The sequence below is a fragment of the Phalacrocorax carbo genome, chromosome 10 (assembly GCF_963921805.1).
Source record: "Phalacrocorax carbo chromosome 10, bPhaCar2.1, whole genome shotgun sequence".
Classification (NCBI taxonomy): domain Eukaryota; kingdom Metazoa; phylum Chordata; class Aves; order Suliformes; family Phalacrocoracidae; genus Phalacrocorax; species Phalacrocorax carbo.
The window spans coordinates 24,806,782-25,049,210 of record NC_087522.1 but is presented as its reverse complement, the minus strand read 5'-3'; the positions used below and the strand labels follow the sequence as shown (position 1 = coordinate 25,049,210).

General features: G+C 44.1%; 2 protein-coding genes and 2 long non-coding RNA genes across 24 annotated transcripts; 2 read left to right on the top strand and 2 right to left on the bottom strand.

Annotated features, from left to right (window-relative positions):
- Nucleotides 1-16,161: 16,161 nt before the first annotated feature.
- On the bottom strand, nucleotides 16,162-62,472 carry CREB3L1 (cAMP responsive element binding protein 3 like 1). Of its 5 annotated transcripts, none has more exons than XM_064462573.1 (13): nucleotides 62,125-62,472; nucleotides 37,460-37,688; nucleotides 32,524-32,684; nucleotides 32,041-32,082; nucleotides 30,799-30,877; nucleotides 29,712-29,869; nucleotides 28,949-29,098; nucleotides 28,087-28,145; nucleotides 26,144-26,212; nucleotides 23,653-23,752; nucleotides 19,464-19,584; nucleotides 18,870-19,116; nucleotides 16,162-18,469 (listed from the first exon to the last, which is right to left on the bottom strand). In XM_064462573.1, exons 1-13 carry the CDS (start codon nucleotides 62,230-62,232, stop codon nucleotides 18,433-18,435), a joined length of 1,560 nt encoding a protein of 519 aa, XP_064318643.1. In that variant the 5' UTR covers nucleotides 62,233-62,472; the 3' UTR covers nucleotides 16,162-18,432. The 5 variants fall into 5 exon arrangements, with proteins under 5 accessions (XP_064318643.1, XP_064318642.1, XP_064318646.1 ...); XM_064462572.1 differs by having other exon boundaries at nucleotides 29,712-29,872; nucleotides 62,125-62,471; XM_064462576.1 differs by lacking the exon at nucleotides 62,125-62,472 and adding an exon at nucleotides 44,703-44,722 and having other exon boundaries at nucleotides 29,712-29,872.
- An 18,828-nt stretch (nucleotides 62,473-81,300) lies between these two features.
- On the top strand, nucleotides 81,301-98,016 carry LOC135315278 (uncharacterized). The gene is made up of 4 exons (XR_010374717.1): nucleotides 81,301-81,431; nucleotides 87,254-87,373; nucleotides 95,906-96,005; nucleotides 96,636-98,016. It is a non-coding gene; the product is annotated as an uncharacterized LOC135315278 (long non-coding RNA).
- On the bottom strand, nucleotides 94,221-103,981 carry LOC135315279 (uncharacterized). The gene is made up of 2 exons (XR_010374718.1): nucleotides 103,635-103,981; nucleotides 94,221-95,038 (listed from the first exon to the last, which is right to left on the bottom strand). It is a non-coding gene; the product is annotated as an uncharacterized LOC135315279 (long non-coding RNA).
- Nucleotides 103,982-104,017: 36 nt separating this feature from the next.
- Nucleotides 104,018-238,360, top strand: PHF21A (PHD finger protein 21A). 17 transcript variants are annotated; one of them, XM_064462557.1, is made up of 23 exons: nucleotides 104,018-104,454; nucleotides 116,640-116,767; nucleotides 116,844-117,054; nucleotides 117,703-117,754; nucleotides 121,533-121,691; nucleotides 133,625-133,841; nucleotides 135,632-135,672; nucleotides 140,263-140,398; nucleotides 145,038-145,070; nucleotides 147,167-147,232; nucleotides 206,463-206,663; nucleotides 210,417-210,671; nucleotides 212,439-212,525; nucleotides 214,749-215,045; nucleotides 216,819-216,917; nucleotides 217,998-218,049; nucleotides 218,850-218,929; nucleotides 219,375-219,435; nucleotides 221,875-222,038; nucleotides 228,518-228,673; nucleotides 230,316-230,391; nucleotides 230,720-230,823; nucleotides 232,744-238,360. In XM_064462557.1, exons 8-23 carry the CDS (start codon nucleotides 140,345-140,347, stop codon nucleotides 232,996-232,998), a joined length of 2,040 nt encoding a protein of 679 aa, XP_064318627.1. In that variant the 5' UTR covers nucleotides 104,018-104,454; nucleotides 116,640-116,767; nucleotides 116,844-117,054; nucleotides 117,703-117,754; nucleotides 121,533-121,691; nucleotides 133,625-133,841; nucleotides 135,632-135,672; nucleotides 140,263-140,344; the 3' UTR covers nucleotides 232,999-238,360. The 17 variants fall into 17 exon arrangements, with proteins under 17 accessions (XP_064318627.1, XP_064318625.1, XP_064318628.1 ...); XM_064462555.1 differs by having other exon boundaries at nucleotides 116,844-117,063; XM_064462562.1 differs by lacking the exon at nucleotides 104,018-104,454 and adding an exon at nucleotides 104,912-105,073 and having other exon boundaries at nucleotides 116,844-117,063.
- The last annotated feature ends 4,069 nt before the right edge of the window (nucleotides 238,361-242,429 follow it).

Sequence of the window (242,429 nt, the reverse complement as noted above, 5' to 3'; positions counted from 1 at the left end):
GGGCCCGTCAGGCACCAGCCTGGCTCCCCATGGCTGGCGGCGCTGAAGCTGCCTACAGCGAGGAAACGCTCACCCTGCCTGGCAGGAGCAACCCTCTTTTGCATGGAAAATGAGCTGGCCGTGATGGCTGCTTTCTCCCCGCTCCCCCAAAGCTGCCAAGTCAGGGCTGCAGGGGCTGCGCCAGTAGGGTCCCAGCTGCCAGCCAGGCGCGGCCGCTCATGGTGACCCGTAACACCCCCAGGGCAGGTCCCGCTGGCTGCCTGGAACTGTTCCCAAGAGGTTTTGGACCTGGGAACAAGTTCTTTGGGACACACCTTCCAGCTCCCACCAGCTGCAGGAGGAACCTGACAGACCCCGTGCACGCGCAGGCTCCATGTTGAGGGCGCCCATGCAGCCCTCTGACATCCTCGCTGGGGAGGTTGTGCTGTGCAAGCCCGGCGCTGGCACCCGGAGGAGAGGATTACTGGCGAGGCACCAGGAAAGGATGGGAAGCCTTTCCCCCACCCCCAGAAGCGCGGGCTGTCAGTGTCAGCCACAGCAACTCAGCCCACCAAGAGCAGGAGGAAGGTGGCAGAGCCTGGCTCAGCGGGTACCTCGTATCTAAGTCCCCCGGAGGGCTCTGGGGAACATCCCAGGAGCGGTGCCGCCACATCTGCCACAGCACGAGCTGATGCTCTCAGCCAGCCTGAGGTTCACTCTCGCTCTTCCTCCCTTGGCGGCCGCTTTCCGGAGTCATCCTTAGGGCAGGTCCCTGGCACGGCTCCGCCGCCCGGCCACCCGCCCGCGGCCCCGGCTTTGTTTGCACCCTTCACCTGGTTCCTCTCTCTGCACTTCCTGGAAGTGTGAGGGCGGCTGTCATCGCAGCCGGTTGCACCGCACTCATCCCCCCACGGCACGGGGCCACCTCCTCTGCCGGGCCCTGTCCAGAGAAGCCTCGTGTGCGCTCTCAGCAAGCAGGAACACACACCCTGGCGTGCTGGGCTGTGTGCCAGGGAGCCTCACCTCCCTTGCCGGGCGTCACTTTGAAAGTCCCCGGGCTCGAGGCAGCCGCCTTTCCCAAAGCTTCCCCAGCACCATGCAAACAGGGAGATGGCAGCGGGGTTGTCCGTGTGGTGGGTCTCCAGACACCCTCCAGCCATGAGCATCTGCTTGCCCTGCACCAGAGTCTGTCGAAAAACACCTGGGCGAGACAGATACAGGGTCTGTGGGAAGCACAAGCATCTGGGAGGCTCTGGGCCAGCCGTCAAAGGGTGGAGAGACATTCATTATCCAGCCCCAGTGTGGGTCTGCTGTGCACAGCATGAGCCTGGAGGCTTAGCCTGTCCCCAGCTCCAAAAACCCCAGCTCTGCACAACCAGACACCAGTCAGTCTGCTCTGGCCTCCAGCTGACCTTCAGACCAGCGAGGCGGTCTGCGGACGGCTTCTGTGGGGCCAGAGAAAAGCAAGTGAGCAGAGGCAGCCCCTGCAGCCCACACAGATGGCATTTCTGAAGGGGCACTCAGGCTTGCTTTAGACTCCATCATCAAAAGGAAAAAAAAAAAACCTACTGGCAGACCTTGATCTCACCAGGAGAGCTCTGAAACTGAACACAAACCACTGCACTAATTACCGTGCAGAGGGAGGAAAAGGCAGGTCCTAGATGCCTACCTCCAGCTCAGAGGTCGAGGAAGGGAGAGGTTTTGTTATCACCAAAATGGTTCATCATCCCCACCACTTTGCCTGTCAAATGCGTTGGTCACATTTGCTCCCTGCCTGCAGACATCTCCCAGTCACGTTTGGTGCTGCCCCGCGGCATTGATGTCCAGTCCTCTTACCCGGGAGCGTCGGGGCTTGGTGTTGCTGTCAGAGCAGTAACACACTCTGCCTCGGGACAGTCATCCTCCTCTCTGTGCTGTGTCCATGTGTCCTTCCACAGTCCTGTCCCTTGGGCTTGGTGAAAAACCCCGGGGGATCCCATACAAAGCCCAGCTCTGGCTGTTCCTGGTCAGGAGGCCAGAGGGGACCCTGCTGGCACTGGTTTCTCTGCAGGCAGCACTAGAGAGGGAGGGGGTCACTGTGCTGGGTGGGTTTGTGATCCAGCACAGCCGTCTCTCCCGTGCTAGTGTGTGCAGTCCCCAGGTAAGGAAAGGGTTAAGCTGCCTACTTAGCCCAAACCTGGCAGGATACCTGCCTGTGGGATTCTTTGTGACCTGGGATCAGATAAGGGAGGGGTTGGCCAAGGGAGGGGATGGCCACTAGGGTAATTTCAGTTCAGGGATCCCAGCTGCCCCCACCCAGGAATGTCCAGGTGCAGTTTTGCATTGCCCCTAATGCTGGCCTGCTCTCAGGGCATCCCGCTCCACACTCCCCCTGTGCACCCCCAAGGCTGCGGCTGTGGCTGTGGGGACAACCAGGGAAAGCTACTGGTGTCTTCTGCTGCCTCAGGGAGCAGGCCTGGCCTACCTGATGTGGAAAAAACATCAGCAGGAGGGAGGGCAGGAGCATCGCCTCAAGCAGCAGCGTGGCCTTGGATTTGCTTAAACCAGGGAGCCTGTCTGGTTTAAGAAGGGTGCTTTGGGGCTGAGTTACACTGCCCTGCCCTGGCACTACTGCAGGCATGTTCCTGTACAGCCAGACTGTACCCACAGCCTCCCAGTTTCTCCAAAACTGCTTCTTGGGATGTTTCCATCTCTTGTGACACACAGCCCAATCCCCGGTTTACCACTGCCTTGCACCTAGGATCATGCAGGATGAAAGCTGTGGAAGGAACACACACCAGCACTGCTCACCAAGCACTGCGTGGTGCTGAGTCCAAACCCATCCCACCCTGTCTCCACCAGAGTCTGTGCCTGACAGCGGGGCCCACACCAGCGGTGGGACTGCCACAGCACCTGGGAGCTTTCACAAGCACTATGCCCAGCAAGCAGAGCCTGTCTCTGGCTCCGGAGAGGGTCAGGGCAGGGTATGGTGAGACACCTGCTTGTCACCCCGCCGACCAAGGTCTGTGAGTTGTCACCTGCTCATGAGGACTTTCCAGCGCTGTAAGCTTCCCTCTGGCTGTGCCAGAGGATGCCAGCCGTCTCCTTTCCCCCGCTGCACAGAGGGATGAAGAGACAGATGTCTGTCAGAGCAGAGCAGGCTCCACTTGCTGGGGATGAATGGGAATTTGATTACGCTGCTCTGCACAGCTGGGCTAACATGATTAAAAGGCTAGCAGGCAGGACTCAGAGGAAGGAGGCCTCTCTCTGCCCCTCTCTCCCTGCAGCTGCAGGCTCTCCTTCCTCCCCAGTACCTGCCCTGTCCAGCCGGGATGGAGGGGCTACACACCCTCTGCCCTGGGACTTCACAAAAACCCAGAGCCAGCCAGATCTGAAGGCAGAAGGGAGAGAAGACAGCAGAGAGCCTCAAGCAGCATCCCCTGGCCCTGCAGGGCTCCCACCTCCCTCTCCCCAGCAGGCCCTGCCAGCTACCCCTGCCTGTGCCTGTGCCCAAGCTCCTTTGCTATTTACATTACAAAGCATCCCCCTCCACTCCGCTCTCTGGGTTATATTTAGCTCCCTGGCATGGAACAGCCTCTGAGATGCTTTAGCTTCATCCTATCTGCCAGCCAGGGACCACGCTGAGCAGCCGAGGCACCCTGCATCTCACTAGCAGGGATGGGAGCTGGCAAGGGGATGCTCTGCTTTGCTCTGTGGGGGCTAATGCCAGGCAGGGGAGCGCAGAGGGCCACTGGGACCCCTCTTCCTGATGCCACAAGATGCCTGTGAGGAGCCCTATGGTGTGTGGGCTGTGCCAGGTGCTGCCTCTGGAGGTGGCTGCAAGCAGAAGGGCACTGGTCTGACGCCCGGTACATCCCTCACCCCATAGACGTAGCCTGTGGGGAGCCAGAGCAGCAAGCTTTTGTGCACTTGTGGTTTCCTTTCTGGGTAAACATCCCTGCGGGTTGGGTTACTGGGAGCGGTGGCAGTGACAAAGGCCACCGCTGCAAGCGTCACCCCGAAAGCAACTGGGCCAGTGTCGAAGATGAGAGAGAGCCCAGAACTGCACAGGTCCCCAGCCCCACCCAAGAGGCTGCAGGGTGCTGCTGCAGCCAGCCAGCACCCCTCCCAGGCCTCCCCAGCTCGAGGTCACAGGATTTTTCCTAGAACAAAGTTCCTTCAGCCTCTAACTCACCTTATGGCCACTGGAGCTGCCCCACTTGGGGAGCTAGAGATGCTCCTGCCCCACTGCAAAACCGTGGTGGAGACACCTGAAGCTAGCAGGAGCTGACTTCAGACTCCCCTTGGCCTAAGCGACTCTCTGGGGATCAAGGCACAAAGCCCTGGTGCTTGTCCAGGGTTTGCTGTGGTGACAGAGAGCACGGAGTCCTTCTGGCGTTGCAGAAGCACCTCCCTACCAGGAAAATTGTCCCAGAATGTGCAAATCTGGTGCACAAACCAGCATCACTAATAAGCTTGGTACAAAACTGCTACTCAAAGACCTAAATATAACCTGAGCGCTGAGCTCTCTTCCACACGCCCAAGGTGCCTCCATACACCGCAGCAGCTATTTATGGAAGGAACTTTATTTCCATGGCCTTAATATCACTTCTACTTATTTCAAAACCTTTATACAGCAGCTCATGCCACCTGCCCCTTGTGATGACTAATTGTTCCTAGCACGGACAGGCAGGTTGGCAGCAGGAGGACCAGGGCCTCCAATTTTCACTTGACCTTGAGGACACCTGTGACACCCACAGCCCATGGAGGAGGTCCTCCAGACTCTGTACCAGGGTTCAGTAAGTGCCTCCAGAGCCAGGCAGCATGGTGAGGCCTGCAGGTAGCTGCGGCATCCTCTCCAACCCTGCCAGAATCCTCTCTTCTGCAAAGCCCGTGTTGGATGGAGCAAAGCCTTTTGCAGAGAGACCCCTTGTGAGGGTTGAGGAGGACAGAGGTACTTTGCAGAAGGGTGGCATGGGCTGGAATGTGCCAGCAGAGCCACCTGCCTTGGGCAGCTGGGGTACGATGAGCAGGATGTAAACAATCCCCAGCAACCTTAGACAATTCTGGAGCAAATTCAGGCTGATCAAATTAGGTTGCAGTATGGTCCCTTCCTCCCCTGGGGAGATTGAATAATTGCAGCTGGCTAATCCGTTTGCAAAACGCTCCGTGCGCATCTGGAGGAAGACAGCTAAGAGGAGAAGATCCTGCTCTGCCCCCTCCACACAGCGCAGTAATTCCTCGTCCTTGGTTGTGTGAGGGCATCCTCGGTGCCTTGGTGAGCAGCCCGGGTACCGAATGAGGGCCAGGAGGGCTGCACATTGCCCAAGCTCACAGCAAGGCTCAGGGATGCAGGGCTGCCTTGGGGAGGACTCTGCCATCCCGGCTCCCGCTTGCCACCCACTGCAGGAATAACAAATGCTTGAGATGAGTCAGCTCCGGGGCCCCTCCTGCTTTGCAGGCATTAGTACAGCTTCCCATTAGTTCCCATTACTGCGGTATTAGAGAACAATTTGCTCACAGTTTGCACCACAGCCCTTGCAAGTGGGGAGAGGGACTGCTGTACTTGTGGAAGTGCAGCCAGGGGGTGACCGATAGCTCCTGCCTCAAATCTGCACCCCCAGCAGAGCTCTGCACCCTGGAGTCCCCGAGCCGCAGGCCAGCAGCAGGAGAGCCTGCCTACCTCCTGCCCACCATGGCAGCAGGCTTGGCACCAAGATCCTCCACGCCAGTTTTCCACCTACTTGTAAACTTACTGAGTTTGGCTTACTGATCGTGCCATGGCGTGGTGACACTGAGCCCATGAGAACACAGAGACGTCCTTGGGCCAAGCCAGCTCAGAAGGAGGTTAAGGAGGCGGCTCCGGCCTTCTCCCGTCCGCTCCGTCCCGGACCCTTGCAGCAGCCCAGGGTCAGTCCTGCAAGTGCTTACTTTTACTGTGGGCAGGTGCAGGGCCAGAGGACTTCTCCTCACATACACCTGAGCCATTCTGCAAAGTTCAGGGGTACTAAATGATAGAAGGGATTAAATGGTGAAAGAAGGGGGAGGGTGAGACACAGACCTTATTCACTGTGAGAGAAAGAATCAAGCTGAGCTCCTGGAGGTGCTGACCCAAGCAGGATTTCGGACAGTATGGCTGGAGTTGGGAATGGGAGCTCACCTGAGCATCACCAGGCAACAGCTCCCATAAAAGCTCCATGGGAGCTATGAAAACCACTCTTTGCCTCCACCAGTTTTGCTTGGCTATAGCAGGGGTAGGTGAGTCCTAAGAAGAGCAGTTCTGGCAGAAGAGTCACACCAAGAGCCAGGACAGATACTCTGTGGCAAGGTGCCCACAAAGAGCACATTTCCAGCCTAAACCCCAACTTCATCCCCTTCATCTTTGCATCACTTCTCAGTCTCCCCAGGTGGGATCAAGGTTTCTGGACCTGGGAGCCAAGCAAGAGTACATTTGCCTTGGGGCAGAAGAGGAAGAGGAGACTTGATGCTATCAGAAGTCCCTTATATCCAATGTGCTGAACAGCAATAAGGCAGTGCTGCAAAGACAGAGGGAGACATCCAGTCCTTGCATCATGCCAGAGCTTGTGGGAGGCTGTTGGGCACGGACTGCCTGGAGAGGGGCCTGGGAGGCATTGCAGCCCCGGGATGGGAACAGGGAGCTGGGTAGCAGGAAAAATAAGGGAGCCTGCGAGGGTGACAAGGGGAGCTTGTCACCCCAGCTCCCTCCTGCGCTGGGGAGGGGGCTGTTGCATGAGTGGGAAGGAAAGGGGCTAACCAGTCCCCTTGTCCCTGTGCTCAGATGATTTCTGGTGGGAAGGCACCAGCTGCCACTGGGAAAAGCCAGCCCTGACCCACAGGAGGGAGATGCCCCTGGGACAGGGCACTCCTCCACCCCAGCCCAGCTCCAGTGAATGGGGACCTGGGAGCTCCTACCTGTAGGAGACCTGCTTTCTGACAGCCAAGTGCAGGAACTGCTCCTCTGCCTCCATCACCATCACCGCCCCTCTCGTCTCCTCCCAAGCTGGACCCATGCTGTGGAGGCCTGAGTGTTGCACTTGCCGAGCACTCTCTACATCCGCTGCTCCCAGGAGGCTTGCCACGGTCCCCCTGGCTGCCTCGCTGTCTCCCCCGGCTGGGGTGAAGTCTCTCCATCTCCCAGGACCTTCAGCCATGCTGGGATGAGGTGCCTCTCCAGGCAGGGAGTCCTCCTCTGTCCCCACAAACCTCTCAGGCAGTTGAGTCCCTCCTGCAGGATCCCAAGTGCTGCTCTGCTTCACCGCCACAGGGCCGTGGGATGATCTCTGCTAGGCTTAACTACCCAGAGGAGCACAAGCAAGGAGAAAAAGCAGTGTCCAAGTTTTTGCAGTAGTATTTATTGGCCCCTTGATAGTGGTTTGGACAGCTCAGGCGCCGCAGCTCAGTCTCCCTCTGTCTCCACTGCCTGGCCACTGTGAAGCAGAGGAACAGCTGATGGAAACCTGGAGACGTCGGTGCTGCTCCTCGGAGGAGCCGGCACGGCAAGGGCAGCAAGGAGGGAGCAGGAAACACGGCACTTGCTGGAGAAGGGGTCTTAGGAGAGAGCGTGTCCAGGGATGGTGATGCTCCCAGCAGGTGAACGAGAGTCTAGGGTGCCTTCGGTGACTCCCCAGGGCCAGGCACCTCCCTTGGTGTCTCCAGCAGCAGCGGCTGAGTGGGAGAGGCACACAGAGGTAGGCGGCGAGGAAGGTGCCTGTGCACCGATCCCGCAGCAGCCCTCAAAATGACAAAGCAGAAAGTCAGCATGAGAGTGTGCGTGGGGAAGGGGGCTGCAGAGAGCTGCACCAAGCGAGGCAGCCTAGTGTCACCTTAGAGACACTCAGAAACTGGCACTTAACCCTTCAGAGGCCAGGGAGGCAGGGGAAGCTGACAACTCAGCCGTCCGTTGCTGCTCGCAGCCGAGCTGGCATCTGCCTGCCTGCAAGGGCTGCTTAGGGAACTGGGTCTCAGCCGCCCGTTGTAACCAGACGTGCAGGCAGGCAGCCTGGAAAACTGTGTGACAGCAGCCCCAGCAGAGCAATGGGCCTGGTGCTCTGTCCAACCATCCAACATGGATGAGATCTGTCCCGGGATGCCCCAGCTTTGGGCAATGGTACCCACGGAGAAGTATGGCTGTAACATGGCTTCCTTCCCCCCAGCAGGCTCTCTCAGCTTTTTGCCACTTGGGAGGCCACACCATCCCTGCTTTTTACTAATTCAAGGCATTTTTTCTCCAGTCCTGGCATCCAGAGGTAGAAAGGTCCTTCTGTCCTCTGCCCACATCCGACAGGAGAGTTGCATCATCTGTCTGTCCTGGGCTGGGACTGGACTTTGTGGCTCCAGTCCCAGCTCTGGCTTGCCTCAGCCTTGCCCACTCCAGTGCTGCAGATGCCAGCTGGGGTGAGAGATCCCCACAAAGCTCCCATATGTGCCTAGCTGCTTGTTTTGGATTTGTTTTGCCCCAGATTCACATGAATCATAGAATCATAGAATCGCTAAGGTTGGAAAAGACCCTTAAGATCATCGAGTCCAACCGTTAACCTATCACTGCCAAGTCCACCACTAAACCATATCCTCAAGCACCACGTCTACCCTTCTTTTAAATACCTCCAGGGATGGAGACTCAACCACCTCCCTGGGCAGCCTGTGCCAATGTTTGACAACCCTTTTGGTGAAGATGTTTTTCCTAATATCCAACCTAAACTTACCCTGGCGCAGCTTGAGGCCATTTCCTCTCATCCTATCGGTTGTCACCAGGGAGAAGAGACCGACCCCACCTCACAATCTCCTTTCAGGCAGCTGCAGAGAGCGATAAGGGCTCCCCTCAGCCTCCTCTTCTCCAGGCTAAACCCCCCCAGCCCCCTCAGCCGCTCCTCATCAGACTTGTTCTCCAGACCCTTCACCAGCTTCGTTGCCCTTCTCTGGACACGCTCCAGCCCCTCAGTGTCTTTCTTGTGCTGAGGGGCCCAAAGCTGAACACAGGACTCGAGGTGGGGCCTCACCAGTGCCGAGTACAGGGGCACAATCACCTCCCTGCTCCTGCTGGCCACACTAGTCCTGATACAAGCCAGGATGCTGTTGGCCTTCTTGGCCACCTGGGCACTGCTGGCTCGTGTTCAGCCATCTGTCAACCAGCATCCCCAGGTCCTTCTCCACTGGGCAGCTCTCCAGCCCCTCCTGCCCAAGCCTGTAGCGTTGCAAGGGGTTGTTGTGACCCAAGTGCAGGACCCGGCACTTGGCCTTGTTGAATCTCATACCATTGGCTCCAGCCCATCGATCCAGCCTGTCCAGGTCCCTCTGTGGGGCCTTCCTGCCCTCCAGCAGATCGACACTCCCGCCCAACTTGGTGTCCTCTGCAAACTTACTGAGGGTGCCCTCGATCCCCTCATCCAGATCATCAACGAAGATATTGAACAGGACCGGCCCCAGCACTGAGCCCTGGGGAACACCACTCGTGACCGGCCACCAACTGGATGTGACTCCATTCACCACCACTCTCTGGGCTCGGCCGCCCAGCCAGCTTTTAACCCAGCGCAGAATGCACTTGTCCAAGCCGTGAGCAGCCAGCTTCTCCAGGAGAACGCTGTGGCAGACAGCGTCAAAGGCCTTACTAAAGTCCAAGCAGACAATGTCCACAGCCTTCCCCTCATCCACTAAGCGGGTCACGTTATCATAGGAGACCAGGTTAGTGAGGCAGGACCTCCCTTTCATAAACCCATGCTGGCTGAGCCCAATCCCCTGGTTGTCCCGCCTGTGCTGCGTAATGGCATTCAAGATGATCTGCTCCATGACCCTTCCCGGCACCGAGGTCAGGCTGACAGGCCCCTAGTTCCCCGGATCCTCCTTCCGACACTTCTTGTAGAGGGGCATCACATTTGCTAGCTTCCAGTCATCTGAGACCTCCCTGGTTGACCAGGGCTGCTGATAAATGATGGAGAGTGACTCAGCGAGCTCCTCTGCCAGCTCCCTCAGTGTCCTTGGTGGATCCCATCCAGCCCCATGGACTTGTGAACATCGAGGTGAAGGAGCAGGTCAGTGACCGCCACCTCTTCAGCAGCTGGGACTTCATTCTGCATAGTAGCTCCATCTCCCAGCACAGGGGCCTGACAACCCCAAGGATGACCAGTCTGACTATTGAAGACTGAGGCAAAGAAAGCACTAAGTACCTCAGCCTTCTCCTCATCTTTCATGGCAAGGTTACCTTCCACATCCAGCAAAGGAGGGAAGTTCTCGCTGGCCCTCCTTTTGTCACAGATGTATTTATAAAAACATTTTTTGTTATCTTTAACGGTGGCGGCCAGTTTAAGTTCCATCTGGGCCTTCGCCTTCCTAATCTTTTCCCTGCATAACCTCACAACATCCCTGTAGTCCTCCTGAGTCACCTGCCCCTTCTTCCAAAGGCAGTAAGCTCTCCTTTTTTTCTTGAGTCCCAGCCAAAGCTCCCTATTCAGCCAAGCCGGCCTTCTCCCCCGCCTGCTCGACTTACGGCCCACGGGGACGGCCTGCTCCTGCGCCTTTGAGACTTCCTTCTTTAATAACATCCAGCCTTCCTGGACTCCTTTGCCCTTCAGGACTGCCTCCCAAGGGACTCTGTTAACCAGGCTCCTTAACAATCCAAAGCCTGCCCTTCTGAAGTTCAGGGTAGCCGTTTTGCTGACCCTCTTCCTCACTTCTCCAAGAATCAAGAACTCTGTCATGTCATGGTCGCTGAGCCCTCGACAGCCTCGACCACCCACCTCACCCACCAGGCCGTCTCTGTTCGTAAACAGCAGGTCCAGCGGGGCCCCTCCCCTGGTTGGGTCGCTCACCAGCTGCGTCAGGAAGTTCTCTCCCACACACTCCAGGAACCTCCGAGACTGCTTTCTCTCTGCTGTGATGTATTTCCAGCAGATACATGGCAAGTTGAAGTCTCCCATGAGAACCAGGGCTAGAGATTGTGAGACTTCAGCCAACTGCTGGTAGAGTACTTCGTCTGTCTCCTCATCCTGGCTGGGGGGTCTATAACAGACTCCCACCAGGATGTCTGCCTTATTGGCCTTCCCCCTGATCCTCACCCATAAGCACTCAACCTTATCATTACCGTCGTTGAGTTCTAGACAGCCAAAACACTCTCTAACATACAAGGCTACCCCTCCACCTCTCCTTCCTTGCCTGTCCCTTCTAAAGAGCTTGTAGCCATCCATTGCAGTGCTCCAGTTGTGCGAGACATCCCACCATGTTTCCGTGACGGCGACCACATCGTAGTTTCCCTGGTGCGCAATGGCTTCCAGCTCCTCCTGTTTATCGCCCATGCTGCGTGCATTGGTATAAATGCACTTCAGTTGAGCTATTGATCTCTTCTCCAACATGGGCATGCCACCCCCAGGTTCACTCCTAGCAAGCCTGGTTTTATCCCCTTCCCCCTTCGTATCTAGTTTCAAGACCTCTCAATGAGGCCTGCTAACTCCTGAGCCAGAATCCTTTTCCCCCTTTGCGACAGGTGAGCCCCATCTCTCTCCATCAGGCCTGGGGCCATGTAAACTGCCCCATGATAAAAAACCCTAAAATTCTACCACTGGCACCAGCCTCTGAGCCACGTGTTAATGAGATGGGACTTGCTGTTTCTCACGTATGTCTCCCGGCTACCAATGGGATGGAGGAAAACCCTACCTGCGCTCCTGATCCTTCAAGTAATTGCCCCAGTTCTCTAAAGTCCCTTTTGATTGTCTTTGCACCTCTCTCAGCTACCTCATCACTGCTCACCTGAACAACCGCTAGTTTTGGATTTGTTCTGCCCCAGATTCACATGCTGAGACTTTACATGCTGGACACTGGGAAACTTGAGCTTTGGGTCTATAAAGAGCTGCCCCCACATGAGTTGCCCATGGCAAGGTCCTACAGTCATGTACTACATCAAGAATGCATTCCTGTCACCCTTAATCCCAGTGTCTTCCCATGAAGTGCTGGCATGACAGGAACTGGATCATGTCCTCAGGCTGCTCTGACTGTTTTGTTACCCTGGGAGTCATCAGGAGCAGCTCATCCTTTTTGCCAGTGCTCCCCATCACCTCCATGCAGCCCTGCGGCACCTCCGCTGCATGGTGCTGTGGCAGGGCACATTTCCATGCCACTCTTGACCCCAACCTGGGAAACAGCAGGGGCTGGACAAGGGCTGTGCCTTTCCCTGGGAACCACAGCCCATCAGCACCTCCAGTTCAAGTTACTGAACCTTTGCCTGGCCCTAAATGTCATTATGACACTTCCACCCTGTCCTGCACCTACCAGGGAATTTGTGCTTCCCAGGGGCACGGCAGCCCCCAAGCCCACTCCACCGCACAGCTGTGACTTGCAGGAAGCCCCACATCCTCCTCGCCACGTGACTCAGCTCCTCCAGCCCCCACAGGGGTTTTGTTCCCCTTGAAAGCTGGAGTGCTGCTGGTCGAGCCCTCCCTGATGGGCAGAGCTGGCCCCAGGGGAAGCAGCTTCGCCCTCGCTTGCTGGGACCAAGACCTGGCTGGCACCTCGTCAGCGCTCCCTGCACTGATGCACGGTCCTGCACCCTGTCCTCTTGCCACCCAAGGGCACCAAGAAGGTTGGAAGCAGGCTGCGGGAAGGCAGAAGCAGCGGGTACCTGGCTGGTGCAGAGGGACCTGTGGCACCTTGCTGCTTCTCACCGCCCACAAGGAGATGCCTCTCTGCCTGCCCTGGGGCTCACCCTGGCCTGGGCATGGCCCCCGTTGGCCATGTGCTATGAGAGCCACCTTCACCTGCACTGGCCAAGTCAGCTTCCAAGGCAGGGCAGAGCTGGGGCTGCCCAGAGGAGCTACAGGGGATGCAGGATGCAGGTCCACTTGCATTCCCAGAAGATTTTGGCAACATCTGTCTTGTTCCTCATGGTTGAAGGAGTCAGTGGCTGCTGTGCTGAGGAAGGGGATGGCCAGGCTGGGGTGGATGCAAGTTGGAGGCTGGGGGAGCACAGGGTCCAGGTGTGGGAAGGAAGGAAGAGCCACCTGGGAAAGGGGTTCTCACTGATGGCTACATCAGTTGCCATAAGGAGCTTCAGGGGGGAGGCAGAGTTCTTTATTGCAGTAAACCTCCCAAGAGCCAGGCACAGCAGAGCCCTGGTTGAGGCAGAGAGGCAGGAGAGTGAGTGCCTCCTGCCTTCCCACAGGGCTGATCCTGCACTACAGAAAGCCTCTCTATGGGGAGGAGCAGCCAGCAGAGGATTTTGCTCCTTCCCACCTGAGTGCCAAACTGTACAGCTGTCACACAGGCAGCGCATCCAGATTTTGTGCGTCTGGAGCATAGAAGACCTCATGGGATATGCCTGCACGAGGGGAGGTAAATGATTTTTCAGGCTTCTGCGTCTCTCTGCCCACCTGTCTCTGCAGGACATTTCATATGACCATCACTCATGGGGTCACCCTTCCCTTGGAGGATGCCATCAGAGCTCCCTGTGGACCTGGGAAGAGCGGGCAGATGCTGCTTGGGGACAGCGTGGCTGGGCAGTGGGGTTGGGTCAGTCCTGTCCTCCCAGGACCCAAGGCACACTTCAGCTAAGCCAGTTCACCCACTTACCTGGGGCACAGGTAGGAGAGGGCCTCTCCTATGCCCTGGGTAGGGATTTCCTTCTGCATGGACAGGCAGGAGGGTGCGAGGGCAGCTCATTGGTGCCATACAGACCTCATCCACCCTATTGCAGTCACAGGCAGGGCACGGGCTTTCTGGGAAGTGGCATTGCTAGCGAGTAATTCCTGGGAGGGTACAGCCTCCTTCCCTGGGCACAAGCAGAAGAACCTCCACCCTGCTCACCCGTAAGCCCCATTTCAGCCACTAGGTTAGAAAATCAACACGGATTTGTTGAGGCTGAGGTGGGCTGGGTCAGGCTCTGGCCAGGTGCCATCACCATTAACAAGCCCTCAGCAGCTGGGGGGTGTCAGGAGTTGTGACTGCCCCATTCTCCCAAGAAGGTGTCCAAACACCTGGGTCCCTTGCCAGGCAGCAGGACTGAAGCCTGCTGATCCTGTGATTGATCCATGTGAGAACTGCTAGCACAGTCCCAAACGATGACAGCAAGAGGGACCACACTGGACTCAGAGAGGGGGGACGCTCTCCTGAGAGCCCTAATAGCACATATGTAGACATGGCACTTCAGGGCATGCTTTAGGAGGCCTGGGGGTGTTGGGTTGATGGTTGGACTTGATGATCCTAGAGGTCTTTTCCAACCTTAATGATTCTATGAATCTCTTCTATGATTCTGTGTCCTTCTGTAACAAACCCGATGTACCCACCAGGTTGCTGCCAGCGGCCTGCTCGGCAGCAGCAAGCTCCAAAAGCCAATTTTATTTTTTTTTCCAAGTTAGCCTGGTAACAGAACAGTTGTGAATAGTTTGTGTCTGAAAAATGAAGCCTGTGTTCTGTTAGTGTTTGTTCTTTTGTTCAGGGCTTGTACATATCAACAGCGCAGAGGCTTGTTAGAAATGTGACCCTAAATGGGCAAAAGCCTGGCTTGGCATGGCAGAGCTTGGCTGGGGGCATTTGGAGCAGACCAGCGTAACTGAGTGAGGCTGAAGGTGACTTGTAAAGAAGTTGCCCTCTCCCCTTGCTAATTCTCTCGTTCTGCTCTAATTAGTCACTGTAGACAAATTAGTAGGTATGATTGGCTGGCTGCATTTCAGGAGGCATAGCAGGGATCAAAAGATCCTAGTGTGCCTGGTGAGAGCAGCTCAGAGTTATCTGGTAGACTGCAGAATTAGGAGGATTTGTCGAGATGAAGGGAAATTTGCTCCTGACGGACAGGGGTTCTGGTTGCTCTGGCACCATCAATGTTAAAGGAGCCAAAGTCTGAGAAATCGTCCTTTTAAGAGCTCCCCTCTTACACCCATTTCCCTTGACACCTTGGAGTGTGCATAAAGGGCACAGGCCCGAATCCCCCTTGAAGGCGATGACTGAAGAGCTGGATGTTGCACAGGGGCAAGCAAGGCAGGAGCCCTTCCCCTGGATGAAATCTGGTAGGAGTGGGGAGAAGCCTGGTTGTGTGGTGGGGAAAGGTGCCTCACACTGACACAGGGGCCTCTTAAGGCTGCTTTTGGGCAAGGTGCTGCACAGAAAACATCAGACCCTCGACTTAAAACTAGTTCTGGCCCAGGACACAAACTGCAGGGCAAGGTCAGGCATTTCCTTGCATCCGTGGGTGTGGGTAGGGGAAGGGAGCTCTGCAGGGGTCTGTAAAACCCGTGTCAGACTAACCCACCATGGATCCCATGTCAAACCCCTCTTGGCAGCATAGACCCAGCCAAGAAAAGAGAGCTCCTGGCTCTCCCAGCCACCGTTCGATGGCTGGCCCTCTCACAACAGGGCGGCAACCGCTCCATGCTTTACTCCTCTCCACAAAGAAATTGTAATCTGCAGAAAGAGATCTTCGCAAGCCCCAAGCCTCGTATCCTCCTCGCGTGGCAAAGACAGAGCCCTGCTGCACCAGCCCAGCCAGGGGCAGGAGACGGAGCCAGCTTGGAGCATCTCTGAGGCGCTCCTGCTTGGGCTGCCTTCCAGCTGCAGAGGGCCTCATTGCAAGGAGTTGTTTCAATGGCCAAATTCTAACGAACCCACTTGGAGCTTTCTAGAAAATGAAGATTCGTTTTCTAGACCCTCTGTTGCCTTGTGTTTCACACAAAATCAGGACAAAACCTATCAGTTTTCACAGATGTAAATGGACTATTAGGGGTACAAGCTAACAGACAGCCAGGTCCCAAGTCTTTACCGATCTGAGTGCAGCTGCTCTGCTTTTACAGTTAACTGAAGGATTTAAGTATTTTTTCAGACAGGATGGGACCAGAGCCATGGCGCTAGTAGCAGTGTCTTTGTTATACAGACCCCTGCACAGCCCCTTCATCAGAGGAGCTCATTGCACTCATAAACTTCCTTCCATGATCTTCCTCCTTCCGAGGCAATGATGTTAGTGGTATTTCGGAGGGAGAAGAAGAAACAGAGGCAGAGAACAGTTCTGACTTGTTCAGAAATCCCAGTGCTGCTGGAAATAAAATATGCAAGTTTGCTTCTACCTCCTGACACTGAGCATGAGGTCCCAGCGCTGAACAAGTTCTGCCTGTGGCCAGGGTCGGGACCAGCCAGGCAGCAGGAGGTGAGGAGCTGTGCAAGTGGGCCGGCGTGACAACCCTGCCTCAATGAAAGGACCCGTCAACCCAGGGCTGATGCTGCATCTTTTTATTTTATTTTTATTTTGCTTCACTAAGCAAATGCAGAGCGTGTGATAGGATGGGAAAAGGCAGCGTGAGAAAAAACTAAAACCAAAAAAACCAAACAAAAACCAAACAGGAGGGAAGAGGCAGCTGCTGGAATATAAGGGGAAAGTGAGCTGCTAACAAGAAAGAAGTTCATAGATGCCAAGCCCGCACTAATTCTTAATAAAATACAATACTGAAAATAGGATCTGAGAGTCTCCAAAATACAATACCTTAAGGGACCGGCAATAATACAAAATAAGGTTCATTATGTACAAACGAGTTCTGCTCTTGGTCTCTGTACAACGGTGGGAGTGGGAGGCACGGGGACGTGCTCAGTGGAAGTGTTGGGGTGGAGGAGGGTGTGCTTGGACCCGGCAGTGGTTCTTTGTGCTGGGGTGGAGGTGGAGGACAGGGAATGCAGTGGTATCTGGTGACCAGTGGGTCCTGTGTGAACCTTGAGAAGAGCAAAGCTATGCTGAAGGCCTTCCTCTTCCTCACTCCACTGGGCACGCATGTGTGGTTGCAGCTAGCTGTGTCCAAATTTGTCCTAAATGGCTTCAGGGGGCAAAACCAGTTTTCAAAAGGGAGAAAAGAGGGATGTGAGGACAATTCCCTTTCTTCTCCCAGTCCTTGAGCAAGAGCCATCCCATCCTTCCTCTCCAGGGAGCCCTCTCCTCTCCCAGCCTGGGGGGAGAGGAGAGGTCAGGGCAGTGCAGAGGGAGTCCAGGGTGCTCGAAGAGAAACAAGCCAAAGAGGAGCCTGCTGTGAGACCTGGCAGAGTGCAGAGGGACTCCCATGTACAAACATTGGGCAACCTGCCACATCCCATATCTCCAATACTCGTGTCCCACACTGGCCTTCCATCAAATGGCAGCTGAGGGAACAGAGCGAGGAGACACTTGAGCCTTTCAGCAGGGCTTTTGCTGGGGAGAAAGAAGGATCAGAAATGGGTGTCTGGGTGCTAAAGAGGACGGTGTAGGCTTGAGACGAGGTCATTTCAGCACCAAACTTGGTGAGTTTGGCCTGAAGGGTGGTACGGCAAGAATTTGCTACCTTTGGTGCCAGCACTTAGAAGGAAGAAGTCTAAAACAGTCTTTGGTGACCCTGGCCAATTCCAACATGCCACCTCTTTCCTGACAGATGTACCTGTCACCAGAGATGCCAGTATGAACTCTGTGCCTTTCACACCACTGCTGTGCACACAGAGGACATGAGGGGAAGGATGGCTATCTGACAGCTCTCCAATGGGCTGCAGAGCTTTCCTTGGTGGTTCCTAGAAAGACCCTGTTTGGCATGAAGCAGAACTGGGGATGGAGAGCTGGAATAGGGTTATAGGTGTGGGTTTCTCTCACCCGCTCTTAAAGGGGGAAGCCTGCAGAATGGAAAGTGAGAAGGTCACTGACCTGGTTAGCACTGCACCGTAGGGCCCAAGCTGGGAACAGAAAGGGAAATATCACCCCTGCCAAAGCAAGGCTGCCAAGGGTAGGGAGAAGTGGGTTGTGGGGGAAAATTGTTCTCCATTTCAGAGCTCAGGTTGCCCAGAAGCTGCTGGCTAATTTTTACGGTGGTTTATCTGTCTGGGATCTGTCTCCCCCACTCCGTTTGTGTGCAGATCTTTGCAGATAGTTGGTGTGAAAGTTATGTAGACATGTCCACCAAGAGAAAACTAGCGCAAGGAATAACTAGGTTTTCTCTCAATGGAAGCAGAAGTATACTAACAGATGGAGGGGAAGGAATGAGCACAAACTCTCCAGAGCCATCTCTCCAGCACCAGCATCACCCACTCCTAAGCCCCCCAGGCAGGACAGTAAATTCAGCACTCTCTATCTCCTTCAGGTGCATCTGATGTAGCCAAGGGGTACATGCCTGGGGACAGCCCCCTTGGTCTGGAGGCTTTGGGGAGTGAGCCGAATAGTTTGAGGGCTTCCCCTGATCTTCCTTGACTCCAAGGTGAGCCCACACCCATAGGGTAGTGCTCATTTAAGCAGGAGGTAAGGCCAGGAGAAGAGGGTGTCTCAGAGCTTCACCAGACATTTATTGCTGGTTCTGGCAGTCCTGTGACTTCCCTCAGAGAGATCAGTACTAATGGAGGGGGCACAGGGAGGGGGAGGAGCTGAACCCAAGGCCAGTTTAGGAGTGTCTGAATGCAGTGTCCTCTCCTGCCAAGTCCCCTCAGTTGCTCAGTGAGGAAGGAATCCTGCAATCAGACAGATGAGGCCTTGAGGTCCAGCAGCTGCTACAAGTATTCAGCTGTCTCACTGGAGCTTGTCTCCCTGAGGAAAAGAAAAGACAAGGCATCAGTCAAGGTTCATTGCAGCCTCCTATGCAAATTCACCTCTCTGTGTGCCCAGCTGCTTTGCTCTGAACAGGATGGAACCCTTCCCCAGGGCACTGAATGACCACAAGCCTGAGACCACCTGAATCACCCTGTCCTCCTCAGCTCTGTGCCAGTGGAATGCTGCTTTATGGAGTCCCTAATTTTTGCTCTGGAAAATAGATGTGGTCTTATGCTCCCTGCCAGCACTGGTCTCCTCCATCCACTGCTCTTTAGCTAATTGCCTGTCCTGGGCAGCTCAGCTGTCCTTAGCTTGCAGCAGCGGGGACATGCCTGCCGCTCACTCCCAGACACCATGCTGTGTTTTGGGGCTTGGAGGGTGGCCCACAGTTGCTTACCTCTCATGAAATTGCTGTTTGAGGTGGGAGAGAGTTGGGTCAGTTTGGTTTTGGTCAGGACCCTCCAGCTGGGATTTGCTCAGGTATTTGGCCGTCTCATGTGTCCTGGCCAGATGAGGCCTTCCCTCCTCAGACTGCCCTTTTTCAGCCTCCCACCCCTCAGGATGGTCCATGGTTAGGAAGGAGCTATAGCTCTCTTCTAAGGAGCCAGCACCCTCATCATAGAAAAGGAGGCTCCGTGACTGAACTGGAAAAAAGGAGATTATTGGTTAACAATGATGACAAGGTGTCTTGCAATGGGTGTGGGTCATGGTGGCGGTTTCAGCACATGCTCACCCAGCTATGGCCTTGTCCATGTGTAACTGCAGAAGGCCTGCTCTGAAGGATACCTACCTCCCTCCAGCTTCAGGAGGCAAACCCCTCCTAGACACACAGCCTCTTTAGAATACAATCAGTCTGCCCTGGGACTTTTCCCTCACATTCAGCATATGGGGTAGACACTGAGGGAAGGACGCTACCCCTGAACTGGCAGTGTCGAGAGAAGAGCAGGAAATGGTTTGACAGGGTGAAATGGAGGAACTATGTTAGACTTACTCTTACTAGTTGTGTAAATGTCTGGTGCTGGTGTTGCTTTCACTGTCTGTGATGCTGAAGAGAACTCAGGGAGACAGGGCATCAGGGATCCCAGGATCAGAACGAAGCAGAGTGCCAGAACCTAGAGAGGAGATCAGCATGGAGTTAATGCCACTAGCCATGAGGAAACACACCCCCACAGCACCCAAACACAAGGCTGTGTGAGAACATGTGGTCAGGCTGACAACTGGGTCACTGTGGTCCCCCAGGGAGTGATACGGCTTGGTCTCCTAATCTCTGCTGAAAATCTAAGAAGGGAAATCAGAAGCTTCCTGGTGTTGCTTTATTTGAAGTATTTCTGGTTCAATGGTGAGAACTTGCCCATCCAGTTGATGAGAGATGGTGGAAGGCATAGCTGTGGAACAAGTTGGGAAAGTGTGAGACTCAACAGAAGGGAATAACTCTGCCTTGACCAAAGGGAACCTGACCATTGTCTCAGTAGGAGCTCTAGTGGGCTGTAAGAAAACAAGCTCAATGGGAGACACCTGTGAGGTACCACAGCACATAGCAAAGTGTATCTACTGCCCACGCAAGGACAGAAATAACAGCAGAACTGCAGCCACCTAATGCCTGATAGCAAGGATGGAGAGTCCAAGGAAAGGGTTACATTTATGCTTGACATGCATGTACGCAGGACCATGTGTCCGTGCCTTCTCAGACCACTCAGAGCTCTGGGCAGTGATAAAAGGAGAGAGACAGATGAAAGATCCCTGGAAATCCTGCTCTGGTAGGTCTGCACCTGTCTGTAAATTCTGCTGTAATAGTAAAGCACCAGAGTGAGATACCAGTGATGACTGTAAGGGACTCTATAATAGAGTTTAGGGAACTCCCAGTATAGAGCAAGAGGGGATGCATGGGAGATGATACAGAGCCAAGTCCTTATTACCTGAATACCCATGTGCCATGGATGGTATATAACTAGCTGACGCCAGCTCAGTGCTCAGACTGAGCACATTGAAGAGGCAATGGATCTGTTGGTGATTTCTACTACCTATGTATAAACTAGCTAAGTTTGACCTGTGGGGGGAAACCTGTGAGGACAGCCAGCAACTGCTTGCCCACTTTACAGAATAGTGACCTATTTTGGAATAGCCATACCTAAGTAACACACAGAAGCTGGTACATCAAGGTAATTTTGACCAGTTCCAGTGGATTCTAGATGTGGAAGATCAAATAATAGCATGGGGATACTACACTATATAAAGAGGTATTTTAATTGTCCAGGCTCTTCATGGCTAGTTTTAAAGTATGAAAATTAAATGTAGACAGTATAGGTGCTATCTAAGCACATCATACCAGGCTCACAAGGCATTTAGAATCCTTATTCCACAAAAACAGGGGAAAAATAAATTCTCAATAAATGTTGCTTGGAATTATCACAGTCAAACACACAACTTCCTGGAAGGGGAGCCAGCCCTGTGAAGCCTGTTCTTCTCTTCTAAAACAAAACAGGCTTTATCGACTGGGAAAGAGCAGTATACTTAACATCTTGCTTTAACAAGGCTTTCAACTGCGGCTTTGCAAATGAGCATTGTTTTTACTCTGTTTTGTTTCAGGTTAACTCTGGTGCTCTGATGTATTCCAGGTCAAACTCTGTAACACTTCATAACAGTAACTCTTGGTTTGACTCTGAGTACCGTTCATCTTGCAGCTTCTGACCATCTCACCATTTTGACCTCTTAAAAAGCGAGGGAAACTAAGCTACAGGAAACTACTGCAAAACCAGTTGGAAAGGTGGAGGCAAAATTAATCAAAAAAAGATGTCCTGAGAGTGTAGTTATCAAATGGCTCCCTGTCAGACTGGGAAGAAGTAGCAGATGGAGGAGCAGAGAGATCTGTTATGGCTCTGGTAAGATTCAACATTTTTAAACTTGACTTGGATGATAGACTGTATCAAATCCGCAGATGGGAGAGACTACAAGCAGACTGGCTTTTGGTCAGGATTCAAAATCAGAATGATCTTGACCATGGGGAGAAGTGGTCCCAGAGAACAGCAGGCAGATCAATACAGACAAATGCCAGGACCTGCTGGGACCTGCAAGGTGGTAGGACTGATTAACAGAGGAAACACGTCAGTGACTATGTGGCCGGGCAGCTGTTCTACAGAATTGGATCTGGGAGTTAAAATGGAGCACAAGGAGGGCACAAGTCGGTGTAACTTTGCAAAGGGCAAATCTCAGCCCAGGCAGCATGAATAGGCTTGCTGGCTGGCTGGCTTCCTCTGTACCAGCCTTCAGGTGGACCACTGTGTCTGAAAAGATGTGGGGCAATTGGAGAAAGTCTAGAAGAGAGCTCTGGGAGCAAGAAGTGATTCAGTAACTCAGCCTACAAGGGAAGACTGAAGAAATTGTGGTGATTTAGCAGAGCAGACTGAAGGGAGTTGCTCGAAAATGATAGTGTTCAAATATGTAAAATGCAGCTGCACAAAGGGAGGGTAAGCTGATCTTGCTTACAGTGGGCAGAAGAAGTTGTAATAAGCTTAAGCTGTTGCGAGGAAGATTGAGATGAGATAGCAAGAAACCTTTATCTGGGAAAGAAAACAAAGCACTGGAATGGTTTGCCTGAGGAGGCTGAGGACTGCTCATCACTAGAGGCTTTCAAGAACTGGCTGGACAAATAGCCAGTAGGAATGACACAGGGCTAAAAAAGAAGGGTGCTCTGCTCCACTCCCATGTTGCAAGGCATATGATTCTCCATATCTGTTGTGATAAGGAGTGCTGTATTTGACATGGAAAATGAGAACTCAGAGGCCTATGAGAGGAACTGGCCAAACATAGAAAAGCAAATTACAAATTCTTTAAATGCTTCACAGCTAAGAAGCCTGAGAGAGTTGTTGTGTGGGCTGGGATGCTGTGGAACGAAGGGAGCAGCAAGGAGAGATAAGACATTGTTGGGAAGCTAAATTAGGTACTTTATCAGCCTACAGCACAGGGAAAGTCTGGAAGGCACCTCTCCTGGACTTGCCCATTCCAAGTAGTAGTGATGAAGAATTGCTGGAGCCAGGGGTGCTCTGATGAGCTGCTGCATTAAGGAGTAATGAGTCACTGGGCCCAGCTGGGTCACACCTGAAAATGTGGAAAGAACTTGGGAATGAAGCCACAGAGCAGCCAACAGAAAAGACAGTCAGTCATTAAAATGTGGTCTGACATGGAGGCAGCAAAGAGTAGCAAAAGTTTGAGCAGATTTTAAAAGGAGAAAGTGCTAGAAATCACAGAGCAGGGGCTCTGGAACCAAGGAAACTGAACCAAGAGCAAAAAACAACCCCTCAAGACACCGAAGGTGCTGAGAAAGTGGGGCAAGAACCTCATCATTTGTTTGTATTTCATGACTGTTAACAGTACAAAGTGATAACTAGATATAGATTACTAACTTTGACAAATTTGTCTCAAGCAGCTACTATGAGAATCCTGCAAAGACATCACAGGACTGAAGGTTGTGTTTTTATCATGGATCAGAAACTTTCCCCTGGCAAAAATGAGATGGAGAATAAGCAATTGACTCAGTTTATGGCCACACACTGGCATGCCTCAAAGCTCCACAGTGAAGCCAATATTGCTTAACCATGATCCTCCACCATCAGAACTGAGAGGCAGACTCAGTTACTCAGTTACTAAAACCAGCAGACAACCCCAAATCATTTTGGTTAGTCAAATGGGCAAAGGAAGAGAATTCCACCTGGATTTAACAAAGCCTGATGTGCTTGCCTATAGCAAGAACAGATGCCATTTCCTGCTGATGAACACAAGGTAATGCCCACTGGGAGAAGTTCTTGAACTGTTCGTCTACCCTGCTGAGTTAAACATTAAGCATTGCCAACTCAGCAAAAGAAAACTCCTGCAATTATGATGGAAGCTCACTGAAAATTTTTGCTGAATGTCTGACAGCTAATGAAAAGCAAACAAAGTGCTGTTTTGCCCAAAGAACAAGACAGTGAAACTGCAGGAGTTATTCTAACGCTGTTGCATGAACAACCAACACTACCAACATCTGTATGACATGGGGCCCAGTTCTGGTGACTCTAACACAAAAGGAAAGAGCAGATGTAACTGGCAACACCACCAGGCAGCAAGGAAGAGGGCAGAGACAGGCAGTTGACAAAGCTGTCTGGAGAAGCACGGACAATAAGGAAGAATGGAAATGAAACTCATACCATTAGACAGGTCCCAGTCTGCGTGGAAGCCATTTTGTAAGGTCTGGAGACTTTCCCAGCTACCAGAGCCTGCAGCTTCTGTAACTGCTGGAGCAGAGTCCTAGGATAGGAAACAACCCAAATGAAAACTTGATAAGGAGGTAACAGCCAGTAAGTGATGCAAGAATACCACAACTCCTTTCATATTTTATCCTGATTTCCCCTTCTTGTGAAAACAAATATCTCCCCCTTGCTGTATCTTGCCCAAGTTCTTTGACCAAACAGGCTTGGGAAGCACAAAACAGAAAAGGGTGAGTTTGAGATATGAAGTGTGCAGGAACTGTGGGAGGTGTGGCTCCAAGGGGCCATGACGCTGTGGTAATGCCCTGCAGCAGCTTCCCTCAGACTCCTCACTCATAGATCCACCACAACTTTCACTGAAGCTACCCACCTTATGAATGCCCCACTCATTTAGGAGCCTTGGGTGCCTCAAAGCCCAGCCAGTCACCTCCCAAAGCAATGGAGAGGTGGGCTACCATGAAAACCAAGCTTTGGGACGGCAGCTGAACTTTGTAGTCAGGTTAGACATTGAGCACAGGCCCACCTGCTCCCACTTCATTCAGAGACACACGCTCTGCAGCTTGACCTGTGCCCTGAACCATATGGTGGAGATAAACAAAAAATGGGTTTGATCCCCTCCAGCTTCTTCAGTCTTGGCAAACTCTGCAAAGGAATGTGGGCAAAGCCAAATCTTGAGTTCAGCAATTAATTCATTCTCTGGCCGCCCTGGCTGGAACATGTGCTAAGGTCTCTCTGCCCCATTTAATTGAACGCCTGCATTGGCACAAATAAGCACAGAACAGTGGAAGGTGTGTTACTAAGAGCCACTGCACCCTTCACTGGGCTGGTGAAAACTGTGATGAGGGAAACTGCAGAGCACACGGTTTCCAAAGGCTGCAAATTACTTAAATGCAGACTACTGAGCATTTCCCCCTGGGAGCACTGACTGTTTTACACAAATATGTTTGAGCTTTTATAAAATGCCAGGTTCTGGAGCCAGGAGATTGCAGGAGAATCCCAGCTTTATCTCTTTCCAAATCCTCTTCTGCTCATTATACACGTGGAGAGAAGTACAGAGCGTCCCACTGGCAGCGCTCAAAAACCAAACCCAATTAGAAAGAACACAATGTGTATTTTGAAAAAAAAAATAATCTCCTGACTTTTAGGCCAATCTCCTGATTTTGCAGGGTGGGGCTCATGCTTTTTCAGCAGCGGAGGCTGTCTGCACTCCCAGGGACACTGGGTGGTAGGCTGTGCTCTGTGGATGAGAGCAGCTGGGAAGCCTGCCCCTGGCAGATGGGAAGCTCTGGACACTCGCACACCTCAGCTAGACCATGCCTGACAGTTCCTGGTCCCGGCACCAGTGGCTGGACTGGAAGCTGGGACCACAGCACTCGTGTCATGGATGGAAGGAAGAAGTGTGTCAGAGCCTCAAGGAGTATTCCACGAGCTGTAGTGGTAGCAGAGGGTGGGGGGGACGACTGTCTCTCTGGCTGCAGTTCTTCCCTTCAATTTGAGCTGGGCGTGATAGAAACAGCTATAGAAATGAGTTTCCCCCTCAACAGCCCTGCAGCTGACCCTGCCCTTGCTCACACCTATTGGACCTAGCCAGAGGAAAGCAAAGCTGAGCCCTCCTTCAGCTCCTGCTGCCCATCCACACTGCAGGGATGAAAGGCTTCATTATTTGCTTCCAAGGAAGGAAATTCCCCTGGTGATCGTCAGCCAGCTCTGGATATTAGGAGCACAAGTGCCCACTTGGGCAAGGGAGCCAGGGGCCTGATTTGGGTGTGGAAGCAGCTTGCTTCTTTCAGGTGAGCAGCAGATGAGAGGGAGATCCTTCAGGCTTGCTTTTGCAAGGGGAAAAGGGAGGGCAAGGGCTGGGGTACCACATAACACAGGCAGTTGCCCTGGATTTGGTGGGAGCTGAGATCTTTACCTGTATTAGAGGAATGGGCTTTGCTGTATTTAACAAGTCTGTTCATCTCTTTCTCAAAAGCACCCTAAACAGCCACATTATGCACAGGGTCTTGTATTCCCTCAAAGAGGCCAAGAGTAGAAACAGTGGATCTGAGAGGCTGATGTGAGGGGCTTCCCTCGGTGCAGCTGCCCTGGAGACAGCCAGAAGCCTGGAGGGCAATGGGGAGGACAGAATGAGCCCAAAGGGCTGCAGGGAGAAGGAGGAAGACATGTAAGAAACACGCCTTCCCTCCCTCTGCTCGCTGCGGCACAGCCTGGCCGTCCCAACACAAACATTCCAGGCTCACTAACCAAACCCAGCTGCCTCGCTGCTGCCACGGGTTGAAAACCAGCACATCGCCAAGCAGCGCCCATCCTGCCAGGAGCTGGGGGAGCCTGCGTTTCTCTTCTCACCCCCCCTGCCCCAGCACTCTCCTGGCTTCCCTTCCTGCCCACCCCGCCCTACCCACGTTCTACCAGGTCTAGCCCCTTTTACCTGTTTGCGTTTTCTAAGGTCTCCACTTTTTTCCAGAGTTCATTGTTTTCTGTTGTGTATGTCTCAACCCTGCAGGAATAAAACCCATAGCCATTTAGTTATAAAGGCCAGACAGATAAAGCAAATGTAGTCCTTGCCTCTTTCGCGGTGTGGAGGCTCAGTGGCCCCATCCATCACCTGCAGATATAGTCCTGCAGGCGGATGTCCCTCACCCATCTGGCTGCAGCCAGCCCCAACGGACCAGGGATGAGATTGCAGGTGGACAGTTATGTGTGATGATTCCCAGTTCAGGCTTTCCAGAGGGTTGGGAGAGCTGGTAGCACCTGGTTACAGGCAGGTCAAGCCAGGACAGACCCAAAGTTATGCAGGCATTTCCATTATTTCCAAACTCCCCCTAAGGAGAATGAAAAGGAACAGGGGGACAAATTCAAACCTCCCCCACTCAGACTGAGAATCTGCCCGGGCAGCGCGCCGTGCATATAAAAACCAGGCAGTTCTGTGCAAATGCTGGGCCAGCTCCGACTGCAGACACTTGAGGGCAGCAGAGAACCTGCAGGCTCCCTCCCACTGCTTCGGAAGGGAAAGTAGTTAGGCTGCACTTGGGACGAGGGAAGGAGAATGTCTCCAGGCCCAGAGAAAGGCAGGCCAGGGACACAGCCTAATCCTGCTGGAGGTTTCCAGCACAGTCTCCGAACCCGGCGTTCCGTGTAAAAACTGGGCTTGCAGCAAAGGTGTCAAACTGAATGGTGAAGGGCCCAAGTACAGGTTTTGACAAACCAGCTTGTACAGAAAGCCAAGTTGACCAAAGACTTGTTGCATTAAAAAAATTCACTGAATGCTGCTTTTGGTTCACATTTAAACCTGGCATTGTTTGAAAGCCATCTGTCACAGCAACGCACTAGCGTAACAAACCGCTGAGTACGTACAGGCACCACAGCCATGTCTGGGGAAGAGGCCCCAGCACAGAAAACCCTGGACCTGCCAGTTGAGGCCAGCCAACTCCCCAGCCCCGGCTTGAAGGACGTGGGTGTAAGTATGGGACATTAGCTGGAGGTGATGTGCTCTGTTGCCTAGACACACACATACAGGCAGAGGTGCTGCGTACGGAAGAGCATGAGAACTTGAAGGTGCTTTGAGTCATCTGTTTTCAGTCAGCATTTCTATACACTTACAGAACATAAACAAATAGCATGAGGGGGAAGAGTTATTTAAGGTTGGGTTTGGGGATTGTTTTTTTTTTCCATTTTGCTGATGTCAGGTGGTATTAATAATAGGAAAGATGGTATTTAAACAGAAATGTGAATTTGTACCTGGATCCCAGCATTCTTTGCCTGGGAATGCTCATCAGGGGCTGCTACTACAGAGGGGATCACAGGATCAGGCCCTTAAGAGTTATCTTCTACCCTGTCAGTGTCATGTGATGTCACCTTAGACTTATGCCTGCCATACATGCAGGACCTCTGGGTTGCAAGCAGAAAAACCAAGCTCATGCAGGGAATGGTGGAAGGGGAGGGACTGTGGGGAATAACTGTAGTGCAAGGTTTTTCTTGCCTTCAAATACTTGTGTGTCCACCCTTGTGGGAAGAGAGGGGTAAAAGCCGTGGTCAATGCCCTCAGAGGGCATGCTGCTTATGGGACAGACAAAATAGAAGCAACTTCTAGTGGGGAAACATGAGTCTTACCCAAAATCCCCCCTCGTTGGCAGCCAAAATGGCCTGTGTTCTGCAGTGGACCAGCCAAACTAAGCAGTTGGAAACACAAGGTTTCTAGGGCAATCTTTAAGCAAGAGGATTTCTAGAAGGGAGGGGAGTAGGGGCAAGATCCCAAACCAAACTTGTGTGCAGCCAGCCTTGCAAGGATTCAGAGACAAAAGCACTAGAAAAGAGGGCTGTGGTTGGACAGGGCTCCTTTTTCAAAGGTAAGACTGAGAAGAAGAGACTTACTTTTTCTCTAGACACTCCACATATTCTTTCTTCTTCCTGCGACTCTCCTGAGCAGAGATCTGTGAGGGGGCAGCCATCAGAGAGGAGTCATTATCATAAGCCTCCAGACATTTCTGTGTTGCTCACTCATATTGGCTGTTCCCTGCACACACAGCACCCTAAAGGCAAATGGGGAAGTTGCCTTCCAGTATGCCATTCCTACTTGTCTCCAGGCCAAAACTAGGAGGGATGGATGCTGTAGGTATGCAGCCTTCTTTAGCCTGTATGCCACAACCATTTGTTGCAGTATGCCTGACCCCCTCGCTGCTGAGAGCATCTTTGGGGTTGCTTTAAACTCGTCTGACTCATGTGGGTACGTGCTGTGGCCATCTGGGCAGATTCTGCCCCAGACCACTTCTGAGTCAAGTGCTGGGTGACTAATTCAAGGTCTCATCATTTGTCCCACAGGATGCTTTCTAAGCACAGTCTAAGTCTCACAGCCTCTGCCTGGCTAATGAGCAATGTGCATCACCCATCCTGCACCATGCAATGGCTCTTGTTTCCCTGTCCCCTGGCCTGACCAGGCCGGTTTGTTTGATCTGTGATGCCTTAGCTTGTGGGCCTCATCCCAGTCCACACACACCCAGGAGCTGGGCTGGAAACCACACTCCCCAGACACACCTGCATGCAGAGCGTTCATGCAGAGATGCCCCATGGCACTGTTTCTGCAGGTTGGGAGGATCATGCCAGCACACCAAAGGCAGGATCCCACCTTTTCTGAGCTGAACTGCAGCTGAAGAGGGAGGGTAACTATAGCATTGGTCAGCTCAGGATGCTCTGGAATCATGGGAACTGCACGGTTACGTTTTTTGCAAACAGTCACCTTGTTCTTGATTTTCCTCCTGACCCTCTTCAGTGCTTTCTCCTCTGCTTTGGTGAGGGGCAGCTTGGTAGGAATGGGGTAGCCCTCAGCAATCAAGGTGCGTTTCTCCTCTTCAGTCAAGAGCAGCGGGCCAGAGGTCCCTTGTAGCTTCTGAAACACACAGAGAGTAGCCGTCAGTGTTAGCAAAGAGTTCTATCCCAGTGATGCTTCTTAAAGCCTTGCAGAGCAGCTAGGGGCTCAGTACAAACAGGTGCAGGGCAGTGCTCTTTCCTGCTCTCAGCCTGATCCTGAGGGCACAGATCAGCAGCTGCCTTCCACTTTTACTTGGGAGGGCATCTGCTCCTTTGTGGTGAGGCTGGCTACACACTTGCACTGGAGGACCCTGCCAAAGAATTTTTGGGCAATGATTTAAAAAGTCTGGTTATGGGAATTTTCAGTTATTCCTTTCTCTTCCATTAACCTCCTCAGAAAGTCCTCCAGTGCACAGGCCACTTCCCAAAGTATGGGGTGAATGACAAGCACTTGCTAAAACAAAATAGTTGCTGGTAGGCATTGTGCAAGTCTCATTGCACCTCTCCCCGCTCCTGTGAGCACCATCCTGTCCCCACACCCTCGTGTTAAGACATCACATTGCCTTGCCAGAGCATTTCAGTTTGGAGACCTTAACAAGTGCAGGATCCCCGCCATGAGCCTCGGAAAGCCTCCAGCCCCCTCTGAGCACCAAGGAACCCTGCATCCCAGTGACGTCCTGCTGCCTTCTTACGTGTGGTGCTGTGAGGAGAGGTGAGGAGGAGATGGCAGTAGAAGAGCGAGCAGCAGGTCGGGCTGGGCTGGAGGGAGGCAGGGACCGGGGGCTCTGGGATCCGTCACTGTCACTGCCATGGCTGCTGGGTGGAGTTGGAGGCATCTGCACCAGGTCCTCTACTGAGAAATAAGGAAAGCAAGTCAATGGGTCTCATGTCAGGGTGTTGGTACAGGCATAGAGCCCTGAGTAGCAACAGGAAAAGGCACTGCCATAACACAGGACTGGAAGGAGGGGGTGATGAGTCTCAGAAGATGGTGTGGATCTGAGAACAAGGCTAGACTGAGCACTGCCAAAGACAGAGATGGGGCTGACCTCAAATCAGAGAGCTGGCAGGGGCTTTGCCAAGACACTAAAGGTATCAACAAAGCAATGAGGTACTCCAGTGTCAAGCAAACTGGAGTACAAAGCCCATGATGTTTTGCTCCATAGCTTGCTCACAAGTACAGGAAACTCTGTAAGAGAAGAGCTCTTCCAAAAGCACCACAGGGCTCACACACTTGCCAGCACACTTGATCCAAAGAGGCTCTGGTCACTCAGTTGGTTGCCAAGCACTTGAAAACTGTCCCCACTTTGTACTGGAGGGCCCTGTGGGCCTTAATGGAGGTGGGAATATGCCTAGGGAATGTCTCTCTGCGGCAGTGGGAGTTCCTATAGTGCTTCCATTTGTGCATCGGCAGACTTTCAGATGCTTGGGTTTCTTTCAAATTAAACTGGATCCTGAATTTCCTGACTTTCAGATGGTTGTTTTTGGATAACACTACAGACCCTCTGAGGATTTTAAAGGCACTCTTGCGTATTTCTAACTCTGAAGTAGCCTGTTTTGCCTGGGAGTCCCTGTCTGAACAATTCTGTGCGTGGCTGCTAGTCCAGACACTGATCTGAGTTGGAACAGTGCAGCACTCACTCCTCTATTGGTCTGTGCCCCAGTATTACCTTGTATGCGTGGGTCTGCTCTCAGGTGTTGTCTTTTCTTCCTGTATATTAATGATCTATGTCTGAGTAATATAGAGGGACATAAGTCAACCAGCAAATTCTATCTTCTTACCTGCAGGTACATTTAGAAACTGGTTCACCTCTTTGGGTTCAGCTTTGATCACAGGTGCTGGAGTAATTTCTATGGGAGTCTGGGGAAGAGAAGCAGAAAGAGCTCTTGGGTGTTGCTACTTTCACTGCCCAGGTGGCTCCTACCAGTTCTGTTCATAGCTGCTGCTCCCCTGCCCTCAGTACTGCCCCAAAGCAGCCTTTCACTACACGTTAACAGAAACCAGGGGTCTGAACACAAGCTCCCTGAAGTCTGTGTTGCTGGCACACAGAGTGCAAACACATGTTTGCAGAGCAAAAGGCACCGGCAGATATGCTGCCAAGCCATGCACTGAGTACCTCTGAAAGGGAGATGACTTTTATCCTTGGCAATTCTTTCCTTGCTAGAACCAGACAGTGCAATTTAAACCAACTTCTGCATTACCATGGGAAGTCCCATTTTGATCTGCCTTCTTTAGAAATTAGAGTATAGAGGTTGTACAGAAACAGAACAAACCCCCTGTCCTGCTCACATGATTTTCACCACGGCCACTGGGCAGCTGTTTCCAATCGGAGAGGACTGAGAGTTAAATAAAGAGTAGATTTATTCCCATCTAGGCTATGCTGCCCCTCAGCTCCCTGGCTCGCCAGCCCCCAGCCCACCATAGGCTGGGGGAGTTTTTACACTAAACAGACACATTGCAAACTCGTCCAGACTGTAAACACAGCTGAGAGAGCACCATGGTAGGGCTGCTGAGCACACACAGCAGAGCTTTGAGGGCACAGCAAGTTCAAGCTGTGTAAATAATGGAGTACGTTTGTGCACAGCTTTGGCTGGAAGTACCCATTTGTTTTGGATGGTTGTTTAAATGGGAAGATGCTCAGCATGAGTGAAAAAAGGAAGTGAACCCCAGAGATGCTCTACTGTTATCCATTGAGCTGCCTCAAGATAGCCAAGGTCTGTGTGAGACCAGTCAAACCTTGCTGTCCAACACAGCTGGACTCAAGGCCAGCCGAACTAAGCCCCCACTTAGACCCACAAACCAGTGGCATAAGTGAGCCTCCTTCAGACAAACAGAATTCTTAAGGACTTAGATATGATCAAAAGACTTGGCCCCTTGTTTCTTAGAAATAATAATTCCTCCTGCTTCATAGGAAAAAGCAAGCAGGACCTGGAGTGGGACCTCCATTTCCAGTGAGCAGCTGAGAAAAGTGAGAGGCCCAAGGCCATGAAAAAGACAGTGGCAGAGCAGATGTCTATACTCACGAGTAGTGGGATCATTGGCATCACATTAATTGACGCTGTTCTCTGAAAAATGAAAATAAGCCAAGTGGCTGTAGAAATACTGGCAGATTGGAGGGGACAGGCCTCCAGCACATGCAAGCTTAAAAACCTTTGGCTTTTGTGACATGGAAACATGCTTGCATTTAACCAAGATTGTAAAGCCTCTTATGCTGGAAAAAACCCTCCTTCCATCATTTTCTCTGGAAGGATAAGCTGTCTTGTAGCTTCATTGCAGAAATCAAAAACACAGCTCTAGCTAACATCAGGTGTGCTGCTCCTCTGACTGCCATTTCAAGAGGAGAATGACAAATAATGCAGTATCTGGGATGTGTATCACCTCCTCCTCCTGTCTAGCCAGCAGCTAAATCACCTAGCAGGACCCTGCCGTCACATGGCTGGGTCTGCATCACCAGGGGTGCCACTGTGTGAGAGCCTGGGTTCCCAATGGATCTTAGATGGGCTCACCTCCTCGGGGACTGGAAGTCTCTGCAGAGGGTTGAGGTTCAGCACTGGTATGGAGCTTGCAGCTAGCTGGGACTCAGGCAGGTCTAGAGCCAGGTTCTGTTCCTGTTTCACCATGATGGAGCAGAGCTTGGGCCCCAGGGACCACACTCCATTCTCCAGCTCTGAAACATGCACAATGTGAGAGTCAAACTCCAGCAAGAACAGGACAAGAAAAAAAATATCCATGCAGACAGATTCCCCCAATCTGGAGAGGCTGCCTTTCCAAGTTTAGCACTGTCACCACACAAGTGTGTGCAGGCCCACAACACAGAGAACAAAAAGGAATGAACACCCACGTGTGGGGAGCAGACAGGACAGAGCTAGAGGGATGGTGTCTCTGCTCTGCTCTGACTGTGCCACCCGTGCATGGGAGGACAGCTGCAGGGTTTCTTCCCACAGTGATGTCTCAGTCTTGTCCTCTGGCCCTTATTTATAATTAGTGCTCAGAGAGAGGAGGATGCTGAGCTGTTGCTCCTTAGGCAGCATGGCCAGCATCACAGAGCTGCCAGGCGCGTTACCAAGAATAGCACTATCTGTGCTGGAGAGCTGGTGAGAGGGCAAGCATGATGACAGTGAAAGGCTGACAGGTGGCTGTAGGTGCTGCTTTGGCCTCCTGTCAATGTTGTGCCAAGTACCAGAGCTTTGGTGCACGACAGGAGAGGAGGAAGGACCATTTCTGTGGAAGGAAGTCCAATCTGGCACCTGTTTGTGAGGCTGCTCCCACAGCTTCTCCCCTCAGTCTCACCTCTGAGGCTCCCTCCTCACTCCACGCTGTGCAGGGGGACTGCTGCCTACAGCCATGCCCCATGGCCATTGCTGGCAGGGACTGAAGCAGCAGCAAGGGAAAGGAAGTGTCTGAAGACAACTGAATGGAGCTGTGTGGGGATGCTCCCCTTGCCCCCTGCTGCTCTGTCCCATGCACATTTGTGGCATGAGCCTGGCTTGTCACTGGAAGCAGAGATCCCAGGGGCTGGGATTCAGGCAGTGGTGGATAAGCTGCAGCTCAGATGGGGAAAAAAACTGCTAGGCAGGAGAGATGCCTGGGCTCTGCTCTGAAGTTTTTGTCTCCTCATTGCACTTCAAACACTCCAGCCTGCCAAAAAGCTACTCTTAGCTGGCCTGGAGCCTACATCCTCCTCCTTAATCCTCATCCCTTCCCCTTTTTATCTTACAACCAGAAACACATTTGTCTTGACACAGGACAGGCTATTGCTAAGTGTGTCACTGGGTAGTGCCCCAGTTGGCTCAACACAAGGCCACGGTTGGGCTCTCTCCCTGACCCCTCTACACTGCTGTCTGCATACAGCACTCAGAGACCCAGGGGTGTTGTCTAGCTGTCTGCTGCCCAAAGTAGGTCTGCAGTGCAGGTCTCAATCTAGAAGATATTCTGGCAAGATGAGAAGGGGAGAAATGTCCTTCTAAGCTCCAGAAAAGCCTACACAAAGAAGGGTACTTGCAAGCAGCTGTTCATGTGGGAGTTGCCATCTGGACTAAACTTAAGTTGGCCTAAAGTCATCTTTGCCCAACCCAAGCTCTGTTGCCCTCAGGAGAGGACAGGGCAGAATCCTGCCTCTGGCTTTTGCGTAGACACAGTGGTGTTAAAGCTTAGGCAAGAATTATATTGGTTAACACAGTGTCACCCTTGCCAGTGGAAGATGTTGTCTTCCTGTCTTTGGTTTGGCACCTCCCTCTTATTTTGCTGCCTGGATAGGTCTCTCTAGCAAAGGCTCATTCCTTCCAGCTCCTTGTGTGACTGGACACCTTTAAGCACAAGTTGCTGTGGCTGCTCCCTGTGCCTATCAGCTGTGCATGCTGCTCTCAGTGCTGCTGGATCTCTTCCTAGAGCTTCCCACAATGCAGCAGGGCCAGCATTGTCAGGCAGCATCTCAGGGAGGGGTGCACTGCACAGCCGTGACAATGGAGAGGCAGGCACGGACTGAATTGTGTTTTCTCTGTCCTGCTTAGGACACCAAACCCGCAGCTGGTAGTGAAGTTCCAGTTACCCCTGGTATGCAAACCAGCCCTTTCTGTTGGAAGGAGGCAAGGTGTTACATGGCCACAAGTGTCTGCAGTGAGAAGACTTGGGCTCAATTCTTCTGACTTACCACAGCCTGTCACAGAGATGAGGGACTTTGAGAGGTCCTCCAGTCTATCCCGCTGCTCTAGGCAAGTTCAACTAAACTTGTGTCAGTCCTGACAGATGATTGTCTGACTTGATCTTACCCCTCTGCAAAGTGAGGAAGAACCCACAGCTTTCCACATTATATCTCTTCTACGGTTTCACTGTGCCCACTATGGGAAGGTTTTGCCTACTGGCTAATCTGAAGTTCACTTACTGTGATTTTAAATGGCATCTTCTTCATCCTCCCTTTCTGTTGCAAAGCTCTGCATTTCTCTTTTTCTCAGAGGCGTGGGGCATCCTCTGTTTGGGAGGGCTGCTGCTGAAGCGAGTTACCAGACAAGGGAAAGCAGACCACCAAAGGCTCTCCTCATTCAGACTTGACTTAGCGAGAGAGCAGACCCCAGTGCTGTCAGTCCAGACAGTCCACAGAGCAGACACCCAAATAAGTATGTGCTGTCCTCCCATTTCCTGTCTACATTCTGACCCCGCTCTCTTTCCCACCCTCAGAGATTTATCTGGGGAGCGATTGGGTTGCAGAATCAGAAACACATAAGCCATCAGAGGGTCAATGAGAGACCGAGGAAAAGGCATTTTGTGTGGCCGTATCTGTTCTGCTTCCTAAGAGGACATTTCAGAGGTACGGCCAGTCGGTAACCACTGCAGATTTCACTGTATGCTGCTGGGTGAGGCATGCCAGGAAGCTTAGCCTCTGCTCTAGATACTCTGTACAAAATGGGGAGTGTGGCTGAAATATATGCATAGCTCCCCTGGTTTGAGGAGGTGAGGCAAAGAGCAGTGAGGAAGCAGGACCTGTACAGGACTGCAGGCACTAGCCCGAGGCTGGTCCAGCACGCGCTGTTTTGCACAACCCTGGCTCCCCCTGCTCCTGGCATCAAATCACGCCCTGCAGAACTGAGGGCTGGTACTGAGAACCGAAGCAGCCAGTCCATATGAGCAAACTATCCCAAAAGCATACTCCACTGATAAGCAGGGTCACAATGAACCCAGCAGTTTGGCCTAGCTGACCTGTGTTAGTGGGAACCACGTGGGAAGGGGCAGGATTTGGAAATGTGTTGGAGTTCTGCAGAAAAGCTGGGAGAAGGCTGATAAATAGCAAGCCTCAGCTAGCTCCAAGCCTAGACAGAGCCTGGGCATTCCTGAGGAGCTCTGCAGACCAAGCAGTTTGCTTAATGTTAAAGAAAAGCCATTCCTGGGTAATTAATTTGAAGTGAATGTCTAAAAGGACTGAGACTGGATGGAACTGTGCCAAAAGGACTGCACAGTGTTGCAAATACTGGACCTGACTCAGAGCTACACTAGAATATGACTCACATCCAATTACGAGCCAAGATAGCCATGGAAAGATGGGTTGAATTATCCCACTGCGGGACTGGGGGCATAGATACCCCTATTCTTGCCACATGAATACTAGGCCTTACTCCCTGTATAGAGCTGGTCTGCACTCTCAGAGAGCAAGTGCCAGGTCCACCTCAAGCTCTCCTGGGTTATGCGCTGTACACCCTGTGCTGGCCTCTGCCCAAGGATCAGTGTCGCACTCCATTCAGGAGAGACACGGTCCTGCCTTGGAGATACTGCAGCTGAAGCAGGGGCATGTCCAGACACAGAGGAGAGGAGCAGAAGTGGTGACAAGTGTCTCAGAGAGGAGTCCCTGAGGCAGCTTCATGCAGGCAGACTTCATTTCATTGCTTTCTACAAACTCATGCCTTTTGCTTCTCTCATTCCCAAGCCTCATCTCCTCCTATTCATTTGCAAGGGCAAAATAAAGATGTTACTATGCACTCATGCTGGTTTGTTTTTTGTTAGTCACCCGGTTGCCTGTTTGGGCTGAGCATCCTCCAAGACCGTACTGGGGTTAAAGCTAAGGAAAAAGAAATGTAAACAGAAAGCTTTTTTGATACTGAGGCAGAGCTTGCTTGGCCTGCCATGAGCTTCTCTCCCAGCACCTCTCTGAGTGGCCCCTAAGGAACGTGGCACTGATGGCTGCACAAGGACCAAAGAAGCAGCTGAGGCCAGCTCCTCTCCCCTGCCTTGGTGTTTGTACCAGAGAGCTGGGATCATTCCTGGCCGTGAGAGGGAAGCGTCTGTCCCAGGTCTCACTCTCGCTCAAAGGCATGGCTTTCTTCTGTGCATGCTGAGCCTGTGCCACTGCTTTTTCAGGCAGCCTGGTGTCCATCATCTGTTGGGACACCCACACAGTCCCGCAAATTACAGGACTCTCTGCAAGGACAGCTCTAAAAATATCCAGCCATCATAAATTATCCTGAAATGAATTGTTTTAAAAATAGGTTTTGAAATGACTGTTCCTCTCTGTCTCCTGTTAAAAGATCTGCTGGTAACGAAGCCACTTAGCTTTCCACATGTACCAGCACTGGTTGCAGCCAGGGACTCATGCTTCCTATATTCAAGCCAAAACCCTGCTGCCTTAAGCCAAAACAGACCTGGATCTAGGGCATCCAGACCCAGGTCTGCAGGGTCCTAAAGAGATATTGCCTATTGCTTGCCAGGAGCTGGCAGCACATAGAACCACAACCAGTTACCATCCTCGTAAATAACAGTTAGCCAGGCAAACGAGCAATGTGACAGATCACAAACTGAAGGAAAAAGTGTAGGGTGTATTTGACAACAGCAGGTCAAATTCTTCCCTGGATTAGCCACGCGCAAGCCCAAGGAATAGCCAGTTTGTCCTTATATATGGCAGCCAGCCAGAGCCTCTGCTAACTGATGTGCCCGGAGCTGTGCACGTCTCACGCTCACCATTAGCATTATCTTCAGTCTTGACAGGCACGAGGGGGCTCTGGGGAGCAGAGTCTCCACTGAGGGAGTAGCTGTGCTCTGCCTGGATGCCTGGAGTGGGTGGATCCAGGTCCATGTCCAGCAGTGGGTTCTTCTCAGCCAGTACTGGGTCATCGAAGAAACTGCTGAAGAGGTCGCTGGAGAAATCCTCCATGTTGTCAGAGAAGTGATCCAGGTTCTCTGAGAAATGCTTGAGGAAAGACAAAAGGGAGAGAGAGCGTTAGTGTCAACTCCAAGAGGGATCTGAGAGCCTTCCCCTGCTCTGAGAGCCAAACCTCAGCAACAGCCCTTTTTGGATGGGAAAAAAAGCAGTTCCTATCCCTTGCCTGTATCAACTTGATAAAAAGACCTTGAATTAAGATAGAAAGGGCTGTGGTACTGTACATCATCTCCACCTGTTTATCTATGCCACACTCATTAAACTTTCATATTCTCACATCTCCCCCTTCCTCTGTGGGTACCTATCTTCAGCTTCCTAGCATCACCTTACTGTGACAATGAGCAGAATAAAGCACAAGGCAAGAATTCCCTGTGACGACAAAATGCAAGCGTGGCAGAAAATCACAGCCTTCAGCACCTGTCCTTGGTGACAGACACTTTCTCATGTTCCCTGCCAGCAGCAATAGGCACTCTGATACCCCAGAGAACATCAACCCAGCTGCTGATTTCTATCAGAGAAAAAAAGATCAGTTGGATCAACATAACAGGAAGGCCCCCTGTTGTATTTAATTTCCTCTGGGATTTCGCAGCCCCTCTGTGGACCATATGAGGCTGTCCTCCAGCCAGAAAATGCCTGTGAAATTCTGCTCCCCAATGAAGTTTAAACACTACAGATGGGCTGTTAACAACAAACAATCATTCCACTAATAATTCCAGTAACAGCCAGTAAATCTGGCCAGTGCTGCTGCAGAGCTGGGTCCCTGATGCTACAGGGAACCTGTTTCCTTTGAGGCATATCCTCCTATTCAGAAGTCAAATCGCTAACTTTTCCATTTGCTACAACAAAGCATTGGTTGGGCAGGGAGAAAAATGATAGTTGCCAAACACCAGCTGAAAAATTATCCCATTTGTTGGCAGACTGAGGCTTCTGGCTCAGGGAGAGGAAAGGAAAGACAGATACATTCAAGTGACTATATTACACAGATGGAACTGTGTAACTTAAATGAACTGGAGAGAGCTCAGCAGAGTCAGACCAGGTGTCCCCCCACCACCACCTGAAAAAGCATCTGGGTGGGCAGAAAGGTATTGAAAGCAGCATACTGAAATATCAAAAGCAACAGGGTATGGATGAGAGAGAGTGGGAGAGAGCACACAGGTCCTAGAGTAGAGACACAAATGCCAATGAATTCCATTGTGAGAGCTGAGCTCAGGAAAGAGCCTGGCTCCTGGAGGAGCATAGGGTGTATGCAGTCCTTTCTCTCCCCAGCACTAAGACTGAGGGAGGAGTTGGCCAGAGGACCCCGGATGCTGGAGCCTGCAGGTTCCTGTTCATGCAGGAAGGTATGTTTGTTTTATCTGAGCACAATATCACTCTGTCAACATTATGCTGGCTGTCAGAGGGTTGGGGTGAGGCTGGGGAGTGAAGTAGACTCCAGCAGAACAGACAACACTTCCCACCAAGCTGGGGAGGGAGGTGGTGAGCTGCAGCAATCTCCAACATGCCAGTGCCCTTCACCCCCCAACATCAACCCTCAGCCACTCAATTTAAAAACTCGGATGCCCACAGAGCATGCTGGAAGTAGGGGGGAGTTGCTGTTGCCTACATTCTGCCTGACATGAGGTTTCTCTCCCTTCGCTTCCTTCCCACTTGTCCTGTCCTCCTACTGCCTGGAGTGACAGCCTGACACACCACCACCCGAGGCTCTGCTGGGAGGGCAGACACTGCATGTGCAGGTAAGGTGGAGGAGGCACACTCATGCTAAATCCTGGTGCTGAGGCCCTTCCTGGGATGCCTGGGCTGAAGTACTCTCCACTTGTTTTCTCCACTTGGAAGTTATGGAAGTTTTCTCCACTTCCATACCAGAAGCCGAGCTGGCGGGGTAGCCTGGTAAAATTTACCTAGCCATTTCCAAGTTGCCTAGAAGCATTTCTGCACTTGAATCAAGCAACAGAAAACACCTCCCATCTGTGCTGAACATAACCATTCTTCAGAGGGAGCTGAGTCAGCAGATGGAACTGAATTAGGTATTTATCTAAAAAACACTGGAAAACCAGATTTTGTCCTATGCTACAGGACAGAGTGGTAAAGAGTTTGGAGTCCTAAGCAACAACCTGAGAGAGTGCCTGCTCATGTAACAGCTGTTCTTTGTCTTGCTTTCTCTAAACAACACAAGCAAACACAGGATATGAACACGATAGCCTTACGGTAAGGGTGAGAACGTAACTGCAGAAAAGTGAAGGGATTCAGAGTTCTGGCTGCCAACACACCACGACAGCACAGCAGAGCCAGGATCCAACAATAGGCACTCAAATTGTATATACTGTTGTAACCATCAAAACTAGAACTACCATGTAACACTGGAAGAGAAGCAGGGCTGGATGGACAGCTGCAAGGAAAGATGTCTGCAACTCTTCCATGTGCTTCAAATTTCCTTCACAACTGTGCCTTAACAAAAGCAGAGGTGAAGAGAGTCAAGAAGATGCATTTATGCAGTAGTCCCACCCACTATCTTTTAGCAGCATCCCACTCACACTTAGAACAAGGAGATCTCGGTCAGTCATCATCTTCCCATTGTAGGAAAAACCTACCCAGAGTGAAGAAGCGGAGGTGTGCCTCTGGTTTTAACAGAAACCAGAAAATCTCCCCAGCAGCGGCTAAGGTGTGATGGATGAGTAATGAGTGCAAGGGGCTGAGTATCAGCACCTTAACATGGTCACCAAAAGTGGCAGAAGTAATCTCAGGTTTCTGGATCTTCTTTTAGACACCACACAGCAGGCTTGCTGGAGGGCCTCGCTGCTTAGAGGTGAGGATGAAGGCAGCACTGTTCTCCCAGAAATGCAGGAATTCAGGTCCCTAGGAGCCCATTCCCTCCCAAGAGGCAGAGACCTACTGCACAGTATGGGAAAAACACAGGTGATAAGCAGAGGATGAAACTCACACCCTCCCTGGGAATCCAGAAATATTGGGGCTTGTACCCAGCTCTGGGATCCTGGGCCTTATCCTCCAGTACAACTGAATACTGGCAAAGCCTCCTCAAAAGCAGCCGCCTTTCAACTCTCACCAGTCATACATATACCAGTTCAATGTCTCCAGACACAGACGATGGAGAGAAGGGAGCTAGCCTATGATATCAGGAATAACTATGGTTATTACCAAAGGTGGCACCAAGGATCAGATGCCCTCAGAGAGGATTCAGAGCTGTCACAGAGCTGGAGACTGCTATTTTACTCAAAGGTGACGGCAAGAGGCAGAGGAAAGCAGAAGAAGGAAGGGTAAAGCAAACAGAGATAATGACATGGCTTTGTAGCTGGCTATATCTACAGGACAAGCAGGAAGCTAAGCTACCAGGTCCCAGGAAGAATGTTGTGTCTCCTGGGTTGGCTCTGTTCTCTCCTAATGCCAACAGGTGTTGCTAACTTGAGGACAGATTTCAGATTAGTAAACACAGCCATGCATGCAACCACACAGTAACAGGAAAAAGTGTCCTCTGGTCCAGATTCAACCATAATGGGCACAGTGAGGAGCAACTCAGAGCTTAGTTTGGAAAGATGCCATCAAAACCACTGCTAATTAGCTTAGATGGAGCCTGCTAACCCAAAATATGCAAACTCTGTCCCACCCAGCCTCTTTGCGGGAGCTGCATCTATCTGGCAAAACTCAGAGAAGGCTTCAGCTGTACTCTACCTTAACGGGTGTGAGGAGATCAGACTCCAGGGAACTGCACGTCCTGGTGTGTGGTGTCTCAGGGCTGCATGGATCATGGCAGAGCATGGCAGGATCAGCACTCTGAGTTTCAGAGCAATAAATAGAAGTAGGTTTATCATCTGACCAAACAGACAGTAGCTTTATCCTGGCTGGAAGGTTGCACACCAAAGGAGTTGCTGGGCATGCACTAGCCCTCTCTTCCCACCCTTCCTGCATGTGCTGCCACTAAATGAAATGACTGTGCTGGGCTTTGGAGAGACTTCTGGCGACACCGTAGCAAGGAAGAGCTCAGCAGACCAGAGGCGCGTGTCTGTCTGTGGAAGGTCCAAGAAACAGTCCACAGGACTCAGACATGAATGAAGGTGGGATTGTAGAGATGCACGAGCAGAGTGGGCTCATCCTCTCACAACATCTTCAATGCCTAGACTCTCTCCTCAAGAGCACCTTCCAGCCAGGCCGAGATCAGCCAGCTCCCACTCCTCAGGAAATTGGCCAAGAATTTCTAATTGTGACAATGAAGGATTCTGAAACTCTGCCAAGATTCTCCTTTAAGATACCTCAAGTAGCTTTCACACAGATGGGCCTGGCTTGAGAGAGGGGGACCAGTCAACTGGGAAACGTGATGCTTACCATCCTGGCCCAGACAGAGCGGGTGTGAAGTGTACTGGGGGAAAACAGCTTCCAGATGGGATACGAAGCTCATAGCACAGTCTCATTTTGCATTATTTGCTCCTGCTATCTCCCCTTCCCTTTCACACCCTCCTTCTTTCTCCTTCTAACTATGCTCCAAAGCCAAGAAATAGCACGAGATGTGTTTCCAAAGCTGTATTACCAGCAAGCGGTCAGGGAGGGGGCAGCCAAGGGACAGAAACACAATGGCGAGGATGTGCTGGGTTTACTGATCCAAGTCCGATTTCTAGCTGCCCATCCTCTCACCGCAGTTCTGGGAGGATGGGGAGGCAGCGCCCGAAGGGGACAAGCCAGCGTGCACAGGTACAGGGGAGGCAATGACCACCGCATCTCCAGGCCCAACAGAGAGCCTCAAGCTGCTCTGGTTCCACCAGAGAATCTGCTCGGGCTGAGGCCACCTCAGCCACAGGGAGAGAGTGCAAATCTGTCAGCTGCTGGCTCCTGTTCCCTCCCACTGCTGGTGACCAACATAGGCACTGACTCTTCCAAACATATTTCCACCACATGTTTTCACCCTGACCTCATGCTTAGGGTTGTCTAAATAGCATGCTGTATGTGCGTGTGTGCACTTCTAATTCAAACACCCTTTCCTGTTGTACAACAGTTATCTTGGGAGCTAATGCAAGGCATGCAGACATCCAAATGCGAGCTCTCTATTCCCCCCCCCCACCCAGAGCTGCTGTTAGACCTCTGGGCACCCCAAGCAGATACAGAGGCATTAAGCCTTCTCCTCTGCCAGTTGTGCACAGGATGCCTGGAGGTGCCGCTCTTGTAGCCCAGTGGCACCATGCACGACTCAGGAGGGGACAGTTTCCTCTCCCTGGATCCACTTCTCCTGTGTGGTCACCCTGGCTGCATCTGTCTCTCCCTTTCCCTTTCACACTTCCATCATTTGACTGTGACTTTCCCCTTCCCACCTCTGGCTGGGCTCTTTGGAGACAACCTCCCTTCAGGATCAGCCTGGTTCTCACAGCCTCCCTGCTCCCACCACAATGGTCTTGCTCCAAGGAGAAAGTGGCAAGGGGCTAATCCAGCTGGGCAGCAGCCCAGGCCAGGGAGATGAAGGGCCTTTGCAGGTTGGAGGTTCTGCTCATGCTGGCAGGCAGTGCAGATGGGGAGGGGACTCTTCAGAGTTTTCTCTTTTCTTTTTGAAAGTATTTTTCCTCTTTGCTTGCCAAGATAAATCTCCTGTCCCAGCTGTGACATCTGCATTTCCCTTCTCTGCTTTCACTAAGGAATGAAGCCCCCTGCACTCCAGCTTCACAGCCGACGTTTCCTTCACATTCCAGGAAAGAAGAGTCCATATACTCCAGACAGTCCTTCTTCTCTATTTAAAATGCAGTGAATTTTAGACCTTGTGAAAGTGAAGGTCTTGACAGCATTAATGAGATCCAGGCAGGATGGACAGATGCTGCACACTTTTCTCCTCACTGTCTAGTTGGTGCATCTACACCCCAAGGGGCACAAGCGATCATCCAGCCACCTCTTGGCTCTGTCAAACTCCCTCTTGTGCCCCCCTGTTCTGACCTGTATTACTCTTGGTCTCTCCTGTCACGTACCACAGCTCCCTACCGCTCCACGCCTGGTCTGCCCAGGCCCCTGGTCTGCCTGGATATCTTGCCACTGACCTGCTACCCCGCTGCTGTTCCTGCTTCACCACATGGCAAAGGCTGAAGAGCTTCAGGCCAAACCATCTGCAAAACCCACTGCTATTTCCCTCCAGTAGCAGGACTTGGGGTTTCCCAACAAGCGGCACCCCATAGCCTTTCTCAGAGACTGCCAGCAACGCCCAAGTCATGCGTGGTTATTTTCAGCATCACACCTTGGACTGTATGGCAGACCAAATGCTTTCCTGACACCCAGCCTCCGAGAGCCGGAGGGTTTGACTGAACCTGACCTGAAACCAGGCCCAGCATTTATTGCTGTCTGTAGAATAATGTGGAATGACAGAAATAAGTGGGTTAGGGTCACTGAAGGCAAGGCAGGTGATCCGCTTCCCCACAGGCAAGCTGTGCCATCAGCTCCCTCCCTGCAGGGACTGCAAGCCATTGCTCCTCATCAGCAGCCATGTCCCCGGTGCCTTGCAGAGTCCCAGCAAGGCTCAGGCACAGCTCGCTGTGGAAACCTCCTTCCACTGTGCATCCGTGCCAAGGACCTGGATTTACAATTTCCAGTGCTAGGCGCCACAAGACCTAGGAGGGACGACAGAGGCTCAAGATACAATCAGGAGAAGGCGATTGAGGGAGCAGTGCCAAGGCGAGGGCGCTACCCTGAAGTGAGGAAGCAGCAGTAATGCAGGCCACTGAGGTCACCACCCGGACCACGGGTGCCCACAACTGCTTCACTCTGTCAGGTGGAATGGCCCGATGCTCCCGAGCGAGCAGGGGGTGCCCGGCCGGTCCCCGCTACCCGGGGTCCGGTGAGGGGCGGCCGGTGGGTGCGGGGAGGCCCTCGCCTTCCCGCCCTTTGCTCGCTGCCGGCGGTTAACGGTCGCCACGGCACGCTTCCAACGGCCGGCAGCGGCGGTCGCTTATTGGCCGGTGGAGTCGAGCGGCGGCCAATGGGAGGCGGCTGCCAGCAGAGGCGCGCGAGGCGGGCGGGAGGAGTGCAGGGTTAGGACGGAGCGGTCCGCGGCTTGCCGCGTCTCACCTCACGGCTCGGGCCCGGCTTTGTGCTGGTTCTGCCTCGCCGCCCCTCACGGCTCTCCCCCGGCTCCCCCGGGCTGTCGGACGGCTCGAGTAGGCGCTGAGGACGCTGCGGTTGAGAGGCAGAACCTGCGGGAGGGGGGTGCAGCCCTTGAGAAGGCCTCGCATTTGCCCCTTCGCGTCTCTTTCTTATCCTGGGATGTCTTAATGAGTGCCTCAGAGGGCATCCTCCCAGCCCCTCCAGGAGACTTACCCCTTCGGGTATGTACTGCTCCCACGCTTTGCAGTAACCTCCATGGCAGGCATAAAGGTTTTGTGTTTTTCCCTCCACTCAGCCCCAGCGGGGGGGCGGGGGGGAACCCGTCATCTGACAGAACGGGTGATGTTAAAAAAACACCCACACAATAGAATCACAGAATATGTTCAGTTGGAATACAGATTGCATCAAAATTTTGTGGCCGTGATCGCAATATCCAGCTCAGACTTTGCGAGCCTGCCATTCATTGGGGAGGAATCTTGGGAGGCACCCAGGCACAGGGGAAGTGGGCGAGTTAAGTCTTTAACTTACATGTTTTTGCCCCTGAAAGGAAAAAAGAAAAAAAAGGAGAAAAAGGTATGTGGAAAGTTGAAATCTGCCAGGCTGTGACTGGGTTTCCCAGCAGCCCTGAAGGAGGCACAGAAGGCACCCACTGCTGCAGTGGCAGAAAAGTCATGGACACTGGCATACCCACACCTGGATTGAGTGTGCTCAGCATAAATGGGGTCAGCAGCCAGCAGGGACAGTGGTGCTATGTGAGGGACTGGAAACACCCTGCGAAAGGAATGACTGTGCAGCAGTGCAGAGCCCAGGGCGAGACGAATCAAGACAAGTGGTACATCCCTGGTGTGGCCATCTGTGTGCCCTCAAACCATCAGAGCAGGTATGCATGTGCTAGGGAGGAGGGGGAACAGGTCAGCCTCCCCTAGGGCAAACCAGGTTTCACTGGCCCCAGCGTGGAAAACAGCTACAGTACACAGTTTTTCTGTTGCACGAGACTCACTGAGTCTGCAGAGGCAGGAGCACCTCTCCTCCCAGCAGCAGCACCCTGGAGGATAAAGAGGAATGCCTCTGCTTTCCAACGAGTTTCTGCTGTGTGTATGCTACACATGCAATGAATGTCCCAATTTTCTTTGGCTTACAGCTCCCTTGCAGCCAACTCTGTTAAAAAAAAAAATTAGAGCAGGACTTAAACCATATGCAGAAGTGGACACAAACCTCTCAGGATGAAACATTGAGATCAGCCACTCTTAACCCTCATTTGGCAGATTTGGGGACTATTTCTAGGACCGTGAAAGGTAAATAAAAAGTTTTCCCTTGAAGGCCTTTCTTGAGCTCAGAGAACTGAAGACACCTGCTTGCTACAAAACAAAGCTGCTTTTATTTCTTGAGCTGTTGTGGTGGCAGCTGGGCTGTGTTTGAACGGAGATGCGTGGGAGATATTCTCTGTGGGAATGCAGGTACCCCTGGGCAAGCTGGCAGGTGTCTCTTCCTCTTCTCTGCCCCTTCCCAAGCTGAGGTCAGCACAGTCTCCAGGCAGAGACTTCACACGAGCAGTAGCTCTGAGGGAAAGAAGCTCTATCGTCAGAACTCTCCCCCAGCTCTCTGCCCTCTTGTCTGAATTGGTGCTTCACCTCTTTGTGTTAAGTTGGCAGCCTCAGCTGAGTTTGCAGTGGGCTACCAAAGACACCCTAACTCCACACTGTGATGGGGCACCAGGAGTCTTTCAGCTGCTGGTCTTTCAGCATCAGGCGGAGAAAGTTAACGTGACCTTTATCCCACTATGCGTGAAAATGTAATCCGCCATCTTTGGGAAGGCCCTGTCTGATATGTTATCACACTCCACCTTCACCCAAGCGTGCCCTTTGCAGACCCCAAACACATCCATCCCTTTTCAGTCCTCACAGAGACACAGCAGCTAGAATGCAATTGAGTGCCTGCAGCCATGCCTGTTGGCATGTGGCATCCCCACATGACCTAGGGGTACAGCTGCAGCCCAGACCTGTAAATCTAGAGGCAAAATCTACCCTGGGAAAGCCCACATGGATTTAATTCTGTGTGGCACATCTGCCTGGACAGTTTAGGGAAAAATTCTGCATGATGGAGAGGGAAACATGATGCAACAAAAGGCAGCAAGCAGGGCAAATGAAATAAAATGCTGCTTTACTCTGCATTATGTGAACTATACTGCCACGCTGCAGTGAAGCCGAGCTCGCATTATCCCTGAAAGATGTGAGGTACAGTTAAATACAATTAAAAATAAAGAGGTGCAACTGCTCAAGCCAATTGCCAGTCAGTAGGATAGAGAAGTTTATTCAATAACCAAAATAAACTGGAATAAACGCCACTCCACCACTTCTTCCATCTTTCTTGGAAGCTTCTGGCCCTGCCCAATGCTGGGCTGAGGCCACCAGAGTTGGCAGATCTCTGCCTTTACACAACTTGTTACCCACATGCCATTATGGGCCTTTTTTTCTGCATCTTGCAAGAAAGGCAGTCTAAGCAATGAGAAAGGTGCCCTGGGAGATAGAGGAAATCTGCTTTGGGAGATAACCAGAGAGGGAGTAAAGGTCTGTATTATCTTTACAATCAGCTTCATTTGTCTCATTGAAACTGTTTCTCTTTAGTGCTCAGAGAGCAATATTGGAGATAATTCACATTTTGTCCCCTGGCAGGTCCCTGGAGACCCATAAAGAAAAGCAGGCCTTGGAAGAGGAAGATAGCTGTACTCTGTTCAAGTCCAAAAGCTGAGGCATGCAGCTAATACCAAACATTACTGGTGGCTTTCATTCCTTGGGCTTTTGTAAAGGGCAATTACAGAGCAACTAAGTCTGGACCAGCTGATTTGTAACTCAAGGATGTGAGGGATTTTCACCCAAAATCCTGAGAGCAAGAGCTGTGACTCTCTTCAGTGGCTGGGCTGGGCAAGAGCTGGGTTTTACAACCAGCAGAATGAATAGGGTCCTGCACCAGGACTGTTTGCAAAGCAATTCAGCTTGGAATGCAGATTTCTGACCTGCTGCCAATATCCCAGTGGAAAATCTGTGCCCTGAGCAGCAGATAGGAAATTAAACTTCAGCTCCAATGCTGAGGGTATTATTTTCACCTCCGCGGTGGAGCTGCAGAAGCCAGAGTCTCTGGAGAATGAGAAAAGCCTTCCTAGCCCACGAAGGGCATTAACACCTCTCAGACCATTGGTCACTAGGGGGCAGCCTGGATTAACGCCATCCTGGGGGAGAAGGAAGGTGTGATGTTGGTGAACAAAGGGTCAAAGCCCTTCGTTTCCAAGGGTGAGGATGGAGGTCTAACTTGTCAGAGATAATGCAGTCACTTCAAACACAGGATGAAAAGCAAGGTTGAAGGAGAAAGGCAGCCTGCACAAACCCTTTCCTGGCTCTCCAGCTATCCCCTCTCCAAGCCACCTTCTCCACAACAAGGCCCAGCAGCCAAGCACCCTGTAGCTGGTGAAAAGAAGTAGACATGTGACAATGCCTGGGATCGTGTGCTCAAGTCAGAAGCTTCTGGGAAGAAAAGATCCCATGTTCCTTTGAAGACAGGAAACCTATTATGCCCTGGAAACCTGCCCTGAAAGCTCCTGTGTCTGAGATGGAGCAGGCATCTGCACCCCAGCATCAGAGGGGCATCTGCAGAAACTGGTGGATTGGGAAATCCATTCTCTGGACATCCCTGGAGCAGCACAAGGAGATGATGGATGGCTTCATGGGTTTTAGGGCCTGGAGGAACCGGTCTGGTAATCAAATACAGTTCCTTACATAGCTGAGTGCAGGAGCTATGTTCATGCCTCCTGCTTCAAACTCATCATCTGCAACTGAGCTTCACAGAAAGCAACATCTCATCATGGTTTAAAAGCTTCAGATAAATCCACCCGTCTAAAAAAAAAACTGTTGTAGAAGCTAACTACAGTCACCAAACATATGAGTCATTGCAAAGAGGGACTCTTTCTTAAGCCTCCAAAGTGTTTTCTCAGGGTTTTTGCTCTTAGATGAACAAGTCATTACTACCAGAGGTCTTTCTGACCTCTTAGAGCATGGCCACCGTACCAGCTGATTCTGCAGATAGCAGAAACAACACTGGTCTCCCTGCAGGCAGGGGAAACTTGAGGACTTATTTAATGATGGCAGGTTGTGGTCATGTAATACCACATCAGTAACAGATTCAAAGATTAAATTATCTTTCTGTATAATTAAATGCTAGGTTTTCATATAATCACATCACAGGTGGAAATGAGTGATACCTGTGGCAAAAAAGTTACAGCCTTGCCATGGTGGCCAGGGCTGCAAAGCAATAATGAAGGTTCTGCGAGCCCTAGAAAATCAAGATAAAATCTGCAGTGGTTTGGCTTCTGGGCATCCTTTCAGTCATGGCCTTATTATGCAGATATATAATCCAGGACCAGAGCAACAATAACCTCTTAGTACCTATCATGGTGTTACATGCAACAAAAGAGAAGAAGCATCAGTGAGACCTTCCCCTTCTGTTCCTTAATCCTGACGCCAAGTGACTTTTCCTAAGTATGGAGTTCTTCTTATATATTAAATCCTTCCCAAGTGCCCAGCGTGTGCCCCAGCATAGACGCACCCAGCCCCTGTTCCTGTCTGGATGCTCACAGCAGCAGACCTTCTCATGCCACTCTCTTCCCTCATGCCTCTGCTTCCTGGTTGTTCCCTGCTTCACTCCTCCATCACCTCCCTCCTGTCTCCTTTCTCCGAAAGGGTGCACACATCTGGCTTGCCTTTATTGTGTGATAAATCTCACCCTGCATCTTAGGTTCATTTTCTGAAAGTTTTGAATGGTGTCTTGGAAATGCTGTTGGACAATAGGAGCTCTTTGAACCCAGGCCAGCTGGACGGGACTCCTTGCATTGCAGCTGACATGCAGGCTTTGGCGGTCTTTCTCGACTCTTTCCTCTCTTCTCTTTTCTGTACAGCATTTGAATTGTCCTTAAACTTTATTTTTGGAGTGGGCAGTGCGTTTCTGAATCTTTTCATCATTATATTATTATTAATTATGGTCATGACTATTTCTTTTTTTGCTGGCACTCCTGTGTGGATCTCTCCTCTCTCGCTTAGTGTCTTGGGTAAGACTACCTTGGCTGCAACCCACTTAAGCAGTGACTCAGAATCCCTGGCCCACTCCCAGGAGAGATGCAACAGTTTTGCCAGTCAGTTTATAAAGAAGCCATCGTTTTCCTCAGCTACTCTCTCAATCAGCAGAGCTCAGTTGGGTGGAGAAGCTCTGCTCTGTGGTTCCAGTGAGTCCATCCCTGGTGAACAGGCCATCCCTGGGACATTATGAAAGCAGAGCCCTGCTCCCTCCGGGTGCAACCAGGACAACTTCTGAATCAGACAGTAGGATTATCTGCTGAAGAAAATTTTTGCTCCCTAGGGGTCACTGTGCTCAACTTCCCCATTTCCAAGCCCCTGGAAGAAACAAAGCTAAGCAAGGTATGTAGGCAGGATAAGACATTGTGAGGGAGGGAGTTCTGTGTGCTCACATCAAATCGTTGCCTAATGGCTCATCATACAGCTACCCACATCTCTTGAGTCAGAGCGGAGGACAGCACAGTCTGAAGCAGGCCCCTCGTATTGCTGGATTTGAGGTTTGCTTGCAGCAGTGGTACGCTGTAGAGAAGTCTTATCTTCATTCTCTGGGCATCTCAGACCTTTCCAGCCATGCGGGAGGGTGGGAGTTGCTCTGTTTCTGAAGGCAGGAGGGGACCTATAGCTCTCCTGTTTGCTCTTCCACACACTGAATTTGTGTAGCGAGGAAGACCACTTTGCTCCTGTGTGGCTCCTTTAACTTAAAGACGTTCAAATAGTGTGCTTTTATGGAGGTGGATGTGCAAACCCTCCTGATTTCATGTGCTGGGAAGGACTCAAGAAAAAAGAGGTGGCTGGTCTTGGTGAGGCATGGCTTTCTCCCACAGACCTTGGAGGGAAAACGCAAGCCTGAATCCTTCCCATTAGACTACACTGCCTCCTGGAAATGGCACTGAGCTATGGAGGGAAGATCACAGGCCTTCCCCTAGCAAGGGTGGGCACTTGGCAGCATCAGATCACGTCTTCCCCAGCTCCCCTTCCCATGTGCTGGGAAGCCCACCTGCTTCACAGGGCAGCTGAGATCCCTGGTGCTCCCCAGTGCTGGCGTTAGCAAAAGAGAGGGACTGAGATCATCAGTTGCTTTTTACTCACTTCTACCAAAAGGAGGAACAGGTTTTGGGCCAAATAAAATTCTCCTTCCTCCCATTCTGCTGCAAGACCCATCAGGGCAGGGAAGCCCACAAGTAGCCAAGAAAGGGGGTCTCACCAGCCCTCTCAGTGCTGGTGTTGAAGGCTGACTCCTGAGCTCAGCTGCAGTGGCCCAGACACCAGGCAGAGGTGTCACCCTCTCTCCAGCCATGGCACAGTGCAAGCCACAGCTGGTCCCCGTGCAGGGCTACCCCTCCCTGGCTGGCAGGCTGGCCACGTCTGGCCTCTGCTCCGCACCGGCAGAGTGGCATTGCTTCTTCAGCTTGAGGAATGCAAACTGCCTGAGCTGCTCCTGAGGATCGGCCAGGAAAAGTCCACAAATAGCAACAGGAAATCAAAATGCCCGCTCCAGACATGCACCAGATATGAGGCCATCCAGCACAAGGAGAAAAATCAAACACTGGACAATGGAGATTACATCATGCTGTGGATAAACCTGTGAGCCTGTCCAGCTGGGGCCATGCCAACAGGTCCAGATGGCCCAGGAATGCTAACTGCATAGCTACCTCTCTCTTGTCTTTGCTTTTTCTTTCCTCTTTCTTTCCCTATTCTCCATCGCTCCTGGCCTTCTTCCCTCTTCCCTTTCCCAGAATAAATCAATAAATCCTCTGGTGTCTCTACATAAGCAAATTTAATTGAATATCAGAACTATCTAACTATATCTGAGACCAGTGGATGGGACACTAGTCTGGACACTGGTCTCTGGCACTTACACGTAGGTATCAAGGCTGCTGAGTAACCTCAACCACACTGCATAGCTGCTGGGGTTGACATAGTAATGTATGCCTTCATCTCACCTGGCTTTGTAGCCCCTGGCTACAAAGGAGGAGGTTGCCAGGGCACCTCCCCTGGAGCCTGAAGTATGCAGGAAAATTAAGAAATGAGCATTGCTCCTGCTCTGCTGCAGCTCACCACAGCTGCTCACAGCTGCCACTGACTGCTCGCCGTGGCTGCAGTTACAGGGGGAGGGAGAAAACAGTTTTGGTCTCACAGCTAGCAGCCTCTGGCTGTCACCCTGGTACTAATTTGTGACAAAGAAAGGAGTGCAGCACCCTCCGTTCTTCCCCCAGCATTAACCAAAGCTCAGTTTTCTCCCTGTGTGATAAAAACAGGGCTCGTAGACATGTAAGAAAAGAATGAAAGGTGTGTGCTTTGCTGAGCCTGGAAAAGGGCTGCAGGCCATTTGCTTATTATTTAATGCTTTTAATGCTAATCCAGCTGCTGGGCTGCTGCCGACCATATTTGACAAATCCTGAAGAGCAGGAACGGCATCAGAGAACGGGAAAGCAACCTTTTCATCGCTCTTCCCAGTAGACAATGGCGATCCTAACTACAACAGGTCAGGCAGACTTACTGTGGGCAAAATGCACCTCCAAAGAGAAAGGCAAAGCACAAAACCTTGTGCTGAGCAGCAGAAGGGTCTCATGATCCTTGAATGCCCTGCGAGGGGACTGATAAAGCCATGGCACTCTGGTACTTCCAGCTTGTTACCTCCTTCTCAGATATAAATCAGATGAGACATACTTTGGGAGCTTGGGAACTCAGTGCAGCCCTGACCACGCAGCAATTTCGGGCAGAAATGTAACAGGGTGCTCTCAGCAAGTTGCATCAAACCCCAGGAGAAGTTAGGGTTTGCGACTGAGCCAGCATCTGGTTGTGCAGTGGAGGATGAGGTATGAGTACAGCCCATTCACTGCATTTATAAAGCGCAAATTGTTTGGTTTTCAGAAAGGCCCAAAGAGGTCAGGCCAGAAACAGCATGGGCCAAGTACTTCAGTTTAAATCCTGATGCTGACCAACACAGCCATTCAGACTGACACAGAAAGATTACTCTGGATTAGCTTGAAGTATCTGAGGTCAGAATCAGACACGTGCGGTCCCCAGGGGTCATGAACAGGAGAGTAGCAAAGGATAGCTGGGACATCAGTGGAGAATGGACCTGGCAAACTGATGAAGTTGCAAATATCATCTCTAGCTGCAAAGTAATTCAAATTGGCTCTAACTGGGGAAGCAAAGTAATAGCTCCTATAGACCCTTCCTGGCAGGTGTCTACTAGCAAAACCCCACCCAACTCTAACTTTTCATTAACCTGCTTCACCCATTGACGGCACTGCCCCATGGCAGTAAGAATAAGGATGCACACTATTTTATAGATGGCAAAGCTGCATCGCCGCAAGTGACACCCTGAAGATCTCACGCAGAGTAACTGGCAGAGCTGGGGCTAAAATACAGTTCTCCCATTGCCGACAACTTCACTGCACCGCTGTCCGTAAAGAGAATAAAAACACAACAAAACCAAACCCAACATCATTCAATTGGCAATTCAATATTTGTGGCTCAACAGCACCTCATCAACACTCGGAGACTGCCACATTTGCTTGGAAAGAAGAGCCAGATTTCCAGCACTCCCTGGGCAAAGAGCTCTCAGATCGAAAGACTGAAAAGGCTTTGAAAGAAACCTTCCATCAACAGTCTTTACAAATGTCAGAGCTGGTTTCCTCCTCCCTGAGCTGCCTGGCTTGCAGTCCCTCCCCTGGGGCAGCAGTGAGCTCAGCCAAAAGCACCTGCCCAGCTCCTTCCTTCAACTGTCATGAATTTACATGACTCATTTAACATTGAGCTGCTCTGACAAGCAACAATTAACTATCGAGTCTCTGGTCCTGGGTCCTCTCATTCACCTTAGTCTCCCACTGCCTCAGCTATCCCTTCTGGAGGGAAAAGCTCTCGTCCCAGGAGAGGGAGGGCTGCAAATACTGCAGAGCCAGGAGCAGGTTTGCAAGGCAGACCCTCTGTGCCTCAGCCAGCAGAGATGTGTTATTCTTGAGCTGCAGTGCTCCCACATGGACATGCCATAGCATTGGGAGGAGAAGCCGGTGTCCCTATGACACTGTGGTGGGGAGTTCTTTGGGCATCGGTCTAAGGAAGCTCACCTGCAGGAGGGATGCTGACAATCCAATATGAGCGTCCAAAACTAATGTTGTATCCAGCTCCCTCCTGTGTAATGTGCTTGGTGTCAGGCCCAAGCTGTATTTCTCCTCCAGCCTTGGCTGCCAGGTTCCTCCCAGGGGAGCCCTGACATTCTGTTGCAGGGGAACTCCTGACACAGATCTCTGAGCTGAATGCGTTACGTCGCATCTATTCTAGGAAAAATGTTAACTGTGTTTTGAGCAGGCTTTGCTAATCGGGTCAGCCAGACTGACCTGAACGAACATTTTTCCTAATCAAGACAAAGTCACAGTGTAAAGAAGCCAAAAGCAATTTTGCTGAGGTAGTCAAGAATGAGTTTCCTCTGGAACAGGCTGGACAGTGATCATAATGAATGACCTCACATAAGCCATCACCTTTGAGCCCTAAAGATGGTACTAATTACCCCAGCACTGGTTTAAATTACATGCTAGTTTCAGGGAGAATAGCCCTGCACATTGCTTCCATCCCGTATGAGGGATTTCTGCAGTCTTAGAAAGTGAGAAAATAAAATAGGAAGAGAAAGAAAGAAGTGAAAAAGAGTGTGGATATCTACAGTTCCAACCTTCAGGAGACCCTTTTCTGGCAGAACAATGTGTCAAGATCAGTGTCAAGTATCTATCACTTGGACACTGACCAGACCAGAGCAGCTCCACATGATTTCAAAGGCAGACAGCCCTGGAGAGATTTAAGAAAACTGGAGTAAAAGGAGAAATGCAAAGAAATAGAAGAGAAGGTAGGTAAAGAAGTCAGAAAGGGATGGCTGAGAGGGGAAGGCTGGGGTGTTCATGTTGGCTCAGGAGACTACAGGCAAGGAAAACCTTAAATGATGTGACCCTACAGGAAAACAGAAGCAAAAAAAAATTTGTTTTCTTGAGCAGCTGGGAATAAGTTAGACAGATGTAAACACTGCATGGCAGACGTGGGGAGCAACTGGGTTGAAAGACACAGCTTGCCTTTCAGCATGCTACCTGAAGTCCCCTGCCACTCTGGCCATGCCCTCAGCTCCTCACAACCTTTCAGCTATTTCTGCTCTGAGGGTTGATGCAAAACATGCAGGCGTCAACCCAAGAAAACGCCTAACAACTCACAACACAAGTTGAGCTCCAAAGACAGGAAAGAGTAAGAAAAGGGCTCCATGCAAACACCCAGCCTGTCCTATTGCCAGGCTGAAAACACAATTGATGATTTCAGCCAGAGGATACTGAATGACATTAAAGTTGCATGCTCAGAAGTCACCAGCTGCAGCTGGACAGCCACAGTGCTAGCATGGAGGTCAGTCAAAAAACACAGCTTTGGGTCCACCCTTCCTCTCACTTCTCACCTGCCATGTGGAGACAGGAAATCCCAGCAGTTCAGATGTGTAAAGGAGGATAAATGAAGTCCCCAGAAGAAAGTTGGGATCACTGGGATATAGTAATCTGAGATTGCCCTGGAAGTGAGGACTAACACACTTGGCTCTTTCAATGGAGACCTCTCCTGAAAGAACAATGCTGGCCACAGGGTTGCCTGTGAAGCATCGGTGACTGCATTTGACCTTGTGACACAGACCTGGAATTTCCCTGGTAAATCTTCCAGCCAAATCAGACCAAGAGACAGCTCTTGGCCATCTCTTAGTGGAGCTGTAATGGTTCACTTCAGCCCTGGTGCCCTACCTGTTTCCCTATAACTGTCACCAACTGGCTTTTGCATCCCATTTGGTTTCATGCAGTGGACTGTCCACAACAGGACAAGGATGCACAGGCTTTAGAGGGCTGACTCATCCCTCCCTAAAATGCACTGGTGCAAGTCAGTCTTGAGAATCAAATCTTCATATTGAGCACAATCCTACCTGTGGTGATGAGAAGAGGACCTGCCACATGGTTGTCACAGAGACAACTCCAGAGAGTGAAGTGTCTTCATTCACTTCCTTTAGCACTGAGAGTTTTTTAAGTAGGAAATAAGTAATACACTAAATGCTAATTGAATACTACAGTCTGAAAACCTACAGGGGAGTGCTAAGAAAAAAGGAGCAAGCACAGGAGTAGACTGTTCTCAGAGGAAACACAGGAGTACATCACAGAGGTGTCAGCCTGGCCACAATTTGAGTATCAGGGCTGCATCTGTCACTATGAAATCACTACTTCTAAAATTTCACTTTAAGAGGCTGCTTCAGAAAAAACACTCTTTCCAAATTCCTCTCTCTACCAGAGACAGCTCCATTCCAGGCTTCAGTGAGAACAACGCAGCACCAGATGGGACCAGCACAGTGCCGGATGAGACCACGCAGTGCTGGATGGTACCAGTGCAGCCCTGGATGGGCAGCAGAAGGTGCTTTGCATCAATGAACCCAACACTTGTCATGGGACGCAGAAGCCACCAGACACCATGCGTAGGCACCCGTAACAGGAGGAGGTCCAATGGAACAGTCTCAGAAGCTTCCTACAGCCTGGTCTCTAGAGATGAGACCGCCTAGGTTTTCTCCTCTCTGAAAGTGGTGGTGGCATTGAATGCCTTATGCTGGAGGGGACGGGGATCAGCTGGCAGACATGACCCGAGCTGTATGTGACTCCAGCATCTCCCAGATGGTGCTGCTGACACCCTCTCTCAGTGGGAGTGGACTGTATGCACAGATGTGCTTCCACCCCCTGCCAAACCCTCCCTTTATTTACTCTGCAAGCACTTCACCGAAGTCCTTCCTGCTGCTCCCCACAATGACGATGGCTCTGCCTTCTCTGTTTAACTCCGTTTTGGACAAATGCCTTCCTGCACTCCTGCTCTGAGTTGCAACCTCTCCTCTAGCTCCGGCCTACCAGCGCATTAAAGGGTTCTCCCATTTTGGCTGAGATGAGTGTTTAGGCCAGTGGATCCCCAGCACATGCAGGCAGTTTTCCAACAGATGAAGGTTTGTATTTAGGAAGAGTATCCCAAATGTTTATCGGTTTCTTGGCAGCTAGGAGGGACACATGAATGATCCTCAGTCTCTGTGGAGAAAGTCTTCCAAAGGAAGTTCAAGTCTCTCCCCTCTTCGTCACCAAAATGGAAATGTGTTTCCTGGTGATGACCCTGTAAGGCTCAGAGAGGTGATGGTGCCGTAGGCTCAGAGACCCATGAACTGCTGTGTTCAGCTCTGGTTTCATCCTGCTGCTAACAATTCTGCAGGTGTTAAGTCCTGCTATGAGATGATGAGGAGCAGCATGGATGTGAAGTGGAGGAACCACAAGATGGATCCAAAGAGAGTCATGGAATAGGAAGATCTAATAACTATTATTTTAGGATTCTTTTGCATCAGGCCAGGTCTGATGGCCCCAGATACTCCATGAATCTCTGACTGGCAAGTTCCAAGTGAAATTCAAAAAAAAAAAGTCTTGCCTTGCCCAGTATTTGGCTGACTAACCAGGGATGTGTAACTGACCTTACCAGGCATGGGAATAGAGGGCTAAAATGCTTTCTGCGTGTGTCCCCACAAGTGACTACCACCAGTCCCAGGGACCCAGCCTCCCACTACAGCAGAGCTCTCCTCTCTAGCAGCTGGAGGGGGTGAGAAGCGGATGACCAAATCTGCCTGAGGTCTTCATTGTCACTGTGTGCGGAGATGGTGGGAGAGAGCTTACACATCATGAAGCTCACTCAGACCAAAGATCAGTCCAAGACCTAAGCACCACTTAAGTGCTATTTATGTCCCTGTAGTAGGCATAAGAGGAATAGAAGGGTGTACAGGCCTCTTGCGAGAGCAACGGTCATCCATGGTGAATAGCCTCTCTTTATCTTCAGGGAAAGCTGCCCCTAGACATTGCACCAGCCTGCTCGCTACATACAGCCCTGCTACTTCCCTCCTTTCTTCAGGCTGGGACAATATTATAGGAAAAAGCACACGGTAGGCAAAAAAGTTAGTTTGCACTCAAGGAGCAACCCACAGGGACAAGCAGTTGTTCTCCCATTCTGCTGGCTCCAGAAGATGCCGCTTGTCCCCTTGCCCAGGCATACAGGATCACACAGTGAAAGAGTGTGTTACCGTGCATTCCCCAGAGGACCCGTGTCAGCACTACTGAGACAGCCTGAATTGCCATTTTGCATCTTCTAATAGCAGAGGCCTCGACCAGCATATAGGCTATTTTCTTTTTGCCTTGATGTCTGCCTTTTGAAGGAGGTACAGAATATGCTTTGAAAAGCATAAAGTAAAAATGGAGCTGTGTTTACACGAACATCCAAAGTAATCTTTGAAGGCATTTTTTTCACACCATAAAATACAGAAACATAGTGAAGAAACAGACCCACTGGGGTACTGGGTTAAAAAGAAACACATGCCTCCTGTTCTGCTGGTTAATTCTGGCTTCATTCTGACAGCAGTGTGTCACAAACCCAGCGAAGCACAGTGGTGAATCTGACTCAGAAGATAAGGCTTTTAGAAGATTTTCACTGCACTGATAAGGGCTGAGGGAGAAAGTAAGAGCTCTCTGAGTGCAGCTGTAATAGACTGGAAGTGAATAGATGGCTGCTCGCAGGAATGACCAGAAATGCTGGACCAGACAGGAGACAGACAGGTGAAATTGATAAGCAGAGACTACATGAAGGATTAGCCTCATTTATGGTGGGTCCTTGTGGCAGAAAAAAGATGAGCAAAGTTGCCTAAGTTCAAGGGCAGTAGGTGGCCTCCTGCGCAAAAGGAGACTGATAATGTTATTAGTAGCCATCATATGTAAGTCCGGTTTTAGCAGAAGCTAAGTGAAGTAAAAAGAAGCATTTTGTGCCCCTTGGAGATTTCCCCTCCAAGTACCAAGCAGATACCACTTCCTTAATATTAAAAAACAAACAAACAAACAAACCTTCATCACATAATCCCAGACTCACGCAGGTTGGGAGGTAGCTCAGGAGGTCTCTAATCCAACCTTCTGCTCAGAGCAGGGTTCACACTAAATGCAGACCAGGTTGCTCAGGGCTTTGTCCAGATAGGTCTCAGAAACCTCCAAGGAAGGAGCTTCCACAGTGTCTCTGGCAGCCTCTTAATTGACCTCACAATGAGAAATTGCTTCGTTATACCCAGTCTAAGCCTCCCCCGTTCCAGTTTATGACCACTCATCCTCCTGCCATGCACTTAGGTAAAGAGCCTGGCTCCATCTTCTCAGTAGCTTCCTCACCAGTGCAGGCAGGTGGCTGCTGGGTCCCCCTGGATCTGCCTCTTCTCCAGCTGAGCGAGCCCAGCTCTCTCAGCCACTCCTCACAGGAGAGGTGCTCCAGCCCCCAACTATCTCAGTGATCATTCCCCTCCACGCACTCAGATTTATCAACATCTTTCTGGTACCAGGCAGTCCAAAACCAGACATTGTATTTCTGACACAGTTTTAGGATTGTCAAAAAAAGGGGGATAATCACACCCATCAGTTTATCTGCTGCTGCCCTCCTTGGTAGCTTCTAGCCTTTGCCACTGGGACACAGCATTGTTCCACGAGCCCTGGTGGGTCAGCCACCCATCCTATGGGCAGGAGACGGTATTTGGCCTTGCTGAATTTCATGAGGTTTCTGGCGACCCATTCCTCCCACGTGTCGAGGTCCTTCTGAATGGCACTCCCACACTTATTCAAATTCTTTTTTTTTTTTTCCTGTTTCAAGCACACAGACCTTTTTGAGGATGCGTCTACAGATGTTCCTCCATTACTTCTTTGTCACAACTTTAGATGAACAATCCAGGGAACCATTTTTTTAAAGACCAAGATGACTCATTAGGAGTGCTAAGGTTCAGGAAAGGAGAGTAGTTTAGAGACGTAACTCTTGCCCCAAAGGAGCACAGCTTCTGCAGTAAGGTTCATCCATCTTTTCTTTCGGCTTCCTTTCTGAACAGAAGAAATCATCCTCAGGAAAAGTTTCATACTGGCATTTTATGGCCAAAATTCCTGGCCTGCCCTAAGAAAAATGCTTGCTGAACAATATCTGGAAAAGTTTGCCCATCTTTGAAGCAAAGGCACTGGCAACTTTGTGAGCTATTGTGCACGGTGATGCTTTGCACAGTTCTTTGTAAAAAGAACTCCTCAACACATCTCAACATCCCAGGAGGTCTGCTGGATTTAGTAAGAAAATGTAAGCATGTTCCTTCCCCCCATGTTGTTATGCAGGGTGAGAACAAAGAGGGTGGTGTATTGTGTTCTGGCTCTTGTATCACCAACAGATTTGGTTAGCGAGATGTGGCTACAGAATCTCTTATATTTATCATCTGCAGGAAGAGAAGGTATCAGCTTGACTCTGCACTCCAGCAGAAGATTGTGGTGCTGGCAGCTGGGAAAAAAAAAAATCCACAAAAGCATTTCTTTTTCTACTTGTAAGCTGAGCACAATGACGCCTGAGTCACCGCAACCTAGTTAACGTGAAGGCAAGGACTTGGAGAAGCAGCTTTCCAAGCAGAAAGGCCATTTAAATGCGGCAGGACGGAGCCAGCCTGCACAAGGCTGCTGCACACTTTAAACACACTGTCCAGGCAGGTGGCACCAGATGGCACTCTTACACAAAAGCTTCTTTTTCACCGGGTCTCCTTGCAGGCAGTTGTATTTAAGATATAAAGAGGTACTACATATATTGGTTAGGGGTTCCCTGACTTCTGACCACAGCCCCTGTTGCACCTAGGTAAAAGGGCTGGTGCCAATACCTACTACTTTTACTTTGGTAGGGGAATAAATGGTCCTGGCATAAAGCACTTGGTATCAGCACAGCTTCATCCACGCTGGATGTATATGGAATTATGGAAAGCACGAGATTCCTAACAACTGGTCTCTCAGATATGAGCAGGCAAGGCCTCACAGTGCTAGCAAGCGCTCAGTCTCGGGGTGACGAGACATTGGAAGGTCTGCCTGAGCCCAGAGGGACTCTGCTGCCTCCTGTAGAGCCCGGCCAGAGTCAGCCCTTGAGGCACGGTATTATCTTGGAGATTAGGAGCTGGTGAAATTTGTAAGAGATGGGGCTGCCTGCATAATCTCGTTCCCAGACCGGTGTGCCTCTACCCACTGAGTGTGGGACGCTTATATATGTAAATTCTGCATCTCACTTTCTTCTCCACAGGAGAGGCAGCACAAAAGGCTTTGGGTACCTTCTGTGTGGCAAAGCAGAAGTGGATTCATCAGGTGTTTAACGGCTACAGCCCTCCTCTCTCTGTCCCCTGCTTCTGTGTCGTGGTGCTGGCATCTCCCCCGCTCCCACTGCAAGGGCAGTCCTCAGAGACCCTCACGGCGCTACTCTGGGAACACAGGAGGTGCCACTATTGTGACAAGGCATAACAAGCCGTGGGTAAAACCCCTCCGTCTGAGGCAAGCACGCTGTCCCACGGCTGCAGCTGCTCAGGGGCTGGTGGAGCCTCGAGTGCAGGCAGTGCCCACTGCCCAGCGCCGGACGATGCCCTCACCCTCACCTCAAGCCACCTCAGGGCTGCGTCTTCCCTGGCAGAGAGGCTGCAGGATTCGCGGCACAAACTCCCACAGAAAGCTTGGGCAGGAGAGCAAAGAGCCTGTGTGCGCTGCTGAGGGAGAGCTGCTGGACGGAGGACTCGGAGGACTCCTCCGAGAGGCTGGGCAGTTTCCCTAGAGGTGAACAATGCCCCTTTGGTTTCTTGGGACTGGCAAGGGATTTTCCTCCCAAGTCACTCTCACCCTTCTCTCCAGAGTAAATCAGCCCAGCCTTAACGCCAAGCAGGAGATGCTTCATCTCCCAAATGCTGCTCTGAGGAAAAGTTACAAGCGAACGAGAGTGGAGGTGCCGAGCCCGAGGGTCTCCCGACGGCGCCCGGCCGTGCCCCGGTCCCGCCGGCGCTGAGCCGCGGCAGGTTGTGCGCTCCCCGCCGGGGGCCGCACGCTTCTCCCCCAGCCACCCGGCTCAAAAAAAAAAAGCGCATTGTAATGAAAAAAAGAAAAAAAACAACTGTGGGTGCCCAGCGGGGTCTCCGCGGGGTCCCCGGGGCCGGTCCCAGGGGGGCGCGGCGCTGGCTGTGTGCGGCGCGGGGGCACCCCGGTACCAGCATCCCCGGGGACACTCCACGTTGCGGGGGCAGGACCCCGGCACACGCAGCCCCTGGGACCCCCGTCCCCGCTGCTGGGGCTGCGGCCGCCCTCCCAGGGCCGCCCCGGCGGGGAGGGGCGGCGAGAGCCAGGGCGGGGGGGGGGGACACACGACACAGGGGACTGCCGCCGGTCCCTTACCACATTGTTGAGGAAATCCGCCTCGTTGAAGTCGCCGAGGTCGAGAAAACCGGTGCCAGCGGCTGGAAAGAGCCGCTCGGCGGGGAAAGGCTCCAGGATACTGTCCATGGTGCCCGGGGAGCGGGGGCTCGGCCGCCCCCCGCGCTCCACCGGCCGGGCTCACAGCGGCGGAACGCTCCCGCCCGCCCCCCGGCGGCGGCGGCCCATGGGGCGGGCGGCGGGGGGAGCGGGCCGCCTACCGGGGAGGGGAGCACCGAGCCGGCGGCCCGTCCAGGGCGGCTGTCAGTGCCCCCGCTGCCGAGGGGCCGGGCGGGACCCGGCCGGCCGCGGAACGCCCCTCGCCCGCTCACCGGGAGCCGCCGGGGCGGGACTTCCCTCGCCGACACCCCCTTAAGGCAGCGCGGCGGCGGTAACATCCCCCGCAAGACCGGGGAGGGGGTCCCAGGGTGACGCCAGTATCTGGCAGAGCCATTTCAGTTCGATGACCTGAACAAACCCTCCCTTCGCAGCTGTCCCCACCGGCAGAAACGCGGTGGGAGTCTCTCCGGTGGCCCCCCTGCATCCCCCAGGGGAGCAGAACCGGGAGAAGGGGATCTTGCGAGGGGTCGGTGCCCGAAGGGGACCCACAAGCCCTGCAAGCGGGGAGATCTCCTCGTCCTGGCTCTCTGCAACGGGCTTGCAGGTAAGCAGCAGCAGCCCATGTGGCTGCTCTGTAATTAAAGAGTTGGACACCATTAAAGAGCTTCTGGAAGATTATATGGCTTCAGATAAATAGGATTATGGATCCCTGTCCTCTCTGATCCTTACTCCAACCAATGCTCAAGAAAACCACTTATAATAAACCTGTTGAACACGCCCTGATGTTTTATTAATCTGTCCCCTCTTTCACGGCTCCACAGGGAACGCACTGGAGTCACAGCCCCCGGCAACGGCTGTCTTGGTCATGGGCATATGGAGAAAAAAACCCACAGGCAGCAGTGCATCTCTCCTGGAAGAAACCTAGATGAAAGTTGCTGACAACAAGGGTCATGGTGGGGAAGCGCAGATTTGAGGCTGGCCGGAGCCTGTGCTTATACCAGATGCTGGGTTTCTGTTCCTCCAGCCAGCTGGGCTCTTGCTCCACACTCCCCATAGGTCTCAGGACTAACAGCACAACCCAAGGTGCTCCTTGGGTACTCGTAGCACAAGCAGCCGTACGCTGCCTCCTGCACATAAAAGCCTTCATACTTGCACACGCAACAGGCTCTTACGGTTACATCTACTTTTACCTTACGTTTCAGTCAAGGGTAAAGAGCCTTTGGGTAAAAGGATCAGAGTCATGCATTCAGCCAGGATGGCGTTGTGCTAGGAGAATAATGCTGTTCCTCCTTCCTTAATGGTAAAGAAACCTCTTTGTCAATGTGGGTGCCACTGGGTTTAAAAAGGGGAACACAGAAAGCTTTGCCGCTGTAAGATGGGGAGAAGAAATATGTCCAGACTCTTCATCAAGAAGCAAACCTCTATCTCCAAGCAAGGCGAAAGGCGTCTTTCCTTTAACGTCCCAGTCAGCAGGGTTCTGGGCTGCAGGGGGCAGAAGGCCCACGCCCCAGGACAGCAATGGGATGACAGCCCAGGGTCATGGAGCACAGGCAGAGCCACAGCAGGGGCAGCTTCCCACCTCCCGCCACTAACCGAACACAGGTATCGCTTCCCTAACTGTGAAGACCCATCGATGAAACCGAGAATTTCTTGTTGACCACCTCACCCAAGGTAACACAAGGAAGCCTCTCCTCCGGGCCCATGCTGTATTTGTCCTCAGCGCCAGGCTGAGGAAGCTGAGATAGTGTCAGCTCCAGCGACTGTTTGCACAGCATGGGTGGCAGTGTCATCAGAAAGGGTCAAGCAAAGTAAACCTCACTTGTTTGTCTGCGCTCTGAAGGAAAAATGCTTTGGCACATTCAGATAGGGATTGCGAAGTCCATTCGGAAGATTAGAATAGCTTGAAAAAAAAAGAAACTGCCTGCCCTGAGACCCTGCTTTTATTTAATACTTTTAGTACTGACCATAACTGCCCTGGCCGCAGCTCCCCTGTCTATTGCTGCTGCACCTCTGTGGGCAAGGAAGGATTACAACGAACCTCCCTTTTTTGATATCGTGCTGCAAAGCTGCTCTGTCCCATCTTGGAGAGCTCTGATAAGGAACCCCATCCCTAGCACGTGTGTAGAGCTTTGAAGTGGACATTTTCCCCACATCAGACATGAGTGCAGTCCACTACAGGCAACGCAAACCTTGCCTCTGTGCTCAGAGGGTGTCACCACTGACCCTCTGGGGCCAAAAAGGAGAGGCATTTCTGCCAGCGAGCAGTTTTGTGCTCCAAAAGAGACCTGAGGACAGGGAAAGCATTGATGGGGCGCGGGGAGGGGATCGTAATTTGGAAAGACTCAAGATGTGCTGCTGCAGCCAGCAAGAGGTGCCTGCAGCGAGGGGGGAAAGGACGGGCTGAGCGACACTGCTGCAGAAGAGGCCTGGCTACTGCAGCGCTTCCAGCACTTGAGCAGTGTTGGCAGCATCACGTGGCTGTGAAAAAGGCAAATGCTACACTGCGATAGAAATGTGGAATCCTCATACAAAACCTTTAAGACAGGACCTTCCCCTTCGGCTCTGCAGAGGACCAGTGCAGAATGTGGTAGCCAAAATGCTGTGCCCATCTGGGGTGTCACCCCTTGAGCAAGGTGGGGAGTAACTGGGCTGGGTCCAGAGGAGGGCAGTGGGAATGACTGGAGAAAAAGGGGACCCTAAAAAAGGACTGAGAGAATTGGGTTACTTTGGTCTGAAAAGAAGACTCTCATACCAACAGTCTTTAGGCACTCAAAGAGCTGCAGGAAATAGGAAGGCAAGAATTGCTCTTCCTTGCCACACGGGAGGGGACAAGCAGCACCAGACGAGTGCCAGGGAAGCAGCAATGTCACCCTCACCAGAGCATCTTTAAAACCAAGTTCTGCAGCCATCTCTTAGGACGCAGGTACAGCTGATCAGAGGGCAACCTTGGGGCAGGGGCTGAATCACATGATCTCTCAAATCCCTTTTCAGCCTTATTTTCTCTGGTGTTATATATTTAGATTTATTTGCAATCTGATGGCAGCAGGAAAGCTCAATGGCAACCAAGTACATTTAGACTGAGCAAGTCTCAAACTCACAGCAGATAAGCCTTCCCGGCCTCACAACATTCGATACTGCAAATGCACGTGTATGACCAAGCTCATTTTATCAGTGCTGAGAAGTGAATCACCAACCCAGTTATCGTAAGAAATGGATCCTGCTCTCCTGTGCTTCATCCTGCCAGGCCTTGCTGCCACTGCCTGCCTTTATACCCACGGACAGAGAACTGCAGGTTCTCATCGTACCACCTTGCATTTGCTTGGCCTTCACCCTGCACTGCCGTGAGACGTGCAAGACAAGGGAGGCAGCCCCTGGGTTTGAACACACGCACAGCAACCCAGGCCACTTTGCAGCCTGCAACACTGAAGCTTTCGGTTCCCCGCCCCCAGTCTGAGCCAGGAGGTTTCACAAACTCATCAAGGATGAGTGTTTCTTGAGGAATGTGGGGTGAATTGCCTGTACCAGTGATTTTTGGTTTGCTCCACGCAGGCTCCATTGTTAGAGGAGGGGTCGTCTGCCTGGGGTTTGCCCTCATTTGCAGCATGGAGAGCCGGCATGGGAATGATTCATGCTGTTAGAGCCACTTGCTTTGGGTGTCAGGCTGCCTTTTTAGGACTGCCTAGCAGATAATTTACTTCAAGTCTGGCAAAAGATACTGTTTGTCCTGTTTATTTTTCCAGCTTTGGTGTTCACACGGATGGAATAGCTGGTTTCTGCCACAACCACCTTCCTAGCCACGAAGGCTTTCTGGAGCCTTGCAGGCTCCATACTTTGGCCCTTCAGTAGCTTTTCATAGCAGTCCGTCCTGTCTTTATTTCTCTCCAGCTTTCTCTGCACTCGATTACCTCCTGTTTTATTGCTTGGGAGTGTTTTTGCCCACTGTTTTGTGCAATACAAACACGGGGAGCAGCTGTGTCGTAGGTCTCCTCTGTTCCTGAGGTCCCATCGAGAACAAAGTGAGGATGAAAATGGGACTTTCAACCTAGTTGAAAGAAGAGGTGCTGCAGTCCCCAGACAGCCCCTTAGGAGTCAGGCCGTGTGTGATGGCACAAGCGGATACAGACCCAACACTCAGGCTGTCGTTTCTTCATTTAGTTTTTGTGGGAACAATTCAAAGCCCATGAAGAAGTCAAGATAGGAGGAGAGGAATCCAGCAAAACACCCTCTAGAAAAAGATAACTTTCAAGGAAGGACTTGCAAATGCTGGAGCCTTTCTCCGCCCTCTGCTCCACAGCCCCGCCTCATCCGGGAAATCCGGCTCCCTTTTGATTTTCTTCCAGCGGATGGTTTAAACTCTCTCTCAACACACACACTTCTCCCTCCAGCCAGCTTCAGCCGCTTTCTATTTCCTCCTTCCTTCTGGGTGCTGATCCCCAGCCAGGCACCCAGCACACCTACTCCCGCCGCCAGCGAGCAGCAGTGGGACAGGGAGGGCAGCCAGCAAGGAAATCACACCTATCTCAGCTCCCTGCTAAAACCAGAGAAAGGGGGAGGGGGGAGACCTGTGAAACCTTCATAAATCTACTGCCACAGCTCAAAGAAGGAAAGAGTTGTGTTGTGCCTGTTGCTTTGCGTGCAGCTACCCAGGACTGGTGCCGCATCAAATGAAATGTCTGCCTGCAAGTAGACATGTTTCATCAGTAACCAAAGAGTCTGGATAGGCGTGGGCCATGCGAGAGCACTCGAGTGAGCTGCAGACACACACGTGTGCATGTGCTAAGGTAACATATGCCATGACTTGTGCTTTTTCCCCCCTCTTTCTTGAGAAGTAGAGGGGAAAGTGAAGAGCATATTAATTGCATGTTTTCATATGGCAAGAATCCATGAATGCTGTGGTTTCAGTGAGCACCCTAATGCTATGTGGGGAATGAAAGGGAAGCCACAGAGCTCAGTGCTGCAATTATTATTCTTTCTGGGGTGAACTTAGGGCCCTCAGATAAATTTAAATTGGCCTTGCAAGGGGGAATGCAAGACCTAGGGAAAGGAAAGTCTTCAACACATGACACCAGAACCTAGTAATGTCCCTCTGTGGAACCCCTTCAGCCTCCGGGGAACACGGCTGAGCTGCCTGCAGCAGGATTAGGTACATTGGAAAGTAAAGCCCCAAAATAGTAAATGGGTATTTAATAAAAGATGAGAACTGAAAACTCACCACTTGGAAAGAAACTGATAATGGGGGGAAAAAAAAAATCACCTTGTACCTCCTTCACTTCTTCATGGCAGGCTAAGAATGTTTCTTTGCCTTGTCACACACAATCTGCCCTCCCTGCTCTATACCTCAGAAAGAGTGGAGACTGACTTTTATTTTTTTTCCTGGAAATCTCCCTGGAGAACCAGGCAACTTTGAGGATGACTAACTGAATGAAGAGGAACTTCAGTATGACTGCATCTCCTTCCAGCAGTTTGTCAGCATTTGAAGACTCTGTAACTGACTCTCCTCCAGGCAATTCAGGTGAATGGGAAGCTATAGAACAGCAGAGGAGGGTAGCTGCCCATGCGCTCATTTTTATTTACTCTAACAGGCTTCTAGCCTGCATGGTTGCAAGGCCAGCTTGCAGAAGGGATCAAGGTAGCCTTCATGGGGCTGCAGACAACCTAAAGAGCCATTCTGAGGGGGCTGTATTGCCTCATTTCTCTTAACTGCTTCCTACATCTCAAACCTTTTCCCAGGAGGAATGAGGAGTATAGCTGCACACCTTATTTGATTGAATTTTACCCCAACAAGATAACCTTGCATCAAGGAGTGGGAAGCAGATGGCTTTGGTGCAGGAAGGAGCTGAAGAGCTGCTGGAACAGGACTAGCCAAGTTGGGGGCAAGGAGACTCCAACAGCTCTGCTTCAAGACACTGCAAGCGCCATGTGAAGACAATTCCAAAACCCGCGTTACCTGCATGATGACTAGGGGGAAATCCCTGCTGATTTGTGCCATTTAGCGCCTCGGGCACAGTGGAGAAATCAGACACTCGTATCTTGGCTACGTGCAACAGGATCTGCCCCAATCAGAGCCAACCACACCCGGCACACGCCAGCTGGTGGGGAGAGTCGGGGGGCAGCATTCCCTGCCAAGGGTTAAAAGCAAGGTCCAGATCCACAAGTAGTCCTGCTGAGGAGAAAAGCACAACCCAGCAATTCAGGCATGTCTCACCCCCGTTCAAATGACATTGTTTCAGTGCTGTCTGCCGCGCCCCTCACTGGTAATTACAGACTTTCACTACAGGGGAAAGAGAGACACGGCGGAGGAAACCTTCATTACAGACTTATCTCCTAGAGCAAAAGCAACCCCAGTGTAATGTCTGGGGCACGTTGCCAGGACCAGCCACCAAAGCAAAATGCTTACATTTAGGACAAAAATAAAAGGGGTAGAAGTGTTAAGTGATTTGGGAAGATCAGAAGCCCACCAGTTTGGCTGCTGTACAGTGCTGGGCGTGGGGAGGACTTTGGAGGAACTGGAAAGCCACCCTACTTTTAATTGGTGCGGTTTGCATCTTACATTCTTCCTTCCTTCCTCCTTCTCCACATGCTTATGTCCCCTGATGTCTGCGTGTTGTCCCTTTGTCACCCCTGGCAAACACCAGTGGGCTGGGAAGGGATGGTTTCCCTAGGCTTCCTAGCTTGACATTCCTCAAGGGGGCAGAAAAAGCTGTAGGTGTCCTTGGCTGACCCCTCTCCCCTTTGCACACCTAATTACAATATATGCTAAAGAACAGGCTTCTTGTATCCAAAGCTGGGGGCTCCTTCTCACCTCCTATCGCAGGGGCCCAAAGTTCAAGCTCTGTTAGAAAGGATGCGGGAGGATACGGGGAGGGTTTTTCTTCCCAGTAGGACACTCCCGTTACAGCCCATGGCTGTTTCCCATCGCTCGGGCCATCTCTCAGACCTACCCACAGAAAGGATGACACCTTCTCTGGCAAACATGGTCTCATTCCATCTGTTTTCTTCCTCATCCCAACTTTCTGTCTGCAAGTGATGTGTTTCCCATCTAAGTTGCTGTTCTTACACCTGGGCATTCACACATGTGAAACTGGGAATTGCTATCATGGCATAGTTAGCTCAGTGTTTGGGGGAGAGCTCCTTTCAGCCACAGACTCTTCCTGCAGAGCCCATTCTTGAGCTGGTGGTAACACCTTGTTCTTGCAGGATCTGGGGATTGATGCTGGATTAGAAAGATCCTTTAGACCTAGAGGCCTTGTTCCCAGGCAGCTAACCGCAGGGATGGGAGAGGACCGGGAGGAGAAAAGCATTCTGTCAGGTTGCTATTAAAATGTGTCTGGGGAACTGGCTGAATTTTAATTGTTCTTTCCTACTCGGTGAGCGAGCACAGGAAAAGATTTACCTTCTGGCCTTTCCATTTGGGCATGTTGACATTTCCAGGCGGCACGTTCCTCTGATGGAGAGGTTTGACGTCAGGTGGGCTGATTAAAGCCTGCAGTGCCTCTGACTCATTTGGCTACGGCCTGTGCAAGGGGATTTGTAACACATCTCATCTCTTTCTATCACTCATTATGGTTGGTTTTAAACAAATAAAGCTAAGTTCAATTCACAACTTCAGGGAGGACGCAGCTCGGCTCCAGCTCAAATACGTATTTCCATGGCAACAGATGCTGTCAGGCACACGCAGAAATGTCACTCTTGGCAGCAACTCCCCTCCCAGCTCTCCCTGCCCAAGTGGCACACGGGGCTGGGGCTAGCAACAGGAAGGCAGTGTGGAGCTGGCACTGCCCGTGCCACTTCAGCATGCAGCTGCATTTGGGAGCAGCCCGGTACTGGCATTGCTGCTCTCCCAGCCTCAGGAGAGCTCACCTGAGTGAGCCAGCCACCCTCTCACTGAGCAAGAACTGCCTTGGGGGAAGCCCTGGTAAGTGGGGTTTGCAGAGCTCACTGCTTGACCAGCATTTCCAGGCTGCAAAGCCCTACTGTGTGTTCTTCAACCTGCAAAAAGGAAGAAAAGGAGTTCCTGGGTCAACAGGTCTCATACAGCTGCAACCAAGCATGTAACGCAACCTTCTTCATGCACTGATCAAGCTCCAAAATAAAGAGATAAAAATTATCGGCTGCCTTGCAGAAGTCCCACTGAGCAAACCCCTCACATTTGCTAGGTAGATACCCAGCAAGGAAACAGAGGCACAGAGAGATGTGGTTTCTCCAGATGACTGGGGGTAGATAGGTTAGGCAAGGCAGGGCAGGGCAGTGGAGTCCCTGGCTCCTCTGTCCCAGAGTACCTGTCTCCTTGGCATGCTGAGTGTGGTCCCTTTGGTGCTTCCGTGTCCTGTACAGCTCTTGATTCATTGAGAGCTTGAGTATGGCAGCAGTCCAAAACATGAAGCATGAAACATGCCCAAAGGCAGCAGCACTAAGGAAAAGGCTCTCTGAAGTGCTCAAGAACCCACTGCCTGCAGCACCGCGCCTGTTCATCTCTAACATTCGCTGATGCACAAGAGAAATGAGAGGTTCTGGTTTGTGTGGCAAACGGAGCTAACAGCGCTGCCAGATCTTTCTTTCTCCAGGCATCTTAGGACATTTAGTGGTTTTCTTAAAGCCTGAACACCTGGAGTCCTAGGAACATGGAAGCTTCTCACCTCCCCTGCTCTTTTCTTAGGTGACTTCTGATGGTTGTAGGGAACTGGCTGAAAACGCACCCCCAGCTACAACACAGGCGGGCAAACCTAAGAAACCATCATTTACTGGTTTCAATCCTATTATTTTTAGGCCAACCCCATTGACTGAGCTCTTAATTTGTGGGGGAGCACCACGCATGTGGGGAGGTACTTGGGCGCTCTCCTACTGTCCTGATCTGCACAAAGAGGCAGCATATGGCCCGTTGCGTATTTTGGAAGGGGCAGAAAACAACTTGAGCCAAGAATCAAGTCTCCTCACATAGATCACTAGGATTCAGGAATGATTTCTAGGCTAATCCTCATTTTGCAGGTTTAATGCTTCCCCAGCTGGGGTGCCAAGTCACTTTTTCTACCACAGCTGATTTGAAATTAACCTTGCCTCCTACAGTCACTGCACCCTGTCACATCAGGGAACTTAACAGCAAAAAGAAGAGTCTGAACACGTGAAATATTTTTATGACTGCATAGATTGAGCCACATTTCCATGACAAATCACTGAAATCTGAGAAATCTAATTTACAACACAAATTCCTTTCTTTTGTGTGTCTTTCCTAAATCAAATTCAAGTCAGAAACTCTCTGGGTTCTGCAGCAACTCTAATCTAGCAAAACTGTGGGTGTAAGAGGGATGAAAAACAATTGCATGAGGTCTCCAGGGTTGGTCCACAATGACTCCAAACCTTAAATTGCTCATCCCTTGAGCGTGGTTTACAACTGCAATGGATCCCAGAGGAGCTGTGTAACCAGCACTTAAATAAAGGGGAGGCAGCAAGCCCTCCTGAATCAGTGGCATCTGTTCTGGGAAGGGCTGACCCAGAGACAGCCACAGCAAGAAGGTACTGAAACCCACTGTCTCCTCCTAGAAACAGAATTGAAGGTCACAAAGTAAAGACCCTTGCAAACAGTGCTGGCCTCCGATTAAAAATAAATCCCTTTCATGCACAGTGGTTTGAGAAGGAGAAATACCGAACTGTGGTGAAAGCTTGGAGAGTTGATGGCTCAGCATCTTGGAATGAAAACACAAGTGGCATCAATTCAGGTAGAGTATTTTACCCCCGGCCTTTGGCATCAAGGTACAGACATGTTCCCTCCTCTTACACTTAACTTCTGTCACAGTAAGAGTGATTTTTATGGTGCTTTCTTCTGGGAGCAAATGTGAAAGCCACTCAGTCTCAGGAACGACAGAGATGAAAGGCTGCTTGGTGTCCTACCCACGCCACCTCTGGAGCCAGGTAAATCATGATCCTCTGTGGACAGTTGGTGCTTTGCCCCAGTACAAGAATTCGCATCATTATTTCCAAGTGACGGGGGCTGCCGCTGCCTCTTGCCAGAATAATAAACAAAACCAGTGCTGTGGTGTGGCCCTCCTGTATTGTACTCTTGGGGGTAGCAGACAGCAGAGATATTCGGGTGCTTACAAGGCTTGCTTCTTCATTTAAAATGTGCTAGAGGAAACACTGGTAAAATACATTATATGATTGACCCGCATAACTTACTGCTGACAGTTATATCTAAGAAGGAACTGTGAGGAAAGGATCTGACATTTATAGGGGTGAAAACATCCTCCATTATACCATGCAAGGGAAGGGCATGGCTTGCAGCCCTGTGAACCGTTAGACAACAGGTTTCCATAAAGTACCTGAAGCAGGAGATTGAAAATGGAGAACCATTAAAAAAAACCTCAACACCCTAAACTCTAGAACAAACCAGAAGTGATCCTCATGAACAGGTTAATATATAAGTATACTTCACATCATACCTGTGTTTCTGCAGAAGACCATTAAATTCTGGGGGAGCACCCAGTGCTGGCCCCTAGCAGAGGCAGGACTACCGACCGAGGGAGGCTATGACCCCAAACAGCAAGTCTTATGATCCCATCATAGACAGAAAATCTTGCAGTATCCTACACAAATATTAGCCCTAGTACCAGCAAGTAGTTTTGCCCGGTCTTTTGCCATCTGATCAATCCCATGTAAGTGATTTTTTCTTCACTTCAGGCTGCCATCCTCTCCTCCTTGACCAGATACCCAGTGGATTATTTTTGTCTTGGATCACACAGTCCCAATGTTACAATTACACACTGACCTCAAAGACTTGCTTTTAAAATTACTCTTCTTTAGCAAACCCTCTGTCTAGTGGGTTGAGTGGTTTTTTTTATTTTTTATTTTTATATCTAAATGGTTAAATAGTCGGTGTGGTTGAGGAGAGAGGAAAACAAGAAAGAGAAGGAAGCAGACAGAGCAAGCAGTAAGGGGGAGGGTTGTGAAGGTCACAAGTGTCCTCCTCAGGACAGGGACATCTGTGAGGGCCAGAGAAGAAACACTTGGCTTCTCCTCTTCTGGAAGGTTACTTCTCCTTGCTGACAAATGTCATTTCACTGCAGAGGCAGTGGCAGTCCCTCTTCCTCGTACCTACACCTCAGGACTTGTTCTTGCAGCCACTACCTAAACCCAGAGACCCAACAAACCAGTATCCTTCAAACATGGCATGAAAATTGGGACTTTCCTGTAAATGCTACTGATGTTAAACATTTTCTAAACAGAAGAGACTGAAAATCAACTGAGATTGCTCTGAAGGACCTAAAGGTAAACAGGCCTAGGACAGCAATAGGCAGACACAACTGCAGAGATGTGTTCACATTGAAAACCATGTAGGATAGGTGTCACCTGGCCATGTTGCTGTTCCACTGACTGTTCCACCAAATCCCTGCAAAACTTCACAGAATACACAGAAACCTCTTCAGAAGAGGAGAGGCGAACGCCTTTGAGGATGGAGAGCAGGAGGGTATAGGACACCAGTCTGCCCTAGCAAGGAGAAAAAGGAAAGCAACTCACAGGCTGATAGAAGAAACATCAAATCTGTAGCAACATCTCACACCTAGGATACTCACACAACTTTATCAGCTTGCTACACAGCAGGACTTCCCCTACATACTCTAAATAGCTTTAAAGTCCAGCTGAAATGGTTTTAAGGCTGATTGGAGCCACAGTGAATTGGCTCTAAGTGATACAAGGAGCTTTGGCTAGGCTTGTTGTTAAATCAGGCCTCTTAACCACCTTCTGTCACCTGGCCAGTGGCTGCTCTTCCAGCCTTCTTCTTGTGATGGTCTCCTTCATCTTCAGGCATGCATATTGCTTCCATGCTATTCTGCACACCTTATCTTCCCGTAGTCTCTCCTGCACGCTAGCTATGTCTCCGTCCTCACTTTGATGAAAGGGTGAATTTTCATCATGACAAATGTCAATGAGAGCAATACTTGCAGAGAAGACCTGCAAGCAGTGCCCCAAGATGCAGGTATTTGAGAAGGCGGCACCTGTCACTCAGCATGAGACTGAATCCCTGCTCTGCACTATATGTGCCTCTGGGTGGGGGGTTCAATTGTATAAGACAGATCTGAACACCATCAGACTGGAAATGATTTGAGCATTTTTGGTAAAGTCAATGTCCCAGGCATTTGGGAGGGGATGGTTCTTCATTCCTCCTGCAGCTCCACTTGGATGCAGCATCTTTTCCCTTTCTCCACATTCTACCCGCTTGTGTTGGGGTGATACCCTGCGCTGTTGCACAGCTGGCCTTACCCACGCCTGCAGCGGCTGCATTTTATGGTGGGTGGTGAACCGACTTTTGGTTTGGGGAGGGATTTTTTTGGCTGATCCTGTTAAATGCTTTTGAAGCCTGTGAAACTGAAATGGATTTGATACCCACTGGAAGAGACTACAGGCTGGTTAGCACAGCCTAGGCTGGGGCAGAAAGTAGCATCAGAGCTCCAGTTAAATGATACCTATAAATGGTGGCAAGGGGCACGATGACGATAAGCAGGCACGTGAGTACTCACCACTTCTCTCCTTTGGATTTAAAAAGCCAAATCCACCTACCGACATTTGCTGAGTAGCATTTGTTTCACTGCTATCAGTCAGCAAAACATCAGTCAAAAGTATCAATCTCTGAAATAAAAAAAATTCAAATTCCAAACTCTGCTCTTTTAATGAGGTCTGGTACATTCGCTCCCTTTTTCAGTGCTGGGGTCAATCAATTTGTGACTGCCTCGGAAGAAGCTTAATTAAGCTCAGATAACACAACAGAGGTTTCACCCCCTTGCCTTCCCTCTGTATACATTCTCCTTTACACATCTGGATAAAAGCTTCGCTGCAAAGCCTGGAGAGAGCAACTGCTTCAAGCAGAGAGTCCCCGAGAGCACGTCTGAGCTCCCAAAAAGCATTGCAAACTCTTGCATCATGTAGAGGCAGAAGCCAGAGCAGCTAGGAAGTGAGAAGATCCACTCTGGCAGCTGCTGCCACGGGGATAGGGTGTCACTGGGAACAACAAAAGGTGTTTTTACTGAGGAAACGTTGTGCCATGAGTTATTAATCTTCTAGCAGAGGCAGGAATCCTAGGGCTGCTCCAATGGTGCTGCTCTTGCAGCAGGAGCGAGCCAGCCATTCAGGACTAGTCTGACAAATCTGGCTCCAGCTGCTCAGCTTTATTAATGACAGAAGCCCTCGAGGGGTGGGATCCAGAGGCATCACAGAGATTTTTTTTCCCCTTTCCTAAGCACAAAAGGCAGAAGTGGAATGTAGCTGAGGAATGCTTCGCCCTTGGAAGGGATGTAATAAATCTCCTTGGATGTGATATTTGGTTTATTTTGTGGGAGTCATTCAAAAGGAAAATGCAGATTGTGGGGCTTAGTGCTCAGCCTATGCTGGCAAAGGATCCCCGACAAAGAATGTCCATTGGCAGGGAATTTCCTGACTTTGCAAGTGAGCAAACGCCTCTTTTTTGGTTACTCTAAAAGCTGTCTTGCTATTATATAAAAGGTTGCTATAAGGCAGACTGTGATCAGTTCTTCTCCAGATTGACCAGAAGAAGGACAAGTAATAATCGGCCTGATTTGCGGGAGGAAAGATGTGGGCTGCGCTCAGGAAAGTGCTTTCTTCCCAGGAAGGTCTCTGGGGCCGCAGGGGGCTGCTGGGGAGGCTGCGGCATCCTGACTGCTAGAAGTATTTCATGCATGCGTCAGGCACTGCTCCTGGGTGACTCCACCTCGGAGAGCAGGGGGATGGCTTCAGAGACTTCCTGAAGTCCCCGCCAGCCCTCTGGTGATTATTACTGTATTATAATTATTTAACAGCGGGAGTGCCACCTTTGGGATACATGCTTAAGGAGAATTCTTCCTGCACTGAAGGTCACTGGACCTAGGGAAAGGTTAGCAGGCAGAGGTCAGGGAAGAAGAAAACAGAGGGGAACTGATGTGCAGACAGACTTGATTTACCACAGAAGCATGGCAAAGAAAAAGCCCAAAGGGGACTGTGGACCTACCACTGAGCAAGATGAGGCCAGGCTCACTGACAGAGGTGGGCAGGGAGGAGGGAAGGGATTATTTCTGGAGTCTTACATCTATCAGTGAATTCCTTGGGGAGGTCATGACGGAGGCCAGAGGGACGGCCGGCAGTAAACCATCTGGGAACCCTAACCTAGGATTAAAGGAGCCTGGCAGAAGAGGAGCAGACTGCATGGAGCCAACTGCAGCTGCCTGCAGTGGTTCCACCCTTAAGGGGATCACCATAGTGGAAGGCAGAGGGAGAAGTAGAGCTGCAGGACACCCCGGCAGGCAGAGGTGAAAGTGTGGTCCCGGCACACACTCAGTGATCCCTGCTGTGAACCACAGAAATTGCCCAGGCTGTGTCCCAGAAAAGCAACTGAGTGGTGGCATCACTGGTGGAGGCTGGAGTGCAGTGGAGTCAGCCACAGAAGGAAGAACACCTCGTTGCCCTGTTCATCCTCCAGATATGCAGTTTTGCTCCCTCCATCAGGTTACTGAGGACTCCCCTTTCTTGTGTACTTGTAAGGAGAGATGAAAAAAAGGATACCATTCATGAGGAGATGTTTGTTAAGATTTTCATTTCCTAGAAGAGGAAGTGTATGTTTGCAGCCCTCAGTGGAGGGGCTAAGGTCCCCACAAGATATTTTAAGAGAGTCCTTCAGGTTGTTGCCTGCCACCGTCACCTGCTGGAAATTACATGTTTTCAGTGTTTCCTTTCTTGTCAGGGAACACAAGTATCTCCTGTCCTGCTCGCCATGTTATCACACGGAAAGGAGGTGCCTGTGTAAAGCAAATGACCTTATCAAGAAGCTAGCAGTTTTGACTTATTACCAGAGCTGGACTAAGCACTTCGCTGCTGTTATCATTGCTATTGATTTTACATTTATAGAGAGCTGCAAATTTACACAGTGCTTAATAAACACAGAGTTTCCTGGACTGCAACTAGTGACAGGAGAATTGGGAGGCCTTTTTTAAAAAGAAAAAACAAAACCAAAACCAAAACAAATCCAAACCACTTTTTTTTAAACAATTATATTATATTTCTATGGGGTTTTTTTCCACTACAACAACAGGCTGAAGATCAAAGGAGTTGCTGCCACACTCCTGTACAGCCACATACATAAAGACATAGTGAGAGCAAACAGATCTAACACCTCCCCCAACAGAATGGCCATTTTATACCACTTACCCCGCTGATGTCATCCAAAGCTTTGGACAGACAAGTCCAAATTATGCTGGGTAACAGTGAATCAGCACAAGGCCTTGGGTTCTACTCCTGCTGGGCCACTTAAAATTTCACCCAACTTTTCAAAAAATGCAGCATTTTCCTCCTGCAAGAGTGTGGCTGTTGAGTCTCTGACTGGGATACAATATGGGATATCGCTGGACTGAGGTATCTGCGAGCAGGGAAGCCAGTTAATATAAAATAGGCAAATTAATTCCCTCAGGGCACAGCACCATTATCAGCACAGATATTTTCACTCTGGACAAATTATTTGTTCATCAGCTTAAAAATGAAAAACTTTTGGCTTAAATATTTGTGGGGGTTTAAAGAATGTTTTTTCTAAAGGGACCTCTGAGAGCAGGGTTAATGTCCCCTCTTCCCTACACCGCACATCCAAAAGCACCACTTTGTGCAACACTTCATGGCAAAGAGACTCAAAGAAAAGAAACAGTGAACAACCATGGGGACAGGGAGGCTGGAAGACGCAAAGAAAGAGTGGAAGTCATGTGGCCTTGAAGAAAGGGAAAGGAGCACACACTGAATCCCAGTAGTCTCAGATGAATTAAAGAGGCAGGCTGAGCAACTCCCAGATGAAAGCACTGGGTTAGGCCTCAGGAGATCCAAGTCATCACGTATTGGTGCTCAAAGGGGAATAGAGACAGTAGTGAGGTTAAACCCAGTGTTTGGGAAGCACTCAGGTAAGTACAAACAAGTACCTGAAGGTGATTTTGGGGCGGGGGGGGGGGGAGGAGGCTTAAAATGCACAGATGATATGTGCCATGGCTGTGCTACAGCAGAAACTCTGGCAGGAAACCCCATGAGATACATGCTACCTGGAAGTGGGAATATCCTCCAGGATTTTGGATCCTCCTCTGTAAGCTCTGCCTTTGGTTCTTCACAAGGAGTTAAAATTCTGCCACTCCTCACTCACTGCTTTTGCTCCAGAGATCTGGCTGTGAATTGAGGCATACCACTCATGCAGTTTACCTTGGCAGGCTGGGAACGTCCTACCACTGGCTACCAGGTGTAGCCAAGTGTGCCCAGGCCCTTTCTGCACAGCTTCTCTGGATCCCCTAGAGGATGGCATGGAGGAATGGCCCAGCCTTGGAAAATATTATCATCTCCCAGAGAACACTGGTTCTGACCCGTACCCAGAGGAAGCCAGGCTGCACTTGAGGAAAACTTAAATGAATGGCTGGGTGAAAGTCCCTGGGCTCTGTACATGGAGACAAGCAGATACCTCAGCTTTTGACAAGTTCACCTGAGAATATTCCTTACATCTTAACCCCAACACTGTGCTTTCAGCCCAGTACCTGCCTATGTGCCATAAATACAGTGTCCCAATTTATATTTTTGGAGTGCTGGGCACATATCGATGTAGCGTATTTATTTGTCTGCTGTTTCCAGCAGACTATCCCAAAACACCTGACAAGGCATCAACGGCGTGAGACTCCTAGGTGCCACAGCAGCATTTTCCCACCACATAATGCAGGTTTGAAGCCCCTTGGCCTTACTTCAGGCACACCCAAGCGCAGCTCTGCAAGGTCATCTGTCCAGGTGTCTTCTTGAGCCTCTCACGTAGAGGACAAAGGCAGTTCTACATCATGATCGCACAGGGAATTACATATTGTTCTAAATACTATTTTTTCCCCTGTATGCTACTGCAGATCTTAGCAGAACAATCCTGAGGGCTAAGCCACAGTGGGTTTGCTGTGCACAACGTTATCGCAGGGTTCTTGCCAGCATTCTCCACAGAACATTTCAACTTCACTTTAACCCACCATTGCTCCATCTGTACATCTTCAACGCATCTGCCAGGCACATATAATGCGATTCAATTTAATCTTGGAGTTTTTCTACATGGGCCAGTAGATATCGCTCTGAGTATACAAGTTATTTTCAGCTCGTCTGCGACATCCAATTCCACCCACCAGGCTTGCAGAGATATATAAATCATGGAGGTGTCTAAAATAACAGGCCCTGAGGAAACATCTGTCACCTCCAGAAGCTTGTGAGGGAAGAGGATGAAGCATTCAGCTCAGCAACTTACTGAATTTTCTTTTAGCTCCAAGAAAGCAGAGAGCAGCAAGTCTTTCTGACACAGCCCACATGCCTTGGCAGTTAGATTTTCACATTCCCTTCACACTGCATTTGACCTGCGAACATAATGCAGGCAATACAGAGAAGCTTAGCAATTTGGATGACATTTGTGCCACCTCACCTTTATCTTCAAATGGATTGGATTGCTTCAATTCCTTTTTGTTTCTGGATTTTTTTTTCAAAAAATTGACTGTCTGGTTGGCCCTTTGCACCTAATCTCTTAATCAAAGGAACACAGAACTTGCCGTGCTGGAACCTACCGACGGCTGCTCTAGTCCTGAAACCTGCCACCTCCTGTGCTGGTGGAGCATGGGGGGCAGAGACTTGCATATCCTACAGCTATTGGCATTTTTGCATGAAAAATCGGGAAGAGAGCTGGGAAGTTTTCGCTCTCCCCCTCCTCCCTTTTGGTCTGATCTTCTCTCTTGGATACCAATTCCAATCATTCTTTGCTGTTCTTCATAGCAGAGGAAACAGCAGTGGAGCTGTGGAAGAGAAAAAAAAAAAAAGAAATCATAGAATCATTAAGGTTGGAAAAGACCTCTAAGGCCATCAAGTCCAACTGCCAACCCAATGCCACCATGACTCCTAAACCATGTCCCCAAGTGCCACGTCTACGAGTCTTTTAAACACCTCCAGGGGTGGTGACTCCACCACCTCTCTGGGCAGCCTGTTCCAATGCCTGACCACTCTCTCAGGAAAGACATTTTGCCTAATATCCAATCTAAACCTCCCCCGGCGCAGCTTGAGGCCATTTTTTTCTCATTCTATCACTAGTGACTTGGGAGAAGAGACCGACGCCCACCTCACTACAGCCTCCTTTCAGGTAGTTGCAGAGAGTGATAAGGGCTCCCCTCAGCCTCCTCTTCTCCAGGCTAAACCCCCCCAGCCCCCCCAGCCGCCCCCCAGCACACTTGTGCTCCAGACCCTGCCCCAGCCCCGCTGCCCTTCTCTGGACACGCTCCAGCCCCTCAAGGCCCTTGTTGTACTGAGGGGCCCAAAGCTGAACACAGGACTCGAGGTGCGGCCTACCAGTGCTGAGTACAGAGGAAATTACACTGTATGCAATGCTACTTATAGGGTGAATGCTGGCAATTTCTGAAGCATGTAGGTTTTGGAAAAAGGAAAGCAGACAGATGGTGCTGCTCTTCTTACGCTGGCAGAGGCAACCACTGGAGAGGGAAGGGGGCCAAGCTCAGCCCGCAGGAGTGGGCGCACGGCTGGGGGAAGGCAGGATCCCCCTCGGCTCCGGTTCCCTCTCCTCCCTGCCCCAGGGTTGCGAATCGGGGACCGGGTACCCCCGACCCCACCCGCCCCGCTCCCCCGCCGCCGGCGCCGGCTCCCTCAGCCCTGCCCCCGTCGGCCGCCATGAGGCGATGCCCCGCCCCCGCACGCGCTGACGCGGCGCCGCGCGCGCGAGGCCCGGCCGCTGCCCTGCCCGCGGCGGCACTGCCCCCTGGCGGTGGGAGGTTGGCACCGCCGTGTCCCCCTCAGTGCCGTGGCCGCGGTCGTGGGCCCAGAGCCGAGACACCGCCGAGGCTGTTTCGGTAAATAAACCCGCTCCCCTGGATGTAACTGTAAAGCTAAATATTTCCCACGACCCCAAACGATATTTTGGTGATTTTTTTGTTTTGTTTTGAAAGTTTGAACGATTTACAGTAAAATCTGGTATTTGACGTAATTTTCTGCAGCACCGAGAGGCGCTGACATACTTGAGGGGGGAGGCGGGGCGGGCCCGCCTGCACCCAGCGGGGCCGCCAGGGGGCGCCGCCGCCGCGGGCACGGCGGAAGGGGGCGTGGCCTTGGCCGCCGCCGTGAGCCCCGGCCCCGCCGCCCTCGGTTGTTCGTTCCGGGAATAAAAGAAGGGGGATCGGTCACTGGTTGTTTGCTCCTAGGATAAAGGAGAATCGGTAAGCCGTTTTGTGGTTTTTGGGGTTTTTTTTCCCCCCCAAGAGGAAAGGATGGGCCACGTACAGATGCACTGCCTGCGTAAGGCTGGGATGGGCAGGATTCCACGAACTGCCCGAAATGGTTTGTTTGGCACCTCGGAGCTGAAGAACCAGGATTAAACTCGCCACAACCCTTGTCCCAAGTTGGCCTTTTCAGGAGAGAGATGCTCCCCCCAGTGCCCTCCTTCTGTGCATCTCAAAGTTGTAGTAGAGAAGTCCTCAAAAGCTTGCTCGAACTTAGAGACCAACTCTTTGTCTCCAGCTCAAAACGTACTGGTTTTACTAAGCCATCCAAGGGGGAAATTCTCCTTGGGGGATGTAGGACAGAGGCGATGCTAAAGCTGCAAGAGGTCTTTGCATAGGGGTTGCCGTACATTTTTGTGTCACCACTGATGCATGACCACCAGCTTCATCTGAATGCAAAGACGCGTCCAGCGATCCGAGCGTGGAGCATCCTCCGGGGACAGCTTGGACTGCTGGACCAATCTATACATCTTTGTATCCCTGCACTGATATATGAGCACCAACCTCCTCCAAATGCCAAGATGGGGCCAAGATATGAGTATGGAGGAAGATCTTGAAGGAAGAGAGAACTGAGGATGTAGATTAGCTGTCCAGGCTGGCTGTGGCTTTATGTTTCCTTCTTAAGAAAGCTGACTCAAACTCAAATGTAACAGCGGTTCATATGGTAGAGATGATTTTCACTGACAGCTTGGATACTAACCGGTATGCTGTGAGCAGCACGATGTTTCATGCCAACCACAAACTCACTGAGAGGCTGGGAAAGGACCCGGGCACTGAAACCCCAGTAGCCATAGCTATACTGGTAGGAGTTGCTAGCTGGCAGCTGACTCTCATCTGCCTCTGCTGCCCTGGCAGCAAGGTGGCCATGCAGTGCGAAGCGCTCCTGCTCACTGTGTGCCGGTATGTTGATGGTGTCATGTCATCTGTTCCCTGCAGGAGCCTGGGGTTGCAGTGCAGAAGGATGGGATAAGCGAGGAATTCATTCTTTCCACTTTTGCAGCCTTTTGACTCATGTTCTGAATTGCATCAAACACCCACCTTTTACAAGCCATCTAGTATTTAAAACAAAATCCAAACAAAGCTAGGAAACAAAAGATAAGTACAGAGTTAACCCCAGTTAGCTCCCCACCCTTGTGAAAACTAGGATTTATAAGGGGTTCGTAGCGCTTGGCTAAAGGGAAAACTCTAATTCAAGAGTGATCAAACTTGTAACAGGTAGTGGATAATTATAAGAACATGGAAACTTTCATAGACATTAACATTCTTGGTGACAGCAGACCGAAGTGGCAAATACATAAACATTCCACAAAATGGCAGCAGATCACTTTAATTGGATGAAAGAAGATGTATAAGGACGTCCTTATACATTCTTCACATGTGCAAAAGCTTATCACCATGCCATTGCTTTGTCAGTATCTTTAATGTTTTATCTTTGATGTTGGCTCAGCACACTCTAGGACCTGTGGTTTCTGCACAGAAGTGGCTCCTTAGGCTGCCTTGGGCTGCCAAGCTGTCTCCAGGTCACGCAGAGGAAGGAACATCAACAGAAATGGGAGTGGAAATCAGTAGAACATCTATGAAGGGATGCTAACTTATGAAAGATCTGCTAGAAAAAGGGGTTCAGAATGTTCAAAGCTGAGCAAAGCTGAGCACACTGTTTGTATATTGCATGTGGTAGGAAACTATACAAAAAATTGTCTATGGACTGGAAGCACAGAAATATAAAGGATTATAAAAGGCATACCAGGGCTGAGCCGTCTGCCCACGGAAGGCATGGGCAGAGCTTTCGCAGCCACAAGGCACTGCCGAGACTGCAGTGAAGTGCAGCAAGTGGAGTATCAGACACAGAAGACTTCAGTCCGAAGTCCAAATCACAGACACATGAGCTGACGATGTGAAAGAAAAAAACCAGGAAGCTGCTCAGGAGCAGTTTATCCTGGAGCAGTTCACCAAACTTCTTATCCCTTTTACCAGATATTCCACAGGCACTTTCTGTCTCACACATAGCACTTGCTTATTTAAATAAAGGGGAAAATATCTGAACAATCAGCCAGTTCTTCAAGAGATGGCAACTAAGTTCAAACAAATTAGATACTGAATAAAGATGTAGATTCCACTGAGCTTCTAGCGACTCTGGATTTTGAATTGCTTAAAAAGTAGTCAGAACCAGAGTCTGGAGATATTTAGCCCTGGAAGTTTTGGGATTTTTTCTGTCTACCACAGCAGCTTATTACTGTTTCTGATATTATCATTTGCTTTAATAAGCAAACTCCCTCAAACAGCAGTTGGCCCTAATATATCCCTCTTCTATTCCATCTCCTTGGCCACATATTGCTTACTGTGCTAAGTGCTAAATGGCTCTTGGAAAGTGCTAAGAGGGTGTTGTGAAAGGGCTACGCCAAGTTTCACAAACAACTGCCTATACAGAGAAATAGTCCCATTGGTAGGGTGGTGCCAGGAGGCCCAGCAGCAGTCTGCTCTTCAGACCAGGTCTTCAGACCCTTGTTTTGACAAGGCTGGAGAACTGAACTTCATGGTTGCCTTCTTAAGATAATTTAATTGAGACATTTTCGTCTTGTGGAAGTGAAGGGTTTTTTGACCCTAACTGAAATGAAACCACTGGATAATTTGTCAGAAACATTCTGCAAGATCAGTATGTTCCTGCTAACCAGGTCAAGTTCATCCACTCTGCCTGCTCCACCAGAAACCAGCTCAGCTGGCAATCTCGGCACTCGATAATTCTCGGAAGTGAAGAGCGGTTCCTGGAAGACAATGGGAACAAAGCCCCAGGCCCACCAGCCCTGGTGTGAACTTGGCTTCTGAAGCCTCAGCCAAAGTCAGGATGAAACCCAAAGCAGCCATCCTGCAAAGAGGCACCGAGTCACCAGCGCCAATTCAAACATTCCCCAACTAATCGCCATTGTCTACGCCTGGGCAGAAAGTAAAACATCCAATGTTTTTTATCTTACCCAACAAGTCGCAGCATGTTGGGGCCACCAACAAGCACTGGGCAGTGTATAAACTTCAACCTGCAAGTAGAGAGAAAGCTTCACCTTATAGGCCACTTACGTGCAAGAATGTTTCAAGAAATGACTGTGGATGGGATCTTTTAAGCCAAGAAATTTCCTGGGTGAACCAGCTCAGTCTGTGCTCTTGCCTTGGTTACCTGCTGAACTGTTGGCAGATGTGGATCTTGCCCTCCATGCACGTGAATTGGGATCACAAGACACCTCCTCTTTGCCCTGTTAGTCACTGTCACTTTGGGGATCTCTGCTAGGCTGGGCTGTAGCACGTGGTTTTGATCCAGTGCGTGCTGGCATGGACTGGCTTCCAGCCACTCTGTGATTAATGGGGAAAGTTACCTAGTTTAACTCTAAACCAACAGGTCTGCAAAAAACTCCCCATCTTTAGTTAGTGATTGTTTTGTTTATTTTATAGGCTGCTTCAGATACTATTAATTTCTGTGTAAAATAGATGTAGTACCATGAACATTGAGGGCTGCCTTGCTAATTGTTTTAATTTTGCAATTAGATTTTTGCAATTAAATTACTGCAGGTTAGATGCTAGCTAATACATTTAAATCAGTCCAGCGAATTGGGTTTTTTTTATACTAACAACACATTTTGAAAGCACATATTTCCCTTAAGAAAAATAGCATCTGCAACTGTTTTACTGAGCTATTTGGGTTCTGAAATACGTTTATTACAAAAAATGCCACAGAGCCTGTTATGTCCTATGTAGTATTTGCCATGTAGGCTGTTTATAAGGCAAGTTATTTATAAGGAAAGTCATTCATAGGGAAAGTTAGTTTAAGTTATTTATAAGCAAAAGCCAGGCTCATTATCTCATTTTGTTGTTGGAGATGTTGTGGCACAGGGACAGGTGAAACATTTTTGCCAGTGTCATGCAGCAAGTCTGATTAGTCCCAGCTCCTGCTACCTGCCGATCCAGCCCTCTGCCTGCTGAGCCACGCACTCCTCCACGGTGCTATTTGTTCTTCTCCCCCTGACTCCACAGCAAATAGGATAGTTCAGTTTTGTTGCATCCTTCCAGCTACGGGTCTACTGCAGAGGATACAGTAATGATGGATCTCCATAGAGCTTCCCAACTTTTACTAGAATGCTAGGTTTCTTGATTGATTTTCAAGACCAATCTATATCTGCTAATCCCATTTCATCCAAAAGAAAGGAGACATTAGTCACTAAATTTGGCTGGTGGAGGTTAGCAAACCCATATTTGCCACTCGCCATTCATTGGCTATGCTTTCCGTCTCCTGGTTGAGAAACAGGGTGAAAAACTCAGTGGGTTTCAGGATTGTTCTGTGGTTTTGGTTGTTTTGTTTCCTCAATAAAATTCAAAGCTCCAGGATTCAAAAAAACTGCAGCCAGCTCTAGGGAGAATTGAAAATGCAGAGGAAAATATTATCAATTTTTTTCCCCAGTTAAATCACAAGGGAGACTAGCAGCTACTGAAAGGCAAAATGTCCACATGGATGTAGGCAAGACACAGCTGACAAGCAGGGACTGTCTGCACTGGCAAGGGCTTAGGCACTTTATATTGCCTCCTAGAAGCCTCCTGGGATCTCCTCACCAAGGTGTTCAGAAATGGCTCAGCAGGAGAGCCCAGGGACATAATTCATGGCCTTTTCCTACCAGCTGCCCTAGGGTTTCTCTGCATCTTGATAGGTAGGAGGAAGTTGCTCTGCTTTCACTGTCAAACTGAACGTTGGCATCTTGGGGGTTTACAGCAAAATAAGTCATCCTGTCTTCATTTTTGAGGTGGTACAGTTCAGCTGTGGCCACCCTGTGCAGATGCCTTGAGCTTGTTTCCATCTGCATCCTACATTTGCCTCCCACTGGCAGGCCTGGGCATACCTATGGCATCCCTGGAGGAAGCTGGTCACAGTGTATTGAGGGACACGGTGCAGAGCCATCTCGTTAGCTCCACAACTTCATTCCCTTATGCCTAAATGTCACGGGTTTTCATACCTTCCTGGGTATACCTCCTGCTTCTTGTTTTGAAGCAGAAGTGTCTTCTTGTCCTGCTCGCAGTGGTCAGTGAGAACATTTCATCCTTACAAGCCAACAGTTACCACATCATTCTCTAGTCTTGCCCTTCTTAAACAAACCTTCTTAATCTTTCTTCACAGGATGTGCTTTCAAAGCCTCTTCTCAGATTTGCTGCTCGGCTGTGAAACCTTCAGTTTGTGTCCAGCCTTCCCCATACCAGGAAGAGCAAACCAGTTAACCTGCTGCATCATGCATCCAACACCCTGCATTAGCTCTGCCTTTTTTTTTGCAACAGCATCATACTGTTGACTCCTATTCAGTTCATGGCTCACACCCCGAGCTGTCTGTCTGCAGTACTGCCGCCTGGCCAGTTATTCCCCATTTTCTCTTTGTGCTTTTGATTTCCTCCTCTTAAATGTAGCACTTTGCACTTTTCTTTACTGAGTTTTCTCCAATTTAGCAAGATCATTTTGAATTCTCAGTCCATCCGCCAAACTGTTTGCATCCTCTCCCAGCTAGATGATGTCTGCAGATTTTATGAGTACTCTTTATTCCCTCGTCACAGGTTGTTAATGAAAATACTGCATCAAATGGATTCCACACAGATGTTGGAAGGATCCCATTTGAAAATTCCTCTAAGTCTGACAGAGAACAATTGATAACTGGGTTTTAAAGCTTTTTTTTTTTTCACCAGCCGTGCATCTACTTAATGAGGATTTAATCTAAACTATATTTTCTTCGCTTGCTTAGGAGAGTGCCATGTGGAAAGGTGTCAAAATCTTCTAAGAATCAGGATGTACAACAACTGCTACTTCCTCCTTACCTGCAAAGAAGGGTGTATGAAGCCCACACTGACCCAAGCCAAGAAAGGTATTTTTATACAGAACTGCTTTATCAGTTTCCAATCTTCAGTTCAATCGCTGCAATTTTGTGTGTAGCCATAGCCCAAGTAATTGCCTCCAGTGTCTCAGAGATTAAAGCTCATTCAAAATTCCAGCAAGCTTCAATAAAACATTTTCCACCCTCACTAGGACAATATATAGTTAGAGATCAGAGAGTTTTTACAATCCCAAATTCAGCAAAGGAGAAGTTGGCACTAATACACACGCAGCAGTGAAAAACTCCTTTACAGAAACATGAAGATGAGGTAGATTCTTGAAGATATTTCCTACTTTGTAAAATCCACATTCAAGGAAGCACACTGATGTGTGCTAATAGTTGTGTATCCCATCAGTCTAATGATTTTAATCTATGTACTGTTCTGCACTACTATGAAATTCCTGATGCAATCAGTATCATTGCAAGAAAGTAAAGCTGTTCTTACAGATGAGTTACAAATCCTCATTAGCCATCAGATGTTACATTAGACAGGCGTTTGCTAGATCTTCAATATATTATGCACTTTTTAGGACTGTTTATTGGTCACCTCTGTACTTAATAGCCTCCATCACTCCAGTATCTAAGCAACTTGATCCCACATAACCTTGTGCTAAATAGTGGCCCACCTCTAAGAGTTGCTTTTCTTTTTAGGGAAACTAGTACTTCATCCGAAGGAATGAATGGTTATGAATCTGTAACCTTGGAAATGACTAATCCAGTGTTGTAAATGGGATAAAGGGAAATGGAATGTATTTTGAGAACAAACAGTAATCATTGACACAGTAATTTGCATCCCTAGATGTTATAATAATGACTAAGTATCACTTCCCCTTGTTTGCATAAGGAAGAGTAGGCAGAGAAATCCAGTGATTTGGCTAGCACACCACCAGCAAGCCACTGAAAAAGAAAAGAGCTGAACATAGATCACTTTTCCTGCAGCTTGTTTTCCTGTAATCTGCTACATGTTTGAAAAACAGTGTTACAAAAGGTGTGATCCCTTCCAGTACTCAAAACTCTGTAAGGGTTTCACTCGTTCATGCCAGAAATAGCCAACAAGAGGTGGTCAAGGCATATGCAGATTTGAGAGAGTCGGGGCGCAGTGCAATGACTTCAGAAGAGCTGGTTTGGATGGGGGGCTTAGGATTCCTGACAATTTACATACATTAAGTGCCAACAGCCTCAATCTGTGCTGTCTTGCTGATGGAGCGAATGTATTTTTGCTGCCTGAGGAAACTTTTTGCTCTTCAGGAAGTGATTGCAGTTGTAAGGACCAAAGTATATTCAGTGACCCTTCTGCTTCACAACCAACTTAGGTGGATTTAAATGGGTAGTACTTGCTAAGAGTGGATCCTAAAGGTGTATTTGTACAGTGAGCAGCTCTGCACAAACATTTCTAGGCAGGCAGTCCCCAGGAAGTCAGAACCACTGATCAGAGGGATGGAGTGTTCGCAAGCTGAAAAGCAAATATGTTTAATGTCTTAATTTTTTAGAAGGAAATTAAGCACCTGGGGTATGATTTGCTTTGTACTAAATAAAGGGAGTGCAAAATACCATCAGTAGGACAGGTGATAGCATTCTAAATTGCCTTTGAATTTCACACTGGCTGCATACTGCAGGACCAGGGCAAATAGCAGTTAATACAACCTTTACTTAGCTTCTCCTGACAAATATAAAGTAAAGGGTGAGGCAATCTCACATTGACATATGACCAGATATAGGCAAGACATACCTAGAGAAGGTAATCACTCCTTAGTAGAGTTAGTTATTTTCAAGCAGTTATGGGTCCAAAGAGAAGGGCAAAATAAGTAAGTCTTAAGACTTCACTATCCAAGAATACAGTCGTTTATAACAAGGGTCAGTCTAGCACTTCTCTGTAGTTCACGTATCTAATCAGGGGTCAGACTTCCCTGGATACGTGAGGTAAGATTTACAGGGAGCATATAGGGTTCAGTTATGGGAAGCAAAGGACAGGGGGGCAGAGAATATCTAGCTGCTGGGCATCTCTTTAGGCCAAACAGGAGTACCAGAGCTTGTGAGGGCCAGGCTGTCCTGCCAGAGGGGTGATCCTGGCTCATCTGTGGGCAAGCATCTTCATGTATTTCAGGTTTGGTGAAAAAAAAAAACAACAAAAAAACCCCAAGCAGTTATTAACCCCTCTGCCTGACACCCACCTGACAGCTTTGCAGGTATGCTGTACTTTCCTCCCTGCTCTTTGCCTTTGCATTACAGTAAAAGTGATGCCGGGGTTGCAAGGTCTCTTGTGTGCAAATAACCCTGCCGTGCTGTGGGTTGTTTGGCACCCTTTGGGCACTGCTGCAATACAGATGAAGAAATTAATCTGTTTACATTTGAATACTCACACTTATCTTTTCTACTGTGTTTTCCAGCTGGTTTTTGTGATGGTTTTTGGTTGGTTTTGTGTTGGTTTTTTCTGTGTCTCTCTCTCCCCCTACCACGTCCGAGTGTTTTCATGACTCTTAGTTCTTCTCTCTGGTTTTGCCTCCCTTGTCTCATTTCCCTTCCTTTACCCTCTTCCTCCACACTCTGCTTTCTCTTCAGCTTTCCTTGTGTGTTGTTCTTCTCAAGTTCTCATTGTAAGTGCTTCTTTTCAGGCTTGTGCCTCTCACAGGCTATCCCAACCCTGTCTTCCCACAAGGAGGAGAGATGGAGACATCTGGGCTGGAGGGGGGCACTGGCAGCAAGGGAAAGCTGGGGGCTGGGGGAGTTGCAAGTGAGCAAGGAAGAGGATGGAGGGAGAGGAAGGCAGGGAGGGACACTCGCTGGGATACATGCAGGAACAAGGGGAGGAAAGAAAATGTCAACAGGATGGGTGAAAATCGATGGGAAGCTAGGGAAAAGAGTACTCGAGCGAGGGGAAGTAGAAGGATATGAAAGAGAATATGCATTAGGAGGCAAGAGAGAAGGGAGATTTCATGGAGGGGAGTAATTAAAGGTAGAATTACACTTGCAGTGAGGAAAGCACTTGGGACTGAAAGAAAAGAAAGAAATGAAAGAAAAAAAGAAATTCAAATCCTAGCATGAATGAGGGAGAGTCCACGAGGGGGTAAAAAGGAGCTAGAATACAGAAGACAACAGTAATCCTAAAGCATAGCATGAAAAAAGGTGAAGATTGTTTGAATCATGGGGGGGAATACAGAAAAACAGGAGGAAAGGGGAAGAGCTTTGGATTATTTCAGAATTCCTCCCTAAAACAACTCTGAACTGAATATTTATAAAAAACATCACAAAAACAATATGAATGCATACTTTCTTAAGCATTGAAAGGTTTTCAAGCACACTCAGTCACCTTTCCTGGTCCCAGCCCTTACTGCCCTTACTTCACTATAAAATCCTTGACATACTGAGAGTCCTTCCCAATACAAAGGACATAATGTAAAGCCATGCACTTGTTACTGAAACAGCAGTAGGGAGGCAAGAAGATCCCTCCATGTGTAAACCCCATTATCCTCCCCATTACTTAACATAATTTGCTTCAGGCAGCAAGTCAAATCCTCCAAATATTCACTGCAGTGAGAGATAGGGAGTGAAGAACTCACTTATCTTTTCAGGTGGATTTCACAGTCTGGTTTTCTCTCTTTGTTCTCACTTTTTCCCAGGTTCTGTTGTTTTTCTTTTATCTTTCCCTTTCACATTTTTCATTTTTCATCCAATTTCACTTTCTGCCTACTGTTCTCAAGCAACTTACTCATTTTTGGATTTTATTTTCCTCGCCCACCCTATTCTGATGCCCTCCGGGGGTCCTTCTGTTGCCCATGCCTCCTCTTCATCTCTCTCTCTCTCTCCAGGTGCCTACCTCTAGAAGCCATCTCTTACCTACCCCTGCCAAAGCATGTGCCCTGCACATATCACCGAGACTGAGTACTCGCCCTGATGATCTCATGTAACTTCCCAGGGTACCTTCAGTATTTCATTCCTTCTCACGAAAGGGAAATATCTAAAGCATTACAGTTCCTCTTTGAACACCAATAGAAAGGAACATCCCCTTCCACCACATGTATGCCCATCACACGTCTATTCTCTATTTGCTTTCAGCACTTGACCTCACGGTCTCTGGTCCCTTCTGCTTTGTATTCAAACATCCCTAATCTCTTTTGACCTTCTGTTCTGATCCAAATATTTGATCTGAATTAGAAAAAAGTGCAGGTTCCTTTTTCTCTTTTTACCCCATTTTTGATGACAGGCCTTTCCCCACCCTGGAGTGCTCTGCCATGCTTTTGAACTGCAATGAATGGAAAGGCTGGAAGATCAGGAGCCAGGCAGGAATGACAGTGCCTCACCAGGACACTTTCTGAGCCTCACCCTAGCTTCCAGTGCAAGCCCCCACCTTGCTCTGCAGCACGGGGACTAATGTACAGCAACCAACCTCTTGGCTTTGACCATGGAGGTGCTTCCCATACCCAAGAGTGCTGCTTAGCCCTCTGTTTCCCACCCCTCAGCCAAGCCCTGCTGCTAGGCCTTGGTGTAGACATGGGAAGCCCATATAAATTTGGACTTGGGTATTTTCCTACACTCTTCCCATCAACTGCATAAAGGTGGCCAGAAGTACTGTTTGGACCAGGGGTTTTACAGGGCGTGAAGGCACAATGGATCCTCCCAAGTTAAGAAGCCAGCGACACAGTGGACATGGTGCTCAGTACCATGCATGCCTTCCAGCTGAGATGCCTGGTACCCTCCCAAATCCAGAAACCCAGAGATCTCCAAGCTTTGCTCTTCTGACACCGTCATACTCAGCTATCCTGGCAGCACCATGGAGATGCCCTTCAGTGACCTCCCTTCCACAAACTGAGGTTCTCTGGTCCCTTCTATATCACACAGTCCTGCACTCCAAAAACTGGTGTACCTTGAGCTGACTCCCCATCCAGATAGTTGTATCTTGACCCTCAATATTGGCATATTGAGACCAATGGATTGAGGTCTGGAGACCTCCCCAAATGTTGAGTGCTCCCAGTGTGCCTCGCACAGAATCAATGCACCACAGTGGATTTGAGGTGTCCTGTCAACGCCAAACTGAGATGTCCCACATCACCCCAAATGGAGGCTTAAGGGACACTTAATTGTGACAGTCTGGGGTCTCTCTCTTGAGGCATCATCCATATCCCTGGGACTGAGGAACCTCAGGTGGTCCCAAAGCAAGCATCTCAGCCCCCTTGTAATTGAGGTGACCAGTCCTCACCTTAAAATGCTGAGGAATCTCAGCCTCCTACTTACTCTCTTCTGGGCCCCACCGCGTGGCAGCACCCTGGACCACTCCAGATGCAGGTGTACCCCCCAGGCACCACCCTGCCCCTGTTGAGATATCCCAGACCCCCACGGACGAAGCTGTCACAGGGACCCTCCTCACCCCACACCACTTAGAGTCTCCCTCAGAGTGACACATCCTGAGGTGCCCCCAGCTGCAGTCCACAGAAAGGATATTCCTGCATGTACTAAGCTGTGGCAATGTGGAAAGAAGCAGCCAGCAGTTGCAGAGGACTCCTTATTAGTGTATTCAGTTCCTTCTTCCATGTTAAGATAAGGACCATATCTGAATAATCTTAACACAGCACGCTTTGTTCTAGCACAGGCTTATCCCCTCTGCAGATGTTAAGCCTGGGGTTAGGGTTGGCAGTAGCAGTAAAACAGGTAATGGCAAAGGGCACATTTTCTCACTGCATGCAGTTTCAGACTGAGATATGGACTGGAGTTTGTTAATACCAAAGCTGTATGTGATATTTTTGGAGGTGGAAATACTCAGTCTTTTCCTTAACTGCATAGTGCCCCAAAAAATGTTCCTTACCTGAATCAGGTGTTGGTGCTGCTGCACCATGACAAACATTGCACATCTGGGACAATCCTACCTTGCAGTGGAGAATCCGCCTGCTTCCCAGCACAAGCTCCTGTGCCTGTATCATTTCAAAGCACATCTAGGGGGCAGCTGTATTTTGAGCCAGAGGATGCAAAATGACACTATAGTTTATCTATCTAATCACACCATTTTATCCTCAAGATCGAAACAAAGAAGGAGCCTCCAAACTTTTCAGATGCGTAGTAGAGAAGCAGGACAGACTGGTCTCAGAGCCAGATTCGCCACTAAGCACTTCACGCCAGCAACCAGAGGGAGAGACACAATGAACTAGGAAGTCAAAAATCAGCAAAAAAAAATCTCTGCTGCTTCTGCAGCTGCCTGATGGTGAAAAGGAGCCATCTCAATGCCAGAAGGAGATAATCCGCTGACAGACGGTTATGCTAGTAAAGATAAATAAACACAAGCTATTCGATCCCCTCTAAGGACTCTGTGGTAGAAGGGGCGTAACCTCCTATCCCTTAGCTCTTTACAAATAGTGGAGAAACATTTGTTTCTGGGGAATAATTAATTTCTTTCAGGTCTGGGTGAAAGTAGAATTGTTGAGGGGCGTGATGGGCTGGAAAAGATGGTTTTGCACCTCTATATATTTGGACATTTTCCTTACGTTTCTCTCCAAATCTGTAGAGGAGGCATTTCTTCTCCATGAGGGCAGGCGGAGTCTGAGGTCTCTCATTTTATCCATCAAGGTTAATGTTCCTCAGTCTTGTCATCTCTGCCAGAAGGGATTCCCTAAAGAATTTTAAACTTTTGAATTAATTCCCCAGAAATATCCATTGATATAATTACTCCCTAGCCCTGTAAGTTCAGTTTTGCTCATACTGAAGCCCTAGAAATCAGCAAGCATCCCATGCAAGTGAGGGATGGCATGGTTCATGTTAAACTGTGGAGTTAAAAATATATTTTGCCAAGTCTCAATATTATATTTAGTAGTGCTGTAGTTGCCACGGTCTAAGAATAAAGAAGGGCAAGCCCTGAAGGCAATATATATTTATTAGGAGATCAACCAGTATTGCTGGAAAACACAAACAAGCTTTTAGGCACACAAGCCTTTCTTTAGGTCCAAACTGGAAGCGGCAAATTTCATACAGATATTTGTAAAAATAGCTTCATTGTTGTTATAACATGCATTACTTCCTCTCTGAAGTGCTGTTGCATAGGACATTTCACCTCCTCGACCTCAGATGTCCCCTCAAGAACAAGGGATCCGCTGCTTCTCTAAGTGCACGTAATGCAGAGAGAAGGGTTTGGGTCAAGGGGTGGGTGACTTTTCAGTCCCTGCCAGTAACATCTGATATGGAAACAAAGCAGCCCCTGCAGCTCCCAGTGGTCACCCCTTTTCTTTTGTGCTCCTCAGCGGAAATAGTAGTTCTTCATACACATTTGCCAAGCAGTTTACAAACAGATGTCCTCATGCCTGGAAATAAAAACTCAAGACTGCAACGCTTTTTGAACTCTTCCCTCTCCTCTTCCTCTTCCTCCACCTCCTCCTCCTTTATGTAGCAGTGGCCCCTAGTGGAAGCTGCTGGGTGGGCTGACCCTGGTCTCTATCTCTCCAGGGAAGAGGCTCGCTGGGATGGGTGCGCGCCAGTGGGTGGCTGCAAACCCACCACAGGGGCCCAGCAGAGCCACACCAGGCGCCACCGGACAGTGCCCCAGCCAACTCCCACCTAGCGTTGGCTGCTGCCTCTGAACAGTATTTCAAGCAGCGGAGAGTCAGGATGCTGCTTTGGTTTGTAGGGGAGCGTACCACAGTTCCTCCACAGCCTTCAAACAGTCCCCTTGCATGATTCCTGTTTGAACAATCGGATTTTAGTAAGAGGTAAACTGCCTCCCATTCCAATAAATGGGATATGAATGACAACCTGAGGCCTGTTTTCATTCTCAGAAGAAAAAAAAAAACCAACCCACAGTACAAGAAGTTTATTCAAGTAAAAAGCGAAGTCTATAACCATCGGCACACATTAATAGAGAGGAAACCTCTTGCACTGATTATTTTTCTCCTCCACCAAAATATTACTACTTCCTTTGTTACTGAACTCATGAAAGTGACAATACTGAAGGAGACCAAATATGCATCATCTAGCCTGGCCTTTCTCTGATAATGTCCTGACTCAGGTGCTTAAGGAGGTCTGTAAGAAATGGGGTGCATCCAGAAGGATCTTCCTCCTGGAAGCCTCTGGTGATCACTGGGAAAAGCACTGTGTCAGACGTGGCATCCGTCAGTAAATTTGTTTCACGTCTTTCCAAACACATTTATACTTTCAGGCTCCATGAAATCTTGCAGCAATGAGTTCCACATATAATTATGCATTGAGTGAAAAAGCATTGCTTTTTGTTCATTTTAAAAATTGTCTCATCATTTCACTAAGTGCCAATTACTCTTGCATCTTGAGGAATTGTTCCCTATTCTCCTTCTCCACGCTGCTCTTCATTTAGCAGGCCTCTTATATTCTTTCTCAGTTTTCTCGTGTTTCAGCTGAAAAGTCCTAGCCCCCGTGTTTTTAATTTTCTCAAGGTGAAAGTTATTCCCTATCCCTTCTGTTGCCTTTCTAATTCTAGCACATCTTTTTTGAAACATCCTTCAGTTTGCTCTGATGGGGTGGGCACGCAATGGCTTTGTAAATAGGCAAAATACAAGTTTCCATTGAATTTTACAGACTTCAGATGACTTCCAACTCCTTGTTTAACTATCCGGCTGATGGCAAGCACTGAGTCAATGCTTTCAGGAGCCCCACTGATATTACGAGTGAGACTAAGGTGAGCAGGAACTTTGCAATGTTTTCAAACTATCACAGGCTTTTTTTCCAATGCGCTATGGTGTTTCCAGGTCCACTGTGAGAGAAACTAATCAAATTATGTCATGTTTCCACTTGATTGCCTAATAGAGTTTTGAAAGAAACAGCCTTTTCATTCTGTCCCTCCTAGTGAGAGAAAAATGTGTTTATGCTTACATGTACTATTCGTATAGGGAAGCGATGCCAATGAGATTTGTGAATATATTGACATTATCTAACTGTCTTCTAGCTGAAAAGCATAATGTTGGTGTATCTTACTGTTATTAATCAATTTTGAACACAAAGAATGCACAAACAGGCTTAATTGCCAAATTCCCTAACTCTTGAGTGATATATTTTGCAACTTGCCTATCACTCAAGCAACAGAAGACTTGTATGGAAGATACTAAAAATCAATTATAAATAAAATATATATGTAGATCTCTCTCTACATACATGTGTCTCTGAATTTATGATGTAGTAGCTGTATTGTAAAACATGACTGAGTAAAAAGGGCATTGTCTTGCTTTAGAGACGCTTTCCATGTCCGTCAGGTTTATTGACTCTTTTTTTTATCTTTACTTTGCCCCTTCTCACTCCGTTCAAAACGCAGCTGCATTCAACTCTGGATTATCCAAGAGAGCAGCATGACAACACAGCCGAAGCAGAAACCCAGATATAGCCAGACCTGCCCATGACATTCGGAGAAGAGGCTGTCATGCCATCGGGAACGATTGGTGACTCCGCGGGCTGTGATGGGCAGGGGACCTCCTCAGAAGACGCAATGCCGTGTGGCACGGTGCTGCGTGAACACAACAGCACTCCCACGAGCCCACACTAGTTCAGCATCAGTCACCTCGGGGGTATCTGCACCCATGTTACACTTAATCCCAGACAATCTAGAGTTGACTAACACTATTTATTGTTAGGCCATGAAAATCCACTCTGAATCCCTGCACTGGCACTGACCTCTCTGTCCACTGAACATTCATTAACTCTCGTATCCTCACATGCAAAGCCAGGCACAGCTCTGTTCCTGGATTCCCCTTCCCCATCCCTCCTTAATAACAACCGTTTCACAGCTCCTCTTCCTGTCCCTGTCCCTGTGCCTATGGTGGGGTACTTTTCAGCACAGTGAAGTCAGGACAACAGATGATAAATACATGGGATTCCAGTAGTTAATACTTCCCAAAGCTTACTAATTCTGCACTGTGCTCAAACACCGATATTCTCGCGACACCATTTTATAGGAGAAGATGCTGCTCAGCTGGTAGTCCCAAACTGGCAGCTCAAATATACACCTAGTTAAATGCTTAAAGAGAACTGAATTGCTTTTTAGATGCTCCATCCACTCAAACCCCAGGCTCTTTATTATTCTAGTGATATGGCAGGATTTAGGGGCCAAATTTATGCAAATATTTTTGAAAACAACTATCAGTATTTATAGTTGAAGTACTTAACATCCTGAAATTATCATCATCACCTAGTTTTCCTAAGGCACCTTGGTTCCCCGCCTCTCCCCTGCAGTGACCTTTTAAATGGTATATTCCTCGGGGCAGGCTCTGCTTCATCACGTCTCTCCGAGGTGACAAAATGACCATTAACACCTAAAAGAACTAAAAAGAGATGACATCCTGTCTACTGGTGTTGTACCGTTTATAGGAATGGACATTTTTTTGTGGATGCTGTTTGCCGCAATGTCTGATTTCTGTGCATGTGGGAGGTCTATGTTGAGATGTCTGTATGCCTGCATTACAACCTGGTAGTTGCTGTCATGGCCTATGGCTTGTGCCTTTGGTTTACCTCTCTGCCCTTCTATTTGCTTATCAGGTTAGCGACGCACTGAAATGCTCGGTTGCAAAAGTTGTAATTTCTTTTCAGTGGGTCCTTGAAAACTTACCCAGCGGCTTCATTTCCATCCACAGCTTTCCAATTCTACTAAACTTTTTCCCCTCCAAGCTCCTCAAAAGTAAAAGTGAGAGAATTCTGCTGAAGTCATCTGGAAAAGGGTATTTTGATGGAGACTAGATATCCCTAATCACTAGTGGTCCAACAATCTCCAGCTGAAAAATTTAGCGGGGTGACCAACATTAAAATAAATCAGCCTGAATTAGGGGGCACTACATTGTTTAACAAAAAGGGCAATGAGCCAAAAAGAGCTTCTTTTACCTGATAATGGAGCTGCAATTGCTCCTAGGATACTTTATACCGCTGGCTTAAAAATGAGTAACTGTTCCCTGGACCGTTCACATCTTGGCACACAATTTCTGAGCTCATTGTGATTCTAAACAGCGTATGGGATCCGTAAGCGTGCTTAGTCAGCCTGGCCAGCCACCTGAGCGCCATAAGCAATGTCCCCTTTATGACTGCTTACATCTACCTAAAGAGAAAAGATAAAACAAGGGCAAGGAAACCCATTCCTCTTGATTCCCAGAGACAGTATCACTGCTCAGATCTTCCTTCAGTCTAGAAAGGGCCAGACCACCAGACTCTCTGAAAGCAGATACACCTCCAGAAGCAGTCAGCGATGGTTTGTGAAGAGTAAGATACACTCTGGCCTCCCCAAATTGCAGATCTGATATGGAATTACTGGTTGAAATAGCCAGCATTTTGCTGGAGGACAGATTAGATAAGGCGCCACCAACCCTCCTGACTTTACATACTGAAACCTTAACATGACTGAAACACTTAGTGTTAGAGGGGAACCAAGGAATAAGAGCTCTGGGAACTGCTGGTAGGTGTGAGATGATGGTGGGTCCTTAAAAGTCCTGCCCGCTCTCTGGTGCAACAGGCCAGGCTACCCTCACTGAGCTACAGTCCTCTACTATCTGTACAGAATAACCGGCATCTCTGGTAAGCGAGCCAGCAAGTAATCAAAGGAAGAGAAAGTGAGACGGAGTCATCCTTTCAAAGGTAACCTCGGAAGAGCCTGCAACCCCAGTGAAATCCCACTACAGAGACAACGCCATGCTGTGCTGACAGGCCTTCCCTGGCTCTGCTGCTGGAAGCAGCCTGGAAAACATGAATTTTGCAAAAGGAACAGGGCAGCCTGAAGGCTGAATTACCTCTCCTAGAATACAGATCCCAAGCAATGCACTCCTACAGATTTTTTTAGCTCACCCAGCCAACCGCTGCCTCCCAGGCAGAGCATCAGAAGAGCGAGATTTGCAGCTGCACCACTCCTGGCTGGACTGACTAACAGCTGCAACGTGAGCAAGTCCTTTCGGATGGGCCAGGGTAAGCAGGGGTCTGCTTCATCGGCTGCTGTAAGCAATAGCTCCTATGTAAGGCAATAATCCGTGGTCGAAGTTGGAGGCTGTTATGTTAAGCAACACAGTTTGTACTTAAGCTGATGCCCTTAATGGCGAGCATCTCGCATGCGTCATGTTTTCAGGCTCTGGCCCCAACCAGTGGTCTAAACCATCTGCTTAATTTTCCTTATCATCTGGAAGCGAGCGATGCCCTATCCTTCCCTGACCCTGGGAATGAGGAAGGTATTTGCTTGTAGAAGGAGCTCTTTGCCTAGATCCTGCTGGACAGATAACCCTGTGTTCAACCACTGATGAGAAAAACAGGCAGGTTCCCGACTGTTTTCTTAGGCTGGGGTATGCCTTGCCTGAAACGGTCTTGTGGCTTTCTCTTTTAAGCACGGCTGCACAGGCTATCTCCCCTCTTATTTGCAGCCATCTAGCATCCCTGCCAAAAGCACAGTTAAAAACAGCAATAGGCAAGTAACTAACTCCTAGCTTATTTTTTAAGGTAGTTTTGTTGCTGAAAACCAGGGGAAGAGAAAGTGCTATGCGGCTACTCCGCTGTCAACTTAATCTGTGACCTGTAGCTACGGAGCCTTTGCACTTGCTGCTAATTCCTTTTAACTCAAGTCGCTACAAGACTGTTTCTGCATGGTAACTAATGTCTTCTCGGATTTTGCTCTAAGTATTCTCAGCAAAGAGCACTGTAAAATGGGCTGGATGTAGCAAAGCTAGCACATTACGACTTAACTTGTTATTTTGAGTACTTATTACAATAATGGTCAGTAATGACAACTGATTACTCTTGAGACACCCCTGCATTAATACTTTACATCGACTGTGCTTCTTTCTCTGAAATTCATCCAAACTGGTGAAATAACTCTGAATGAGGAACATTGTCATTGAGCGGCTGCTTGCAAATTCTCATCGAAAGCCTGCTGATCGTATGAATTTGGAAACTCACACTTGACTTTGGAAAGGCTTCAGATTTGCCTTGTACTTGTAAGCACTCTTAGGAAACAAACTTGGAAAAGGGGACTGGGTGAGTGTCCAGGGTGATGTGACCACACAGAAAGTGAAAAATCTGCACAAACCGAACTATGACTTTTGATGAGCAGCACAAATACCACATTTGGAGGTGTGGAGGGCGTCTTTGTTGCACAAAGACTCAGAAAGCAAAGGAGGGAATTTTTTTGATGGTTCCATTGCTTCCAATTTCGTACATGAAACTACTTCTAATACTACTAGGAGGTGAATGCTACACATACACCAATGGAGGCCCTCTTTCCTGATGTGGAAGTGAAGCTAAGTAGCACAGAGGCTGGAACCGCTCCTCTTCATCATCGCACGCCTGAGTGGTGTATGTGCCCTGGTTGAAGGAAAAACTTTCAGCATGGCTGTGGTAATCAGGAACTGTGGCTTAACCTGCGGAGTCCAGGGTGTAAAACGGTATGAGCCACTCTGCCTGGGTATGACCCAAAGATCACGGTGGGTAGGAAGCGCTGAAAGTAACCGATATTGCGAGATACCCATCACACTCTGAGTTCGAAGACAAACCACATAATACTTCTTTGCACATCTACGCTAACAGCTAATGATTATTTTTTCTTTGAACTCTGTCCAAAGTTCATCTCTAAAACAAACTTCAGTCAAACTGCGCGTATTGACTCCTCAGCAGAATAAACATGCTGAATCTCTCATAACGCTTGTTCACTTGTCCCTACCTTCTTTTAACTTGCTTGTTAACCAGAAAAAATAAAACCCGTAGAAATAAACAGGCTTTACTCGGTATTTGGTTTTTTGGTGCCTCTACTGAAAACTCTGAAGGACAAAAGCAATTCTGCTCTGGTTGTTTTCAGAGTAAGCTGACTCCTCTTCTTCCTTCAAACCCTAACTGAAGGTAAAATTAAAATCCAGGCTGTTGTCTGGGTTGTAACACTCAGCCTCCACGACTTGAACCGCCGGTAGTAAAAGTTTACATGGAGGGGGAAAAAACAATCTGAGTGTTGGGGCTGGGACTTTCAGAGGGGGTCTAAAAACTGGTTACAGACTCAAGACTGGAGGGGTGAGAGGATGGAGGGGGCCGGACGCCCCAAGAGAGATCTCAGTAAACTAACATGCAGATCTGACAGTAATCGACCTGATCCCTGTATTACTTATCTATTGAGCAGCTGTAGAAGTAGAAAGAAGTACAAAAAGGAAATGTACATTTGTTAAAAATTGTGTAATATTTTTATTATACTAACCATGACACTTCTTGGACACAGCTGGACATGTTAGAAAACTTACTGTGATGGCTGGTAGACTTTTTTGGTGGTCCCATGCACGTGACCTTACCTGTTAACCCATGAATGGTGCACCTATCCATAACTATTTGATGAGCACCTGGTATTTTCTGTGTGTTTATTCTTTGCTCCATCAACCTTGCTGTTTGAAATCATACTTGGCTTGCAAAAAAAAACAACCCCAAAAAACCAAAACCCACAAACCCCAAACTCCCCAAAAAAGAGGGAAAAAAGGGAGGGGAGGTAGGAGAGATTGCCTCAAGAAGAAAAAGCCAAACAGTGTAACAGTAAAAAAACCATACAAACAGAAAAGAGGCAATTTTGGATTACTCTGTTTGCTTCGTACCTTTTCCTTTTTGTGCCTTTAAGGTTTGTGTCTTCGAGCTCCTATCTACAAACCCACAGGCTAGAAACTTAATTAAAAAAAAATAAACCTGAGTTTCTTGCATAATTTTATGAGTCCAGGAGCTACAGCTTTAAGGAAGGCACCAAATGTTGTGAAGTTCACGATTATTAAATCATGCACAATTCGGCAACCAACTGATGGAAAAAAAAGTGGAAAATTAACAGTAATTAAATAAACAATGGCTCGGTAGCCCAATTTTTTGACAGTTGGGAGGGAACCTTGCTGTAAATCCCCACTCACGTCAAGCACACCAGAATCTTCCAGATGATAAAACTGTGCATTACTGCCCAATTACGACGAGTCCCCGAGTTACTCATCATGACTGCTTTATGGATTTAGTTTCACAACATAATAATGAGTTCATCGTGGTTTCCTGAAGCATCTGCAGAGATAATGCAAACACTTTTCTTCCCAACTTGTGAACATTTTGAAGAAATAAAGCAATTTTAGAGGCTACTTGGAAAAAAAAATGGGGTTTGCATTGCACCAAACCCCCAGCTTTCCGTGAGCGCTCACGCCAATCCCGCAGCGTTCAGGACACGTCCCGCCGCTTTAGCAATGGTGGCTCTGATCTAAAGGCGAGGTTTTAAGTATTTCCGAGACTCTGGAGACTTTCAGAAGCTGGAGACGCGCAGGGGGGTGCATGCCATGCCTGTAACTTGGGCTAGTTTATTGCAGATAGGCGCTGATCCTGCATGGGTTGGCGGCTTGGGCTGCCCCCAGAAGCCCATTGTGCTGTGGCTGAAAACTGGGGGCGGGGGGGTGGGGGTGGCGATGGTCCCCGAGCTGTCTCCTCTGAGTGCCGGAGCAAGGGAGGAGCATTCCGTTCAATATTTTGATCCTAACAGCCGTCCTCACCGAGTAAAATTGACGGTTTTTTTGCCTTTCATGTCAACAAGCACCGCAAACCGTTAAAACGCTTTAAGCTTGCCTATAAAACTTTCTGACTCGCCACGATTTATTTTTTTTTTTTTTTGGGGGGGGGGGGGATTAAAAAAGGTGGGGGAAAAGGAAATTAAAAAAAAGTGCAAGGAAAGCTGATGCGCTGCCGTTCCCCGCTGCTCGCACGAAAGCAAATGGCAGCATCGCCCGGCGCTGGGGTAGTAAGTTAATAAATAAATAAGCAAACCCCACTGCACGGAAGGCGGAAAAGCGGAGGTGAGCGGAGGGAATGTGCCCTGGTGCATCAGCGCAGCCCCTTGCATGGGGATGAGATCGCCTGCCTTCCTCCCCCCCCCCCCCCGCTGCAGCTTCCTGCACGCGCCCCCCCAGCCCCCCCCCCCCCCCCCCCGCCACGGCCCTGTTGCATCAACTTCCTGTGCGGAGCCCCTCGCGGCGGGGCCCCGCGCGCGCGCGCTCCCGCGCCGCCGCCTGCCCGCCCCAGCTTCGTCCTCCGCGCGCTCCCGCGCCCGGCCGCGCGCCCCCGCCCCCACCCCCCTCCTTGCGCCTAGCCCCGCCGCGCCGGCCGGCCGGGCTGGGGGGGGGGGGGGGGGGGGGAAGGGGAGGCGGCGGGGGGTTGGGGGGGGCGCGACCCCCCCCCTCCTTCCCCCCTCTCCCCTTCCCCGTCCGGTAGCGGCAGGGCCGCCCGGTGTCCCCCCCCCCCTCCCCTCCCGCCCCGCCGCTCCGGCAGAGTTTGGTGCCCTACTTCACTCTACTTTAGTTTCACTCACTTTACATCCGGGCTTTTTCCCTAGGCAATGGGAGCCGCAGCACAGCCCGTTCCTTAGGCAAAGGGAAATAAATTCGCCGCACCGACACGTCAAGTAGTCCCCCCTCAGGAGGAGCCGCCGAGCCCGCCTTCCCCGTTACCCCCCCTCCTTTTCCCCGACCGGGGCCGTCCGGTGGAGCCCCGCCGTCCGGTGTTTGGGGGGGGTTGGGAGGGCGCGTAGCTCCGTCGGCCCGGTTTCTCCCCCTCTTCCCCCTCGGGTCTCCGGCGGCGGGCCGGGCCGGGCCGGGCGGGGACGCGCGCGGCGGCGTGTCGGGAGCGCGCCTCAGGCAGGCAAGGCAAGGCAGGGAGGGAGGCCGGTGGCGGAGGGATCCCAGCGAACGGTGCTGCGGCCGGGCCGGGTGAATGGGATTGAAGAAGAGTTCAGCTTCTCGGCTTGTTTTTGTGTCACAGTTTCTCTCCTCCTGCGCCTCTCCGGCTTCGTGCCTCCCTCCCCGCCCGCCCCCTCCTCCCCGCCGCAGGAGGAGCCCCCCGCGGAGAGGGGGAAGGAAAAGGACCCCACAGAGGCGAGAGCGAGCGAAGAGGTGGAGGAGGAGGAGGAGGAGGAGGAGAAGGGAGCAACCTACCATCTTCCACTCCCCGCTTAGCTTAAAGAAAGTGAGAGGAGGAGAGAGAGAGAGGCGCCCAGAAGAGGGGGACAGGGAGGCCCGGAGGAACGGCGGCGCCGGCACCCTCCCCCTATGAAGAAGAGTCCTCCCCCTCACAGAGAGGTCCTGCCAGGGGGACCCCGGCCGGCCCGCAGCAGCACCGCCGCCGCCAGCAGGGTGTAGTATCCCACCTTTCGGATTCGCCTCCTCCTCCTCCTCCTCCTCCCTGCCCCCCCATCCCCCTCCTCTCCCCCCCCTCCCCCCGCGGCGGGTCTGGGGGCGCCGAGGATGGCGGCGACCGGCCCCGCACTCTCCGGCCAACTTGGCGATGAGGAGCAGCAACTTCTCCGCGGCCCCCCCGGCCCCTCCCTCGGGGTGTGTGTGTGCGTGCGTGTGTGCGGTGATGGTGGCTGGTGGGGAGAGAGCGCTGGAGTGTCCCGGGGCGCCGCCGCCGCCGCCCCCCCCCGGCCTCCCCGGCGGGCGCCGGCAGAAGTTTGCGAGCGGGAGCGGGAGAGGTGGAGGAGGGTGACACTTGGGGTAAAAGGAGGAGGTGACACATTGGGGTTGGGGGGAGGAGCAGGGGAAGGAGATGACACATTGCACTGGGGATGGGGTGGGGGAGGGAGACTTATCCCCTCCCCTCCGGTTTCCTTCAGGATGATTATTTCCAGGCCCTTTTCTCTCGGTCGGGTCTTTTGCCGCGATGGTGTCGGGGAAGTTTTGTTATTATCTGGGAAATGATGCCGCTTTCGGTGATGGATAATTCGTAGTAAAGCCGCTGCTGCGGGTTTCGGTGGTGGGTTTTTTTTTGTGTGTGTGTGTTATGGGGTTTTTTTTGTGTGTGTTTTTTTTTTTTTTTTTTTCCCCCTCTCCCCTCCTTCCTTTCATTCGCCTTTGTGGCCCGAGTAGCGCCGGGAAAATACGGTTTCTTCTGCAACTTGTTATTCGGGAGCCGGGCCTGCCCCCGCCGACGCTGGTGCTGCCCTTCCCGCACAGGTACGGGGCCGGGGCTGCCCGCTCCTGCTCCGGCACGGCTGCCGGCGCTGGGGACGGACACTTCTTTATTTTTATTTTTTCCCTCCCTCCTGCGCCTGTGTAGGTGGAGTGGGGCTTATGTGGGACTCTGCCATTTGGTGTAGTCCTCTCCTCCATGCTCCTTTCTTCACTTGTCTTTCTGCGGGGATTTTTTTGTTGTTGGGTTGTTGTTTTTTTTTTTTAGTGGTGGTGTGTGGCGCTTTTTTAATTATTATTCCAAGCTTTGCTGTCGGTAGAGCTTTTCCCCCAACCACCTCTGCAGTTCGGTGGGTTCTGACTGGATTGTACCCCGAGGTTTTTAGGCGAATTCGTATTGGATTAATCCATGGAGCTCTTCATTCAACTTCTTCTGAAGTGTCAAAAATGAGGCTATGAACAGATGTGTTTCAATATGGAGAGATTTCCAAGTTCGTAATTCTTGGGGGTGGAGGAAAGAGTGCCATTGGAGAGTGGCTTTTGTTTTCGATTGGTGAACAAATGTCATCACATTTCAGTCACGTGCTGTAATATTCTTTGTTCAGCTATCAAAGTATGATATCTGCTACACCTGTTCCCGCTTTTTAATTGTAAGTAATGGTGATTGCCTGCACATCTTACCGTTGTGGATAGGAGTGCTTCCTCTCTTTTTCCCCTCCTACCTCCTGAATGTTTGTTTGGGCCCAGGCGCTGAGCTTGACAATGAACTTTTGTTCACAGTGGAGACTGCATGTAAAAAGGTCCCACGGGGGGGGAATAACTTGCCTGTCATGAGAAAGTTGCGTGCTGTGATGTACGGTAGAGCTGAGCATGGAAGAATCAGGTGGGGACAGGCACTTAATAAGAGTTAGGTTCCTCTGGGCCAATGAAGTTTTCCTAACTAGAAATGCTGTTGCTTGTTATCAGGTTAAAGGACAGATACTCCTGTACACCCATATCGATAGATATCTTTTTTGCTTAGCTGTAGATGTTCAGCTATCAGAAAGAAAAAGTATTTTGGCTGTCTGTTTACTTCCTTCCCCCCCCCCCTTCATTGTGCTCACTTCTAACAATGAAGACACCTGCTTAGTTTCAGTTTTGTAAGTCTGCTTCCTGGGGCTTTCCTGTGCTTGCCCGGAGGTAGCTGGTGAGGCTGGATATGCTACATAGCGGGGGAACGTTTAACTTTGATTAAAAGAGGGCTGATTTTTGGGACTTAATTTGTGAAGAAAATTACATGCTTTTCAAAGCCTTGGAGGAAAACAAACAAATGAACAAACAAAAAAAACAACAAACCAAACCAAACAAACCCCAACCCTAGAAATCTCAGATTCGTAAGTGCTACCTGGTTAATTTGTAATGCTAAAACTTTTATATTAAGTTTGTTAGTGATTGTGTATAGTACAACTTTATCGTTTATATTTACATAGTGACATTAAATTACTAGTAAGAACAGTGTCTTGAAAGAAACAAAAGAAGGTGCATAACTACCCATATTAGCTGGAGAAGTTAATTACTGTGCTTTAGAGAAAGATCACAGGCTTTGGGAATTTTATTAATATCTGGGCATGTTTCATGATAGCTTGAATGAAATTCTTTCTTTGGGGCTATTTTTTTACTATTTTTCTAGAAAGGGATTCTGTAGCTCAGTAAATGAAACTTTAAAACTATTAAAAAAAACAGGTGGAGTGCTTCTTGCATGTTTTTAAACCTTTTGACCTTACTGTGGCAGAGAAATTAGGTTATTTTTATGATAGTTGTATCAGAAGTTTGAGCTGGTACAGACGGAGTGTGAAGTAACCTCTTTATCCATTGATTTCATGTTGCATGGTAGCATGTATAGAGTATTGCTTCAGGGTCTTAAGAGACCGATTGTCCAGCAGAAGGTTGGTGCTTGCTCACCGAGTACTTGCCACCAGCTGGATGCCAACTATGTCATACCCCCAGTTTTTAGCCATAACTGACCTGAGCTACAAGAAACTTGGAGTAGGTCCCATTACAGGTTTTAGTGATTTATTTTTTTTTGGGGGGGTAACTAACAAAGCTAATGTGATGTATACTTCAAATGTTGTGTTAACAAATATTTTGTTAATAATTATTTTATCATTAGTCATTGTAAGATTTCTGTCTGAAAGCTTTTAATCTTTGCTCTTCTCTATGTGCATCCTGAACTTGATTTGTTGTGAGGTGGAAGAAGGCAGTTGAAAGTGGTTTTCTTCCTTTAGGAAATGAAAATACAAAGCTTTCCTTCAAAGAACTTAAAGTAGGAAACTGAAACTTGTGCTGTTCAGAGAAAAATGCTGTTGTATTATCCAGCTTCAACTCTGCGTTCAGTTTAGGTTTTGTAAAGATCTCTCATCACCCTAGGCTATTCAGCTTCGGCTACATTTCAAGCATTGGGCCTAAAGAGTTCTTACTCCAACTTTACTTCCCTTTTTTAGAGATGAGGTTTTGTGTGTGTCTGTTAAACGTCACTGTAGAAATTATATGGAGCAGATCTGCACAAAGGAGGCAAGTTTCATGTGCTGTTGTTTTCTTGTTTTATTTTTCTAAAAGGGAAAAAAAGTTTTAATGGTGCCCTAGAAGGTTGTGGCCAATTCTGTGTGCGGTGGGAAAGCTTTAATAGTGAGCTCAGCTATCACTTGGGTGGTTTGTGCAGTTTATTTATAATGATCATAGTTGAATGTGAACACATCATGGCTGTTCAGATCCTTTATACTTCTTCTCAGAGCCCTGAAGAACTTCATTCAGTCAAATGAATTGATACTACGGGAATTTGTTTACCACAGAGATTTCTACTTCATTTCAATACCAGTTTGTAAGAACCTTGATAGACTCTCTTATTTCGTGTGTTATAGGTGTTTTGCACGGGTACCAGAAACTCAAGATAAGCATCATGTGAGAAACACATGTCGGTGACTGAACCTTTTTATTATTGTTTCATGTTTGTTGGTTTTGCTTGTTTAAAATCTTCTAGAAAGAACTTCGTAGTCCGATAGGGCTGTGCTTTTTGGAGGGCAGCTCACAGTGATGTGAGCTGGTATAGCAGCCTAGCCTTCAGGAGAGGCTGCTTGTGTAGAAGAGGCAGTGCTGAAAACCTATTATTAAGCTTCTAATACTACTTCTTTCCTGTCCCCTTCATCCTTTATGCTCACAACTGTGCAGTCACATGCATAGCTAGCTGTACGCTAGAACTGTAAGACTCCACGAAAGGCCTGGCTACTGTACGTTCGTGAATTGCCCTTGTTCAATTACTCTGTGCCAGAAAGCAGCTCACATCCTGTTTCTGATGTATTTTCACTGCACAAAGGTTATTTAGGAACAAACCATATACTGAAAAGGTGGGGCAGTGCACAGAAGGGTTTTGAGATGTCTGCTGAATTCAAGGGGCGAGATATTTACTTCTGTACCCTGTAAATAGAGGGTGAACTGAAGGATAGTTTTTATAGGTATCTTACATTAATATTTCATGTTCAGTACAGCACAAAGCCAGTGTCTGGCTTGTGCTGGTGGTAGAGGTATGCATTATGCAGGCAGAAAAGAAGTTTATTTACATTTAAGGGGGGAGGTACTTCATATTTCCTTTTTTTCCATTTTTTTTCTTATTACAAATACAGTCTCATTTAAAAAAGCACCTGTGTTTCTTATAATCTATGGCTGTTTCGTATAATCTATGGCTCCTACACCTTACCAAGTTCCTCACTGAATTGAAGTTGGTTGAAGTATGATTTTGGGTTGGTTTGATTCTGCTTTTGTTATGTCGAAACCCCACAAAAGCAAAGTGGTGAGTTTAGATATAGAAAGGCTATACAATGTACAAAAATCAAAAGAGTTTTTAAAACAAGTACTTAGTGCTGAGGAAAGGTGCACTTGTGTGACAATGGGACGTTACAGTTAGAATCACCTCTCCTTAAAATGATTTTTAAAGCTGTAGAAAGTTCTGAAAGGTCCCTTCCTCCGGTCTGAGAGGATTGCCATGCCTGCTGCCCTGACAAAGCCCGAACTTTACCACAGAATCTTTTGTTGTAATACTTTGATCGTCCCAGGCTTTTGAGGAAAGAATGCGCTACTTGGTACAGGCTTCTCTGCAGCATTTATTGTCTGTGTTGTTGTTTACATCATTTTAATATCTCTGTTGGAATTATCAAGTACTCTGCACCTTAAAAGCTCTTTGCAGAGATGGTTTGATCTATTATTTGTTCCCTTTTACCTGAGTTTCCTTGTCCACAGCCATTGCAAACACTCACTCTTTGATTTGAGGTTAAAAAGCTCAAAGCATGCTTTAAAAACCCCACACCATGGAACACCCCACCCCCCGTCCCCCCAAAGACTACCAACCCCCTAGCCCTAGTCTGGCATTTGTTGTTACTGATGGGAATGCATTTATAGATATACATAAGGAGTGAGGCTCTGATTAATGCAAATTCTGTCGTAGGGCACGTTCACCCAGCTTCTACGCTTTTTTTAATGTCAGATTTCTTAAAATGTGTGTTTTCCAGATCTTGCCCTTCCATCTGACAGTGCTGTGCTTGTAGGGCAAAAGGGAGCATTACCAAGTTCACCTACCACAGAAATTGTGTTGCGTGCCTCTTAAGTGAGGGACTCTACTATTGCATGCGTAAATGGAAATACGTTTTGAAAATCTAGCCCGTGTGTGTCTTGAGTAGGGGTACAGTTACGTGAATGGTTAAAACAAATGAGGGCAGATTTGCGCCTGTGACTCTAAGACGGCCTGTGCTTGGACTTGGTCTCTAGGCCTGTGAGAGGAGGACTCTAGCAGAGCAGCCGAGCTTACAGTCAGTTTGGTTGCGTTGTTTCTGCCTGCAAAATACAAGCTGTCAGTATGAAAGAGAGAAGGAACATTGATTCCTTCCCTTGTTCCCCTCCAAGCCTGCAGATCCAAGCGTCGTTAACTGTGTGGATCCCAAAGGCAGCGTAGTTGCAAACAGTTAATTGAAGAGATCAAGTGGTATCCTATTGAAGCTTTAAACTGTTTTAACAAAACTTCTGAGTAATCGCAATAATTATTTTCTGATAAGCCATCTGATAGTAACTATGGCAACAGCTGTCTTTGGCCTATGGACAGTATTGCTGTATTGACAAAACCTTTAGATGCTCCTGAGGCCTCTTGCCTCTACAGGAAAGTACATCAGGGTATCTTTCAGGTGACTGGAGCGTCACTGTTTGTCCTTCTGTGCAATGGGGTGCCTCCTTTCTCTCAGGTCAGAGTCCTGGTCCTTTTTCTTCTGCGTGTTTTTGTGGGTGCTGCCTGCTAGCCTGGAAACGCTGCAAAGACTGTCTTGTTTTGCAGACTAGTGAAACACATACGTACTTTGATGGAATTATATATGTATATTATTGTTTTTTAGTAATAATAATAATCCGGAGCTCAGAAAAAGAATGGAGGACTTAATCATTTTGATCCCTGGTTGTTTCCTTTCCCGATTAAAACCTTCTTAGAACAGACTGGTAGGGGGAGCTGCCCTTCCCTTTACTGAACTGAAGTACAGCATATTCTTCTCTGAGGCCTATGCTGAGATACGGCTATTTAATTTTCAGCTAAGCTTTGCTTCTTTTCAGAAGAGAGGCAAGCTCCTGCTTCAGTACACTGTAGAAATAGAGGAAGAGAGTAATTTGATTACCAAATACTAAATTCTGGACAGGGCGAATATGCCCCTCACCAAACATACTTTTCCTGTTGATCTTCAGAAGAGTGCTCTTTAATATTAATAAATGTAGGAGTCTTGGGGGTGGAAATGACTGCATTTTAGTATAAAGATGTTAAAAAGCAGTGCCCTGTTCTTCATGTTTGAAAGTAGCTGAACTGCTGATTATTCCTTAGGAATTATTGGTTAGCTGCTGTGTATTGTTACTGAAATCTTTGTCCTCTTTGACATATGAGAGGCGGACATCGATCCAGCTCACCTGACAACGACTAGCAGCGGTCTCCCTGTACGGTACGTGCATGTTGTTTGCTGGCCGGTGGAAGCGTGTAATATGGCCTACATCTGGTCTCTTCTCCAGTAAGAATATGGCTCATGGAAACTACAGGCCCCATTGTGCAGTGCTGTGTTTTCATCTGACTAGCTTGCCTGGATTGTGATGTACTAATGCATCCTGGGACCTGTAGTTTTCCTGAGTAGAAGTTGGAGGTGACAAGTGAAAGATGCTATAATGTTCTAGAAACCGGGTTGTTGATCTCTTGCACAGTTCTTAGTTGGTCAGCTTAAACCTGCGCCGCTATTACTGTGCAGCGGCACGTATTTTTATTTACAAGTCTAGTTTGTAGTTGGGTAGTACGTTTAGGGAAGAGCAGTTGGTGAAAGAAGTCTTCAGGTTGCCTGTGTGCTTTTGGACGAAGAATATATTAATAGTTGCGCTAATACCTTGCTTCACCTGTGATTGCAAGTATCCTGTTTGATATTCTGGAGGCCTTTAATCTTTCAAGGCAATGCCTTGAAAGGCATCTTTCAAGGCATGGAAACTTCTGGAAGGAGACTTCCGTTACTGCCAGTATGGCCGTTGTGTTCTTTCAAATTGCTGCCCAACTGACACAGTGGGTTTTTGCCAAAGTGAAAGGATTTGGGTGGCTTGTTGCCTGCCGAGATCTCGCTGATCCCTCCGCGTTTCTCGAGGCGGAGCACTGGGGGGGCCGGCCGGCCTGTGCCGCCGAGCTGGGGAGGCGGCCGGGGCCGCTGCCGGGGGGCGGGGGGAGGAGGGGGGTTGGGAACGTGACCGCCGGTTGCCACGGCGACCAGGGTCTCAAACTCAGGTAGCGGCAGGTGCGGCCAGAAGCAGGTCGCATCTGGTGGCTCCTCTCCAGGGTGCCTGATCCCCGACCGCTACGTTTGGACTTGGATTGGACTTGTATCGAAAGGTGAAGTGTTTCTGGAGTAGGGGTCAGGAATAGTAACTTTCAGGGTGCTTATTTTTTCATAGTGGTAGGAATTGTGTATTTTCACTCAAGATGCTAACTAGCAGTATGTGGTGGGGTTTGCTAAAGTTAAAGTGGACCTTAATTTGACTTCAGTTGTTAGTCCGGTAGCAAGTTTAGTAATCACTGTAGTCTCATGTGCCAGGTTTTGGACGCTGCAGTTGTCCGAATTTTTAAGTGAGACAACAGTTAAAGTTAACTGTTCCCAGTTGTTTTCTTTGCTCTTCAGTTTGTGAGAGAGAATAATAAAAAAGGTTTATATTTAAGTGCCAAATGATGTGAAATAAGCCTTTCTGATGTTTTTGGAGAAATTAGAGCTCCAGTCTTGCAAAAAGTCACGTGTTTTACTTTAAGTCCTGCAGAAGTCAGAGAGGATATCTGAATGCTTAAAATCGGATCCTATATAAGTAGTAGTAGGGTCAAGACCTCTAAACTTAAAATGTTGGAAAGTAGCTTCTTGGCATTCACCATAATTAGCTGATATCTAGGTCTGTGTGGCAAAACTCTTCTTTTAGTAAGTGTCCGGAAAATCCACTCAATATAAATTTGCTTCATAGTTGTGTAAACCCCACCCACCTACCCCCCCAAAAAAACCCCAAACAAACCAACAAACCCACACCACCCAACAAAAAGTTGCTCTCTCCTTCACCTGTAGAGATAATAAATATGACAGATATTTAGGTGGTAATAGCTTCTTTCAGGCAGGGAATGCATTGTGCACACCGTATGTTGCTGACACTTCTGTTTAAAATTGATACAAAAAGGTAAATCTATACAGAGATTAATCTAAAACCTTACATATGCTGTAACTAATACAGTTTGTAAACAGTTAGTAATATAATTTTCTTTAAGTGTTCCTAGCCCCTTCACAGCCCATGTGGAGCATATTGCTGACAGGCCACACGGTTAGCTGAGATGGTTACTATTAGTATATTGACATGATTAGAAAGGCTGTCGTTGTTGCCGTGCAAGGATGAAATTCCCTTTCATTGACTGAGCAGGCCTACACAACAGGCAGGATAAGCAACCAAGATAAATCTGTAGGTAGTGGAATGATGATATATCTTGTCCTTCAAGGACATTTTACCCTCCGTAGAGCGCCTGCAACGGTGCCCTTTGTAATGCTGCTGTATCAGGGTATTCTAGATAAGGAATGTGGGTAATAGGGATGTACAAAAGGGTTTGATGCACAATTGTAAAGGAAAAAACTCCTCTATGAGTACTTATCTCCTAAGAGCAAAAGTGTCCTGAGCTGGGAGGAAATCCTGGCCCTGCTGAAGTCAAAGGGAAGCTTCCCAGTTGATCGGAGAGTTTTAAGAGGATTTTGCAGGGCTGAAGCACTTGACAAAGTTTCAAGAATCTGGTGTCTGTTTAAGATGCTGTTGTGGGCCCTTGGGGGGGGGGTGGGGGTCTTGCACCACATACTTTGTCTCCTAGTGTCTTTGCTTAATTTAAAAAGTGGATGATATTGAGCTCCTGTAACTATTTGTAAGTATTTGGAATGTATTTATTCAGGGCTTTTGCTTAATTTGCTAACATGACAAAATTTTACATGAAAGCCAGAAATTAGTCCTTGATGTATTCAAGGAATACTCTTTGTCTCTGTGTCTTCCTTCTTGCCAGTGTCACAAAACTGCCCCAGCTGAGATGTTCAGTCTGAAATTTGAATAGCCAGACTTGTGATGGATCAAAAAACAAAACAAGCAAAGAAAGCCACCTAAAAAAACCAGCTTCCCCCCCAACTAACAAACCTTTTTTATAACTTTATAAAAGGGCTGCAGTGGCCTATATTACTAATAAAGAAGCTTTTTGCTAATTTGCATCTAGCTGGAGCTCTGGATACCTTACTGTTTTACTGCTGCTTAGCTTGTATTAATTGTCTTCGATAAGCATCTTTATCATGTAAATCTATTGCTGTGTGTAGTATGAATTTGCTGTATTCAGGATGCTCTTGTCACCGACCCCAAACGGAAAGGATGTGGCTACCTGAGCTTCCCTTATTACCCTTTCAGAGAGTACATTCTGGTCAGGAATAAATTGGGAAGTGCTAGCAAGGTTTGCGCTGCTTCTGAACACCAGGTACCTGTCCTTGAGTCAACTGCAGTTCTCCTCCCAAGGAGGAATCCCACCCTACCTTATTTTGTATTCTCAGAGAATCCTGCTGAAATTGGGGGATTTGTCATCATGAAACTTGTTTCAGAATCAGAGGCGTAGTTTCCATTTCCCAACTGTGTTTTAGCATATTTTACCAGCTCTACTTTTCCTTTGAATTTCATGCTCCAAAGTAAACATGGAGATCTCCCCTCTTCACATCATTCTCATCCCTGTATGGCAGTTTCTTTTTGGCTTAAAACTTGCAGTGTCTTCTCCCACCTTACTCTTGCAGAAATTATATTTGGATGCCTGGCTGTTGATGCAGAACTCTCATAGATTGTGCAGTGTTTAATTTAATCAAATGCTTTTTCTGTGATTATGAACTGCAGGTTTTGCAGCCAGTCAAACCCTGCTGTGGCTGGCCTGTTAAATGCGTGCTCCAGCTTAGCTGCTTGTGGTAGTAACAGTATCTTCTCAGCTGCAGAGCTGATTAGTTCAACATTAGTTCAGCATAGGTCTGTGACTGTGTGGGTACCAGTATCTCAAGTTGTTGTTTTGCATTGACATTGCCATTACTATAGAATTGCATGAGCTAAAATACTGATCTTAGGTTTGCTGCTTCCTGATGGAAGATAAATGTGTGATTCCTCAAAAGTTGGGACCTTCTTTCTGGTTTCCCTTTTCTAACTTAATCTACCCTTCTCTGCCCATGATTGGTTTTGTCCAAAAACTGCTGTTTTTTCCTTATGCCAAGTATATTGCTGATATAATGGATGATTTAATCATCATGTATATAAGCTGTCTTACTCTAAGGCTTTTGAAAACTTAAACTAAGGAAGGGGACAAGTATCTGTTAAATCCCTGTTTGTTGTGTGTAGAAAGTACTGCATATGAGACATGCCTGTATTTTTCTCTTGGGTATGCCAGAAGCTCCTGCAGCTTCTTCAGGAACTCTTGTTATGCAAGAAGGGCAGTAAATACTACCTGCATATTTTTTCCATAATTTTTGCAACTTTCCCACATATGCAGGATACATTTTAAGCCTTCAGCAATATAACATTGTGTTACGATTATATTTTGTTTTCTCTACATTACTTTCCATGCTGTGGTCCTCAGTAGTCCAGTAGGCGGTAAGACTTGTATGGGCTTCTTGGGGATCAGAAGTTGTATTAGAAGGGGCTTAAAACCATGTGATAAACTTTCATGTATGTTTCTGGTCCTCATACGGCTTTTTTTCCCCCTCTGCTATGTAATAACCAGAGTTTAAATTGAGAGGAGCTGGGATTTTTCTCAAAGGGATTTTAAAAGGGAAAAAAAAAGCCATCCTTGAAAGAGCAATGAGAGGAATATGTAAGGATGATGTAATGAAAGGAGTGCATGAGAATTTCTGTGTGTGTGTGGAGATGTGTTTAAATATCTTCACTAGCACAGCAATAGGACCATTAAAAATCTGGGCCTTAATTTTTAGGTAACAGAATTTGTTTAAAGAGTAACTTTGCAAAGAAGTAACCGTAACGATGGGCCCTACACTGATACCACAGTAGTGCTGTGACTGTAAATATGTCATTGTGAGTGTTGGTCTTGATGCTACTGTGGCATATGCAGTACTAGTTCAGTGCCCCATGCCATTGTGTCTCATCTTAGTGTCTGCTGTGATGGTATGCCTTCTTGCTGTGTGCGTGCTGTCTGCATCTCCTAGGACAATGTTGGAGTGGGGCTGTTGCGTACATGGAATCAGTAAGTCCCAGGAGAGCAGGTGAAGGATGTGGTGAGCTGGTGTGAGAGGATGTGAAAGAGGAGAATCCCTCAGCAGCACGTTACTATATTCTCTGGGTGCAGTCACTGGGGGATAGGTCCTGGCTCCTTGGGAATAAAAAAAATTTTGACTGGTGCTAGCAGCATTCTTCAAACTGCTGATCCCTTTGTTTAGGAAGTGTAACTCTACCATGCTGCATGATACCCTTTCACTCTGTATCGGCATTGTGAAAGTTGAAAATGAGATTGGTCGTAGTGGCTGCTAAAAATGGATAAATCTGTGGTTTAGTCTTCCTATTTTGAGTAACCAACCAGTTAAAAATCCATGGCAATCAGTGTGAGTAAAAATGTTTTGGAAACTTGGTTTTTCTTGTAGTTGAAGATCTACTTTCATTTTACAGCAGTCTTGCACTCAGCTTTTCTTCCATTAAACACTAAACGTGTACTTATGTGATTCCATGTTAGATTGCCACAGCGCTTCAGTGTTATGTTTATGTGATATAGCGTGTAAATCTTGTATTGAATGATCATGGTTTTGAGAAGAAAGGAACTTCTATTAAGTGTATGGTTACTTGAATTTTCCTTTCAGATTAGTGACTACCATCAGTACTCCCACACTGAGTGTGACTACCCCAGCTACAAATACCATTCTCCAGATGCTACAGTTCCCATTTGTGTGCTTTTGAGGAGAAGGAGGAAAAAAAAGGCTTTTAAGGGGTAAGGAGGGAGAATATAATAAAAGGGGAAGGGAAGACAGAATTTGAGGTTGATACCTGTGCCTATATATTTACAGGGAGCAGCAAGAGTACCAGCTGACTGGAATGTAGGGGAAGGAAGATCAGCGCACATCAGTGAAATAATTTTGGAGTGCTTCCTGTTGACTTGTTAATACTGCATGGAATTTGGCCCAGGCAGTCTGCCATTGTGAATCAGCATAGTTTATTCACTTGAGTATAGGTGTGCCTGTTATTATTTGGGAATCTGCTCCACTTGAAAGATAACAGGTCAGTCTGGTAAGTAGTATTACTCCCATGTTTCAGATTGGAAACTGAGGCAGAGGGAAATTGATTTATTCTGCATTGTGCTAAATTTGTGGAGGCCTTAAGCTAGGAACGGAGGCCCTCACTTGTGTTTTTAATCCAGTAAACTGCCTGCTCCCTTCAAGTCCTGAATATTGCTATGTTGTAAACAAAAACAAGCCTAAAAATGATTTATTGATTAAGTATGGGCAGTGTACCGATAAGCACTGCTTGCCCCAAAGGAGTTGAGATTCTTGTAAAACTGCTTGTACAAAATAAATAGGGTACTTTGGTTTTGAACTTTTGGATATATTTTATTTTTATTAGGTTATCTTGGGTTGAAGGAAAGTAGAGGATTGAATGGGGATGGGAGACTTTCTGATGCATAGGGGAGATAATGATTAATAAATGTGAATTTGAAATCCAGTGAAATCTGAGCTGCATAGGTAAGCACTGGTGCCAAGAAGCAGTCCTGAATTAAGTTCTGCAGAACCTGAAAAAAAATCCAGAAGAAAGGCAGTGGTGGTAGTTGTTGCTGTTGAAACTTTTTTTCCCCCCACCTTTCTAGCTCCCCTGCATTATACTACAATTAAATCAAGAATTTACCCTGTAGGCATGATTATATTTTTACAGATACCGTTACATGGGCACACATCCTAAATGTATCCAGAGAGTCAGAGTTAAGGTTAGTGCTTACATTTACCAAATTGAAACATCTCCAGAATGTACTTTGTCTATGACTAGTGTGTGAACGAGGTTCTGATATATTTACTGCATAATATCACTGTTTCTGTATTGTACTTTCTGAGTCTGGTACAGAGGAATTAGCATAGCTAGTTGCGTGGAATGGTTCAATGCACAGCAAAAGGAACACTGAGTAACTAGTGCCATCAGTGCTGAAGTCTTAACCACTTGTTAAAATGACTTTGTGTACAGCTTACGTGAGCAGAATTCTGCAGTCCTCCCAAGTGAGTACTGTTCAGGGACAGATACCTTGCTCTGTTAATTTGGATGAACCCCTTTTCCAAGTGGAAAATCAGCAGAGTCAGCAATACCCAAATTTCCACATCTGTCCCAGTTGGCTGGTCCAGCGTTGCTTCCACTCGCTCTTTTAGTGCTGTTTAATAAGGATGCTATGTTCCAATGCAAACATGAAAGGTATGGCTCCCTTTTTGTTATATGCCTCGCTGTCTACTGTAAATAGCTCACTTAAAGGTGTGAGTCTGGTGCGTAGGGGCTCCATGATGTTGACTCTGTGACTATCCATGGCATTAGGCTCTTGAGCTCTGGTGGGATATTGAATCGTGATGTTTCAAATGCCTGTCTCTTGTTCTGGAGTATCCCTTGTTACAACCGTTAGTGGCACTGCTTATGGTATCTGCTGGTGTCTTAAGAGTATTTGTGGAGCTCAAACTTTGGCATACGCTCCTCTAATGTTTCATTAGAGTTGTTAATGTTCTGAGGCTCTGATTCTGCATAAACCTGGGGTTGAGTTCTGGCAGTAAGCTGGTTTAGCATGGTCTCTTTACTGAAGTGTTTTTATGTGGGATATCTCAACTCTTTAACTGTGGAGACAGCTTCAAGGCCAAATACAAGGCAACTTCCGTAACTACAGGGTCACATACTCTACACTGTGAGTTCTGTGAAGTAGAATTCTGGTTTTGGTGATCTCTTGACTTATAGATGGGTGTGATGAAACTTCCTGGAGTATCTTCTTGTGTTAACAGTTTAGCGATTGGCACGCTTCTCCTGTTCATGTGCAGCTAGTCCCACTTATATCATCACTGCTTAATGAAATGATGTTTCTAAAATAATTCTCAGGTATATTGCCTTGGCATTAAAGGCCTGAGATCCGAAGAGATAGTGTTGGCTGGCACTGTGTTTTTTTGGAGAAGACTTTCAGTTATTGTTCTCCATGTTGCCAAAGGAAGTAGTTCTGTGTTGTAGGCAGGTGTCATGGAAATGTGAAGTAAACCAACATGAGAACTATATTGTACCGGAAGGGTCAGGCTACATCATCACTAAGACCAGTGGCTTGGAGTTGCAGGCAAATGCGCATAAATCTGGAGACATCCATACAGTTGTCCATTTCTTCCTCCGTCTCTACCCAGCCTAATGTGTGAGAAGAAAAGAAGATGCATCAAAATCATTGCCTATGTTTTGGAATATATTGGAATCAACTGAGTTTTCCTGTGTAGTAGTTGAAGAAGTGTCAGCAGATACGGAGGAAAAGAGAAAGTCCCCTTGAACTTAGGGGAGAGCACTAGGATAAGCATTTGGTTATTATTGTGAGCAAAAAATGTGAATGAGTTTTGAGAGGTTGATTGGTACTGCTTGGAGCTCTGTTATACCTTGCTTGATACTAGAATTTGTCCTCAGTGAGAGATGGGGCACTTCAGAAGAAAACTTTCCAAGTTGCATATCTGGAAGACAAATCATGTATCCGCGATGGGCTTTACTGGTGGGATAGAGAAGAGAGAAATGTTGCTTCTTGGATGATCAGCCGAAGCACTGAAGCATGGATAAAGTTAGTACGCACGCATATGTTATGAGTAGATCTTCTGGTGGTTCTGTCAGGGATACCAGCAAATTCAGCCTGAAACATCCAGCCTGTGACAGCATGGAGCAAGAGAACATCTAGTAAATCTGAAGTTCCCAACTACAAATAGGAGTGCCAGTTTCTTTCAATTGTTAGTTTATAGTGCTGTTTGTTGCCTGTATGGTTTGCATAAATGATCTTTAGGATGGCAAAGGCATTATGTTGCTGTTTTCTTTCAGCAGGACCAATTTCAGTGCTATTACTGGCCTAGATAACAACCCTCCCTCCCAAAACAAAATGAAAGACCCCCAAACCTACCTGTGTGGTTCCATAAGCAGAAGGTTATTTAAATAACAAAATTATACTACCTACTATGTGAAATGAAAACAAAAGGTAGCACAGCCTGAAATTCTTGGGTTTTGTCTTTATGTGTGACTTAGGAGATTTCTCATGGAAACTGGATCGTGGTCAGCTTTCTCACCAGTGTAGCTGAGCAATAATTTTAATGAGGCAATGTCTGCGTCTTCATGAAACTGATCAAAAAACTTCTGCTCGCTCTTATACATTTCTATCCTTGATACTTGCTTGTTCCTGATAGGAGGATAAGCTTATTGGTTACATCCATCTTCATCATACTGCCTACAGCAGTACTGGAAGGTGGTGTACACTGGACACTTGCTTTGTTTTCTACACCCATTGTAATTTGGGCTCTAGAAAATGAAACTTCTGTGTTTCTCACAGATTGAGACCTGCTTGTTTATCCTACATGGCTTTCAGCTTGGCTAACTTCAAAAGCTCATCTGTCAGGAGAGAAGGAAGCTGACAGTGATGAGAAAGCAGACATTCACCAAATTGTTTAGGCAGTATTTCCTAGCAGAATTCTGTTCCATGTTTGTCCTGGGCCTCAGCTTGAGGTTATACATTTTCTGCGACAGTAGTACTTCTTGAGCTAGACTTCCTTATTAAAAAGGAGATCATCCAGTACTGCTCCAGGGTCAGACAGGACCTGATGACTTTGGCAAGTTCAGTTTTCTTGGAGAAGAGTCAGGCATTCATCTATATGCTCCCTTTGAATCCATTGGTTCAGGACATCTTTCCTCTGGTCAGCTGGGAGGAAGCCAAATTGTTGCCAATCTTAAATGGGTCTTGGCAGTTTTTCCAAGCAAGCATCCATGGCTTATGTTTAGTGCTGCTTTCCAACTTTCTGGGTTTTTCTTGGTTAGGAGAGACTAACTGCCTGAATCTCCTTGGGTTGACATCCTGATTAGCAAGGGTCTTACAGGAGAATTTTTCAGCAGTCTGATGGGCTATGTGAAAACAAAAAACTCCCACACCCCTGAATATTTGATCATGTCTTTATTTCAGTATTGCATTATATTACACAACAAGCATAAAACAGTTTGATTTCTGCTTCAACATAACATGTTTGAATTGTAGCCTACTTTATTTACCAGAAGAACCAACCTCCAAAACAACCCAAGACGTGTACTGGTATGGCTGCTCGGTGTGATTAAATGTAAGAACTAACACACTGTGCTGGACCAAATGTCCATCTAATCCAGCATCTTGCCTTTATCAGTGGGCAGCAGCAGCAGCTGACTGAATGGCGTAGGAAATGGGTGAATTCTGTCAACTGCTGAAATATTAACAGAAAATTTTGACAGACACTTGTTTAGCCGCTGCCTGAGATTGAAGCTACACTTGGGCTATTGCATCATGAATAGCAACATCAAACTATCTATAGGTGAATTTGCTGCCTTTTTGAACTCATTTATATCCGTGGCTTCTGTAGTGTTCCACGGCAGTAAGTTCCACACAGTTTAACTGCATTTTCTGTGTGTGTGATGGGCTGATGCGAAAAAAAATAGTTTAATTTGTTTTAAACATGCTCCCTAATTGTCATTCCTCTCTGTACCATTTCTAGATCTTCCCTTTTTGAGGTGGAGCAGCCAGAATTACGTGCAGCGTGCATCACAGCAGAATTCTGTTCTCTGTTCTGTTTCTAATACCTTCTGAGATTTTCTCTGACTTCTTGCTGCTGGGAGTTGAACTGTTTACTTGCAATAATCTCAAAATCTTTTTCGTAAGTAGCAATGCCTAGTTTAGACTCATTGTTGTGTATTTATAGCTAGGGGTATTTTTTTTTCCTCTCAGTATGTTACTTTGTACTTGTCGACACAGTACAACAAAATGACAGATGAAAATCAATCATTCAGTAGTATCAGATCCCCTATAACTCTTTGAAGTTTGCTTTAATTTTAACTATCCAGAATAATGGAAGGCTGGAATGGAATGGAATCTGGAATAATGGAAAGCATCATAATGTCTGCAACCTCCCTTTCTGCCAGATCAGTTAAAAGTATGCTCACAGACTCAACCCTGTTCCTTGTTACGGTAACTTCCCTGCTTTTTGACTGTTTAGTGTTTTCTTTATTTTCAGCCTTTTAATATATTTTTAAGAAGGGAAAGGTCCTCTCATGGATTTTGCTCTAAGGTGCTGTGAGGTGTACAAAGGGTTCACGTTCCTTTTTGGTTTGTTGGTTTTTTTTTTCATGCAGTGCAGTGTGTGAACCTTTTGCTGTTGAAGATGTATATATTCCAGTGTCATTTTGCTTTGAAGTTGGAGGTCCAAAAGCTTCATTTCATTAAGATCGCAATCTTTTATACGAATGCTTAGACGAGTATGTTTCTCACAGATGTCACTTTTTTTTAAATGGCCAGTGCTTTGTAAGCTTAGTACCATGTATTATATCACTTTGGGTAGGTAGTGGCATTCCCTGCCTCTTTTTAAAATTTCCTTCCTCTTCCAGTTTGTAGAAGTCCCTGTCTTGCCTTTTTATCCAATCTGTGGTGTTTTTGTTATGACGAGCTGTAAGTTTATTTTTTGAACAAGTATCAAGAATCCACTGCTTATATCTTCTTTCACCTTAGTAGGATTTTCACTTTTGGCTTTCAAACCAGAGTTTCAAATAAAAACTTCTCACTCACCATTGATCTCAGTGAGGGATATTATGATCAGTTTTAAGACAGTTTGACTGTCAGGCAGAGGGCAGCTGTTAACTCTTGTAGGTTTAAACCTTGTTTAACTAGAACACCTGAGTTTTATTTTTGGAGAAGTTTGTAGTAACTACTTGAATTTTTAGGAAAGTGGGAACAGACACTTTTCAGAGAAGAAATATTGCTAGAAAGTAATGCTTCTTTTGATTATTATGCTTCTACATGTGAATTTACCTTTCCCTTGCTGCTCTAAGTATTGATTGGGGAATCAATAATGAGACTGACAGAGTAGTACATGTGTTCTTTCTTAGCATATCTGTGGGGTAGGAAGAGGAGCTGTGATAGACACTTCCATCCAGAAGACTCTAGGCTGGAGGACAAGACGACTAATGCTTCACTTATGAATATGCAGATGTGACATCCAGACTGTAACAATTTACCCACTGTAGGAATTGCATCCTTTACCTCAGCTTTGCTCGGAGTGTATGGATTGTACAAATTTTCACATATCTAGGTGGTGTAGATTACTGTTGAGGCAACGAACCCCATTTCAACTTCCTTGCTATTTGTGCTTGTGGTAATGTGAATTATAATTTTACATTATTACATTCAGAAGCTCTTCGCAGCTTGTGCTCTTGTGTGGGTGCATACTTGTGATGCTTCGCAAGTTGTGAAAGAAATATTTTTTTTGGTAGGCTAGTATTAATCTGTTGTGGAGTTAGAACAGTCTAGTGTACTGTGTGACTGCAGCAGGAATTTAATAACTGCAAAAAGTTTAATTCATAAAAATTACTGTTATCTTGACTGCTTGTATAAGAACTTCTATGCAGATTTTGAAAAAGACTGGCAGTTCTAGATGTTAATGAATAAGAAGTCTGAGTAACGTGTTTTGGTTTTGTAGCACAGGTAACCTAAGCAGTTGATGCTTGCTTCGGTTCTGTCTCTACCTGGACAAACAGTTGTTTTGTGTATTCGTGAGCTTTATCCAGACACTTCTAAAAACATACAAAGCTAAGAAATGAATACTTGCATTGTTATAAAGCAGGTATTGTTCTTCTGTGTTTGTGTTTGGAAGATGAAATGGTTTAAGTGACTTGACAGAGGCTGTTCAAATGAACTAGTTCTGAAATGGCAACATGTGCTGCTGCTGATCCCAGGGTCCTTTGGTCTGTTTGCTAAACAACCATCCTGCCCTCTTCAGAAAAAAAGTACTACTTAACATTCTGCCTTCTTCCAGGACTGGAGCCTGTAGTGTGTAAGAAAGGTTGATATGCAAGCCGCTTCCCCCACAGAACCTGTGCCAGATATTATGTACTTGTTAATGCAACTTGAGAAAATAGAAAGGGCTGAAATAATTGAGATTCTTAATGTTTCTCCAATAGATTATTTGAAAGTATGCCATTTAGCACACGTTAAAATGACAATAGGGACTACTACTCTCTAGGAGTGACTTCTGAGACATTAAATGCCTCTTGATTTATAAGTCTTTAAAATGCTTGTGTTTGTTTTGGGAACTTAAATACCTCCTGCCTGGTACAAGGATATATATATGTTTTGTTGCAGAAGAAGGGGCTGACAAAGGTGTGGAGGGTGGTGTACGCTGGCTTTTCCTTCCTTCTAGGGCAAGTGTTTCTTGGAAAACAAGGAACTGAAATAAACCTTGTTACTTAGGTCAGGTATATTGTGCAGAATAGGGTTGGGGGGGAAACAGCTGCTCAGAATTTGAGATCAGAAAACAAATCTGTAATGAGGAAAACAGGTCTCTCCAAGGTGCGTATACAGACTTGTTCTCACTTGTCAGTCTCTCTTGTGTTGGTTGTTGTCTAATAGTGAGTTCTTTAGGACAGAAAACATTTATGATGGAGTATCAAGTGTTGTCAGGGTTTCCATTGCAATGAGCTAGTTAAATCACTGTTTAAATACTTATATATTCTAAAAAAAAAGTTGCATGTACTCTGGATTGTCTGGGAAATCCTTTATTTTTTTAATTGCTGTGGACCATTCCCTGGAAGGAACAAACTTTGATGTTTTTATTTTTTGCTTGGTTTTGATTTTTTTGTGTAGGTTTTTTTTAAGAAAAAGTACAATGGAAACTATTTTTGCCTCCAGTATTCAGGTAAAGTGTGTATTTCTGTACTTAGAGGTAAGTCTTAGTGTTCTTTAAAAATTTTTTTTAATGCAGTATTCTGATATGCCTGAGAATTTGACATCCAGAATGTTACCCCTTTTCATTTGGCCTGATGAAGATGAATTTTGAGATTTCATCTGTACCTTAGTTCATGATGTTTTGTTTCCCCAGTAGTTTTGTGTCAGTCTCATCAGACTGTGTTGCATCAAGTACTTTATCCAAAATGTCATTCAGGCTAAAGCTATTAGAAAATGTGGTTTTTATCTCAGCGTTGTTCCATCTTGCCTGGATGGGAAAGTTCATGCTATGTGGAGATGAAACTTTTTTGTCCTGAACCTGGGTGTTGCAAAGCTACAAGGTAGACAAGGAATCCTAAAAGCAGAAAAATGCTGAATTAAATAAAGTAAAAGGCTTAAAGTAGTTTTCAGAATGGGATTAACCTGGCAGAAAAATCAAGTTCTTTATAAGAGAATGCTTGAGATAGTTCGGCCACCACTTAATTACACTTTTATTTAATAGCTTTGTCTGAAAATCAACGGGAGTAAGGAATTGGTGTTGAGAGAGAGAGAAATGTGTGAATATTGAGCTGGTGTTGGACTTGTTTATCTGTTGAGAGAATGAGGAAATTTGAATGTTTGCAGAGCCCGGCAGGAAGCAAGTGAGAAGAGGGGATAATCTCCCCTTAGAGGTATGCTGCAAGAACAGCAATGCAGCCTGGCGGACTTAAGTCCTGTTGCATTCGAGGAACAAAAAACAACAGCCAGTTATTGCTCAGAAGCTTCAGGGTAGCTGGTGTAGTAAAGAAGAAAAGAATTAGGGCAAAATCTTGCACAGTAAATTGTGATTCCCTCATCTTTTTAAGTACAGACACTATAGCTAAAGGAAGTAGAGGGGAAAAAGCTCATGCTGGAATGATCTGGTAGTTTAAATCTGAAGGCAAATGAGGAGAAGGGGTGGACTCGTGCTCATCTGCAGCAGCACTGCACACGGAGCTTACCTGATTTAGGCCTAGCGACAGTTGCGTTGGAGGCCTTGGGAAGGCAGACAGCTCAGCAAGCATGTTTTCTCAGTGTGATGTACTTAGGAGTGTGTACAGCCCGCATGCTAAATGTGAGTGGCTGGGTTTGACTTGGCTTATAACAGTTCTAAGAATGTAATGAAATCCCTTCTCACTCACGCTTTTATTTTGGGATGGAGGGGGAGAGAAAGGAGCTTTCAGTATTCTGTGCAGTTCAGTTTGAAACAAGCACGTTTTACCTAATTCTGTTTGCTGCCTTTTTATTTCGACTACTTGTAAAATATGTTGATGCCTTTAAGTGCTCTATCATAATTCATCAGCACACAAAACTAGAAACTCATGTTTTTCTTCATTTAATCTATACACAGAACATACTGTTAGAGGGTCTTAAGCTGGTCTTTTTTATTTTCTTTTTTTTTTCCAGGAGTCTCTGTGCACTGGAGGTCAAAAATGCCAAAGTCACAACACAGTATAATGAAATAATTGCTGGTGAAATAAGTTTGACTAAAAAAGCAATTCAAATGTAGAATGGGAATATGTTTTAGTAAATGTTATCAGGCTGTACTTAGAACAGGTGTTCTATTTGCTGAAGAGGAGAGGAAAATGTGATACCTTTCTGTAGCAGCAGAGGGTTCCAGCTGCCTTTCACAGGGTTCAGAGCACCCAACAGAGTCAACACAAGTCAGACTTTTTTGTATAGAACTGTGTGAAATTAAATTGCTAGTATTCTTTCTAGAAAACAAACAACTTCTAGCAAGTGAGAAGCATTACCTTTTTCATATTGTTCTTAAAATCTGAAGACAGATTAGGAGGCAAACGATTGTTCTTTGATACTTTTGTCATGTGAACATCTGTTCACTAATAAATCATTTTCATATTGTCTTCTGACAATTATTCAGAAGCCTGTGACATATTAGAGCCAGTGATCTGTAGTGTTGTAAAGGCAAGAATTTGTGTAGTTGCTCATTTTGAGCCATCTCACTTCCTGTTAAGTTCTACAAAAGATAAAATGAGTTTCTGTATTCTTTTAAGTATTTTTCAGTATCATAAAATACAGAACACAATTATTCACACTAGCAGCTAATTTTCACGTTTATGCCACTGTACTTTATATGCCTAAAATGGCTTATTTTTGATACATGTGTTAAAATAATTAAAAGGAAGAGGCCAGTTTATATAAGAACTGTGCCAGACAGGAAGTGTGGTCCAGTACTTTTTCCAGTATATTGACATGAAAGTTGACCCATAGCACAAACAGCACAGGTTGGTTTAATTTTAGTGTTTACATCCGAAATGATGATTTTTCTCTTTGACCTTTTTACACAGTCCTGTTTGAATCACTTCAACTTTCTGCAGAGCGTAACACCCCCTCATTCCCTACTCCTCCCAGCAAGAGAGTGGGGACTGCTGGTGGTAGGACTTCACAGCTAGAAGAGAACATAGAGTGCCTTGGTCAGATTAGCTGCCTGTGGGAGTGTTCCAGCTGCCAAATAAATTAAATGAAAGTGGAGGAACTGGAAGTAGAACTATTAACTCCGAGCAGAACTGGGATTTACTTAAACCTGTTGGTGTACTGTTAGTCTAATCTTTCCTTGTGCATGCTTGAAGAACTATCATTCAGCTAGCAGGTTTCATGGGTACACTGAGAGAAGAGCTTTACTGAAAGTACAGAATCTGATTTTGAAAGAGCTTTATAAATATGGAAGTATAGCAGAGTACCTGTTGTTGTAAGATGACCTACCAAGTAATTACTAATCACAATTCATCTGCATTTTTTAAATGTTTGCCTATTATTATGTGTGACCCTAGCTTCTGTCTGATACTTGTGGGAAGGTAGCGTCAGTAGAAGCTTGTGTAGCTCATCTCCATAAACCCGTCACTGAAAATCTTCCTGTTGCTCCGTGTGATTCTTAGCCTGTGATGCTTTAAACTGAAAGTCCTTGTGATTGCAGGGCTTGTCTTTTTTGCATTGTGAATGCATGTTAAATTTCTTTGTTCAACGATTTTTCACATTTTGTTTTCTATTTCTTAATTTTAAAATGCATTGTGTAATTGTGTCTGTTTCCTGTCTGTTGCAGGCAAGCTCCCCTTCATCAAAATAGGTTTAACATGGATTTATTCCCTTAACTGATACTCCCTTTAAGTAGTTTTCACTGTACTTTGTAACCATGGAAATAGTATACAGATAATATTTATAAGGTAGGAGGAAAAACAGGGTGTTTAATGGGACCCCTGCTGTGCTGAAATCTCTTCAGTAAAAAAAGTCCAGGCTCTTGGGATTCTGCATAAATGTAATGGAAAGTCTTCTGTAAAGTAGAGTGGTTTTCTAGAATATATGTCTTCACTTTAATTAAATTAGTTCATATATTCATGGTGGATAGTCCTTCAAAAACTCATACTCTATCACCTCAGCGCTCTCAGTTGTGTAATCACAAAACTTTGCGCTTCATAAATGCTAGATTTAAGAAAGCTTTAAGTGATTTGCAGTCACTCTGTGCTAATACTGAAACTGAAAGCTTGTTTTTGCTTGCTGGTGCTAATTCTTAAATGCTTATATTTTGGACTGGCACTTTTAGTGTTTCCTCTCTAAAGCCTGGAAGAATGAGCAAAATAAATTATTAGTTTGAGTCGTATTGACTTCCTTTATCCTGCCTCGCATCTCCAGGAGCAGAATCTTTCCTTTCCTTAACTGCTGAGGATATGGGGAGGGAGAGAGGACTAGTTTGTTTTGTTTTCATTTTATTCCTCATCTTTAGCGGCTTGCTCTTTTAACCTTCCCCCCCCGCTTGTTTGGCATTTCCCCCTGCTGGCAGCTTGAGTTAATAGCACTCCTTTCTGCTGTGGGAATGGAAAGCGGTAGTTGTCCTTGACTGTCACTGTTCTGTGGTTGAGGCATTGGCTGCTCTTCTGATTCCGCCCCCCACCACCCCCCGAACGTCTGTGGTAGATGTACAACCTATTCTTCGAATTTTTTCTAAGCAGGGGATGTGCACATACCTGAAGTTCTCCCCATCTGAAGTGCAGTAGCACTTCCACTGACAGTCAGAGATACCTCTAGTTTTGCATTTCATGCCTGCAGCCTTGCAGCACTGCCCAGATCATCCCCTTTTCGGACTCTGGACCTCTTCCCAAAACTGTTAAGGCACTTCTGCCTCACTAATGCATCATTCCCACAAGCCAGTTCTTTCCAAGATAAAGTGGATTGCTAGAAGGGGAAAAATAGTTTGGCACTAAATATGAAATTTTGCATCATGTTTAAAAGGAGAAAACAAGAAGTCAGAGATCCTTGCATTCTTAATTTAAGGGGGAAAAAAAACTTTAATCAGTACTGGAGTAGAGTTTTCTTAGTGGGTTTTTTTGTTGTTGTTGTTCCTTGCATGTTCAGTTGTTAAATCAATTACTAGGATTTCATCTGTGTGTTCTTTCTGGAGAGTAGTCTTCTCCTCGCAACTCCTCTCTATTTCCTTTTCCCCAATAATCCTTTGTCTCTGAAGTATGAGAGGGAGGCAGAAACTTCTCAGTGATTGCAATGAGAAATTTACAACGCACCCTAAGAACACTAGAGGTTAATGAACTGATTTTTCTAGGCATGTTGTTAAAAAAAGAACAAAACACCAACCTCCAAGTAACTCCCCTTTGAATGTCTCATATATTTTGAGACAAACCAGCAGGCTAGTACAGCAGGGAGGGGACAACTCCTTCTGTTTTCTACTGACCTTCTGTCTTTTTTTTTCCTCTTAGCTGTACATATACTTTGTAAATAAGTTGAAAATAATTAAAAAAATATCTAGTTCTAAGATTTAACAGATTAACTCACATTTTTTGAAGCTTAATTGATAAACTTTGTTTTCTAAAAAAAATAAAAACAAAACAAAAAAACCAACCCATGTTTCTGGCAACTTTATGGAACGTGGCAGAATGCAGCAAAGATTTTTAGAAACAAATCACCAAACCCTGCCTTCCACTGCATCATGTAAATGTTCTAATTTTTGCCAAAAATTCCCTGGCTCCCTGCTTCAAATATGAAACTTTGCTTTTGCACTGTTAGTAAAGCATAAGCTTACAGACTTAATTAGGACTGGGGTTTCCTCTTAGCATATGTATAGATAAACAGTCCTCCTAAATAACAAAGTAATTCACTAAAAGAAAAGTTCAGGTCATACAGCTTTTTATTTGAGCAGGAATTTAGCTACGCTGCATAGAAGGTGCTTTTGTGTTTATCTAAAACTAGTGAATGGTAACTCACAGAGCAAAGTGAGGCTTAGTGTTCTTTTTTGTATTTCTGTCTGCAGCACCATCACTTTTGAGTGCAATAATGCTGTAAAACATTCCCATGTGCTGGTTTCTGGGTACAAAAAGCAGAGTTGTACTTATGATAATTTTATGAATGTTAGAAGGGGCTAGATGGGGAATACATTGCCCCCTTGGTATCAAGTCAGGAAGAACTTCTGCCAGGCTTACAAATGGTCATAGGTTAGAGAGGCAGACTTTCTGTAATTTTCTAGTTTAGTTGTTATTTAACAAAAAAAATGTTTCCCTGAAAGACTTATTTACTCTATGGAAGGAAACAGAAAAGCAGGGAGTTGAATTTGTTATGAATTGGTTTGGTTTGGTTTTAAATGGCAGCGCCTTACTCTTTTTTTTCCTTTAGGAGGAAGGGAGGGTATATGTGTGTGAGAAGTGGGAGGATGAGTGTTTTATTTTAAAGGTGGCTTAAATGGTTAATCCTTGGTGATTCAAATTATGCAGACTTTTTCCATTTTGAGTGTATCTTAAGGATGTGCTTTTCTGATTCAAGAAGTATACTAAGACTGTTTAAAGAAGAGAGGTTTGTGTGTGGGTAAAAAGTGCAAAGCCACATACCTTAAATATGCTCAGGTGAGAGGAGCAATTCTGAGATTTTAAAACATACTTGTGCTGACTTTTCACTAGGCCAAATGTGGTTTTTCACTTTGCTAGAGAGCGTGATCTCATCCCCTACCCCCTAGTGCCAGGAAAGGCTGTGTTCAGGAAGAGTTACTAATGCCTGTCAGAGCTGTAGTCGTAGGACAAGCAGAGCTGAGAGGCTAATCTTCATCTGCTTCATGTGTTGGACTGCTGTAGCAAGTCTTGGCTGATACTTTAAAAATCAGGTCATGAAGTGGTTTTGTCTTTACTATGGGGGTGGTCTTTTTAGCTGTAATGTGTCTGTATGTTAAATATAGTACTGCTTCTGCAGAGACGAATGATGGCATTGCGCGCTTCCATTTAAACTTAGTTTGATGGTTTTTGAAACTCTTCTAGAGAAGGTGAAGTGATCTATCCCCAGATAAAGTCAGCTTCTGGTGTCTTAAACTCCAAATTGTATCTGTTTCTGTGTCAATGATTAGCCATGAAGGAACTTGGAAGCAGAATCAGAGCTTGCAGTTTGAATCCTGTAGGTTGTCTGTATGCATCAATAGAAAATCCAAGCTCCTTGACCTTTTTAGTGGGAGTTGTCTACCAGTATTGGGGTGGGAATAGAGAAGAGAAAGAGAAGTTATAAAGGAGTTGTGCAGACAGACAAACTGGAAGGCATGGCTAGTACACTTCAGTGCAGTCTCAGTTATCTTCGTCAGTGCTGTTCATCCCTTTACCACCTGCCTGACATGTGTTGCTGGCGCTGACTGGGAGTTCTCCTGTCTGCAGCACAATGGCAAGATCAGATTCCCTGCACTGGCACATGGGATTTTTGTTTTTAATCATGGAAGCAGCAGAACCGGCGCTGCTAACATGGTCATTGAAATGTAAGCCTTGCAATAATGCAACTTGAAATAGCTTGTATAACCTGTCTGGGCTGTGTTTGGTTGGTCTGTTTCTTGAGACTGCAGAAATCTTGTCCTGTTAAGGAATACGAGTTCCACTTCTGACTTGAAAATGACATTAAAGTAACTGTTATGACTTGTTTTCCTAGAAGACACTGATAGAGTGCTCACTATACACAGGATGCCTTTCAAATGTAGGAAGCAGAGCTGTAGCTTTGAGGATTTCATATCTCAAGACAGAGGTCCGGAATAAACTGTTAATCCCTTGTGTGTGCAGTGTATTTTGCACCAAAAATATTATTTTTAATTTTTTTAATGTTTTACTCTTAATATTGCCAAGCAGTGCTCTGAAATCTGACTGTCATGCTCACAATTGCCTCTGCACAACAGCTAGTCCTTTTTCATCTGAGTCCATTCTGTGCACTGAACAAGACTGAGGTCCTACTGGTAGAAAGTAAAAATTGCATAATATTATAATGTGATATGTACATATAAAGTTCCTGCTTAAAGTTACATGCTCCAACTGTAAACACGTGCTAGCTTGTAGAGTTAGGAAAAATGCTAACAAAAAATGGCTAAACGTGACTTTTCATTTCTCCTGTTTTTTCCAAATGAGTCTTTGGTTACAGTAGCATAAACTTCATTGTATAACTTAATAATAAGTATCTGATTGATGTAATCAAACACCTTCATATACACATACTTAACATTTCAGTAGTCTTAAACCTTCAGGTGCTGTATGCTAAAATGTTTAACCCCCATGTGTAGCCTTCTGATGTCCTCAGGAGCTACCAAGCCTTAAACGTGAGAGTTTTGAGTTTGAGGGCTTTGTTTTCATAATAGTCCCATGAAATGACTACCTTTTCTCCTTATTTACCAACTTCAAGAAAAAGTTTAAAGTTGATGTGCAGAATGTGATTGTTATTGGTAATGGTGGTGTATTTTTTCCTTGCATATGTTGGACAGAATTGTTGAAAAGGTTAAGAGCCTTTTTTTTTTTTGGCGAGTGGGGAAGGTATTCCTTGTTTAAGCATACGTATATATCGAACTACCCTTCCTGTTAGTAACACTAACATCAGATTCTTAATGGTCAATCTCACTAAGAAAAATGCATTTCTAAAATTTTGATGTTTTATTTGGTTAATGCTAATTTTAATTGCTTTTTAGCTTGTAGTAAACATAGGTAAGCATTGCTTAGGCTTTTCTTCTGAATAATCTGGGTTAGCCATGCAGGCTTGTACCTCGGACAGGCACGTTTCTAGAGCATTTAAAAGGCAACTATTCAGTAAAATGAATAGCTGAGATCTTGTGATACATTTCTACCTGCCGAAGTTTTTAAGAAATGCTGCAAAATTCTAAACTCTTCAGAATTCTCTGTCGATACAAGTGATTGTGAGCTAATCTCAACATTCTGAAGTGTTTTGTAGTGGGAGAGGCAGTGTGAATTTGTATGTACTCTTGCTGTGAACAAGAAATAATCTCAGTTCATCTGTAGGACAGATATTTTTTTCAGGTAGCTTTTTCATTAATGCTGTTCCGGGTTGGTTCCCAGTAGCCACAAAGGCAGAGAATTGTTAAGAGCCAAAGCTACAGACTTAGTTGGTCATAAACTGTACTCGACTATAAAAATGTTAAAAGCAAGGGAAAACGTAAGTCTGTTTAAGGTGCTTGGAGTTACCAATCTTGGATGTTTGTTCTTCATTTCTCTGCCTCAATTCCCTATCTAAGAACACTTGCCTATACCAGGTCTGAGTTTTTCTGTGGCTATCGTTACTGTGCTGCTTATGAGGAAACCAATCCTTTATTTGTTGTAGAGCTTAGATATTGAATTTAAAAAAGCATGCAAACTGAAAACTCAGAATGAAAATAAATTATTCAACTGATACTTTATTCTTTAAGCTTGTCCTCTCTGCTAAATGAGGCAAAGATGCCAGTAAAAATACTACACTCACATGAGGGCAGAATTAAAGTATTTTGTATTTCCAAAGGCTTGACTTTTCAAACATTAACCTGTTCCAAACACTTAAGAAAAAGCCTGTAGGAATTTATCTACAGAAGAGGATGCAAATGTATTTCCATTCTCTTTCTAGGTCCTCTCTAAGTGACTTCTCCAAGGCAACACAGCAAATCACTCGGGTAGTGACGATTAAACTCTTGGTGTTCCTAACTCTGTCCTCGGGAGTCCCTGCGTTCTCAGTCTGGGGTTGCAGCCCTTCAGAGTGGTTAAAAGCAATCTGAAGTCTTGTAACTGTGCAGCTTTTTTTCTGCACAGTTCAGCCTTGATGAAGCTAGGGTCCTGCTATGGAGGCAAGTCCCTATGTGGGGGGGAGGGGGGGGAATGAAGGAAGGAACAGTTAATCATGCTGTTATTTTTAAGTGACAGTTTTCTCTTCAGTTTGTGTGTGTGCTTGTGCTACAAGTAAACTGAGATTTTTTTCTTTTTAAAATACAAATCATGCTTTCTTATTCTAAGACTGTATTTCCAGATGTGTACTACCGTTTTGTTTAGCTTTCCAGAGTCAGTCATCTACAGCAGTGAGATTTTTTTTTAATTACTATTATTTTATTAATAGCAAGGAAATATAGTTGTAGCTGCTTGTTGAAAAGTGTTGTATTAGTGCTTGCATGATGAAAGAGCTTCTGTATAGATCTTTGGACTAATGAAATAACTGATTGATAGTGGGAGGTGGAGGTGACAACTAAGGTTTTAATATCGAAGAAGAAACAACTAGAGTTTGGGAATCACACCTGTCTCTTCAATACCCTCAACAATGAGTGTTTCAAATTCTGTAGCATCCAGAGCAAATGCACTTAATTTGAATATAGCCTCAAACCAGTCCACACTCCCCAGTTCGTGACCTACTAAGTTAGTAGTTGGATGTTACTTAAACTAACCTGAAATTGCTCCAAAATTAATTTAACAACATCTGTAGTATTTTGTTGTTCAAAATGCACAATAAAATTTGAGACTAGGAGAGCGACAATACTTACAGTCACACCAGCAGTAGGCTTCCTGTTTCCTTTTCTGATCCTGGTGTTCATCAGCACCTTGGTTATGCTGGTTAATAAATGTAAACTACTCCACTTGTGATGGTCTCCGCTGAGCGAGAGATGATTATGTGGCTTTCTACTGCTGTGTCTATTTATAAGGCTGGGGCTTAAACTTCAGCTCTGCAATGACTTGTACATGGGTGGAAACATATCTGCAAAGATCATGTTAGCTGTGGAGTTGAAGCTTAAAATAGGCTAACATTCTAGTATTTTGCTAGAAAGTTGGAGTATTTTGGAGGCTATTTTTAGCATCAGGCAAAGTAATTGAGCAAATGAGTTATTGTTTATTTTAGCTATCCTTTTAGGACTCTGACTCATGAGTTTTTTATGATTCATGAGGATGATGTAAGAGGTACTACCTTGCTCCACTGCTAAACGTTGTTCTTCCCATGACACAGGCAGCGTAACGGGCAGTGTATCTTCTCGGCCTCCACAGTTCATGACCTAGCATATTAGCTTAAACTGCCATTGATTTCAGTTTACATTAGTACTCTGGGATTTGAGCTCCAGTGACTGTGCGACATACCACCTCCTCTGCTATTTTTGTGATGTTGGTATAGCCTCCAGCAGAGATGGTGGGCAAATGTCTGGAGTGGGTAAACTTGTCATATTTAGCTGTGGCAACTGACGGCTTGTGATTTAGATGTTAACAAATGTGATGGAAAGGAGGTATTTCCCTCGGGAGAGGGGGACACAGGCCTTGCATGGAACTAGAAAAGCTTGTACCTGTAATCTTCCCCTAGTGACAATAATAGTTTGTATTTTAATCCAGATTAGAATTGTAGGTCTTCTTGGCTTTCCCTGCCATATCAAAACACATTTTCTTTCCAAGTGGTATTTTGTAGTTAGCATCAGCAGTTTAAAAAAATGCCAAAACCCCACCCGCACCCCCCCCACCCCCCCAAAAAAAACCCCCAAACAAAAAACACCTTCCCAAAATGCAAACAACCCCCACTTTAGCTTTCCAAATCTTTGAATTTTCTTTTTCTGTTTCAAACTGTAGTTAAGATGTTTGTAATCTGTTTTGTTTTGGTTTTCTTTTGCAGGAGGGGGTACAGAGCTGAAGGGAATAACTTTCTCAAAACTGGTAAGTACTTCTTCCCTGGGCTAAGATGGTTTACCTAAGAATATATCATACTAAGAGCTGGTATCCATTCCTGGAAAAGTTTGATGTTTACTGAAACTAAAATCCTATCTACTCTTATATTCAGAAACTAAATCTTCAAAAGGACATGTTACTGATGGAAGCCCCAGTCCTATAAATAGAATCACTGTAGAGCTGAGATTTGGGCCCAAGGGTCTGTAACTACAGCAGAAACTTAAATTCATCTACTCAAAAATAATGATGTTAATTTTTTTCCTGTGCAGTGTGAAAAAAAAATTTATCTGAAGGGATTTTTGGTTCAGAAAGACTTCTTTTTAAAGTTCTAAGTTATTCAGAGACCTTCCATATGTATGGAAGGACTCTGAATAACTTAGGTCTTCATGGCTTTTGTATGTGTCCTACCTTGGTTTTTATATATATACACACACCTTGTCAGCTGTGTTTCTAGTGTAGCTTCCAAAATAACTGTAGTTTAAATAGCTCTGTGATATTTTAGAGGTTCTGATGTGGATTTTATTTAATTGAGATAATAGAGAAGTACTAATGCACTTACGTGATCATTGTAGAGCTTAAGATTTCATTCAGTCTCTGAATATTTGTATAGTATATAAACCTCTACCACCTTAACTGTGGTGTGGTGGGTTACTTACCTGAGTATGAAATTCTAAGTGTTGAAGCAACCACATAAGAAAGAAGGGATTATTTATAACAAATGCATCCCAGCAAGGAATTGAATGCAGGACTGCTGCCTCCAATACTTGAAATCAATCCAAGGAATGGCAAATTCACCTCTTGCTCTCAGTGCTCTTTCTGGCTGAGGCTTGGAAGTATGTCTGGGTGTACAAGAGATGCATGTACTCCACAATCCTCTGCTTTCCTTCTGAAAATCACTGATTCTAGCATTGAACAAGGTGTTTGCATGCTTTCCTTTAAGAACTAATGGATTGAAGGATGTTTGCAGACCAACCTATCCATGCAATTTCAATCATCTACAGCTTTTTAATTAAAATAATTCCACTGTCATAAAAGTGAAGTGGAAAATGCAGTATGTTTTATGGTTAATCCATGGATAGTTTTATACATCTTCGGATGTGGTATGCTAGGTAGTTCATAATGCTGCTGGATGTAACTTTTTAAATCTGCCCTTGAAGTTCAGTCTAAAAGAGTAGAAGTTAAAAAATATTGAACACTTTTGCGTTCACAAAATATGTGTGACCACTTGCTTATGTAGTTCTGTACCTGCTTTCAAAGGAAATACTACAATATTTAACCAGCTGCCCTCGTAGATATTTCTAGGCATTATTCTACATAAAAAAAGAAGAATGCAGTCTAAGATTTGTTGCATGTAAGGAATTATCACAACTTTTTTTTACACTAACATTGGGTAAGTGTTTAAGATGCTTCAGGGGAATTCTGGATGGGGATAACTTTGGATGGTTATGCCTGCTTGGGAAGGAAAGCTGTAAGTGTGTGTTCTAGTGTTTCAGTTCTAGAGAGGTACAACTAAATAACAACTGTATATATTTAATATTCAGAAATCAGCAACTTGATCAAATTCTTAAATGAACATTTTACTTAATATGTTCTCCCATCCCACCAATGATTTGGATGTTTAGAACATTTCAGAACCTTGTAATAAATTCTTCACTGTCCTTTGCCTGTTTCATTGTCTCTAAAGTAGTGGCGATACATGCCTCGGCTGGGATGCCATGCCGAATATACGGTAACTTATTTGTAATTTAACAATGTTCTCATAATTGTTTATCCTGGCTCTTTTTTTAAATAAGGAGAACACTGGTGCTGCTAGTTGACAAATAGAGCAGCTGGCAGAGGTGATTGCAAAAGATCATTCTTTGCTGTGTGGCCTTTGCTGATGAATCAGCATTAGATTCTCTTTCCTTACGTATCAGACAGATTCTGAAGAAGAGGTTGTTTCCTATGTATAAATTTTGCTTCATTATAACTTTGCTGGCAGAAGGTAACTGGAGGTAAATGATACAGCAAAGTGAGTTGCTCTGAGGCTGTAATAGAGGAGAAGTAGTAGGAAAAAGGAGTCAAGTTAGGAAACCTACCAAAAAAAAAAAGTGAAAAGTTTGTTAATCTCTCTTGCCTTTTCTTAGAAGCTTCAGTCTTACAAACTGAAATTAATTCTTCAAAATGTTACAGTATGGCACCTATTTCAAATTTATATATATTGAAGGAATAAATTCTAAGGAATCTTAAAATCTGTTAACTTTAAATTACAATGAAAGAAAAATTCGAAGTTGTAACAGAAATTTTGGGATGGAGCTGAATGATTGGTATGTTGCTAGAATTGTTTTGGGTTTTTTACTTGTCACAATATATGTTCGCCAATATGACAGTGAATTACACTTGTTCATGTCTACACCACTGTAAACACGGCTAGGCTGAGTAGCCACTTGCTTCTGCAAAGCACTATCACTTTTTTTCTTAAAGCTCTTAAAAAGTAATTTTGAAAAATTTTTCTAGCTGTTCAAGGCATCTATCAAATTAGGTTGGATTAGTTTTTGTGAACCATCAATACTACAATTTCTATGTGTCAAAATAAGTTGTGCATTAATAGTTGCTCGATCTTTATATGGTTTTTTTACAGAAGTACTGTGTCATTTTGCCCATGAACTAGCACTGGGCTTTAGTCACATGTATTAAAATTACAGCTATTGTTTACATTCTTATTTGAGATAATGGCCTCTTCTGCTGTTTTTGCTCTTAACTTTAAAGTTAATATGTAGTTAGAGAGCGATCCTAGCTGTTCATCATGAGTGCCTTCTCATTCATTGAAGACACACTGAGGAAGAAACTATGGCCATATATGCCTGTATCTTTTCCCCAAAATAGCGTTTCCAAGGCTTATGAAAGACTTCTCTCTGCAGTGGGTTCCAGTTTTCATTAGCCAGTCTCTCACGTGGGTTTCTGAAGCATGGTTTCTTTTGAAACTGCAGTGGTAGGGGCTTAATGCAGACTATAGTTCTTGTCAGTGAGTGGAAGTAATAATCTGGGATTCTGTTTTCTCATTACTGTTTGTGGTAATAGAACAGGAAACTATATGTAATTTCCATGTATCCCTTGATAGAAATTACAATTTTATAGAGTAGTGCTGCATAGGCAGCTGTTTTCCCTTGTCTTCTGCAAGGGCCTCTCCCACATGTGCCACAGGTCATTTAATGTGTTGACTGGAAGGTGATCAGGCCTTTGTATTTTAAATAAGTAACTTTAAGCTAACAGCAGACACCATGAACAAAGAATGTGTTTAAATATAATGCTTTTAAAATGCCTTTATAGTATTTTTGTAACACATTTCTGTTTGGAAAGGGAAACAATTAATTTAAATAAAACAAAAAAAACCCTCCCCCAACTTTTTATTTTCAGGAGTTACCAAACTCGTCCAGCACTTTAGCTTTACTGTAGTGTGACAATGTTAAAATAAAATCCTCTAACTTCTGGGAATTACTGTCTTTTTACAGCCTACATGTCTAATCTAAACTGTCAATATCCTTTCAAAAACAATGGAGTCCCATTATGAAGGCTTCTGAGTTGGCTACAATGCCTGTGCAATAACTGTGAGCAATTTAAAAAAAAAAAAAAAAAAGGAACTGTTTTAACACTCCAGCAATTCTTTAACATGTGGTGTCTGGATGGAAAAGTGACTGTGGAAAGATCGCTGTGTAATGTTTTCCGATGGCTTTTATGTATATGCATTTATAGATGTTTTTACACAGTTTCCATTGTGATTTGAGCATATGGGATAGAGACAGGAACCTTAATCCTGTTTCAGAAGCTGATACTTAAGACATATTTCTGAACAAAAACCTCTTGTCCAACTTTCAAGGCTTTTAGAGTATGGCTGATGATGCTTTCCTATGTCAGAGGTTGTGGGGGATTAATGTCTGTAGTACAAGTGAAGATGGTAAACTCATACTTTTGTTCTACAGGTAGAATTTGAGGATGAAAAGGATTTTAAAATTAATGGTTTTAAAACAGTCTTGCTGCTTTATATCAATCTTGTGTTCCTTCAAAATGGGTTTCTACTGCAATGACTAACTCAGCACAAACTTTAGGCAGTGGGTTATTAATACATTAATGTTGTTCTGTCAAATTGCATGCAGACCGTCCCATCTAAGAACAGCTCTATATTATCATGGAAGTATGTTAATGCAGTATGTTCTGTTTAACAATTTGTTGCTGTTTGGGTTGCAGAATTTTTGTCTCCGTAATATTTTCTCATCTACACAGAGTTTTAAAATGTTCTCAGTAGTTAAATTCTCTAATTTAATGTGCAACTGCAATAGGATATTAGTAGGAAATAGCTGCCTGCAAACCAAGATAACGGACAACTTTGGGATATGTGGGTAGTAATAAATTTGGCTAAACGACTCCAAGGCAGGTATTTGTACAGGCTGTAGATTTCTTGTGTTCAAAAGATTGTGTTTAGGCTAGAAAGCTGCAGTTGAATATAGTTCACTACTGAATTCCTGCTCTGTTATAATCTTGTCCTTTTCAAATTGAATTCTCGCTTTCACTAACCAGAACAAAACTTTCATTTTTCTATAGTACTGGTGTTAAAGAGGAAACCAGAAACTAAAGGCACTGGAAAAAGCAAAGACACTTCTGGAGAAAGTGGAGAAGGTAGAGGATGGAGCTGCAGACTCTACAGGAGGCTCTGAAAGTGGAAATTCAGGTTCACCAGGTAATCTGTATTATTTCTTGCTTTATACTTTCAAGTAATGGCAACGTTAGTATTGCTGATAATATTACTACTAATGGTAGCATTAAGTAATAGCACTACAGCTATAGTAATAATTGTTTTATAAGCCTGAAACCACTTAGAGTTTTATACTCTGCATTTTGACTCCAACACCTGTTGTTTTTTAGCAAATGTGAAAAATCTACATATCGGGCTGTGGGTGGGGATTTTTTTAATATATACTTTGTAGCAGTGATAAAAACATTCTGAAAACTATGTTCAGCAGCTTCGGTCTGGAAGGTTTTTCTGATGTTCTGAAGCCAGATTCAGTATTCAGTTAGCAATGGAAGAATATGGTGGAGGAACTTTTAAGCGAAATCTGCGTAGTGCTGCATAGTCTCATCTGGTGCTTCTCTTCTGGAATGTCTTCTACATTACTACTTTCTAAAGTTGTGATTGTATAGTTTTGCTAACCAAAACGTTGTAGTGCTTGGGCTCAGAAATTTTTGCATATTGGGTCTTTTTACTGGTAGCCTGTCCAACACTATATGGCAGTAGAGTTGCAGTTTGTCATTCTGTTACAATACAAATGAGAAATATTAATAATAATTAAAAAAAACTCATTTAGCAAATATAAGAGGAAATACGCATATTCATTCTTGGAACAAAATTGTTACAGCCATAAACACATGGTAGCTGCCAACTTGGAATATTAAATTTATCAGAGACCTTTTCTAAAGACAGTTCTCCAAGTATTTTTGTTGGGTATCTGAAACTCACAACTGTTACACAGTGGATAAAATAAATATATGGTAGGTTACACTGATCAGTGTAACCCATCATACAAAATTTGGGAAATGTTTCCAAATTACCTGGTGACTGGTCTAGACAACTGTTCTAGATGACTTGTTCAGTAGTTACTGCAACGATTAACACAGCACAAGAGCTTGAATGGGTGGATTAGTAAAATAAAGCTATGTCTTCTTCAACAAAACAGAACTTTCAGCTAGGGAGAAAAACTTGAAAAAGCTAAAGATTAATATCCAGAACTACAGACAAGTATTTTGCTCTCCTCAGAAACTCCAAGGCTGTTGCATTCAAAACTCCAATGAATTTTTGTTATGGGGGTAAGGAAATTCAGAATTTCCCCATGGCATTTTGCTGCACACAGTAAAATGTTTTAAGGCCAGTAAGTATTTTTTCAAGTAGTACCTGCTGTATGGTGATCAGAACGCTGGTCATACTTGCGTTTGTGTAACAGCATTTACCGCTTGTGTGTATCTTCATTACCCGTTATGCATCAGCTAACAAAAAATTTTTAGACTGTGAATTTTGAAAGATCTTTAGCATCTGTTCGTAATGATGATGGCGAACAAGGACAAAGACTGGAAAATGTCCAAAAAGACTTTTTTAACAACTTCAAGGTTTTTTGACCCTGTTTGCCTTAGCTTTGCCTAATCCTCATTAAAAGTGAGCTCTGCACTGAAATAAACTTAAGTAAATTTGGTTTTAGTTGGTGAAACTAGACAACCTATTCTATCAGAAGGTTGTCTTTTTTTTCTTCAAGATACTGTATATTCCCATAATTAAGGCTACAAACAAGTCTAAATGTTTACAATGGAAAATAACACCTGCAGCAACATACTGGGTGCTTCAGGAAACTTTTCTTGAACTGTGTGTGACTGGTTACTGCTGTGCTCATCAAATGTCCGCTGTTAGAAATGAAACTCATTTTGGCACGAAAAAGAAATCTTCAAATGAAATGCTTTAACTGTATTGTATATCTTTGAATACTGTAACTTAGAGATACGATATATCCCTCCTTTTGGCAGTGCTCAGGATTTGTGGAGAATTGTCTCACTTTTAATCTTCTACTTAACCAATATTTTTTTTCTGAGGATTCTCTAATAAAGCTTGCCAGTGCTCATACAGTCATAGTTTGTTGTCCCCTTGTAAGTGGTGGACAGGTGTCTGACGAGCATATGAAGTTCAGCTCTGCACTGTAAGCAAAGCCTCCCAGCTTCTTGATGCAGCACATGACCTAGAAAGTGATGCTCAGTACAACTGTCTTTTTGTCTGTAGAACAGCTCCTTTTCTGCCTATTCCAGTTCACCTCCAGAACTCTGAAGCTTTGATGCTGCTGCTTTGGCCAAGTATGTCTTAAACTACCAGGAAGGACCCAAAGGACGTGCTTAGTTGTTTAGAAAAAACTTTTTTTTTTTCCTTCCCCCGGTTTCTTTTCGATGATTGAAGAATCATCCGTAAATTAAGTCTGACCAGGTCACTTGCTATATCAGAGCACAACTTGAGTATTCAAACATCTTCCATGTCAAAGCTATGTTGCTTGTCCTGAGAAGAGATGCATCAAATCTAAGTAGTTCATTCTGCTGCTGCGTTGACTTAATGAAGGTTATTTTGAAACAGTCTGCTCCTCTTAGTTTTGATCACAAGAAGTGTTAAAGGAGTTATATTTAGCTATTCTCATGGAGGGTTGGGCTTTATGGATGAGTCCTCGAGCTGATGTGTGGAAAGAACCTAGAACATCCTTTTCCTTCTCTCAGTTCATAACAGAAAGATTAGTAAGTTTTAAAATAACTTAAATTTAGCTTGCATTTGGGGACAGTGCAAAAGAACATTGTTTTTTCTTATGATTGGATGACGCAGTATTGAGTGATCCATAAATTTAGCAATACTTTGAAGAGTCTACAGTTACTGACTGTATTGTCTTATGACTGAGGCTGTACAAGCACCTTTTGTATAACAACTAACGAATTTGTTGCTTGTCAAACTGATGTGGCAGAAAGCACTGAGGAAAAATAAGCTAAGCATGTGAGCAAAAGGGTAACGTAGCACCTTAGCTCCTGTGACACTGAATGATGGCATGACAAAAAAATAATATTCAGTGTAGATAAATGCCAAGTGATGCACTTCGGAAAAACAGTCCTGGTTTTACATCTGCGATAGCTGTGTAATTAGGCTGTGAATTAGCTATTAGCACTGCGGAAGGAGTTCTTGCAGTACAGAACACTTGAGTGTTGCAAGCAGTTTTAAACTTTGCTTCCGGATGATAGAGGCGAACTGGAGAAGTACAGGGAAGAGTGCTGAGTGAACAAAGAAATGGAATGATTCGTGCATGAGGAGACTTTCAGTCTGAAGAAGCGATGACTGATGGGGGAATATGAGGTGTTGAAAAAATGTAAGAAGATGATGAACAGACAAACAATCATAGGGTATCTTGAGTTGGAAGGGACCCATAAGGATCACTGAGTCCAGCTTCCAACTCCTCTTGACTCGAGACAAGACTGGTTTTCTGTAATCTTACTTGCCCCTCATGCTTGCATTATCAGGAGGCAGATTCAAAAGAAAAAGGAGGTCCTTTTACATCGGAGTCCTGTAGTTTAACTTTGAAATTTATTTTCACAGACTCTGGAGTGTTTTCCTGGGTCTGAAAAGCAATTAAGGCAGATTAATAGAAGAAAAGTGTGTTACTAGCTATTAAACCTAAGACATAATCTTTGAAAGCATCAGAGATGTAAATTTCTGAAAGATGGGAGATAACCCTCTATGCTTCTCCAGCATAGACAATATGCCTCTGTTTGCTATTGGTTAGTACTAGAAAGTAGATGCAGCAGATAAGCCTGTGTTCTTATGCAGCATTATCTTTCTGTTACACTTGGTTTTTTGATAAATACCATTTTTAGGATGTGAAATGAAATAAACTTTTGAAGAGAACTAGTTGACAAAGTCTGAATTCTCAGAATGGTATCAAAACAGGTGGAATGGAACATATTTTTCTCTCTTTGTCCCTCTTTCTCACTCCTTTTCCTCATTCTGATGATCAAATAGGGAAGAAAGTACAGACTTTACATTGTTCTCTGCATGTGTGGAAAGGACATAGCGATGTGATGAATAAACATGGCTGTAACAAAAAAAGAAATTGTGAATTTTTGGTTTACATTTCCTCTTCATTGTGGGCTCTGGTTTCTTTGGTGACAGCCTGGTAACTTTTTTCCTTGCTTAGCAATAGATGGCATTCTCCTGCAGCTGCCTGAAGGAAGTGAAGGAGGAAGAATAGTGAATAGTAACCATCTGTCTGCTTTCCCTTGGATGTGGAGGGCATCTCTTCTACAATGATCTCAAGCTCTTCCTGAGGGAGAAAAGTGGCAAAGATACTTCTGAACATGGGTCTTCCATGTGGTACCAGCCAAGTCAACATGTGGGCAGATCCTTAGTACTTGAAACATTCTGCTCTTGAATATACAAACAGCTTTTGTGCTTGCAGTGGTTATCTGTGATGTGTTTTTCTTGTCACTGCAAGCAAAGAAGGCAGCAGTTCTAGAGGAGACACAGCTATTAGATTATTTTACCCAGCTGGCTTCAATTGTCCTTAAAAGGCATCACTTGAACAAGAGCTGTTTAGGACATGAAGCAAAAGTGGTGGCTTAGTGCAGTAGTTTTACTATATTAATAGGAATGGGTTTGGAAATTATATAGTACTGGATTCCAGGCCTTGCTATTGAAATGCTGTAAACTGAATATTTTGCTTTTACAAAGGTTCTTCAAAAATGTTGAATTTTAAACTGCTCAGCAAGATCCATAATAAAAATCCTCATTGTATTGTTGCATCTTTTTTTCTTTCTAGAAATTGGTTGCCCAAATGAAGCAAGATCCGCAGGTAACTATTTATTTTTATATTGCATTATTTGCCCTTTAAAATACAAGAAATAACAGTTCATGAACCTGAGAATTTTAGATACTACTTCATCATGTTCTTCCTTGCTAGCATAATGTTTAGAAGAAAACTATTATGAATAAGTCTTTAAACAATGACTGTTGGATAGTGTAAAACAAAACCAAAACTTTTGCCTCTATGAAGCCTTTTGCCTCACATTCTTAATAGTTTAAATCAGGTGACTCTTATGGGCTATGGTGTGGTTCAAACATGCAGCAAGTTTCTGGTTCTGTTGGAAGCTGCTCTTCATAAAATCTGCCATTACTAGAGTTCGCTGCTTTTCTGAGAATCAGTAGGCTCACAGTTGTACAAGAAGAGATAGGATATTTTGTCCAAATAAAGAATGTAGCTTAAGGCTGTGTTCAGATTGCTTGTGTTAGGTAACCAACTTCAGCCCTGAGTGTCCAAAGAGTGGGCACTTGGCCTTGGGATGCTTCAGAGCTACTGAAGTTGGATAACTAGACTCCTTGCATAGACACAAGTTGTCCTCCCTTTCCCAATGACTCCGTAAGGAGACTGGGTTGTCTTGTACAGCAGTTAAGCGCACGAGTGGGCTGAATGGGGAGTTCCATGGAGTATTCTAACCAGTCTGAAATGTTGAGTAGAGGAGAAAAAGGCAGCTCACCTAAGGCTTGCTAGTAACTGCTCCCATCCCCATACAATACTAAATGCCCTGTAATTTTCTGAGCTCATTGGAGTGGGAAGACAGCTTTTTGTAGCAGTCAAGTAGTTAGACCTCTGATGGGGAGGGATGAGCAGGGAGTAGGGTGGTATTAGAAAACCTGCTTTCTAGAACTTCCTTATTCTGATGGGGTTTGGGGAATGTCTGCTACTCTTATTTGCTGGGCAAGTCCGCTAACAGAGCAGTTTGCTTTTGTTTCATATCTGCTGAAAGCCAGGTCATGCTGCAAGCAGCCATGCAGAGTTTCTGGAGCCAGGAAGAGTAAATCTGGTCCCTGCTTCCAATGCTCTTAATGCATTTTTATCCCAGATTGTTAAGTAGAGTCTAGAAGAAGGGAGGATGACTGGTCAATATCTGGTTTTTCTAGAATTGTGTGTATATTGGAGAAGACTATCTGTAAGCTGAGATAGTAATGCATTTCAAAATTGTATAAGGGGCTATAAAAATTGGGAAATTGTCCTGAGCATGAAGTTCCTGTAATGACGTTAGTCCTATGTTTCAATATTTCTTTGTAGCACAGCAAACCTGCGTAATCTAGTGTAGAGAGCTTACAACACAAATGAGAACAAAAAAAGTGGAAAAAGAGTACAACGCAGGGAAGCTTGCTTCCCTGTCATGTTTCTGGAGAGCTTCACAGCCTGTAAACTGAGGACAGATTTTTAAATTTTACTTTATTTTTAGTAGGAAAGAAATAATCCTGGTAAAAAGTTTTCTGACTGCATCTTTATAGTGATGGTATGGCTTTCAAATCTTAAACTTAAGAAGGTGCTGATATGAATGATGTGCTAAGGCAAATGTAATTCTCTCAAATACAGTCTAAGGCATAAATGTACATGGAAATGAAGATGTAGATATGTCTGCCTCATTTGATGTGCGTATCAATTAAGATATGTTTGCTCTGCATAATCGAATGTATGATAATGTCTTTGCATAAGTAGCATAGGTGAGTACACTTTAGGTAACATACCATAGTATACTACTGTATACAATATGATACTATTGTATTACATATTAACAAACATTTCTTGTTTAATTTGTAAGCTTGATGAAATGTACGTATGTGCTTTATAATGTGGTAAGCACTAGTGGATGTTTTAATGAAATCTTCGTTCCACACTGGGTTGGCTCTCTGAGTGCTAGAAAGGTCCTGTGATTATTGTTGCACTCCGACTTAGGTAAGGCTGCTTTGAGCCTCTCGAATTCTATTGGCTGTACATCCAGAGGTGCTGTATTTGTAGTACGCTATTAAAAAAATAATGAAAAAACCCCACACCAACAAAAAAACCTACCTTCCTGCTACTACTCTATGTTAACAAATGGAATATCTTTCTCACAGATATTTTTTCTTTCTAATCAGAATGCTGATTTGAAGAAACAGCTTCATGAACTTCAAGCCAAAATCACAGCTCTGAGTGAGAAACAGGTAGGGAAACATATGTATTTTTAACATACCTGTTCTAAAGCTTTTCCCAGCTTCCAAAAGAGCTAAATTTTTAAGTACAAAAATGAGTGTGGACAACCAGATGTTTTGGATTTTTATTTGATTTCTCAACAAAAGATGAGTTACTGTGAGTCCGTCAAATAAGCAATTAGTGTAATCAGTGGAAGCTATAGCAATTTCTCTTGTGTTGAACCTAATGTTTTATATTAGAGAATCTCAGAAAATTAATTAATTTTGTCACTTCCTTCATTATTATCTTGAAACTTATTCTAAACCAGACTGTTCTGGTTTAGGCAAATCTTTAGATTTTGTCTGAGTTGGTTCACACTGTGTGCCTGGATGAGTGCTGGATTTTTTCTTCATGTTTAGACCAACTACATTCATGTCAGTTATGGGTACCTAATAGACAATTTGGAAATGAGTTGTGTGGTTTTGTCATGACAAATTACACCACAGTTGTCTTACAAATGTAGGACATCAGAGAAATTTAGTAAGAATTCTCTTTGACAGGTCTAAAATACGAGTAATAATTACATCTGAATACTTAATAGAAAGATGTGGAACTTGAAGATGCATTTTGTGGGTAACTAGAAGAAAAATAGGTAACATTTAGAGATCTACAAGGCTTGTTCTCACTTACATTTTTTTAAAAAACAAAACAGCAACACACACAAAACCTCATACACGACCCCCCCCCACCCCCCCCAACTGACTTAAGCAGTCCCTTAATTGTATTGCTGTTGTGTCAATAACAGAACCAAATTAGGTCAAGAAATAACACCTTTGAAGAGGGGAATCATTTTAGGATGTGTGCATGAGTAAGAATATAGTTATGCATCAGTGTCACATCTAGATACCTTCATTCATCTGTTGTTATCTGCATGTGTTGTGTTTTGAGAATTACCTTTCCTAAGGAAATGGGCAGACAGTGATTAACATTTATCTAGAAATTTTGTTTACTAAAAAATTATAGTATGTTTTAGTAGTGGAACAGTGAGGTAGGAAGGAACATGCAAGGATAATAAAGTAAATTATTTTTTAATGAGAATACTAATTCAACAAAAACAGAGGTTTTGCTGATACAATGGCATGCCTCTCTGGAAGATGATTTATTCTTGAAAACCAGCATGAGCCTCTGCATGTGGCAATGTCTCGCAGCAAGCAGCTTCAGAATTCTCTGGTAAGCTCTGGAGGCCCATGGTAATTTCAAAATTAGTTTGCCTTGATGCCACGAAGCAAGTCACATTGACTACCAGTTCACATGATCAGCAGGGAGAGGCAGTGAGGTAGCGAGTGGAAGGTAAGAAAGAAGTAAGTATAACTTACTGTAACTTTTAAATTTGGATTCATAACTCTTGAAAGTTATGCTACAGAGTGGTCTATACTAACATGTATTTTAAAATACACATCACCAGAAAAGCAGCTGTATCTTTTCTGCTGAAAATTACTCCTCAAAGTACTAAAGCACACTTGTTCATGAGATGAACGTGGGCTAAGTTTCCAAAAAAATTGAAAAATAAGTTTCTGACTTCAATTCCACCGCACAGTGAATACAGTTAATATTGAAGTCACAGTCCAGTTTTCTTCTTTGTATTTTTATAGTTTTGATTATCAGTAGAACAGCGAATGTCTCTGATTGTTGAAGCTTAAATATTTTGTTTTACCTGCCACTGGACCACAGAGCTGCCAGTGTCCCAGATGATAGTGCTGCTAAAATGCAATGGTCATGGTAAACGTGAGTTTTAGGGAAAAAACCCACAGCTTCCCAGTGCAGAGAAATGCTCACTGTGTCTTATTTGTAGGAATCTGTTGTATAGACGTCTGTGGCTTAGCAATGCAGAGTTGAGCAGCATTTTGGAGACTACATCAAAGCCGTTTTTCTGTTCTCGCTTTTATTTCTCTTTAGGAAAAATAATTATTCTCTGCATAATGCAATTGATAATATTGTCCAATGATTTAGTTTTCACACAACATTGAAACATGCAGTTTTGCATAGTAAATGCTTTACACTGTACAGTGCATTTCTTGAGGAGGGCAACATGTGTTATCTGTACTCTTGTTTAGAGCCAAGTAAGTAGCCTTGATGTCTGATGTCCAATGAATAAACTCTGAGGGTTTAATTCCACTGTGGACAGTCATGGGAGATATAACTTTCACTGTTTTGATAAGCTTTTAATGGAATGTGAAAAGCTAAAGTTCCAGCCTGTGTGGTGCCCTACTCGGAGACAGTGGCATGGCACTGAGACCCTGCTGTTAGAGAGGCAGAATACAGAAATATTTCTGGCTTCTGAAAAATGTCAGCTTTATGTACCTTTTTTTCTTTGCTGTGTTATTTAATGAAGTTGCATGAAGACTTGCAAGAACCAAGTCAGTGGTAGGTTAGCTAAAAGCTTTTAGTTACTTTAGGACTTCTCTCAATTTCTGAAGCATTGTGAGAGTGGTGCTGCCACTTGCTGCCAGTTGCTGCAGTGATTCATAGCGGCTTAAGTTTCTTGCTGAGAATTAATAATGACAGCTCTGTTCAGAAGTTTGTGAAATTGAAGAGATCTGGCAAAGTACAAAAAGAAGCAAGAAGGCTGTGCAGTGTGTAGGCTTAAACCTAAGAAATTTGTTAGCTGATGCAGGGTTAAACTGTTACAGCATAAGGTATGTCGTATATTCACGTGTTTTTTGAAAACATGAAAGAGGTGAAAATAAATGCCTTGATTTGTTTCACTGGAGGGATGATGGAGCAATGTATGCTGACTCTGTTATCATATGGAAGAAAAACTTGAAAAGGAGGAAATATGTGAATCCTTCAGATGATTATTTTCCTCTGATAGTCTCTTTTTGTTATTACCACAGAGTTCTAAACTGTACTTACCTTCTTTTTCTGATCTGGGGACAATAAAGTGAATTCAGTTTAACAGTCTTGTTGCTCAGCTATAAATGTGAGTGCTGCAGTTTGGAAACACTGAATGCATCCTCTTTCTTCCCCCACCCCTCTCTTCAATAAAGAGAAGTCAAGGGTAACTTTTTGCAAAAAACCAGTTTTAATTGCCAAATCTAAGATTGGGTTGTAAATGTGAATTAGTTCTGTTGCTGTGTAGCACTGTTTTTTATTACCTTTTCACATCTTTGTAAGAAAGTAATAAAGTCTCGGCACTCTTTACTTTGTATTCTACGATAATTTCTTCCTTTGGCATTTTGTTTTGTAGACTTTTACCCACAACTACCTATCACTACTTAACTTTTGTCTGGGTTAGATATACTCCTTACATTTGAAAACATAAAAGAATGTATTCTTGACTTTTTCCATGAGGGATTTTGCCAGTGTGTACTTGTTTTAGTGTGGGGAGGTGGGTGGAGATCGTTACCAGTGATACTAGTGAAAGACTTGAGGGCTAACGTAAAGGAGCAGGAGGGATGTAATCTTGAAGTAACACCTTTTCCCTGCTTCTTTCCCTCTATAGTTAATTAAAAAATTCTAATATGATCTTGCAGCTATGATACACACTCGATGATATAACAGTACTTTTTTCCAGTGACAAGGAAAAAGTAATGTTTATTTGACTAAAGAAATGTAAAGAAAGAAGTGGGCGGCAAACAAATGCTTTTTAGCAATATGATGTCAAATACAGAGGATTTTTCTACATCTGTTCTTAGTACAATTTCTTGGAAAAGTTAGAGCAATAGTCTATGTTAAATGTGGAAGAAAGCTTACGGGAATAGTCTTTTGACCTTAGGGTAAAAAGGTGATGGTGATAAGCATATACTAAAGAAATTGCGTGACTCTTTCCCCTATATTTGAAAATAAAAAGAATATGCCTCTCACTGTAGTTGCAGTGAAATTCATTGAATCTTCAAGAAAACAGTCTTGTGGAAACTAGACTTGTATTCTAATGCATTTTCTCTTGACATGGAAAGAATATAAAGTGGATCCCTTTGTTACTTTGTTTTCTGAAGAGCTGTATACACTTGTAGGAAGAATTACTCCAAAGTAGTTGTTAGCGTAGGGATACTTGTGTGTTTATTTTTCATGGGGGAAAAGTTTAACACACTTTACTGTGAAGAACAGTTGAAACTGTAGAATATCGTCAGAAAGAATGCACACTATAAAAGTAAGCTTTATTATTATGAATAGGCAAATCTAGTGACTTTTGCTTGCATTTAAAGTTTATAACAAATTGAGGTAGTTGAGGTTATTCTAAATCCTGTATGTTCAGGGTGAGATTCCTCTTAACCTTGCCACATTTAGTGGCAAGTAACGGGAAAGGGGATTTAGGGGAGATTTTTTAGAATGATAGCGTAATTTAACCATGTAGTTGAATAAATGTAAACACGTGGTTTAGACTGCTAAAAGAAACATGTTATTTCAGTCTTCAAAAACTCTCACGAGTAGGTTTAAGCATTAACGTTGCTGTATTTATTACAGGTACCATAATTGAGTAATGAAAAGATTGGTAATGTGCATAAATTCATCCTGTGAGACTGTTCTTCTTGAACGCTTGTCATCCATAGTAAAGGTGAATTTTTATGGAGGGTTTTGAACCCATTATCAACATAATTGTACCCAAAACATGTTCTATCATTTTCTGTAACGTTGAAAGGCTGTGTTTTGGTGAGAGGAAAGTAAGTGCAAGGAAGTTAGATATCAGGAGGGAAACTTGTTACAGTTAATGGGTAGGAAAGACCCTTTGAAATGCTTCTGCATAGGAAGGTAGGTAAGATATGCCTGTATGTTGTAAGATACGCCTAATGAATACCATGAGAACTTTAGGGCTCAAAATCTGGAAATGAATGATGAAGTCATAATTTCTCACTCCTGCCAGTTTGTCTGGAGTTTCTAATCCCTCCTTTCACCCAGATCCATCAAGGGCATATTAAAATGCCAATTATTCTGTCAGTAACAGAGGAAGTGTGCAAATATGCCATATGAAAGTCTAGTAAGTAATAACTTGAGGCAGGTGATGCTTAACTTCAGTTCTTATTGTTTATCTGGAACTGTGTGTATTACTAAACACCTGTCTTTATCATTCATGCCATTTACTTAAAAAAAGATACCATGCTAATTTCCATGTAACGGCAGGCATCCATTTATGCCAACTGTTTATAAAGTGGGTCTCATGAAAAAGAATTTTGTAACTTCCCAGAGTTTGGTTTTAATAATGAAACCCTGTAGTGATACACTTAGCTCTGCCTCCTCCCATAATTGACTATTTATAGATTCTTTTCATAGACCATTTGAAGTAGTCACTTACTTTGCCTGTCAAAAAGATGCTTGTCTATCTGGACGTACGGAAGAGTAAGTTAACTGCCTCTGTGAATTGTCAGACCCTTTCGAACCCTCTGATCAGTGTGAACAGCACTTGTTTAGAAGGTGAATGTTTGTTTGAGAAATCTGCATGAGCTTACTATTTTAATCTTTGGTATTCATTTAATTTGCATCCAAATATTGTGTGAAAACATGAATATAATGACTTCTCATGATGTCATCGTCCATATTCTCAAGATACACTGGCTGAAACAAATGTTGAATGTTGTACAGGTGACTGTAGATAGAGTGCATGCATCTATCCCTGCTGCCTCTTTTGCCCCAAATTCTTTTGCAAACTGATGTTATAATCATTTGCATGTGACTGAAATGTTGCTAAGCTTTCTCAGACCTTTTGTAATGCTTAAATCATTATTAAACTCATACTGGCTTCTAAACTTGGATTTCCCATTCTTCTCTTAGTGCAATTCCACCTGGACTTCTCACTGTTGGTTTGGGAACTTAATTTTTGCATATCTAATATACATTAGCAGTGAAGTAACTTAATTTAAGAAATGCAAGTGACCGTTTCGTGGTATCATTAAAAAGAAAAACCCTCCACACCTTCCTCTTGCTACCCTTGCTTTAGCACTGATTTTCTGGCTCACCTTTTAATTTTTGAGTTCATGCTGTATATAAGCCAGGTTTAGATGCAGCTGGAGAACTTTTTTAATTGAGCCTCATTGGATACATCTTTCATCTTCATATAAGCCAGGGCATAACTCCAAAATAGCCTGTTCTGCTTGAAAGTCAACATTGTAGATAGAAAACGGGCAGTTAAACTACAGTATTTCCTTGAAAAGCCCCTGCTTGATGACAAGAGTTGGTTATTAAGTGCTCCTGCATGTTCTGACTCACTCACACATGAGTAGCTATTTCAAGGCCTACTACTCCCTTTTCCTTTTTGTACTTGGAGTAAAGACAGGCAAAACATCAGATTGTGATGACTGGGATTTAGGATGTTTTGTATAGCACCCTTAAAGGCATCTTAGTTGGAAGCTGGGGAAAGGGATTAAATCTACTAATGAATTTTTATAATAAGTGAAAACAGATTAAAGTAGCCCATTCTGCTCTGTTCTGTATGACTCAGTGGAACAACCTCTCAGCCACAGAAACAGTATTTTGATTTAGTCCAAGTGTATCAGTGTTAGAAGGGGAATCAAATCCAGGGATCTGTTCTTCAGAGCCTTATGGATCTTCAGGTCCTATTTGAGTTGTTCGGTCCCCAGCTCTTCTGAAAACTGTTACATTTTAGAAGGGAGAAGAGAGAAAGACATTGTGTTTAATGCTTAGAATACAGGCAAAAACTTATCTTCGCTGTTTGTTCTCTGCTGCCTGTTACTTGATTGGAAAATAAACTGCTTCCTAAGATGGTGGATTTTTGCACTATGAGTTATTGAATGCAGTACAGCTATGGGCTAAAAAGTTGTGTTGGTAAAGGTTATCTTATTTAATGGTACTATGTCAAGAACAAGGCTGACTAGGGTGTAGTCATTAGGTCATGTTTTCCAACATATGGGTTACATGTTACACTCTGAGTGCATTGTGGAACCACTCAGTTCAACTCCTCACACTTATTTTTGAAAAGGACTGAGATGAATGTGATATATTACATTGCTTCCATAGTGCCAGTTTGGAATTGGTTTCTGTTAATTGTAATGGCCTTTACGGGTGGACTGGGGGTCCTTTGTCTTGGACACTGGACAAATAAAGAGGAGATACGCCTTTCTGGAAGTGATTTAGAGAGAAGATAACATCCTAAGGAAGCATGAGAGGGCCAAATGCATGTACAATATTTGTAAAATTTTATTTTAGGTTTTGACTTAACTATTTGAATAAGTGTTATCTGCCCTTATTGCTCTAGTCACTACGAGTTGTTGTTGTTTTTTTTTTTTTTTTTTTTCTTCTTTTATTGTGGAGACTGTGATAGGCTTGGGCCATGAAGGGCTTAAAGAGAGAACAAACCTTAAGGATTAAAGGGTAAGAATGCCCTTGATGGGGTTTCACTAAATCTCTGTGCTTTCTTTTCTATAGTAACACTGTTGTAGGGAGAGAATGCAGTCTTCATCCACAGGATACGTTGGTGCTCACTGAAATTATAACCTGGTATACCTTTTCTGTCCACAGAAATAGTTAATGGTGTTTTCTTCAAATGTGGGTCAAGTCGATGTGAATCCAACTATTTGTGGGTATTATATGTGGTCAGGCTTTTTCAGTGTTGTACTATTTTCTGGGTTAACTTTTAAAATACTTGTTCTGACTTCTAGAAACTCCAAAAATTGTATAATCTCTTTAGAGGAACTTTTTCCCCTCCTGTTGCATTGCAATAACTAGTTAGCAGAGACATCTGATGGAGAGCTTCACTGTTAGGGAAGATAGGTGGTAGAGGCCAGATAGCATGTGGCTTTTCTTGTTGTGTTTCCTGTTTTAATTAGGTCTGTTATTTTCTGAGCTTTTCTTATTTTTGTCCTTCATGCTAGGTCTGTCAGAACTGGTATTGATGTGCAAGGTGTCTTTCTCAACTTCCCCCCGTTATTGTAATGTAACATGTAGATGTATGCAGTGGTGAGTACAGAATTCTGACAGAAATCATGCTGGGATGAATTTTGAATTACTGTGGGGATCAGTAGAGAGGTGGAGAAGAGAGTACTTTCCCGGAGGCAATTCAGACAAGGGAACCTAGTTCTGTGTTGCCTTTGTGAGGGTCCCCACCCCTCAGTCCACTGACTGTGGAAAACTTGTAGGAAGATTAGGCTTCAGTTAACTTCTGTGAGTTCATTACCTGTTTTCCCTGCAACATTTACCTGACGTAGTCTATGGAAAAGAATTCTTGTTCTATTCTGTCTTTTTTTTAATAGTGAGAAATTCTAAGAGTCTTATTAGAGTAGGCTTTTGAAAGCTAGCAGGGAGAAAGCCCTTGAAATATGATGAGCATTTCTTCTTTGTCCTGCGAACACCCTTCAAGGTTAGGTGAGGTGAGTTAGAAACAGTAGTTGTGATTCTTTGTTTTGTTTTGTTTTCCTTAAGATTTCCTCAGTAAAATATTGGCACTGTGTCATAGTAAATGGACACTAGCGTGTAGAAGAGTTGGACCCAGCTGCCTTACGTAGCAAGGAGAAATAAGCCAGCTTTTCTCTTTATCCAATAAGTAAAAAACTCAGGGATGGTGTTTAGACTGTTTATCGAAGGCAGAACTTGTTTACCTTATTTTTCCTTTAAAAATAAACAGAGAAAAATTACATAGGAATTTTATTGTGATGTGAATTTTTGAGACATATGCTTTAGAACTGCTTAATGTCCTGCAGAACAGCAAGTGACTGTCCTTTTATTTTAGACTTCCGAGAATTTGAGTACTTGGCAGTATTTAAGCCTGTGGAGTCTTGCTCCGTATCCATGTACTCTCTTTATAAATTGCTTCATTTTCATTCTGGTATGGCAGCTTTTCAGAGCAGCGCTTTGTCGTTTAGAGCTGCGGCCAGCCCTGAGCAGTGTGGAAGTGCCTGATTGTCAGCAGCTCTCTAGAGTCAAAAGCTCCACACGTGCCTTTGGCCTGGTAACAAATGTTTCAGCGATCAACTTGGACAAAACTACGTTCTCGAGTTCTCCAACTCATTGTAAATTTTGTCACGTACCTCAAGAAACAGAAATATCCCATTCTCTGAGTAAATCATTTGGGGGAAGCAGTTTTATGGCACCCCAGAACACTAAGCTCCTAACATTTGTCCGCTTTATTGGGTGGCCTAAAGGTACTGTGTTCTGTTTGGTACTTGGAAACAGAAGATTTTCAATTTCTAAGCCTTTTCAAATGAGAATGGCTTCCTGGTTGTCCAAGATTCAGTTCTACCTGCCACGTAAGAACTACTTTCTCAACATCTTGTCTTCTGTAATATGCAGGAATCCTGCATTTGAAGCCTTGTTTGATAGGTGTTTCTTCCATAGAGTGAGACTTTTCAGAAAGGAGTTATTGGGATGCATTAGTGAGTCAAAATTGTCCACTTCAAATGGATGAAAAGCAGTAAAATCTTGCTCTGTCTAAATGTTAGAATTTCTTCTCCTGACAGACCAGGGCTGGTGCTTTAATATCTTAAGAAGGAAATTACCCTCTCTAGGGAAACTGGGTATCATATGAGTGTCAAATAAATCTATGATTGTTTAGAGAACTGAATATTACTCCCTTCTTTTGAACTTCTACCTGATTGTTTGGTTACCTATAAAGGTAGAGTCATTTGGGGCAAAAATTTGTTGTTGGTCTGCTTTTAACATAGCTTTAGGAACTTCAGGAGTTACTGTGTAAAGGATTTTGGTGGACAGTAGAGTGCTTATGTGGAGACGATGAATTTTAATCAGATACTAAGCTTCTTTTTCAAAACCAAATGAGACAAATTTATATTTACAGATACAGAAATTATTCAAAAGATTTTTGTCTTTAAATGTAACTTAGTGTATGCTAATTTCCTTTAAATATTCACTTAGCCATGACTATCACAAAATAGATTTGGAGTTTGTAACAGTTTTTTTTCATGGAGAACTGGTGAGAGATTTCATAATTTATCCCAAATTACTTTTAGATGCATTCAGGTAGTTGCACAGCTTTTGTCTAATGGAGTTTCAACAGTCAAGAATGAAACTTCTGCAAAGGTCTTAATTTTTGAGCAAAATACAGTTCAGATGAGAAATGCAAATACTACAAATTTAATTTTGATCTGTTAATGGAAAGATCTCTGAGAGGATTTTTAGGTATGATGTGAAGTTGTGTTTTTAAGAGCTATTACGAATTAGTAGATCACTTTGAATACCTGAATATTCTCTACACCCTGGAGTTTAGAGCTATGTGCATCTCCTGTTAACAGGAGCATTGGGTCAGGCCCTCAGTGAGTGTAAATTCAGATTTTAAAATCCAAGGAATCCTATAGCTAGTGTCCATCTTAATTTTTAGCCCTGTCTCTATTATTCTTCTTAGTTTAGTAATCTGAAGACTTTTAAAATCCTGCTTACATGGAGAGCTATAAAGAGAAAACTCTTCAAGAACCCATAGAAATTGACATTTAGAATGCAGATGTCTCTGGGCACTGCAAGAAGTCAAGCAGATGCAGCAGCTGCAGTAAAGCAAAATGGTCTGTTGGGCAAGCTAGCCTGCAGGCGGGACAGATCCACAAGTGGTATATTTTTTCTGAGGTCACCAAAAATTGCTAGACGTAACATCAGTCATAAAACTAAAGCACTTAAAAGAGAGGAAATAAACAGCCAAACGTTTTAGGATCAGCTATGCTGATGGTCCTGAGTTTGTTACTGATGCTCTACAGTGCGTTTTTCCTGGATAAACCAGGTAAAAATACAGCTGATAGTTTCTGGGGGGAGGTGTGTGTGTTTTTGTAGTGAATGCCAGATGCATTGCTTTTAGCTCTTGTGTTGGGAAGGTGCATTATGGTCATATAAAAATGCGTTATGTTCTATATCCCTAAACCTTAACTTTTCTGACAAGAACACCGGCAATAATCAAAGCGTTAAGTAGGATGGCCCTGCAGCAGCAGGGGTGTGGCGCTATGTGGGACACTAATATGGTGTACCTCCTTATTTTTATGGGCTAGCATCACCTTGGACTGCAGTATGGTAGTGCAAGGTTTAACCCCATGTAAAATGTGGTGGGTTTTGTAATTGAATAGTAAGAGACAGTTGTTGTTCTCATATTCAGAGAGAGAGCTTAGAACTTGCAATATTGCATTGCTTGTATTCAATTTTTTAGTTTTGAATATAAATGCTGCTTTTACACTAAATTACTTCAGAATAAGGGTTAGTAATTAGGCTTGTACATCCTCTGTGATAATCAGGCATGATCTCAAAGCACTGGCACTAGTTTACAGCGCATAAGTAATCTGTGTAGCACTATTAGAGGGTAAAGGGTAAGTAAACAGGTTTTGTCCTTACCTCTCTCTTTATCCTGCTTATTTCTTTCTGCTGTATTAAATGATGTAAACGCTTTTTGTCCCATCACTTCATAATGGGTTTTACATCATTTGGATTTTGCTATGTGGAATTAAACTTGATGTACTTATCAGAATAATCTTTGTGGGTTCCAAATTATTCAAAAGTTGCCTGAATGAAAATCACTGATCATTTGAAGCCTTGCAGGTGATAAAATCTCCTTCTCCTTCACCTTCATAGTTCACTTATTTACATCTTTGAATGGTGGCTGTTATGCTAGCTTTTTAAAGTATATATAATTTCTCTATTCAGGAATGGTTAAACAGTATGTGAATTATGGCAATTAGCAGATGGTTAGCTTCCCTTCTGACCTCTCCTGAGTTAGTAAGAGACCTGCTTAACTGACACACATACAGTAATTTTGAGCGTTACCTTTAAAAAATATTTTACTGGGTCAGATGTCTCCAAAATTTCATTACATCCTTTATTTGCCTTTAAAATATTAATGATCTGCTCATGCAATATGCTGATTAAGACTAGAAAATGCTGAGACAAAAAGTTCATTTTACCACTTGTGGTACCCAGGGTTTCTCTGTGTTTAGTTACATGTCTCAAACCATATTAAATATTCTAAGACCTCCTGAGTTGAAGTCTGTTCCTTGAAAAGACAAGGTTTGACTAATTAATTGAATAATCTCCCCTCATACAGAAATTTGAGAGAAATGGGTTGTGGACTTAAATTTGACCCCAGTCTGAGGCAAGCAGGGGGGTTGGATGGTATTTTCTTGTTTTTATTTTTTTTTTTTAATTACAGTTGTTCCTACAACCCACATAGTAGAGTGTCTGTGCTTTCTTGGACTGCCTGGGATAGCCAGTGAATCCATGAAAACAGAGCCCTTGCCCCATCCCTCCCCACATAATATTTTGAAAATCAGTTTTATAAATTTCCATAAAGTTAAATTTTCCTCTAAGAGTGTCTCATACCAATGTCAAATTCTAAGGCCATGTGGAAATACCGGGTGCTGTAATAATCTTGGCCTCACTTGACAAAACCCTCCGCTAAGACCTGGGATCATTTAGTGCTACGTCAGGCTGAAAGATGAATGCAGTTAACTTGGACTGGAATGGGGACAGGACGTGTCTCTGAACCAGAAGTTAGAGGAAGGCAGGGCTGCGGAGGCGCTGGGGGAAAGCCCTGTAGCAGCTGGTTCTGAGGAGAAAGCTTGCACCAAGGTTGATGTTGCATTATTGGGGTGTTTTTTCTTACCAGCAGGTTTGGATACAGGGTATGTGTGCTTCTGCTTGAAGACTTGGTAGAAGCTTGGCTCGTTCTCAGACGGTCTTATGCCTGCCTTGCTGGGGGAGGGGAAAGAGTGCTTTCCCATATTGACATAAGGTGTTTAATGATACCAAGAGAAAAGTTTGCCTCTGGTGCATGGATTCAGATTACAATAGCAGTTACATCCAAAAGCACTTTAAACTCTTCAGAACAGTTGCGGTCCCGTTTGCCCATCTAATCGTGATTTGCACAGTGTTTCCCGGTGTCCGTTACTGCTTTCATACCCGCTTTTAAGGGAAGCTGTCTAACTGCGCCATGTGTTTACCTACACCCTATCCCTACTCGGACTATTCCTATTCCCTGGAGATGAGGCGCATTTTGCAGCCCACTTGTCATTTCTGGAGGCCAGCAGAGAGGAGAAACTGCAGAGAGAGGAGTGGGATGCATTGCCTGAAAGGATGGTGCACCTTGTGCATATCCTGCTTGCGCTGACGTACGCTGCAGCGGTTTGCAGCTGTGTAATGTCCCCAAAGCAGGCCTGTGCCTTCCATGTGCTGGGAAAGCTGCAAAGAGAGTAGACATCAAACGTAGTGTCATAAGAAATAAAAATTGCCTATTATAAGACTTCAGGTTATTTAATGTTTGTATTTAAACTGCTTTGGTAAGGGGTCAAGTTAAGTTCTATAGGAAACAAGGTAATAAAGTGTCTTTAAAAGCAATTTCCCCCCGCCCCCGTGCATTCTGTTACCTTGCCTGTCTTAAAAGTACACGTTGTTCTGAAATCTTTTATTTTGTAGGGCTGAGTACGATTCAGTACATCATTTAATCAGTTTTTGTGTGGCATATAATTTATAGAAAGAGTTCATCTCTATATTGCCCACTGTAAAAGATAAACATTTCTTTATGAAGCTTTTGTACTGTTATTTTTGCAACAGGCCTTTGGTAACTCAGACTAGAGAAGCACCTGCTTTTTTAATAAATGTTCATGTTGTACTAAAAATGCCCCCCAAAGCTGCTTTTTAAAAACTGCTGTTTTCTTTGTCTTTTCCTAATGGTCTTTGAAAGACGGTAAGCAGGTTGCTGAAGAAATACCTATTTAAGAACTTTGTGGTTTGGCTGGTAACACTTTGTAGAGTCATTATCTGGAGTTACTGAAGCACTGCCAGAGTGAGGAAAGTCAGGTTGCAATTCTTTACTCTGTCTTCCTCTGGAACTAGTGGTTCTAGTGCTGTGCTTCCAAGGCATTAAATTCACTATGTTTCAGAGGCAAAACTGAGGTAGGATCCCTTATCTTGTGGTTTTGTAGGTTGTGATTGTATGGCCGCTTTGATGAAGCTTCAGGTTAGATTGCTGCTGTGGAAGTAGTGACCTGCCTTCCTGGCTGGTCTACCTGCCTACTTTTGGCCCTCTTTTGTGCCAGAATTAGTGTTGCTGCGCAGTAACTGGAGTCAAAAAGTTGTCTGGCTGAAGACTAAGTGTGAGATGTGCTAGTTTTTGAGCATGATCCAGTTTGCTCGCTTGGCTCGCATGCAGTTGAATGAATGCTGCTTTTGGCATAAGGGAAGTGGCAGAAAGGAAGGGCTGAAACAAAGGAAGGGTGAAACAGCTTTCATTTGACAGCTGCCTCAATTTATCCTGGACTAAACGGCTGTGTAATCTCAGTTTTGAGCCTAAACTGTAGTTTGGTAGTCTCCCTTTTCAGGGATGTGGTTATGGTAAATGTACCTGCAACTCCTGAATGGCAGAAAGCAAGGCAGGCTGTGTCTATCTTCCTTTTCCCACTGGGATAGCTAATCTACACAGTAGCCCTTTGCATGAAGCAGGCATAACACACGTGACAGTAGACCTGACTGACGGGGTTTTAAGTATAGGGGATGGAGACTGCTGGAGTTGCACATGGAAAATTTCTGTTAAGGCTTTGCATTTTGTTTGTCACCATTGATACTATTTTCAGCATAACCTAACACAAGAAGCAGGAAGATGAAGCACAAAAAGAAATCTAAAATGGTTCTTGAGTGTTCTTTGAAGAACAAATATACAAACTCAGGTTTGTGTAACTCGAGTTATGCATAGGAAGAACAGCTGAGAAGGTTTTTTGGAAGCTGTTTGACAGCAGAGAGCAATTTGAATTCTAAGGCATTATGATTTTTGTTTAGCAAATTCTCTGACCAATTCAGTTTAGAAAGAACTTTTGAATTCTGCCTGAGGAAAAACTGTTGCAAGTACTCAGTGTTTCAATATAGATCTTGTACACCGGGGCCAAGCAGAAAGCAACAAGTCATCTTTGAAATCTCATAAAGGCAAAGGCTTTGTTTATGTGTTAATCTCTGGCTTTGAATAAAACTATTCATGGGCAACAGTCAGTCAGACCCAAATGGTAGCCCACTGTGGGTATCATCACTCCTGTTGCCTAATTATGAAAAAGGATGAAACCCCTAAATCCAATGGAAAAGGATGTGAATTTTCTACAGCTGCTTTTGTTTTCAGTGGTCTTATACAGGGAGAATTTGTCCTGCACTTGGAGCTTGGTTAAAGTATTGGGTTGGGGTTTTTTATGCATGAATTTGATTAGAAACAAGGTTTTCCTTCTAAGTTCTGCAGAGTTGATTCAACATAAATAGAAAACAGTGGAGTTGTTTGGGGTCTGTCTTTGTTTCGGGTTTTTTTGGGTGTATTGGCTCGGTGGGTTTTTTTGCAATTAGATTTTAAATATATATAAGAGGTTTTCTGTTTTTTCCAAGCAGGGCAGCCTCTGCTTTTTCTGCCCCCTGCAAATCCCCATTATAATTGCTTTATATGGTAGTAGGGTGATGGGTAAGGATATCTGAAAGACACCTGTGAAACTTTAACATGCTGTTCAATAATTTTTCACTGGTGTGCTAATGCAGTCAGGTTCTTTCTGGATAAACCAGCAGCCAGGTCAGCCAGAAAGGAATTGTAAATGACAAAGACTAACACAATGGAGCTTAAAAACAAAAAAAACCACCTCCCTCCTCCTCCACCAAGCTACTCCAACCAATACAATGAAAAAAGAAACCCCAAGAAAAGTGTCTTCTCCTATCGTCAGCCGAAATCCTCACAGTCTGAAGAGTGAGAAACTCTGAGACATTCGCTGACAGTAGACAGAGGTGGTAGGCTCCTTTACATGGAGGAAATAGGAAACATCCTTTGACCTAGCTTACGTTTGTTACATCCTCCCCCCGCAAAGTGCACTGTTAATAGAGCACATAGTTCAACGCCAGAGACACAGACAAACTCATACAGGATGCTTCTCGGAAGTGAGTTATGCCTCAATGATAAGAAATAAGATTGTTATGACATAGGAAAGTGAAAAAGATGGGGAAGTTCAGGCATGGGGAACACTCAGGAGCATGTAATGGAAGTTTTATTTTGTATTGTGCATTCAGGGCTGATACCATAATTGGTGTTTTGATGGGGTATGGTAAATGGAAAATTTTAGGTACAGAGGGATCTCCAGAGCTTGTTTAGTCTGACCTTCTGCACATATGCACTTCTCAAATAAAGAATACCAGTTCCCCAAAAGAGATTGATGGCCTGGACTTGCATTGTTTGAATAAAAGTATAACAATTTTTTTCCCATTTGTATTACTTAACATCCCTGTCTGAAATCAGTGCATGTGCCATCAGTCTTAATATGTTCACTCATATATTTGACAGTTTGTTTTCCTGGGTTGGAAAACTCCCTTCATTGCAGCATTTTAGGAAGATATTTTGAAAACAGTGTTATTCTGAAACTCTTCCAGGGCATTAACACTGCTGCAGCTCTGCTGGCACTAATACCAAGAGGAGTGGTGCTATATGCAAACAGCTTTTGTTACTGTGTTGCCTCCTAACTCTTAATGTGAAAGTAAGCAACCAGAGCTTCTCTCTTGTCCGTCCAACAGCTATCAACTGCAGTAGATCTGAGCAGGCACTACGACAAGCAGATAAATATTTTCACTTGTCCATCTCCAGTCTCAGTGTTTGAGATGAGATCTTTCTTAGTCAAGTCTACAGCTGCTGCTAAACTTGTGGGGTTGGTTTGTGGTTTTGTTTGGTTTTTTTTTAATTAGTGTCTTTCTATGAGGAATTGAGGAGTGCATAACTTACTGCATTTTTCCCTTGAGTGTCAACTCTGTTTCCTCTGTATACATGTAAAAGATAGCTCTGTCCCTTATACAGTTAATTAACCCCCTTGCTGTGGGCCTAGATATGTGCTCTTGCTTTTCACTGATGTTTGTGAATTGGCCGAGGAACATAAACTGCCATGCAGGCGTATGCAGGGGGAGGGAAATCCTTCAAAAACCATAAAGAAAGATGATGGAGGTAGCCTGTGGCTTCATCATCTGTCTTGCTGAATGCTAGCTAAAGCTTGCAAAAATTGGGGATTTCAGCTGTAACGGCTAACTACAGACACGGCTCACCATTGTATGGTAACAACCAGTCAGTTTGTAAGGTGTTACTTTAGGGGCAAACCGTGATAATCAATAGCCTAGAAATGTTCCTCAGCATCTAAAGCATTTGAAAACTCTTGAGTAACTACATAACCTCCTACAGGTAGCTGTTAAAGGACTGACTTCTGCTTTCAAAAAACAGATGCATGCAATGCTAAAACAAGACAAGATCAAGTCTGGTAAATCAGTAAAACTTCATAATAGCAAAGCTGCCTGTGAAGTTTAATGAAAGAGAAATAAAATAGTTCTGTTAGTGTGTATTTTTATTGCAGAATTAACCTGGCTCTTTCTCATGATTTTTCACACTCCTATTACTATACAAACTTCTGTACAAATGCACACAGCAGACTTTCACTGAATTTGACATGATTTGAAGCCCACCTTTGCTGCTGCAGCGAGGAGTCTGCATTAAGCACAGACAGTATCTTTTTACATTTATCCTTTTAATCAGCCACTTCTGAATAGCATTGCAGTCATTGCATTGTGATAGTTTTTTTAATAGCTTTTTGTAGTTTATTTCCATTGTGTATCTGGAAGAGTAGACAAGTTCTAAAACCGGGAAAGACGCACCACGTAATGCACACAACTCAAAAGAAACGTGTGCTAGATCCTGAAATCCTATCAGCAAATTGTAGGTAGTTTGTTGCCTGTGAGACGATAGTAAGTGGTATATGGCAATACAGTGTCCCTGCTCACACATCAGCTTGAATCTGGATGCCAGTCATTCTAGCAAGCTGCAGTGATAACATGCAAGGTGCTTATCTCCCCTTCAGGGATGGGGTGGTGTAGAAATTAAAGCCTTCCTGTGTCCAGCTTGAGGTGTGAGTTTTAGCCTTGCTTCAAACTCCCATTAAAAACTTTGCCTTTTGGTCTCTGCTGTGTTGATAGTGGGATTACCTGATCATTCCTGCTGGGCGTCTGCGCCTGCTGATTTTATCAGTTCCTTCGTGTTAGGGACTAACACAAACCGTTAGGGACTGTTCTGCTGTAACACAGCTTGTGACCTAGGTGTGGGTCGGCCCTTGAACTTGTAAGACTCAGAACAAACTTTTTGACAGCTCTTGCATATACATCTTATGTGACATGATTTAATTCTTGAGTAGGTTGCTCATTGCAGATGTGGATTTTGCTTAACTGTGAGCTGGCAAGTGCCAGTATAGTTAAGGATGCACACTAAATAACATAAGATCTTCCTGTAACTTATGTGCTGCTTTATCCCATCTGCAAATGCTTCCAGGTTTTGAGGAGCCAGGAGGTATTCTGCCAGATGCTGCAAAAGAGGTCATATCAGTGCACTTATGGCTGTGTGGAAAGCGCACATGGGTGCTCTGTAATGTGGACAACCTTCAGAGCAGCGATACTTGCATTTGAAAGTTTTATTTCTAGTGCTGTTGAAATAATAAAAATACAACGGGAAATAGTGGACTTTCTGTTTAACTAGAGTCTCCAAACAGCCGGCTTAAAATTTAACTATGCTTATGATACACTGATTCCTGTCGTTCAACCTAAAGCATCCCAGCTGCCTACAGGATGATTTTCAGTTGCTTGGGAGGAAGGAACTGAGAGGGTATTTGTGAAAGCAAGGAGGGGAGGGGGGGACTGCAGTTTTGGTCATCTTCATGGTGAAGTTTGCCCAAAAGATGAGGAAAAGCTGTTTACTGATGGTATTTTCCCCTTACCTTTCATCATTTTCTTTCTTCACAGAATACTTTTGCAGCAAGTTCTGTTCAGTGAGCAGGTTAAAATATCATGGCTTGGAAGTTAGGAGCTGCTCCGAATTCCAGTTCCTACTTTCCTGCCATTCACTGGATGGACTTACAAAAGCCTGTTGCTTCTCTGTGCTAGATCCCTGATCAATAAACATGGCTCAGAGTACATTATCAAGTAACTAAGTAACTGAAGATACACTAATTTCTGTTACAAACTACCTAGATTATGTAAAGAACTACATTACTGTTAAGTATAAGCGATCTGATACTATGCACATGGGCATGGATGTGGAAGCACCCTGCTGTCCATATAGACTGTAGCTATGTATAAACATCACCCCAGTATGTCTTCTGATTTTTCAAAAGATTTGTTTTTTAGGATTGCCTTAAATCCTTCCTCTATGCGGAAAAACTTTGAGATATATGCTAGTCTTCCAAGGGAAAGCATGCACAAGGCAATAAAAGCTTTTTCATTAGGCAGTAATGTTTGTGCAAGCGTTGTGGAGTGGCATTGCTTAAATAGTATGTTTGAGGAAGGGAAGAAAGAGAGCTTCTGCAAGACCCCTCCTCCTCTCACCACATAAGCAGTTAAAAACAACTCTTAGCTAATTATAAATTTAAACATTGTAGGGTGCAACATTTTAACAATACATACTTTACAAACAAATATGCCTTAGTATTAAACTGGGGGTTTTTAAGCTTGATTGAAGCTCCTTTGCAGCAGGATGATCCGTTCCAAGAAGGCCGATCAAAGACTAGCAAACAGTTTTACTTTCTTTTGAATTTAAAGAAGGCATAATCTAGATAGAATGTCTTAATGTAAGGTTTTTCTGTGCAGATTTGGGTAGGATGTAATGTTTCTCGGCTTGTTTTCTTCAAGCATGCTGTGTTAAGAGTTGTCAAAATCAATCTGTCCTTGAGCAACTGATCTCAGGTTTGAACTGGATTTCAGTAAGTGTCATCACGATAAGGTTATGTTGGCCTGAACCGTGGTGCCCAATGAGAACGCTTTGTTAATGTATGGCAAAGATAGAAACAGGTTTAAAGCTGTTAACCATAAACCCAAGCATGCCCAGTTCCCTTGATTTACTGCAAATTCAATTATTAAACGGTCTGATAGAAATCATTAAATCTACATTTTAAGGTTCTAAAAGATATTCTTTTTTTCATTGTTTTCCTCAGATGTAGCCACCTGCCTACAATTTATAGTTCTGAGGGCTAGGAAAATTATTAGAGGATTGTCCTTCAGGAAGCCAAAGTGAAATGCTCACATCAGTAATCCTGTTTGGAATGTTTGCCTCTGGCATCATCGCTTTTAGGTATAAATATTCATATTTCACCTGGAACAAAAAGTTGCAGATTTTTGAAAGTGGGTCATTTTCTTTAAAAATTAATCTTTTGGCAGTTTTCATTGTGTGTATGTAATGCTACACATCAAAACTGGGGAATTATGTGGCAGTGTTTGTCTGTAGATATATTCAGCTGAAATTTAGATACCTTAACAGCCCCCCACACGGGGAGAAGGCAACTCATTCACAGCCATGTGAAGAAGGCTGCAAATGGGGAAAAAGCAATGTATTGTGGTATGGACATGGTTTGCCTTGTTCTGCTGTTTTCTTACTTCAACTAATTCATTCAGAAGTAATTATGCTGGAAGTCACACAAATGAAGATTTCATTCCCCAGTGCATGAAATGAAAAGCACAAAAATTGTCCCAACATGTAGAGTTGTAGAATGTAGAATTTCTACTTTACAGAATTTGCTTCTGTAGAATAACTTATAAAAGACTCTCCAGATTAATTTGTTAATGTTTGTGTGGTGCTTTGAAGTATTAAATTGCCTCATAAGCAGTAGGGACAAAATGGTGCTATAACCTCCTTTGGTTGCTCATACATAAAGAAAGGTAATTTCTGTTATAATACCATTGGGTTGGTATAATGCCATAGTGTCTGGATACCATCTAGATGTGTGTAGGTGGGAGAACCATCTGCGTAGACGAGCCTACAAATCCAACACCTATTTAGGACAAGGTCTTAGCATTCAGTAATTTCACATGTGAATCTGAAACACACTTTCATTCTTCATTTTGCTATGAAATTAAGTGTGGAAGGGAAGAAAACAGTCAGATCTACTCCTGGTAATCTTCACTCTGACATACATACTTATTCTTATTCAGAAAGTTTTGAGCTTCTTCAGAAAAAATTCCAGATTTTTATATCCTCCAGTGGTTCTTTATTTTTGGTTTGTCTGTTTCTCTTTAATGATGGTTTGCCTTTGCTTTGAGAGAAACTCTCAGAACACAGTGGAAATTTAGTAGTCGCTTTTAGTTATTTGCTAGTGAGAGGGTGCACTCATCATTTTGTGGCAGAAGGACAAAAAAAGAGGAGTGGCAGCTCTACAAGTAGCGCTCTGCCTTAAGGTAGCCAGCGTTTCTCTGTTGCCAGTTACTGCCCTGTCCGTAGGGGGGAGGAATGTATTGTGTCCTTAGACTGTATCAGTTCAGTCCTGTATCATAGCTCAAAGTCATGCTAATAAGTTGTTATTTACAGCAAGATGTCAGATTGTGAACAAGTGTGGTTGAGGAACGGTTATGTCCTGTTCTATTGACCGATTTATTTTTCCTAAACTAAATTTGGAAAAATAATAGGTCCATGTGTGCCGTGCATAGAACAACTAACTTTGCACATCAATTTACACTATTCATTCAGGAAATTTCAGCACACTCTGGACCGCTCACGAACATCAGAATAAAAATGGCACAGAAAATTATACTCAAGGGTTTTTTTGATTAAAAGTCTGACCTGTTTACCTGTTGGTGTATATGATGGGAGGGCTAAGTACACTATACATGTGCCACAGTATCAGCGGGGTGGGGGAGTTAGTTGCCACAAGCACCGCTGTATTATGCTCTCTCTGCTGCCCTTGTGTCATTGGTAACTATTGAATATTCCCTTCCGATCAATTGTAAGGATGTCTTTTTGTATTGCTATGGCAGAAAGTAAGCTGAGGTAATTTTGCAAAAGGACAGCGTCATATTTTTTGTTAAAAATGGTTGTCTTAATTTCAGTTCAGGTGGAGAAATTTTTTTTGGGGGAAAAAAAGGTCTTGACAGATATTTTCCTGCTTCTTAAAGCAGGCTGAGTAAAATGACAGAAGGTTTTAAAAAAGATAAAAATTATTGAACAGTATCTTTCAAAGTTTGTTTGAATTTGACTTGATATGAAGCAGAAACATAATTTTTATCGACTAAATTCTGCATGGATGGATTCAGCAGTATTTAACAGTAAAAGTTTACAAAATTTTTATTTAACTTTTGTAACTTACAAATGGTCAGATCAGCTAAATGGACCAGGATGTTTGCAATACGTTCCATAAGTAATGTATCAAAGAGTTAATTTGTGGGTATTGCTGATTATTGAGTACAATGTGTAAGATAGTCCAGCCCCTCCCCAGGCTCAGTTCTCATCAGTTAAAATTAATTATTTTTCTGTTCCCTTGAACTGGTACAGAATCAAGAATCCCACAGAAAAGTCTTTTATTTTCTAAATACTAATACGTAATGTCACTAAGAAATAAAATAATTGAACTCTAAGTCTCCATGTTTTAAACAGTAAATTTATCTCCATTGTCAGACAGAATAAAACTATATATCTCGAAATGGGAACAGGCCAGAGGAGAATCCAGAAGCATGCTCCAGCCATGGACAGCATGTGCAAAGCAGCCCTCAGCAGCATTCCTAGCAGTCATCGGGAACAGTATTAATAGCTTACTCTTAAAGATACTGAATAGTGGGAAGGTGACAGTGTTCATTACACTTAATTGCCGCACCAGCCATGGAACTTTGTGAATATTTTAAAATTATTATTGTTAATGTCCTGATTTAAGATACATATGTAAAGCATGATTTAACTGTGTGGTGTATTTCTTTCATTAATGTAAAACTGCAGGCTCTTAGTGGAAGTGGGTATGTTCTTAAGCTATTTTATTAGTCCTGCTCTCAATTTTCACCTATTCAGAAAAACTCTCGACCACATTTGGAAAGATATCAGTTAGGAAACTGAGCCAATTCTTGAAGGGCGCTTTGGGGTGAATACCCACTGAATTGGTGAGAAATTGTCTTAGAATGGTGGGAATGGGAAACAAATGAGTAGCTCAGGGATTTAGTCCATATGTAAAAGAGAAAGTAAAAGAAAAACCCTTAAAAAACCACCATTAACAACACCCCTAAGAGTCGTGAAACCAGGCAATTTATGAAATAATGCTATTTGCTATATTTTTGGCCAACTTTTGTATTACATCCTAATTGTATAAAGATAATTTATGTTTCCGATCAGCTTTACTGGTTCTAACATATGTGTTGCAAACACAGGGATTGCTGTCCGAACAAAACTGCTTTTAATAGTAGGGTTTTTTTAAATTGTGGAACAAGTTGTTAATCTTGCTTTTTGTAGGTCTTAGTTCTGTCTCAAATATATTTTATTTGTAGTCAGCCTGGGTTTGTCCATTTAATATTTGAGAGGAGCCATTGCATAAATCTCCAAAATTCAGACTTGCTGACTTTTGCGAAGGTGCAGGCTTGGCAGTGCCTACTCACCTTCTGCAAATGGAAAGTGGACTTTGTGGTCATTTGGGCCATTGTGGAAAATTTGTTTTTATTTAACTTTCAAATTATTTTTTAAAAATTGTAGCAGGTGTAATGGAGTGTAAAACTATAGCCAATCTCTAGAGTTCTTTGGAATATAATACAGAGTAGACGTGTCACAAAAATGTTCAGATTCTAGCCTTTTACTGAACTGATACAAATGCAGTTTTGTTTGTTTCTAAACAGTGGTAAAATGGGCTAATTAAAACTGAGTAATCCTTTACATTAGGATGTGAATAGTGAAAATCGGCTGAAGTTTGGTACTGAGCTGGTGGAAAGCAGAAAACATATTTACCTCCCGTCATAACCTCTTGAATCTCCCCGAGTTATTTCCTGAGATCTTACTAATATGAATGTGTTCAGAAATGATGTTTTATTCTGCTTCTCCATGATATGTCCAGATCCATTTTCCAGTATTAGGCAGTCGTTCGTACGCTGTTTCTCAGACATTACGTCTTCAGCTGAAAAATGGCCAAAACCGATCTCCTTTTGTAAAATCCAGATACCAATGAAGCTGGTGTACATTTTGCTATTTATTTCACTGGGGCCAAAGTTTCATCTCTTGTCCTTCCTCTGTCCCAGATTCTTAGTTTTCTGTCTTTTTCTGCTACCAACAATACACTCTTCAATTTCTGTATTATTCAGGTATGCAATTCTTATATATATTTTTTAGTAGGTTCATTCCATTGGTTGTAGTTATCTAGGTCAGCTATAAATCTGGTGCTTGCTTTCTTAGCATCTTAAGGTATGCTTTTTTTTTTTGTATGCCTATGGGCAAGCCTCATTTCATGCCATGTCTTAACCACTGCACTATCTTCAGCTCTGTTCTAGACATGTCTGTTATGACGGAATACAGACTGATTTGCTTCCTAGCATGTAGCTGTTAAAATAATCTTTCCTGCTTGCTGATTTAATTGTCACTCTTATTTTTGTATTCCCCCTACTGTTCACCACCCATATTTACATCAGATTTGAGCTCCTTTCAATGCGTTCAAAGTTCTATATAATTCTGCCCTTCCTTACTTATGTTCCCTTGTTGAGTTTCCTGTCTCTCCCCCACCCGCTCCACTTCTTTAATGTTCCCACACATCCATCTGTCACTTCCTGAGCAGTTGCTTCCATGTTACCATCTACGTATCCTATGACCTTCCAGGACTCCTCTGTAGAAGTGCTTAGTTTGGCCACGTTTAAGTCCCATGTCCCATTTAAGACCACATTTCTCTGCTGCTTTTATGGAGCAGAGTTGGGTCTTATTAAAAAAAAAAAATAAAAAAAATTCTTTCCTGTTTCTTATTCCTCCTTCAGTATCTTCAGTTGCTGTATCTATAAACTGTATGCTACTCATATTACCAGCTCCCTTTAACTGCCTAGACAGATAGTCTTCTGGAAAGATGTCTAGAATAATTTAAGATGTTACCAGCAGCAGTTGCATGTTCTGCACCTCGGCTAATCAAATACTGCAAATGTTTTACAAGCAGATAGTGACAAAACTTGGGCCAAAGTTGCCTGAAGTTTTCATCGGCAGAGGAGAACAATACACATGTTGGAGTGGGGAAAAGTAATTTCTCAAAAAAAAAAAAAAAAAATTACAGACAGACTTACAAACCGATACCTGCTGGAGCCCAAGCTGGCGGGAAAGTAACTAGTATGTTGTTTGTGTATCAGTGCTCTACAAAGGGTTTAAATAGGTATAACTTCAGAACTTGGATTATGCTTGCAAAGATTGCTAATGAATTTCTGTGTGATGTGTAGTATCAGCAAGCACCCAGGCAGGAACAAGAATCTGTACAATGCTAATATTGACAACACTTGAAAGGCAAGGGAGCAGCTTTGCATTTTATTTTTTTACATGTCTGTGTGAGCTATATTGGCAACAGCAGTCATGGTAAAATTCAGGCATCTACTGAAAATTTTAACTCTGCATGACCTGGCTAACTGTATTAAGAGTATGGGTAGTTGGGTCTTGGGTTTTGGGGGTTTTTTTCTTTTTTTGTTGGTTCAACACTGTTTGGCTCTAGGCGTAGGATCCTGTCCCAAAAAAATCTGAAGCAATCAGATCTGTCTTGTGGTGCTCTAAAAGAAGGAAGACATAAGATTAACCCTGGTCAATGTCAGTGTTCTATAGCTCGATGTCTATTGCTGAGAGCACCTGCTTCCAGCTTTCTTGAACTTTAAGCACCAGTAGGTGCGTTGCATGTGTTGATTTCAATATTTTAGAGGAAGTGTGCGGTAGGAAAGGTACTCCTTAATTGATCCCACAGAAAAATCTCAAATACAAGCTGTGTAATAGCATATATGTGTATTGAAATGAAATTATGTCCCTTTGCTGGAAATAGCCACTAAACCAACTGGACTTGAAACTTTGGCCAAGGAGCGTGTAGAAGGATTGGGAATGCATTCCCAGGTACTTGGAGCATTGCAACCATGAACAGCCTTTCAAGAACATTTTCACTTGTATACTTTGTCTTAAAAACACCGCAAATACTTGTGAGGATATAGTCTGATATAGTGGTATCTAAACATACAGTTTTGCCAACAGGATGAAATAAAACTAATACTTATCTGACAAAGTAATTTTTTATAGTCAAGAGAAAATACTTTAAGGAGAGAAGGTAAAAGTGTTCAAGTGGGAACAGTGTCAAGACTTAATGTGTTGCAAATAGAAAACCAGCTATCACTTCTTAAAGTTTTTGTAATAAGAATTGTACTATGAGAGTCATCCTTCATATAATCACTCCAGAATATTAATTATGATAAAGTATTTTATGTTTTTTTTGTGTACAACACAGAAATAAGTTGGTTTTAATTATAATTTTGACTTTGTTTGTACATAGTGTAAAAATGGGCTGGCAGGCTAATGAGCGTGCTTTTCATTGTGTTTGTATTTGAGCAAGTACCTCAACGATTTGGGTAAGTTGTGTTGCGTGACAGAGGCACAGACTGGACTGTGTGTTGTGGTTACTGATGCAGGCTTCAGTGTTCAGGTGCATATATTATTCTCCAGTGTCTAGCAGAACAGGCAGTTTAGTTCTTTTTCTAAAGACAGCTGAATTATAATACTAAACATTTAATTTATAATAGACAATGCAAGTGTGCAGGCCAGCTAGTCTGTACGCATGTATAAATCAGGTAAACAGTAACAGGTTAGTATAGAATTACATTCATTGTGAATAATTTTAAGAACAAATGTGTTTGTGCTTGTGCCTGTCACACTTATTTACAGAGCATAGAGAAAATATGCAGAAATCACTATATCATGTTAGAAATCTAATAGAAATGGAGGGAGAAAGCAGAATGATGAGAGACAGCTGCTGGTGCCGCTGCTGCCCGGGTTGGCAGCAGATTTATAATCGGGCAGGATGGTAGCTAGATTACTGTGCTTGGCCGTATCATATCAGATACCAGCGATGATTGTTTGTATATACATGCTAAGCATTTTATTTTTTAAAGCAGTGAATGTTTTCACATTCTAAAGAAAGTAAATAAATGGACCAAACCAAATTTTCAGTATTTTAAATAGTTTTGAATGGTGCAGTACTTTTGTATCAGGAAACACTATTTAACTGTTTGTTACTTTTTTTTTTTTGCATGAATCAAGCATGTTATGGTAGTAAGGCTTGCTTAAATGTCCTGAATGCCACCTGAAATGATAGTGTTGGGTGAGACTGAGAGTCACAAATCTTGGCTGTGTACAGACATAAGTCTTTAACAGTTACCAGCCTGTTTCACGTTTTGCTTTTTTCCTTCCATTTTTAATTGCTATTTTAAACACATGCAGTGGTATTACCTTAAAATTACCTTAAAATTATTAGGGCAATTCCATTCATGAGTCATGTGGGGTGATTATAAAGGCAGGCATTCATTTCACTGGGAGGTGATTTCTGGCTACTTGTCTGCAGAACACGCAAGGGCATAGAGCCCTAGTGACTAGTTTCACTACTCACGTGTGGGAGTTTTACCAGTTGATTTGATTTCACTAAAGGTCTGTTCCCTCCAACCTCTTACCTTTCCCAGTACGCCCCAGCTCCTCTGCTCTGTAACTTTGTCAAGCTTCGGAAATCTTTAAGAAATCTTACATTTTTACATTAGGAGTTGTTTTGTGGGAAGATTATTCTAACCAGGCTGACGGCACAACTAAGCAGTGTAGAGTATTGCATTACATCTTGATGTGATCTGCTGCTTGGAGTATTCCTGACAAGGAGATAGGTGAAATATTTTTACATATTGAGATAATTTAGGTAACTTCCCTTCTTTATCAGAATGTGCTGGGAGACTGTAGTTGATTGGGTACCTTAAACCTTGAAAAAAGTTAGATTTTCTGTCTGTTGGGGGAGAAAAGGGAGGGAATAAGGGGGTAGGAGGAGTCTCTTCTTTACATAATGATGTCCTTACCTAAATAAATGTGAACTCAAGATCTTCACCATGCTATCTTGTGGCTGTGAGTTCTAAAAATTATTTTAAAAATGAGTTTATTTCTAATTGAAATTGTTTACTTTCAATTTTTTTAATATTCCCTTGCGCTTCGATTTTTAAAAGGACTAATAGGACTTTATTTTCTCAGTAGCATTATTTACTCCATCTGAATCAATTACATAAGCCTGATTTTTTTTTTTAATTTCTTCTCATGAAAATCCTTCTAAGCCTTATATTTATTTGTGTTGCCTATCACTGAATTAATTATATCTTGGTTGTTTCTGAGAACAGAATTATGAAAAATACATATTCAGGATGTTAGGCCCACTGTTGATTTATGTAATGCTGTATCATTTCTGTATTACATCTTCTTTGATTTGCCTTTTTTAAAAATAATTCTCACATTGTGTAAAACTGAGATTCCAAAAGAAACATTCCAGGTTTTCAATTTCAGATATATTTATTGATTGATTTTGCTATGTCATTGCTGACCAGACTGTCTGTGGTAAGCGTGCAAAGTGCCTGACATTGAAGTAAAGCTGGTTCAGCTGTAATTTCGAGGATCTCTTTTTGGCATCTTTAAGATAGTTATAGTGTTTACATTTTAATATGCTGGTATATATAAAATGCCTGTTTCTATCAGTAGCTCAAGTCTTCAATTTTAAACTTCTTCATACTTTCTAGGTATTTGCTATGTATTCTCAGTGACTGTTTCTCCTGTAATTTTAGAATCTGACCCCAACATCCTCTTTATGGCATGTCAGTTATCATATCAAGATATATGAAAAGTAAAGTTATGGGCATATATTCATCTTCTGTGAAGAAGACCCCATACAAAGACATAGTTTTGTTTACTCTGTAAATTTTTGACCTTAACTGTCCATTGATTCTTCAGCAGACGGGTGGCTTCCTGCTTTGATGCGTTTCAAGAATGTGTTGGTGTTGCTGTTATAGCTCGGTTATTTGCTGTTCACATTTCCTCTCGTGTCTCCTTATTTCCATCTTTCATTTCACCTGTCATAATTGATACCTCCTGCTATTGGTTTGCTGGGGGTGAATTTCTCTCTTCGAAGGATGCATGCTTGCCTCTAATAACCTGTTCAATCGCACCATTAATGAAATTGGTTTATTTCTCACTTTTCTGCTTGCTATTCTGTATGGGTTTTTTCTTTGCTTGTTTTACAATTTTGATGAGCCTTTTTCACTTGGTAAAGGCTTTCTTGTAAGTATTGGGGTTTTAGTTTCCCTGTTTTTATTTGTAAAGCTGTTTGACCCTCGTCATTTTTCTGAAGTTTTAAGTCAGTGGTTAGTGTTTGGAATTCCAGGTGTACGAGCGCCCTTTCCCAAAGCCACCCACTGTGGGTGGCATTCCTCCACATTTGGGCGTGTGTGTGTGTGGTTAGCTATCATCTTGCGTGTTTGTAGGACCTTCCAAGCGTAATCAGGGAAAGCAGTGGAGTTGTGAACTTAGCCAACGAGTAGTTCTGGATTTTTTTTCCTCCCCTTTTGCAAACTAAAGTAACACAATGCAGGCAGCTGTGGCGATGCTTTCAAGTTTTTGGCGTGGACTCAAAGGGAGTGCGTTCCATCAGAGCATTCCCTGCCCGACAGTCCGATACCGCGGTTGGAGCCAACGTCCCCATTCCATGGCCTTCCCCAGACAGGCTTTCCGCTCGCTCCCTCTCCTTTCCTCCCTGCTTCAGTGACCACCACCGTGTGTCGGCTTTATGCTACTGCACCGTCTTTTCTCGCTGGATTTTGTGTCCCTGGCAGGAATCTGCTCTATCCCAGGAACAAAGACCAGGCCAGCTCTTGGCGAGTACACGTATTTTTCATTGGCGTGCGCTCAAATGTTGGAATACGTTTCCTTTCGCTGCTCCACAGTCAGCACCCACGGAGAAGTGTTGCTTTTGTAATTATTTTGTAATTATTTGCACAAACTTCTTGTTTGTGGGGGGTGGAATAAGCGAAAGTCTCAGCGAAACTTCTCTCCCAAAGCAACATCGTGTTTTGTTCTGAAAAATCAAAATGTATGTATAAGGTATCAGCTGAAAGTTTGCTCAGAGGTTAAGAATTATATTGGAAAAAAATGTTGTGCCCTAAAGGGAAGGAAAGCCAAATAAGGAGCAGTGATGTCCTGCTAGGAAGCTATTTACCTTGAACTGATATAGAATAGCATATACAATCCTTTTTCCTGTGGTGAATAATCAGAATAGCCAAAGGAGACAATGGTAGTCTCTCTGCTTCTCTACGATAGCAAGTCATGCAGGAAGGTGTCCTCTCCATGTAGGTCTGGAGCCACCTTTGCCCTGCTTCATGTTAAAACCAAAGGAAAAGTGGGCCCAGGCTGGCGCTTGGTTGCCCTAATTTTGACAAAGGTGGCATCGATTCAGTGTATGGTTCTTCACTCGTCCTGGTATTAAAGGCCTCTCTGTGTTTGTATATCTGAAGAACTAACAGGCATTCTTAGCTGAAGTTAATTATTATAAAAAGGTAGGTAAGATCATGGGCTAGAAGCTGTAGCAGGACCTGGCTAATCTTGCTACAGAACTGGACACCTATTTCATTAATTATGGAAAATAATGTAACAAAATTTTAAAAAGAAAAGATAAAAATGTTAGCTCAGACTGTCAAATGTCTAATGTTATACTCCTGGAGAAAACTTGTTTTCACAAGCTCAGAGCCCCATCTGCTTTTATTGATTTTAGTGCCTTTAAAATTAGTCTTTTTTTGCTTAGGCCTTGACTTTACATTTGGGGGACCTACACTTGCATTTTTGTTAAGTTAATCTCTCTGTTTCAGTTTTCCCATATGTGAAGTGAAAGAATAATGAATACTTCCTACTAATATTACAAGGTTATTGTGAAGATGAATTATGCTTGTAAACATTATATAAAGGCCTGAATGTTGCCAGCAGTATTACTGTGCTTTATTAGGTATTTGCATGGTTCGTCCTGTAGGTAAATGCGTAATGTTCAGTGATCAGTAGTTAGCAGTTGATAGTTTAAAAAACAAGAAAAAAAAGATTGTTCATTTAAATTTGTCCTTTTATTTTAAAATGTACCTACTTAAAATTATTGCAGATCAATGTCGTGCCCTGTTTCAATTTGAATAAATTTAGTTTTAATAAAGATAATATTAAACAATACAAGGTTGTTTCTGCCTTCTTAAAGAGCTCAAATGAGCCACCTCATGGAAATCATTTGGTACATTGCTGGAATTAGTGTGTATGTGTTAAATTGAATTGTGACAGTGAGGTCCCTTCTGCAGGTAAAGAGCATATTTACTCATTTATGTGTATTCAATTAATTTAGTTTCATAATTACTTTGTAAAGAGCTGAAAAACAATGATGGAGAAACTGTTTTCTGTCTTAATCTGTAAGAACAAAGCAGGTGAAAATACTAATTCTAAAATATTGAAGGACACGTTCACTAAAATCAGTTCAATTTTGTCTTATCAGATGGCCCTTCTCTGTTTAATACAACTGTTTTAAATGCAAATCATGCCTTGATAAACTTCTGTTCCCCTCAGATACACAACACATTCAATATATTTGTACTGATCTTCTTCAAAATGCATGGTGTTCTGGTACAATATCGATAGTCTTCTTGCCACAAATTATAGTAAGGGGTTAAAAGAATAAAATCTAGTAACACGAAATAATCTTTGATCATAGTAATCTATATGTGAATAATTGAATAATCTGAATGTATGTTCAGCTTTATTTTTACTTTAAGATTATATTGATCTGAGCTACTTTCTGGTTAGCAAAAATAGGTAATTTTAGAGACTCTTTTGGGTTTTTTATAGATTCAATGCCAGTGAGAACCAGCTTTTTTTTGAAAAAGTTAAAAAGAAATACAAATTCAGAAAAGATTAAAACCCAGCTGTTGAAATAAAGATTTTCCAGTTCAAAGTAAAAACCAAAATCAAAGCCTCCTGACTTCCCTGTGTGCCCTAATGGATAAAATGTAACTTTAGATTTTAGTTTATTTAACTCACCTGATAATGTGGGGGGACCTATAGATCTTTGTGGCTAGGAGTTGCAGAGGGTGGCAGCATTGTCTGCATCTTTCTCTTTGTATCTGTATGATCTGTGTTGTTCATACTGTCACTAGTGGATGTTCACTTCTTTATCCGAATACCTGGAGAGAGAGGTATGTTAGAAGCAAAGGTCAACAGCATCGTGCTTTTGCTGCTGTGTCATAGGTAGCAGTTTCTGGTTACTATTCCGTTGGCTGTTAGATTACCTCCTTTCCTTCCCTGTGCCACGTGTATGTTTTATTCCAGCCACAGCTGAACCAGCAAGGCTGAAGAAATGACTAGCCTCCAGAAAGGTTGAATTTATCAGTAATGTAGTAGTGTGTAATAGTAGCATGTAACCACAGCCTTGCCATCAGCATACAGAAGTTGAATGTTTAACTCTCCACATTTGAATTACACTGACCTGATAGTTTACATTTTGCTGTTTGATGTTTCAAGAGGATGATTTTATAGTGCATGACCTTTTCTAGAGAACAATTCTGTCATTTCAATGTGTTTGATAGGTTTTTGTGTCTTTTTTAATGGATGGACTTAAATGAAGACTCTTGGGGGCTTGATGTGAATTAGAATTTCACATTTTAGTCACAGCATGGTTTTGTCACACCTGTTTGTGTATGCTACCCTGATTAATATTCAGCTGATGTCATTTTGATGTAACTTGATTTGCAGCTGAAGTCCTGAGCTCATCAGAAAGAGCTTCTAGTGACAAATGAGAATGCTGACACCCCAGAAATGCTTTAGAAGGCTTTAAAAAACATGAGAAGTAGCTTTTTTTTTCCTGTATATTTAAGAAATTAAAGCAAAAGACAACTATTTAAAATGAGAAATTGCAGGCCCTTGGACAATATAATGTGCATCTCATAGTGTGCACACGAAGGAAATATTAGTTTTTAATCAAGGATATAGCTGATACCATGTAAAGACCTTAAAAAATGGGTATTTAAAAAAATAATATTGTATTGGTGTATCCCAGGTGAAACTTGGGATAATGTCTCAATATCCACTGACAGACCTAGGCTTTCAAAACATCATTATTTCCCTGTAGCAGCTGACTTTCAAGTAGATATTGACCTCTCAAAGTCTAGTTTTGAATTATTGCTTAGTCTTCCTGTTCTTCTGTAGCTTTAACTAAGATGCTGTCACAGTGAAGGTGTGATTTTGCTATAGATATATGTGATGTAAAGCTACAGAGAGCATCTACATAGGTACACAAACGTTCATTATTGTTATTTGGGGAGTTGTAGTCATTTCTGCTGCAACTGAAAGGAATGATCCAGTTTTTACTCTTTCTCGTCTCAGCTGACAGCAGGTTAAACCCAGGTAAAGCTGTTCAAGCTGGTGACAGCATTGGCCGAGTTGACCATACAGTTGAATCCTTGAGGTTATAGTTTTGTGTGGTATCACAGTGTGTTTCAGAATCCAAAATGTGCAATTACTGTATTAGACAATAAGAAAAGGCAGCATTTGGATATTCCTTGGTCCACCTAAGTGTTTTGGAGTTTTGTAGCTGATTTAAATGGATGCTGTGCTGTCTGGGCCTGATACTGGAATTCACCTTAATGTTAAAGAGATCTCGACAAGCTACTTCCAGAAGAGGTTTAAATAATATTAATGAACATGATAGACGTTTCAGAAGAAGCTTTGTACAGATTGAGAAGGGACAGCAACTGCTGCTCCTCAGCTGGAATGGTAGAGGGAATTGTTGTGACCTGCTAGTCAGCCACTCTGTACAGGCAGGCCTCATAAGTTTCAGTAGCTTCTCCTTAAAGCTACTGCTCATACATCGGGTTTCCGTGTTTAGAAAGAAGGTTTTTGGAGGGGGGAGGGCAGCAGTTAGCAGCATGTGTTGCGTGAGAGTGCTCAGTGACTCTGTTATAGGCAAAGTGCAAATAAGAGAGCCTGTTGGACTCATCTGACAGCAATTATTTGCTGGAAGCTGTCGTCTTTTGTAGCATTTTTTCCTCTCCTTAAGAAACGGGAAAATATTTGTAGAATTAGGGTAGAGTTACACCCAAATAACAACCTCATTTTTGTTTTTCTGAGGCAACTGAGGGTAGAAAATGTTTTTAAGGAAAAAGGCTGTGGGAATTATTTGAACAGCTTTAAACAATTTAATGCTGTGCATATTGCAACACAGTCGTCTTCCGCTTGTAGTTTGTAGAGAGTGGGTTTTGCAGACCAGAATTTCTGAGCTGTGATGTTAGAGGAGAACCCGGTTCTCCTCAGTACACTCTGTACGCATTTTTTTCAGTACTTTGTATACAGTGTTTCAAGAGGAAGGTAAAATAAACACGCCAGAAATATTTGATGCAGAAGTTAATAAGTGAATCCAAACAAGACCTAGGAATAATATTGACTTAACTGGTTCTTCTAATGGCACAGATAGAACCTGTAGGTAACCTGTAGCTTTTCCAGGTAGAGGCTCAAGATGCAGTCCTCCCACTAAGTCAAAACGCAGCAGAAGCCCTTGTGTGTGATGCTCAGTGGAATCTGGGTAGTGGTATGTCCCCGGGATGTCTTGCAGAGCTCTGTTTGCTCCAGGGGAGGGGATGTGGCAGTGACTGAATGATTGTAGAAGACGGAATGTTACAGTTTGTGTGCATTGGAGTAGAGGAGAGGGGGGTCCCAGTAAGGCAGGCTATATGGGAATACTTCGTATGTATGGTATCTGGTGGTTTCAAATGCAAAATTATATTAAACAGATGCTGGTGCGGGGACCAGCATTCTTTCTCAGGGGAAATCCCTCCACTTTATTATCCCTCTTTCCTTCTCACTTCATCCCTGGGAATCTTGGGTTCTTTTCCACATTGTAGCTAAGAAGGGGAGATAAGAAGCGTCCCTGGCCTGACTTCACATGCTACCAGGAGCTTAGAAAGCTCTTGGGAAAAGAGAGATGTACTTTTGTATTATCTCAAGCTGAAAGGGGAAATGAATGTCATCTGTCACTTTTTGGGCAAGTACTGCAACCACAAGGACATGTGCAGCCAAGCACTGCCGGAGTAATGTGGGTAAATGCCTAAGTGTGCAGAGACGGGATTTCAGGCATTCTTTCTCTTCAGGATTTCCTTTAGGCAGAATTGGACTAATGGGACTGTAGGTGTTGTAGATCTTGCTTTTGTGTTAAATCTCCCCAAGGAATGCATAAGGTACGGAGGTGGCCCAGCATGGTCATCTGAATCTGTTTGTACATACCCAAGATGATGCATTCAGTTCCACAGTGTGGAGCGGTGCTGCACTTGCCAGGAGGGAAAAATGTTACTCAGTAGCTCCGGGAGCTAGAAAAGTGGCTTGTGAAACAGCGAACTCATTTGGAATCAGGACTAATGGTTATTCCTCACGTTTTGCATGCAAGTGGTGTCAGTCAGACCTTGCTGGCCTGCTAGGCTCCTGAGGCTTATATATGGTGGTTCCACCTACATTATTTTACTTTCTTATCTTACTTTACCTTCTATTACTTTAGAGGAATCAAAGGCAAAGAAGGAGATTGGGTTGGTAAATTGCCATCGCTTTTCAGTTTCTGATAAGTATAAAAAGCGAAGGCTGAAAACCTCTTTTGTACAGCATTATTACTGTATTAGCAAGTATGAATTGTGGACAGTGAATTTACAAGAAGTAACTTCCTTTCTCAAATTAATTGCTTTATTTTACTTAACTGTTGCGGTTAGTTTATTTTTACTGTTTTATTTCCTTTAAAAGTATTAGCTTCCAGGAAGATTTCAGACAAAGTTAATGAATAATTTTAAAGAAAAGTTTAATTATTAATAACACCTCAGAAAGTCAGTAATGCACTGGAACAAAAACGGTAGCTTCCTGAAATAATATTGCTGGAGAAAGGTTCTTCAATCAGTGATTTTCAGCAGTACCCAGGAAAACAATTTAGCAGAGTGTTATGTTCAACATCTGGCATTCTCATTTTTACAACCTCTGCTCTTTCTGTTTCTGCACTTTCTTAAAAGAAGTGCTCCTGTTTTAGCAGAGAGATGTTCTTGACTGGAGATGAGACAGAAAAATTGTTACATTTTTGTTTGATTCCACGTGTTCTGATACACTTTTTTAATTATTATGATGTTATTTTTAGCCAAGTTCATCCTTGTGCTTTCCTTATTTAAACTTCCCTTTCAAGTGATTCTAATTTTATCTAGATTTTTTTGTAGCATATTCCTCCTTAAGTGTTTAGACTCAAATTGAAGGAAGAATGGTTTAATGTTTTCAGTCTTTTTGCATTCACCAATATGAGTTTAGCTCAGCTCTTCCAATGTTAAAGGCTTATTTTTGCTTATTAATGTAAACAGCTGGAAGACCTAGTTAAGATTAAAGCCAATATATTCTACAGTCGTACAGACAGGTTCAGGTGTTTTGTGGTGGTTTTTTTTGTTTTGTTTTGTTTGGGTTTTGTTTTGGTTTTTCCCCCCCTGAAAACAGTGAGAAAATGTCAGGAGAAGAAGAAAGGAGGATTGTTTTCGAAGTATGTGGATACATTTAACTGGTCCTCTATAAAGTCTGGGAGCTGCAGATTCATCTCAGATCTATGAAATTAAGAAAAAATCAGTTCTTGTTCTCTACAGCACTGGAGTTTCTGCTGACCCATCAGCCCCTTGGGCTTCTGCTCCCAGCGAGCTGCTGGGACGGGGAGGGTGGCGTGTCTCAGCCTCCACACGCTGTGACATACGGTGTGTGGGACCGAATCAAAACATATGAGATGCAACTGAAATTTCCAACACCTGTCTTCTGTTTTATGTCCTTGTAACTTCAGTTTTGGTATTTTTGTCAATGATTTTTTGAAGCAAATATTCATGTGAATTAAACCAGATTGTTATTTATGAAAGAAAATTAGAATAAAACCACAGATTTTGCTATTGGTTACCATAATAAATGTGCTACTTTCCATCCTCATACAAGTGGATTACAAGAAGGACCTTCCGTTAGCTCTCAGCACGGCTCTCTCTTGACTGAGTTAATGGGATAGTGGGAGAAGTAACAAAAGCAATTTGTTACTGTTTTTGCCAAAAACGCAGCTCTTTTTAAAGTAGTGCTTCAATGTGCATTGGATTTCCTTGAATATTTTGAGGAGAGTCACCTGATTAGGGCTGTGATTTTTATGCAGTGTAGCCATATACATGGGTTTGACACGTTGTCTTAAAGCCTGGACTGGGTGACTCTATTTTTTCTTTTGTATTGGGACAGTGTTTCATGTCTGATATTTCAGAAATACCCTTGTGCCATCTATGTTAATTCATTTGTAAGGCAAAAGAAATAATTTGTCGCTCTTACAGGTTGAATGGTTTGTAGCTAGGTTCAATAATAAAATGTTAGAATTGAACAAAAGCATGAATAGCAGCGAGCATTCCTTGCCTTATAGTCCACCACACCTTCCTTAAGGCCATCTATTTTGTAGAACACCCTTTTTCTCAGTTCCTGCTTAGCAGAGATGCTCATCGAAGAGATTGGTTGACTCAAGCGATGCTTGGTAGGTCTGGAATGCCCGTCGGACAGCTGGTACTGGTACATGTCCCTGAACGGTGCTTGTTAGCGGCATGGCTGTCTGGCCAGCAGCAGAGGGATCTGCCGGACTTGAACATAACCATTTTGTGTACATGGATGTGGCTAGACAGATTGCTGTTGCAGCTGCATGAAAATTGGTGTTTGTTTTCAGGCGTCTTGGACTTTGTATGTAACACAGAGCATGTTTAAATTGTACTCTGCCATCACTCACAGAAATACAGAACCAGGTTTCTTGTAATATTCGCTTACTCACATTCCTTATATATGTGTGTGTGTCTGCCTTGGTTGTGTTCTCATCTGAGGACAGATGAAACCAGACTAGTGTTTGTGTTAAGCTCGGGGAGCCTGAAAGCCTTTCGCTGGGCATCTGCCTGGCTGTAGCTCCATTGGGCACGAGAGCAGTTAAGTCTGAGAGTGGGTGTCAAGTTCTGGTTTGGTTGAGCAGTGCATGAGCTTGTGTGCCAGCTGTGCCACATCTAGGGAGAGACCCCTGCCCTGGTGGTGTGCCTGGGCTGCTGTTCCTGCTGGCTTTCCAGCTGCCTTAGGTTGCTGGAGCAGTGCAGAGCAGCTGGAGTGGGATTGGCGATGGAAGTCTCTAAAGTCTTGTTCGGTCTTCGGCTAGAGCCTTTGCAAATACCGCAGCATGTGTTTGGAGTAAATAATGTCACGCAAGAGAGGTTTAGTGCTAACTGCGGAGTTAAGTCTAGGAACAAGTTTTGTAGGAGATTAACGTGCATGAAGGCTTTACGGCGCGACTGCAATGCTTTAGTTTTGCTACAGTCAGATTTAGATGGCTTTTGAGATCGGAAAAATCGCCTAGGAATGTGAAATTTAACAGGGCAGGGGGTTTAACTCTGGCTGCGAAGCCCCGCGGGTGCCCGCCAGCCCCGCTAGGTGGCTCACGTTCCCGCACAGGGCGGGGACCCCCCGCCCCGGGATCAAAAAATAAAAAAAAAAATTTAAAAAGGATGGGTTTTTGCATCATCCGCCGTCTTTTGTAATACCCGAGTGAGAATAGCGCAGTGGTACACGCCGTCTGTGCTTCCGCGACGCGCAGACACGGTAGCGGCGCCGCGTTGTAATGGTTTATGGAATTGCCAAGCTTCTGATCTCTCCAGTTTGTTATGGTTTTAGGAAGTGAGGGTAGAATATAGCCGTTTGCTGTTGAAAGGGGAATTTTCTTAGTACGTTCCAAGAAAAAGAAAGTTTTATAATAACAGAAATAATGACCAAATGATTTGTTAGCCGTTTTGGTGGTTTAGCATTAGAAAAGTGAAGTGGAAGAGGTGCTTATTTATTTTAGGGTTTGGGGTTTGTTTTTTTGCACTGTCCATTATTTTCAGTCCTGTGTAAGAGAGGTAAATTTGTGAGGCTTTGTTTTGGGATGTTTTGCTTTGTTTCGTAGCAGTTTCAGCTCATTTTAAAGAGTGCAAAACTTTGTGCAAGTTTGGTTTGTTTTGGGGTTTTTTTTGGTGTTAATATGAAATACCTATTTATGTGCATGAAGTAGATAATTTCTTGGAAGCCCAGTAGTTGAGGATGTTAGGGTTCCTGCTACTAAAACAACTTCCACGTTATGTTAAAGTAATTTTTAGCCTGACTGTGCAAACACACTTGATGAGTGCAAATTCTTCTGGATGCATGAACAGCCAGTACTTTGAACAGCATGAGCTTATCTTTAGTGCTTGTTTTACACTGCCAGACCATTAGCATTCAGTTTTCTTAGTTTTAAAGACCGTTCTGACCCTAATTAATTGAAAATTGATACAGAAACATTTGTGGAGGAAAGTTTTTGAGAACATATCTTTTTCCTGTGTGCACATACATAGAATAATTGAGGAGATTTGGGAAAAAAGTACAAAAGCAGAAAACAATAGGTAGAAATGTTTGGTACTGTGATTGGGTTTTGAACAAAAAACAGCAGCAAAAGTATTCTGCGCTGTTACAACAATACTGTTTTGCTCAATGTTGTCAAGACTTTGCATAACTGAAAACAACATCAGCTTCGTATCAATGTTGTTAAGACTTCGCATAACTGAAAACATGAGCATGGATCTGATACCTCTGAAAAATGGCAAGTCAAAAAGAAGAATGCATTTTGCAGATGCAACCACTTAAATGTTTGGGCATGTAAAAGCTTGCTTTTAACTATTTTTGGGTTTATAAATGTTAATATATTTTGGTTTTAATCTGTGTGCAAAAAGCCTGTTAGAAGCAGGTAACTTACCTGCTTTTCGTCTGCTTCATCCTATTCTGTTCAGCAAACTTTGATACATTTAATGTGTTTTTATTGGATGTGAATTTAACTGATTCATTAACTAATTCATTTTTTTGGGCAACTTCAAGACTGATAATACTGGTTCAGTTCTAAAATTATCATCTATCATCTGCTAAAAAAACATGCTGCTTTAGTTTCTTGTGCAGGTGGCTTTTTGTATTTTGATATAATCATAAAGCCAAGATGGTGGAAAAGCTGTAAGTCTGGTGATCCTTGGTGGTTCTCTAGTGTCATGGGCTTTAATAATCCAGCCAGGAGAGATTATTAAAATAATAACCCCCCCCAAGTGTGTCAATTCTGGCTGAAACTCAACGTGTTACGACCATATATTGAAAATATGAGTAGTGTCAGAAATTTTAACAGTTTTTCCCAGTAGTATCTTGGGCCCTTGCAGAAAGCTAAGTTCAGTAAAACTCAGTGTTAGGGCTCCTTTGATGCTGGAGCAAGTCTGTAGGAATTATTTGCAAATACTTCAGTAATTAACCTGAAGTCAGTCAAAACAGTATTCAAAGTTTAAAATATTTAGCCGGGTCATAGGGCAGAGCTGTTTTAAGGGGATTTCATAGTTGCTTTATGAGATAACCCCTTTGTTTCTCCATTGTGTTCATAACCAAACAAGCAAGATGCATGTATACCCAGGGAGATCTGCTGTAATTCATTTCACTGGGGCAAAGTTTGTGGTAAGTGGTAATATCTTTGGTTCAAAGAAATTGATGCCTAATCAGGAACGCAAGCCTTTTATAGTTGCAAAATGAAAAAAGCACATTTCAAGCTACAAACACGCTGAGAAAAGTCACTCAGAGTTGTAATTGAAAACTGTCAGTCGGAGAGGAAGAGGTGGGTGGTATTTGTGCAGCAGAATGAATGGCAGCAAGGGCAGAGGTGCTGCAGTGTATTGCCTGTGTTAGCATCTGTAAGCGCTGCTGCTTGCTGCTGTCAACAACGAAGTGGAGAATGAGTGTGGTTGCTCTTTCTAATGATGGATTGAGTAAGTTATAATATCAAACAGTGGTGTATGAATACAAGTAATGGGGCAGTAAAAGAGGGGTCTGTGGAGTTGCGGAAGAGGTGTTCTGTCCAGGTAGTTAGCTCAAGGTTTCTAATTTCAGCTGTGTAAAAAGTAGTCTAAACTGTCCAGAATTTCTGAAGACAGGGCACATGCCAAGCATTACCTATTTAACCGTACATCTGTCTTGTTTCTGTTGAGTATATGTGGAGGCAAATGATGATTTATTTTTTAATTACAGTATTAGAAGAGTTCAATACCATCCTAGGTATGAAGTGCAGATGGCTTTTCTGAAAATAGCTGTGCTGTGGTCAGCTAAGGTACTGGAAGACTGCAAATACATATCCCCCCCCCGAAGTAGCAGGGAATGTATCATACATTTAATGTTGATGATATCCAGAGCAGGAGGATCCCAAGAGGTCAGAATTTTTATGCATGGATTTGTACCCTGAACACTTCCTTAGTTTCAGATACTTGGACTTCACTGAGTTTGGTAGTCGGCGAGAGCACCAGACAGCTATAACTCCTTGTTAATAACGACTTTTGTTGCTAAATATCCTTAAAATTTTGGTGTTTGTGCATGGGTTTTTTTGTTGTTGTTAAGAAAGAATTCCTTATAGGGATCAGGAATCAGTTATGCTGTTTTGGTTGCATGAAATTGATAGCTGAACGACCTGGCGGAATAGCAGATGCTGTGCAATTTGCAGGTGCAACTTCCTTGTTGTATCACTGCAGAGAAGTTCATGCTTTAAAATGTCTGGTGTTTGTGACTGGCAATAGGGTCTGAGAGAGGAGTCAACTGGCCTGGTTATTTGTCCCAGTGTCTTGGTATTTACAACAAATTTTAATTAGAGTAACTCTAACTGTGTGACATCAAGCAGCTGCTTCATTGCCACACTTACCATCCCTTGCAACTTACAGATTCTTCCCACTGTTACTTCCAGTTCATTCTGTTCTTCCCATTAAACTGTTAGAATTCTAGTACGCTTTAGCACATTAGAAGTTCCCTTTTTCATTACAGCATTCCTTGTCTTCCGCTTTATATGCGAAACGCAGGTAGCAGTATATGATGTGACTGCACAGTCCCAGCTGTATAGCCGAAGTTTAAGCAGCGTAGTCCAGGTTTAAAGCTAATCATCCCAGCTGTGTCTTTAGTCACATTTCTCCATCCTAATTTGTCACTCCAGTTAATTCCGAATAGCTGAGCAGAGTCCTCAGGTATTTTAATTTTTATTACACGTGTAATTTCAGCCCTCAGCTCTTCACCCCTCAGTACTGTGGCACCCTGGTCATTCCGCAGGAGCTCCTTGCAAATCCCCAGAGCACTCTGCCTGAGGTACTGATGCCATCACCGCAGCGCGTCTCCTTGGCCCCTCTCAGCCCAGGACGAGGGAATGCAGCAAAGCATGCTGCTTTTGTTCAGCCTCAGCCTGCCACACCACGTGCCGGCTGTGCTCCTGTCAGCAGTAGCGAGAGCCCTCACAGTGTCGGGCTGTGATGTTCGCAGGGGAGAGAGCTCTGAATGGAAGGGCTTGGGGTGAAAGAGGAAGGAAGAGGAGTGCTGGGGAGCAGGTGACAGGCAGGTACTAACCTGGGTGTCTCAGTGCCCCACTCTGGGCAAGTTCTTGAAATCCGTGGTCCTGAGGTCCTAGCTCATAGGTTAAATAGGGGGAGAGGCTCAGGCACCAGCGGGAGGCACAGCCCATGGGTGGGAGGGGTGGTTATTCTCAGCTGGCAGTGCTGGGTGCCCCTGGGTGACAAGGAGGCGCTTTCAAGCCAGGCTGACAAGTCCTTGTGTAAACAGTACAGGTTAGTGGTGCTGCAGAGGGGACTGGTTTATGAAGAGGGAGTGCCTGCAGTTTTTAATAAAGTATTTAAACATATCTGCACAGACCCAGGTTTTAAGGCGCTCTGTTCCAATTTTAAATGTTACAGTCTCTCTAATTTTGGATTATTTTGACTAGGCACAGCTGTTAAGCCTTTCCTCTTCTGCCTGTCCTCTCCCCAAAGAACATAAGCCTCTAAAAGTCCACTGTTATCTGTCTTGCCGTGAGCCTTGCCAGCTATTGCATATTTAATGAAGGCTATTAACTACTTTGTGATTAAGTTGAAAGGAAGAAAGGGGGGGTAACTGGAAATAGGACAGTGACTAAAAAGAAAGACAATACCTAGCTTGTATTGGAAGATTTTAAAAACACACATTTTAAAAAATAATGTACCTTAAAATACACATTCATTAAGAAGTTCTTTATCTGAATTTGTTTTGGGAACCACATCTGTATATATCTCATCTGAAAAGTTTACAAAAAGCTTTTAGAGGTGTTTCTTCAGGAGGTGTTCTACTCGCGTTGCCTAAACTGACTTGCCTGTTACGGTTACCTGCCTTCCCAGCACGTTGAGTCGGTGCCTTTGAGAAGTAAGCTCACCCCACCTTTTTAACAAACGACCAGTCAAGTTACTAAAAACATACGTTAAATGTTTTTGTGGTTTTGTTAGTGTTACTGAAATACCTCACTATTACTAATTTCACTTCTCCAGGTAGAATGTGGAGTATTTTCTGCATCTGAGTGTCTTTTGTAAATCTCATAGAAGATCAGGTTGGGGTAAACAACAGAAGAACAAACCATATCGCAAAATAAAACTCGTGAGGTTAAACAAGCCATACAAAACAGCGGGGTGACAAATTTGCCTGTTTATAATGAGTTAAGTAAATTAATAAAATAGTGTTATTTTTGGGACCTGTTTTTTGCTTTTAATGTCTGATGGTAATTTTCCAGTAGTCTACGTTTAATGAAAACGTTTACTCATGTAAATGAGGGTTTCGGTTTGTTTGTGTTGACGTTATTATTTATTTTTGTAGAGAAAAATCCCTCCTTTCTTTATGATCTACTTTCTGAAGTCTTTTGGAATGTGCTGAGGAAATATCACCCTTCCTTTGACACTCATATTCTGTTTGGGTTTTTTCTTTCATTTTAGTTTCTATGAAGTAGTGTAAACTCTAGCTTAATTTGATCTGGCATCCCTGCAGTTGAACATTTGTAAGTATCTTGTATTGTGGCCCATCTGGGTTGCCATAGAAACTGGAGACCTCCATCCTCCTCCTTGTTGTTGGGAATGGAATGCAAACAGGCCATCAAAGTGACGTTTTTCTAGTACAAGTGAGAGCCCTGTGAAGAGCCAAACAGAAAGGTTTCTTATTGGTTTTATGCTCTTGTGGCCTGTTGTAGCAGTTGTTATAGTACACCCTGTTTCCTCTTGAATATCTGGCAGCTGGGTAATAGAAGAAATGCAGGCGTCGTGAAAAAGCCAAGCTTGTGTGGTTAATCTTGTCCGCAGCTTTTTCCTCTCTATCTTTTCTTGATATATTTGTCTTGGATTGGGCTGCTAAGTAGTAAAGAGGTCCAGAGCATGTTGCTGCAAATCATTCGCGCTGCAAGGGGCTGGAAGAACCAATTATGTAGCACGTACATGTGGCTTAATGTTTCTCTGCACTGATCCTCTATCCTCTTACAAGAAGAAAACCGGCCAAATAATTCTGGCAAACATGTTATAAGTTTTTATTTGCAAAATAGTAGAAATGCCAAGTGATCGTTCTTCAAAACTGGATGGATTTAACAGATATAATTGCAAAATCATACACCGTTTCCCTTCCCCCACTTATCCTCCAGCTGTGTACTCAGCAGTTCCGCTGGCATGCTGGTGAATGGTCGTATCTCCTCCCCAGGACAAAGAACCTTTGAAATAACCGCTGAATACTAACCAACGCAGCCAATTGTACGTGATTGTGGATTTCCAAAATAGGTTGAGAAATTATTTTCTAAATAGCGACTTGCTCATCAACCGAGAGACAGGCTCCAGCAGCACAAAGGGGGCACAGGAACAGTTTGGTTTTGTGTGTGGGAGAAGCATCTTAGTACAGTCTGTTCATGCTGAGCGTGCTGTCGCTGGCCGAAAAGCAGCTGTGTCTGTAGCCTCCGCTGCTGGTGCTGTTTCTTGAGCAATGTGGGTCACTGGGCAGGCTTATGATCTTCTTTAAATTAATTAAAGAAATCAGTTTCTGCCCCTGTGCAAAAGATGGATCGTTCAGTTCGGAGAGCTACGCAGTGTGAGAAAGTGTTAAAGGCTTGGAGCAAAAACTCCTCTTTTGTCATCGCTCTGGTAAACTGGAAGAGGAAGACGAGGAATGTGAAGGCAGAATGCTACAATCCTGCATTATCTGTCTAGCTCATAGTAAATACATTCGAAATGCAGAGCAGGAAGAGGCCACTGAATTATTACACTATTTGCATTGTACTAGTATGTGTTAAATATTTCAGAAGATTTTTGCAGAGTGGTTTTTCAGCCTGCAGAGCATACAGGCTAATTGTGCAACATACCAGCAGGGAAACAAAAGAGGAAAAACAATTAAGAATGTGGGTCTGCGGGGTTACAGGTCAGATTTTGCATATGTGCATAAGTAGTATGGACTGACTTTCTTCAATTAGATGGTAATTTCTAATACCATCCCTCTGGGCATTGGCCTGACATGACGGTGAGAAGGGACTTTAAAAAAGGGCTTGTGTGACCAGAAGTGTGTACTTTTTGCCAAGTCAATCTGATAAAATATAATACTTTCTCCTGCAAGCCTTGCCTGCCAGTGAGAAAGGGCTAATTTTTGCTTGTCAGAATTCACTATTTCTCGGGTCAGCTTCACATTGTCTGTGAGTGCCCTTTGCTTGTGTGAACCTGTTTCTTCTTACTCCTTTCTGTTTCCTGATATTTGTTTTGGAGCTTGTTTTTTGTTTTCTTCTGAGCTTCCTCACAATCAATGACAGCTTGACTGTCTGCCTATGCAGGCTGACAAATGTTTTTTGGAGTGTGGTTTTGATAAGAAAATATTTATATGATCCTCCAAACAATTACCATTATAATCCTACTCTGCTCGTAATGAATACTACCTATACGGTGCAAAGTCAAGTATTGCTGTTTGCACATTAACATCTTTACATTGGGGTTTATTTTTTTTTATTTCTACTTCTTTCACACACTGACATTTTTATTACAATTGGTTAGTATTTTCTTAGCCTTTGGTCATGATGTTTGTTTTTTTAAAGTTAAATCACTAGTTAGTTACCTCCCCTTGCATGTATTTACCTATATAAGTGTGTGGGTGTGTAGTATATATCTCTCAAAAGCCTCTCTACTCTGCTTACATCCTACCCCAACTCACTGTAGAGGATAGTTTTATCAAAACAAAAAAATAAATATACCCTATTTTCTTAAATACGTACCCTGTCATATTTGTTAGAAAACAGAAAGAAACCCTGAAGCTTTTTTGCCCAAAGCACCCCTGTGTTTCAGTGTCAGTTTGATTTATTTAAGAGGTAATATGAGGGAAAATGTTCTTTCAGCTGCTTGTTTCCTCTAATGACCCCCCTGCATCAGGGCCTACAGAACCAGCTCCCTAATGTTGAAGCTCCCCTTCTGCTTCTCATTTTGTGGAGGTTATCTGAGAAAGAGGGTTATGCGAGGGCTTATTTTTATGGACTGGAATTTAAAAGGGTATGCATTATGAGCATGAAACTTTAACTAGACTCTGGTTGCAAAATCAGTGCAGCTTTAAGGTACTTCTCTAGGTTAATAAGAGCTTGAGATCCCATTATGAGTAAAGTTACCAGACCTGAGAACACAAAGCAAGATGGCTTGCTGTAATAGCCTGTGTTTCAGTTGCTAGGTTTCTGTAATCTTTCAGCCTTTCTCAGCAGTGCAACATGTGTTTCCTTTGGGGAAAAAAAAAAATCCATCAGTGTGAAACCATGGGGTGGAAAACTACTGTTTTGTGATTTACAGCTCTTAGAGATAGGTGTGATAGGTGTCTTCAGAGGTACCCGAGAGAGACCTGCTGATGCTGTTTTTAGAAGTCCATGCATTCTGAGCTAATGCTTCCAAACATATTCACAGCTGAATTGTCATGTAAGAAATGCTGAGTGAGGGCCAATGAAATAATACTTCTGAGTTTAGCTAAGACTGGCTGATACCTCTGCGTGCAGGTTTAGCTGGTCAGACCAGTTTGTAGCATGAAATGTGTTCATCCAGCAATATATTGCACGTTCTCTGCAACAAATAGCAAGTCAAGCATATGGTCTCAGAAAAGAACTTGCACTTTGTTATTTGATGAAAATTTGCAGTAGTTAATTCCTCTAAAAAAAGTTAATTTGCCTTTTAAATCTGTTTGGGTTTGCAGAGGCAAAGAAGAAATATTGGTGTCCCCTAAAAATACTCTTATTATATATGTTTAGTTTTGCCTAAAGAGGAATTACAAGAGAGCTTATTTTCTATTTCTTACGTCTTTTTGACAGAGAGCTCCTTGGAGAATTATAGAAATCAATCAAAGCCTTCTTCAGAGGTCATTTTACATCTGTAGCATTTACAGTTTGTCTTCTAAAAGTTTAAACGAAATACTATTAACAAAAATAACCCCCCTACCTCCCCCGCAAAAAAAACCACAGAGAGTTTTAGCCAGATGCACCGGGAGTCTTTATCCATCATTTAAAATGGGGTTCTCACATTTGTATTTGTGATATCAACAGTCCTCAAGGATCCTCAGTCTTCAAGGATTATAACAGTATAAAAAGCATCAGCATTTCTGTTCCCGGAGTCCTTCACCAGACTGCATATGTCTGTATGTGTTAGGTTAAAAGATCTGTTCACCCCCCTCATGCCTCCCCAGAACCCTCAAGAGATCTTCTGTGTTGACATAATAAAAAAGGAGAGTACTTGCATTATTTTTGACAGGTCTTCTGTAAAAAGAGAGTGATGAGACAGTGTAGAGCAAAGTATTTCCTTCTGAAATATTTCCTAAGAGGTGGTGGGAAAAGAAGAAACATTACCAAAAAGTTCTGAAGAGGCAGATTTCTCAGGTGACAAGTTAAAAAAAGGTCCCATCAACTGTAATGCGGCCTTCTTCAGAGGTGAGCTTGGCCTGCTTGCTGGGGAAACAGCATTCCAAATGGTGTTAGCAGCGATAGGACTGCTCAGGAAAGTGGAAGCACCTCTGCAGTGTTTTATTCTGAAAGCAGTTTCAACACCTACGGCCAGGGATTTTGGAGCTTTCGGTCACAATTCTAGTACATACTCCAAAAAAGATGAAAGAGCAAGTTACAGAGGCATTAGGACAATTCCTGTATACATAAATTCAAAATTCTTTTTTACAGAAGTAAGAGCTAAGTGTGGCACAAAAATGTGGTTCTGCCTTCCTTCACAGTGCTATTCTGACTGCCCTGACAAATTTTAACCCCAGCTCAAACAAGATTTCATTGCCTTACAGCATTGAAGCACTGTAGATAGATTTTTTTTACAAGAGATATGAACGCTTTAGATAACTTTATTCAATGTCCTAATCACGTATGTTTCAAATTTATTACGTTTTGAGAGTGAATATCATCTTTAGTAGAGAAATCATATCTGACAAAATTCATGTTGTATCTTAGTTGATATCAAATGCATCCCAATAACAGCATTCATTGTTCATGGAAAAGGATAATGAAGGTAACAGCAAAAAGAATATCACCATCACTCACTTATGCAGGCCAGTTCCCTGTACAACTTTATGTTGTGAAGTCATTTGTGATAGTTAAAAGTACCAACGGATAGTATAAAATGTCATTGTGAAAGTGCAGATTTTGGTGTTTCTTTTTTTTAAACAATTTGGATTCTGTTCCAGATTGTTTACAATCCCTCCTTCCAAATTTGTTTCCCTTTTATCTGTGTAAGCATGTGCCGACACTGTTGCTCAGTATACACAAATGCTAATCTACCTTCATGCACATGGAGAATAGCTTTCCTGGCACTGACTTTAAAACTCCCATAGAATACATTATTAATTGAAGAAGTCTCTCTTTTTAGAGAAGCCTATCATTTACGTGGTCACCGTTGAGAAGGTTATAGATAAATATAATGCAGTTTGTTAACAATGTGGCCTTCGGAACATACAACAAACAACCCCAGATACTGAAAGTGCATTAAAAAAAAAATTTACATTTCAAAAGTAATTTTCCTTCTCTGTTCTCTGGTTGCATACACTAACATGATCTAATTATAATGTAACGACAACTTCTTTTCTATTGCCCTGCGTGCTTCAATGCTCTAAATGCTCTTGGCAGGTCTCTGCAGTGAGGTGAAAGCACGGTAACTATTCAGTTCCCTGTAGTGGATAATTCCCTAGTTCTGCATTTAGCTCTCAAATGCTAGGTCATGTATCTGAAGTCCAAGGCGTAAAGTTGTGAGGGAAGTGGGTAGGGTGAGGCTGCTGTCCATCTGAGTGTAATTTAGGTGAACATGACTGCTGCTCAGTAACAGAGCTTTAGCCCAGCTTCTGCTAAGTCTGTAGTGCTGATGTGTTCCTTTAGTTACACACGCTGGTCTTGCAGACTCTGAGCCTTATCAAACACAGCCAGTTGGTGCTGCTGGTATGAAAGCACAGGGGAGCTCTCATGTGGAAGGTTAATGGAGTGTAATTAGAAAGAAAAATGAACTGCTCAACCACTCTATCTCACTCTACCTGCACTGAGAGTGACAAGTGCTCTGATCTTTTATAAACCCTAGAGCAGAGGTTTAACAGTCTAAAATTATGACAGTATAACCGTCAAACAAGCAAGCACACTGTGAAGAAGTAGTATGAACTTATGGGTAGGAATGTTTACATTCCCCTATGTGGTCTCTGTTAGTAGTTTTATTCATGCTGGATATTGTCTGTATTGATATAACAGGTCTCAAATGCATTTTCCTGTGAGGTGTCCATCAAAGCCAGAAAGATCTGTGTTCTATGCGTGGCTGCTTCGTGTCTGTGCATCACGTTACTGTTGCCTTGCTGGATGAAGTGATGACACCTTCCTAAGGCATTTTGATAGCAAGGGATAAACTTTCACAGAAAGAGTTCTGGTGGGAGCAAAAACAGCTACTAAGGTTTACATTCTTAGAACTAAAAGAAATTTGAGATTAGATACTAACCCCTGGTCATGTTAATTAAGTTAGGTACTATGTACATCTGTTGAAAACTACCATGTTCATAAAATCTTTTTTTTCTTTCATCTAGCACGCAGATTTCTTTTTCTTTTAAAAGAATGCTGATAAACATTAGTTGTGAAACTAAACTGCATATAGGAAGTGGAGGGAAGACGCTACACATCAAATCAAAAAAGGACAAGGGGATGAACCAGTTTAACTTCCTTCATGTTAGAGGCCTTTATATTCTACCCTGGTACTCCTGTGTGATGTCATCTGCTTTCAGGGAGACTAGGACAGTTTGGTCATCAGGAGACTAAATTTTTGTCTTCCACATGTTTGTGTTCCAGAAAACAGGTGGTGGATTGGTCTGCCAGTTATTCCAAAGGCCTTTGCAATGACAGCAGGTTGATCAGGGGAAATTTGCCCAGCTAAACCTAGCAGGCAGTCCACATCCTGCATTGTAGAGGGAGGTCAAAAACCAACATCCTATCAAGTCTGACCCAGGGAAATCTGCTCCCATTCCAAGTCTAAAATGAATGAGACTGTAAAGAAGGCATACAATAAAAGGTATCTAAGGAAGAAGATAAGCTTGCTTTGTTGTAGCTTCTTCTCTCTAGCTGTGGACAATATCTTGTGTTTCAGAGGAAGGTGAAAAAACAAGCTTGAGTATATCTGGTTTTTAGTGCCCCTGGACATGTTCATATTCTGAAGAGTAGGACTGTCTTTATGCGGAGTTTCAGTGCTGGAGAAGTGTGCTGGCAACAGTGCTGCCATTTGCACTGTCCCTGCTACAGGATGGGCATGAGCAGAGGCTTTCCAGGTTCCACGGCCCGCTCCCCCTCACGAGTGCTGCACAGTCTCCTCCAAAACTTATATTAAATGTTTCCTTTAGGAAGCTGTATGACCTTGTCCTAAAGACTTCAAATCATGGCAAGCCATTACCGCTCATATTAGGCTGTTCCAGCATTTAACTATCTCGGCATCTTATTTCGAGGTTGAATTTGTCTACCTTCAACTTGCAGCCACAGAATCATCATTTTACATTTCTCAGAGAAACTAAACACCCCCCCCCCCCATCATCAGATGTTTTCTCCATGTGTAAATATCTATACTCAGTAAGAAGTCACCTCTCAAGCTTTTCTGTAGTAAACCGGTTATGCTGAGCCCTAGTAAGCCTCACATTACCCGGTGTTGTTTGTCAGGTCCTTGATTATGTTTGTGGGTTTCCTTTGAACTATCTCCAGTAGCTCTGCCTCCCTCGTGAAAAAGGTAGCTTTCCATTCTTCTGGCAAAATGCATGTTCTTGTGTGTTTTTAAGAGAGGTGGAAGGTCACTAAATATTAAGTTGTTGGGGTAGTTTTAGCCTTCCTTAGCAAGGCACTTTTTGCGCTGAGATAAACAAACACAGGGACAAAGTCTCACCTCCCCATGCCATTTAAATCAGGAGGCTAAGGAAGAACCATTGCTTTGTTTTTCAGAGAGTCACTGTTGACTGATCCACAAACCTTGATACAATTGAAGAACAGAAATTTGGGTCTTCTGCAGTGAATTAATTTGATGTTTTCTCTGTGAAGCGGGCATTCTTTGTTTTGATGGTGCTTGGTTACCTAAAGAGAATAGTACAGCAGGTATATTTAGCTGGTCGGAATATCTGTATTTGATATACTGTTTAAGTGGCTAGGAAGAAGAGAAAATCTCTCATTCAAATGAGGTGAGACTGTGACTTTTTGCTTCGATAACTCACTCTGCCTATGAACTAGAGATCAACAGTGAATTGTGATGCAATGTCGTGAGCGATGGGTTTTAATTGAATTGGTGCTAAACAGTATTTGGCTGATGACATAAGGAAAAAGCCTGTCTGCTGCTGTTAGTTTGTGAAGCAACTGTAGAAATGAAATATTAGATGCTGATAACGACATCAGAGTAATCAACAGGTGGTTGTACAATGTAGTTTGAGCATCCAGATCTTTCTGTTAACAAAAGAACAAGTTTGCATTCTGTGCTGAAATAAAGCTAGTCATTTTGCTTGATACTTCCGATCATGTGTGAAGCACATGAGCATGAATTGTGTGTGTTTCCTTTTATGAGGAGAGGAGCTGTGATTCAGTCATGAGAATAGCTGTAGGATGCACAGGAATCCTGCTGAATCTGATTAATTTTTATTCAAGGGACTGTGTTACTGTGCAGTAGTACACTGTAAAATTACTTGATTACTACCCTTTCCACTTGGGTTATTCAAAAATATGAGGAGTTACCAGATAAAGTAGTAGACCTGTTTAGGTTGATAGTTTGTAAAACATGAAACAAGTTTACAAATTTAAATCGCTCTACGGGGCTTGCTTAATTTAGAGAAATTCAGTTTAAAGGATGTTACATTCTGAGGTGAATCAGAGGGAAGGGAAGCAGCAGGACTTCCGTGGCAGAGACGTTTAGCTTAGACAACTGGCTGCCATGGATAGATGCAAACGCCTTTCCCATGGGGGTGGTTGTTCCTGCGTGCTCTCCTGCATAGGAATAATAATCCACAGTATTTTTTGTGCTGAGATTTTATATCCCAAGCTTCAGTCCATGACAGATTTTATAAGACCAGATTATACACTTCTGGAAAACTAGGTTTAGTCAGACATCTTGCAAACTTTACGCTGAAGTACAAAAGAACCCTTGTTTCATTTCTACACAGTCTAGGTGGCTTATTTTTTTGGTTTGGTTTGGTTTTGATTCTGTGGGGTTTTTTTTCCTAAGGAGATTCCACCACCACCCCACCACCACCCCCAACAAATTGGGGTAGAACAATACCGAGATGGGCAAGATAAAATTAAAACGAGCACCTTTTGCATGGTAGTCAGCAGTTAAATTTTTTTCACTTCTTCTTTATGTTGAGGTGATCCCCACATTCTTTTACTAGTTCATATTTGTGCTCAGAAGTATATCTGGGAAACAGAAAAACGTAAACCAAACCAAGCTTTGTCAAACCTTGTGGGAAAAAAAATAAATTAATTTCACTCCTTTCATTCCATTCCTCCTTAATTACATTCAAAGTACTGCACTTAACTGTTTTTCCTGCTCTGTTTTGCCTGTTGTCATACAATTAATTCTTCATTCATTAATTGCTTATTGTTTAATTATTGTAGCTTTCTTGTAAGTTTCTTTCCATTAACATAACTACTGGGGTGAGAAGGTAGGTATTACATTTATTTAATATACAAGCTGCAGGAAAACATTGTATGTGTGTGTTCCTACTAGTTCAGTCCCTGTTCCCTACTTTGTGCAAGAGTAGAAATTCTAAAATGAGAAGACAGTGATGCATAAGGCATTTCACAGTACAACATTCCCGTCCAAAAATTAATTGGTCTTGTGGTGCTGCAAATGGTTGAAGACATGGTACTGAAAATAAAGCAATCAAGAAGTCACAGAAAGCAAAATGGCACAGCAGCTATTTTTGGTCATTTTTATTTAGAATTCTAGCTATATTTTTAAATAAAATAAAAACTGATAAGCGTTACCCCCTGTTAAGGGTAAGGGAATGAACATTATTTCCAGAACTTACATAATTCATTTCTGAATGATTTCAGCAACTTCAAGTAGCGTTTCTCTGTCATAAAGGAAAAGCCCCACATTCTTTTTCGAAGTACGTATGTTCATGCGTGAACTGTGCATTGGATTCAGAATCACCTGTTGTAATTATTTTAAATAGTTTAAAATATAATGAAGTGTAATAAGTTTACAAGCATTTTTAATGAGAAGAATGCTTTTCATATCGTGCCAATGCTAAGTAAAAATATTTATCTGACAAAACGTCAAAGTCAATTTTTATTGAATGAAGATTTCTTTAAACTCCATTTTACACAAGCTACTCTATGCCATATCCACTAATTGTATTAAAGATATTAAGACTGCAAAGCAACCTCATGAATTTAGGGCATGTACCAAAATTAACTGTACTGACTCGGTCCATCACTAGTGCTCATCAGTATCATAAATGTATTCCTCAGTTAATCCCACAGGACCATCACGGCAGAGGGAGGAGGATCATTCAGTTCCCCTAACGTGTTCCACAACCCTTTTTAGACATGCAGAAGTCGTCTTTTTATCTTTGTGCAGCTTTTAGCTGTGTTTTCTGTGGGCTGAATGCAGCACATGCTCTGTGGGACAGTTACTGGACTGTTGGCAGTGCAGCTATTGTCTGGGTGTGGTTAAGATATCTGTGTATTTAACAAAAGCTTAAAAAAAAATAGGTTTTTAAACTATAAAAAGAATCAGTGCACATTTCAGTAATCATGCCCAGTAAGACGTTCAAACAGGCGATGGAGGTTGTCTCCCAGCCTCACTGCTATGTTCCCATTCAGCACACAAGGACCCCTGTACCAAGAGAGTCTTTTCGGACTGAAAGGTATTGGTGCCAGTTTGATCACCTTTAAGAAGTGGGAAATTGTACCATGTTCTTTTCTTGGAATCAAATTCTTTCTGATTTAGTTGGTTTAGATTTTTTTTGTTGATAAAAAGATCTGTGTATGGGCGAAGCACAGCCAGAAGTGGAAAATTCCATAAAAATACAGGATAATGACAGAAATAGCTGAAAATATTTTTATAGACCTTTGATCAGTCTTTCAATGGAATTAATTTCAGGTTGTTTTGTACAACAGTTGTGGTTTTTTTTTTTCTCACAGGTGTAGGTTCTGCGTTATCAATTTCCACTATTTGAAATATTAGATACTATCTTAAAGCAGTAGATGGGTGCACAATTATTCTCTTTGCTATTAATATTTCCACTCCCAAATTCCACTCCCTTTGCAGGTTAAAGACTAACCATGCCAGCGCTACAAAATCTTTTAGCTTCTTTCTGCCACGGAAGTTTTGGTCTCTGTTTTGTCAAAAAGCAGAGGTATTTCACTTCTCTTGGGGTAGCAGCAGGGGATGGGGCTGGAAAGGAAGATTGCAGAGCAGTGATATTCTCTCCATCCTCCCCACTCCCAAGTTGAAGCGTGTTTGAAATCAGTACTTTCTCTTACCATTTCAGTCTCGGCAGTTGGCAACTTTTATATTCGAGAGAACATTTCTTGGTCATTGGAGGGATCAGGTAACAGAGGATCCCTAGTGGCTGACCGCCTGGAATTGGTGGAGCAGGAAGGCGGGTCGCTACCAGGTGGTTGAGCAGTTCAAACTGCATCAGTTTGGTTTTGTGATATAAAAACTGCAAGGCTGCTTAGTACTTCTACTTTCCTCTCCCATTTTTAGAAGACTTTTACATTTTTTAATTTTTAGAGATTTTTTTTTAAGTTTAAAAACAGGCCTGCCTTAAGATCAGTATGCTTTTCTGGACATGTTTCCTGGATGACAAAGAAAATGTATCACCGAATATAACAAGGGACCTAGTATTTTAAAAATTGCTGTACTCAGAGAACTACTTTGTTATTGATTGCTTAAAATTGAAATAATGCTTAGCTAATAACGTTATATTTAAACCTTACTAAGCTTTTAAGTTTGCTCCAAGGGCTTTCCTTATCTTATAGCAACATATTCATGATAGTTTTTATATGAGCACATAGAAGACACCTTTTGGCACAGATCTATGGCCAACAAGACACAGAGGCAGATTATCTGATTAATCAAACAAAAATAATCTTCTGATGCTGTGTTAGGATCTGGCCTGTGGCATGAATGAGAACCGGGTATCACTAAATGTCACAATATTGATTACAATTATTACCTTTAAGAAAGGGTCATGTAAGATGTCTGGGGCTCTGTGAACTCAGTGGTGTGAACGGTTCTTGATGAGATTAGCAATGAAGATGTCAGAACAGCAAGAGCTATGAGATTATGTGGTATGCTTACGGGCACCGTTCAAGGAATGGGTTTTGTAGTGGTCTGAGAGTAACCGTTGCAGAGGGCTAGCAGTTACTTTTTGGGTGGAATACAGTTTAGAAGAAAGGATGTGATTATTAATCTCTTTCACGTTCTGGATGTAAAGAGGAGAATTGGCATTCGGCTTTGAGGAAGATTCAGTAAACTTGAAAGACAAATGCTTTTCATACATTCATAGTGTTGCAGGAAAAGAAATTATTTTAGAATGTGGGGAGGGTTAGAACTTTCTGACATGCAGAAAACAATAATATTGTTTTTATGATGATGTATTTATGATTGAGTTAATCTCAATTTAAAGTTTTGACTTCATCAATAAGAATTTCATTAAATTAAATATTCCTAAATAGGAGTGGGAATTAAAAATGGCAATGACTACATTTAAGGAATTAGGAGTATTTCTTAAGAGTTCTGCGGTACTGGTAGATAACTTCAGTCTCCCTGGCACTCAATCTCTATCACACGTAGCTAGGACTTTATACCAGCCTTGGCAAATATCAGTCATACAGATTGTACTTTCTGCAGCACAAATGGCCTTCAGAATTGATTCAGAACAGTCAAATAACTCAAGAACAATTTAAAAATACAGTTTTAATGAAGTATCAAGTCTGATAGTAGACAAGGGTTTCTTTCATACTGCCCTTTTGTTTAATCCCCTACAAAATGAGGCTCTGCTAACATTGCTGAGACAGACACGTGCCAGGTCTCTTGTGTGGCTGCAGAGCAGCAGTTCCAACAGGATGCTGTGGAGGAGCCGTACGGTGTTGGACCAGCAGCGTGGGCTGAGGCTGTGCAGAGGAGGACACAGCGGAGGGTAGTGCTGAAAATGGGCATAGATCTGCTCTTACTTCCCGTGTAGGTGCAACCCTGAGAGTCTTGTCTGGTTTTGCTAATTAAGCTAAGTAATTTTGGAGTCCCTCTTGATAAGTACTAGCAAACAGATAATCCTGACAGTCTTGCAGATAGTAAAATGATTTCTGTAGTTTCAGTGTGGTATTTTTACTGACAGTTGGTAGAAGCAGCTTAATAAACTGAGTAAGCAATTGGCATGCACTGCAAACTTCAGTTTTACTCTCTGAATCTTAAAAGCATTAGATGTTTCTTCCAATTTAATATCAGCATAATGGGTATGGATGGCAGGTTATGCTGCTGCCAGGCAGTTCTCAGCAACCTCTAACAGGCTAGCGTAGACTTCCAGAGCAACAGCGTTTTTCCGCTCACGTTATCCATCTTGTGTCAAATATGCTGAGCCTCAGTTTTTTGCGCAAGGCACTAATAAAAGTTGTGCTTCGGCCCTGTTTTTCCCCAGCTCTGCACGGCGTGGTTCGGGCACGGGGGTGGAACAGGCGGCGTGTGAATGCGATGTGACTCACCTCACTCCCGCTCCCCTGCTCCCGTCCTCGCTGGCTCTCGCCCTGCCGTAGCAGTATAGAGAGGAGTCCTCCAGCCTGCCTCTCCCTCTCCTCTCTCTCTCTTCTTTTTTATTTTTTTAATCCTTTCACTAGTGTTCCCTCCCATTGTAAAGAACAACATGGAAATTAATTTTGGGGCCATTGCTGCTCTTTTTCTCCAGTTAGGGAATCAGTAGAAGAGCACTGTTATCACTGAATTTCATCCAGGCATCTGTGGAAGACAAAAACTCCCTTCCTGATCATGCCGGGTACAGTAATTCTTCAGCCTCCTGTGCAGTTTATGTGCAGTCCAAATTGTGGCAGGTATTCCATAGGCATGTTGCATTATTTCCTCTCCTGCTTCGCTTCTTTCTCCCCTCACCCCCCACTTGGGTTACTCTCTGGAAATGTTTTTTCAGCCCTTGTATCTGCTTGCTGACATGGCACTTTGGTTTGCACGTTAACGTGGTTGTTCTTTTCAGAAAGCAGTTTTAAATGATTGTTCAGTTATTACATGTACAAATGAGCTTGTAGACACCGGCCATTTAAAACTATGTAAAATATCTGAATTAGAAAAATGCCCTCTATACCTCCAATTATTTATTCCTTCTTCTAGAAGGTAACAAACAGTTTGCAGCTTTTGGGCTTTGACGGCTTTTAGCACTTTTCTGGATGCAGTGTAAAATAGTTTCTTCGCGCTGCCATCCGTTACCAACTCCCTGACTTTTCAGTGAGGTTGGGGCTGTGTTTCTCTCATCGGAGCTGAGCGTGCATCCCCAGCCAGGGCTGGGGAGTCTGTAGAAGCCAGGCAGTCCTCTGTCCGCCTCTGAGTCACTGAATACAGTCAGTCGTGTGAGCTCACACATTTCAACCTTATGAAGCGGGGGTGGGTTTTTTGCTGATTGTGTGTTTTATTTGGCTTTTTAAAGTTCCAGTTCTCAAATCAACCAACTTGGGACCCTGTGCCTTTTATTATCTTCTTCTGAGCTAGAGGTACATGTTCAGTGTGTGAGGCACAGCACAGTTTTAACTCATCGTAAGCAAGATACTCAGAATCAAAAAGTCTACAGTATGTCCACAAGAACTATGTGGAGAACAGATATTTGTTAGGTCAGAATTTCATAATCCTGTGTGAAAGAAATTTAAGGGGAAAAAAATTATTTCAGTTAGTTATAAATAGTGGGACTTTTTGGGTTGATTTTTTTCTTCTATCTCTCTGTTTTGTACTGTGTCTTAATAGTAATGCTTCAAAAGGAAAATCTAAACATTTTATATTGTCAGAATGGTTTGGGTTGTTTTCTGTTCTGTTTTAAGTGGAATTGTTTGGGGCAGCCCACTCTGTTAGTGCCTGGCTCTGGTAGAGGTTTTCTGACCTTTTCTGTTTCCACAAGAGCTTTCTCAGTTGAGCCCTTACCACTTCTGTTGACTTCATTGTCCTCTTCTGAAGCCAACCTTGTCATATAACTGTTTTGCAGTATGCGTATGCTCTTGATCAAGGGGGCTTAAGTATATATCTAAATCCTTTTAAGGCTATCCTAATTTGGGTGTGGTTGGAGCATAAGAAAAAAATGTCTGTTTGCTATAATGCCTGCAAAAGGGGGAAAAAAAAAAAGTCTCATGGTGTTTTCACCCTTGCCTACACTGAAGTGTAATATGACCATAAATTTCAAGTCCTTATTACCCATGTGGTGACAGAGTATCTTGTTCTGCAGGTCTGCTCTTAAACCTCTTGAGTTGCCTTCTAAAGATACGCAATGGCTACCAGGAGAAGAAACTTCTTTTTTAAATAATTTCAAACTTTCATGGAGGCTATAATGTAATAGGAAGCTTTTAAGCTGGGAGGAAATAAACCTGTGTGGTTTCCTTCCCACATAGGTATCCCTATCTGATATGCTTTCAGATGACAATAATATTGAACAGATTGACCACACATCCATGCCCTTCCTGTTCCCCACTTCACACTCAAACTGGTTCTGTCTCCACTCAGTTTTGATGCTTGGTACAAAATGGCATCCCCATTGCCTTGAGGTCAACCCTGAGGCTTCAACCTGAAGTCCTTTTTTGTCACCGTGTAGGAAGGGTGCTCGTTTGAAGGAGTCAAAAACTTTGGAATCTGAATGCTAACAAGTCTCAAGTGAATACAGGTTAATGAGGTCTTGCAGTGGTTTGTGAATAGGCTGAATTTCGATGGCAGGGTTTCTGCAAGGAGAGCAAGGTCACCCTACTGGGCAGCAGTACTCCTCTGTGGCCTGTTTTGATGCTCTGCTCACTAGATAACACCAATGTTTCAAGTTTAAAAAAAAAAAAAAAAAATGCCAGTAAGCTGCTGAGCAGTTATTTACATCAAATAAATGTAACTTTAGGTGTTAGCTGCGTGTATTAGAGAAGATAATAACTGTCATAATATCTGTTTATGTTTCTTTTTATCTGGTAGAAAAGAGTGGTGGAACAACTTCGAAAGAATTTGATAGTGAAGCAGGAACAGCCGGACAGTAAGTTTCAAATACAGCCGTTGGCACAGTCAGAAAACAAACTACAGACACCACAGCCGCAACCACTACAACAGCTACAGCAACACCACCATCAACAGCAGCAGCAGTCTACTGCACCCTCTCCAAATGTGATTGGATCACAGGTAAAAATCTCTACAATAATTCTTTTCCTTGCTGAAGGTGAAGTTTAATTAAAAAAAAAAAAAGCAAAAACCAAACCACCACAGAGAAAGGTGGAGAGAGAAAATTACAAACTTTCACTTACACCCGTTAGTGAGACAATATGAATTTCTCCTTTTATGCATAGGCACATATGGGTCTTGTGGGTTTTTTTCGGAAATAACCTCCTATCTGAGTCAAAAAAAACCAACCCCAAACCATAGTGTTTAAAAGTCAGATCATAGCCTCACAGAAAAGAAGGGTGGCAGTATCACCTTCCTTAAAAATAAATTAAAAGTTAAGCAGATGAACCCATCTTTTCTGTAGGTAAATGAATGATTGTCCGTGCCCAGTAGGTCTCAAAAACCACTGAAGACTTCACATGTGCTGTATGATGTGTTTGATTAAAATAATTTATTTTTAAAAGACTAATAGACTGCTCACTATATCTGTGAACAAAATGTAAGAAAACACTTCCCTTTTCTTTCTCTTTGGTTCTTTTGAAACAGATGTAACTCATATCAAATAATATTTACCTGAGTCTTCAAGGATTGGTCTAAAAGTATACAATGGTAATTGCAAAGTTTGAATTTTAGAAAGTAGTGCCGTTATGGGGAAGGTACAAGTGGATTTCAGTACAGTAGAGGATTAGAGACACAATCCCAGAACTCACTGGAGAAAGTGGTCTGCTTTTACTGAGAGGGCAATTCCATGCTGATTCGGTGTCTCTCCTGTTCAGATATGTAGAATCCCCAAAGCGTGCTAGGAAAACAGCAAGAAAATGCAGGGAGGTTTTTTGTAAAAAGAAGTGTATGTGAGGTCTTTTTTTTCCCCAGTGATGCAATCTCAGCAGTTTGCGTTTTCCTGGATAGGCAGGTGGCAGAATTCACCCCTGAAGTTTACTTTATGCATGTTGCGGTGAATCGCAACTGTAGCTTTGGCTGATGGTCGTTCTTGTCTTCCCTTTTCCTTGAAACGGAAGGGGGAGAAGTGGTTGGGCTGTTACTTTTCTCGTTAACTCAACAGGTTGTTTTGGATGTTGTCTAGAAATGTATGTGAGAGACTTAGGTAATTGTATTTTTGATAAAAGAATATCAATGAAATTAAGCAAACTTAACTAACGAAAAGGCTTTTTTGAACAACGACTTCTATATCAAAGCTAAAAGAGAACAAAGAAGTAAATATTACTGTGTCCTACAGTGTTTACAGACGAACAGTGGATCTATTTGCTGCATCACTGGTCTCTGGTTTTCAGTCAGGAAATATGACTGCAAAAGCAGTTTCATGCACTTCTCAGTATTCCACACTTTGCATTCATGCATTAACTTCCAGGTCATCTCCTGGGTTGTAAAAATTGAGGTTTTGTTCAAAGTTAAAGAGCCCTCTAGTGAAACAGTCAAAAAACTGCTACAGCCTTCTGACTATCATTGCTACAGTTGTACTTGGAAAGTAATTATAAACTGAAGGGCAGTCATCCTCTCATTTGAATAAATAAGGCAGCTTTTATCCTTAACACTCTTCTCGTTTTATTTACGTTGGTATAGTTTTGAAGTAACCTCACTTGCTCCTGTACACATTTTGCATGTAAGGTTGTGCCTCTGTTGCCCCTCGATCTCTTTCAGCAAGGAAAAGTCAGATATTTTGTTTCTCCTGAAAGTTTTTTGGTGCCTACCTTTGTAAATAATACATCTTTCCAAGGCTGTGTCAGTAAAGATAATCTGTTTGTTGATTGTTTTCAGAGTAATTAAATTTAGGAATCAAGGAATATACGCTGTCTTAATAGTGACATTTTAATATACTTAATATAGTCCAGTAAGAGGGGCTTTTTAAATTTTCATAAAACAGCAAGCCTGCTAAAAGGTCATGTTATTGGAATGTTGTTATGTGAAGTAATGCAGACTTACTATGAATTCCACTTCAGTATGAATTCATGCATTGAAAACTTTTTAGACTAACCGAGGTAATTAATGCTCAGCAGAGTAACAGGTTTATTCAAGCTGGTGATCTGCTGACTGAAACTATACTCCTAGTACTTACAGACTTACTAGAACCCCTTGAAAGAGTCACAGTCCTGTATTACCTGACCAATTACACTTCTCTTTGAAATGTTTATGGATCAATGTAGTGGTTGTGAAAATGATACCATGTTACACCTCATTGGAAAAGCTTGAATAATGTTACGGCATTAGGGGGATGGAGCCTCTTGCTTTGGAGAAGGTGCAGCAGAGGTCAGTAAGACACTCTTGAATCTCAGATAAAAAGTTAAGGGAATTGTTCATGTTGTGGCAAGAAAAAGTTAATTACATCTGGATTTTATCTAAATATATAAAATTGAAACATGAATTATGCTTTGATTTGGCATTTACTGTGAATTTTTTTCACACTTGTGCATAATGAACAGTTAGGGGTATAGTTTAAGCATTATGAAATTAGAGGTGTGAAAATAAACTGCGTTTTTGTTTAAGGAAATAATATTGGTGAAAATACTGAAGAATCCAACTGGAAATATATTTACATTATTTTATTAGAAGGAAGAGAAAGGTCTTGGGTGATTAAAGTCAAGCAGTCTAAATGAGGCATGTTCAGCACACAAAAAAGGCTTACCTGGTCCCGAGTTCTCAGTTTTCCTGTTGTAGGGCCTAGTGCCGACATCAGGAGGAAATGGTGGTTATTTCATACTACGAGCACATGATCATGCCAGTAACTGTTTTGAAGGTGCAGTGCCATTGGTACAGTGATTTTTTACATCAAGAGAAAAGAAATAAGCTCACTTGCCGTTCTCTGTTGAGTGTCCCTTGCCATGAGTTTTCTGTGCACGCTGTGTTCTGGTTTTATACAGAGACTCTCTTGCCTTGTTGCTTTTTGAATGAGATTCATAATTGTCCATTTCACTCAACATCTTAGAAGACAGTACATTTTTAAAACAAAACTATGAAATTATAGTAGTTTTAACTTTGGAATTTGTGGGCATAGTGTGTTCAGGCGTTTCAGGTAAATGCTGGTATTAAGTGATTCAAAACCACTCTCTAGAACAGGCTGAGGGCAATCATGGCATCGCATTCTTGTTCCAAAACAACCCCGTTCATAGAAGTTAAACTTAATTGTCTGCAGCTGGACAGACTAACAGCCAGCTCTTACAACTTCAGGATAAGCCCTACTGATATTCTTAGGAAAGAAAGATAAAGGCTAAATAACTATTGTATTGCTAAAACAGAAATTTGGGCTACCCAAAATGAAAATATGTTTTTGTTCATAAAGAAACCAACTTATGAATGTTTTTCCCTCCTCCTCTGATCATGAGCATCTCTGTAAATAAAGTTTCCATTGGAAAATTTGAGTTTTAATTGGTGAGAAGCTAGTTAGCTGGTATGTTTCGTAAACCTTTACCTTGTAGGTTTGACATTGTCAGTACGTATTTGGAAGTAATATGAAACTAAAGATCTGAAAATGCATATGCTGCTACCAACACTTGGTTGTCATTTTCTCAGGAATTCGTTTTGAATTGATCTGTAATGCTGCAGATGAATAAAATAGACCCAACAGGTGCCCCAAATGAGAATCCTTTCTAGCTATCCAGTTTTCAGAGGTGTAAGATAATGTGCTTGTGTGAACAACAGGTAGATAGACTCAGCGCTGCCTTTTCTTTTTCTTACTGTCTATTGTTTCTGACTAACCAACCCACGGCCTGTCTGATACGAAGTGTCTCTCTCTTACAGTGTGTTTTCTGTTTCCCTTAGAAAACTGTAACTACAGCTTCTATGATCACCACTAAGACACTACCTCTCGTCTTGAAAGCAGCAACTGCGACCATGCCTGCCTCTGTTGTGGGTCAGAGACCTACCATTGCCATGGTTACTGCTATCAACAACAATCAGAAAGCAGTCCTCAGCACTGATGCGCAGAATGCACCAGTCAACCTCCAGACAACAAATAAGGTCACTGGGCCAGGAGCTGAGGCAGTCCAAATAGTGGCAAAAAACACAGTAACTTTGGTAAGTGTGTCATGTGTTTGCCCTGCAGATATGTGTGTGTTTAGTGTTCAAGAGGGCTATTGGGAAAAAAATTAACAAAACAGTCAGGTTTTTGAACAGGAGGAATAGCAGGGACATGTCGTGAGTCTTCACTGGTTGACATTGTTAAAATGAATAGTCTAAGAGAAAAGCGTTTAATACCTACATGGGTTGTTATTACTATTACTGTTTTGCTTTATAGAGTTAAATCAGTCCCATCATCACCTCTGTGTAAAGTTTCCCCCATTACTTATTGTTAGTCATGGGGAAGTAGCGATTGTTTAACCCCTACCTAATCTGTGTTGCTGTGATCTGCAGAATTCCTGCTCTTTTCTTTGGTAAAGGAGATGTCAGACTTTCTTCATTTGATCAGTTTAGGTTTTCATCTTCCATTTTTTTGAGTCAATCTCTCTCGTTCCCTTTGTGTGATAAAGTCTCTGGCGTTAGAAACATCACTTAACTTGGCCCCCTACCACATCTTCACTCACCACTTTTTCATACACATATACAGAACTTGTTTTCTTAAGCATATATTTTGGAAAACTCTTTGATTACATCACACAGTCTTTTCCAGAATAGTTAGCCGCCTAGGAATAAAAGAAGAAAGTTTTAGAATTGGGCCTGGTCTGGAAACCAGGTATTGCACACCATCATGACAAGGAGATTTTTCTTCTGGAATAAAGGTTAGGGCTTCACTAAATATAAATCCACTTTATCTTTACTGAAAAATACAGTTTAGTAATGCAAATGGAAGAAATTTGGCTTCCTAATGAGGCATATGTTTGCAGTCAGAACAGAGACAACTATTTGAGTAGGGTTTTTTATACTGTTCTCTTTTCCCATGTTATCGCTTGCACCACTCTCATCTGTCCTTTGTGTCTGTGCTTAATTTCTTTGCTGAATAACTTACTTTGGTTTGGGGAGGTGATTTTGTTTTAATGTCCGTGATTTATGTTTCTGTATCAAACTTCATTAAAAATCTCAGACTATTTTGCCAAGCATTAATTAATCAGTACAAGGCCTTTTTAAAGTCAATTGCAATCTTATGTGGGTGGAAAGAAGTGCAGAAGGTTGGAAACTAACACGGACATTAATTTCAGCGAATCTCACTGAGTACTCAGGATATCTAGTAGTGCTATTCAGAAGTTATCATGTGGCAGCTCCATCCAACTGATTTCAGTTAGGCAGGGAAGTACTTAGGATGCCTTAAAAGCAGTTCTTAATTGTTTCAAATGGGTGGCCTACTTTTTAAAATTTCATGGTGTGTATTTAGCCCCTCATAGAGTCTTAACATTACTAAAAGAGTTTGTAACTTCCATATCTTTTCTATTCACATGGCACATCCTTTCATTCTTCTGTATGCTATTCAATATGAAAAGACAGTGGTTCTTATAGCTGGACATTGAAGTCTGCTATCTTCTGTCTGTTGTAAAGCCAATTTTTAACTATTAAAATAAACAGTTTTCATTATCTTCAGATGAAATGGTTTTAGATTGCAGAGCGCAGTAGTTAGTACAGTTGAACTAAAAGTAAAAATACCTTCAATTTGTGATGCAAGGTGTGTAGGAACTGGGAAGTAAGATTATCTCTGTCTTTAAACGTTTCTAACAAGGAATCTGTTACTGTGAAAAATTATTTACAGAGTAGAAAACTGGAGACATCAGGTCTGAAAATATATTCAGGATGTTAATTTTGGTGAAAGACTTCAAAGCTATTTTCCTCTTACTGAACTCTCTTATGTTCTTGTAGCAGGTTCAGGCTACGCCTCAGCCCATAAAAGTGCCGCAGTTCATCCCTCCTCCCAGACTTACTCCTCGTCCAAATTTTCTTCCACAGGTGAGTGTACAGAGAGGAAGCAATAGTAGAAGGAACTTAATTATACTGTAGATAGGAGATACTTTCTATGAACATAATTTTTGTCAGTCCTTATTGGTGATGTGGTGGAGGAAGCAACTCATCCTCAACAGGTTTGCGGATGATGCCGAATTTGAGGGTGCAGTCAGTACCCTTGAAGCAGTGCTGACATTCAGAGGGTCCTAGACAGCAGGAATATTTTGAGCTTCAGCATGGAAAAAGGCAAAGTCTTGCACCTGGAATGGACTAACCCCCTGCGTAGATGCAGGCTGGGGGCTGGTTGGCTGGGGAGCAGCACTGCTTAAAAGGTCTTGGTTGACACTAGCTAAGCTAGCATTGTGCCCTGGCGGCGTATTAGGCTCTACCAACAGGACCACAGCCAGTAGATTAAGGGAAGAGATAATCCATCTTTCCTCAGCAACCATAAAACTGGATCTGATATACAGTTTTGGACCCCCTGGTACCAGAAACAAGTTGATAAATTTGAAGGAATCCAGCAGAAGGTGGCCATTAAGATTGCAGGGGGGCAGGAATGTATGACCTATAGTGGGAGGCTGAGGGATCTGGGCTTGTTCAGTTTAGAGAAGAGGTTTTGGGGCACCCTAACAGCAGCCTTATTTCCAATATCAGCAAGGAAATTACCAGGAAGATGGAGACAGTTGCTTGGCAGGAGAATTATAGACAGTGATCGTAAATTGGAAGAGGGAATTCCGGTTTAGACTGCGTATAAGGAACCAGTTCTGTCCTTGAGGACAATTAGAAGGGGAAGAGGCTTCCCAGAGACGTTGCGGAAGCTCCATCCTTGGAGTTTTACAAGACCTATCTGGACAAAGCCCTGAGCAATGTCATGAGGCCGGCGTTTAGTGTGGGCCCTGCTCTGAGCAGGAGGTCAAATTAGAGGCCGCCTGAGCAGCCTCCCAACCTGCGTGAGTCTGTGATTGTGAAATTCACATGTGATGATCATATATTATCCTGTTTGCATCAAATGAAATGAACCCACAGAACAGGTGTCAGCAAAGTCAAAGCATCCAAGCACCCAAGGCCTTCAATTGCTCTAATCGTTGTTTGCTGCTCTTGAGCAAAAAAGGAAAAACAAGATGTCTCTAGATTGTTCCCAAGTATTTCTGTATTGCAACAGAGAGTTACCTCTGTTTGCACCTGAGCAGTACAACTTGTGGTTTACTTTTTCTTTCGTGGTTTGGAAATTACACAGATTGCTTCTTCATTTACAAAAACAGCTTGGAGGAACTATTTAATTTGTAAGAAATAGATGGTATGGTGCATAAAAGTCTAAATCTTTTACAAAAGTAAAAAAGAAAGTATAGGCTGGTATCTGATTAAGATTTGGGATTGGTGAGATCTGTTGGAATGTGACCTAGTTCTCCATTATAAAATGCATTATGGAGTATTAAAGGTGGGTAGGACAATAGAAATTAAATAAGGAAAAAGACTTTATTTTCAGAGTAATGTATTCTACTTCTGTGCTTTGTAATGATGTGATAAGTACAAACTTAACAATGGGTAAGAAATAAAGTATTGGTGGTGGAGGACTGGAAGGTTCTTGTGGCTCTTTTCTTTCTTGTGAAATAAGAAGAGAGTAATGACTGCATTTACCTGTAGCCTTTAGCACTTTCAATGAGGGATTAATGTGTAATCTTGACAATTTTTTTGCTTAGTAAGATTGGTTGTGCAGGTGTCTAAATAATATATAGAGTTGACAAAGGTAACAAGGATTTGCTGAAAATTATAATTTCTTTCAGGGCACGATCAACTGTTCATGATTTCTTGGAGGCTCAGTATAAAGCCATGAGACACACTTGTAACATGAGAGCCTCAGCTGTGCCTGTAAATATTACATGATTTTTTTAGCTTGCAAAACCAATATGTTGATTTAGATACAGATAAGGTACTTGGCAATAAACATGCAATATGAGTGTCTGTGCATCCAAATGCCATTTCAGGGACAGTGACTGCATATGCAGATGTTATGGATGGTTTTTATGCAAGTAGGTTTGAAAATGTGGCTTTTGCTTCTCATAGCATACCTAGGACACTATGGTAAAAATTGGACTCTACAAAAAAAATCAAGCAACCTTTGGCAGATTATACAGGCTGAATTGAAAGACTTAGCAAAAACATTCTTCTGAAATGCTGATATACAATCTCTCTTATTTTTTTTCTTTTTTCTTTTTTTTTTTTTGATAGGTTCGACCTAAACCAGTTGCCCAAAATAACATTCCTATTGCCCCAGCACCTCCTCCAATGCTTGCAGCTCCTCAGCTTATTCAGAGGCCTGTGATGTTGACAACAAAGTTCACACCCACCTCTTTACCCAGCTCGCAGAACTCCATACATCCTGTTCGTGTAGTTAATGGGCAGACAGCAACCATAGCCAAAACTTTCCCTATGGCACAGCTCACCAGCATCGTGATAGCAGCACCAGGTACCAGGCTCGCTGGACCTCAGACTGTACAGATCAGCAAACCAAACATTGAAAAACAGGTACAGCTAAGAAAGTGTCTACTAATGCAGTGTACTGGGTTTATTGCTTAGTGTGCCACTTTGGAGGGGAGGACACCACAGAGAAATTTTCAGTGGCTACTGGAGATACTTGTGTTCCAACAGCACTACAAATTAAGGAATGACTTGCAACTCTTAGGGCAGAAGTTATAATTTTCTTTAATATGGCCCATTGGAATCTTTTTCTCATGCATCAGTTTTTTTATGCTCCCCTTACTGTCTTAACTTCCGTAGTTTATAAACTAGCTAGTTTGCAGGGCTGTACTAGTATCTTGGAGACCAAGTACAAACTGAAGTCCGTGTTCATATCAAGCCTTTAAGAAACGCTGGAAAAATATTTTCTGTGTTTCTGGTTTTCAAAGGGTCGCTACGTGAAAGGCAAAAATTACACAAAATCATAGGGATTTTAAATATGATAAATGTAGCCATTACTTCCTTGATCTTGCTGTCTTGTGATTGGAGGCAAAATAGTCTCACTCAGCTTCTGAAGACTGATAGTTCCCTGTGACTAAATTGGATTAATTGAGTGGAAAGGAAACCCTCAGAAACAGAGAACTCTAGATGTTCAGTTTTAAAGTCTCTCTCCAGAAAATACTTTTTTATAAAATAAAACATGCCCTTAGTCAGCCTGGGCTGCAACTGAGAGTCCCTGCCATTCAGGTCAAGCAAAGCAATCTTCTGTGTCACTTTTAAATCTTTTGTATATGTTAGTATAATATTGTATCCTGTATAATACATTATCTATAACATAATATTTCTGTAATTCATATACATAATAGTAGTATATATTTCATTTATAACTCTCTCACAGACTAGTGTGCCTTGCAGTTACCTTCTGCTTTTGAAGTCACCTATGGAGACTCTGAAAATCATGTGCATGACAGATACGTTCATGCTCAGTTCTTAGGAATTCTCATGAGCAAGTTCTTGCCTCCCTCAAGGCTGATGATTCACAAGTCGTTCAGCAGTGCATGCCCTTTTCATATGATTTGAAGTTGTTCTTCTAAAATACTGTACTTCTGATGCCTACTCCTTTTGACGTCAGCAATATTCGTTTGCTTTTCAAATAATTACTGGCAATTCAACTGTTGAAAAACATATAGAAGAATGGTGGTGGTTTAATACTGCGTGAATTTTTCTGTATATTTTCTCCATATCGTAAAGGGGAAAAATTTGTCTCTTTGTAGCTTACCTCACTCAGTTTGTAGCCTCAGTATCTATGCCACGGGCTGAGAATTGTCTTGTGGGATACCACTGCAGAAGATAATGAGTTCAGAAAAGAAAAAAAACTTCAGAAACATCTGAGATCATAGGAATCAGAGAGACAGGTTTTGAGCCATTCATAATTCTATGAAGTAGGAAGACTGAGGAGTGAAAAGTACAAAATGCATGGGCCTTGCAGAATGGTTTCTACCTGGAAGTCTTCCGTGGGATGCTTTTTCTTAAAGTGTCTGTTATTTTTCCCATACCGTATAGTGATTTCTGTAATGGAGGTAACTCTTAAGTTGACTTTTATTGCTTGTGTGGCTGTGTGGGTTAATGGTATGGTGGTAAGGCTGTTTCATCCTTTGTTAAAGGAAAACACTTCATTTAACATTCCTCTCATGTCAGATTCCTCAATTAAGTCTTTGTTAGTACACTGCCAGCTTTAAACTTTTTCTCCTGTATCTGCAAAAGTATCTGTTCTGCTTTATTAGTCAAAGTAAAAAAAAGTCATTCTTATCACTGAGTGAGAGAAACACTGTTTCTTTTCAGACTATTAAACCACACGTGGAAGCAGAAGAGAAGCAAACAGAAAGTCGTACAGTTACTCCACCTGCTGCACCGAAGCCAAAACGAGAAGAAAATCCACAGGTACTGGAAAACACCCGGAGCTTTCTTTTAAGAAAAAAAGTAAACACTCTGTCCTTCAGAAAACATTTTTCATCCTCTGTTCCCCCAAGACTCCTTAACATTCCATACACTCCTGTTGGACAGTAGTAGTTGATACCGCTACAGAATAAGAAATCTAAATAAATATAATGCATTGCATTTTCAATCCTGGAATGCATTTGACCCCTGAGTCTTTTTTAAGTTAGAAGATCATAATCTCCCTCTGATACTTCCTTCAACCAGGAGGTTTGGATTACAGTGTTGATTTCTATTCCTTTGAGGTTTTAGGCTTCTGGAGTTATTTTTAATGCTGGAGAAATGTCCTCATTTTGCTTTATAAAATATCTGTGCTCTGGTGAGCAGGGTGGAAAGAGCCATGTATGTTCACATTCTGCCCAAGATTTTATTCCAGCTTAGGTGCAGTTGGTTTGGGGGGAAAGAGCGGCCAGAATGGCTATTTCTTAAAGCCTTTCTGCCATGCAGAGCTTTGGAACTTATTATAGATAAATGTTCTTCTACATTTGTTTTTGTAGATGGATTTGAACTGACTACTGTGTGAGAATTACCTGCTTTTTACATGTCTGTGAACTTCCTGCATTAAAATTAGAATCCTTTAAGAAAGCCATAGATCTTATCGACTAGCAAATGTAAACGAGTCGCTCCTTGTAGTTTGCCATATATGGAGAATGATCTTCGGCTAGCAGTATTTTGCTGGCAATTGAACTGTGTTGGTATTTACTAAGAGCCGATCACAGAGTTGGTTCAGCGCTGGACTGGAAGGAAAGAAACTGCTGTCTTGTTCCCAGCGCTGCCAACTCTCTGATCATGAGCAATTTGCATATCCCTGTATCTGAGCCTAGGTTCCCATCTAGAAAATGGGACATTGTTTATCCTCTGTAAAGCAGTTTGACATACATGAATGGAAAGTGCTTTATCAAAATAAAGTATTATTAATAACATTTTTGTTGCTTAGTTACCTGTCAACTGACTTTAAAGTGCCTAAATGACATAGCTCATCCTAACAGTTGGACTTGTCCTGATCTTTTTTTCTCCCCCTCATAGAAACTTGCCTTCATGGTGTCTCTGGGACTAGTTACTCATGACCATCTGGAAGGTAGGAAAAATGTCTTAAGTTGGTTCTTGAGCTCCCTATTTCATGGCCGTTCTGAATTGGAAGTACAAATCCAAAATAATTTTGCATTAAATGCAGTATTTTCTTGCACAAAAGTACATTTGGGACTTCTGTACTCTTGATCTAACTTAGATGGTTGTGCATACTTGTCTATTCCTCTTATTACATTGAAACAAAGCCGTTGCTTTTGCAGCTGAGATCAGTGGTTGGGAAGACAGTATATGCTTTGATGGTAGGAAAGCCATTTGTGACAATCCCATTGCTTTCTGCACAGCTGTATCTGCAAAGTTATACCATGGATAATTTTACTGTAACCCACATCTGGATTTTTCGGTTATTTCACGGAACTGTAATCTGTAGTAGATGAGTTAATAGATTATAACTGGTTTTATAATTTATACTCCTTAATCTTATACAGTGAAATACAATGGCTTGCATATTTCTCTACTGTAATTATTTTTAAGTATCAGTAAGGTTACCAGAAGCTTTTTGTTTAGATCCCAATTACACTGACCATGAGTTTAAAATGTCTTAGTCATGGATTACTTGGCAAGAATGTGGCAGTCCTTTCATTAGTTAGTTGAGCACTGTATTTGTATTCCTTGTCAGCTCTTATTTTCAAACCTTCAGAAGCTAGAAGTATAACAAACTTGCCTATATTCAGCATGATTGGTGTTCCGTAGAAATCTTCACAGCTCTTCTCACATGCAGACTGAATTCTGAGGACTTCATATAAGTGCTGAGACCCATTGATTTCTAACATGAATGCTTTGTTTTACAAGAAATCCAAAGTAAGCGACAAGAAAGGAAAAGAAGAACAACAGCAAATCCAGTCTACAGTGGAGCTGTTTTTGAGCCTGAGGTATTTATTTTTTGCTGAGGGAAGCTGGTATTTTCATTCTGAGCTTATGTGTCTTTGTGCCATATTGCTACCTTCTAAGCTGCCTCAGTTCTAACTGGACAGCAAGCTATCACTCAAAAGGCCATTGCAATGATATGACCCTCAGATTTTTGAATAGTAAATACATTGGGATGTTCTTCCAATACTTATGCCTTTTTCTGCCTTCTCCTATGTAAAGCTGACATTAAATGACAGTGTGTGTGTACCATTAGGTCAACCTGTGTATCAGCCTGAAGCAGTCCAGATGTCAGAAGTAGTGTAAAAAAGCTAACCTTCCTAAAGCTGTGCTTCAAAAAACGTAACAGCCAGTGATCCCACTTAGTGCTACTGTGCTATTCCTCAGCTATTGCATGTAGTTGTCGCCAAAAATGTTCGCCAACAAAAACTGTTGTATTCTTCCCTGCAGCGCAAGAAGAGTGCAGTCACATACCTGAACAGCACAATGCATCCTGGGACACGTAAAAGAGGTAAGGTACACTTAGACCTGTCTCCCTGCTCTGTGCCTCTTCCTACATCTTGCATTTGTACTCCCCTTGTTGGTTTGAAGGGCAAAACAAAGAAGGACTCTACAGTACTTCATTTGTCCAGTAAATTTCCATGGTAGACAAAGATCATGATTTCTAGGGATTAGCATAGCAGGTTTCATTAGGCAGCTCAATGTTTCATTTCAGTTTCACTCTCAAAAAAAACCCAACAAAAACAAAAAACAAAAACCCAAAAAAACCCAAAGTGAATGGTGAGATGTTTGAACATCATTTAGTGGTATAAAGCTGCTGTCAAGATCCTCTTGTTAATAACTAAATTGTGTTGTTACTGTCAGGAGGAAGGTGGATATGGAGGAAGTGTCTGTGCCCTGAATAGGAGAGGAAACTTAGTGTGACAAAAGTCTTGTCCCCCACTGGGAGTAGAGATGGGTCCTTCAAAAGAATTTGTCTTGAGCAAGAAAGGTTATCATGCTTATACTGAGCATTTTTCTGCAACCAAAGTGCCACTTGTCCTAAAATGAGAGATGATTTTTCATATAGGTATGCAGTATTATTCAGTAGAAATCCTTCTGTAGAGCAGGTGAAATTTTAAGACTTAGATTATGGTGAAGCAGATGAGTCATAACAGCATAGGAGAGAACGTGATGCTATTTTTTGGTGCATGGCATCAACTGCACATATATGTCAATCTTTCCTTGATTTTGATGATTTTCTGTAGTCCTTAAAGGCTCGTAATACCGTCTCCACTCTTGAGTTTGCCGTCTTAAAAAAATAAAAAATCATCAATCAGATTGAAAAAACCTACAGTCCTACCTATCACTGACCATTATCTTTGGTTTTTGGCTGCAAGGTGAAATACTCATTTGATATGTGCTCTCCTTGATATACCTCTTCAGTCCAGCAGGCAATGTGGCAAAGCTGACACTTCTGCAGCTATGCTATTTCTAAATGAAAGACGTTAGTCTCTGCCATCCTCTAATAACATTAAATGTTTTTTTTTTTAAATTATAGAATGTAGTTTTTATATAGAGAGAATTTTGCGTTTATCCTGCAGATAAGTTCCTCCTCCTAGTAACGATTTCTTAATTCTGTTTCGTAACTCATTGTGAACGATTACTGTATCAACGAAAATGATTGCATGCTTTTGTACTTGACACTCTTAGCCTGTTTTTGCACACTGACTACTATTATACTATTTTTTCTCACACCCTGTTGTGAGTCTGTACCTTGCATCAGCACCAAATTAGTAGCACACATTTTCAATTGACAAAAGATTTGGATGCATACATTTGTTTTGTGATTTAGTATTGCAATATGTTGGGTGAAAAGCTTATGTAAGCATGTGCCCTTGAGAGCTTTAGTTTAATTCTAGATGGTGCTGAGCACGTCAGAAATTTCAGCCATGGACATCACTATCAGAAATCTGTTTCCAAGGACATACTTAGTTTTGGAACATATCCAGACCGTAAATGCAAGGTGTAGCATGTTAATAAGTATAGACTGACAATCTGTAAACATAAGATCTGGGGAGTTATTCCTAGATCCTAACTCCTTCATGTTTAGATACCCATAAATTACCCTGGAGAAGGGAGGCAGAAACAATGGTTACATACTGGTGTTTTGCTGCCTTGCTTTGCATGCATAATTTTATGAAAATTGTTACGAATGCATTTTGCACTTCTGCTAGTCTGAAGGAGCATACAGGAGTTGTGCATAACGAAACACACTTGACTGAGGAACTCTAAGAAAGAATACAGAATTTGAGGAGGGTTGCAGTGGAAGACCAGTGGTAGATTACAACTGGTGGTGCTGGTGTTATGGGTCAGACAACAGGACCTTGTTCGTGAGGTAGTCTAATTTTAAAAATGTACCAGTACGGTAGAAAGTGCTGATCTGTGGGTGAGTGGGTTTAAAAAAAGGGGAAGAAAAGGAGGGGCATGGTGAGTGTTGGCCTCTCATAAAGGACTTAACTTCTGTGTAGATTTATGCTGGCACTACAAAGATAGGGAGGTGTGGAATAACAGGAGAAAGGATTTAATAGTAGTTATTGTAGCTTCTCTCTAGCTTTGATGCCAATATGTTTTCCCTAAAAACTGAATAGCCTCATTCCTAGGAGTGGCAAGTGTCCCACTGCTTTTGTGGGAGTGATTCTTTGACCCTCTACAAAGCTTATTTCTATTTCCTTCTGAAATACATCTTTAAAATGTTCTTTCCTTGCAAAGGTCTACTTGAAGAATTTTTTAAAAATGTTTAAATCTTTGCTTCTGTCCTTCCACTTGTAACTTTTATATTAACTTCCTCTCTGTGCTACATCATTTCCTTTTTCACGCTAGCCAATGAGGACCACTGGCCAAAGGTATGTAAGATCATTTTTCTTTTTTCTTTTTTTTTTTTTTTGTGTTCCCTGTTGTTAATATGTAGGTCGTCCACCTAAATACAACACGGTGCTGGGGTTCGGGGCTTTGACCCCCACATCCCCTCTGTCCAGTTATCCTGACTCCCCCGAAAATGAAAAGACAGAGACCACATTTACTTTTCCCGCAGCTGTTCAGCCTGTGTCCCTGCCTAGCCCCAGCTCCACAGACGTAAGTAACTCTTGGGGAGGTGGTTACTTTTAGAAAGATACGCAGAAACAGCCACAAGGAAAATCGTTACAGATTTTGTTTCTTCAGTTCAGTGTAGTGAAACAGTCCAGCATTCTTTTAACACCCTTCCTTTTTCCTCCTGCACCCAAGTTCTTATCCTGTGGAATTTTTATTTGTAACTCCTTCAGTGGATTGAAACATTGGGAGGCACCAGGCATGCCAGATGAGCTCATTTCCTTTGTGCAGTGTCTGAGATTTTGTCTGGCTGAAATGAATCTGTCATCCATGAAAAAGGGGGAGGGGAGAATGAAAAGTATTAGTTACAGACCATAATAACAAAAAGTTGAAGTGTTTCTGTAATGAGAGAAAGAGGGAAACCACTTGGATCACCCAGGACAGCCAGGAGCAGTGTTCACAACACTGGTTATGGCACATCTGATGTACTGGAGTAGCTAAATACATCGCCCCTATGGTCAGATTGCAAAACTGGTATTGAGTGAAATCTGGTCATTTTATAGTTAGTTATGAAGAACCGAGTGTCCTTATTTTAAGTTAATTCAAAGATAAGATTTGCTACTCAAAACACAACCTTTTTCAAGTTGCTGAGAACTATCCATTTATTTCATTGTTTCCATTTCTTGCAAAAACATTATGAAAAAATTAAAGGTCATGCATAAACTTCAGCAGATAAATAGCGTGGGAAGATTTGGACTGAGTCGCTTTGTAGGTCCAAAATGACATAATGAAGGCACTGTACACTGTGGTTTGTCTGAAAGTGTACTACGACCGTTCAGCATGGGTGAAACAATTCATTGCACAAAAATTTTCAGAAGTTGTAGTGTACTTCCAGTAAAGTGCTTGCATTTTAATGACTAGTACTTACTGGGCACAGTTTTAAAATAAAAAAGTGCTTGCCTGTTTCTTCATACCACTGCTGCAAACCCCTTCTGCAATCTGAGTCACAGCAGTCTCCTTTTTTTTTCCATCTGGTTTTTTTTTTTTAAACATAATATCACCTATAAGTAAGGCCCAACCATTTGAAATGGGCTTTAAGGAAGAGTTGTGGCACTTTATTTTCATCTGTGCAGTTGCACCACTGTAAGTATATAGACTGAGAGACCAACTCTACTGGCCACATGAAATAGTGAATAGAAGCCAACTTCTTGCCTGTGAACTGTATTTGTTCTGCAGAGGTAAGAGGAATAGAAACAGTACAAGTGTGTCTGAGTCACTGAAATAAATAGATGCAATTCCGATACCCAGGGAATATGTATGTGAAATTGAAAGGTTCTCTCTTATATAGTCACTTTTGAGAGCAGGATAGCACTTGACTGTAATAAACCCTTTCCTGACAGTCAGTGAATGGTACCGTGGAACAGCCCCTCAGGGAGGGTGGGGCAGCTCCATCTCTGGGGGCTTTTAAAAAAAGTAAGCAGTGCGGACAACTAGCAGACATGCTGGAGAGCATATTTTTGACACTGGCCCCAAGAGAAGGACTGGATAATGTGGTGGGGGTCTTTTCCATCCCCGACATGTGCGTGTACGCTGCCGAGTCTTCTCCCACTGTGTAAGAGCTCTCAAAACAGTATAATGAGTTGTCGCCCTGTTTTCTGCAGTGCCTGGCAGCAGCAGGCTAAGTCAAGATGGTGAATTTCTGTAGCATTCAAATCGAGTCCTGAATACCCTGATTTTTCTGAGTTTGGATAGTATTTAGGCCTAGGTTCTGGATTGCTTTAATATTCATTAATTAATGAAAATAGAAGTATTTTAAAGGAGAAAATGAAGGATTACACAGCAGGTAATTAACATTCTCTCTTACCCGAGCATATTATAATACAGCACAGTAGCACTCTTTCCCCTTTAGAATCATACATAAATCTCCTTTAAAAATGTTTACAGACAAGTCATTTAGTTTATACATAAGCAACATCACTAATGTTTTTGTGGCCTTAATTTTTTTTGAAAGAATTTTACCCCAAAGTCCCATTCAATGCATATTTGCTATCAATTGAGCTCATTTGGTAGACTTTTCAGAAATACTTGGTATTGAATTCCATATAAAATAAAACACACGTAAAAGCAGAAACTATGTTTCAAAGTGCTCATAAAAATATTTTTTAAAATTAAAAATAGACTATTAAACAAAACTTGAACCTTCAGAGACAGCAAAATATTGGAAAGGAAGCAAATATGGGATCTGTTCTTCTGCCATTACATGATATAATTCTTATTGCTAATCACAAGGAGAGGAGTGGTTTCCCAGTGCCACCATGAGCTGGAATGCAGTCTTCTGTTAATACGTTGTCATAAAATTGCTGTATAAGCTTGTGCAGTCACATCCCTTTTTTGTGGTGCAGTTTCCCCCATTTATACCTTTGGCATGGTGCTTCCTTTTCCCGTCTGAGTTTTGAGAACTTAGCAATAGTTGTAAAAACCTTTGGCATCCTTGGCTGGAGAAGTGCTATATAATGTTGGAAAAGTACTATATATTTAAATACCAACAGAACAAGTCATGCTGGAGGTGAGGACAAAGAGAAAAATTAGGTCTTTTGCATTTAAGGAGCTTGCAGCTTAATTAGATGTAGAACACAGTATAGACTGAAGTGCTCATGCCACAGTTTGACCAGTGCTACCACTGAGAAGAACTGTCCTGCCTGTCACCAGTAGTCTTTTCTCATCCCTTGAATGCCTCCTGTTCCAGTGCCGATATATCTGAGGCCACATTGTGATCTGCATAAGGGAACTGGTATAGCTGAAAATTGTTAGTCTTAGCCAAGATTGTGCCCTAATCCAGTTAATTTTAGACTCATGCATTCTTGTGCCAGCCTCATGCAGGGGATGGAAATACAGAGAAGGCAGGATCACTTCTTTTGGCAGTGGGGCCAGTCCATGTCATGTTGAAGAGGCCCTACACTGTTAGCAGATGATGTGAATATAGGAAGGTCTATCCTAGATAGGAGAGAAAATGTTGTCTGCAGGTACAACATTTTGGGGACTTAAAAATGAAAACACAAGTGCGTACCTAAGGAAAAGGGTATTTCAGAAGTCTTAAGTTAAAACAATCGAGCAGCACTTCAGACAGATATAGAAGAAAGCTGCAGTTTTGCCCATCTTTAAAGTATTTTTGCATTGATTTGCTGAGAAGGTCTAATTTCTATAGGCTTTAGAATGGAAATTTGATATTTAGCACTTGAATAATCTTCGTCTTTAGCCAACCTATGAAAATTACAAAGCAGGCCAAGCTCTTGGCACCAGGCACCACGGCCCAGAATGGCCTTCTTGCCTTTCTCCTGAGTTGTCATTCTCTGAATGACACGGATAGTTTGAAGGGAGGGTGAAGGAGGAACTTGAGATGGGATTGGTGATAAGGATGGAGGGGTAGAAGGTAGGATTAGAACCTGGGAAAAGGAAGGAAGTAATGCCCTAGGCAGGGCTGAGGAAAGTGTCCCTTTTTTTTTTCTTTCTTCTTTTTTTCTCTTTTCTTTTTTCTATTTGGCAGTTGGCTGTGAACTACTTGGTTATGTGTGATTCTCCCTCACACAGAGTGGCATCTGGAATTGCTATCTGGAAGATAGCAATTGCCTTTGATGGTCAATTACTTGGCAGTAAGAATAGTGCAAAAATCTCTGTTCTACTGATGGTTCAAGTCTGTGGTCACAAAATGCCTTTTTATTAGTAAACTTTTTGCATCAAAACTATTTCAGTTGAGAGGAGCATTAGAGAACATTCAGATTGCAAACTGAAGCCCACAAAAGTTAGGGAATGCTAGAATTATTATTGCTTCTGATAATTCACTTACATCATACATTATGATCATCTTTATATGGTCATGAAAAAATCCTGTTGCAGAATATTTAGTTTTCCCATGTTGTTCCAGTGAAATGTACATATAAATATAGATATTACATATTGAAACACACAAACTACGTACGCTTCTGATTTGATAAAGTATTACTTAGTTCTGTTGCCTAAAGCCAGGGCCTGCTGCTCTATACACTTTATAAAAGTAGAGAAAACTGTTAGCTGTCCAAAAAGCTTTCGTTTATTTTCTTGGTGTCTTGGTGCAGATGAAGTAGAGCAAAATGTGGCATTAAATCACCTTTTATGGTCTCTGTTCTGAAATTATTCTTCAGTCTCTTCAGCCTGTAGCATGTGTTAGAGCAGCCTCAGTGAGCTCTGCCGTAGCCTAAGTTGGCTGTCTGTAGCCTTCCAAGAGCTGGTCCAGAAGCTGAGATTAGTGGGGTGCATGTCACAACATCAAATCCGGCCCCCCTTTATGCATACATTTATTAACTCCCTATAAAACCTGGGGCATTTCTCTGGAATCGAACAGTGGCTGGGATTTTGGTAAGGACAGTTATTAATTCTGAGGAAATGTTTTGAATTTTGCATTACCAAAAACAGGACTGTGGATTTTGTGCATGTTTGTTGTCATCCCAGTGTGTTCAGCCGCACTGCACACTGACCAGCTGTGTCACTTCAGGTTTTGCAGCGTTCCGCTGCATTTCGAAGGTTCTGGGTCTAAATTTCTAAACGTCTTCCCCTCAAGAAGCAACTGCATGTGTCTCTTGTGCAGGTCTCTTTCTGCAGGGTATTAGACAAAACAGATTTGGTTTTCAACACACCAATAATATTGCATCTGAGCCAATTACCAAGTGCCATCGTGTAGTCTGTGGCAACCAAAGTATCTTAACACATGTAATTCTCTATAATGAGAATTTTCCTCTTAAAATTTTCCTTAGATTGCAGAGGATTTTGTTTTAGCTTACATGACATCTCCTGCCTGCCTTCTTTTCCCTGTACTCACAGAATGCATGATAGAGGAAAAGAAGTTCTTCCCAGCCTGGTTACACAGATAACTTCACAAGAGGCATGAAATGTCACTTAATTCTTCATTTAACACTGAGGAACATTTTGGTGTTAAAGGATGAAATAGTACCATAACCCAGCTCTCAATGATTTCTGGGAGTTACGGCACCAAAACACGGCACTGAAAATTCACTAGATTGATCCTTTACAAAACATTACATCAGTGCTAACCTTGGGAATTAAGAGAAGAATAGACTTCCCTGTGAAGAAAGACCTCATCAGCAATAGAGCAGTGAAGTAGAAAGCTGAGCAGATTGCATGTGTGTCATTCTTCTAATATGTTTAATATTTTATCCATAGTAGGGATTAGTGACAATTTTTCTTGCCTGGCCACTTAATGTGTAAGTGCACAGCCACGTCTGCTATCCCTCCAAATTGATAGAACTTACACACGTGAAAAGACTGTACGGGTCAAATAAAGTATTGCACACTTTGATATTTCATACAGGGGGATTGTGTACACGCAGTTTGACTCAACACGCACCTCTTAAGATGGTGATCTTGCAAATCTGCTGTGTGTGTGTGTGAAACTTTGTCTGAAGTTGGTGAGAAGTGTATATTTCAGACTCCAGGTGGGGCCCTGAATATGCTGAGTTGCCAGGACAGCCCACAGGCGGTGAGAGCATCCTCCTCTGTGGATGCTGAGCCGTATTTCTTTTATGCCTCTTTGTTCAAATATCCAAAACTCAAAGAAAACCAAACAGAAACACTACCACCCCAAGCATGAGATGGGAGTAACAGGAGAGAGAGAGAGAGAGAAGAAAAAGTGACAAAAATCAGACCTACCTTTCTGGGGAGTTAATGGCTGTAGAAAAAAATCCTCTCTGATGGTGATGCAATAGTAACTAAACCTAAGTTTTTTAAGAGACGCTGCCAGTAATGTTTCAATTCTCTGTTTAAAAAAACCCCGTAGTTAGAAAATTTCTCTTGGTATTCCCTCATCCTGGCTCTCAGCCTATGTTAGAGGTGAAACATAAACCACTCGCTATAGGAAATGAAAAAATTTTGAGTCACGGCTTCTTTGATGCAATTTGAGGTAACCTAAGTGAAGTAAAAAGAATTGTCTCGGAACATAATTCATTCTGTTCTTTTTTGTTTACAAGCACAATGCCTTTTCCTTCCAGTTTCATTTTTAAAGGTGACCTAAATATTTGACAGTGGTTTTTTTAAGTCACTGTCTTCCATACTACTACTGGCAAGAGACAGCCTCATCAGCATTCCCGAAGTGGACTTGTGCTTACATCCAGAAATGAGAAGGGTTAAGAAAGCGGGTAGTTCATCACTTTTGGGGGGGGAAGCAGGGTAAAGGGAGAACCTAAAGGAGACAGGCCATGGGGTAGCAGTTGTTAAAAGAAGCAATGGTAATAAGCGTTTGCTGTAACATTTTGCCTTGGGAAGACAGAGGGAGTGTTTGGGAGGACAGATGTCAGTGTTTCTGACATCCTGCCTGGTTTTCCTGTTTCACGTCCTAAAAAGGGTTTGACCATTTGGAATCCCCTTAGACATAGTTTGTGCTGTAAACTTTGCATTCAACTAGGATATAGATGTCAAAGGTCAAATCTCTCTCTCTCTCTTTCTCTCATCCACACCCCTTCCCCTCAATTTTATAGGGTGATATCCATGAGGATTTTTGCAGTGTCTGCAGAAAAAGTGGGCAGTTGCTGATGTGTGACACATGTTCACGTGTTTATCACCTGGACTGTCTGGACCCACCTCTGAAAACCATTCCCAAGGGCATGTGGATCTGTCCCAAATGTCAAGACCAGGTACTGTTTGACAGGGAGAGTTATAGACAATGCACTGTATTTTTCTGCGGTAAAGACAATAACCAGATCGCTTGGCTTAGACCAAGACACTGAACAAATTATCTGATCTGTAATAAGGCTTGTGTGAATTTGATTGAATTAACTCTGTTGTGATGCATGTAAATACAAAACTGTCTTGCTCCCAGATTTGGGGTGCTTATTTGTTGCCCTTCTTTTTACCCTTTTTTTTTTCTTGGCCAAAGCACACAGACTTTTGGGAAAGGTTCTGTATGACCCATAGAAATTTTCCTGTTCATCTTAAGCCCATTGTCTCTTAGTGTTATCAGTGTATTCTTCTGGACAAGTAAATAAAACATTTGCACAAGCTTACCTCAATAGATAAAGCAGATATAAGTCCCTGTTTACTCATATAAATCAAATATCGGTGTTCTCTGAATCATAATGATTGTAGTAATATCATCCAGCATCAGTACAACAAGGGTAGGCGAACAGTTTGGTGGTTCTTCCTTCCAGATCCCCTTCTGAAAATACACAATCAAAGTGAACAGATGATATGTTAATATTTTGTTTATAATTGCATTGAGATTACAAGACACAGACGTAAACTGTTGTGTTCTTAACCCTTACATGGAACTCCAGAAGTTGCAAAGGATTGCTGATAATCAGCAGCCTGAAGCTGTTAGCATTCTGTCTGATTTAGCATATTGCTTGGTCGCCCACGTGACCTTTGGTTAGCCAGATGGTAACGTTCGAAAACAGCCTGTTCAGAAGCATGAAAATGCTGTTCAGAAGCATGAAAATGGAAAACTCAAATGACTTGGTCAGTAGTTGCAAGTGAGGAGGGGGTGTTACCACTTCCCCACTCCTGCTCTTGCCTACTCTCACCTTATCCCTCCTCTTCATACTTAATGTGATAGATTCCCACAAAATTAGGGGAAAAAAAAATTGAGTTATTTCACTGTAAAGTGACCAAATCCTCTATCTTTTGAGACACCCCCCTGATTCACTTATTAAAAAGACACAAAATATGTGTCTTTCCTCTCAAAATTTGTTTGTTAGGAAGGAATATGTAGGAAGGATCTGAAAGACATAAATGGTGCTTACCCTTACGAAAAGGGTTTGACAGCGCTATTAAGACGATTCTGATAAGAAGGGGAGACAGGATGGTTTCATGTTTTATTAGCCAGGAAGCGTGATGTTTGACTATGTGGTGTAGAGACTGCTCTGTGCCATGAAGTTTTCTCCCAGAGCAACTAAGATCAGCAATTTGTCTGAACCATGACATAATGTTTATGTCCCCTGGCAACTTTGGATTCAGATATATTATCCTTTCATTCCTCTTTTAAGTTGTTCAGTTTCATTAGTAGAGTTTATTTGTGGCTATGGAGGGAATTTGAAAAAATGCTGGCATTTGTAAGGAACAGGCCTGCTTTGTGGGAGCCACAACACAGCTGTGAACAATTCCCTCTGTTAAATCTCAGAACAGGTCTGCGAAGCTTCATGTTAACGGGGCTGAGAATAATGATAGCCATAAAAGAAAATTCTCAGTCCTTCCCTTTTTGTCTCTCTCCATTTTTTTTTTCTTTTGCTTTCCTAGAGGTAGAATGTGTACCGGCTAAATCTCTAAATGTTTCTCTTTCAGATGCTAAAGAAGGAAGAAGCAATCCCATGGCCAGGAACTTTAGCAATTGTTCATTCATATATTGCATATAAAGCAGGTAGGAAAATGGGGAACAACACTTTTGTTTCACTTTTAGTAATGGAAGATGTTATTTTGGGAATGGGATGGAATGGTACTTCCTTTACAAAAGGAAATTAAAGGGGAGGAACCGTAATCACTAGTGAAGTGAAAATAGCAGTCTAAATATTTGCTAAGCCTTCTGTGGTGCTTGTGTATGTAGGTGAAATTTTGGGTGTGACTTAGTGCACAAGTTGTTGAATTAACTTTAAACACAATTACCCTCTTTACATGAACCAGTTTGGAGCCTCTGTCTGCTGTCATAACAAGAACATTTTAAATATTCCTATTAATATTCTGTTTTGTAGCAAAAGAAGAGGAAAAACAAAAACTACTTAAATGGAGTGCAGATTTAAAGCAGGAAAGAGAACAACTAGAGCAGAAGGTGAAACAGCTCAGCAATTCTATAACTGTGAGTATTGCCCTCCCCAATAGCTCTGCACCTGTGGTGCCAGAATGCTGAGAGAAAATAGAGAGTGTCTCCATGTACTAGACCTGTCTTCCACTGGGTTTACTGAGAACCGAGTGAGCACCTTCGTTTGCTTTTTAGGACTTTGGGGAGCAGGAATGAAATACAGGCAACATATATTGAGTCCCTTACATGTGATCCATGCTGACCGTATATTGTAGATGTGTGGTGACCTCTAATATCAGCAGGTGACAAACATGACCCAGAGCATTATTGTCTGTGGGCAGTAGATTAAGTCAAATTCTCCAGTGGCTCACTTAAATATGAATCGTTGGGCCTCTGTGGTAGTAAAAGTTACAGTCTTGGCGCGCTTTCCAGACCTTCCTAATACAACGGTGACCATTTACTCGTGACTGGCTCTTAGGCTCTTGTCATGTTGCCTTGGCAGTCAGCAGCTGGACACTGTGCATGCTTCTGCATAATATTATTAGACAATGTTATACTTCTAACCAGAAGCTGTAGTTTCCACCTTAGTTTATACCAGTAATTGGAGCATACATATTAATTTGCTCTGTCTTCTTACCTTAATATGCAAATCATGTTCTTGAGTTGCTGATGTAGAGTTTGAGCCCCTCACTTAGCGTAGTCCCAGTGAGTATCACAGAGCAGAAAATACTGAAATCTCTGTTGTGGCAGCATCTATAAGGCTGGATACATAAGTACAGGCTTTTCTTTTTAAATAGAAAAAATTTCTAGACTACGCTAGAGCTACAGACTAGGCAAATAGTCTGCCTGTCTTCACCTATTAGAACAAAAGTCAGTGTCTCAGGTTTAAAGACCTCTAAATGCTGATGATACAAATAAAATGATTGTGAGCAAACGAGTGGTGAGAAGTGCTGGTTATCAGTTCTGGAGGCTGTGATCTTCTGGTTAGCAGTAGCTGGGTATAACCTGAGCAGCATTAGAGTGCTAACACTGTTTCTCAGTGATGTAGCCAGGCAGATGCAAACCCTTAACGTGAGGGATTGACAGTTGGTAAGGAGAATGGTTTATTTTCTATGATCAAGTCATTGTTTATACTGTCCAAAAAAGACACATTAGGTCTAAATTTTGTGGCATTTTTATGATGCCACGAGCTGCATGTGAAAATAGTAGAGCTGAAACCAACAGTGTCTGGAGATCAGCGTGGATAAAAGGCTTAAAAACATAAGAAACTGAACATTAGAGGCATTGCTATCATCTCCTCCTTTTTGAGAGTTTCAAATATAGATATAAGCAGTTATTCCACCCTTGAAACATCGTTTGTGGGCTTTTTTTAAAGTTATCTTACCCTGACTCTTAACTGATGAGCTAGCGAGGTTACTACTGCTTCTAAGAGAAAGAAGTGGCCACAAAATAAGACTTTCAAGTGAAGAATGGCTTGGTTTTCTTTTCAAGTGCCCCTTTATTTATTGAGAGGAGGAAGTGATGTTCCTGCTAAAATGTACATGAAATCAAAGGCTGTATCCCATTAGCGGCGTGTACACACACTGTCAGCAGTCAGCTGCAGTAGAATGCCTGAGTTTGCAGATCTGAGCTAAAGAAATTTCAGAAATGCAATACTAATAGAAAAATAATAACACATACTTGGAAGTTCCCCTTCAAAAGGAACACAAAAGGGTGGAGCTGTCTGTGTGGAGCTGCAAAACACCTTGGGATAAAAGGGAGCCCTACCAGGTGACAGCTACCTACTGGCAATTTAATTCCTCAGCCTACCAATATGAACTCACAACCCTGTGAACACAACCCTGAGACACTTTTTCTTCTAGGCTGGGAAAGTGAAATTGTAGCTGCAGTCTTTCCTGTATGCTGACATTTAGATGTGTGAACATCATATTCCTTTTCCTACCTTGAACTTACGACTGCTTTTCTGTTTTGCTGCAGAAATGCATGGAAATGAAGAATACCATCCTTGCAAAACAGAAGGAGATGCACAGCTCCTTGGAGAAGGTAAAACAGCTGATCCGCCTCATCCAAGGCATCGACCTTTCAAAACCCATAAACTCTGAGGTCAATTCAGTAGCCATCTCCAACGGCATGGACTCCACTAACAATACTAATGCTGCCACCTCCACCTTAGCCCCCTCCCCTTCCCAGAGCTGCATGGTGAACTGTAACAAGGGCGATGAGACTAAATAACACAGTGAAGTTAAGAAGGGGCTGGGGAGGTGGTGGCGCAGAGGAAGAGCAAAATAACGAAACTCTAGAAAAGCAAAACCGGATTTCTTCTGGGAAGTACAGAATTCTTTAGTTCCTTGGTTCCAGAGAGAGCGTGAAGATGCTTGTGCCAGGCGGCACTGGAGTTTGCCAATCGATCCTTCTTATTCTGTGTGTACATGCAAAGTTTGGATCATGTTACATGAATAGTGCCAGCTGGGGGTTCTTTGCCAGCACCATGCCAAGTGAAATAATATATTTACTCTCTCTATATTTTACACCAGTGTGTGCCTGCAGCAGCCTCCACAGCCACTATAGGTTTGTTTTATTTTTGTTTGGGGTAAGGAGCGGGAATGGGGGAGGAGAGCAGGTTTCAAATCCTTATTTGCAGAACAGTTTGTTTAGCTAGGGGAAAACAAAAAACAAGTCCAAAGAGCCTGTGGGCTTTTCCTGTTTCTAAACTCTCAGTACTATTAAACCAAAAAACCAGAAATATGAATTATCAAATCCCAGTGCCCAGAAGGGACAAGTCTATCAAATAAACAGTATTTACTATTGTTCAGACAGGAGATGTACAAAAGGAGAGGAGATGGACTTTTCACTGAGTAACCAGCACATGTACAGGCCGAGGATCTACTGTCCCAACAGCTTTGGGTTAATCTTATTTCTTCACATTAAACACCAGACATGCTTTGCAGAATTGGTTTGGGTCCTCACACTCATCCAGAAAATCTACATTGGGAATGGGAACATAGAGGGTCAGCTTGGAGCATTGGACGGAGGTGTCCCAAGAGAAAATGTGCATTGATTACTTGAAAATGAGATTCCAACCCTTTTCTATATTTATAAACAACAAAGGTATCCTGAACAAAGTAGCACATGACCCAGATGTGTGAACTGAACAGAGAAACGTCCTTTTCTTTCACTTCCTTTCTCTTCTTTTGGTAACAAGAACTAAATAAGGAATAGAAAAGCTGTTTTTCAGGCTGACAGTCTAATTAAAGAGGTAGATGGGACCTTGCATGGTATAGATTAGAAGTAATAGTGTCAGTGAGATACAGTGAGTCTTTGTGAGTCCTTGTGTCATCGTTTTGGGCACTGTTTTTTTATGCAAGGGCAAAATCTTTGTATCTGGGGGAAAAAAACAACTTTTTTAAATTAAAAAGGAAAATAAAAGATATTGAGGTCTTCCTAGTGTTACTTAAAATAAGATCAAGGTAAGAAACGTTGTAAAAAAAAAAAAAAAGTTACAAAAGTGCTATTTGTTTCCTAAACAAGTGATTTCTATTAAAAAGGTGTCAGAACTGGAGAAAATGCTGTGTACTTAGAATTTTTTAACACAGACTTTGCTTATTTATGATGACATTCTGCTGTGTTTGTGTTTTAAAATCCAGTGGGACAGTTTCCATAGATTATACCATACGTGCTACTGGCTAAACTCTAAAGAGAATCAAATCCTACAGTGCTGGATCTCACCCCACCTGGAAGATCTGCCAGGCTTGTCTCTGCTGTTACCGTATCTCCCCCATTCTTTCACGTTTGTAACCCAGAGAAAAGCAATTGGCAGCGTGCTTGTTTAAGGCTTTTACAATTTTATGATACAGACTGATTAGAGCTTGAGAATGAAAGACAGTGAGTTGGCTGGACTGAAATCACCTTCTGTTATATGCTCGTTTCAAGAAGTTCATCTCTTATGTATAATCTTTTCACTCTAGATAGCAAAGCTTGCCTTGTGCCTTCTATTATTGTGGGGTCTGTCTCAGTTTAGAGTGTTGATTCTGGTCACTTAAGATTGTGTCCTAGGGCTGCCTAGTTTCACCACTGCATACAGACATTTGGGCAAACACCATTTCCACTGGAAGCACTGGGAAAACTCCCTTTACTTCCAGTGGGAGCAGAGTTGAGCGGCTACACACACAACGTGAGGCAGAGTCCCTGGTGCGCTGCCCCTGAGAGCATGCGTTGGGTGGCGAGGCAGACCTGCTCAGCTCTTTCTAGTGGACGATAGAAAAGCTTTGGCTTTCAAGGATGCATCTGTGAGCAAGTCGTAGTAAATACTCCAGACACTACAAGCCCGAGAGAGTCTCTTTGCTGCCACAGCCAAGTATGCTTCTGCGGGATTCTTGGAGCTGTTTTCTTTCCTCTCCTTTAGGTTGCCCTTCTGCCCTCTGAGGACTTTTATTCCTTCTATAGGAGCGTGCACTATTTTCAGCTCCGAGCTCAGAACTGATATCCCGAGTTCTCACTTTTGTCTGTAGTTGGGAAAGTGACTCTGACGTGCTCTTCTCAGCTGAAGCTGTGATAACCTTGACTCTGTCTTTTGATGTTTGAGTGCTGTTCTGGAACTAGCAGAGCTGGAAGGATAAGTCAGCACAAGTGGCAGGGAGACAGCTGGGCAGATGATGTCAAAACTGATCAAAATAAAAATGTCCTTGCATCAACACAGTTACTGGTGGGGGTCGTTACCATAGGGCAGCACTGAGCCAGCAACCCATAGCATTTAAACAAAGGACCGTGTATTTCAAGGGATGAAGAGGAAAAACAAATTAAACATGAGCTGCCTTTCTTCAGAATATGAGCCAGCAGCTAATGGCCCCATACTCAGGAGAGAAACTGCCTTTTTGGCCAGGTTGTTCTCTAGTCGGCCACTTGGGTAATTGTTACCATCATCTGAAGGATTGAGTAAGTTCCTGGTAAGAGGCAGTCTCTAAGGATAGGTGCACTGAGTCTTCGTGGTTCTTGTGTTCTTATTTCTGGTGTTATCTTCTGAGCTCTCTTGGAAGCACTGCACTATTTGGGAGTAGCAAACTATGCCTGAAGACTTGATAGTCCTTCTGTTTTCTTTGCCAGTTAAGGAGGGGATGGAAGTGAAATTCAGTGGTAGTCGTGTTTAAATTTGAGCGCAGTTAACCAGCCAGGAGATGTTAAAACAGTTAGTACTGCTCTTCTGATGCACCTGCTTGTCTCCAGAATCCAAGTAGATAAGTATAGACTTCTGTGTCCCTGATGTTACAGCACTTGTGTTCCAGACTGGAAAAGAATGCCTTTAGTTAATCATTAACTGGCAGAGAATTTATCTTAACTTTGACTTTTTGATGCTGCTAGGTAGTTTTCTCTCTCTCTCACTGCTTTCCCTCCTGGCTCTGCAACATTATCCATCAACAGGCAAGGAGCATTCCCAGGGCTGCACTGACACTGGCAAAGATGCTGTTCCAAAGACACAAGTAAATGGGGGTTATCGCTGCCCAATTAGCAACAATAGGGTGGAGGGGGAATTGACATTTGCTAAATATAGAGGAAAACTGTTGGGTTTTTTTTCTAGCTGCTTGAAGAGGTTCCAGTAAAGGGAGAAATTTAAGTCTTTGACAGCTTAAGGCTCAAGCTTGTCTTCTGGGTTTGGATTGCATTGGGTTTTTTTTTCCCCTCGTGTAATATTTGAGAGAGAGTGAGTTTGTACTAAAATCTCTGCTGGCTGGGTTATAAGCTGTCATAATGACTGGCGTTTTGTATTTCGAAACCACCATCAAGGTATTAACTAATTCTTTTGTCATTGCTTGTCTTTGGTGGGAAATAAGTGGCTTTTAAATCTCTGTTGTAAAGGAGAAGATGAGACCACAGAGGAAGCTCATATCAGAGATGGTCCTTGCTCTCAGCCCACTGCTAAGGGCTTTAAGAAGTCCCCCTGCTTCTGTGCTCAGAAATCGAGTAAGCATTGCAGAAGTAGTTTTTTCCCTTCTCCCTGCAATCTGTTCTTTAAACAGCTGGAAAGGTGTGTTGTGGTCAGAGTGGGAAAGTAAGCATGTGTCCTGGCTAGAAGAATTAGTATTATCATTAGTATTTTCATTATTTTTGTTTACAGCCAGCAGTGGTTTTAGTGCTGTATAAAATGCAGTAATGGCAATACTTCTAGGGATGACTGGCAGGTGGGATGAGTAGCATGGATGATTCTTCAAGGCCATCATTAGCCAGGAGTTACCATGTTGATAGGATGAACTAATGGTTTGCATAAGCAAAACAAGGACTTTGTCTCAAGCAAGTTTCTGTCGGTGGGGATATGAATTAAAAGCTGCTAAGCTAGAAATTAAAGGTGATAATTTTATGGCCAGATCTGATGGTTTTGTTGAAGGTAGAAAAAACAATATTGTGTTTTATCCTTCCTAACTGAGCAGGTTTAAGAAAGCAAATCTGTATTCTAGCTGTCTAGAAATGTGAACCCTAATTCTGACCTCCTTGGCTTCAAATCATCTTATTCCCAGTACTGTTGCAGAGACCGCCCTGAAAAGCAGCATGATCAGCATTTGGGAGGACCTGGAGTGAAATCTCCCTCTTGGCCCCACCAAGCTGTGGCAGCCCACAATACAGGGAGTAAACTCTGAAATTGTCTTCCCATGTTGATACAGTGGAAAACATTTGTGAATTTGTAGCGCACGTGTTTCTTTTTTCCCCCAGCTGGGTTGCACCCTGCCCTCTTTGCTTCTGAAGCACTAATGATAAATACACGGTTTTTAAATTAAATATGTTTTTAAACTATCATATTCAGATATCAAACCAAAATTCACTCTTTTACTGAGGGCGTCTCTCAGTGAGCGGCTCAGATAACCACTGAAATACCGATACTACACTTCCTTGTGGACCATGCCCCTGTGGGCAGAATCTGTTGTGTCTTTTCCAAACTGTTTTGACCCTTCTTCACCTCCATTTGTCCTCCCTTGGGATTCTGAACATCCAGGGCAAGTTCAGCCTTGCTGCGTTACTGCAGAGAGTTTTCTGACAAGTATGTAGAAACTCTTCAGAACAGTCAGGAACCTGGAGAAAGAGGAAGATGTTTTTGTCATCCAGCTAATTCATTTGGCGCTTAGGCTTGCCTGGCCAACAAACTACCTCAGCAAAGGCCGTTCCCAAGCACTATGTGGATTCTGTAGTTTCTGGCATTTGGAAGGCAAAAGGTCTCCAAAGAACCCTTCCAACAGCCAGCTAGGTACTGGTTCTGAGGGCAAGCGAGCCTCGCAGCAACATGCTGTTGGATCCTTGTTTTCAGTGGTCAGACCTGGACTGGGGAATGCCCTAAAAATAAGGTGGGATTAGGAAAACACAAGAGCTGCAGACATCTTGTCTCCAGGTTATTGCCTTCTTACTCAGATCCTTCTTTAAGCCTCAGTCCTGTTTGTAACACCTACAGAATGGAATGTAATACTTGAAAAATATTACTCTCTCTCCCTTTACATTTAGCTCACATTGCCCCCATGTTTTCTTTTACCTGGGACAAGAACTTTCTGCATCGTTGTCTTGTATAGGCTGAGCATATAGTTTAAACCTGCAAATAAAGAAAATTATTTATACCATGCACTGGTAAGCTTGGTAATTATAGACCCATGAAAAGACAAACGCCTCCCTTAGAGGTTAGTTTAAGATGTGGGCTTGTTTCAGAAAACCAAGACCTTACCTGTGTGAGGGTCTGTCTGTATCCCCTGTCACTATTACTAAACTACCTGAGGAATTAATGGAAAACGGGCTCACCAAGACCCTTGGTGCTGTGAAAATCACTGTGCTGTGCGGGAGTCTTGCCCGAGAACAGTCAGGCCAGGGCTTCTCATCTCCCCTGGTCAGAGGCGGGTGCTGCAGGGACAAAGGAAAGGACAGAAGCCTCTTCTGAGGAGCAAGGGCAGTAAGAAAGGGTACAAGGCTGGAGATGGGAAAGCAAGAAGGAGAGCAGGAGGAGAAAAAGAAGGGAAGATTACGTGGGGTAAAGCAGAGCAGAGAAGAAATGGAGAGAGATGAGAAGGAGGAAAAGTGAGGGTAGGAAAAATCCAAGCGTGAAACAGGGCTCTGTTTTGAGGAGACTGGTATCCCTGCAGGGTTTGAAACTACACTGGAAAGACTAGAATAAAAAGGCTCTGTATCCTACCTTGATTTCCTACTTGGGTTGATGTGTGTTGCAAAAGGACAAAGTGTAGGGGGAAAAGAGCTCGGCTGCAGAGGAGGAAGGAAGTGGGCACTAAGTCATCTCTAGCTCTGCTTCTGCTGCCGGGTCATCCCATCCTGACCAGAGCCTTGTTTGACTTCTGTGCTGCAGCATGGGACCAGGCATATCAAGCAGACCTTGGGGCAGCCAGAGCCTGCTCTACTCTGGACTGAATTAATAAAAAATTTCCATGGATAGAAATATTCCCGGGACTAGCCAAAGGTTCAGCTTGCCAGTGTGGTTGCACCTTCCTAGTTGGAATGTCATGATCACCCTGGTTGAAGCTACTGTCAGCTTCCAGAGGTCCTGGGTCCCAAGTGAGCAGAGGAGATGATGCTGGGCAGGACCTGTTAGTCAGGTACTTCTCAGCTGCCTTTTGGAGTATCTCTGCAAGGCTCCTGTTCTCTGGGCCATCCCACCTGGCGGTTCTGTGCCAAAACCCCTCTGTGCAGCAATGCCTCCCTGTTTTCTTAGGAACTGTTTATTTAGGGACACATGCAAAAGGGCAGTTCACCAGAGCAGCTAGACGGGGGCATGTGGTAAGGTTAACGTAACCCTTCAGCAGCTGAGCCTGTAGAGTTGTGCCGAGGGCCTGCATCAAGGCTACAATAAGCAGTAGCCCACGGGGCACCCTCCTGGGAGAACAGCTGCCCTAGCTAGAGTGTGTTAGCAGGGTAATAAGCTCTCTGTGTCTGTTCTGCTTCACTGTGTGGTATCCAAGCAGGTCTCAAATCCTTCAGAGAAACTCAGCCCAGTCCCCATCTAGGAAGGAAGAAGTACTTAAGAGCATGTTTACTATCGGAGTACCTGGAGAACGCAAAAGCCTTGTAAGCTTGGCTCTGTCCTGTGTGGCGAGGTGGCACGGAAAGGCAGCAGCAAAAAAACTGAGCAGTGAGCAATATCGGTCTGCTGGCACTCAGTAGACTTTTCACCACCTGGGGCATTTGCATCTTTTTTCTTTTTCCTAAATTTACACTGGAAGACTTAAACCTCAATCAATTCCTGCCCTTTTGTTGCCTGCCTTTTTATCTGTGCTGTTGGAAAAGAAAGGAAGTATTGTTGCCTCTGAGCTTTGAGAAAGCACTTTTCTTAGTGAACAACCAGAATGGCCTTGGGGGTGTAGGTCAGGTGGGGAAAGGAGGCAGTGGCTTGTGCAGGTCCAGCACTGGCAGAGGCCAGCTCCCAGGGCTGCACCCTTGATTTTGGATCCCCATCACTGAGGGTTGATGCTGCAGCAGTGCTGGGAAGATGCTGTGCCCATGCAAGCAAGGGCAGGGGGCTTCCCTTGCTTGTTACCTAGATCTATCAGGCCGGGCATGCCAAAATTGAGGTGGGGAGAGCACTTAAAAGAGCAAGGAAGAATCCCTCTGCCTCGCATTCCCCTCTGCAGGTAGCAGTAGCTCTGGCACTGCAAGAGCTGTTTTTCACAGGCTGCAGGCACTTCCCAGTGCAGGCAGCACTGAAAGAAGAGGCACAGTGCGCTCCGCGCCGGGTGCGGCTGGAGCCTGTGTGTTTCTGCTTGTTCTGGGCTAATGTGTAACTTCTAGTCATAATCTCCTATGTTTAATTATCACTGGCACCAAAACAGCGATTGACTCTAGAGCCCGGAGTAGTGTCTTACCCATCAGCTCTCCCTTCCAGAAGGTACATTTCCTAATGCCATATGGACTGGCAGCCAAGACCCTCCTTAAGGAGGGGTTTTGCTACTGCATAAAGCCCTGAGGCTCGGCAGCTTCCGGGCAGCCCCACGCAACCAGAGCCAACAGGTGGTCGTACCCCATGGGCTGCCTCCAGTTAGAGCTGCAGAGCACCCCCAGGTACCCTTTTACACTTGCAGAGGTCCTTGCCCACCTCTCATAGTCCCACAGAAGCAAAGCACAGGGGTGCTGTTGCAAAATACATTAAGGAAAAATTAAGCAAGGTAACTGGGAGGAAGACAGCTAGTGCCAACCTGCTCAGGCTCCTGCAGGGGAAAGAAACAACTTTGCAGTGTTAATAGCAGTGGAACCCATGGTGCAGGGAAGTGGTGGTGAGCTGCAGCTTGCCCGGGAGGGCTGGTGCAGCGATGGGGTGGCTTCGCACAGGGTACTTCATCTTTCGGGGGCTGTCTAGCTCTAATCTGCAAAAAACCACCGTCTTGTCCACAGCCGAGGGTAGGCGGGTTGTGAAGGCAGCTCTGCTTGTATAAACACTCAGGCCTTGATCACAGCGTCACATTCCTGTGATCCTGCCGGCACCATCTCAGTAGATTTGATGCCACCACCTCGCCTGTGCGCCGTGCTTTGTCCCATTTCCCCCCACATCCCCAGCGTTTTACCTGAGACCAAGCCGTAAAGTGGGAATCCTGGCTTGGGGTCGGACCAGGAACTGATGCTGAAGGGTGCCGTATCCGAGGCCCGGTCCCACCCCAGCCTGCCTTTCTCCGGGTGCTTTTGGTGAACGGCCCCCGGTTCTGGCGGCGCTGCCAGGGGACGGTGGCAGCATCTCTCCTGGCTGGGTTTCCGCAAGGCAAAGCCGTGGCTCTGCTCTCCGTGAGCCAGTGCTGCGTGTGCTGCCCCTCTCCTCGCCACTCTCCCATCCTTGCAGGCCCTGGTGTAAAATGCCCTTTCTGACCAGTACCGCGCTGGTGTCACAGCATCACAAGAACACCGACTCATGAGCTGGTTTGGGTTTTTTTTTAAATATCTCTATTTTTTTTAGCCTGATGCTCATAGTGATCTGCAGTCTCTTTGCTGCCTTCAAGTCCCTTGTGGTTTCAGTTTTGGTACAAATGTGTTTAGATTTTAGCAAATTAAAGTTGGGGGGGGGGGGGGGGAAGGGGGAAGGGGTACAGAGCATCTGATCAATTTGTATTTATTTATTTTAACATTTTACTAAATAAAACACAATAAAATCTCTTGTCTCCTTAGCTGTATGTACCAGGTGGGGACAGCCAGGTCCCACAGGCACAGGGGATGGCACGGTGCCCACAGAAGGTCCCCGGCCCTGGGAAGGGTTTCTGAGCGTGGCTCTGCATAATGGCTGTGGTGTGCTCTGGCTCAAGGCTTGCTTTCTTGGCAGAGAAAAGGGTGCTGCATTACTAGAAATGAATTCTAGCTCTAAAAGGGGCTGTGGTTAGTTAAGAAACATCTCCACAGGCACTGACTCAGTGGTTGCCTCCAGCTGATGCTGCCCAGCAGAGGACACGTGGAGCCCAAAACTGAGCTGGGTTTACTCCAGGTACCTAAACCCCTATAGACATAGGTTGAGCTAAGGACTGGCTACGCTGGGAAGGATTAGCTGCTCATGATGACAGCATCTTCCTGCTATAGGCCTAGCATTACAACTTCCAAAAAACTGCAGAGCCAACATTTCTGTAGCTGTCTTAACCATCAAAGAAATGCCCAGAAGAGGCCTGCTCCATATCTCTAGCAGAGAGCCTGCTAAAATACTATCTAGAGCTGATCTAAAC

Excerpts from the sequence above, each read along its gene's own strand:
- CREB3L1 (XM_064462572.1), bottom strand. The coding sequence starts at position 62,232 with ATGGACAGTATCCTGGAGCCTTTCCCCGCCGAGCGGCTCTTTCCAGCC. Across the intron at positions 29,873-30,798 it reads GTTTCTAAATGTACCTGCAG|TAGAGGACCTGGTGCAGATG; the intron begins GTAAGAAGATAG and ends CTTATTTCTCAG. Across the intron at positions 28,146-28,948 it reads GGAGGAAAATCAAGAACAAG|ATCTCTGCTCAGGAGAGTCG; the intron begins GTGACTGTTTGC and ends GCCCCCTCACAG.
- PHF21A (XM_064462568.1), top strand. The coding sequence starts at position 140,345 with ATGGAGCTGCAGACTCTACAGGAGGCTCTGAAAGTGGAAATTCAGGTT. Across the intron at positions 206,664-210,416 it reads CAAATGTGATTGGATCACAG|AAAACTGTAACTACAGCTTC; the intron begins GTAAAAATCTCT and ends TGTTTCCCTTAG. Across the intron at positions 218,930-219,374 it reads GAGCTGTTTTTGAGCCTGAG|CGCAAGAAGAGTGCAGTCAC; the intron begins GTATTTATTTTT and ends TCTTCCCTGCAG.